The 219,004-nt window shown below is 33.5% G+C and overlaps 6 protein-coding genes across 10 annotated transcripts; 3 read left to right on the plus strand and 3 right to left on the minus strand.

The window, feature by feature from the left end:
• Window positions 1-321: 321 nt before the first annotated feature.
• LOC124361175 (E3 SUMO-protein ligase KIAA1586-like) lies at window positions 322-16,086 on the minus strand. Its single transcript, XM_046815214.1, has 3 exons — window positions 15,029-16,086; window positions 11,966-12,631; window positions 322-469 (listed from the first exon to the last, which is right to left on the minus strand). The coding sequence occupies exons 1-3, from the start codon at window positions 15,607-15,609 to the stop codon at window positions 322-324; spliced, it is 1,395 nt and encodes a 464-aa protein (XP_046671170.1). The 5' UTR covers window positions 15,610-16,086.
• Window positions 16,087-18,094: 2,008 nt separating this feature from the next.
• On the minus strand, window positions 18,095-108,465 carry LOC124360054 (GIGYF family protein Gyf-like). Of its 4 annotated transcripts, none has more exons than XM_046813313.1 (26): window positions 108,375-108,465; window positions 94,379-94,430; window positions 90,120-90,336; window positions 88,811-89,201; window positions 84,171-84,303; window positions 83,225-83,312; window positions 77,463-77,550; window positions 77,090-77,221; window positions 74,499-74,621; window positions 72,914-73,108; window positions 70,199-70,368; window positions 67,660-67,748; window positions 62,125-62,194; window positions 61,461-61,604; window positions 58,976-59,179; window positions 53,680-53,829; window positions 51,509-51,549; window positions 37,250-37,409; window positions 35,182-35,345; window positions 33,808-33,994; window positions 30,195-30,380; window positions 27,826-27,979; window positions 27,000-27,233; window positions 25,385-25,590; window positions 23,738-23,869; window positions 18,095-18,410 (listed from the first exon to the last, which is right to left on the minus strand). In XM_046813313.1, exons 2-25 carry the CDS (start codon window positions 94,408-94,410, stop codon window positions 23,744-23,746), a joined length of 3,684 nt encoding a protein of 1,227 aa, XP_046669269.1. In that variant the 5' UTR covers window positions 94,411-94,430; window positions 108,375-108,465; the 3' UTR covers window positions 18,095-18,410; window positions 23,738-23,743. The 4 variants fall into 4 exon arrangements, with proteins under 4 accessions (XP_046669269.1, XP_046669266.1, XP_046669270.1 ...); XM_046813310.1 differs by having other exon boundaries at window positions 58,976-59,182; XM_046813312.1 differs by lacking the exon at window positions 18,095-18,410 and adding an exon at window positions 20,081-20,234 and having other exon boundaries at window positions 58,976-59,182.
• Window positions 108,466-111,578: 3,113 nt separating this feature from the next.
• On the plus strand, window positions 111,579-131,163 carry LOC124360056 (transcription initiation factor TFIID subunit 10-like). Its single transcript, XM_046813316.1, has 5 exons — window positions 111,579-111,738; window positions 127,170-127,305; window positions 129,002-129,066; window positions 130,501-130,573; window positions 130,965-131,163. Exons 2-5 carry the CDS (start codon window positions 127,183-127,185, stop codon window positions 131,088-131,090), a joined length of 387 nt encoding a protein of 128 aa, XP_046669272.1. The 5' UTR covers window positions 111,579-111,738; window positions 127,170-127,182; the 3' UTR covers window positions 131,091-131,163.
• On the plus strand, window positions 111,800-117,679 carry LOC124360055 (chloride intracellular channel exl-1). The gene is made up of 3 exons (XM_046813315.1): window positions 111,800-112,605; window positions 115,712-115,932; window positions 116,699-117,679. The coding sequence occupies exons 1-3, from the start codon at window positions 112,349-112,351 to the stop codon at window positions 116,932-116,934; spliced, it is 714 nt and encodes a 237-aa protein (XP_046669271.1). The 5' UTR covers window positions 111,800-112,348; the 3' UTR covers window positions 116,935-117,679.
• Window positions 131,164-143,649: 12,486 nt separating the features above from the next.
• On the plus strand, window positions 143,650-182,316 carry LOC124360057 (dynamin-like 120 kDa protein, mitochondrial). 2 transcript variants are annotated; one of them, XM_046813317.1, is made up of 21 exons: window positions 143,651-143,963; window positions 146,896-147,151; window positions 148,342-148,474; window positions 148,613-148,723; window positions 155,717-155,764; window positions 161,069-161,140; window positions 161,906-162,042; window positions 162,325-162,488; window positions 163,384-163,522; window positions 164,828-164,956; window positions 165,536-165,766; window positions 166,970-167,115; window positions 167,751-167,909; window positions 170,183-170,370; window positions 171,108-171,322; window positions 174,393-174,512; window positions 174,919-175,056; window positions 177,808-178,002; window positions 178,841-178,934; window positions 180,255-180,365; window positions 181,985-182,316. In XM_046813317.1, the coding sequence occupies exons 1-21, from the start codon at window positions 143,932-143,934 to the stop codon at window positions 182,062-182,064; spliced, it is 2,898 nt and encodes a 965-aa protein (XP_046669273.1). In that variant the 5' UTR covers window positions 143,651-143,931; the 3' UTR covers window positions 182,065-182,316. The 2 variants fall into 2 exon arrangements, with proteins under 2 accessions (XP_046669274.1, XP_046669273.1); XM_046813318.1 differs by lacking the exon at window positions 155,717-155,764 and having other exon boundaries at window positions 143,650-143,963.
• Window positions 182,317-184,059: 1,743 nt separating this feature from the next.
• LOC124360058 (geranylgeranyl transferase type-2 subunit beta-like) lies at window positions 184,060-197,210 on the minus strand. Its single transcript, XM_046813319.1, is given in 9 exon segments — window positions 184,060-184,818; window positions 185,160-185,279; window positions 185,281-185,360; window positions 187,420-187,564; window positions 188,075-188,233; window positions 188,789-188,989; window positions 190,902-191,009; window positions 195,978-196,116; window positions 196,954-197,210. Coding segments are annotated over 8 exon segments (1,002 nt in total). The 5' UTR covers window positions 195,981-196,116; window positions 196,954-197,210; the 3' UTR covers window positions 184,060-184,632.
• Window positions 197,211-219,004: the final 21,794 nt, after the last annotated feature.

Raw genomic sequence — 219,004 nt, forward strand, 5'->3', positions numbered from 1 at the left:
CGCGGGTTTAGGCTAGTCTTCTATAACAAATAGTTTATAATATGAAGTGTATGCAGGGCTGTATTTCTAAATAGGCCTAAGTAGGCTGCAGCCTAGAGCGGCAAAATTAAGGGGCGGCAGATTTGAAAAAAAATTAAAATATTAAAATGAAATATTTGTGAAATAACAATATTATTTTCCTTATACGAGTTTAAGTTTGTGTTATATAAATAGAGCTTTTAGGAAACACATACACTTTAATTTCCTATTTCGTTGTATGTATTACTACAAAATATGTACGAACGCCTTGTTCCTTCGCGCAACGAGCGGCGATCTGCCGATTTACATTGGCAACAACCCCCTGGCAGCCGGCAGCCCTGGTGGGTGGCTGGCGCGACAGCTCTCCGCTCCCCTGCCCCTCCCCACCTCTCCAACACTGGCGCTCAGCTGATAGTCACCTGACGCTGTCACGGACCGACAGACGCACCCTCTGACTCACGAATCACACATCCACAGATTACACTACACTACAGTCTACAGTGACTACACTCCGCTGTCAGTTGGTGGTTGATGTTAGTGTTGTGCACACGGCGGCACGGTTACGCCGGTTACGGTGTTATATAAGTCGTTGACTCGTTGTATTCAGCTAGTTCAATGTTAAAGTCAACAATCAATTGTAAGTATGATTTGAATCTGAATGAGACTTAGATGTAAGAGTGGAGTGAATGGAAAATTTTAGCTAACAAGTAACCATTGCAATAACATTGGGTCGTTGTCAAATCAACTGTCCTTTCGAGGTCCCAATATATACAATTTTTAATAACTTTAATTTTAAGGGGGCGATTCACCATTTGCGGTTTTAGCAACCTTTGGCCGGTCTGCTCCCATAAGCGCAATGTTTAATTTCACGCTTGCAGGGCTTGTCGAATTCAAATGATCATATTCCAACAGTGCTCACAAAATGTGCTCATAAAAAGTAATATTTTTTTACGGAAATCTATTGACAACTAATCAATCTAGGGTTCTCGATTTTTTTAATTTCCTCTCAAAAAATCTGTTTAGCCTTCAACGGGCGGTTAAAAATCACTAATTTTTGGGACTTTTTGCCAAGTCCCCTACACTATATTATTTAATATTTTCAACATTTAAAAAACGGCAATCCTAGATCACCATTTGAGGAATACACCAATACTCTAAAATTTAGGATAACTTAATTCTGTGAGCAGTGATCATTTGAAATTTCCACGCCCTGTTTTCATGGTCAGCGGCGTGTTAGAGCAACCCCCTTAATAAAATATACTCAATTGTCGTATGTGTTTATCAATGAACCAATTAAAATTTAGGATAATTACTTTACTTGCTTATTACCGCTGCTCTCTGTACTTATTAATCCTTATAAACCTCATGAGTGTTACTCTCTACATCATGGAATGTTAGGTAGGTACCCTAAATCATGAGTGTTACTTGGTAGTTTTAAGGGAAAATTGTTTAAACTACAGATATTTTGGCATATTTAACATATGTTTTAGATAAGTAAGAAACAGAAGTACTCTAAAACTCATTATGAAGACAAAATAAAATTTTTTTGGCGAGTGAAACTCAAAGAAATTGAAAAAATCTCATAAAAAATTCATGTAAGTAATACAATGTATTTGCTTGCGTTCTCACAGAAAAAAGTCCAACATTTTTCCAGATCCCTTTTGGCTGGTATATGTGTGCCCTCCAGACCTTCTTCCTTCTTCCCATATAAAAAAGAGCTTTCAAATCTCGTTTTCTCCAGGACCCCTAGGATGGCAGTTACGCATGATTACGCTCCCAAATAACTGACTATTCGGTTCTAACGTAGAGTTTTATATTTTAGGCTACTACTAGCTTCTCTACAACTACAATGAGTGATGGACGGAAGAGGCTTAGCGGTGCGGAGTACAAGAAACGGGCGAAGAAGAAACTCGAAGAACAAGAACGTGTATTGAAACAAACCAAAAGGCTAGATTTGTTTCTTTAAGACGCCAGGAGAACAAGAGATTGCACCAGTACTTGAAGGACCTGCACTTGACGATTCCGTTGACGAGACGGCCGGCCAGCTGGACGACAATGTTTCAGCTGGGCCAAGCTGCTCAAATCCACCAGCTAATCTAGCAAGTTTAAACGAAGACATCATCATACCTCACGAGATCGCCACTGAAAGCCTTTCGTTGGAGCTGCTGTCACCCTTGCTGTTCAGCGAAGATCCAGCTTTCTGGGTTTTGAATGATGCAACTCGAGATTCAAATCGCAAAAAATGGGTTCTGGATTTCTCAAACAGCGTCAGAGAATACAAGGATCAAAAACGATATTTATCCAAATCTCTGTTTCAAACGAACATTGAAAAATGGAGAGGTTCAGGACAGAAAGTGGATGGTATTCTCAAAAAGCAAGGGTTCTGTTTATTGTGGCCCTTGTTTGGCATTCAATTTCAAAAGAGAAATCCCAGTTTGATTGATTGTAAAGACGGATTCAACGACTGGAAAAATGGTGAAAGTCGGGCCAGTCATCACGAAAACTCACCAATTCACAAGTCGGCAATCATTACTCTAAAATCACGAGAAATTGCTCTGAAACGTGTTGGCAGTATGTTAAACTGAGCAGCTAGACAAAGAAACCAATTATTGGAAAAAGGTTTTGGCCAGGGTTATAGCGGCCGTTAAGGCCTTGACATCAAGAGGCCTTGCATTAAGAGGCGATGATGAAATCTTTGGATCAAACAGAAATGGAAATTTTTCTTATGGCTTTAGAGCTTATCTCCGAATTCGACCCTTTTTTAGCTACTCACATTGAAAAATATGGTAATTGTGGAAGTGGTCATACAAAACTATCTCTCTTCCCAAACGTGTTGAAGAAGTCATTGAATTAATGGCTCAAAAATGTAAGACAAGAAATTTGTGAAGAATTGAAACAGTCAAAATATTTTTCTCTCATAGTTGATTTCTAACCCCAGACATGTCTCATGTAGACCAGTTGGTTCTTGCAGTCAGGTATGTTTTAAATGACGGTGTACCCTGTGTGAACGATTTCTTACCCTTCATCCCGTCAGTTTGGACATACCGCAGAGGGTATGTTTAAAAGTGTGATGAGAGAACTAGGAAATCTGGAAAATAAACATTGATGACTACCGAGGCCAATCGTACGATAATGCCTCAAATATGTCGGGGACTTACAATGGTCTTCAGGCAAAGATAAAAGAGCAAAAGTCCTTTAGCTCTATTCATCCCGTGTGCGGCTCATTCTTTAAATCTGGTCGGATCATCTGCTGCTGAATCTTGTGAAGAAGCGTGCAGATTCTTCATGTTTGCTTCAAGAACTTTATGTGTTTTTTACATCTTCTTACAAAACGATGGGAGTGCCTGATAGGTGTAATGGAAGATTCTTATCAGAATAATAAAGACTATAAAAAAGGGTGTGTCCTACACGATGGTCGGCTAGGGATGATGCATGTCAGAGCTTGCGAGAGTCTTGGGACGAAGTGTACAAGGCTTTGACAACAATTTCAAAAGACCCCAACAGAAAAGGCTACAACGAGATGTGTGGCTCAAGGAATCGCTCGGAATCTAGAACGTTTTGAGACTGCATTTATGGTATGCTTCTGGAGCACTGCCCTCCATAGAATTCACAAAGTCAGTAAAACTATACAAAGTGGAACCGTTGACGTTTTGTTAGTCAGGGATTTGTATGGTTCTCTAGAGGGATATTTTGTGTCAGAAAAGAAACAACTTTTCTTATTTCGAGGGAATTGGGTATGAAGATAACCAAAACTGAAACATACGATTCATATGAAAAAGACACAAGCAGACAAACCAAGCGAAAAGTCTGGCCAGACGAAACCCGGAGTGAAGAAGTCAACCTGACTGGCAGAGATGACTTGAGAATTAACACATTTCTTCCAATTCTAGACTCCTTTATTTGTGAATTTAAGAGAAGAAAAAGTGGCCCTATATTGACTTTGTAGATAAATTCTACTTCCTGACTCAATTGTGTGACAGCAAAACAGACATCAACATCACAGAAGAGGAACTAAGAAACAAGGCAACGAAACTTCATCAAATTTATCAAAAATGACTTAGATTCCGATTTTATTGAAGAGTTGCATTCACTTCCAAAAACACTGTGCGGTGGGAATGGACAATCCCTTAGATAAAACGTTGGAAGGAATTTCTACCTTTTTGAGAAAGAACTCGTTGCATGATGTTTACCCTAACTTTGGACATAGCAGTACGAATTAGTTTGTGCATACCTGCAACTAATTCGCGCGGGAGAAACGTAGCTTTTCCTGCCTTCGAAGAGTTAAAAACTACTTACGGACAAGCATTTCTGAAAACAGGCTCAATTCACTTTCCCTCCTATGTATAGAAGCAAATTTAACAAAGAAGCTCTCTTATGAAGATTTAATTAAAGAGTTCTCAATTAAAAAGGCTCGTTAAGAAAGCTCTGTAAAATGTAAATGGCCTACTGTATATACAATACATTAGTTCTGTTAATCACACAATGAACTTGTATTAGAATGTACAAAACGTTATTTTTAAATATTTCAACTCATGCTTATAATAAACCAGTTATTCAAATAATTTTGTCAACTTTAATTTCACCTTGCAAAACCATTTGATTGATTTAAATTAAACAACTTTTCAAGATTTGAAAAATATTTAACAACATTCCAAGTAAGTGTAAGTCTGCAAAAAATACACATTTTCTAAAATGTGTGTTTATTTGGGCTGCCAGTTCCATATAGTTCCCCACCGGCACAATCGAATACGAACATATCGATTGTTGATCAAGCTAAAACATCGTGCCGCGGCGTTAGGTTAGGTTATTTTCACGTTATTTTGTGTTTCTCGGTCGGTAAATAACGTGAAATAACCTAACCTAACCACCGCGTCGCGATATTTCCCCCGTTATTTGACTAAACATTAAAAAAATTTATAATACATTAAAACTGTTACGAAATGCTTTAAAAAACGCCATCCAAATTACTATTTTGTTCCTGAAAAATGCAAATTTTCCCGGGGGGGGGGCCGGACCGCCGACCCACTTTTGGGGGGGGTGTGCTCCCCTTTTTTGGGGCGGCAAATTATCTTAAGCCTATAGGCGGCAAACTGGTAAATCCGGCCCTGAGTGTATGTAACTAAAAAATAATTTCAATCATAACATTAACAAAATATTGAACAAAATAGCTAAGTTTACTTCACATATCAAGACCAAAAAGCTAAATCTGAATGTCTACTCTCGACTGAAAATGTAGCCTACAGTTATCCAAGTTTGATAGTTTACCACAACTAACTAATAGAGCTACATTAACGTTTTATATTTAACATTTAGCTTCTTTACTTCTGCGTTTCTATATATAAAACGGTTCACTAACAATAACTTCCAGTATTCATATCGATAACAACGAAAAATGCCGGACTTTGGCGATTTTCTTCAACCGAACTTCAACTTTGTAAATTCATAACTCTGATTTTTGTGATCCGAGTAAGACAAAATGTCTATACAAGATAGATACACGTGTGATGTAATTGTATTTGTACTAGGTAAATTTAAGAATAGTATGAAACAAGTTGTTATGAAACTACCATCTTAACTTGTATTCTTGACCGTGTAGTCCACAAATTTCGTCATTGGTCACTTTATAAAGCTTGCTCATTATCTTGAGTGTGTAACTTTGTAAATCACTAATTAAAACGCTTAATTTTTAACACAGATTAAATTGTGGAGGTTTTTTTTAATTCATCGTAACTGGTAAACTGTTTGTTTTAACGTGCAATCGTCAGACTGCCCAAGGCGGTGTTGTCTCGTAGTGACAACGAATAATAACACAGTACAGAACTGCTCAGAGCTCGGCAACCCACTCAATACTATGACAACTGATCACGTTTGGACTAAAGCAAAAGATACTTTTAATACCTTTTACTTGTCTGTAAAGAGAGTACAAGTTACCGCAAACCGAAAGTACCCGGTACAGGTTACTGTTACAGATAATTTTACGATACAGATACTGTACAAGTTACCGCGGTTTCTGGGACAAAGTGCTTAGACTCGTTTAGCAGTAGCAGTAACTGAAACGTACGCCTGCACCATTTTAGGAGCACTCCGAAACATGTGATTCTAAATCAGTAGCCTACGAGTACTAACATTACACGGTTACCGTTGCTCCTGATACAAAGTACTCTGGCTTTTTAGTCGTAACAGTAACCGGAACTTGTATCTGTACCATTTTAGGAGCACTCTGTAAAGTATGAGTCTAAATCAGGACGAATAAACTTTGTACTTGGTTACTGAAGTGCCAGGGTACAGGTAGCCAGAAGAGTAAGAACTAACCTCACTTTCGTGGTTGCAGCGTGACTGTGAAATTCAAATATATTTATGGTTTTAAAAAATCGAATTATTATATGTGCAGTGCCGTGTATTTCGAAAATTCAAATAGTTATAAGGTTTTAATTAATATATTTGATTGTGATTTATTTCAAAGTTCCAACATAAATGTTATTTTTAGTCGACTATTTTGCTATGGATTATTTTGAAATGAAATGCTCTTAGGCGGGGGTGGAGGGCAGGCCCTGTTCGTCCCCCCACCCACGTCGGCGCGCCCCTGAAAGAGTCTATAATTCACCATAAATAAATTTGACCAATTCACAAATTGGAAGGCCTTCATCCATCCCTGGATGAAGTCAGGAAGCAAAGGACTTGCACAATGATTCCATCATTGCCGATTAAAATAAGCCAACTCTATGCTACTCACTTGACTAAGTCAGGAAAGAGATAAGGGAGCAGCCACCCCCTCCCCCCACTCAGAGTTTGGATTTCACCTACTGCTGTTGTAAGGTTTGATCACTTCTGTGTGAAAGAAAATTCACATAAGTTACCTTTGTGGATCCCTCAGTAGCTCATGATATGGTATGAAGAAAAGGAAACTGGTGATGGTTTACAACATAATTCCTTGTTCTGTTCTCTTACAGGACAGCTGTTAAATTATATGTTACGTGTCTGATTGGATAAGATTTATACAAGATCTAAGGAGAGGTTTTAGACAGCTTCATGATGGTCTCCCCCAAAGTTCATTCCTTGTTTCCATTTTTTTTCTATTGTCGGTGTCCCTCTATACTACTATTGCGTAAAAATACAAAGATATCCACTTGATGGAAACTACTTTCACATCAATCCTTATGCTATCAATTATTTCAACCTTTCCAGATTGCTTGGTTTTAGATTGGGTTGCTAAAACTCTTCCAATATTGAGATAATCTGTTTCCATCTCAATATCAGGATGGTTAATTATGAACTTAATGGTACACAGCTCAAAACACAGGTACTTGGAGGTCACTCTAGACTTATCTGAGCTAAATAGAACAATGGGGATGGTTTTAATGGGTACTCTCATCTCCGGATATAAGTTTGAAGCAGATTTCTATAAGTTTTAAAAGATTTTTAAACCTTGATGAACAGATTGGAGGCCTGTATACCATCTCTTAAACAAAACTCTGAGCTATATTCTAAGACTTTTTTATTTGTTTCAACTGAGAATTTGGGACTCATTTGAAACACGAAACAACATTTTTACTTTACTTATTTAGCTGATTTACTTACTTATTCCCTTGTTCACTGATAACAAAGGTGGTATTTGGTATCCACAATGATCTACTGTGTCCACTTCTTCTAAATCATCTTCACTGACCCTCGTATAGTTCATATTGATAGGCACTAGGTCTTTCCATCTTTTCTTTTAGCATCCAGAGGGACTTCTACCATCAGAGGTTTCTTTCTAAACTTGCTTGATTGCAACATCCTCTTTCTTTTTTATTGTGTTACCAGCCTACTATAAATGTTGCCATTTGGCTTTGGCTACAATTGCAAACGCTTTTAAAAGATAAATAATTTGTTTGTTTGTTTGATTCTCCACATTCACTTTTCTCTTGTGGTACCAAGGACCTTCCTTCTTATTTTCAAAAATTATTATCTTTTTCTCAAAACTAAAATTTGCAATCGTATATTAACCCGCCGAGCAACAGATGCAGAGCAATACACAAACATGGAGATGACACCTGAACTGCTAGCTAAATATCATTATTAAATAAACTACAATTAATAAAATTGATGTTTTATGTACTATTTGTCATACACTGAGTAAGACATAGACATGACTTGGTGATTGGTAATTTGTATAATGCTGTTCAGCTGTCGTTCACACAGAGACACCACTGACCTCGAAGATGCAAGTACAACAATAATGAAAATTCTAACTGCAAGCAAAATACTATTTACAAAAATACCATAATATGTTTAACACCTTTACTATGTGGCTTTATTCTGCCTGAAACTGGCTACTCTCAGTCTGACTCTATCCCATAAGGTATCTGCTGCAGTCATATTAAACGTATGTACAATAACTGTCTAGTTATAAAACATGTAGATAACGTCTTTACTGTGGGTCTATACTGACTGAGTTTGACTACTATCGATCTGGTTCAGTGCTATAAGGTGTCTACCGTAGTCAACGTGTTAAACTTATGTACAATAACTATCTAGTTATAAAACATGTAGTTAACATCTTTACTGTGGGTCTATACTGACTGAGTTTGACTACTATCGATCTGGTTCAGTGCCATAAGGTGTCTACCGTAGTCAACGTGTTAAACTTATGTACAATAACTGTCTAGTTATAAAACATGTAGATAACATCTTTACTGTGGGTCTATACTGACTGAGTTTGACTACTATCGATCTGGTTCAGTGCCATAAGGTGTCTACCGTAGTCAACGTGTTAAACTTATGTACAATAACTATCTAGTTATAAAACATGTAGTTAACATCTTTACTGTGGGTCTATACTGACTGAGTTTGACTACTATCAATCTGGTTCAGTGCCATAAGGTGTCTACCGTAGTCAACGTGTTAAACTTATGTACAATAACTGTCTAGTTATAAAACATGTAGATAACGTCTTTACTGTGGGTCTATACTGACTGAGTTTGACTACTATCGATCTGGTTCAGTGCCATAAAGGTGTCTACCGTAGTCAACGTGTTAAACTTATGTACAATAACTGTCTAGTTATAAAACATGTAGATAACGTCTTTACTGTGGGTCTATACTGACTGAGTTTGACTACTATCGATCTGGTTCAGTGCTATAAGGTGTCTACCGTAGTCAACTTATGTTAAACTTATGTACAATAACTATCTAAAATGTAGTTAACATCTTTACTGTGGGTCTATACTGACTGAGTTTGACTACTATCAATCTGGTTCAGTGCCATAAGGTGTCTACCGTAGTCAACGTGTTAAACTTATGTACAATAACTGTCTAGTTATAAAACATGTAGATAACATCTTTACTGTGGGTCTATACTGACTGAGTTTGACTACTATCGATCTGGTTCAGTGCCATAAGGTGTCTACCGTAGTCAACGTGTTAAACTTATGTACAATAACTATCTAGTTATAAAACATGTAGATAACATCTTTACTGTGGGTCTATACTGACTGAGTTTGACTACTATCGATCTGGTTCAGTGCCATAAGGTGTCTACCGTAGTCAACGTGTTAAACTTATGTACAATAACTGTCTAGTTACAAAACATGTAGATAACATCTTGACTGTGGGTCTATACTGACTGAGTTTGACTACTATCGATCTGTTTCAGTGCCATAAGGTGTCTACCGTAGTCAACGTGTTAAACTTATGTACAATAACTGTCTAGTTATAAAACATGTAGATAACATCTTTACTGTGGGTCTATACTGACTGAGTTTGACTACTATCGATCTGGTTCAGTGCCATAAAGTGTCTACCGTAGTCAACGTGTTAAACTTATGTACAATAACTGTCTAGTTATAAAACATGTAGATAACGTCTTTACTGCGGGTCTATACTGACTGAGTTTGACTACTATCGATCTGGTTCAGTGCCATAAGGTGTCTACCGTAGTCAACGTGTTAAACTTATGTACAATAACTATCTAGTTATAAAACATGTAGTTAACATCTTTACTGCGGGTCTATACTGACTGAGTTTGACTACTATCGATCTGGTTCAGTGCCATAAAGTGTCTACCGTAGTCAACTTGTTAAACCTATGTACAATAACTATCTAGTTATAAAACATGTAGTTAACATCTTTACTGTGGGTCTATACTGACTGAGTTTGACTACTATTGATCTGGTTCAGTGCCATAAAGTGTCTACCGTAGTCAACGTGTTTAAACTTATGTACAATAACTGTCTAGTTATAAAACATGTACATAACGTCTTTACTGTGGGTCTATACTGACTGAGTTTGACTACTATCAATCTGGTTCAGTGCCATAAGGTGTCTACCGTAGTCAACGTGTTAAACTTATGTACAATAACTGTCTAGTTATAAAACATGTAGATAACATCTTGACTGTGGGTCTATACTGACTGAGTTTGACTACTATCAATCTGGTTCAGTGCCATAAGGTGTCTACCGTAGTCAACGTGTTAACTTATGTACAATAACTATCTAGTTATAAAACATGTAGTTAACATCTTTACTGTGGGTCTATACTGACTGAGTTTGACTACTATCGATCTGGTTCAGTGCCATAAAGTGTCTACCGTAGTCAACGTGTTAAACTTATGTACAATAACTATCTAGTTATAAAACATGTGTAGTTAACATCTTTACTGCGAGTCCATACTGAGACCGACTGACTACTATCAATCCACTGGACAGTGTTGCCAGATTTTAAAAAACCGACTATCGTACCAACTTTGAAAAATTATTGTACTTTGGAGTAAAAATATCGTACCATGCATATTATATAGAAAATTAAATTATGTTACATAATAAATTACACTTACCTTTTAGTTTGTTTTATTCCGGGTTAGGAATGCACCAATGTCAGTTTGTTTATATCTTTAAAGGGGAAACACACATCACAAAAAGTTTATTTATATGCAGGGTAAATACGATAACATTAACATTCTAAATAAATAACATAAATAAAATATAGGTGGTAAATCTAAAAAAATATTTCACTGTCATCTATATCGACTCCTTCCACTATTGGTTCACTGTCACCGCTCATTCCACTGGTTCCAGCAGCGTCTCTGTCTCGCTCTTTGTATAAATTGGAAGTGGTCATTTTTGAAAGCATTTCCTTAGATGGATTAAATGAAGGACATCCTCCTTGAAACTTGATTCCTTCACTTGCCAACAATGTTTTCTCAATTGTTTCTGTTAGAAGTTTATTCCTAAATTTAGTTTTAACGTTGTTGATCTTGCTGAACATCCTTTCACAGTCAGCGTTGGAATGTGGCAAAGACAATGCTTCTAAAGCAAACTTAGGCAGGATTTTGAATTCCAATTCTCCTAAGTTATTCTTGTAGTCTAATAGTTTAGACCAGAATGTATCGTCATTTGATTGAGGCGTGACTTCAAAATCCTTTGGCAAATTGTCTTTCAAAATGGGAATTTTCCTCCATTTGTCATCTAGATCTTGAAAATTATTTCTGTAAGATGATGATACTCGTGGTAGAGAAAGAATTAGATGCATGATACTTGGATTAGTTTTTCTGTATTCAGACGACAAAGCATTTCTTTGACTTAAAGCAGGCATGACAGACAAAACAGGATCTTTTAAAATCATATCTTTTATTGATATCTTTCGCCCCACACACAAAAAATGCTCTGCAGTTGGTCCTTTACTTTATCCGTCTGAGAAAATATTTCTTTCTTTTGCAGTTCAAACAGAATATCAACACCTAGGTACATTTCAGTGTCAGACAACCAATATTTTGGGTTTTCAATTTCAATGGAGCGATCAGAATGAATCGTTTTCATTACATAATCTCTTTTCAGAAAACACAAAAGAAGCTCAGTGTAAGTTTCTTTGAACTTGTCATGTAGCATCGTGACAACAACTCTGTCACTCTGAAAGTATGTATTCAAAAGAGTAAACTTAGGCAATGTCCATTTCAAGAAATGAAAATACATTTTCATGAAAGGATCATGGAGCCATGTACAGATCTCTTCCGCATGTCTGGAATTATCATTGGCCAAGATGTCAATAAAAAATAATTCAAGAGCATTCCATTGCTCTAAAACGCGTTCGACTGCTGCCATGACAGAAAGCCATCTTGTCTGTGATGGGTGCAATATTCTGTGCAGATCAAGGTCGAGAAACTTCTGAAATTGCTGAAAGAGTGACAGTCTTTTGGCACTGCCATGCATAAAGTTAAAAACGCCCCTAATTAAGTCTTCCAATTCTTTAGGGAGTTTCTTGCAAGCTTCACTAGCGCATAAATGCAGTGAATGGCACACACATTTAAGAATAAAAATTCCTGGAAAATTTTCCTTTAGCCGACTAGCAACAGAGTTGTTTACACCCATCATGGTATTGCATCCATCTGATGCAAATCCAATTACATTGTCTTTTGGAATATTATGACTTTTAAGTGTATCTTCCAGAATGCTGTACAGATGTTCAGCTGTTGCACCTCCTTCAGCTGCGGCAGGCGTAGAACTGTCAAATACTGATTTGAGTTCAAAAAAATTGCTGACAACTTTTCCTTGTAACTTGTCAAAAAACCTAACTACAGTAGACTCCCGTAAGTTCGGGCCTCGGTTAGTTCGGCCGCCGCTTAGTCCGGCCGGTCGGCTGAGCATGAGTCACACGCACTTGGCGCCAGCCAGAAAGCGGGCAGCACGTCTCTACTAACAGTGCCGTTGTATTCTTTGGTTAGTTTACTGCTCTGTCAAACAGCTCATCAGTTCGTCTCGAACATTCATACTGGGTGGTGCTCGTCATTTTTACAGTAGACCTACAAAAGTCAGTTATTTTCTTTTAGTTTGCGTTTTGTACTGTTGTTTATTTACTCGTGGGTTTCTGTGATTTCTTTTGTGTATGTACAGTACTGTTGTTTTCATAGTTTTTGTGTGTGTGCGTGTGTGTTTGAACAAAAACTGTTTTGCATCGTGTTTTAATCTGTTTTTTAAAATGAGTGAAATGCGTAAACGTAAGTACAAGTCAATGGAACAGAGACTACAAGCTCTGGAGAGATTAGACAAAGGAGAATCCGTGCAAAGTATTTGCAAGGATTTAAACGTGGGCAAAAGTACAGTCAACGACTGGCGACGCAACAGAAAAAGTATTGAAGGCTTTTGTACACAAATTGATACCGAAAAAGTTCTAGAAAAGCGTTGCACACTAAGGAAGGCCAAACACGAATTGGTGGAAGATGCTCTATGGTTGTGGTTCGTTCAAGAACGAAGACGAGGAACGCCATTAAGTGGACCAATATTAAAAGAAAAGGCCATGATCTTACACTCAAAGCTTCAACCAGAAGAGGCGTTCGTGGCTAGTGATGGATGGCTCTCTCGTTGGAAAAAGAGACACGGCGTACATTTTATTGGAGTTTGTGGTGAGAAGTTATCAGCAAACCCAACAGCGGCCACACCGACTTTTCTGCAAGATTTTTAAAAATTATCGATGATGAAAACTTTTGCCCAGAGCAAATATACAACATTGACGAAACTGGGTTAAATTTTAAACTTCTGCCTAGAAAAACATTTTGCCACCCCGCAAGAAACGTCTGCTCCAGGGTTTTAAAACCAGCAAAGACAGGATAACAGTCGCCTTGTGTTTCAAATGCTTCGGGGACTCACAAGTTACCCCTATTTGTCATTGGCAAAGCAGCAAAACCGAGAGCGTTTAAGAACATAAACATGGACGCTCTCCCAGTGTATTATCGGTCACAGAATCAGCGTGGATGGACACGTACTTGTTCAGAGAATGGTTTGTATGCGAATTTGTTCCCAAAGTGAAAAAACATTTGGCAAAATCGAAACTCCCCCCACCAAAGCAACTTCTACTTCTTGACAACGCGCGCCTACTCATGATGAACATCTTCAGTGTGACGATGAAAAAGAAATTAAACTGCTGTTCCTACCACCCAATGTAAACCAGTCTTCAACAGCCGATGGACCAGGGGTCATTGAGTGCTTCAAGAGGAAGTATCGTCGTAAGCTACTTTCGGAGTTCTTTCCAAAACTGGAGACTGATGACAGCTTAGACCTTACCAAAGTGTTTGAAGTCAGTTAACATGAAGGATGTTTGTGTACATGTCGGCCAAGGCATACGACGAAATACCACCATCCACGTTTGTAAAGTCTTGGAAAAAACTTTGGCCAAATATAGAAGATAGCGTAGATCAAAACAACACAACAGCAGATGAGCCAAACAACATTCTTGATGGCGAACCTGATGACAATGCAGCTCTATTGCACGACCTTCAGCAACTACCGAACTGTGGGTCCCATTGTTGAAGAAGATGTTTTGGAGTGGATCAACATGGAAAAGGAGCTAGACAAGAGGGTTCTGAATGAATGACGAAATCGTCGAGTGTGTCATTCGCGCAGGACAACGAGATGAATAACGACGCAGATGGTGCTGAGATTGAAGAGGAAGACGAAGAAAATAAAAATGAGCCACGCTGAAGGAAAAGCAGCTTTGCAACTGGCAGCTACTTACATCGAACAGCAAAAAGAAGCAACTGCAGTCGATGTAATTTTTATTAAGAATAAGTGGCGTGAGTTTGCACATAAAAAATCATTAGAAAACAAAAAATTCAGAAAAAAGTGACAGATTATTTTAAGTGTTAAAGAAGCTAAACCACCAATGTACAGTGCAGTACTGTATTATTTTTATTTTATTTCATTAGGTCTGTGGTTTTTGTAAATAAAGCGTTACTCTGTGTTGTATTCTATGTGCAAGTGTTTGATTCCTACACGCATTGATTCCCAACATATGCAGTATTACCGTGTTTTATTGGTAAGTACAAATTTAAAATTAGTTTAGTAGTTAATTCTGTGTTGGTAATGTTTGGGAAAGGTTAATTTTTACGGTTATTTCATAACTTTTATTGAAAAATTACCCTTGCAAACAATAAATGGGCATTTTTTTAAATAGGCATCGGTTAGTTCGGCCGCTTTTAAGTTCGGCCTAGGGTCCGGTCCCGAGGTGGCCGAACTTACGGGAGTCTACTGTACAATGCACATTGTCTTAATCATACTGATATCAGTCGATTCATCAATCAAAATAGAAAATTTTGTTTCTTTTAATTTTTCAATCAACTGTTCTTTGAAAGTATTGCCAATTACGTTTCTTACAACAGCATTGCATTTTGTTCTTTTTAGTGATATATTTTTTAAAGTTTCAGAATAATCAATTAACTTTTTTAATAAATGTATTAAGTGGTCAGCTACATTGAACGATATATTATGTTCAGCAAAGAATCCTGCAAGTTTAATTTCAACCGTTTGGGACTTAACATTTTGCGGCATTTTTTTAACAAACCCTAAAGCAGTTATTTTAGGTTGGGATTTATGTTTTAAATTCAACATCAATTCTTGGTGTTTTTTACTCTTATCATGATTTTTAAGAACTATTAATTCGGCATTCATGGATACGTTACATAGTCTACAATGAGCTTTAAAAGCATTAGTTTTGTCTGCCTCTAACCATTTCTTAAATCGGTCATCATTTTCCCACTGGGAGCGGTACTTTTGTTGTTTATGTTTGATTATACTGGGACGAACACTTTTAGACGAGGGAACATCATCTTCACTTGAACTCATTGTAATTATTGCCTCTACAAAATTCAACAAGACTATAATTTGTATTTTTATTTGAGTATTAGGTATATTATGCTATTTATAACAGCCTAGGCTGCATGTAAAGTTCACTAAATCCTATCAGATACCTTGCTACAGATGAAGATAACGAGGTCTAATCAAAATAACACTTGCTCATAAACACTAACAGCACTAACAACGTACACGAAGACTTCTGTAACAATCACAACCGTAATGTACGGGACAGACACAGAGACTTGAGAGACTGATGTTCAACTTGACTACCGACACCGGCTTAGTGGTAGTTCCCAGACTACGCGAACCGAACCGTAACATCAAGGTTTTGAACACGTTTATTTTGTGTTTACATAGAGTAAGAACTGGTTTAGAGTATTATGCAAATTCTTTAACAGAGATAAAGAGGAAATAATATTTTACTAAAGCTTAGTATAGATCTTGAATAATTTGTTATTAAACGATAATTTTTTTAAGATTAAAACTTTTTATAGAAATTATTGTACTTTCGCAGTACGATAATAGTTAACTATCGTATATCGTACCAGTGCATGAAATTATCAAACTTTTACGATAATTATCGTACCTCTGGCAACACTGCCACTGGATCTGTGCTGTAAAGTGTCTGCCGCAGTCAACGTGTTAAACTTATGTACAATAACTGTTAGTTATAATACGTGTATATAACACCTTAACTGCGAGTCTATACTGACTGAGACCACCGACTACTATCAACCCGGTGGCTCTGCGCCGTAAATTGTCTGCCGCAGTCAACGCGTTAAAACTTATATACAATAACTGTTAGTTATAATATATGTATATAACACCTTTACTGCGAGTCTATACTGACTGAGACCGACTGACTACTATCAATCCACTGGATTTGTGCTGTACAGTGTCTGCCGCAGTCAACGTGTTAAACTTATGTACAACAACTGTTAGTTATAATACATGTATATAACACCTTTACTGCGAGTCTATACTGACTGAGACCGACTACTATCAATCCGGTGGCTCTGCGCCGTAAGGTGTCTGCCGCAGTCAGTGTGTTAAACTTGTGTACAATAAAAACTGTCAAGTGTTATGTAGATAACACTCTTACTGCGGGTCTGTTGGTGAGACCGTCTACTCTCAATCTGACTCTGCAGCAGTAATGTATTAATATTATTATGTATCTTCGGTTCTTCATGCAGTAGGTACGACAAACACACTTTTTTGAGATTGGTATTTAGTATACTGCCAATCAGCTGCTGTTGCTAAATATATGTACTCCAATACTTGAACATAAACATAGAATAAGTGAATTTCAACCAAATATTTTTTCTTTACTTTGATTAAATAACCCAATATGTCCTTCTACCACTACAAGCATCAAACTCAATAACTCTCATACAATAATGAAATCACCTTGCCTCGGGCATTTCTGTTTCCCTTTTAGCCAATATCGACAGACAGATGAAGTATACATGATTATTTTTATTTTCATAAGGATTCAGTGTTTAGCAGTTTGGCTTAAAAACTTAGCCTTCTTGTTGCCAGACTGGATGTTGTGGCACTTCCGTTTCCGTCACGCCAAATTTCGGCAGATTCTAATCTTACAGATCGATTTTCAAATCAAAAGATTTGGTCAATTTGAGATTCAGCTTCAACACATCACTACCCATCAGCATCTACCAGATATTAGGTATTGTTTAAAACATTTGAAAAAGAAATTTAAGTGACTAAAACTATGAAACCCCAAAGCCTACTTACAAAATTTACCGCTTACATCAGAACAGTGGAGAAAACATTATATATTGATTATAAGTAGGGCTACTCAGAAATAATTAAAAAGCTAATGTAAATTCTTACTTTATATTCATATAGCAGTTCATAGAAATCAAATTTTATTTAATAAAATGGCAGTTTGTTAATTTAAAACATTTCCTTGCATCCTACTAGATTACAAAAATTTAACTCTAAATTTATGTTGATATGAATGCTATTGAAACAATGGTGTTAATTATTATTCTCAGCTAGACTAATAATATTAAGGGTTAAGTTTGTGTTCTTATTGGAAATTACACTGACTATACTATTGGTAATTTGGTCAATCAAATTCCTAGTCTATAATTTTTTTATTGTTCAAGTTTTGAGAGGAAATAAATAATAAAAGAACATTATATAATCTGTAGTTACATCTTCGTTTTTTTAGAAATAGCATTTAACACTTTCATACCTGCTCAGATACTAACTTAGCTTTTTTTTAATTTAGGTACTTTTTTGCTTTACAAATATTTAAACAGCTCTAAAAAATTTCAGAGTTAACCACCACCACTCATTATATACTTCATTGCAAACACAATAATATATAAAATATATTTACTATATAAAATTATATTTACTGAATATAATTGTGCATAATGTGAAACGGATATAAATTTCAAGGATGATTTTGGATAAGGAAGTGGAAATGGTATTAAATCCACTATCGTGTATGAACATTTTTTTAATGCTTTTTTCCAACAGGCAGGCACGCGTGTATAAGAGCCAGAATCATCAGAGATGACGGCTTTTCCACTCGTTCATTTATACTATATATAAAACAAAACAAAAATATTAACAAGTATATCTTTCTCTTTGACTTCCTATACAAAATATTGTTTCCAATAGGTGTTATGAACACTGACGAAATCGGTTTGGAAGAAGAATTGAAGTTAAAAATAAGTTTTGGTATTCTTCTGCGTCTATTCAGAGGATGAAACTTGTCGGGAAGTGAGACAGAGCTGGTCTTGACATGCAAGCTCCTTCTGCAACAGAATCATTTCAGTTTAATGGACTGAATGTACGAGTAGTAACAGAATTCATAACAGAGAATTTGGGAATATAAAGATTATTTAGGGTTACAAATGAGAATTTTATTTCTATTAAAGAGTAACAAAGGTAAAAAAAAAAGTAAAGAATGTCTTATTTTACCAGGCGAAGTTAAGGCTAAGAAGCCCTCTCCAACACTTAAACAAACATAACATCAATGGTGGGGGTTACACCAATGACTCCAAAAAGCATAAGCGTATGAATATGGGATGTTTAAGTGCATAGTTGAGTTTACCAAGACATTTTAAATTCTTTTTTTTATATAAGTAACCCTTAATAGTTATAAATTTACTACATACCGTCCAAAGACAGTTAAATACCTCTAGAAAAATTGTCTTAACAGCTACCCTAAAACATAGGAGGAGTTCCCCTCCTCCCTTCGTTTCTGTTATAGGTGTGCCAAAACGTTAAAGACGTGAAACCGTTTTAAACGAGTTCGCGACAGTCGTGAAGCGGTTTCGGCTAACAGTTTTGTTGCAATGAAACAACATATTCATTTTGTTTTGTCTGATCGCATTGCATATATCAGATTTGTTCAATTGCAACATGATTAAAAGACGACCAATTAATAAACACTGGTTAAAATTCTAACAAGTTGTACTAAAACATGAAATAAAAATTAGTTTAGTTACTATATTAAACAGGATATTTAAATAAGTATAATGTATAGTTTGGTGAAGATAAAAATACAAATACAAATAATATAGAGGTGGAAAATATTAAAGCATTGTTACGGATTAAGAACAGTTCTGAATAGAAGTAAATTACCAATCAATAACAAATAGTATTGTAGAAGAGGAGAGAATAAAAAAAAAACATAGCCTTTCTGGACTCATTGTAACATATAATCTCGTCGTTATTTAATTGTTCCAGTACTAATACCAGCCCAAAAATCCGTTGCAGAAGTCTCGTTGTCACGACAGTGCCAGTGAAAATTTGTATGTTTCATTGGAACAGCTGGTTCCATGACCATTCCAGTTGAAATGAATGACCTCTACTTCCTGTCATACAACTATGAATTTGATAGCATAACTCTAGTACAGTGCAAATTCTTTTTCATGCTTTCAATAGTAGATTAGTCACCAGGTATGTGAAGGTCTAAATAGGTCAGGAAGCTGAATATTTGATATGTTGTGACATATTAGAGCAATGTTAAATCTCGCTAGCAGCTTTGTAATTCTTTAGCTGAGCTTTTGGAAACCAAAAAACCTTGAAATTTTTGGACTTTGTTCTGTTTTAGCCTTTAACTTGTGAAGGGTGGGTTTTGTTATGAATTATTTTATTTTATTTTGTTTAAAAAGATAAAATATGAAAAAGTTTAAGCCTAAGTCTGCGAGCCCAATAGTTTCTAAGATATTGGACTTATATAAATTTGCCTTTTCCGCCCAAAATGCTCAACATTTCTACTTTAATCCTCTTTTGGCTAGAGTATTGACTCTAATGATCATCCCACGAGATGTTATTTTGAAAAAAGTTATAGAGTAGTTATTTACATTTAACCTAAGTACAGAACTATGTCCTTATGTCCAATAGGTCCTACTAGTTGTCTTGTAAAAAACTAAAAGTTGGGAAAAAACCGGATTGTTCAATAAATTGACCAAGATGATTAATTTTTAGAAAATAAATTTTTATTTACAGTTAGTATTACTTATTAACAAAATGTACATGTAAAAATGTAAGTAGTAGGTTTAGATGAAAGTTGAGGTGGTCTAGAGGGGGTTGTGGTTGTGTTTATCATTGAATGAAACGCCTGGTGACTCCTGCAACAGATTTAAACCACAACATAAATTTGTAGTAATGTAATAATGTGCTACTTATCAGTTATTAAGCTGCAAAAAACAAAAATGTAAAGCACTAGGTACCTATTCAAAACGTCTCTCACCATTTGTTTTAATGTGAATACCAGGATTTCTTCCTTCCTGGCTCAGGCTCTGCTGTTTCTTCAGTCTGTTGGAGCTCTACTTTCGAAGTAGGTTCGTCCACATCTTAGTATTCCTCATCCAAATCTTCCACAACGGTGCGTTGCGGCACATCTTGCCCTGGTAGATTCGGCAAAGAGTATTGCACTTGAGTTATGCTTGATGGCTTGAGGAGCAGGTCTCATCAAAATACCCTTTCTTACACTTACATGAAATCATGTTCCGTAGCTGCGGGCACTGGATCTTGGGCTATGGTGATAGGAGTTAGCACTTGTTGGCTCCTTGTCCAATCCCAATCAGAGGGTTTTTTTCAACCCCCAACCACTTCTAACCTGGTGTTGTGTTCTACACGAGTGCTATGCCTATGCTTCTTGGGTTATAGGTAGACGAGCACACTGGACTTTTGCAGAACTGAGGAAAAGGTCATAGAAAAGAGTTTGAAGGTTGTCGTCTTCTTCGCCGCCATATAGCGCAACCATGCACTTGCAGCCTGGAGAGGCTATATCTCCTCTTTAGTCACATCTGGCTTAAGGCACGTGGTAGCCACACCAACCAGCTAGGGATTCTTCTCAACGGTGCCCACCATTTTTGTGTTTTCCTGCCATAAAAGGGTGGGTGTGTCGCAACCAGTAAACGCATGGAGGGACAGCTCCAATCCAAGAGGGAGTGACATTTGTTCTCGATTGAAGGATGTTGATGAAAACTGTTCACAACCAGCTCCACCCCTTTTGGAGGAATACGTTTTTTGCATTGGAACACAGCCTATTACAGAGGCTGGTAAAATTGGTTTTCGTACCTTGTTTCTGCAAGATAAGCAGAGGCTTGATAAAGAGGGGTTGTTCAGGAAGCCCTTGTTTACCTCCTGCACTGGTAGATGACAAGAGTTATTTTAGGCAGCACCATTTGTGGTACTTACTCTCAGCAGCAACAATTTCACTTACACATGAAAGACTAAATAAACTGTTGTCCCCATTCACCAGCTTGTCTCATTTTTCACAATCGATTCTTCACTTCCATTGTCTTCACTTAATGGAAATTCATCTCATATATGTATGGTCAATTTGATCTCTTCTCGAAATATTCCTTATTTATATCGACATAACTATATCCAATGATGTAACGCACTGATTCCAACGCAAATGAAACATCTCCTCTACGTTGAACGGATGCTTCCACAATGTACTTCTTCATGCATGCGTCACATACAGTCACTTCATTGAAGTTGTACAAAAACCATGTGTTCTCTTCAAGCCCACGTTTCTGACTAACTTCTATTAGCGTCTCAATTATGTGTTTTAACACTATCAGTATTCCCTTTCCAAGCACTTCTTAACACATTGAACAAAAATTCGACGGTAAATCCGACATATTGTAAAAAAAATAAATAAAAATTACTTAAAAAACCGACACGAACGAGGTTTGGAAGATTTTTTAAAAAGGTTCTTTACAGATCCAAATACTGCTATTTCGAAGTACAGACGGGGTGTACTGAGGAAAGCCTCCGAGACAAGATGGTTGAGAGGGAGGACAGGAACCTGCCACTCCCCTTCCTCGTTATACTTGGTCACCACTCGGAGAGAGGGAGATGCCTTCACACATCAGAAGGCCTCGCTAAAAACGAGGGTCCTAATCCCTTAATGGCAATCCTGCTTTGACAGCTTACATCACCAACATGTTTACATAACAGCCATATACCTATGCATACAAATGGAGTGGGTTTCATTATTCTTACAGTAATTCCTATTTTCACAAATACGTTGTTAGGCACTAACACATAATTTATACTTTTAGGCGTCACAAGCAGGTTCTCATCTCCAACATGCACGTTTCTCCTATATAGCACTCACTCATCTTCTAGCATATTAACAATGGATTAATAATAACTCCTCATTTTTCTTTAATACATATAGAATAATAGGCCTGCAATTCGTCTGGCTAAATTTATTGAATAATCTGATTTTATCAACTTATGATTTATTAGAGACAACCTATGGGACCTATAGACTTTGTTCTGAACTCAGATTGAGACGAAATAACTGTTCTATAACTTAAAAAGAATAACTTTCCCTGTGGGATGATCATTAGAGCAAATATTCTAGCTAAAATATTATTAAAGTATAAATTTTGAACGTTTTGGGATAAAATGCTAATTTTTATTATTTTGGGAAACTATTGGGCCTGCAAAGCTGCAATGGGCATTTGTGCATATTTTATCTACTTTAAAACTAACAATTCCATCTTTCACGAGTTATAAACCAAAAAGTTTTAAAATTTGAAGGATTTTTGGCATTCAAAAGTTAACCTAAAGGATTTCGAAGCTGCAAACTAATTTTCAATGTCCTAACAATATACCAAACATTCAGCTTCTTGCCAAAATTTATTTGGATGTAATACAATTTTTGTTGTCTACAGTGACTGGCCTATAGATAATTTCTTAATAGAGAAATTGATTAATAGTCACACTAGTTTTGCTAGGGATCGAATAGGAGGTAAATTTTTGTTAATACTAAATGACAACATTTTTACATGTCTTTATTTTGACAATCTTAAAACCAATCGTCAGACTTGTAAATAATAGTTATATCAGAGTCAGCCAATGAGACAAAGAACCTAAATATGGGGACTATAACTATTTCACAAACAACCAGGTGTGTTCTTATACAATGCAAGTTAACTTCAAATGCATTTTATAATGTAAAAGAGTTTCTGGAGTATGACTGAGAGACCACACAATAACAAAACTGACTCTCAAATGAAATGGGAAGTATTGGTGATGGATGAATGTGGAAGGAGTGGTCAAATGTATGTCTGAATGAGAGCTCGATGTGGTATGTATGTCCAAATTTTGAAAATATTTTGATGTTTGCTATACAAATGTATTTTGTCTCCGCAATAAATAATTGACAATTGACTCCCACCTCCCGGACTAAAATATTCCACCTGTGGGAAGGAGTTGGATACTGGTAAAAAAAGAACAATGATCAGGCGGTTTCAATTTCAGGATAAACTACTGCAAGTTCGTGGTCAAAATACGCTAGGAAAAGAGGATCTGATCCGAGACATGGTGGTTTTAAGCAGACTCTGCATAGAGGCAGAAGAATTAGCAGACTATATATAGCTGTACTGTCCTGCTGTTTGCAAAACCAGGAAAAAACATTCCCAGGAGCTTATTTCTTGAGTCCAAAGGACATTGGAGAAAAGAAATCCACAAATCTAATTTTCTTTTGCAGAAGCCTCAGTTTTCAGGGCTGAATACAAGTAAGGAACAGAGGTCATTTTAAGACTAAAGGCAGAGACCTAGACCATGCCAACATCATGTTCATTGTTAAGTTACGCTGGCTTACCTGCCACTAGAGGCCTTCTCCGTAGTCTCTGTCTCCCACATTTATGCGGTCCGGTGCCGCTGTCACATTGAATCCTAGAATACGACTGTCGACTTTAGTCATCTTACTCTTCTTCACCTTCTTATTCTTGCCCTGCAACAGTGGTCAATAATTTATTTGATGAAACAAAACAAAACTTGTCGAGAGTGTGGTGTTCTGCTCCCATATAGGACATGACGAGAGAAAAAATGGTCAAAAGGGCTGATGTAAAAAAAACGTGTACACAATTTTTTAGGAACTATTTTTCTTAATTGACTGTATCTTATTTTTCCCTGCAGGAGACTAGACTGTTGAATATTGAGTCTAGAGATCCAGTGTACTGTTAGTGTAAGGCTATAATATTAGGTCATGTAGTTTATGTTGCTAATTGTTGTTGGAAAGGTTATCAGGTTTAACCTTTCCAGCGTTATTGACGCTGATCCGCGGAGGGCCACTACAAGCTCAAAACGTTATTGTCGTGGATCCGCGTTTTTGCATTCTTTATTTTCTTACTGCTATGTTAGTTGAATATTTTGCCGCTGGATGGTTCTAGTAGTCATGCAACATACAGACGGGTTGCCCTGTCTCGAATTCTATTACAATGGGAGTGGCAGTGGCTTCTAATTGGCCAAACACTGTCTATCGTGCGTGGCCCCACGCCATTCACAAAGTCATTGACGGGAGCTCCCGTCAAGGTATCTAGCCAGTTAGTTAGTGAGAAGCATCCGGTACACTCCCCTACTTAGTGAATAAATGATAAAAAATTAGTGACAACTATACTGCTATTCTACGATATTCTCAAAAGTTAAAAATTAACCTAGCAAATCCAAAAAGGGCTAAACAAATTTTATTTACCGTTAAATAACTCTATTTTGACATACAGAAACAAAAATAAATTTAACTTTACACATTGGAAATTTAAAAAAATTGTAACTTAATCAAAGATCAGGTCCAATTTTTCATGACGCTTAAAGGTTTAAAACACTGGAAGACTAGTATTTTATTATATTATAACTTACCTATTTTGTGTCATGTTTAAACAGACACAAAAGTTAAATAATGATTAAAATCTAATTTCTTAAGTAGTATTAAGAAAATTTAATTTAAATTATTCTAAATTAAAATATAGCATTATTTTTTAGCAATATGGCCACATTAGATAACACATTTTCAAAACATATAAAACCTTTTTTTGTTAATTTGGCTTGTGCTTATATTATTATTTAAATAACGTTATTACAAACCTTTGGTTATACAGTAATACACATATTTTTTATCTAAGTCATAAATATCTTTACCTTTAATATATAAAAATTATATATAAAATGGAATTTCCAATCGCAATAATTTAAACTCAGTTGTGCCTGTTGTATATTTCTGAAAATAAGTAAGCTGGGCTAGCTAGTGCTCTATGTTGTCAAGATGAAGTGAGAAATTGGACTTAAACACACGTGTTAATTCATATCTGTCTAAATAAATTGTTGAACTAATATTTAAAGGTAACTAAATTATCAAAATATGAATTGCCTTTACACGCACACAGTTGCTAAGATTTTTATCTTACAAAATGCTAGAAAACACCTGGCTAAACACATGGACTGGGGTCTAGGATAGATTTTAGGGACTCACCTTGACCTCCTGGAACTGGTTAGTGTTGGTGTGTGCTGGAGGCTCAGGCCGCTGAAGAGGCTGGTCAGATAGGAGGCGAGACCGCCGATCTATGAACTCTGTGGCAAAGTCGTTGGCCTCCTTGCCATCACCCAGGTACATGCGAATATACTCTCGGATCTCCTTGTGAGATTCAAAGGCCAGGAGGAAATCCACGAACGTTGGAACTGAAACGTTAACAAAGTTGAATTGTAGTATTTATAAAAAAAAATTATAATTTCAAAGTTATTCTCAAAAACATAACAGTGTATGATGTGTGAATATTTTACTCACAATTTTTAGTGTACAGCGTGTTCTAGAATGCACAAATTAGAAAAATTTTCTTCTGAAATAAAACTTCTCAAAGACAGGATAAATATGAGGATGTAAAAATGTTTTATACAAAAATAAGTGTGGCAACTTTGTAAATGTTTTATTATTTAAAGCACACTGGGTCTATAGCAAAACTATAGTTCAATGAGACGATAAAATAACCTCATTTTGGTGAAGTTTGGCTTGTTAACCTAATTTATAATTAGTGCAATAATATATAAATATTTCCAGATGACCTATTCTTTTTTTCACGTTTTTCAACATGTTTAAAATATACTTCTGGATAGCATTTTTGGCTTAGGAAATAAACGAAATGTTCACCATGTAGTTAAAATGTATAAATCACATCTGCATGAAAATTATGTTCAAAACATTTAATTTATATTTGTCAATATAAATGCAAATGAAACCATTGAAGTGCTTAATACACCACCTTATCAATAATATGTTTAGATACTCACTATCCACCTCGTAGGCTTGGGAAGAGAGAGTCTTGAAACACCATCATATTAATAATGTATTAAAGATACTCACTATCCACCTTGTAGGCTTGGGAAGAGAGAGTCTTGAAACACCATCATATTAATAATGTATTAAAGATACTCACTATCCACCTAGTAGGCTTGGGAAGAGAGAGTCTTGAAACACCATCATATTAAAAATGTATTAAAGATACTCACTATCCACCTCGTAGGCTTGGGAAGAGAGAGTCTTGAAACACCATCATATTAATAATGTATTAAAGATACTCACTATCCACCTCCTAGGCTTGGGAAGAGAGAGTCTTGACACACCATCATATTAATAATGTATTAAAGATACTCACTATCCACCTAGTAGGCTTGGGAAGAGAGAGTCTTGAAACACCATCATATTAATAATGTATTAAAGATACTCACTATCCACCTAGTAGGCTTGGGAAGAGAGAGTCTTGAAACACCATCATATTAATAATGTATTAAAGATACTCACTATCCACCTTGTAGGCTTGGGAAGAGAGAGTCTTGAAACACCATCATATTAATAATGTATTAAAGATACTCACTATCCACCTCGTAGGCTTGGGAAGAGAGAGTCTTGAAACACCATCATATTAATAATGTATTAAAGATACTCACTATCCACCTTGTAGGCTTGGGAAGAGAGAGTCTTGAAACACCATCATATTAATAATGTATTAAAGATACTCACTATCCACCTTGTAGGCTTGGGAAGAGAGAGTCTTGAAACACCATCATATTAATAATGTATTAAAGATACTCACTATCCACCTCGTAGGCTTGGGAAGAGAGAGTCTTGACACACCACTTATTAAAATCTTCACTCTTGGATGTCTTGGGAATCTGCTTTTCGAAAAGCTTCATCACCGAAGCTTCCTCCTTCTTTGCCTTGGTCTTGGCTTGACTCTTGGCAGTAGACTGTTGCTGCTGGGAAGGTTGTTGCTTCGCCGGCTTCGATGGCTTGGCACTAACCTCATCCCAAAACCGAGCACTGACAGCTGGTCAGAAACAACAGTTCCCTTATTATTTCATCTTTAGATGTCTAATAATATTATAAGTATTGTTAGTAGCACAAAGGGATGAACAATGAGACATACAAAGTACAAAAATAAAATGTAATCACAATAAATTTGAGTAATAAAATTATTCAAATGATTTATTCAGCCGATTTACAAATTGTAATAGGCTAAGTCTAGAGAAAACATCAACATTTAACTAAAAACTTAGCTGCATGCATTAATTAGAGTCTGTGCACCAATTGAAATGTCCATCAGGTTAAGCACTACAAATATGAATAAAACTAAGCATTCATGCAGGAATTGAAAATTAAGTGAGTGGAAAACCCATGTTGTCGTATATAAGAAATACTTATGACAAATTTAGACATGACTATACCAATCTTATTAAATAATAAGCTATTATAAGGAACTTAAAACCCATAAAAATTTATAATGAAATTTTGATTGTGAAATTAGGTGTCCTCGCAGTTACATTTAAATCATTATGTAGGCATGCTTTTTTTAAATGTAAAATGAACGAATAAAAATGTATGAACTTATAATTCTATAGCTAACTTTACTATCAACTCACAGTTGGAGACTGTGGGATCAGTGCCCCAGACACTAGCGGTGTTCTGCTGAGAGTTACTCCAGGAGAGGTTTTGTTGTGCCCAAATGGAGCCTGTTGCGACCAGAGGCACCTCCTTGGCAGCAGCCGTACGTTCCGCCTTCTCCTTCTCCGCTTGCTGCAAAAACGTTTTTGTTCACTTACGACAAGAAACTGAGAAATTGCACTTAGTCCTAAAAGGACCTTTGTGCTGCTTCCAGAGTGAAAGTGTATTCTGGACGAGTAAAGTTGGAGGTAGGGGCCGCCTCCTGTCAAGATTCATGAGGAAGAACTTTGGGCATTAATCTGTCTCCTTGGAAGAAGGGAAAGCCAGTTCTGTACCACCCTCTTCAGTCAAAGCAGTCATGAGGATGTACACCCTTATATCTTGGCTAGAAACAACCCTTAACACTTAGGGAGCCCCACCAACTCCCAAGTCATCTCCCACAGAAGACTAGACCCATCGATCTACCCTTGGACCCCAATATCTCGACATCTGCAGTTAGTGATGTGTCACTTCTTGACATCTACAGTAGAGTCCCGTTAATCCGACCTAATTGGGACCGAGCCCTATTCGGATTATGTGATTGTTCGGATTAGCCAGAATTACAGAAAAATACGGTTTTAAACTTGAGAATGGGTCTATTTTGTTATAGAATTATCAATATTTTTTATTAAAATATGTTTTCTGACTGTTGAATTGTATTTCTTGACAAATAAACGTGTTTGCGAATACTAAGCACATTTACCATATTTAGTGTGAGAGTTCTATTGTTTAAGCAATGTGAGCGTACTGGATATTGTACGGGTCCACGCGCTACGGGACGACGAGAACCTGGGTGATAAGGAGAGTTGGTGCCACACGCAGACGGTGCAGCAGGCGCTTAACCTTGCACTACGATACTTAGAGCAACAGGCTACTGCTACACCTGCTGATATCATGTTTATGACACGATGGTGAAACTACGCGTCATCCAATAGACTCTCTTCAATGCGACAGAAGACAATAACTGAATTTATGTCTTTTAACAATTAATATTGTATTCAATAATAATATCAGTACTGTACGTCCAATTTTTGTTTGATTTCACTTCTTAATACAGTAATTTAACTCATACTTAACCTATAAGTTTCAATTTGGTACTGTATTTATAACTTCATTATTTTTGTACTGTACCGTACACAATTTGTCTTAATAAAATACTGTATGTCTATTTAATTAAAGTTTTCTTTGTTTATGTACGAAATGATGCACCCATTTTCATTTTTTAAGTAATTAGTTCCTATAACTGTTCATTATCGTTATAAATAATTCCTCCTGGACCTGTTCGGATTAACCGACGTTCGGATTACACGTGTTCGGATTAGCGGGACTCCACTGTATAAGGTTGCCCAGCTTTAAGTGACACATCAGTTTTTACTGTACCCAGTGTAGGGTCAACTGGAAGGTGTAAATCAGCTATAAGTAAACCCTTCTGAGTACTGCAAATATAGCACCCTAGGTCCATTTTCTAGATGCAAAGAAACAAATGATCTGTTTTTGATATGATTTTATTAATTTTAATCAGCTATACTATAAAAATTAAGTTTCAAGAAAAAATATTTTTAAGATAGAAAAAACCCATTTATTTGCAGTGAGTTAACCTTCTCTCATCAGCAAATTGTTTCAAATCGCCTTGTCATTTACAAGGGAGTTTGGCATGAAAGTCGCTTTAAACAATCTTCAATTTGATTTCTCATCACTCTTTTTTGTGTGTTGCTATCACACAGTGGATACTTTGACACCTTATTCACAGTAAGATTTCCTTCATAACTGAACAATTTTCTGCAATGTGCTGTTACCTAAAAATGTAAAACATCATTGCAGTGACAATTATGGAGTCACATTTTATTACAATTCCTACCAACTTGTGCCGCTATCTTATTATTAGAACCAATTACACCTTGATAGAATTAACTTATACACAGAACATTACTGCTAATATTTTTATTGTTTAATCTCATCAAGCCCATTCTGAACTAAAAATAAGCCAAATAAAAGTTTATATTTGCTACATAGAGAAATTGACAGTGCATTTTATTTAACATGATGCAGATTCTGTAAGCCAATATTTTTAATGTAATACTATAATTTTATAAATAATTTAATTTTTTTTAATTATGTTAGCCATGAAAAACTTACGTTAACTATTTAGATTTGTACAATATTCAATAAGATTTATTATTACCAGATATATAATTTTCAACTTCAGTTTTAAAAATGTAGATCCAGTTCATTATTTACTGTTCCTGGATTAGCTTGGAACCGAATCTTTAAACTAACAAAAATTGTAAAACCATAGACACAGACTTACTTTGGCCATTCGTTCATGTTCTTCCGCCTGGATCTCAGCCAAACTTTTGACCCGGGCGGGCTGACTGCTCATGGTCTCCACCCACTTAAGGTGGAGATTGGACCCTGATTTTGAATTTTCCAGCTGCTTCTGGTGTTTCTCTTGATACGACTTCAGCATCTCCTGCTGCTCTCTCAGTTGTTGTTGCTGCAATCAGACATCAAAATGGTTATCAGCCTGTACAATAGTCAGACTTTTAACATGGCAGGACGACTGCTCTTGGTCTATACCTAATTAAGGTAACCATTGATCAGGTTATTCTCTTGACAAACCTAATAAATCTTCTGCCACTGGCTCTGCTGTTACTATTACAAATCAATTAAGTAAAACAGATTTTATAAGTTTTGCAAAACCGGTAATATAATACTAGAAATTTTGTGTTAGTAAATAGACAAAAATTGCAGACACTTCACGGTTGATTTTGTTTGTTTGTATTAATGGAATTGAAAAGAATTGGAAAGCCACGTCTAAAAATATCTACGTTAAACACTAATACTGAGCAATGCAAAGATAGAACAGGTAATTTTCTGATACTGTAGTTTGCTATGTTTAACACTCAACTGTTTTTACTATCTCATAAATATAAAAGGAACTAAAAAGTATACAATTAAAATTTATAAGTAATAAAATGAAAAAAGAGAAACTGTCATAAACGTCAGACGAACATATTCTAGGAATGAAGTCTGTGACGGTGCTATAAAAGTTAACTGGAGCTAAACTCAAAATTTATGACAACCTAATCTAAACCTACTTATATTGCGTAATAACAAATATTAGATGGGGAAAGAGTGGCCTCTTGTTCGCAGTCATCACTTCCTTTTGTGAGGCAGAAAACATGAACTGATCATCATAATGCCATGTAATTTTCACAGTAAATCATTTTTTTTAACTGTTCTTCCTAATAATGTAGTTTTTTAGGTCCCCAATAAGAAAAACTCTTCCAAAAATAGTGGCCTCCAGATAATACCAAAGTACCATTAATTGTTTATAGCATTACCTTCTCATGTTAATATAATGTATTCTTTACACACTATGAAAAACAACTAGCTAATGTTGAGAACTAGTCCGTAGACAACCTGAGCTGTGTTCTTGTTTGTAAACCATTTAGCTGATAACAACTTTTAATTTTGAAACAGAAAATATAAACTAACCCTAACTTCTTCACACCTTAAATATTTCAATAACAAAACAAACAGTACATTTTCATAAACAATAACAAAAATTTTCATCAACAGCTGGATAGTTCAAAGCATATGATGTCTACAAACATGAAAATAAACCGTTGCTATTTTCAAAATAACACTATATTAAAGAAATAACAATTATACAGGAACATAGAACAGTATGGATATTAATATTAAGTGACGTGGGTTTGCCATATTTATAAATTAAGGTATTACGAGATATGTTTTATACGTTAAATACAAAATGTAAAATACCTTCAACTTGTATTATATAGGGGTCACCTAAAACGTAAAGAATGATTAAGCTGACTGAATGATTAATATCTCATTCCTCCACAATGGAATGTATGTCAGTTACATCCAATCTTAACTCTGCCTCTTCTGTAATGAAAGGTTGCTTTTTCACTTTGATGTCCACTTTGAGTTTACTTTGATTTACCATTATGCGTAATTTGTTTCACTAATTCACTGCATTTTCCCACAAATATGCTTTTTATTTGCCCCTTTTCAAAAGAAATTAAAATCAACAGGCATTTTGTGGCTTTATAAAACAAATCAACAGTACATTTTGTGAGATTTTCTTACAAGCAGAGCAATTTTAAAATGTTAAAAACAAAAACATGTAACTGCACAATAAAATTACACGGCAGGATTGGTACCAAGCATTATGCGTAATCGTTTTTTACTTTCTAGATGACAGTTATACATTATGTTGCATATTTTCTGCCTGAGGTGACCTCTATGTCAAGAACAAAGAAAATGAATTTTGAAAATTGGTAAAAAAACAAGTTAGATAATAAGTTAGTAGCAAGATAATCTATAAAACACAACAAAGCAATCGTGACAATTTCAATAAATATTATGTTGAATAATGTAAGTTTTCTTAAAAATACTCCTAAAGAATGTCTGGACTGCATCAATATAATAAATATAATTATGCATAATCTAAAGTAACATACTTATGTTTTTGTACCTAGCTTTAGCAAAATTGTAATTAATTCATTTAATTCTATTAACCTATTGCATCCCATGGGTGTTCATTTTCTCTAGTAACACTCTCTAGTACCTGTAATTTTGGTAGCAACCACATTTTTTTAAGGTGTTCATATTCTTTGGTAATATTTTCTGCTACCTTTAATTTAGGGAAAACCTCCCCCTTGTTTTGAAATGGTTCACCGACTGGTGTCAGTTCCCCTTTAGACTCTTCGCTTGTAGGCTAGTAGGGAATTCTCTTCTTCCGTGATCGTTTTTGGTACCTGGAGTTCCAGCTTATCTTCCCAGAAGATTCATTATTTGGATAGTTCTATTTACTTATTTGAGTGACCTCTAATTTGTCGAATCCCAGAAACAGCCTGACATACGTTAAAAATGCATATTAATTATCAATTTTACAAGGTAAATGTTAACCAACAAAATTATTACGTGATAGCGACCCCATATTAGTTCAAAAATATATTCGATAGTTGAGAATTTTGATATATTAAAAGACTTCTATTGGCACTTGGAACTAATTCCCTCAGAAAATGCACATACGCATCCAAGCCTTAAGTCGTACTCCTAAGCCCATGGACTGAGCACAGTGTTAATTTGCAGTAATTTCTAGTTCGATTGAAGAAGACGAATAGCTCTTTATTTAGTATCGTTATGTTCAGAATATACAGTTCTTACTGTGAATTATTTTGTTTTGTGATCCTGGCAGCCACGCCCCCGTAATGCTTAAATAAACTCAGCTGTTATTTACATAACCTGCTAAACTGTTGTGCATTTGTATTGTTAATCATAATTTGTCTGTTAACACTAGTGGTCAGGTGTTTATTCTTTTTAAAGGTTAAAAGGATATTCTTACTTGCAACTGCTGATTTTAAAAATTATTGACATATAAAACCTCATTATATTGAAATTTGCGAAGTTTTGTATTTACCTTTGAGTTTCAATATATAGAAGTTCCACTGTATTTCTGTTTTCTGTCTTTAGTTCTTTTGGTAAGATTAACATAAATTCTAAGTTTCAAATTATTTGCAAGAACTGATTTTGAGTTGATTTTTTTAAAATAAAAAAACACGTACAGACAAACAGAAACTAAATGAAGCAAGATATGAGATGTGTTTAAATTAACATTTTTGCTTGTTCTTTTGCCAAACTTTCGTTACATACACTGTGTAATGTGTATGAATGTGTAAATATATTATACGAGAATTAAAACCTAAAAAAAATGTAAGAGTTATATAAATAGATTTTGTAAAATATACCCAGGTGAGGGGACCTCTTGGCCTTGCTTAAGTCGGGATGGTAGAGATTAATTTTATGTACTTTAGAAGTATTCTTGTTTCCTACAAATTGTAATAGTTACAATGTTTAAACTAGTGAAAAGGAGAGTAGGAAAGTTGTACCTGTTTGCGCTCTATCTTCTGTATATCAGCCAGGCTAGCTGCTACCGTGGGGTCTGGTACAGGAGGAGAAGTCCAGGGGGCAGCTGTCGCCTTGCTAGCCCTCTGTTGTTGCTGCTGCTGCTGTTGTTGCTGCTGTTCCTGCAGTCGCTTCAATGCCTCATTTTGTCTCCGGGTCATTTCTTCTTTTCTACAACATTAAAAAAACTATAAGTTGGATATTGTTAAAAAAAAAACACGCAAATCAATGTTTTACAATTTAAGACTCATTCGAGCTCTAAAATGTGAAGATATTTATCTGTAATTTCCAAACTTTCTCCCACATATTAGTTTGTATTTTAGAAGATCTATTTTAAAGATGGATATAGATAGTTTGCACCCAGATATTCGCTTACACATTGCCAACCACAATGAGATTTTAACTTTTACAATGAATTTAACATATACATTTTACATAAGCTATCCAAATATATATAGGTTTATCTAGAAATAATTACATTACTCAAATAAAACAAACAATTTCATACTATACCTATCCAACCACATCACAATGTACCTGTTTGATCAAATCATCCTTTACTTATCGTATTAAACAATAAAAACTCTATTTAGCCATCAACACTTGTAATTGCTCTTTACATGTGAAGTAATTTGTTTTGCCCGAAACAAAAAGTAAAATATAAAAATATTAGTTATTTTTCAACAACACATTTGCTCAGTTGTATAACAGTAATATTTAATTGACACAAGTATCAGAAGAATATTTTTTTTAATTAAATAAAAAAACAGTAATCTTTAAAATTGTAATTTTGTTTTTCTTTGAAACTTATAAAATTGTTCTGATATTATCCCAAAATTTCATTTAACATTTTTCTTAACCCTAATACAAGTTTTATTTTGTATTTATTTAAATACATACTAGTCATAAAGTGGTTACGAATTTGGATTGTTATGTGTGGGCTATACTACCTAATTTGAAACCTTTTATACAATAAGAAATTTGTAAAAAGAATTACTGATCTTCCAATCGTGGTTAATTTTATATCACAACTTGACAGACCAGCCAAGCATAGAATTTACTATTTAGTTGTTTGGTAGCAACGTTTTAACAGAGACAGAGTAGTTTTTTGTGTGTAATATTTAATTTGTCGTTACAATTATAATGCACTCAGATGAGGAAATCTTGAGTACTGTTCCTTTAAATCTCTTTCAATGTTACGGCAACAAAACCCTTGTGCTATCTTATAGTTTTTGTTGTAAGCGAATAACTAGTGAATGACTGAGAAGCACACTTACATGTTCTTGTATCAGATCTAGAGTTAATTGTCCACCTGAAGAGAAAGATACTTAAAGGGAATACAATAAAAGAAAATTTACTTTTTCCTTTCTTCCTCTAACTTCTTCCTTTCCTCTTCAGCTCTCTTTTTCTCTTCTTCTAGTTTCCGTTTCTCTTCTTCTTTTCTCCTCTTTTCTTCCTCTTTCCTCTTCTTCTCTTCCTCCTTTCTCAGCCGGTCTTGTTCAGCTTTCTTGGCCGCTGCAGCCTAACAAAAGAACCAAACAGTAAGCAAATGACATTTTGGATCAATGAATTAAAACCTACAATGTTAAACAGTTTGCTAAAAATCTGGGATGTTATTCTAATTAGGGTATACATGTTCTAATGTATGTAATTATATTGGAATAGTAACATTGCAAAAGTGTTATTTTATTCAAAACTTTAATTACGTCATATCTTCAACAATATTATATTTCTTTTATACAACAGTCAGCAGGAGGCACAGCAAGGACATTATATGCTAAACATTACTTATAATTATACTAAGTGTTGTGTACATTATAATAAAAAGTTCAAGAATTTTAGTAGCTATATTAATTTGTTTAGGGCCTAATCAATCAATCAATCATGTCTGAGACACATGGTTGTGTTATATTTGATATAATATATTTTTAAATATTGATAAAAGAAAACTTAAAACTATGACACACACAATGTGTTCTAGATGCTAGGATCTATACACATTTAATCCTCACTGGTAAAGATAATACTTTTTTTAAGAACCAATCTTCTTCTTCTATGGGGCGGCCTATTGCCATGCACTTAAGCCTCAAGGGCTTTTTGCGCACCCTGGAAGCACACCATGAGGCATAAAAGTCTACGGGTTCAGCAGTTCTACATATCGTCGAAAACAACTGATCAGGTCCTCCTGGGGAAATTCGCCACCCTTATCAAAACTACTAAAGATGGTGTACTGCTCCCTTGCTATTGTAGGGCAGTCAATGAGCAAGTGTTCAACAGTTTCCTCCTGCTCGTCACACATTCTACAGAGCGGATCCTCTCGACGGATACAGACTCTGTGAAGATGCTTCATCAGGTGACCATATCCCGTAATCAGACCCACAACTCGAGAAGAAACCAATATACTTAGTGAGAGAAGGTCAGACGCCACCCTAAGGGAAGATCATTCTGCTCATTCTCAGACCGGGATGCAGCCTCAACCTTCTATTATGTTCAGTGTGAACCCATTCTGAGACAGCCTCAAGGATTCACACCTACAAATAGCACAGGACGGTTGAGGTTCCATCATATTGGACGCTAAGCCCAAGTCAGCCAGGACATCAGCTCTTTCATTCCCAGAGATCGAACCAATCAGTAAATATTGTTTTAGTTAATAGAAAAATTATTAACATCCAGCAATATTGTATGAATCAAACTGAAACTGTTATTTAGCCATTTGGGGGTTCATTTTGGAATATCACGTCACTACTTTGTGTTAATAAGAATAAATAGGAATCAAACAAAACCCAAATAGTAAAAGAATATTTGTTTTATATTTAATTTATAACCATAAAATAACTATATTGAAAGAAATTGCTCAAGTGACTATTACCAGCACAGTAACAGATTGTGACTTCAGAATGTAGAAATTATTTTGCACCACTTTTTATTCTTTGTTTGAAGTTTGTTTTTGACGATGGAAGGATTGTGAAGGTAACAGAATTTCTCCGAACATGTGTTAGGTAAATTATTCACCTGAGAAAGATATCAGATTGCAGATCTCGAAACTTAGTATTACTGATTTGTTGTATCACTGAACAATGGAAAATGTCTGGAAAAATCCTGTTTCCTTTACTTTTTATTGAAAACTGACATTTACATTGAAGGTTAGAAACTGCTGACAATTTTAACACAGGGGTTAGGAAGAATTCACTACTGTTTCTTTCCCCGGACTATAAACATTAGCCGGAAAATTCCCAAAAGATTTAGTATTCTGTTGGCTCTCTTCTAATTTCTACATGCAGCAAACAACCTTTCTATTAATAATGTTAACCTTTCTAGTAATTATGTTTTTTTTAATCACTCAGTTCCAGAACATCAATATTATTTATTAGCAAATGCTGTATAACTATCTAGAAAAACATTACTACAAGGTTTAACATTACTTACCTCCTTTTTCTTTCTTTCCTCTTCCTCTTGTACTCTCTTTCTCTCTGCTTCTTCCTCTTTCCTCTTCCTCTCCAGCTCCTCCTCCTCCTTTATCTGCCTCTGTCTCTCTCTTTCCTTTTCTTCTTCTTCTTGTTTGAGCCTCAGCAGCTCTTCTTGTTTTCTGTAAAATAAAAAAATTACCATAAGACCCACAAAGTCAAAACTTGGCAATAAAACTACATCATTAATCACTAGTAACCTGAAGGATAGTGCTATGCCTAATAACCTGACAGATCATACAGCCATATTACTCATAGAATTGTACCATTATTAGTCCTTTGAGTGTCTCGTGACGGAATTTGTCCCTATATGATAATTGCCATAACAGTCATCACCAACTGTCCTTGCCTTGATAATGCTCATTAAAATTATCTATTTTAAAATCTTTTATTTGTATCTCCTGAGCCTTTCACGACATTCTAATAATAAAGTGTATGCCCTATACTCTTCTTTCAACATTCAGTGGTTAAACAAAATCCAATATGGAAAAAAAAAAAAAAATAATAACACAGTGCAGATATCAGCTATAAAACATTATGTACATGTGAATGTGTATAAAACTTCTTAACTGCAATTTTCCACTAAGTTTACTGGGTATCAAAAATGTTGATGGTTTATTTTGTGATTTCATTTAATATTTTTATGTTATACACTCTACAGTAAATTTATACTTCTTTTTTACTTCATAATTATTTTTGTGGACTGCTTTAAATTTAAGGCAAAATATTTCATTACTCCGGTTTTAATATGATACTTTGAAAAATAGTATATTTATATCATGGACATATTTGCTTTAAAAATTAAATGATTAAAACAGGAAAGATGAGTTAAAATCTTTCAACAAATAACAAACAATACACCTATTAGGTGCAATTTTTATTTGTGTTTAAAAATTAATTTCTTTATTAATTATAATATTTGACTCAAACCAGCAAAAAGCATAGCACCCAATAAAAAAAATAAACAATAATAAGTCAATGATGTTGTTTCTATTAGTCTCCGTCTATAAAGATCCTACAAAATACATTACCAGGTAGAAATGTTCCACAACATAATGTTGAATATTGTATCCAAAGGATAATTATCTTTAATACGTTTACGACAACGTGTACTTCATCGGGTACATGCGATCTCTCACAACTGCCACCGTATACCCGCTTGGGTACACAGGACTTTCATAAAGCACAATGTGCGCCCAATGAGGTAAATATTGCTATGCATTTCCCAATTGCGTTTTTATTGTTTACCTGTCTTGGTGGTTCGTAAAATTTGATCCTACGTTTACATAAACCCCTGTCAGAGGCACGATTGCTTAATTTTTTATATACTTCTTGGGGTACACAAAGGAACATTAAAAATATGTATCGAAATAATTTTTCAAGCCTACATACTTTTTTTGTTACACTCAGGCGTTTAGGGTAAAAAATAACTATTACGGTTTTTTGCCATTTTTATTTAAATATTTGACGGCAAATAAAAGAAAATCCAGAAATAAGTCGTCATTGTGAATGTGTCAAAAATGTAGAATCTGAAGTTATTTATAAAGTATTACACTTCATAATTAATTGCTAATAAATACTCTGTAGGACCATACAATCGATAACTACCTATTGAATTTTTAGTCACAAATCTATTTAACTAACAATCGTTATCTACCAAAATGTACAACACTGTTGTGTTTTTAAGTACATCTCTCAATAAAACTATACAATCAAAATGCACTAAAGGGACTGTACGATTTATCTATACAGTATAATGAAATATCACAAGTTACCATAAAACCTTGCAGTCTGTTAACTGCACACTCTACTAGTCGCTGCCCAAACCATGGTTGGATTATAAAATCATTATTTAAATATAAATTTCATATAATGTTAGTAATACATTTTAAGAAATTCCTACACAAACTGCAATGAAAGATGGAAGGAAACTAAACAAAAAAAAAAGAAAATACCAACATGTAACAGCTTCTTTGTTAGTTGTTTTCATTTTCTCTAGCTCCATTCACAGCTCATAACAGAAGTGGTTTTTCCGTGGGGTAGACAGTTTAAGTGATAGGTGCTTAAGACAGAACAAATAAAGCCAAGTCACATACAAGAGAGTCCACTCTAATATTTAAATAAACAATAGGCTAGACTAAGCATCCACTATGAAACAAATTCCACCAAATTGTATAACTACTCACCTACAACAAATCAAGCAATTACTCCAGATACCTCGCACAACAGTAACAGTTTACCATTTACTATTATTAAGGATAAGGCCCTATTGAAATCGTGTTGTTTGTCTCTCTGTACGATAACTCTTGACAGAAAAGTCCTAGAGATCTTGAAACATAGGTTCTTCTTGGGCAAAGGATAACCTTATTGATTTTGGGTTTAAAAAGAAATCCAACTGTCTGTCTCCATCAAAACTATTTCATTCTGTCAGGTCCTTCGGTACTACGTTATGTTGGTTTTTATTATAAGGATTTTTTCATCTAACTAAATGGCAACAATCATGAAGTGAATGTCATATTAGTGTCTCTAGTAATGTATACGAATAAACACCACTGAAACAGGCTGCAGTACAAGGTGGTCCTTATCTTCATAAAAACAGGGCTTTTCACTATCTCATACTAACTTAAACAATCCCATCTCAGAGTTGTTCTCTCAGACTGGCATTAACCTGTTGAGGAGTGGCTTAAAGTGGTTCCAGAAGTGTACAGATGGTTCAGCAGTTTTATCCCAAAACAGTAATAACGATTTTAACTGTCCATCTTGTTCAAATAATCAGTACTATGGCTGTTTACATTATTTTGACTGAAATGCTCAAAACCATTATTGTTGTAATGTTCTGACTCCTTGCGACAAAAATAATAACATGATATACTTTGAGAAGAGGACATATCTACACTGTGGATGGAGCCCAGCAGCCACTACGGTTGTCAGATTTCAATTTCCCCCACCCTCTACCAGCAAGGGAAAATGGCTGAAGAAAACTAAAACACTGCTTTGTATACTTAAATACAACAAAGAGTGAGCGTAAAAGTAAAGAAACTGCTTATGAGCGCACAGAATCTGAAGTAGCATTTTGTGTGTTCCTGTTTCAAAAATTATCAAACTTTGCTAACACTCTAAAACACACACACACACACACACACACACACACACACAAAGGAACAGTTATAACGTCTAGAAGGTGCAATAATGTATTATTTTCGTCTTTTATAATATTTTAATTCTTTTTGAATAAATACAACTAAAAAGTTTCCTTTACTTCCTGGAAACATTAATGAGTTAATGACATTCATCAGTATGTAAATTTTCTGAGAATAATTGTGATCATAATGTGGACTTAATTTATTAATCACGATCAGACAAGATGAATCAAGAAATTTTGGTGACAGTTTGATAAATGAAGATGTTGCTGAAGTTGATCATGGTAGATGAGAAATATGCTATATGTATGCTGACTGTGGAGCACCTCTAGTGTGCGGCAAATAAACCGGACAGTACCGAGTGTCTTAAAAGAGTTAACTAATTGTGCAAGGAGTCCATTCTTTCAAAGAAGGCAAAATTTGCCTTCAAACTGTATCATGATGCAAAGGAAGTTGTCTAAATTTAACAATACCATATGTCTTTTAAATATCCATTTTGTTATTTCTTATTAATGTTTTATTAATATTGGTTTTTAAGTAGAACGTTCAATTAAGAAAAGCTCTTCCTTCAGATGTTACTCGTATCTGAAACATTTCTCTTCGCTCATGTTCTTCAAATCATTTGGAACACTATTCCACTCAATATGTAGCTTAGCTGCTACTCATACTTGGTGTTATTGTTTCACGGTAGCTTTGCTTTGTGTCCCTCCCAATATAGTAAAACTATGTGTGATTGTTATACATATTATAAGTAATCTGCTTTACTATGATGTCTTTAAAAGCTGCTCGGGAAAAGATTCGTAAAGGTGAAGACTGACAGTTTTCTTACTACTAGTACTCATTGATTTGTGATTTGAATTGTTCCATTTACTATCTAATTGTATTGTAATAAGAGACCTTTGATAAGACAGAGAATATTAACACACATGTATGTGTTAAAATATAACAATATTCCGACATGTGCATGGAAACATCGCTAAGGCCGACAATAGTGTAGCTTCTAGCAGCAGTCAATTGTTCACTCGTACATTACTCAAGAGAGATATTTTGTGGTCAGACAGTATGATTTTCATACTGTAGTACATATAACATAATTCATAAAAAGTGTAGTTGAGCAACTTTCCGTTTTTAAATTGGTTTATACCAATAACAAATGAATTACGAAAATAATTTAACTCTTAAAATATAATTTGGATTATTGCATTCTGGATAATTGAATCCCTACTGTAATTACACATCTGTTCGCTAACTAACTTGTTTTCTTGTTGCAAAAGAATATATAACTTTTTTTATAATCAATTAGAAAACAATCCAATTCTCTAAAGAAACATTTTATTAAGTTTTCTGTAAAAGTTTTCAAACATCTAAGGCGCTTCAAATAATGAATAGAATAAACAATTCGTGAAATAAATCTAAGTGATCTGGAAATAGAACATGTACTAAGAGCAAAGCTGATTTCAATGTCTCAATGAAGGATAGTGACATGTTTTGGTTAGTCATCCAGGAGTTGTCGGTGATGTATTTCATGATTTTTTTTTACAAACATTGAACAAGGATACTCAGTTGTTTATTTCAAAGCTGACTCAAAATTTTAAAAAATGTAGGTCTTTATCATCTTTCTTCCTAAAACCTGTGAATAAAAAGGAGGTTCTTGACTTGATTCACTCTTTAAAGCCAACGATCTCAGCTGGAGTTAATATTACCTTAATTTCTTAGATCCTCTCCCAATTTTCTTGATAATCCCCTTCTACATTTAATAAATTATGCTTTCAATAATGAGGCCACTCCACAAAAAAGGAAGGAAGGATGTAATTAAAAACTATAGGCCAATATCAACGTATTAATTCACAAAGGTTTTAAAAAAGAGCTGATTTTAATAGATTGATTTCCTTTATGACTAAATACAATCTTATATTTTTTAATTAGTTTGGATTTTTTAAATTATTCTATAGCTGATGCTCTGTTTCCTTTACAAATCAAATTGTAAATCATCTTGACAGGAAAAACTCTGCAGAGGATGTCTTTTTTGGAAAGGCTTTAGACATGGTGACTATGATGCTTTTAAGCAAATTAGAGAAAATGGGTGTAGGTTTGAAGTGGTTTACACCCCAATCAACAGAACAAAGGCAAATGGTTAAAATTCTATTTTCAGATAGTGATCTCTTGAAATATTGTACAACCATGGATAAGCTTGTTGTTTAAGGTGTGTCCCAAGGTTCCATCTTAAGCCCTTTACTACTTATTCTGTATTTAAATGACACAGCCTTGTGTTACAAGCGACAATGAGTGTCTTTTTGCAGATGACACACCTTTTATTACATCGCACCATTGTCCTGTAGCTCTAAAGATCACTACTTTTGTCAAGTAAAATAGTATAGTGCAGTGATTTAATAATCATATATTGCGTGCAAAAGTGCTTGATTTTTCTATCGGCTGCAAGGTTAGGGAAACACTAAGTTTTTCTGTAGGTGAAACTATTGTAACTGCGAAAAATGAGGTCGTTACTTTTGCACTTGGACAAAAATTTCTTTCTCGTATAGATTTGTAACTTGTTTATCTTCAAGAATATTTGTAATATAAAGGTTATCAATGTTGGTTAACAAGAGTACTCTTCTTTTTGTACACTAAGCTTTAATTTACCCACATTTATCCTATGCAATGATAATTTGGGGATCAGAAAGCACTTATCTTTCAAAAAAAGGCGATAAAGAGTCATATTTGGTATTGGAAAGTTATTGTGCTGTCTATTTTAAACTTTTAAATCTCTACCTTCCTATTATTTTTATTTTAGAGTTAATATAGTTTTAGGCAAAAATTTGTACATTTTTCTGGAATTATATTATGATAGTAGAAAGGGCTAACCTGGCCTTTTTAGATTTAACTGATTTAGTTTTTTGTTAATAATTCTCCATGCAGTAATTGGTAAGTCATACAAAATTAAAATTGTCTTAATGTTGTAAAGTTTTCCTGTTTTAAAATCTCTGCCTACATTTCAGGCAGTACTATAAGTCTTTTAAGTGTATCAGTCAGTTAGTTTAAAGTGTTCTTAGATTATTTATTAATTCTTTGATATGAATATTATTTTACATAATGATATTATTATTCCTTTATGTATTTTCCATGATTAAATGTTTTATTCAACAACAAACACTCAAATAAAACTGAAATACTTTCTGAAAAGACACAATTTTGTCTACCTCATAACAGTTCAGAAGCTGTTTGCTGAAAGCAAGTGACTGTTTGCTCATTCTCTGTTAGGCAGTAATGTATGACATTTTGTGAGTCTTGATCAGAGAATGTCCAATAAATTCACAAATATTGGAAATGGTACTGATAAAACTACCTCTATTGCTGCCTCAAATGTAACTGTTACCATGGTAGGAGATTTCACTGGCCAAGCCCAACTGAAGAATAATGTTAATTTGTTTCCTGAATCTTTTATGGTACCGAGTGGGTTATTAAGATTAAGAAAATGTATTCTATCTATATAAAAATAATAGTAATATCAACAATAAATCATATGTAGATTTATTAAGCAATTTATTTTGTAATTTATCAGAATAGATCAACAATATTTCTTTACTACCATTATAAAATCTCAACATTTTAGTTTTATTAATACATTGTTACAAGTATCAAGTTACAATGGCGCAAAGGCAGACTTTCACTTATTTTTGTTTGTTTGGGGAAACTAGGGATGGAGCATCCATATTATCCTCATCCTCTACCTCCACTATCAGACGTTGAGTAAAACCAGTCTGCAGCAGTCTTCGGTCTCGTACTGATCTATCATCAAATTAATGTGTGGACAATTTGCTAATGGGCATGTGATGGCGGATTGTTGTTTTTTTACTGATGTGAGCAATTTGTTAACGGACTTATATTACTTTTTTATTGTTACTTGCAATTCTGTTTATCCTTTAATATGTTCAATTAGTTTCTGTGTTATACTAACAGAAGAATGAGTCGGTGGCAAATTGTTAACTGTGGCTTAATGTTGTGGTACAGCAAGAAACATTTACATTTACAATTTTGAAGAAAACATATTTCTTTGTAATTCGGAAAAATGTTTACATTTATAATTTTGAAGAAAATATATTTCTATGTAATTCAAAAAACCTATTTTAATGTAAAAACCCGCATGTGTTAAAGACAATGACCTAACAGGGAAAACTGCTGATGTTATGGAAGATTTACTTAATTGTAATCATTTGTACACATTTACACAAGATATGAGCATATTAGTGCAGGGTCTGAACTTTTGCACAAACTACAGACCCTAAAACTTGTGTAACGAAATGTTAATAAAATAATTTAATAATTAAAGATGCATATAATTATATATGTTCATTTAATTACTACTAACTGAACATTTGTCTCTAATAAGTGAAAAATGTAATTGATGCTTCATAAGCAACTTGGGCTAGAATAAGTCCATATTTTACTCCAATACTAGCAATTACCCATGACTTCACATGTAATTTCATACGCTTTGCACGTATATGAGCAGTTTGGTTTAAGTGAATTATATTTTTGACGCAAATGTTAAATTTGCCTTGATCAAGAAAGTATGTTAAAAAGTATATATTTATAGCTATTATAATTTACTCCAGTCTTAGTATTTTTTGTGCCATAGTTGATTTTGCCTTGGTTCTCTGATCAAGAAAATATTTATACATACATATTCCTCTTTGCTTGATGCAAATCGAGCATATGATGAAGAATAAGATTTTTAACTGAAAATGTTGTTGATTGTGATCTTGTCTATGAGAATTGGGCTTGAGTTCCCTCTGAATTGATTTTAACATTTCAATAAAAATAACTACTTCTTTTATACAACAGAATATCTAGTTATTCTCAATTTGAATTTTTATTTCAGGTATTCTTGGCTGAGTATACAAGCATGGTGTTGATGGAAGCAATTTGCGGTTTTATATTGTTAAGTTATCTGAGATGAAAGCCATCCAGCAGCAATGCTACCTGCCTACACAATTTGCAGATGCATATCATAAAATAATAATATTAAAAAAATTATATAGATAATCTTGAGAACTGTTGTTATCTATCAGTGTGGTAGTGTTAGAACTTTGTCATGCCCAACTCTAGACCCCTGAAGATGTTTTGGGGTTCTCCTACTGCAATGTCAATAGACCTAGCGGATAAAGATACATCAGCTCCGTACATACAGTGGACTAGCAAATTTAGAAGCTTTGTTCCAGGTTTACACACTACTGTTACCTAAATATAACACAACACTTGTTTCAATAATAGGCAAACTGTGATACATATGAATATCTCACTCTATCAGGCTTTTGTTACATTTTATACGATTTGGATTTAATAAATATGACATGAGTACTTTGATTTGTAATTGTCTTATAATCGTAGATCTGCCAGTTAGGCAATCTGTAATACAAACCCAGTTTTCTATGTTTCAAAAACATCATGAAAGAAATATATTTTACTTACATATATTTATCATGTATATGATATTGCACTGATTGCAAAAACCAAAAAACCAGTCAAACATTAATTCTTGTAGATTGACTAAAACATTGAATAGCCACATTGTCATCTCACTAAAAATATATAATAAATTACAAAACTTAATCATTAAATATCCTGAGAAAACCTTCTGTAAAAAGTTGTATAAATGGCTGATAAATAATCCCTTTTATTCCATTGACGAATTTTTTAATTTGAATATCATAGACTTTTGAATTAATATTATTCAAGTTTTGAATTGTTATGTATAGTGATAATTTTAATTAGACTTAGTTGTACTTGACATGCTTGTATGTATACATGTGAATTATGACTTTGTCAATGCTTCACTGCTTAACGGCAAATAAATTATTATTATTATTATTAAAATAAGCTGAAAGTATAAAAATTAGTGATGGGCCAATTCCAATAAAAAAATTATTGATTCTTGATTCCTACGTTATTTGTTACTAAGATATAAGAGAATAATATAGTTTGTTCAAAAAAAATTTATTGTTGATGAGCAGATATCATGAAATTAGACATTCAAACATGTATTCATCTCTATCTATTCTGCCAATGACTTGTATTAGTGTGGAATGATTTTTTTTTAAGAAGTCCATTTGTTTTTACTTTCAAATTTATACACGTTCACGGCCGTTAATTTCAGAACTTTTTTATATGCGTTAAATTTTTCAATAGTAATGGAAAAAACCACAAGAGTTTTTTTGTGTTAAAAAATCTAAGTATAACAAGTATGTAGACTTCACAATTTTTCACAAAAAAATTATTTCAATATGTTTTTTCCAAAGTTTCTTCGTGTACTCCAATGGGGTACCTAAAAGCTTAAGCAATTGTGTGCCATCATGAACATGTTAAAATTCTAATCTTGTTATTGTTATTAATAGTTTATATTTTTTATTTTTCCTTCTTTTCTATCAGAAATTTTTTTAGAATCTATTACAAATTTTATACAGACCGTTTTCAAAATGTTTAAAAAATTTTATGCTAATATATTGATCAAGTTACATCAGATTAACCCTTCCTACACTGTATATTATAATGGTAGACTTTGACCAAAACGCCAAATACAGTTATATCCAATTTTATATAGGGTATGTCTCTTAGAGTTTTTTATTTCACAAAAGGCCTTTGAAAAATACCCAGTGCACACTCTGTGCTTATCGCGGTTACCAAGGAAGTATTTATAAACAACCTTCACTCTGCAGCAGAAGGAGGGGAGCGCCCTTTGTCTAACTCTGACCACCTGCTCGTCCGTTATACGTCTCTTACAGAGCTATAACAAAACATATCCGTGGCGTGTATTACTACTTTCTTGGTTGTAACAAATACGCGTCTACTACCTTTCTCGTTATTATTCTTCATCGTGTGGTAGTGTTGTGATTAAAAAATGTACTAACAGTTAGTAGTTTATAAAACTTTTTAGTTTAATTAAATTTAAATTTATTTTAAATAAATAGTTTTGTAAATAGTTCTTTTTTATTATCAATAAATATGCTAATTTTAAGAAAAATGCCCTGTTTTATACCTTTTTTGCTTTTAGTTATAATAAAAATTGGCTTTGAACTTAAAGAAAAAAAAAAATGTTTACTTGTCTTAACATCAATGGATTTATAAGTGGCGTGCGAAGGGTTAAATTAAAATTATCCATTCCTTTACAACATATATATATATATACACACACACAATTCCCATTGTTTATAAGGCTTAAAGGCAGTAAATGTATTACAATTTTTCTAAAATCATTTGTTAATTTATCCTCTTGCCTGTATTATGTGCTCTGGGTAACAGATTCCCTCTTAAATCAACTCTTTCTTCGGGGTAGAGTAATGACAAATATTCTCAGAGCCTATCCTCCCATCCTTATAACAATTAAAAGCTCTGGCCTACTCATAATTTTACTAATTCATCAGTAATTGTATCTTTCTTTACAAAAAAAGAATGTTATTGTTGTTTATTAACAAAAACACCCTGCAGTAAAAACAGTTGTTAACAAAATAAATAACATTGTAAACTAGTTCTGTTTTGTTACATATACGTAAACTTCAAGCAAATAAAATGAAAGGTAAAAATGTCTCAAGTAAAACATTGCAGTTGATTCTCAATTTAAAAAATGTAGTACTACACATTCAAAATCAATTTTTAATTTTGTTTATACATACATAAAAGTATTATTGGAAACGGTTTAAAACACTACAAGGTTAAATTTTTCAAAGCAGTACTAACCTTGTATTGTTTTGCATTATATTCAAACAGTAACAATATCTGTAATAGAACAGGTGTCAAATTGAACGCTGCATTAAGGATCGAGGCTGATAATTGGGAATCTCAGCTGATTTTGACTACTATCACTGGTACATATTGCGTGTATAGCGGTGACTCGGAAGGTGAGTGATCAGTAGAACAACATTTCATGAAGTCATTTTGGTTATTATGCCTTTTCAATCCTTTGCAGGCAGATGTGGATATATACACTAAATACTGTGTAGAGGATGTATTTTGCATATTTTCTGTCTTTCACGAAGGGTTTAATAACGGAATTTAATATTTACAGCCACCCACTTTTGTTTGGTATCCCTTCAACTTTTTAATGTTTAACGTTTTATGTTATTAATTAGAGGATTTATTTTTTAATAAAGAATAAAACATTGGTTTATTATAATGTAATAAAAATAGACAATATTTTAGTGCGGTCTAGATCCCTAGTACCCTCCTTCACTGGTTATACGCCTGCTTGACAAGTAATTCCTTTGACAGGGCAATTGTCACTCGTAGGGTGCATTCATTAATTTCCTCCTCAGTGGGTGGACTACTAATCCAATAGTCAACTTAAGTGTATTTTTCAGAGTACTATTAACCACTTAATTTAAACATTAAAAAGTATTATAATTATTAATAGTATGCGAGGTTAGGTATGTCCTTTGTTTATCTTTAGTTGTGAGATCATAATGGGTGTAAAACACGGAATTCTGATGCTGGTTTGTTATTAGACAATGTTATTCTGATATTAGTGATTGTGATGGCAGTGTGAAAGAAGTAATTATTTTCCATGCTCAAAAACCGTTTGCCGATTCACGGTTAGTGTGAGGATGAAGAATTTTAACATCAAGGTGAAGGTTATTTGGATTATTTTCCCATTTTACAGTATGTTTAATCAATTGTAAAGTAATTTTGTGTACAGTGAATTGAAAAAATCAGAATTTCCTTGGAAAAGAGTAGTTTGAATAAATATCCAGCAAAATCATATAAAACATTACTCATAATATTTTCCTTTATTTTATTTTTTAACTTATTATTTGAGATATATGTATGAACATTTTCATTTATGTAAAAAATTGTATTAAAATTAGTTAAACTAAAAAATGTTTGTTTTAAAATGAATATAAATAAATGTACAAAACTATCTTTTACAGATTTTGTTAAAGAAACCTTTAAGCAAAATCTTGTATTTTTCCAATTTAACTGCTGCTATTAGTACTACAGAGGCCTCAACAAATACTTCTTCCATGAGTTAAGAATAGAGTTAAGAATTTGATTTGATTTATGACAATATTAACTGCTTCAAGTCTGGTAATAAATATAACGAACCAATTACTGTTCTTTCTAACATGTAGTAATGAACTCAATATTGTAAGAACTTAAAAAAGTAAAAAAAAAAACAAATCCATTGTTTAGTGTTTTATTCATTCTAGTGGTGATTTGTTGATGAAATGTTGATTTGTTTAATGAAATGAATATTTGGAAACCAAGTCCATAATTTTGGATTAGCAAAACTTTACTATATTTAGTTTTTACAATGGTACAATGCAACAAATTATTCATACATAGACAACAATTTGAGAAATACACTCTTGGTTCCAACAGATTTGTAAACTCTTCTATTTCTCCTCAATTGGAGCTTTCATCAACGGTTTTCATACATTTTTCTTGTAAACAAGTTAAGAATTCTGATAGCTTGGAAACCTGCAAAATAAAAAAATGATTCAGCCAAAACACTTTGAACTTGACCATAGAAAATCAGTAAGATGTCAGTATTGAGAATGACAGTTTAATAATTGTACCACGAACCCCGTACACGAGCAATATTTTCATCAGTTTTGTTAGAGCAATCTTGAATATTGTAGACTGAAATAACCTTAAATTTGACAAGGAGATGTATGTTCTTAATGTTATATATAGATGGCAATCGTAGGGAAATGGAAACAACTCTATTATCACTGTCCATTAAACATTGAAATTAATGAAAAAAGTAAATAACTGAAAACTTATGTGTATCACATCTGTTAAATACAACTCTCAGTTTAGCCCATTCATTCATTACTTTGTTTTCTCTATTTCCCATCTGCCCACTGGGGGACCATTTCTCCAGAACACGTTTGTACTTCAAGTATGTAACTTTGGTTTTTAATTTTATTTATCCACACTGATCTATCTTTTCTTCCAATAATTTTCTATCTGCTCAGAATTATTTAGAAGACCAAATTAGTAGCCCTGATAACATTTTCAGTCTATTTTCCCACTTATCTACTCAAATCTCAATTTCATGATTAATATTTTCTATATACCTACTGCAAAACTGTCCACTGATTTGGTCATATCACATTTAAGTTGTGGCTTAATGTAATATTTTTTTATAGTCAATATCTCCATAATCTTATTATCCTTGCATAGTATTTTTTATCTCAATGTCTCCATGATCTCATTATCTTTCCATAGTATTTTTATCTGCCCATTGGTCAGATCAAGTTGGTGGTGCAGATGATAATAGTATATTAACCAAGCGGCCTTCTCCATTCTAAAATTCAACTTTTAGGTTCAGATTTAGGTTTATCTTAGACAACAAGCAGGAATAGACTGCTGAGACAATGATGATAACCTAGTACAGTTCTGTCGATAAAGTAACTACCTGCATATTAGCTTTAGCTTTTGATTCAACCTCTTAAACCTTTACCTTATTAAATACAGATATAAAGATGTAATTTTTTTAGTCATGTCCACCTTTATCAGCAATAATATTATTTATTTACAATTGAGCATACAAAACTATCATTGTAATGGATTAGAGTTCAATTTTGGTTTTTTTTCTTAATTGTTTTTGTTTTAACTTTATAATGCATTAATTTTTAATGCTCTGATTATGGAATTTTAAGTGTAGGTGATGAAAGAGAATTAATGTATTAATGTCGGTGAATCTATTTAAAATGGTTTTAAAGTGAATATAATATAATTCTTTGAACATACACCCACATTATGTTGTTACTAATATTTCCAATTTTATTGTAAAACTGTAAAAGTACACAACACTAAAATGTTCTAAACGAGAAACCTACACACTTTTTACTAAAGATACTTTTATCATAATCTCTACAACCTACTGCTCTATTTTGTTACAGCGATTCCGTAACCCCAAAAGTAAAGTACGTGTTATGGCACTACTAAGCTATGAAAGCTACAGCTAACAAACTACAATGGAAGTGTGTGGCATGAAAGGATAGTTTATTACAAGGCCCAAAAAACAGGATGAGTGCAACTTCTACCTGGTCTCAGCTAAATGTCAGGTTAGTTTCAAAACTAACCTCTTTTCTTCTTTCTTCTCCTCGGCACGCAATTGCTCCTCCTATAACAACAATATATGCATTTAATGTTTTTACATTGAATTATATTATAGTTGTGGCAATGCTAGTAAAAATTCTGTAATTTTGATGGGGTTTCAAAAAAATTACACAAATTGTACCCCAACATTAAACAACTGCCCCCCTTACACATGAACACGCTGCCTCCTGTTATAATCACCTACATGCACATAGTTGCACAATAAACTCCACCATCTCAAATTAATTTTATATTGTTTATTACTTTCTCTTTCTCCCCTGACAAAATTAATGAAAAGAAACTATTGATTTTGTGCATAAACATTTTTTCATAACGTGTGTTACGCCCTCCTAGTACTAAAGCAATTTTTACCAACTCCTTACACAATGCAATTTTCTCAAAATAACACATCATTCAGAGAATTTTTAAACAAAAACTAGTTGAAGTTTCATAAATAAAATTAGAAGACAAACTGGGCCAACCTTGTAATGAAACCAGACCACAGTGGCTACCACTACTAAAACTAATTTATTAAAAACCTAACCAAATTGTAAAATTGAAGTAATTTTACCTGAACAAATAGACATAAGCTATGACCGTAGATCAAGAACACGAGATTGGATTATATAGTAGGCCAAAGGCATATAATATATCTATTCTGATCTCTTCCAACCAATGCCATTCTGTCCTTTGTTAGCTTTCAGGTTTGCAGAGTTGGCAAGCATGATGAGGCAAGTTTTCAGGCACATTTTTGTTATTTATCCACATTTTTGCTGTCAACACTGACTTTGGTGCTTTACTAGCATGTTTTTGATAGTTTACTTGTATGCTTAACTTTTGTTTCAGGATGTGACACCTGAAGAGGAGTAGAAATACTAACAATTTTTAAAACACTTGGTTATAACACTATGACTGCAACTTTCCATATTTTTTTATCCTTAAAATACCCAACAAACTAAAATATTACTACTAAAACAACTATGATAATCTATACGAAAGTTGAACTATATTATAATTTATACGAAAGTTGAACTATATTATAATTTGGTACAGCATAATTAATGAGAGTTCAAAATAACTTATGTAATTTTAACATTAAAATTACTTTTTGTCAACATTAGAAAAGAGGTTAAAACCAATTTACTTGAGGAATATTGTGACCCTAACCTACATAAACTTTCCAGACCACTCTGGTAATGTTAATAAGGATAAATATACTATTTCCTACATTTAGGGAAGCCTGTGTCATTAACCAACCAAACTTTCCAGGCTTCTTTGGTAGTGTTGATAAGGATAAAAAAAACTGTATATTATGTGAACGGAAGTCTTTATCACCATCCAATATACAACTTTTTTATACTATTTGGTAGTGTTGGTAAGGTTCAATAAATTGGTTATGTGAAGGGACGTCTGTCTCACCACCCAATCTGCAACTTTTTTTATACTATTTGGTAGTGTTGGTAAGGTTCAATAAATTGGTTATTTGAAGGGAAGTCTGTCTCACCACCCAATCTGCAACTTTTTTTATACTATTTGGTAGTGTTGGTAAGGTTCAATAAATTGGTTATGTGAAGGGAAGTCTGTCTCACTACCCAATCTGCAATTTTTTTTATACTATTTGGTAGTGTTGGTAAGGTTCAATAAATTGGTTATGTGAAGGGAAGTCAGTCAACTTCAACTTTTCAACTGAGTCTAGTATTTTGATAGCGTTAAATACTATGTTTATTAAGTGAAATCTGTGCTATAAACCTAAAAGTATAAAATGTGAAGTTGTACACATGAACAATGATTGCTTCATAAAAGCTGTATTTGAGTTTGCTTCAAACCAAAAACATTTTTAAAATATCTAACAAAAGACTAGTGTATTTGCACTAAAAATACGGCTACAGCCGATTAACCAGGTAAAAAGACTATTCGTAATGGAGCGCATATGTCCACTGTATTCAATCTGATTATAATAATATCAATTAGATGCATAGATTCCACCATAAAAGCTAGGTTAAAATTTAGTTCAACAAGCTGCATTTTGTATGTCAATCAATATAACAAAATGTATCATACGGCAACAGATTATCTTAGAAGTTACATATTGTATCTTTCACTACATAGTTTTAGTGTTTTGAAATCCATTATTACTTTAATCCAAAACACGTACCAGAATATCTTTTTCAGTCTTGATGCCCTTGGTGAGAGGATCAGACCAGAGCGATTGTGGTGGAGGGGCAGAAGCAGTCTGACCGCCAGTCGGGGCAGACCAGGCTGGGAATGCAGGGCTTGTGGTACCTCCACCCCACACTGACTCCATCTGTGAAACAGACAAATAGATGCTATTCAGAGGCTGAGTCAAATATTAACCAGACTTTTCTTTTTAAGACTTCACAGGTGAAGTAAGTGGCGCGACTTTCTTATCTATGTTGGGTAGGGATATCAAGAGAAAGGGAGGAGGTGGAGCATATCACCTGACCAGACAGATTCTTAGTAGCATCATGTCTGGATAAGAGGTGTACACATCTTGTTTAACAACACACTATTATGACATTTTAAGTTGCAGGAGATGTGCAGACTAAGTTATCTATCATTCACTGAACAATTCTTTTAAAGACACAAGTCTACGACTGGAAAAACAATTTGCAATGATCCGTGATAAGTGGATAACAAGAGCCATGGAGCACTGTAAAAGCTAACACATGTCATTCTGCAGGGAACGATCTTACTACGGGTTTTTTACACTGTGCAGGCATAATGATCATTTCTTTTCTGCATAAATGCTATGCAATTAATGCCTAATACTACTGTCAACTAATTGATGCCAGGCAGTTAGCCTATTGGCGAAAAAAAAATGTTTAATCAAAGTGTAGTTCTGCTCTATAACATTCGGCCACACACAGCTGCACTGACTTAAGAAAAATAATACAAAAGTCATTAAGAAACACTTGAACACGTGCCCAATAGTCCCACTCAAAGAATTGGGAGGTCACCACTTTGATGACAACAAAGAGATAGAAATGGAACCAGGTTCATTCTTTAATGATGGCATTAAAAAAGTCTTATTAAGTGGAGAAGGTGTGTCAATAACAGAGAATATTATGTAAAAAATATATTTCAGTTTTATTTACTTTATCCAGTTAATATTTAACTCATCCTCGTGTTTACAACCCACTGTTGAATTTACTTATTAACTCAATTATATAACATTTAACAGCATAAACTTTCTGAAAACTGTAGCTCTTATTTTACTATTTTACTCAATTCTTAATAACAATAAACTTGGATTTTTGAATATCAATAATATGTACCCTCAAAATTCAATATCACCTTTCAACCTAAGATTTGTATTCCTATAAAAATACTTTATTAACCCTTCGTACGCGTTAAGCGTATATATCGCCGATCGTAATTTCCCCGTAGCGCGCTAAGCGGTATAATTCGCTGTATCTCTTAACAACGTATTATATACATTTAAGTTCCACGAAATGCTGTCAGAATGTGCATGAGTGCTTCTTTTGTCTTCCATTGTGATATTGGTGGAGCGTGACACATCAAAACAGCTGCCGTTAGTCACAACATTTGGTTTTTGTTGGCCATGACCGCCTGCACGCGCACTCGGCCTGCCGTCTCTACGCTCGGAGCGGGTAAACTCGCTCGTGAAAACAACAGCTGAACGTGCATTGTTCGTTTAGTAACCTAACATACTGCAACGTCTATTGTAGTTAGTGATTATTTGCTTTGGTTTTGTGAGTGTTTACCCCAGTTTTCAACACCATAATTCGTCTTTGTTACTAAAGTGATATAGTGGTATTTTGTGAATTATTACATTATTTTTTATTCATTTTTCAGAAGTATGGTGAATCTTGATGATTCTGACTTTGATGATTTTGTGCTAGGTGCTATGGATATTACAGTTTCAAGTGTGATTAATGAAAACGTCCTAGATTCTAATTTAGAGATCAGTTTATTGCACAATGAAAGTGGAGGGGATGAAGACAGTAGCCTGCTCTCCATGGATGACTGTTTTGAAGTCTACCACACTCTAGCTCAATTCTAACTGTGCAATTTTCTAACTGTTTTGTGCCTTCTAATTTAATTTTTAACAGTGTACCAAATCCAAATTATTTTGTTTTAAACTAATATGTATCAAGTCTTAAAATTTAAATTTTTAAACAAATTTAAATTACTTGAATACTTTTATTATGTATTTATGTAAATAATAAAAATATTTTTTTAACATAACATGTGTTTTATATATTATTTAACCAATATATTCAATAAAATAAACTTTAGAAAAAAAAAATGTAATTAAGTTTAACAGCAGCTTTTCCTACTGATTATTTAGCGTACCAAGGGTTAAGCTATTACAAAAAACTTCCATGCAATATTTTATGACAGCAAGTCTTATAAAGAAAATAAATACTTCTACAATTATTGGAATAAAAGTGCACTTGACATTTTTTTACATTAATTCAACCATTCATTTAAATAATTTAACTAGCTTAGAAACTTTATTATTAGTCCTTACTACTAAAATAACCGATTAACCCTTTGAACCCCAGGCGACGAAATATCATCGCCGAGAAAATATGCGAAGATCCCCGCGGCGACGATGTATCGTCGCCAATGAAGATGCGAGAATCCCCGGGCGACGTAATATTGTCACCATGGTATATTATGCATTTAATACATATTTATTTGAAACCGTAAAGTATTTATTTTACGAGTATTAATACATATTTATGAGTATTTTAGTAAAATAATACAAATTTTTTGTTAGTAATATAGTGTATTTAAAATAACATCTATGCTCAAAAAAATATATCACTCTTTGTTGCTACAGCTGTATTTGTTTACAAAGCGGTCTAATGTTACGTATATTGTCTTTGTGCGTGTGAATTGAGTTAAATGTTGTAATTGAGCACTGTTTTTAGTCACTTTTTCTTTAGTTTTAATCTTATAGTAATAATCAGTTCTGTGAACAATGAGTGACAACATTGTAAATTCACCCGAGTGAATTGGACAGACAACTGGATGTTGACCTATCAGATGACGATTGGTCTGACGTCTCATCAATTTTCAGTGATGACACTGATGTTGATCCTACCTATAGGCCAACTATCTCGGACTCAGATGACAAAGAAATGCCATTTAGTCTATCTATTTCTCGCGGTAACGCCGCCGCTAGGCCTACTCCGGACAATGACCAACCGGCCTCAGTGAGATCACGGTTGCAAAATCTTTATCTTTAGAGATATCAATATAATTGATTTTGTACATACATAAAACTAAATTTAGAAAAATAAAATGTGGGTGCCTATACTAAAAATGTTTCTTATTTTTGAATTAAAAAATCTTCAAATCTATTTTTTTTACCTAAAAATCTATAAACATATGTTTAAAGTTATTTTAATGTTGTTAAACAATTTTTTATACTTCAGACTAAAATCTTTCTGTATACACAATTTCATTCTGGACATTTTAGTGTGTAATACAAGACAATAGCATAAAATATAGCAAAAATATTAATTTTTTACGAACAGTATGCAATACAGCTGTTTCTGCTCCGGGGATTCTCTGAAGTTCTTAGGTCAAATGGTTTTGGTACGTTTTTCCCACCATCAATATTTTGGTCTGGGGTTCAAAGGGTTAAGAGTAACAATTCATGTAACAACTTTTCCAGAGAACATCACTCATAATATCAATTCTATTTGATCAGTACCCTATTTTCCAAGCATCTTGTCTATTCCTCAACTGGTCAAATAAAAAAAAAAAAAAATAGTTACAAATAATGTAAATCACAAACTGCTTGTATATCAAGCCAACTTCTTCCCTATGTGTTACAATTCATGATTTGTCCCTCAAGAATGTATTGTTCATGTATTGTATTATCCGTCCATCTATGCTACGAGGGCTGTTTTTTAAGTAAGGGCCGTTTTTTTTTTTTAAATAAACAATTATTTTTTTCAAAATACATTTATTTTCAGAATCTACATACTTTTTTTTATTTTTCTACATAGTTGCCTTGTTTGTTAAGGCACTTATCATATCTTAAAACTAAGTTTTGAAATCCCTCTTCAAAGAAATTTGACGCCTGCTCTGACAACCAGGAGTTCACGGCCGTCTTGACTTCTTCATCGTCATTGTAGCGCTTCCCGCCAAGATGATTTTTCAAGTACCGAAAAAAGTGGAAATTGCTCGGAGCAAGGTCGGGGCTGTATGGCGGATGATTTAAAACTTCCCAGCCAAAAGAGTCGATCATTTCCTGTGTCCGAGCAGCGGTGTGAGGCCTTGCATTGTCGTGGAGGAGTAGAATTCCCTTTGTCAGCATGCCGCGTCTTTTGTTCTGAATGGCACGTCGGAGACTGGCCAGGGTTGCGCAGTAGGCTTCTGAGTTAATCGTCATTCCTCGCGGCATAAAGTCCACTAGCAAAACACAGCGCCTGTCCCAGAACACAGTTGCCATAACTTTGCGCTGCGACAGCGTTTGCTTGGCTTTGACTGGAGATGTTGTGTGCCGCCATTCCATGGACTGTTGCTTTGATTCAGGAGTGATATGGGATACCCATGTTTCATCTCCTGTGACAATTCGACTCAACATGTCGTCTCCTTCCTCGTCATAGCGGGTCAAGAAAGTCAAAGAACTGCTTAATCTCTTTTTTTGTGATCCTCAGTGAGGAGTTTGGGTACCCATCTTGAGCACAATTTTTCAAAGTTTAGGTTTTCTGACACAATTTTGTACAGTACAGACCTAAACACTTGAGGAAATTCCATAGAGAGAGTGGTTATTGTGAACCGTCGGTCCTCATGAATTTTTACGTCAACTGCAGTAACCAAATCTCCCGTGATCACAGATGGCCGGCCTGAGCGATCTTCATCGTGGACATTTTTGCGGTCATCTTTAAATTCTTGGGCCCATTTCCGTACATTACCTTCACTCATTGCCTTGGCACCATACACCTCACAAAGCTGATGGTGAATGTCAGCTGCCGACATGTTTCTTGCAGTCAAAAATCGTATCACTGACCGAATCTCACACGCGGTGGGTGATTCGATAATCTTAAACATTTTAAAGATCCACAGTAATGCATACAGGTTAGCTACAGAGCTGCAACTGACATGAAGTTGTTCGCTACGAATGCCGGGAGGCGGGGCGCACGCTCGTTACGGCAGGAACGCGAACTACTACCGTGTACGGGAGAACGGCCCTTACTTAAAAAACAGCCCTCGTATAACTCTTGATAAAAAGGTCCTAGACACTTGAAAACTGGTACATAAATTCTTCTTGGTCCAAGGAAGAACCCTATTGATAATAGGATTAAAAAGTGATAGGTCTGTCTGACCACTACAACTTTCGTTATGTTCTGCCGGGTCCTTTGATACAACATTGTATTGGTTTATTACAATTTTATGATCTAAAACTAAGTTTATATTTTATAAGAAATATTGAGACCAGTGCTTACTGTGGGTGGAGGCATAGGTGGTTGAGGGTTAGCCTGGCGCTGACGGAAGGCAGCCATAAACTGCTCAATGCTTCGCTGATCCTCGGGTGTGTTCTGGGGTGTGGTGGCAGCCCTGGTGTGACCAGGAAGACCCATCTGTTGCATAAGCTGCTGAAGAGGGTCCACAGGTTCTGTTTGTGGTACCGGCACCGATCCTCCTCTCTGCTGCTGCCAATGTGTACCATACATTAACTAATTCTACAACTAGGAATATTCTGGCATGTGGGAATTATAAACTTGAAGCTGCGTTTTAGACACTAGTTGTAATCTACAATAGTTGTAACAGTTGGCAATTCTGACTCTTAAGGATAAAAAATAATATAAATTACTTTCATGAGCTTTTTTGACAACTAAAACAAGAAAGAAATGTGTGTGTTTATACAATAACATTACCCACAAAAATAGAAAAATTCTGTCTGGACCTATTGAACAATGTCGTTTAACATAACTATGTTTCTCTGAGTTTTGTGATTTGGTATTATAAGAAATAATACTGTACTTAACAAAACAAAATGTTGAGAAATACAAGGATTATCCAGAAAATAACAGAGTTTGAGACTATCTTGGTATTGGGTGAGGCTAGATAGTCTCACAATCTTGTGGTAAAAAGATATCTACGATCAGTAGTACACATCAATTTGTTTTATGAGTGGCCTATATCTCTCTTACTTTTCTCACTGTGACTACGTAAAATGTGCAATGAAATTGAAAATCCCACAACTTCTTAAGTGCTTTTAGGTTTTGTTGGTAAAGAATTACAACAACAAAAATTCATCGCCAACATTATGAAGTTTAGGAAATGGATTGAGTGAAAACGGAATGAGACAGTGATGTGTTGAATTTTAAAATGGTTGCACCAATGTTCGCGACAAGAATCACAGGGGTCGGACTAGTCTGGTTACTGAAGATTGTTGACGAAAATCAATTAAAACATTTGTAAAAAACCCCATTTCTCAATCACTGAACTTTAGAACATTTCTTCAAAGCTTAAGAATTTAGTTATGAAAGGCTTGGCTACCACAAATTTTGTCAAGGTGGATTCCAAGTATTATAGAAGAAGAAACAAAAACAAAAGCTAGTTGAATCGTTAAATTTACTTGAAGGCTAAAATAAACGTGGGCATGAACTTATGATCTTATGGTAACTGGTAATAAAACATGGGTGAAGCATGTTAATTGTGGGATAAACAGGCAGCGTATGGTAAGGTACACATTGAACTTCAAAGCGACCTTAACCTATTATTAAGATCTCAGGCAGCAGATTTATTCAAAGTTGGAATCAGAAAACTTGTATCACGCTATGATAAATGCCTAAATTTGAATGGGGATTACGTTAAAAATAGCCAAAGAATGTAGCTTTTAAATGTTTAAAAACAAATCTTTCTTTCACTTTCTAAAGTCAATAACACAACATTATAACAAGACTGATTTAGAACCTTCCTATCCTCTAGCTTAACTTAAATATTAGTGATCAAAACAGATGTTGTCAGTTTGAATTTACTGTCACAACCATGGCTCATCCTTCTTAATTGTCCCACCAATCACATGGGATAATGAGTTTAGTATACCAAAATTGGCAAGAAAACATTCTCTACAGGATGTTTTTATTGTCACGTAACCTTAGCTCATCCTTGGTAACTGTTCCACCAATCACATGGGATAATGAGTTTAGTATACCGAGATTGGCAAGAAAACATTCTCTACAGGATGTTTTTATTGTCACGTAACCTTGGCTCATCCTTGGTAATTGTCCCACCAATCAAACTGAATAAACAGAGTTGACAATTTAGTATAACTAGATTGGCAAGAGAACATTCTCTACAGGATGTTTTTATTGTCACGTAACCTTGGCTCATCCTTGGTAATTGTCCCACCAATCACATGGGATAATGAGTTTAGTATACCAAGATTGGCAAGAAAACATTCTCTACAGGATGTTTTTATTGTCACGTAACTTTGGCTCATCGTTGGTAACTGTTCCACCAATCACATGGGATAATGAGTTTAGTATACCAAGATTGGCAAGAAAACATTCTCTACAGGATGTTTTTATTGTCACGTAACCTTGGCTCATCGTTGGTAACTGTTCCACCAATCACATGGGATAATGAGTTCAGTATACCAAGATTGGCAAGAAAACATTCTCTACAGGATGTTTTTATTGTCACGTAACCTTGGCTCATCCTTGTTAATTGTCCCACCAATCACATGGGATAATGAGTTTAGTATACCAAAATTGGCAAGAAAACATTCTCTACAGGATGTTTTTATTGTCACGTAACCTTGGCTCATCCTTGGTAATTGTCCCACCAATCAAACTGAATAAACAGAGTTGACAATTTAGTATAACTAGATTGGCAAGAGAACATTCTCTATAAGATATTATTACAACAATACGAAGTTTATGTCATTGACTCTAACCCCTGTGACACCAAACTATGAAATACCTGTAGTTGCTGATACTGAGCCAACTGATGTAGCATGGCCAGCACATTGCTGTTTGTGTGGGGGGTGGGAGTGTGAGGGTGAGGGGCCATCAGTCCAGCTTGCAGCCCCATCTCCATCTGCGCCTGAGTCTGGTGAGCCATCACCTGTGTCATACATAATCCCAACAACTCAAATTTTATAATTGCCCTGTGAGTTCACAAACAACATTTTAATTTAAATTCTATATTTATGTTCATACACTGGAACACGTCTATTTGTGGACAAGAGCTGATGAAAGTACGCAAATTACTTGTTTCCTATATAATATTCTGCTTGGTTGCTTGTATTTTCTATATTCATGTTCAAGCATCACGCTGTTCGACATTATGCAAATTACCGATTGCTAAAACATATTTTTTGCGGTTCCTTGTTACCTAACATTACTGTTACGTAATTACTACTACCTATACTCAGAAAAAATACAACAAAATTAAGTTCATGAGTTATATTCGCTATAATTGTCCAATGTTTATTAGCTTCAAATTGAATCGCTAAGTTTCTGTTTTGCTGCGGTGAACACATCAGTCTAATGTTCGGGGAGGGTTAAAACCCGGCCATAGCTTGACAGTAATATTGACCTTAATCTAAAAACATGTAAGCAAACAAGCAGGGGGGGATACAGACCTGTTGTTGATCCAGGGTGAGATTGTTGAAGTGTTCTGCTTGAGTCAGCTTGGCCAATGCCTGAGCTTGCCTAAGACACATTTTATATTAGGGCCCAAACATTAATTCCATTCAAAAGGTCATATAGTTTATAAGTTATGGGGTAATACAACATAAGAAGTAACAGGAATTGGTAAAACAACAAGTTTTACACTAATAAATCTGTGAAAGCTACTTAACCCTCCAGGTGCTGACATCGCGTAGCGCGATGTTAGCGTACCTGTTTCCAGTGCTGACCTCGCGGAGCGCGATGTCAGAAACGCGATCTCTTTAAACCACGCTAGTGGCTATATATTACGGAATATCACGAACTATTTTATATAGTATTAAACTAGAAGAAATGCGGAACTCGTTATACTCTATGGAGCACGTCTTTGCTCAAAGACCGGCGCTATACGACAGCTGTTTCTAAGCGTATGTTTATTTCCAAGTCATACGGTTCGGTCGTTCTGTTTATTGCTGTTCCGTCGTTGTTTGCATCATACCTTTGGTGTTGTAGTTGACTATTACTGTTTTATATTGTGTTTTATTGTAAAAATGAGTGAATTAAGTAGGTCTAGTGCAATAAGGAATGTGAAAGGTGTTACAATGTAGTACACAATGTTTCAAATATCACTGATTTTTTACGTGTTACAATTTATCGTTTTTTGCTCTGAGTGAATTCTGTCAATATGTAAACCCATAAGATGTATATACTTTTGGGTTCATTATTAAATTACCTACAACTTGTATATCTTGGATTTTTATTTTCATAACTTTGGTGAAATGATATCTAAGCTCAAAGTGAAAAAATAAAAACTTTTTTTTTTTTTTTTTGTCAAGATTTACATTCAGCAATATTTTACCATGTAAAGGTAAGTCATATAAGTATTATTATCATATTCTGTGATCTTTCCTGAAAATAATGATATATAATATGTAGTATTTACATTAAGGTAACAGTATATAAAAAAAAACTTTCTAAACGCTTGCAAACATACTGAAAAATGCCCAGCACTTAAGGCAGTTCTAACCAGCACTTGGAGGGTTAATGCATATCCATTTTGCATACTAAATTATTACTTCTATATCTCACTTTTATAATATTTGTAAGTTTAGTATATACGTTTATTTGATTTGCTACAAAGAATACATTTTGTTTCACAAGTCCTCTTAGTTTTCCTAATACAGACTAGCCCCATTACATCGATCAACTGGTACAGGATACCACTCTTATCAAACCTAATGTAAAATTACAGGGTGACCACTCAATACCTTTTTTCAAATTGCAGGTTTCTCCAGTCAAAAAATTCCGATTCTTTAATCCAACGTCAAAACCAAATATAAACAACTATAATACTGTGTTTACTGTGTTTCACCAATTATCTCAGCTTAGTCTGTAAATGACTGCTCCTCACATACGTTCAGATTAATTGTTAGTTTACATAGGTTAAAACAAAAAAAAGTAAAGATACACAATTTTTCTGGACATTTGCTATTGTTCAGTGATAAAAAAATCAGTAACACTAGGTTTCGAGATTTGCAATCTGATCTCTTCCTCAGGTGAATAACTAACCTAATTACATAATTGAAATCTAGGTTAAAATAAATAAATCATACCAGAGCGTTGTGACACTACCAGGAAACACAACCACCTTGATGTGTGACAACTTCATCAACTCTAAAACATGCACTTAATAAAAACAAAACACAACACTAACTGAAGGGCTCTGTCGAACGTTGGAAGCGACAATGTTTGAATTGCGTGGTTTGGTGAAACAACATTGTATACGACCTGCTGAAATGAGGGAATTGATAAAACCTCACATATCAATCTGTCTCTCAGCAAGAAAACAGTTATTTAAAAAAGTAATAGTTCTACTAAGCAATGCTTGAATCCAGATCTGAGTAGGAAAAATACGTGGGAGCTATTTATGACTAAATACCCTGGCACTGTTTGGTCACTGCATCTTCACGGTGATGTTTTCAATTCCGATTTTAATCTAAGATTTGAAGTACCGAGTTCTGATAATTGTGCATATTGTGACCATTAGTACATACAAATTATGCCCACCAAAAATGATGAAGAAATTAAAGTTTTAGAAATTGAAATTAAAATTCATCATACAAGAGCAAATCAGGCATACAAGTCTCATGCAACTGATGCTATTATTGCAAAGAGAATTCTAATAATGTTGTAATATGTGTTGATATACAGCAGATATTATTCTGCGCTACACTGACTCACAATGATGTGTTCTATCAACGCCACCTAGCATGGTATAATCTTGCTATTAACCCATTGCGGATCGTATTGTTTTGGCGTGTGGGCACGAATTAATTTACGGTCAGCGGCCAAACGAACAGCAATTGTGCCCCACATTGTATCGCTCGCTATTGTATACTCACTTCATATCTACGTTGAACTGGATTCCGGTTTATAAAAATATCTCTATCTATATTGTTAAAACAAAATAATTAAATACAATATATTGTTTATGAACTATTGTAATAAATATCTCTAATAAATATCGATCAAGTTCAGACGATCGTAAGTTTCCCATTTCAATCAGCTCATACTATGACACGCAAATTATACCATTAACACTTAGAGTGCTAATCCCGTAATTTTACGGAACGGCGAAACTTCCGAAGAATGCTAATCCCGTAGTTTTACGTGGTTGTCATTTCAATTGGCATTATATTACATTGTCCGTATTTAAACGGGTTTTGCCTACTCTACAATGTTATTTGGGTTTTTAGTAACACAATTCACCGCTAGAAAGCGTCAGATGTATTGTATGAGCTTAATGACAAAGCAACTTCGGCCGCGTTGTTTACGTGCCGCTGACGTGACGTTCGTTGCAACCGGCAGTCGATGTCGCAATCATGGCTTCTCGCAGCTTGAACGACGTTGCGATCAGTGATGTATTAGATGAAGATAGTTTTATTGGTGTAGATAGTATTTTTGACGATTCTGACAGTGATCCTGATTTAATGGAAGAAGATTAGACACATACTTCAGGTAAGAATAAGTAAGTCTATTTATCATATAAACATCAGTCTAAAAGTTTGGTTATGTTATTGTTTTCGTGAATCAAACTATAATTTGTATTATAATAAATTAACTTTATTCAACTAATATTTTATTCTTATGAATAAAATGAAAATATATTCATATTTTACATAGTATATTATTATGTTACAGATGCTGAAAACAGTGCTGACAGCGAAAGTGATGCCGCATCAATATGACGGCATAGTTTTTTGTCAAAAAACTACAAAACATAAAAACATGATTTGTATTATTCAAAGGACAGTTCATATTTGTAAATGGGTCATTGTAAATAATTGTATACATGCTTAGTTTAGTAAGTTAGATAAAAAAACTGTCTCAAAAAATAATTTTTTTTCCAAAAATATATGTTTTAAAAAAAACATTTTTTATGTGTAGTTTTTTAAAAAACCACTAACAATCTCACGTTAAAAGAAAGACGAAAGTAAGCTGAATTAAGGCATGTAAGTATTTTTTTCATACCTTAAATACTTTTTTTTAAATAAATTTTTGAAAACCACCAAAAACGCCCAGCATTCTACAGAGTTACATGTCATTTAGGGCCAGCACTCAAAGTGTTAAATGTGATACTAGTTACTATTATAATAACAGCTGAGGAAAACAACCAATCAGAAGCGCTAAAAAGCAGAGAGTAAACTCATATGAATGATTTTTCAACTTCGACATACAACTGCGATCTGTAGGATATTTATAAAACTTTTGAAAACTCTGAATGTAGAACGTTGTTAAACACTCTTAGTTGACAAGTGAAGACGATCGCCAAATCTATCAGACATTAATAGAACTATTTGGAGGAAAACTTAAAAGCAGACAGCTTTTGTGACCTGAGCTCGTCATCGTGCTGTGCAAATGTTAGGCCCAGCTGCTGCGTGAAGAGCACAGCTCATCAGTGATCCGCAATGGGTTAACAATCAAGGAACGAACAAAACTATGATGATGTTTTGGAATGAGACTGCAACTAAACGAGGTTTAGTTGACGTGTGAACTTGCATCCTTAAATATATGGAATAAAATTTTAACAAACTAAAGCCAGGAGAGAAATGGACCTTGATATTGTGGTCTGACCGGTGCATAGGGCAAAATAATAACTTGATACAGCATTTTTTTATGGAAAATTATTTTACAACAGTTCAACAAAAATTTATGACAATAAGCTACAGTTTTCTGCCTTGTGATCACGACTTCGGAATCATTGAAAGAGCTAAAAAGGTGGCAAAGGTGTATATACCAGATCAATGAATTGAGGTAATAGTATATTCAAACCAAAATAAATTATGTTGTATATGCCATGCAAACTGAAAATTTCAATGATATACATGAGAATAATTGAACATTCTTTCAACAAATGTAAATTAAAAGAACATGTGTGGTATCAAATTTCATCAGTTGATCCCACAACATTAGGTAGTAGAATGTCACTTAGTGTGTTGAAGCCATGGGAATCTCACAGTATTGCTAAGAGAGCACGTGAGAAGAATGGTAATAACTTGGCACCAGTACAGGTCTCTGCTTATCCTAACCGATATGAAGATTACCTTCCAATAAAGGATAAAAGATAAAGGTGACGAAGAAAAAGGATCTAGACGATATGTGTAAATACATTCCTACAGAGTTTCACAACTTCTATCAAAAAATAAAATATATTTAAAATGTTTTAATTTTCTACCATTTTAATTATTTGTGTTAATAAAAAGAGTATTAAAACTATGTAATCTTAATTTCCCCTGTCATATTATTAACCAAATATAAGCTCCGAGGAACAACATTGTATCTGACTGTAGCTTATAACGTTGTTACCCACTAAAAACATGCATGTTTTATAGCTTATTCAAAATAAAGCCGTCAAGATAAAGAAAAATCATGACAAAAGCTTTTCCTGGCAGTTTAAATTACGGTTAAAAATATAAGACTTTAAATTCCACAGAAAATATAATAATTATTCAAGTTTTATTATTTCGTGGAAAAATTACATTTTGGCACATGCAACGCTGCTCGTCGGAGCCCTTTAATTATTAAAACTGAACTACAGAATATCTGCATCTGAACTCTGAACTCACATCACGATAGATCTGCATTCACTGACCAACCACCTAGCGCTAACAATGAATGGACTCTGTAAACAATTCAGTGACATCATCCTTCACACTGCCAATCATCATTATTACAGTTTCATGGATCACGCTGTGTAAAATACATTGTTTGGGATTAATCAATTCGTGATTCACTGAGCTGTAAAATTATTTCTTGATTTCAAAAGTTTTTCGAGGCAGAAAAATTGTTTTTGAGATTTTCCCAGTTCAACATAAAAATTCATTCCAGGTTTTTTCTTGTTCATTAAATTCCTGTTCTCCTGGTCGGGTGGCCACCCTGAATATTAATAAAACCAAGAAAAGATGAAAATAATAAGATTAATAATACTACATCTCATTGCTGGTACTCACCTCTGCATAATAGCATGCTGCTGCAGCTGGAATTGTATCATTAGAGAGTCATCCAATACAGGCAAGCTGGAGATCATTGGTTCCGCATTCTAGAACACATACAGACATTACCACTGATTTTAATGGCAAATAGCACAAGTCATTTCAAACATTTTAAATTCAGCCATGACTGTAAATTCTTCTTCAGACTTATACATGGAGCGGCAAAATGATCTGACGGTTTTCGATGCCGCGCTGTCAAGCGAGTGAGTGGTGGGGGGCGGTGGGGATAGTTACTTGGCAGAGCCTACGTGCGGACATTTTTAGTAGCCATGGAGCGGTGGACGGCTGATCACCGTGCGTTCGTTGTGGAAGCATTTTTTAAAAGTGGCGATAGTGTTGTTGCTGTTCAGCGGCAGTTCCGCAGACGTTTTAATGTGGCTCCAAGAGGGAAAGTGCCAACTCGAAACACCATTTTGCTGTGGGTGGGTAACTTTAGAGCTACCGGTTCAGCTTTATAACGAAAATCAACAGGCCGTCCAAGGTCAGCCCAGACGCCAGAGAACGTCGAGAGAGTGAGAGGAGCTGTGGAAGCCAGTCCTCGGCGGCCTGCACGTAAACAAGCTGCAGCTCTGCAGATGTCTGACCGCTCGGTAAGAAGAATATTAAGGTACGCCCTGCACTTTCATCCATACAAAATGGCTATCGTGCAACAGTTGAACCCCGGGATTATGCAAAACGCATTGAATTTTCAGAGCAAATGATTGATTTGCTTACAGATGAAAAAATTCTCATTATGAGCGACGAACCATTCATTTTCATTTGAATGGTTATGTTAATAAACAGAATTTCCGATATTGGTCAGAAAACAATCCAGAAGAATTGCATGAACGACCTCTTCACAGTCCCAAGGTCACTGTGTGGTGTGGCGTAACAAAAAATTGTGTTATAGGCCCATACTTTTTTGAAGAGAACGGTCTAACTGTAACCGTCAATTCACAACGATACCTGACTATGTTGAAAAACTACCTGATCCCCGAAATACGCATAAATCGCTTCAACCGCCACAGAATTTGGTTCCAGCAGGATGGGGCAACTGCCCACACAGCCAATGTGGTAATAAACTTCTTAAGAAGCAAGTTTCGTGGCCGAGTCATCTCGCGTTTCGGGGACATTGCGTGGCCACCTCGCTCCCCGGATCTCAGCATCTGTGACTTCTTCTTGTGGGGACTGCTGAAATCTAGAGTATACACAAACAAACCCCGCACATTGGATGAACTGAAGGAAACCATACGCCAAGAAATAGCCAACCTCTCTCCTGAAATGTTAGGGAAAGTGTTTGACAATTTCAGTGCAAGATTGGAAGAATGCATCGCCAAAGACGGACATCATTTGAAAGACGTTGTATTCAAATCTTAAACGGATCAACTCGCCCTTTTTTGGTTATTTTTATAAATGTTCATAAACACCAATCTGAAATTTGCAATAAAACACTTTGTACCACTTTAAACGTTTGAGTTGTTTACATTATAAAACCGTCAGATCATTTTGCCGCTCCCTGTATTATGAATGCCGTTCGATATATTTCAATGTAGCAGTATACTATTTTATTTTATCTTGGACTATCATGATTTATCTTACACATTTGTGTTATATAACCAACTTAGAAAATCATCTTAAAATAACAGTAACTGTAGCAGAAAGGATTGTGCTGGAGTTGTTTAAAATTTAATATATAAGTATTGAAAGAATAAGCATATGACTGATGACTCAATCCCCAACCAAGTCTCTACGCACGTACATGAATTATATGACAGTTCAATTAGTTCAGTTTTAATCCGATCCAGTGACATATTGAAACCAAATCTCTAAAAAAAGGCAACACTGGTAGAGGATCTATTGTTCCATATTTCTTCATAAAAGGCTCTGTTCTTATGTTTCCATGACTTCATGAGAGGTCTTTTTACTGTAAAAACTTCTTTTTTTGAGCAGCGGCCAGTCCTGTATCATTGTGTGTGAGAAGATAAGATTAATACAATCTATACTGATAAGCTTCCTCAGCACCTCTTTATTATAATTTATTTTATTTAATAAGAATTTCAGAGACTGCTACTGCTGTGTATTGCTTTCTTATCAATCTAAACTGAACTTTTAGGTTATCTTAATGCGGATGATATTAACCTTCTCAATGTTATAATAATTACACACTAACACCAAATTCTTTTTATGTGATATATCACTTTTGAAATTCATTAAAAGAAGTTTAGGTATTGGGAAACCACTGATACCACAATATTACAAAGAACTAAATGATTTTAAATCAAGAAACGAGATGTCTACTACAATACACTTTAACACCTTCTTTGTGGGTGTAGTTTGAGCTTCCATCAATAACTTCTTTCATTCATGGGATTTCTGCAATTTATCATGTAAAGGGACACTCCAATATGACACTCATACTGACATGCACAAAACAATATTAATATTAACATGAAGAACATATTGTACATAGTCTTGAGTTTCTCACTTGAGTTGATGAGAACACAAGAGGAAGACTTACCTTGATAGGAGGTACGAGGTAATAATCTGAAATAAATGGAATTCCCTTCCATAACTTCACCATGTCACTGAGGGGAGAATATCTTTCGTCACAGGCTCTTCGAACCAGTAGATTGCCCTTGAAATAGCCCGAGCTGAACCATTCGAACATTTCCGACGACTGGAATGGGCCTAAAATATTAAATAAGCAATGTAGAGAATACAAGATTAATACCAAGTATTAGAAACTTTGTTTACACTTAACAAAAATACACAATTAAAAAAATATCTTCAATTGTGGAGAGTTAATCCACAAAACATGATTTGAAATAATTATTCTATTTTCATTACACACAATGGTATAAGCAGAATTTTGTAAACTTGAAATAATGAAATAGTAATGAATGTTTTCCTTGTCCCTAAGTAAAAAATATAAAAATACTTACATGCACTAAACCCTAACATAAGCTATACCTATCTCTACCCAGGGTAAGAGAATATTTCTGTAGCACCCTGAGAACTTCTCTGTAACTATGTCTCACATTTGTCTATTTGAGAGATAACTGTAGGAGATGTTTTCACCGCAACAAGCTATTGTTTCAGTGACAGCAAATCTCAAAGGCAATTCATTAGCAATAGCAAATAAAATAGACACAAGCTATGATTTAGAAATTCAATAAAATATTAAAAACTAAATAAAAACCCATTATTAGCGCCTTACTTAATTAACCTTACTTTTAACCTGTCTTTAAGAATCTGCAAAATTTTAAATCTAAAAGGAAGTTATTAAACAGTTTAGGGTCAAAATAGAAGTTTGACCTGCCCAAACTAAAACCTCAATTTTAAAAATGCAATGACAGGCTTCAATTGCATGTCCTGCATTGATACTTCCTTCATAAATGTATAGAAAATGGGACTCGTTGAAAGTCCTACCACACATTACATATACATTCACAGTCTTCATAAGTAACAGTTGAGCAACGTCTCAAAAGTGTGAGAGACTCTCACAAAGAAAGGTACTATGGCTTCTTGAAAGTCTTGTGAACCATACATGATAAGTGTAGTCACAAACAATCACCAAAAGTAACATTTCAATAGGAGGAAACTTAAGTAAATTGAAGTTAACATCGGGGATTTTACTCACCGACTTAGGTATAATAAAAACTCAAAACTCCTTCCATAAATAACACTTAAAACTTGAAAATTTGACACACATTTTAAACGTAAGAAATTTTTTTCAACTCAATAGCGGTCGAGTTGGAAACACCTGTTTAATTGTAACAGACGCCTCAGACGGTGGCTTCAATGTGCATAAATAGACTGTGTAATGTGGCACCCCGGGGCAAGATCGTGGCATAATGAAGACGGATGCCCCCCACAGGCACCCAGCCTCAGCTCCGCCCTGTCGTAGTATTTACACGGGGAGTATAAGTGTTGAGACGAAAATATTTTGCCTACTCCTAAAGCTTACACAAATTAATTTTAAATTAATATTGGGTGCACGAGTTTATAAATTGTTATTCTATGATAACTTTATTTTGACTTTTAAATAAATCCTTATTTTGCGTTTGCAGTGACGTGGAAATCGTCATTACATGTCAATTTTGTACCAAGGTAAAACACAATTAATGCAATTTCATATTAATTCGATTGTTATTATTTTTATGGGGACACGTCTGCTTAACCTTGATCGGTATATTCTCGCGTTTCCACATTAGGCTGTACAGGATTTGTTAGATAAAGATGGTTTACTTTTTTAGCCATAAAAGCACATGTGGCTAGTGAAAGCTTAAAATAATGCCTATATTTGCATTATATTATAAAACCTAAACTATACCGAACCTAAAGTATACAGTAATAGCGGTTTAAATAAATAGAACCCCAATGTGAATATTTTGTTTATTCCTTTTGCTAGATGAAGCAGATCTTGCATTAACATTAGCAAGGGAACTTATATGAACATTTAAATATACTTTAATAATTACAGAAAAAATGGAAAGAATGATTTTTGGGTTGCCTAGAGGTTACAATTAACATGATAGTATTGTATTAGGCGATTAATGGCAATCTGAACATTTGTTCATATGTTTTTCATGTAACGTGTTCCAAAGTTAGCTACTCAAAATGTGTGTCAGGAATTAAAAGAAACATAAAACATGTGAAATTTTCAACTGCTACAAGCATTAATGAAAATTAAGATGAGAGACTATGAGGTAACCCTTGTGTAAAAGATGTGCTTAGTTTAAATAATACTCGCATTTTATAATTCCTGTTTATATGAAATCTAACAACACATTCTTAGTCAGAAATTAAACTGTCTACAAAATGGGTCTATTAACATTTTGCTATATCTCCAACAGTTAAGATACAAAATTCTGTCTTCAAGGTTAAAACTTTGGAACATATAAAATACATTTCCATATAATAATGCATTATGATAAGATTTAAAAGTTCAGAGGTGTCACCAGAACACCTAGAAATGTTCCAAGTACAAGCAGGAATTTTATGATCTAGGGTGTGAGACACATTTACGCTATTACGATGGACTTGATTCTAAATGCCAAGACAGGTGGACCATGTTTCAATTACGTACATAATGTGACATAAAACTGTTTTAAGTATGCAAGCTATGTCTAAACATACTTTTATACCTATATTGCTAGTGAGAAACTAAGATCCTTTTTGAACATCCAGACTCAACCCCCAAATATGTTGTAAACAGTATAGAACCACCAACCTTGGTCATTGCCTTGCGGGTCCTTGTAGAACCAGAAGGTATCAGGTTGCGCGGTGGGGGCAGGTGGCGGTGAGGGGACAGCGGGTGGTGGAGGTTCCTTCTCCTCCTCATCCACCAGTCTAGACACGATAGACTTTGCAGCATCCTGCAACCTCTGCTCGATCTCCTCATCTTGTTGTGGCTTGGGTTGTGGTGCTGTAGACATTGTCGCTTATTCATTATCTTACTCCCAACCTTATGTTTTTTAACAATATTAATAATTTTGAGGGTCAAAGTTATGTATCTGTACTAAAACAATACTATTAATATTTTTAAAGAACAGCTTTGTCCATACTTTTAGAACACCTAAAAATATTTGTTACAGATCAGTTTCACTTAAAACAAAATTTATTATTTAGGAGTGTATATCTATATTATTATTTAGGAGTGTATATCTATATTATTATTTAGGAGTGTATATATCTATATAAATTATACCATCATTCTGTAAATAATAATTTAGATTCAAGAATTCCATTTTCGTCTCCAAGGATGCTGAACAGCCACCCTTGAGAAATAATAATTATATAGAACCTCTCTTTCAATTTTGATTAAAATTCAATCTTGTCAGGATGTAGACATAGGTTTTAAGCCCTGGGGCTCCACCACCTTGGCTCTAAAGCTGCTTACAAGATATCTTCAGTTAATGTTTTTCAATAATAAGTTCATGCGAATTTTAATTAAAATCCATTCAATGTCAAGATGTGTATTATCTGTCCAACCCCATAGTAATTGTACATATAATGGTTAACATTCATTATATGAAATGTTCATGCCAATTTTAGATTAAACACATCTAAAAGAGACTCTTATAGTAAGTATGCAGGAAACTGTTTCTGTACTGAGACTATGCCCTTTAGTCCGTTAAGCACCAACAACAAACTTGACCATGTCATTTACTTGCAGAAGATTCATCCAAACAACAAAGCATCTGTAGCAGTTTTGTAGAAAAGAGTTTTGGCCTAGATGCCTATCTCCGTGGCTCCAAAGTCGGTTATGAGCTATCCTTGGTTATTATTTGTTCTACAGACAATTAATGTCAACTTTAGCAAAACTCCATTCAATTACAAGGTCTCCAACTTACTTGTTTATAAAAGTGGTGTTAAAACTAGGGCTCAATCCTCTTATCTCAAAAGTCCACGGTCCATACAAATGCATTAGGATTTGTGGCAGTAATTATTATAATACATATATACATACAAATGTAAAATAAATTTTACAATTTTAGTTCAAAATAAACATTGTACTTGCTTTAAGTTCTTAAGCTTTCAAAATTTTATGAAAGTTGACTTGCTAATATTACTAAAAAAATGTGTAATATTAATACAAAAACTGTATTTTTCCTATACATTAACCTTATCCTAATAAGCTGGCCAATATGATGCCACATTATCTGTCTTGTGATTTCTTGGTTTACAACAGTATATACATGAAGATACACAGGGCAGCTATAATAATAACAATACAGAACTCTATTGTTGAGACCAGTTTCTCAAGAAGACAAACCTACAAGACAGAAGTCTGTTTCAGTTACAAATCTGCCTACCTTCAGGGGGTGGTGGCTGAGGATGGTGTTGAGGGGGAGACGTTGTTGATGTTGTGACAGGCCTTATTGACTCAGGCCGCCCGTCTCTAGGCGTAGGAGGTTGTGAAGTCAGGCTGTCTACACCTGTATCATTACACCCATATAAGGTCAATATTATAACAGTAACTTGACTATTTGGAGTAAGATAGTGGAATCTTAATAGAAAAAAAAACTGTAAACCTAGTAATAAAATAATGCAAAAATCATTATTTATTATTCTTATTGCCCATTCTTTTGTGATAATTTTCAACTATGTGTGTTTTAATTCAAACGTGTCTCATCAGTTGGGCGGACAGGGAGGCATGGGTGGCGCTTGTTTCCTATTATTTTGACGCTGCCATCTTGGAAACATGAAGGTATTCTTGAAAACCAATTTCAACTTCATGCTTCTCTACCTAAAAGACCCCCAGATAATTATTTTCCTTCAAATTAAGATGACAGAGGAACGAAGAATAACTCCTTTTTTCCCTTGTTTGTTGCCGCCACCTTTCAAATGAAACAATTTGTACGCCTTTCTTGACCCCATTTAGTGGCAGCCATCTTGGAATGGTGATAGCCACTTCCAATTTGTGACAAAATGATCCTTTTTTTATTCGCTCCAACATGTGTCCAATGTTGGGGGGGAGGCGAGGGTTGCCATTTCAACATTTTGAGTTGGGGGCCGGCTCACCAACTTTTTTTGTAAGCCATAAAGTATTCTCAGTAACCTACAAAGATCGCCAAATTGTCTAAAAATGATAGGGGTGGCCATTGACATTTGGATGATCCTGTATACTGAACAGATCAGTGTTAATGTGAGTCACTCACTGGTGAGTCACTGGTATATTAATGAAAAACCTTTACATTGCAGAAACTAATATGTTAATCAAATACTATTACATAAATATTCATGTTGAAAATGCATTGCTGTGGATTGTTTCATTTACCGAATACCTAATTCTGTCATTTTTTTGGAATTATAGTCAGATCTTTTAGTTGTGTTAGATTCCATATATTTGAAGCTCCTTTATATTGATATTGCTTGGGATTTGTTGTTATTTTGACCCTGATACTGTTTTTTCTCTCTACCTTTTCACACAATTTCACAGCTGATGAGACAACTCGTTTATTTCATGTAAACTATCAATATTCCACAGTTTCTAAGACTATTTTGTCATATAGTATGATTCCTTATCATGGCTTGATTCCCAAAATCAAACACAAGGGTTACTTTAACCCTTTTAGTGCTACAGCATCTACGTCGTAGACGCTGCGTTTATGTCTAAAAGTGCTAGTGTCTACATCGTAGACACAGCGTATTTTTATATATATATATATTGGTTCAGTTTATGTAAGTTACTGACTGCAAACACTGCAAACAATGACAGTTCATCCAAAAGCCATAGAGTAACGATATTTGTATATTTGATTGCCGACGACCAGCTGTTTATACGTCTTTGACGTGAAATTAAAGAAGGTCAGTTCGCGATATTTACGTTGCGAGCGAACTGACGCTGTGCTTTGTTTACTCTGTTTTATCTTATTTTATCCATTAAATTGTGTTATCATTGTGAAATACTACTTCATTAGTATTACAAATCATTGCATTACTTCATATTTCATTTGTGTTTTCCGTGTGTATTATATTTTACTAAGTTACAAACTATGTCTAATAAGAACATTGCGGGTTATAATGAGTTACTTCCCCTTGGTCTTTTTTATTACTGAATAAAACAATTATTTAGGTAAAAAAACTGTTAACTGTGCTTGAATTTCTTCTTTTATAAATAATAATAAAGTTAATAAAGTATTTATGCTAATAATAGTAAGTGTATTATTTTTTCTCTTGAGCGTTTCAAACATTACATGTAGGGCAAAATTTGGCGCGGACAACATATTTATTTTTTCATCCACACTTCTTATTTGTTGTGTAAAAATAAAATAAAATATATGGAATTTGTTTAGTTTTAGTTGCTCTTTCGGATGGTAGCATCAGAAAAATCATATAAAATTGTTTACTTACTAAAATTCTATGCCAAAGTAAAAAAATGTACATTATAAAGAAATTTTTTTTATAACAATACAAATATACTTTTTTGATTTATTTCTGTTTATTGGTTATTTATCTTCAATAAAAAAACTAACAAGATATGACCTTAAATAAGGAAATAGTAAGGAATTTACTAAAACTCTGCATTTATGCATTAAAATGCTTAGCACTCTTGGGTATGGCAATGCACCAAACCCCTTAGCACTAAAAGGGTTAAACAAATAGATATAACAGTGATATGGATTTAATAAATAACTTATAACTACATTTGATAAAATACTATTGCAAAACACAGTTCAGATATATTTAGTAGCAAAGCTCTATATATTTTTAAAACATAACTGAATGATACCAAAAACTAAACGGATAAAAACTTAAAAACTAAAAAATTAAACAATTCAGGATAGATGCTGTGCCATTAATACACAAAAACAAAGAAAAGAACACCAATTGGAATTCATTCCACCAAAATGAACTCTGAATGTTCTTTCAAAAAAGGTACAAAATCATAATAAAAATATACCTGAAAAGGATGCAGAGGAGGAGAGTGGGTGATTGCGCTCGGTGGGCAAGCATGTGGCGGACTGGGATTGTCTCAATGGACCACCACCGCCCCCACCACCTGGCAGCACCTGGGCCTCACTGCCACCTGGACCTGCAAAAACAGCAGCAGAATAAATAACCCTAATACTCAATTTAAGATATAAATAAATTTTCTTTTCTTTTTGAAACATTTACAACAGAAAATCATTGAAACTCAGTGTGAGCACAAGTACTGGACTATAACAAGTTGTTCTATTGTTTGAACCAAACGGTCCGCTACGTTTCGTTTAATAGTACTAAAAAAGGAAGATTGATGCAATTTAAACATAAACCTTACAGACTTGGATACATACTAGTTTCCATGTGAACAGGCAGGCGAGGGTGGGAGGAGCCGTTGGAGATGTTATGGTTAGGTGTAGGCCTGGATTGGCTCTCCACCTTCTGTAACACACAACACGAGTCCATTAGTCAAAACTTCTATTGCTACAAAACTCTTGTCAGCCAGAGCTGCACACAACTTAATAGATGTGGTGCAGTTTTATTTAAATTTTCCTAATGAAAGTAAGCTATTTTCACTGTTGTATGTACTATAGAACCAAAGAACATAAAAATTAGAAACATTTATTACACTTCAACTACTTAACCCATTGCGGATCGTATTGTTTTGGCGAGCGGGCACGAATTAATTTACGGTCAGCGGCCGAATGAACAGCAATGGTCCACCACATTGTATAGCTCGCTATTGTATATTAGAAAATTCAGCTGTGAAGGTATTAGTTCAGATGGAACATGGACCTGCTGAGGTATCCGTGATATAGGAACGATAACACGCGAGCAAGGTTCCAGGGTGGCAGGGATGACATGTGAATCATAGTCTAAATAAAGCGGCTCGGGCGAAGCGATTACAACATCCAGTCATTGTCTAGACTAAACCCGCTGACATGTACTTCTGCGTCGTTTAGTTCTGTGTCACTAACCTCAAAAGTATTATAATAACAACTGAGGAAAACACCCAATTAGAAGCGCTAAAAAGCAGAGAGTAAACTCATATGAATGATTTTTCAACTTCGACATACAACTGCGATATGTAGGATATTTATAAAACTTTTTGAAAACTCTAAACGTAGACCGTTGTTAAACATTCTTAGTTGACAAGTGAAGACGATCGCCCGATCTATCAGACATTAACAGAACTATTTGGAGGGAAATTTAAAAGCAAACCGCTTTTGCGACCTGAGCTTGTCATCGTGCCGTTAGGCCCGGCTGCTGCGTGACGAGCTGGGCTCGTCAGTGATCCGCAATGGGTTAAACAGATAATTATTTACAGAATTACCTAGTTCATGGTTCGGTAGTGAACAATGATCATGAATATAGTTGGTCTGTTGTTATTGAAAACTTTAAAAATGTATTTTTTATCAAATAATAAAGGTATATTAAACCTAATTTCAACATCTAGACAGATATTCATTCTATAGTATTGAATAAGTCATTGTAAATCATGTTTTGAGACAGAAACTGGTTTTTAGTTAATGACATATAAAAGAGCTTATTACTAACTGTAATGCATTTTAAACCGTTCTATAAACAATAATGTAATTGCCAACAAACAAAACAGCAGATTTCCATGTCAATTAAATTAAAAAGCTGGTTGTACAATATAATACCTTAATATCGATAGAAAGTATGCTGAAAAGTAGACTAACCCATTAGCAACTTAATATTACTATACTTTATCTTCCTTCGTGGATTCAATTAAAAATGCAAAAAATCTAGGGTTTGCTAAAAATGCAGATATATTGCAGTTTTCATATCTGAGGCAAAAATATTGATTTTGTAAATTTTAACTATATGTATTTATTGTACTATCCATCAGTAGATAATTTCATTACTTACATAGAACATTTTATTTCTTTAAGTCTAAGTATCAAGAATTTAGAATTTTATTGCCATTGACAACTTTACATTGAATAGGCAAAGTCAACTTATTTTTCTAATTTACACAAACTTAATTGATTTTAATATTGAAAAATAAAAAATCAGTAGTTATAGCACAATAGAACTATTACACATAACAATTAAGAATAGTTAGTTCAGGTAAATTACTTTGATCATTTATAAATATACAGCTTAAAATATAGTTAAAAATAAATAAAGTATATAACATATACAAATATTATTAAACATGTACAGTTTAAAAATATATCATTTAAAATATACATTAATACATACTAAATAAAACAGTATAAATTAATGGCTTTTTCTAAAACTACTTATTTACAATAGTTAATAGCTAAAATTGTATATCAAAATTACAATTAAAAAAATTCATTTGCACTATAAAATTGTTTTGAACAAGCCATACATATTATGTTTGAAGAGCTAAAACTAACACATTTTTATAAAATTGGTTTTGAACAAGCCATACATATTATGTTTGAAGAGTCTAAAACTAACACATTTTGCACTATCAGGCAGTCTATTAAAAAAATAAATACAGATTAGTTTGAAAGAGGTACCAGTTTTAGCCAGTCTGTGAGGAAGTATATTAAGTTTAACTCCACTTCTAGTATTATACTGGTGAATGTCATTTCTAGTTAAAAAGACTATGTAAATTTGTTTTGGTATACCTGAAAAACATACAAATTTGCAACTGTGGGGATTTTGAGGAATAAGTGAGCAAGAGAACCCACTCCTGCAATGTTACGGACTGCCTTTTTCTGTAATAAAGAATATTTACACAGAGAATGGCTCCAAGCTAGTATACCATACAGTATATGTGATTGAAACAGACAGAAATATGACATTCTTAAATATTTCAAGCTTACAATTTTTTTCAATTTCCATAGAATGTAATTTACTTTTGACATTTGTTTACAAACTGTTTCAATATGCAGGGACCATTGTAACTTAGAATCCACGTGAAATCCCAGAAGCCTGACAGATCCCATGTTAATTTCTTGCTTAAGGCTTAGAGTTAGGTATTGTATTTTCTGAGGATTAGAAGATCATTTATTAGAAGAAAACCAGCCTGCTCTTCTGCTTGTTTAGTAATATTTTTTGTGATTTTTGTGATGGGCCATTAAAGTGGTGTCATCGGCATAAATAATCGAATGAACATTTAAATTTTGAGGCAAATCATTTATATATACTACGAAAAAGAAGGGTCCTAGAACGGAGCTTTGAGGCACACCTGTCTCGATGGGTTTTATAGACGAATTTTTATTTTTTACTGAAACAAATTGACTCCTATTAGCTAGATAAGACTGAATTATTTTTAACGAGCTATCCTCAACAAAATTCCGTAGAATGTTAGTTTATTCAACAGAATATTAAATGGAACACTATCAAAAGCCTTACTAAGATTACATAGAACTGACTTTTCTATCAAAAGCATCCAAAGATAAATCAAATTAAGTACTGCAGAGATAGTAATTTACCCTGCCGAAAACCATGTTCACATGTGAAAAGTAAGTTTTATGACTCAAAAAAAAATAACTAAGCTGATTGTAAATTAAATATTTAAAAATTTTAGAAAATATAGGAATGATTGAAATAGGTTCGTAATCTTGGAGCAAGTTTTTATCTCCTTTTATTGAAAATTGGGATTAGTTTTGAAATTTTGAGTGATGGCGCAAAATATCCCTCATACAAGCATTTGTTGAAAACAATAGCAAGCGGTTCACTAATCAGATGAATTGTTTGTTTAATGATAGAGTTAGAAAGTCAATAGTAATCCAAAGAATTTGAGTTTGAAAATTTTGAAACTGCTTTAATTACATCCGATGAAGATATTTCAGACCATGTGAATAACAGTGTATTTCCTCCCCTTCTCCCAAAAATTCTTCTGGATTATAGGGGCTTGGATTTGTTCCTTTCCATAACGGATTAATTGAGTCTAATAAAAAATAATTTAATTCTTCTAGATCAAGATTGACCTCACTACTATATGACAGTAAAAATAACAATTATTTAATAGTTGAATTATTTGAATATTATTTTAACAATTATAAATAGCAAATATTTTGCATGTAGAGATAGAATAAAATGTTGAAAGTGCACTTTCAGAATATTGTGAGTTGTGCCACAGAGATAGGAGTTGTTTGTTTAAATCAGTGATTGATAGCAGAAAGATAACAGTCAAAGCTGCAGTAGATATCTGCAGGACATTGGCTGGTGGCACTACAGACTAGTGCAGGAAATGACTACTGCAGTCAATTACAGGCCTTTACACTATCAATATTCTTGAAATTAAAATTAGCAATCTATACACAAGTAGGCTTTTGTATAATTCAACGGACATTTTTTATAAAACAATCATAAATTCTGTGGTAATACCTGATTAATAATAATGTTTCGTAATTAATTTTAATCTTTATATTTTTATAACTTATATATATATGCTATTCATTATGCAAACAAAAATAGTACTTTAACATAAGAGCCGCTATAGGCAAATGACACCGAGATTTATTCTATAAGAACAATGTTATGCTTTCAAAGTATAGTTTTTTCTGAATAACTAATTAAAATATTACAAAAAACACTAAAAAACTATTGAAATGAGGTATAGTTTAAAAATGAAACATCTTCCATAAACTTACAACTAAAAATAAGGTCATAAAAGTAATTAGAAGTTATCATTGCTCTTAAGAAGGGTCAGAAGAACATGGCTGCCAATACAGCTGAATTTAAAGAATCAGCATCATTAACAACTTTTATATGAAAGGAACATAGATAATAGAAAAAGCAACAATGTGGTCAATTTGAGTGATAAACAGCTAGTTTAGAAAATGCAATTTTGATTTTGGATATACATAAATGAATCATATTCAATCAGTCCATGATTCTCAACTTTATTGTATCTCAGTATTTATATAACTTCATTTTATCAACTAACAACACAAAATTTTAACTTTTTCGTATTAAGTCAGTTTGTATGTGTAAGATATTTTTTTGTGCAAGTGTGCATTTTAAAATACCATAACCATGTGAACACTTCACGCAAAGGTATCTCAATGGATTGCTGCAAGCCACACAAACTCCTTAAAATATAAGACTAATAATAATTAACCCATTACGCTAAGTGTCAACCAGTGGTACTGCAATCATGCTCACTCAGCCTGAAACTATGACTATGTAGTAGTACTATCGTCTGCTAGGCAGCAGTAGTGAACAGGCTGTGAACTCTTCCTATCTTATTCGTCATATAATTCATATTTTTTATTTATATATCTGTGTAAAATATTATTTATTCTTTTAGTGCAGCCAGCTGGAGTTTGTAGTAAATTTTTATTTGTATGATTTGTTGTTATTTGTATTAATTTTATCAGAAAAGTTTGAGATTAAATGTAGGTAGACAAAACAAAGGTGGTGCTTTTTAAAACTAAACAAAATGAAAGTACATTCACTTAAAAAAAAACTCTGGTATGTATGTCATAAAAAGAATGTCACTTTTGAGCAGTAGGGATGTCATGAACCATATTTACTTTTCATACATACATTCTTTTATATCTTACGGTATTGGTGTCTAAGGAACTAGTAGCAAGAATAATCTTATTAAGAAAAAGCAATGAGAATAATAATAATGAATTTTAACTTCTCTGAATCTCCAAAATCATACTTTGATACATTAAATACAATAGCAATGTATGATCTTCACATAAATAGAACTGTTGTGCTTTTTTTTAATAACGAACTATCACTACTAATACCCAAGACGTACTTCACTAGAAAAAAAAGAGAAATAATTTATTACAGGTTACAATTGACTGAATTTATTTACAAAAAACAATGTATGATGAAATTTTTTTAAAGATTCCACTCAATATGAAACATATAAAAAGTTTAAAATATGTATAACAATGTTTTATGCACTTTTCAAGCGGACAATTTTTTAATTTCTGTCAGATAGAAGTACCGGTATGCTGTTACGGTGCTTTCTGTCTGAAATAGAATGTAGTATATGAATACATATTAATATTGTTTGTAAATCAGCCTAAACCATGAGAAAATAGGAATGTCTCAGCACTGAAATACCAATAAAAATTAGCAAGCCAATGGGTTACAATAGATATTTACTGACACGATTATAATGAAATAAAAAGTACAAACTTACTTCTTCCTCGTCCGACAAGTGAGAGCCACCATGGAAAGCCCCCGTAGCATCAAAACTGCCACCACTCTCACTTGGATTTTCCATGGCCCTACAAATTTGGATTTGATAATAAATATATTTCAATTACTTTAAAAAGTTATAAACCGTACAAAGTGGCAACATTTTAGTTCAAATTGTGAGTTTTTTTATAGAAAAGAACAAGTCTTAGTTCTTACACTTAACTGACTAGTGTCATGACTATCTTCTGTTTTTTCCAACAAAAAAATTACAAATACAACTATAATTCAGCCATCTACAGTTTATAGATGTTAAATATACAACAATCATAGTTCTTGGGCATCTAACATCTAGTTATTGAAAATTGCTCTCACAGGGAGGCTGAAATATCAAAATTATAATTGTGTTGGCAATCTTTCATGGTTAGACTTGGAAAACTTAGGAGAAAGTCAAAATTAAAATCTGAAATTTTCATCTGCGACTGATAATTTTCTTTCACTCAGAAGGACATTGTATGTAAAAAACTTTACATAAGAATAGCAATAGAATAGACATGTTACCATAGGCTAAGTTGGATACAAAAGTTATTACTGTCCATCTGATACAACATATGGATCCAGATGCATAACTTCTGGACGTTTAAATTATACAAACAAATAACAAAAATTTATCCCATTAGACATTTTGTGAATCCTTGATTAAACCCAGGTGAACAATATGTCATTCACTGAATTAATTACAAAAATACAGGTGGGATCGAATTTTCAGTGCCAACTTTCTGTTACAAGGGTATAATTTTGCTGTGAAATTACGTTGAATTATCCTTTAATGTTATTTTAACTTAAGACTTTTTAGGAGGGGGTTGGATACTATTCATGAAAGTCAACTGTACTACAACAATGTTACATAGGTCAGGTAGACAACTTTACTATTACAATGGATACTTTACCATTCTGGAAGGTTGTTCTCTTCAGAGTCCCAGGGTTTACGTGGCGGGGGGTGGGAGTTGGGGGCGGTATCATCCCACCCCCGGGAGCGGTCCCAGTTGTCCCCCTCTCTCCAACTATTACTGCTCCCTCTCCCTGTATAACACTGACACTCTTAGTCGCATAACATCTTGAAAACACTAGGGTACATGATTATAATAATGGATTCAATGAGTAATAAAAATTAAAGTGATATTGTTCTTTTGAACCATCAACCGGGTTACCATAATTTCATAAAAATAATTTATTAATTGTAACAATTTATCATACTCTAAACTCAGATATCCATTAAGTTTTTTTTATAATTTAGAAGTAGGTGCTTTTACATTTTCATGTAAAATTACTTTAACAAGTGATTTTAATATAAATAGTAAAATTAGTTTTGTTGAATTAAAACTGTTCTTAACTCATTACATTCTTTTAACATTTTCACTGTCGACAACATCTCTTGATGGCGCCGACTTTTACAGTAATAAAAATGCATTTAAACGTATTTGGACTTCAGCATTGATAGTCAATAGCTATTTCTGTTTTTATTTCTTCCTCTATGGATTTTGATCTATAAAATTTTGTTGGCAGTCATCTGGAATATCACAAAAAAGTGGTTTGTTTGCTAACTCTTGCCGCATCAGCCGTCTATTGTGCTAATTCGTCGTTTGCATTGTTATTGTTTTGCTTGCTTGTATTACTTTAGTTTACAACAATTGTTTTGTGAGTAAATACAATGAATCGTGCAGTATTGAACATTTTTGAAATGTTTTCACTCAAATAACAAATATAAGCAAAATAGTAATACAAACTTTTATTATGCTCTTTAATAACTAAAAAAAAAAACAAATCAGGCATGGCTTCAAGAGGACACTTCCTATGAGTGTAGCAAGTACAAAATTACCATGTGCAAAGAACCATGTTTAAAGCCTTTCCACACTTATAAAAATATTTAAATATAAGTGAATTTCAATTGTATGTTTGTATTTGTGTACCTATAGTGACAGTAATGACAATGCAGAATATAGCCAATAATGATGAAAAATATATTTATATTATAGACTAGTACATGGCGATGTTTTTTGGTCAACGTTTTATTTTTTACAAAAACATTGTTTTAAAATTTAACCCTTTGCACACCATAAGCGAGTTACTTCGCATGCATAAAAGTCCTTACAGCGCCCATAGCGAGTTATACCGCGAACTACATTTTACAACATTAGATAGTTTAATAGTTGTCGAATTTGCCACTAGATGGCAGAGAAAGTCACTTTTGCTGCCTAATGCCATTAGCCAACGTGCCAACTGAACGTTTGAGGAGTATCAATCGGTAACAGCTGTTTCTTTTTATTCATGTTTGTTTCCCGTACTTCTAGAAACGCCCAAAGTGATTATACTCGCCGCCATTTCATGAAGCGCCGCCATTTCGTGAAGTTCTATCTCTAGTGTTCCTGCTCACTGACAGTTTATGTTTTTACAGTTTTATTAGTTTACTAGCAGACCCGACAGACGTTGTCCTGTACACACGTCTTTAATTCGAAAATTTTAAACTTTGATTAATCTGTAACAATCTGGGCTGTTTTGATAAAAATGTCGATTAAAAAGTTATTAAAATATCTAACTTCATTACATGTACATTTAATCACACTTCGACCAACCGATAGTGTGTGAATATAACATGAGTGATGTGAAATGTACAGGATGTTTTAAATGAAAACTTAAACTTACTTAATCTGAAGGTAAAAAAAGTTGAAACAAACTATTTTATAACAGGTATATTTTTTTCAATTTACAACTTAATTTATTGTAATGCCATTGAATGTACAATATTTTTTGTTAATCCTTCAGGAGTATACACAAATAAACAAAAAATTAGATGGTTTTCCAATAGGGCTGAAGTATAATAAGCGGCCACCATCACAATCGAATTATTGATATTTCTGAATAGCCTATCTAAACTACTAAAATGACGATCCAAATTAGATTATAGTTATTTATAGGCTGAAGTATAATAAGCGGCAACCATCACTATCAAATTATTGATATTTCTAATTAGCCTATCTAAACTACCGAATTTCATTATCTTTATATTTATATTTCTTGTGTGCGTGTGTATGGAGCTGAACTCCTCCTAAACGGGTGGACCATCTTGGAATGTTTTACATTGGATCCAGCAGAATGCGCTACGATCACAGTTTCAAATGTTTTTCTATTTTAATTCCAGGTTTTACCGACAGTTTGTGCTGCTATCAAATTTGTGTGTTGTTTTGTAATATCGTGTAATTATTGTGTGAGTGCTAATTGTAATATTACATTAATAGAGATTGAAGATGTTTGAAGTACATAAAAAACTATAGTTATTTATTGAACGAAGTAAGTATATTGGTCGCATAACCTCAAATAACCTAAGTAGCATACAAATCAAAAGGTTGTGTTTCTATCTGTGAATAACTATTGTTAACAGTTTGGTCACATAAGTTCAAATTAAGTAGCATGCAAATCACATGAGTGAATAACTATTGTTAATAGACTATACAATTTTGACTGTAGATTAAAAATGTAAATTACAACAAATTATTTTAAATCCAATTAGTTTAAAATTTGATTATCTAAACTGTTAACAATAGTTATTCACACATAGAAACACAACCTTTTGATTTGTATGCTACTTAGGTTATTTGAGGTTATGCGACCAATGTACTCACTTCATTAAATTTGCAAAATGAGTTCAATAACTTCAATAAATAACTATAGTTTTTTATGCACTTCAAACATCTTCGATCTCTATTAATGTATTATTACAATTAGCAATCACACAATGATTAAACGATGTTACAAAACAAGACAAAAATTTGATAGCAGCACAAACTGTCGGGAAAACCTAGAATTAAAATAGAAAAACATTATGGCTGTGTTGTAATATTATAATGTTTACATATAACAATTGGTGAAACTTCATCTCTGCAATCTGCATTACACTACTGATCAAGCACTTTATAATAACGTAATATTTTCTACAATTTAAATGTAAGCAAATTTTTCTGCCTCTTTGTTGAACTTTAAAAGCTGAAAGTGCTAACAGCTGTTAAGTAACAGTTCACTTTGTATTATGTGTCGCAGCGCAGTCTGGCGGATCCAATGTAAAATATTCCAAGATCAACAGCAATTTATTTATAAATAAAAAATTAATTATATAACCAATTTAAATTGGACCGAATTGTGAATCTAAACCATTCTCGGATCCACCTGAAGATACACAAAAAGTTTCATTAAAATCGGTTCACCCGTTTAGGAGGAGTTCAGCCCCATACACACGCACACAAGAAATATATATATAAAGTATTATATTTAGTGCTTGTCAACTATTAAAACTATTACTATAGTTTAATTTATTATTTTGATGTAACTTGTGAATATATTGCCATAATTATGGCTAACGCAGACGATCCTGACTTTGACGATTTCGTTCTTGGGGTTATGAACGTTTTCAAGTGTAGTTGACGAAGTTGAGGATGTTGAGCAACAGGACATTATTTTGCATAATTTGAGTGAAAGTGAATCTGACTCTGAAGATGACACTCAAGCATCAACCTCAAATAGGCCTACAAGAAATCTTCCCTGGACTAAGGTAACTAACTATGATCCAGGTCCTAGCCATTCAATACCAATTTACAGTGTAAATCATGGACCTAACTTGCCTATTTCTTTTGATTCCGATTCAAAACCAATTGAATATTTTTATCTATTTTTCAACGACGAAATAATTGATTATATTGTATTTTAAACTAATGAAGAAGCATCTACACAGAGTTGGCATCCTTCAGGAGGATCCGCTCTGTGGAAGGTGTAATGAGCAGAAGGAGACTGCTGAGCACCTGCTCTTTGATTGCCCTGCAATAGCAAGAGAGCGGTATGCCATCTTTGGTAGCTTGAACAGGGGTGGTGAGTTTTCCCAGGAGGACCTGATAGGTTGTTTTCGGCGGTTTGTTGAACTGCTGAAGTTGTAGACTGGTAGGCCTCATGGTGTTTCCGGGGTGCGCAAAAGGCCCTTGAGGCTTAAGTGCATGGCAGTAGGCCGCCCCAAGGGGAAATATTTGTCATCAATTGAAATTTGATCTATTTTAAAACTGAAATAATCCATCATACAATTAATTTTTTTATGTTCGTGTGTCATAATAACAATTTCAACAGTTGTAGAAGTGTTTTTTCTGAGCAAGAAGCAAAATTTTACCTAAACGAATTGTTTATTTATAAATTGGCATGACACAAATAAGCAAGTTGAATAGCTTTTCACAAACCAATTTATTGTGATTTAATACAACATTAAACTCAGAACAAGTAACGTGACTCTAGTCAGCAAGAGACCTGCATTTTGTATTACACTTAAAAGCAATATTTCAGGATATTTAGGGAAATTTCATCTTCCCAAAAGTTGCACCTATTTCAAAAGAACAACCTCCCTCATAAGATAATTATGAAATAACATGGTTGAAGCAGATGTTAACCTGACAAGCTCATAACTCACAGGCTGATCAATTTAATGACATCTGATTTACCAGGCTTTCTGGTGACTTAACCAAATACTTCAAGATCAACTAGTTGAATTTCAACTAACCCCACTTGTCTTGGCGAGCAGTCCGCCAACCCTCATCTTCCTCCCCCGCACCACGATGTTTCCGCCAATTGTCCGCCATCCCGCCACGCATTCCACCTCCATATTCCTTGCGGGGACTGGTAGCCATGTAGTCTCCCAGGTCACCCCCGTTCCGCTCTCCCCAGCCTCCGCCACTTTGGGTGCGGTCATACGGCCTCAGATGAGGTCGATTGTTGGTGGTATCCTCCTCGTAGCTCAGTCCCCGGCTGTAATGGTAGGAGCCCCTTGCCCGCCCCCTACCACGATCCACAGAACCTCCTCGCCCACCTCTACCACTACCCACCCCCACTCCAACCCCTGGCTTGCTCAGACGCAGAGCTACATCGCTGTTGATCCCCCTGTTCCACATTCGCTGTAAAACAGATCACCATTAATATTTTTTTCTTCTCAGTAACACATTACAAAAACATGTTATATTTAAAGTTCAAGAATCACTATTACAAATGTCACAATCAGTTTTTTAAACTTATTTCATTATTAACAATAACATCATTCAAGTTTTGTCAAGTACGTAATAAAGTACATCAACTCCATGAGAGTACAACACAATTTTTTAATCCAAAAATAATTAAACTTATTCCTTTGGCCATCCAATACTCCAATCTTAGAAATGATAGTTTAAGTCCTAAACGTAAATGCAGGAACCTTCAGGCCACCCCTGTCCTAATCTAAACAATGATGGTTGACTGTTTGCTATCATTGAAGCTCGCAACTAAAAGTACTGGCAAAGACCTTCAGGCTACCCCTGTTCTAATCCAAACAATGATGGTTGACTGTTTGCTATTGTTGAAACTCAAAACCAACAGTAGTGGCAGAGACCTTCAGGCTACCTCTGTCCCAATCCAAACAATGATAGTTAACTGTTAACCCAATCCAATAATGAACTCTTATATGTTTTTGTACCAGAGTCCTGAATATAAGAGTACGAGCCTGCAGCACACCAAGGATTCAAACTAACCAATATTTCATTATATCAAGTTTTAGGTAAATATCGTCACTTGCATTTTACTATAAATATATTATTTTATGTCATGTTACTTAGTGTCATTGAAACTACACTTTATTTTACAAGTCATTCAATTTGTTAAAAATAACTGACACTGCAAAATTCTTCAACTGTGAAAGATAGAGTGTTAATATCTGACGATCATAACTAACATGTTAGTTATCATCGTTACTTATGATGTGTAGACAATACTTGTTAAAATTAGGCTTAACATGATTATTAAAAAATCTTAATATTTCTATAACAAATAATTAAGTTACTCACTGTCTCTTCATCAGTCATCTGGATCAAAGCTAGTGGAAGTTGGGTTTTGTCCACATACAGGCCTTGCATCGGCTTGAGAAGATCGGGGGGTAGGATACTGCGGTCAAACAATGCCAGCATCTCCTCCCTACCATAACGAAATTCTGCCATCTTGATGGTAGCAGTGACAGTAGGTGTTGGGGTCCCGAGTGATGTATCACTCTTCATGTTGCGTAACCTACAACATACATTAGTGTAAACCGATCAGGAAAGATACTGCAGTCAGACAATGCCAGCATCTCCTCTCTACCATAACGAAATTCTGCCATCTTGATGGTAGCAGTGACAGTAGGTGTTGGGGTCCCGAGTGAATGTATCACTCTTCATGTTGCGTAACCTACAACATACATTAGTGTAAACCGATCAGGAAAGATACTGCAGTCAGACAATGCCAGCATCTCCTCTCTACCATAACGAAATTCTGCCATCTTGATGGTAGCAGTGACAGTAGGTGTTGGGGTCCCGAGTGAATGTATCACTCTTCATGTTGCGTAACCTACAACATACATTAGTTTAAACCGATCAGGAAAGGTACTGAAGTCAGACAATGCCAGCATCTCCTCTTCCACTAAGCAGAAAGCTGCCACCCAGATAGACAGTGAGAGTGCCACCAAGATAGACAGTGAGAGTGCTGCCCAGATAGACAGTGAGAGTGCCACCAAGATAGACGGTGAGAGTGCCACCAAGATAAACAGTGAGAGTGCCGCCCAGATAGACAGTGAGAGTGCTGCCCAGATAGACAGTGAGAGTGCCACCAAGATAGACAGTGAGAGTGCCACCAAGATAGACAGTGAGAGTGCTGCCCAGATAGACAGTGAGAGTGCCACCAAGATAGACAGTGAGAGTGCCACCAAGATAGAGAGTGAGAGTGCCACCAAGATAGACAGTGAGAGTGCCACCAAGATAGACAGTGAGAGTGCCACCAAGATAGACAGTGAGAGTGCCACCAAGATAGACAGTAAGAGTGCCACCAAGATAGACAGTGAGAGTGCTGCCCAGATAGACAGTGAGAGTGCCACCAAGATAGACAGTGAGAGTGCCACCCAGATAAGACAGTGAGAGTCAGAGTCTTCATGAGGTATAACTGGTCTAATAATGCGTAACGAATAAATACAGACAGGAACAAATTTCTTTAATATTTGACAGATGTCATTTTAAAAAAGGATATAAGGAAACTAAATACTTATACAAACTAGAATAAAAAGTAATCATGAATATGCCCAAAATATTTTGAAATGATTAAACCTGTTATGGCACATTCAAAAAATATTTCAAAATGTGTGGTTCTGCAGTTCAAAACTCATTTAAGAAATCTCTATTGATGCCCAATTTATTTCAAAATAAGAGAAGAATCAACAGTTATAGCTTAATTAGGAACTTTACCCTGGGATATTAAACTCACCCAAAAGTGAATATGTATAAGGGTGAGTGTTATCACAAAGCTACAACACTTGTTTTGGATCACTCTTCTTAATTTTTTAAATTGTCACAGTAGGCCTCAGAAGAGATGATCATAAAAATTGCGTAAAATCAACAAGTAAGATGTCCTTAGATAGACTTTCCTATCTGACAAAGATTGACGGACTGTGGTTGGCTTGGAGAAGCGGTAGGTCCCCGGTCTGGCACTGATTGCCATTTTGTTTCAGGATTCACCCAGGCAACCCAAATTTCATCGCCAGTAACAATCCTGTCCAAAAGTTCTTCTTCAAAGTCTTACAGAGAAAGAAAGTGTATAGTAGAACTCATTCTTTTTCTTGTGGTCATCAATAAGCAATTTTGGTATCTAAAAAACTTGTGGTAGCCTAGCTGTTCTTGCACTATCTTGTGTAAAAGACTATCGGAAATGTCAGGTAAATCATACAGAACTTTTACTCATAAAATTTTGATCACAAATAGCACACAATTCACAATGAATCTCAGCTACTAAGTGATTAATTGCCCAATGAAATCTTAAAACACCACAAGTTTCAAACTTGATGGGATATTCAATTATGACACTTAATTTTGAGGTTATAGCTGAACAACGTGAGAACAATTTACAGTTAGAAGCGTACTAAACCACTCACTGTACACTTGACATTTCAAGTGAAACTGCTTAAACTTCACTATCTTAGGAGATGTTGAATGTTGCCAATCCATAGATTATTTTGATTCCTGTGTAATGTAAAGTTTTATCGCACGTGACAATTTGGTCTAATAATTCAGTAACAATGTCATACAGACTTCTCGAAACTTGAGGGAACTTCTTTCATAATAGAGAAATCATGAAGCATGTGATTATTTTCACACTTCTGTCCACTTTATCATCAAATCGTGAGTGATCGCAGATTATTTTCCTTGTCATGAACATTCTCCCACGTCTTCACAAGTCATACAAGTCTGATGATAAATTTCAACTGCTTTCACATCTTTAACACTAAAAAAATTAATAATAGCACTTACTTCACCGTAAGCAAGATTAACAATTGACAGAGGCTGAGGCTATTTTAATAAATAATAAACATAATTGATATTTTCTGTAATTTCGTCTGTGGTTTGCCAATACTTAAACAGTGCATATGTGCCGGACACCAACTGTATTTCTACAGGAACGGAATTTTAAAATGGTAATTACTTGAAGACTAGAAATGGTAAGGAATCTATACCACTTGATGGAAAATTTCACAAGGAAAAGTTTGATGTTGTTTGATACTAACACAACTCTAATATTACGAGAAACAACAAAATACTAGTGACTATTGAAACTAGTCGTCTAACAATACAGAAATGTCGCAAACAATGGTTTTTATACTGTTATTAATTATTCTACAACAATGTTTTTTAGAAAATACTTAATTTATAACTTTTTAATGTACATACTTAACAAGAAAAACAAAAGGAATTTGAATGCTTATAAATACAATCTTTAAAAAAAATATTTAACATAATTTATAACAAAAACAGGGTTGTAAGTAGAAATAGTATTGCTCTAAAGGACCATTTCAATAAAGCTACATCTTAATGCCCATATCTTATGGAAAATCCCTAAAAACAATATTTACAATGAGGGAAAATAAAAAATTATAACTACTAATCAAAGTCTATTTTATCTTGCTTACTGGATAAACCTGTGACCTCTTATTTATCACTATAAAAACTGTCAACTCTGCTTATAAAGGCTTATCATATCCTTTCAAAATCCAATGCTTAAACCCACTGAAACATTAAGAAACGTAACAAATTGGTACTTATTGTCAAACATCGATTTTTATTTAATTCAGGATCATCCAAATATCAGTGGTCAACTCTTGTCATGTCTAATTTTGCCAATTGAAATAAAATTAAGGGATCTTTGTATGTTAATGAGACCTGCTTTGTGGTGTATAAGAAAATGTTGGGGACGGCCCCCTGAGGGGAATCACAACCTCAACTCAAGATTTTCAAATGGCAACCTACAACATGTGACACATTTTTGAAAGAGTTAAAAAAAAACAATTTGGCACAACTTAAGTCGCTATCTATCATCGTTCCAAGATGGCGGACCATTATAAATGGCAGAAAATGGTGTTTTCATACAAACGGATTTGAAACAGTTTGTGGGGTTTTTTCGAGTCAATAAACCTCAGTTTTACAGATTACCCATTCATTTCCTAGATATAGGTATAAATTTATTTTATAGGTTTGAAATTTACTCTCTGAAGTCCAGATTATTCCTCATCCAGATCACTCGGTTCCACGTAGATATACTGTAGGTTTTCTCTGTATTTTTGTAGGAATTGATAATGTTTAGTGTAAAAAGCTTTACCTAGATAAGATATAACTTGAATGTTTTTTTTTAGAAACAATTCAAACTAAACAATATTTACAAAGCTCATTATTTATTAATATCATTATACTGCAGATAAAAATAACTTTTTACCATAGCCTCTCATGCAGACTTCTGATCTACTCTCAAGATCTTTTTAAAAAAGATAAAGACTCTTGGGTCAACTTCCTGCCTACCAATTTTCTAAAAAAAAGTTAACAATTTTGTAGTTAAATTTATCTTGCCAACTTGAAGAAAAAAACTGATGAAACCTTTTCATCTAATCCAGGAACGTAAATCAGTACCTATTGGTTAGTTCCATTCACCTGGTTTAGACTATTATGTTACCACAGAACTTAGATATATTAGGTATTAAAATCAATCTATATATTGTAAATTATTAGAGATACAGCACATATAAAAAGGTAACACTTACCACTCAGGTCCGAACTTCATTGAATCGGTCATTTTCTCAGCTAGACAAACGCCTGGAAAGAACAAAATTTCATTTTAATACTTGCATTCAAATTTTAACAGGTAAGTAACAAATTAATGGGTGAATACAAGAAAACCTATAAATAAGTACAATTTTTTTCATTTATAAAACTAATAATAGATTATCCTGAATATTACAATTAGGCTAATATCACGAAACGCTTTCAAACCTCTCCCAGGCAATCGTCAGAGTTGCCACAACGGGGAGACTGGCCCTAAAGTCCAATTTCCTCCAATCGCCATTAACCATTTCTCCAATGGTCTTTGCTTTGTGCTGATATCATATGACTACTTTTGAAACTAATAATGAAACATTCTATTGACAGTATTGTTAACCCCATTTATTGAAAGTTTTTATGCTTATGGATGCTATTTGGGAACAGACATACAAGAAACCTTTTTATCAATCATTGACAGTGATTTTGTAGTTTTTCATCACAATTCCCTCTCACTTGTGCTGTTATCTGACAGAATTATAGGAACTACCAGTAACTATCTGCAACTACTGTTTTACTGACATCATATTGTTATATTTTATTTTGCCATTAGTTAACTTGTACTATATTGTTAAGATAGGAAATCTAACTTGATTATAACGTAATGTTACTGATTTATCACTGAACAATGACAAATGTCCGGAACAAATCCTGCTTACTTCAATATAATAAAAACATGAAAATTTTTACAGTGCCAGAATAACCGAATCAGTTCAGCCAAGAAGCGTGTTGTAATAATTCAGCTGGGAGAGGTTAGATATACAACTTCTTTATGATAAATAAAATTAATAGAACATAAAGTGTAACTTTTGACATTATTGAAGTCCTTTGATATTTCAACACTTTAGTATGCTAAGCTTTTCACTTCTTGTTTAAATCAATTTCTACCTACGTGTGATATGTGTTTTAACACTGTAATAAGCCTATTTTGATTCAAATGTGCGCACATCAAAAACATTTTTACACATGCAAAAATGTTATTATAGTAAGTACATTACGTTACTTTACTCTAATCTGATCAACCACTGTGTTCTGTTAAATATTAATGTTTACTTTTAAAAAAACTGATATTCAAATTCTCACAACCACGCTTTACTATACAAATAATAATTGAAAGTGTAAATTGCAATTGTTTTCACATCCATGTACATTGATAACAATTACAATATATATTTCAATTCATAACATATCAATCTACATATACAATATAAAAGTCTTCAAAGTATGGATGAACGGTTCCAATATTGTGCTATTTCCTGGAGTTCCGACCATAAATGGCCACCAAAGTCATGACTTGATGCCTTGTGACTTTCATCTTTGGAGTTGTCTGAAGTCATTGGTTTATGCCAATAAACCTCAAAACATCAGAGACTTGAAGGAAATTCAAAAGGTTGTGGGTGAAATGTAAGTAAAAACTTATCATGCAGTCATAGTGAATTTAGGGACAGTTGTTCCATGCCAGCGCAATAGAGGAGGCCACATGCATGGCTTTATATTTAAATGTGAAATAGGAAGGCTATATAAACATTTTAATGTGTTAATTTTTAGTTTTTTACTAAAATAAATCTCTTAATTTGATATATCAAAACCGGTGCTCTTTTTGAAATACCCTTTATTTTATAGTAAAAGTTGGACACTACCATTGATATTAGCATAGATTTACATTTTACAGTTTACATACAAAAGAAAATTCAAAATGGTAGAAAAATCTAATGTAATGAATGACTATTGTTTTTTTAGTGAAAATATAATTAATACTACATAGGGAAATACTACTGAAATTTAGCAAGTAGGCCTACATGATTTGATAGCAAAATCAGTGGTGGATTCAACAATAGATCCAAGAGGCCTGGGCCTACAGCCAAAACGGACCAGAAACTTAAGAGAGGTTTATTGCTATTACAGAGTAGTTAGTTAAAAGGGTTGTTACTGATATGTTATTAGAAAATTCAAGCAGTATTTAAGATTTTTCAGTATTATGTAAACATTTAGACATGAATGTAGTGAATAGTTTTATGGGATTTGTAAAAAAGGCCCACACAATTACAAATGGACAGAATACAATTGTTTCAATCTAACCTAGTTGAGGAATGGATAACAAGAAGCAGAAAATAACTAGTGTTGTTAATATTACAAGGTAATTATTAGGTTATTTAAAGGGAGAGACAAAAAGTCTGGAGATGATAAATTAATTAGGACTGATAAATAGTATATTGTATACTTGTTCCTAAGTATTGTTCAGACTTGTTAATGTAGTAAAAAGTTTTATAGAGATTTATTATTATTTTAAGAGAATTATGAACTTAAATACAGAAACAGGTGTTGGAGTAACCTAAAATGAAACAAATTATGTATCATCTGTCCCTATCTACAATTATATGCGTATTAATTTCAATTTTTACCCCATTAATATATCACAAAATTAAAGTTTCTAATGACATTTTAGATGATTACCAGTGTCGGAAAAAACTAAATAACTGATAAAGATATATTTAAAAAAATATTAACTGAAGCAAATTAATCAATCCTTTGTCCCTAACATCATTTATTATTACGTGATATAGACAGAACATACATACTACAGATTTGATATTTTTATTTATATTTGATAGCGATTTTAATTAAGTTTTTTTAACTTCCTGACACCTGAAATCATTGAAATGTTATTAAAAACGTTCATTTTGTAACCTATTTCAGTAGTAAAAATTTAAGCTGATATGTGACACAAACAAATAGTAGTTCAATTCTTTGCTTCATTTTATTGTTATTTGGTTTATTCTACACCTTTTTTTGCCCCTTAAAACAGAGTTACGTAAAACCTTAATACACATTTCCTAGTACAACATTTCTGATTCTCTAGTCCATTTAAAACCAAATTTATACAACTGTAACATTTTTTAAGCCTTATGACGAGTGCAACTTTTAACAGTTTCTTGTTGCTAGCTGTATTTGCAGGAAATACCACGAAACTGCTGTGGCCTAATAAGTTACATCGCTAGCGTATACCAGAAATTCAGTGACGAGTCATCACTACCACCTATCTCCATTGTTCATATCTCTGTATATTTCAATGTGTCCACATAACATCATGTAAACCTAATAATTTCTCTTTCTGTGGCGTTTGAAAAATACATGTATCCATTTTAGAAAAATAAAGAGAAACAATTACAATTACAGTGCTGCCGTGGGGCAGCCTGCAATCTATTTTTTAGGATGCACTAACTTTCGGTTTAAGACCAACATTTTGCTGGTAAACAAGGTTCAAAATGAGCAGCTCAAAGGTCAAATGAGCTGATCATTTTGAACCAAAACATCCTAAATATTTACTAATCATAAAGTTACCAATTTCCCAAACGTATACCTCACACCGTACAACAGGTTTCCCAGTATAAAATCACATTATTCATTGATTTTAAACCCAACATTCTAAAGACCCCTGTATTTAGAATACAACATTAAGTGAAATGAAAAGTCAGGAACACAAAGAAAATCAGAAAATATAACTAGGAAGGCATTATTATAAAGAAATGAATATTCTTGTTCTATGTACTAGAAAATTACATTTAGGAGTGTTGACGTAGGAGATAAACTAATGTGAAATGTAAGACTTTTTTATTTTTTAGTTCTAGCGTTCGAGATCATAACCCGACCATCTAGAATTTTGAAATTCTACTGATAGCCTAGGTACTATCTCCAGGGATGATTTTCATTCATCACCCTTATTGATGGAGAATACAAAAAACGACAAACAAACAAAGTAACACTTTGAGATAGAACTTGTACCTATTATAAAAATATAAAATTCTAGATGGTCTGATTACGAATGCAACCAACGCAGCAAAAGATTTTGAAGAAGCAATGAAGATTGTTATCAACTGTTATGGTTATACCTTAGCTTTGTGAGTTTTTATTCAAGTTTCTTTGTCTATAAAAAGCATTACCTTTTCAATAAACATCACAGTATGAAAACCCTATTAATAGGTGACAAGTGAAATGTAGGCCTAGGCCTATAAGTTATACAGAAATTTCAACAAAAAATCAATAGAAAACTTCAAATCAACTCTAGCCAAACAAAAAATGGGATGCGGTGTGTGCCACTCCAACAACACTGACACAGCTTACAACATATTCCACAATATCATCCAAGCAACCCTTGACAACACCTGCCCACTGAAGACCTTCAAAAATAAACATAAACAAAACCCAGACTGGGACATTGAATGCACAAGACTCAAGGAACAGTACATCCGAAGCCCTAGAAAAAGAGCAGTGCACAGGCCGAATAGAAGACAAAACAGAGACAATAGCCAGGAAAAAAGGACTACGACTTAAAGCTCAAAAAGCTCAAAAAAGAGTCGGTAGCAGCACATATAAGTAACTCCGAAAATAAGCCCAGAGCCCTATGGCAAATAATAAACAAAGAGAAGACAGCCAGACACAAATCGAACAACCAAATATACCTTCAAATCAATGGAAAAATACTTCACAACCCTGCAGACGTAGCAGACTGCTTTTTAACAAATTTTTCTCCTCAATAGCACAAAGAACTCTCCAAGACAGCCACTTAAATGCCACAAATACTACAAGCCAAAATCCCCCGCCACTCACTAACAACACTTTTCAGTTCGAACCAACAACAAAAGAAGAAGTGGAGAAAATAATAGACTCCATGAAAACAAAAACCTCATCTGGCCTAGATAACATCTCATCAAAACTAGCAAAAATCTGTAAAGAAGAAATTTCTGATCCCTAACACACATCATAAACATATCCTTACAACAAAGGGATTTACCCTGAAAAAACTAAAAAACAGCAAAAGTATACCCGAAATATAAAAAAGGACCAACCACCGACGACTAGCTACCGACCAATATCACTCATATCCACCTTCTCCAAAATTATTGAAAAGATAGTACTAGAAAGACTTTTTACAATATCTTGAGCACAATAACCTACTAACTAAACATCAGCATGGTTTCATGAAAGGACGATCCACAACCACAGCCCTAATTCAACTTATAGAGCATGTCATAGACAAACTGGAAGAGGGCCACACTGCTACTAGTTTATTTCTTAGACTTTACAAAAGCATTTGACTGCTTAAATCATAAACGCCTTCTTCAAAAACTGAAAAGTATGGGTGTAAAAGATAAAACTGCAGGACTGGTTCTGGAACTACCTAAACAACAGGAAAACAACTGGTGGAAATCCAATACACTAAAAAACAATTTATTAGAAAAAGTTCAGTCAAAAAAACTGCCGACATGCAGATGGGAGTGCCACAAGGATCAGTGATGCTGGGCCCGGTCCTGTTCCTACTGCTTACAAACGACCTACCCGACTACCTAGAGCGCATCTGTCACACAACCATGTACGCAGATGACATGTCATAACAATATCTGACAAAAACCACGCAACACCTTGCCAGAAGTCTAAGCAGCGCCCTAATCACAACAAAACAATACTGCATCTCGAACAACTTAGTGCTAAATGGCAATAAAACTGATTCAAATAAACTTCTCCACCAGGCCAAAAAATACACATCTTCACAATCACTGACCTAGAAACAAAAAAACCAAACAAATCACCTTGGTATATTAATTGATGAACATATAACCTGGAAAGCACACATGACAGCTTTGCAAAAAATTAAGCACCAGCATATTTGTAATACGCAGAAATTAAACAGATTAGCAATAAAGACGCAGCTAATAAACCGCCTACTTTTCACTATTTGAGACACATCTCAGATACGGTTATAGCACTATGGGGAGGAACAGCTAACTGCAACATGGAGAAGATTCTTCAGGCAGCAAAAACTAGCAATAAGAGCTCTAGAAGGACTCCAATACCAAGAAAGCTGCCGGGAAGCATTTAGAAAATTGAAGATCCTCACAGTAGTTAAACTTGTACATCCTAGAAGTAATTCTGCATGCGGTACACTCAAGAAAAAACTAGAAACAGAGACCTTCAACAGTATCACACACACGCCATGTCCTTGACTTCACACTGCCTGTACACCACCTGAGCCTCACAGCCAGGAAACCATCATATAAGGGAGCGGCCTACTTCAATAAACTTCCAGAATCCCTAAAGAATGAACCACCCAAACGTTTAAAAAAAAGCATTAACTGCCTGGCTACAAGAGAGACCCTTTTACTCAGAAAGTGAATTTTTAAACTTGTAATTTAGATTAAGCTATGTAATTTTTTTATACAACCATGAAATCTGTACCAATGACGCATGTACTGTTCTCAACGAACATGTCAATAAAGTGTATTGTCTATTGTCTATACTAATTCAGGATAATATTAAATTTTTAGTACCTATTTTTGGTACTTTGATATTATCCGAGGCCAATCAGTCCCTATCTACATTTGTTATTAGGTTATATGGTAGGCCTACTTTGGTGTTCATCTGGAGGCCACTATTTTATTAACAGTTTTTCTTACCAGGGACCTAACAATCCACATTATTAGTAAGAATATACTTTATTTGACTTGCTGTGAAAATTACATGTAATGACGATTGGTGCATACTTACAAATTGTTATTAGGCTATACTTAAACGAAAATTTTAAGTCGGTATTTACGAGCATTCACGTGATCTGAAATTGAGTTTAGGTACTTTCTCGAAGATTATTTGTCTTCTTCACCAGAAGTGCGGGTCCACCAAAGCCTGCACTGATGGCCAAGGCCATTTCTGATCAATATTTTCCCAACCTCAATTCACATATCAGATCGCCCAACATGGTCTGATGTATGAAAAGTTTAACCACTTCTTCTTTTTCTTCTATGCGGCCTATTGCCATGCACTTAAGCCTCAAGGACCTTTTGCGCACCCTGGAAGCACACCATGAGGCCTCCCAGTCTATGATTCCAGCAGTTCCACAAACCGCCGAAAACAACCTATCAGGTCCTCTTACTAACCAATTTACCATTATATTCCTTCTCTAATTTTGTTTAAAATTCATAATAGATTGTATGTAATAATGTAACCATTTATTTTATTCTTATCTAAATTATTCATTGTTTATTGTTTATAATTTTTTATGGATTTATTGTGGACTTTACAAACACCCGTGGACTTATGTATATAAAAATATATATATAGTGTTTATATTCTTGACAGCATTCATGTACACCATGTGTAAACTTTGAATAAAGATGTTTCTGATTCTGGAGGATCTGGAACCTGGTCTGAGGTCAGGAAAGTACTGATCGGAAATGACCCTGGTCATCAGTGCGAGCTTCAATTGAAATAATAAAACGATCCCTCGAGATAGTACCTAAATTCAAGCTCAAATCAAGTGAGGGCATGTAAATGTTAAATTTTTCAAATGAGCACTCATAAAGGTTATCTTTAACTTTGGTGTAACAAGAAGTAGATGGGAAGACGTGACCTACTTCGCACCGACATCACCTTTTGGGAGGTAGAAAACAAGAACCGATCAATATAGTGACGTAATTTTCACAAATGAGTCGAATAAAGTCTGTTTTTAATAATAATGTAGTTTTTATAGGTCCCTGGTACTAAAAACTATTCCAAAACCCCTATTGCCCTCCGGACAATTACCAAAGTACCAGTTATATATAATACATCCGTAAATATTATAAATAGAAAAAGTTACGTTCATATTTATGTGCCCTCACCTAATCTGAGCTTGAATGTAGGTACTATTTTGAAGGATGATTTACTTATTTCACAATAAGTGCGGAGTGGCACCAAAGGTGATTCCCAGGGCATTGCCGATTGGTACATCCCAACTTCAGTTCAGGTCCTAGATTCTTCCACTTTTCCTATGTTAAATCATGTTGGACGATCTGGTATATGATTCGAGATCGGGAAAGTAATGATCAGAAATGCCCGTGGCCTTGGCAAAGAGTGCGGGCTTTCTGGTAAAAAATTTCTCAAAATAGCACCCAAACTTAAACTTAGGTTATATAAACACTCATAAATGTTAACTTTAACATTTATATTTGCAGGGTGCCAAAAAAAGAAGTCCACACTGATGGCCAGAGACATATGCAATCAGTACTTTCCTAACCTTGAATCATATCCTTGATCGACCAACTTCTCTAAAGTTAGATCACATGCTAAAAGTTTAATGTGATCTGAGGTCGGGAAAGAATCCATCAGATATGCCCCTAGCCATCCCAAGAGGACCTGATAGGTTGTTTTAGACGATTTGTGGAATTGCTGAAATCATAAGACTGGTAGGCCTGACGGTGTGCTTCCGGGGTGCACAAAAAAAGGCCCTTGAGGATTAAGTGCATGGCAGTAGGCAGAAGAAGGACAGCTTACATTGTCAGAAAGGCGAGACTAATAAGCGGCCTACACTTGTTATTCGGCCTTCATTATCGAACGATTCAGTATATTACCAAACTTGGGTAGAGTACAATAAACGGACCTAGTTTTTTATATTGATATCGACAAACGATATTACTTAATTACAACTTTCGATATAACTAACCGATACTGATTTTTTAACAATAACTAACTTGTATCAACTATAACCACTTTTTCATATAATAAACATATTTTCTTTTAGAGATAATAACAGACAGTCGAAAGCTCATGAATGACCGTGAAACAAAGTTTAAAAAGTAGCATATCAGCCGACCTGCATGCACACCATCTCCGTGAGTATTTGTGGAGAACAGAAGTACGATTTTCTAAAAAAGATGCTTCAACAACTTCTCGAAACGGTTGCAACACAGGAGGGAACATATAAATAAATAACTGCTTCCAGGATTATCCCGAGGTAACCCGTTTTTTACAAATGTTCATAAACGGACTAACCTGAGTAAACTTGTGCAACAAATAAATGTCCGTTCTAATTTGGACTGGCCCGTATTAACTTGCTCAGTAGTTATTTGATGAGTTCCCAGCCTGCAGCAGCACTTTACGTGCGCTGTAATAGTTTGTAGAGGAATCGGTAGATCGCACTAGCGTCATCCTTCCTCATTCAATGTGCTGCCATTTTAGCTGTGTTTCACATTATTTCCTGTGTTTATTTTCAAGTAAATTTGAGAGGTGTATTAGACCATGAGCAATGAAGAACTTGTTAGTGATTTTGAACAATCAGATGGGAGTTTTTATTTTTTTATATTTTTATATTCAAAACATTCAATTATTCTCTAGCAGAATTTCATTATATTCCTTTTATATAGTTCATTAGATATATCGTGAATATAACAACATAATATTTGAGATACAATTTATAATAAAATTTGAGTATGTTTGCGTGTGCAAAACATTAATTTTATTTACAATATAATATATACATATACATACGTCCCGAGTATTCACGGGTTAATCTTGTATATAGGTTTTTAAATTTTAAAAAAGACATGAAATATACATGAAATCAATTTTTAATCAATATAAATACTATATATTCGCTTGTAAAAAACTACTATTTCCTTTGGTAAAAAAAGTGGACCTAAATATGACCAACTTGGGCAAATAAAGTAGACCGGGAAGCGGTTTTAAAACATATTTTGCAAATGTTTTTTATGCTGTAATCATTTCATTATGATTTATCAGTTTTTCCTATATCAAGTTCTACTTGTTCGTTTGATTGTTATAGCTCATTTATTATTTATAAGATTATCACTATGTGCATTATATTAGTTATTTTAATTTAAAATGATTGTGATTATGGCTATAAATATGTTGATGTGATTTATAAACGCGTATTCGATAATTGAATAAAACACCGGGTCTCCTCATCGTACTCCTTCAACCTCCAACTTCAATATTAGGCTGCAGTATAATAACCGGCCACCGACACAATCAAATGATGATTATCAAATGATTGAAATCATCGATATTCATGACTATCCAAATGACTGAAAGCAAACTGTCAAAGACTAAAAACAAAATGTTGGACCAGATAACATAATAGATATTTCAAAGAACAATATGGGGGTAGGGTACGATAAGCGGACCCGGTTTTTTATATCGAAATTGGCAAACGATATTACTCAATCATAACCATTGATATAATCAATCAATACTGATTAATTATTTTGAACAATTAACTTAAATAATCTAAATCAACAGCTGTAAACACTTTCAAATAATACACGTAAGGTAATATTTCAATTTTACATAAGTAATTTTAATTATTAAAAATGGCAGTCTATTTTTTAGAAAACTACACAACATTGCTTTGAAAGATAATAAGACACGTTTTTTGTGGCTTCATCATGTTGAACTCGTTCAGAAAAACCCATTATGTGAAATTTATGGGAAAGAAATAACTGTAACTGTGAGAGGAGCAAATATGGTCGTCTTCAGTTTTCCTAATTTTGATAATAATAATTTGTTTGATCACTGTAAATATTAAATTCATTTTAATTTAAAAAATATGATTGTTATTGAGAACTACAGATATTTTGATAATACTTTTGGTACTTTGGGATTATACCGACCACACCCAGACATGAATCATTATTTAACATTTTGCTTCTACTGATTACTAGATTAGCGTAGTAGAACAATATTTCGTCAATATAAAACAGGAATTGTCTTATCGCAAACCCCTCCCCATCCTCAGACAGAGGTCAAAGTCGAGCAGTTTAGTAGATAATGTGATTGCCCGAGTCTTGCCGCCCGTTCAGCTGGTGCGTCACTTTGTTGTACTTCCGTGTTTTACCCCTAAAATTTCTCCAAACACAAAAACGAACATTACCGTACCGAACAAAAACTAAATTCTTGATCACACTCCGCCACCCAAAATGCGAGTGCCTCCGGCCATCAGCGCGGGCTTTGGCACCGCCGGTGCTGCCCCGCGCTGTCAACGAAAGAAAAACATTCCTCGAGATAGTACCTATCAGTAAAATATCAAATTCTAGAGGAGTTGATCAGAAATATAAATTGAATTGTAATGGAAAGGCAATTGTGTACTGTGCAAAAAACTTAAATAATCATGTGATGCCGCGCGGCCTGCCATAATCGGGATTCTCGAGAAAGATAAGATAACAGCGACAACAATACCGATCACAATACCTGGAAATTCTTGTTGATTGATGGAATGTTAGTTCTGTTACTCAACTACATCGTTTTATAACGTTCTAAATTCATTGAAAAAAGTCTAAGTGTTGGGGGCATATAACGGAATCTGACCCCATTAACAATTGATAATCGTTGTTCGTTTGTAATTTTGTAATTAAAGAGTTGTTCTTTCGTTCTAGCATGTTTGTTTCTATAAATTTATATTTTTGTGTTCTTCATACTGGTGGTGGTGGTGGTGGTATGGTGGTGGTATAATCCCAAAGTACCATACTTTTATATTGATTGATAGTCTAGGATTTGACATGCGAACATTAGGTATCAATGACTACATTCTTCGATATAAAAAACCGGGTCCGCTGCTTATCGTAACCTACTCATGACGTCAATAACAACAGCTGGTAATGATGTCAATAGTCTAAATAAAGAAAGCTGGCAATGATTATTTATTAATATCTATTGGTCAATGTCCTACTCGATAGAATCGATATTTAAAATCGATAATCATAATCCGATTGCGTTGGTGGCTGCTTATGACACTGTAGCCTGATATTATACTATAATTAAAAAAACAAGAATTATTATACATTAACAACAATTATAACACATTACAACAAAGCAAAAAAAAGCATTAACAAAGCATTATAAATAACAAAATAAACTTTAACCTGGATCACATGTTTGAGATACTTTACAATAGGCCACCTATTAAAGTCCACCCATCAGAAATATTATAGAGTTGGTTTCAGATTGTTATTGCCCGAAAACCTCATGTTTACCAAAATCAATTAACCCTAGAACTGTTAATCGACATAATTATGACGGTTAATGCCGCTTTTGTGGTGTTAACCGTCAAAATTTTGTCGATCAAACATTCCCTCGTATAATTACTTTTTATAATATACTCCGGTAACGTATCGATATAATTCATGCACCATTGGATTCGGGAAGAAAAATGCTAAGGAACAGATGAGTTTTATTCCTCTTTGTATTATGGTTATGACGTAGCAAGCTTGTTATTTTGAACGTAAAAGAAAACGCGACGCCGTTTGTTGTGACCGCCATATTGCCGCTGCCGTTCTGTATCACTTTCGTGCCGAGCTGTGGATATTTGTAAGTTTTAATAGTTTTACGCGTGTTTTAGTGTCGTATTTAATGTGTAGTGTGTTGTTTGATGTCGTAGTAGTGTAAACATATATATTTTAGAATAAATCAATTTCTATTTACTGAAATATGTTTGAGAAATTACCGGCTTTGTGTAGGCTATGGCAAAATGACTTGGCTAAAATTCATTTCACATAGTTTGTTATTGTTTTCACTTACTAAACGTTATTTATAGCACTCTTTTAGCTCTGAAGTAAGTATTTATTTTTGGTAAATAGATAGTTTTCACAATAAAATATATATTTCCTGTAATTTCTTTGGTTATATATAATAACTGTTTGGGTTATTCTATATTTTTTCAATATCTTTAGTTATATTTATAGTTTTCTAACTACATAATATTTCCTATTACTTATAAACCATAAATTTATAAATTTTGATATAGTACAAGCTTTAGAAACTATTTTATATTTTGCTGAATGAAAATTTTTCGCAAAATTTTTGAATAATGGCAAAATTTAACTTTTTTTACTTTTCAAAAAATAATTTATGGTAATTATTTAATTACTACTGTATATTCTATTTTATTCTAAGTAATAAAATATGCAAAATAACATGTATTCATAGATAAATGTATTAGCAAAACTTGTTTTACCAAAGTCTTACGTGTACATCCGATTTTCAGAATTTATACGCATCGCTGCTTTTTGTTCTATAGCTTTATCATGCTTTCATAAATGTGTATAATGTTTGTTTTTCTGAAACTAGATAAAATTTGACACAGAATGGCTATCTCACTTATAAATATTTCTCACTATAACTTCATTTGCTAGGTATGGTCCCCCCCAAATTTAAGAAATATTTTTCGTAAATTTTATATTTGATTAAAAAAAGTGTTTATTAGAAAATTTTTGATGGTTAATTTTACAATATAGTGCAATTCTACGTTTAATTCTGAACACAAAAATATATACTCTTATTTATATTGCTTTTATTTTATATTTTTAATAATTTTTTTAAAAAAACCTTGCGTGAAGCTCCAAAACAGCCCGACACTACAGGATGAAATAACCGCCAGTTCTAGGGTTAAAGTGATCGATGTGGCTGATGCCAGTAGCTGACGTGTTTACACTTTTCTTAACTATTAAAAACCAAGTATAAAACGAATATGAATTTTAGAAAAATACTGAGTAATTCGGATCCCTGCACTAAGAAGATTTGAGAGGCACAATGATAAAAACAGTGCTATTATCTAAAACCAGAACATCTGGTCACACTCTAGACCTAGATTCTACACTCAACAAACATGACATTATTTTAATTCTTGAGGATATAAGGAACATTTAATCACCAATCTTGTTGTGCCTTCATTTATAACAATACAACAAAACTTATTGCATTTCTACCTACAGTCGGAATTTTTGGAGTTAGGTCAGTTGACCTACTACTGCTCATTGTTTGCCCTATCCTGCATATAGTCCATTTTTGTAAACAAAACAATAGCAGGCTAATAAATGACAACGTTTGAATTTAATTAGTTACTTACTAATAGCAACATACAATATACAATTCAAGCCTTTAAATAATATAATCTATTAAGTATGGAGCTTCATACTTAAAAGTTTTAGTTTTCAGAACAAATGCAACAGCCGAGGTGGCAGAAAGTAGGGTTCTCTTTAAGGAAATATGTGGAATGTATGCAGTTTCATATCAAATGCACTTAATCATTTGATTTGAAGCTATCATATACATTATTGTCTTCTTTCAATTGTGTAGCATTTCCCTAGTTAATTGAGTAAATAAGTTATATTGACTTACTTTGGAAACAGTAGTAAACCAATATGGCTGGCAGAACTTCAGGAGATATAAGATGTGTCGCCAACGCTTGCGCACTGCGCAGATGAAATGTGTTTTTTCAACGAATCAAAGAAAAACATACTCCAAAAAAGGCGTTGTTGATTAATCTTTCAATCTAAATGTGAGATCTCATAACACCGATTCCTATAGTATCGAATCTTAAAGCGAACTATAGAAGATTTGTAACCTAATTAAGTTTCAGACACTAAAAATCTAAATCCAAATGGTATTTATAAATCCAAATAAATCAAATGTTATTTCATTCAGTACAAAACAAACTAGATCAAAATTAAAGCCAAATATTTATCTAGAAAATTAAAAAATGAATCAAGTATAAAACTTAAAATTCCTTGGACTAATGTTGGACCAACACTTTAGTTGGGATAAACATGTTGACCATGTAGGAAATAAAATGTCCTCTGGTCTTTACGCTCTACGACAAATGTGGAGGGTATGTCATTTACCTTAAATATAATTTAGTTTACATTAATCAATCACACAATGTCTTACAGCATAAGCATGTATGAACCTGAATACAGTATACTTAAATTAGGAGCATATCAAGGTTATAACTCTCGCCATATAAGTTATCCATAAATCATAAAACATCACTTAGAATTTTTAATCAAAATTTCTCCACTTCAAGATTCAAATTCTTGTTATTTCTTCCAAAAGAGTCTCTACAAATTTGCATATTTAAAGCAAGTTAAAAATAATTTTTATTGAAAAATCAGTATACTTATTTAAAGAAAATTTTGAAGTTACTTAGTTCATCTTACAATTTAGTAGTTAATATAACATATAGTAGTAGCCTACTGTAAAATCAGTGTTGTCATTAAATATTACTTTGAGGTAAACTTCTTTATTCAATGATTTATGCAGTTACTAAATAAAAATATTTTAATATAATAGTAACGCTATTTTATATTTGTACTGTGCGTGTCCATTGTGAAAATCTTGAATAAAGTGAATATAAATTGAATCGAACCCCGTACAAGTAGACCTTTATTGTTTCTATTGAAATTCGTAGAAGATGACATTTATATATATATATATAAATATATAAAGTTTTTTACAACTTCATCTGGGCATCAGAGGTTTGAGGAACGATCTTTACCTTATTATATAGTAAAAAGTGTAGAAATATTTATTTCTATTCATAACAGAATAACTTGCACCAATTAGTAACATGTTTAATATCTTGTATAAAAATGGTGGTATTAGCTTCTTTTTGGTTTCGTCGAAGGACACGTCGTCCATTGTGTGATGAAATTGTTCAAAAAATAAACTTCAAAGAATGGGGATTGAAGTTTGTCCTCTTACTCCTTTGTGACACTACTTGCCAAAGTACGTCATGAAAGCCTACCAATTCTTATAGACAAGCGTTTTGGTCAGGTAAAGTAATGTTTAACTTCGCTACGTTCTGATTCAGGAAGTAATTGTCTTCGTTTATAACCACCGGACACAACTGATCACTTGTTGGAGGTAGTTCGTTCACTGCGAGAAACAAATATCATACGCCAAATTTTAGGAATTAAAAATATTTTGACCAAAGGGCAAATAAAATTTGCATTAGTCCTATCGAGCAAGATATAAGCACAAATAACTTTAAATAAATCAATAAATTGGCAGGTATGAAATTAAAACATATTTAACATAGTTTAATTTACAACTACCATACAACTAACATCAAGCTAGAAACTAACAGACATTTTTGTAGAGAGCTTTAACAATACAGTACCTTCTTGATAATTCTTGCAAAAATAACCTAAACCTGCAGTGTTGCAAAATATAAACGAAATAAATCAGTAGTTTTATATAACAGAGTATTTTCAAGAAAACGTTTCATTCTTTTTATAACCTGAATAGGACTTATACAATTTATAGGTAAAACATTAATGATAATAACTACAAAGCCTCTCATAGTTCTGCAGTATTTGTGATGCTACGTAAAAAGATTTACCTTGTCTCATAACTATGTACATTTTCGCATGCAACACAATTAATTACATTCTTCTTAACCAAAACTTTGAGCACAAAAACACCCCTGCTCATTTATTTTTATAAGAGGGTCAGTGTGAGTTTCCCATCACAGACCAGATTCAAGGTGGATCCCCAGAAACTTAACAGGGTCAGGAAAGGAGTTCAAAGTCGACTAGAAGTGGATCTAATACCAACAGTTTTGGCACTGTTCAAACAGAGGTTTTTGGTACAACTTCAGTCCTTAATGGTATCAGATAGGCCATCAAGCCTCAAACTAGGGTCACATCATTGCTCCCAAATACGTAAACAGCTAAATTATCAGCAAATAGGTATCTCCATGATTCCACCCTCAACATTGGCTGGGAGGTCGTTTATATAAACGAGAAAAACTTGGCCATAGCACAGAGCCCTGTGGGCTTGTTCAACCACCCTATAATCACAAGACAACATTAATACAAATTCCTTGAGACTATTCGTTTAGGTATGGAGACACAAGAACCATATAAGCCATAATAATTGAGCTTTTGAAGTAATATGTTATGAGTAATGGAGTCAAAGGCTCTCGTAAGATTACAAAGTCAGCCACACACCCTAAGACAACTTTTTTAGCATTCAGTACATCTTTGAATGAAAGACAATACAGGTTCAATATGTGATCTCAAAAACCTTGTATACAACACCAATAATGCTTATATACCTATAGTTTCCATGGTCAGAACCTGGATCCTTTTTATGCACAGATACAACTTTTACATACTTGAAACAGGCAGGAAAAATATTGCAGTTAATGCAAGAATATATTTCATACGTTTACAAATATAATATGCAGCTTTCTTAAGGATATGTGAGTTGAGACCGTCAACATTAAGAAACTTACGGTACTATTACTAAGTTTATAAATCACAAGGAACATATTTTCTACAAAAACAGATGAGAACTTTAAAGAACAATTTAAGTCATGCAGAATTTAATACAGAAGGAAGAACTTGAAAATAGTGTTGAAATTATTCAAAAATATGTTGAAACGTTGTTAACAACACACTTATGTACTAACTAATGACATCATTTTAACGTTGGTGTTTTCTTGGTAGAGGAAGCTACAAAAAAGTAGCTTAACTTACCTACGGGAATAATATTCTAGCCTACCTTTACTTTAATAATTATCAGTCGTTGAACTCATCTCCGTCAGCTGTGTTAGTGTTTGTTGTTCACAGCTTCGCAAGTCGACGTCATTCATTGTGTTTGTTGATTCGTGCTGGTAGTTTAACTGTCTTGTTGTTCTAAGTTAAACATTTCTTGCTGTCATAATTTATGATAGTGGTATAAAAGTCCTACTAAAAAGGTAAGTTAAATTTGCAAGTTACTTTAGTTGCACGATAATAAACTGTTGAGCGCAGTGATTGTATGTTATAACTTGATATTCAACATCTTAACCTAACTAATTCCTGATTTGAATATAATGCTATATTTAGGTTTGGTAGGATCACCTTATACCTTAGTTTACAAATTATAAATAGAACTTGGAGATGTTATCTTCACTCCGAATTTCTACTGTACTCTTTTGATTTGGAATAATGTAAACTTTCCTTGTGATGTGTTCAAACATGTATTTACCAGACCAGATAGTTTAACTGAAGCATGCTTGGATACCGTGCATATGACTTTACAAGTAGAACTTAGAACTAGTGTTATTATTTGTGGAACATAGTACTATAATTTAAACAAATAATACCATATTTTGGTACTTGTCCAGTGTTTATGATGCTTAAGTATTCAGTACTATGCTAAACAAAAACTAATAAAGTAAACATATTAGACTTAACTAACCACATAATTATCCTAGCCTACAATGGAAGACAAAATTAATTTTTCAGCTGAGATTAAAAGTATTTTCTAAAGCGGGTTATGATAATAAATGTATTGGAGCTTGTTATCAAAGTCAACGGATTTTGATGATCGCAGAGATTAAATTTAATGCAGGAGTTTTGCCTAAATACGAAGTTATTCCAGTGAATGTTTCAAAACCACCAAAGGAATTTAAGGAATTAGGATTACACCTGAGAGTACCTGCACTTTTTCTTAGTTTGGGAAAGAAAGAAGAATTTGAACCAATCGATATAGCGGATGATATAGTGTTGGAGCTGGAAAGCAGATATCCTGGAGGACTTTTGAAAAATGAATTAGAAGCTGAAGCAGAATCTGCCACACGGTGAGTTTAAAAAATCTTTAATATAACTAATTTAAGTTTGTTGTGATGTAGTTCCATATAAGTCCACCAAATCAACTTAAAAGACCTAATATGATTTTAAACAAGTATCGATGTATTGATTTTACTAAAGTAATTGGGTAGGATATGATAACCGTATTCGGTGTTTTATATTGTAATTGGCAAACGATATTACTTAATCATAACCATCAATAAAACCAATCAATACTGATTAATTATTTGGAACAATTAACTTAATCTATATCAACAGCAGTAAACACTTTCAAATAATATAAGTAATCATATTATTATTATATATATATATATGTATACAATTACATGTATATATAACAATAATTATTATATACACGTAATAATATATAATTATAAACAATTCAATTATTAATGACATAAACCATATGAATATGTGGCTCATTATTATATATGAGTTTTCCTGTTTGGTTGATCTCGTTCTGGTTAATTTATTATTTATGTCATTTCTTATTTATTAATGAGTTTTCCCATATTCCTATATACTCATATTTTAATTTAAAACATATGATTGTTATTTAGAGCTATAAATACTTTTATTATCAATTGATAGTCTAGGATTTGAGATGTGAATATTAGGTATCAATGATTAAATTCTTCGGTATAAAAAAACCAGGTCCGCTTATCGTACCCTACCCTCGTAATCAAACAAAAAGAAAATGGTTATGTTTGTACCAAAGAAATAAGTGATGATAACAATGCCTCTTATGTTGTTTAAACCTCTCAAAAAATCTTTACTAGCACACTGAAAGAGATGGTGTTTAACGCATAATAGCACAATGCAAACTTCGTTTCCTTCTTACTCACATTACATTTTCCTAAACTTTGGAAACCAAGTCCTACTCTTCAAACAAAAACATTTCAACACCTTTAAAACAGTTTCACACATATTTATGAATGAACTGAGTTAGTCAGTCAGTCTGTTTTTTTTTCAATACTTACTTTCAAATAGTGATGCATAAATTTGGCAAGGTGGTGCAATCGAAATGTTCTGGTTGCATGAACTTTTAAAGACATTTCGATGTTAATTCCCTTAACTAATGGTTCTTGCTGAGTTTCATTGAGATGTAGTATCATTCCTGTAATTAGCAATCAAAGCTTTTATTCCAGAACTTCTTTTATAACGATGAAATATAAAAACAAGTGTTTCCTGCTGAGATGTTTCTAGCGATTGTTTGTTTAAGTCTATCATTATTCTCTTACTGTGGAGAATTGAAATCCTAAGTGACAAGTGTGTTACAAAATATTTTCAGATCAATAAAAGGATTTTTAATGAATTATTTTAGTATTCTGTGTCTTTATTCTTTTACCAACTGACTTCTGATGGTGAGTAGTTGACTCTAGAATTACCTATACACTTTTGTTACACCTGCAACATTAAGTGATTATTAACAAAATTGCCACCTACACTATAAATTTCCTCTTTTGTGTATACATCTTTTTACCATAAACACTAAACTTGTGCCAGCTTAGATAAATTTAATCATTAATACTATAAAATATAGGAAACTATTAAAACTGTAATTATTTGGGGGTAGTGATCATAAACACGACTTCTACATCACAATGTAAAGTAAACTATTGATAAGAGAGTGGCACAGACCAATATAAAGGAAGTACGAATAAACAAGTGCAGTGAAACAGGCTTGTGTTGAGTAAACGAATTGGCTTAAAAAAATATACAGCAATCAAGAGAAACCTTTCAATTGAATAAACCTCTCGCTATGCAATTGAAAAAGAACCTCTCAATAAAGAACATTTATACTGTATTAATCTCACGCATCACGACTTTCAGTATCAGATGTTTTAAATTTAGTATGATATTAATGTTATGTTTCGATGGTAGACACCAATAATTTGCTCAATATTTTATTTGATTGTTTTGGTGGCTGGATATAGTACTGTATATCCTTTTACTAGATTCTTAAAGACTAATTTGGGTATAAAAACTATTTTTTAAATGTGAAGCTCCATATGGTAAGGAACTTTTTTAGACATCTCGATGTTGATAAAATAACAAATATTGTGAAGTGGCTATTGTGTAAATGTGAAGTAAACATTTACCAATTTTAAATAACTATAATTATGATGTTTTTGTATTCAATAGTTTTGGTATTCCTAATTAATAATTTGGTTTACTGATTTGATTGTCGTGGTGCCCATAGTAGTTGTATGTAAAATAATTACAGATATGTTAGTCTAATAAAGGTTAGTACATTTATAGTAAACATACATTTGTAAGAGCTCAAACCAGGGCCTACATGATAGAATTTTCAATAATTCCCATTAAATACAGTAATAGCAAAAGTTCGGTAAATTTTACGTTCTTTCACTCACTCAGTTATCATCTTTCCAAAGGGTACCTATGCAAAAAAAAATTATTTTCTCTTTTTATTTTGTCAAAAAATTGAAATATATGGATATCTGTTACAATTCTGAGCATCTTGAGCTGTCACCTGTCCTCCTCTGTATTTCTTCATAACACCATCCCAGTATTATTTTACTTATGCACAAGTTATTAGTATTTTGTATACATACATCATAACTTTCAAAGTTTATAATTTTAGAGATTCATTTGTCCTTTGGTTGGGTTCCTTCATTGGTGTTTATTAAAAATTTTGTTTGATACTTTTTGTGTGAAAATCAAAGAAACATTTTAACATTTTATATAACAATAATAAACATTTCCTTATTATTTGTTTTTTAATGTTATCTCAAAATATAATGGTCAGTTGGGTGTTTTGAGGATATTTATCAAACTGAATGATAACGAGAATCGATACAGTCACAGTTACAGACAGGATTTGAACCTTCACTGTCTCTAATTCAGATTCAGATACTCTAATTCAGCTTTGGACAATGTTGGCGGCTATTCCGATGTCCATGAACCGAATAAAAATATTGAGATTAGTGAAAGATAACTGAGAATTCTTATACCTAAATTATCCTGCATTAGCCAATGATGGATGGTAAACACATATAGGTACGAAAAAATTGACTTATGATTAAGGCAGTTTCAGGATTATGAATTTTTTGAACTCTTTTTTGGTTGGTTTAGGAACCTGTTTTCCAAGTTCTGTCACTGGATGCGTGGAGTAGCCAAGGACAGTGGACACTTGGAGACAGAGTTGGCACACCTGGACAGTCACCTGTCGGCTGTGAGCGTTAACTATCCACAGGCAGATAAACTGTACCTGTGTGGTGACCGCCTGGCATTGGTTGATTGTGAGGTTCTGCCCAAACTTCACCAAGTACGTGTCGCAGCCCAAGAGATCAAAGGTCAGTTTACAAGTACTTAATATCTCAAACTGTTTGAGATAAAAAATATTAATAAAAAATTGAGAAATGTGGCAAGCATTCCAGAACAATTTCAATTTTTGTCTATAGGTTACATGTATTTTATGATCAAATATATAAGGCCAAATACCTGTCATATAACATTTATGTAATCCCGATCATAGGTTAGTTTGCTTATTTAAACACATATGTGACAGAAATGTTCAAATACAAAATAATTAAAGAGTCAAAAGTGAGGGCTGTGTGGTGTAGTGGTAACATGCTCGCCCGACAAGTGAGAGACCCGGGTTCGAGTCCGGCGTATCAAGTAAATTTTGCGATTTTATTGCAATATATATATTTGTGATTTTATTAAAGTTTGAATGGCTTCTATATTGTAAAAATAGAATACCAAGATAGCCAATGAACTTAGCGGAGATATAAACATAATCCAATTTTTGTACCAAGTTTCAACATGTTTGGGTATTTATTAGGACAGTTACTGAAACGTTTCTTCAAGACGCATTTTATATCTATAAACTTTTTAATGGGAGGTGGTTTTGGGTTCTGGAGCTGTGTTCGATAAAGTATGTAGATATTTCTCGTAATTGCTACAACGAGGACAGTTGCAATAGGCTGATTTTGTACACAAATGTGTCTAAAGTTGACTCACTTGAACCAAGAATATTTATGAGCTGTCTTGATCTGAGTAACTACTGTTAAGTCAAATTTATAGTTATACAGTACCTAAGTAGAGGCAATGTTTCAGGCTACGAGTTACCAAGGAATCTAACTCACGTGTGGCGCTATCTACATTCAGCATACAGCGACCCAGCCTTCGTCAAATGTTGCCCCTCGGACACAGAGATATTGTTGCACTGGCTGGACACAGGTTCGGTAAAGCTGTCAGCTCGGCAGCAACAGCTACTGGCTGCTTCTAGCGGCAAGCCCCCCACATTCTCCTTCACTGTGCCGGCCACTGCCACTAGGGTCGAGCTGGAGTAGTGTGTGTAACTTGTAGGGCACATCATTATGAACACAGAATATATTTTTATTAAAACCAAATGTAACAAAACTACGTATGTTTGCTGTATGAAATTTAAAAAGAATAGTAAATATTTATAGTATGAACCAACACATACATGAATAAATTATTCATGGGGTTTTTTAAATCACAATTTACCTTAAATTTAATAATGATCTTTCTAAGCTTTAGAACTTTAGCTCACCCAGAGAGGCTGTTTTGTCAGAAGAACCCAGCAATAAAACAAAAACACCAAGTAAATCCAGAACTGAACTATTTTTATATATCAAGAATACACTTACGATTAACTTGCACTTGTTTTAAATAGTGGCATTTTATTAAATTATGTATTACTTATTTAATATTAGGTCTCTAATTTTTATTTTCAATTTGTGCCTGTATTCTATTACATTCAAAATTGTATGAAGATGACTTGATCATCTCATAATTTGTTTTTATCAATTGTATAACCAATTTAGCCTACTAACTAGCAAAATAAAGTGTTTTATTCTTTGGTACTATTAAATTATTTGAGTAAACGTTAGTATTTTAAGATGTAGACCAGTCAAACTGTGATTTTCTTAACAATTTTACAACGTCTTTAGTAATTTAAAATATGTGGCCTCTTTGTGGCCAATTCTTTTTGCATAAAGCATTACCATCCTGCCAACTTGTAAAAAAGCACAAAAAATTACTTTTAGTGGAAATCTTTGTAATAAGAGTATTCAAAAACAAATACTTACTTACTTACTGCCAGGGCGTAAGTAAAAAAAAAAAAAAAAAAAAAAAAAAAAAAAAAAAAAAAAAAAAAAAAAAAAAAAAAAAAAAAAAAAAAAAACATAACAATAATTTTATATTAAAAGTTCTTGTCTATATCTTGTTTTCTATAATGCTCCAATTCCTGAACTGGGTCAAAGTTGGTAAACTTTTCATAAAACTACTTTTTTTATAAAAGAAATTTTTTGTAATTGTCAGTAATATATCTTTCATTTTATAAGACACTTTATCTGACCACATATGCGTAAATTGAATAAAAATAGAATAGAATATTTAGCCATATAAAGTGTAGCGCACATAGATATATAAAAGTACAACCCTATTCATCCCGATCTCCAATTTATCCAGATGAATTTTACGGAAAGGATAAAATCAACCTTTTTAAAGAATAAACCATTTTTGTTCAATTTCCAGTCTATTTCGTACTTTTATTAACAAGTGGCCAACTTTCTGAATAATGCAAACAATACAAAAACAAATTAACTTAGTTATAGCAGGCTTTTTTTCCCTCTTGGAGTGGCCTACTGCCATGCACTTAAGCCTCAAGGGCTTTTTGCGCACCCCGGAAACACACCATGAGGCCCACCAGTCTACAACTTCAGCAGTTCAACAAACCGCCGAAAACAACCTATCAAGTTCTCCTGGGAAAAATCACCACCCCTGTCCAAACTACCAAAGATGGCATACCGCTCTCTTGCTATTGCAGGGCAATCAAAGAGCAGGTGCTCAGCAGTCTCCTCCTGCTCATTACACCTTCCACAGAGCGGATCCTCCTGAAGGATGCCGACTCTGTGAAGATGCTTCCTCAGGTGACCATGCCCCGTAATGAGACCAATGACCTTGGAAGACATTGATCTGTTTAATGAGAGAAGGTGCGAAGCCACCCTGGAGGAAGGTGATATAGCAGGCTTACAAGAGGTTATTAATTTTAAATTTGGAAAATGCATTGATTGAGAATGACAGTAGCATTGGTGCGATGACCAACATAGAAATTGTATCTACACTCAACTGCTTGTCAGTCACAGACGACAGTGAAAATGGTTCTGAGAACAAAGAACCGTAAGATGTTATGACTCGTTGTGATGCCACGGTACAGCTAGACTGGCTGATTTTTACTGACAGTCCGATATTTCCTCAGGTAAATAATGGCTATGTAATTTCTTCATGATTGTACTTCCTGGAAGCTGTGTAATAAAGTTAAAAAATGAAACCGTCTGAATCTTTTCCGTTATGTCTGTAATTAACCTCTATTAAACAAAGTAATAAATTGGCTCTCTTTTATTGTTATATTTTAAAGAAATAAATTCTTTTTTATCTGTGATCTATTGTGTTTTTACTATATTCTTGATTTATTCAGATTTTTGTTCATCCGAATGATTTCCTGATCCAAATTAATCAATATATACAAGGTTGTACTGTATGTATATATTTTAAGTTGTGCTATATAATTAGCCAGTCAAACTACTTCTATTTTAACGTGTCACATTTTAACACTCAACTTTTTGCACAAATAACACAGATATGACAAATTTTATTTGTGAAATAGCAGGCTTATTTTAACAATCAATCTTATAGTCATATATATATATATATATATATATATATATATATATAGATTATTATGTATACAGGGTGGCGTTAAAAGAACGCATTTATTTTAAAATGCTATAAGTAAAGTTTATTTTAATCATATAACAATTTTATTAACACCAAAACAATAAGCAAACAACTCAATTTGAGAATTGGGAATTAAGAATTCCAAAACACTTATTCATTTACAAAAAGTAACATAAGCAAGGTGTCTTTCTCTTTTAGTATAAATTAAAAGCCTCTTTTCAAAGTCCTTTGTCAAAGTGTCCTGTGATATAGCAGCAATTCTTTCACATATTGCACCCTTCAGATCTTCAAGTGAACGAGGTTTATGACAATAAACTTTGAATTTAGAGTGACTCCATAAGAAGAAGTCGCGCGGCAATAGATCTGGTGAGCGTGTAGGCCAATGGAGATTGCTGAAATGTGAAATCACATGATCAGGGAACATTTCTTTCACGACTTTGATGGATACATTACTCGTGTGGTTTGTGGCTCCATCCTGTTGAAATCAAATTTTGCTTTGTTCAAGCCATAAATACTGTTCAACAGCAAACACAATGTTGTACGGTCCACTGTGCCATTGGTACTAAAACTGGACGCACTAACCTACTCAATACTGGATACTATGTTAATAAAATCCATCCGTTCTTTTTGCGATATCCTGTATTTTATATACCAATTATAGGCTATTGTCATGTTTAATAGTTACCAGTGGTATAGATCATACAGTTTGTTGTTTGTTTATTATTTTTAGTATTAATTTCCTAATTTAACTCAATTGTATGCTTTAATTAACAACTATTTAGTAAGTTGTGCTAAATGTTTAGAAAATAATTTATGTCATTTTGTTCATGTTACTGGAAACAAAATAGGCTAAGTATAAAACACAATTACTTAATTATTAAGAACACAAAGTAAGAGCTTCAATAATATGTTATACTCTGTGTTAGGAAATAAACTATATCCTTTGCTGTTACATTTCATGGTAAGGCTTTAGAATGTTGTTCAGTTTCTGTTGCAATTGATGACATAGCAACCCTTTATCCCTAGTGAAGCCAATGCTGTGTGTTCTTTGTTTACCAGTCAAACCAGCTGCAGCTCACTTTCATTGTCTCTTTTTGATGTAAAGCAATCCTTTATCCCTAGTGAAGCCAATGCTGTGTGTCCTTTGTTTACCAGTCAAACCAGCTGCAGCTCACTTTCATTGTCTCTTTTTGATGTAAAGCTCACTGTAACCCTCTCACTGTGATTTCCAATGCTTGATTTGAGCTGGAACAGTCATCGGGAAATTAAAGTTGCACAAAGAATGTTTCGACTTAAGAGAGCCACAATATTCAATAGCTAATTACACCAAAGAAAAATTACATAATTTTGCTTGTAATTGATATATTTATATGTTACATTTTGCACTGCAGCAAATACAGATGTGAAGTATATGTACACTGGGCTTATGTATGTGCCTGAATTAGTATTAAAAAGGATTTTTGTGTTGTCAGACTGACTTGTTTAGTAGATAGACAAACAATAATTATTATAATCACTTACTAGATATTCTTATTTTTTTTTTTTATTAGTTTACTTTGTTAATTTTTGTATTATTAAATATTAGTAAAAATATAGTACCTTATAATATTATACGTGAGATGGCAAATACTTTCTAGTAATTAATATCGTGTGATTTTGTGCAATATTTAATATTAACTACCGTGTATATCTGATTTAATTTTGTAAGGTGTATAATAAAAATTGATAACATTTTTGTGATCAGTTTATTTGTATTTTTCCTATTTATGTCATAATTGAAGATAAAAATTTCTAATGAGTAAAAATTTGAATAATGACTAATTACAATAATAGTCGATCATGCATTTTTTGTTTTCAACTGGTACTCTATCTGACAACTTTTGATCATCAGTACTGTCATGGTTGATACTCCTGTGTTTTATCTGAATACGTTTTAATCTAGATAAGTACATCAAATTTAAGATCTAAAATTTGTCCGTTTGATTTTGACATGTAACAGTGGAAACTATTACATGTTTAAAAATGTATCTGTATTTAATTTCAAGTGTTATTTTGTAGTTTTTATGGGTCAATTATGAACTCCATGAGTACTTTGTACTAAACGCCATTTTGGCATCATCCACTGTTATTTTCAGATTTGTATCTGCCGGTAACCGTAACAGCGGAAACGAATTTAGATATTTTTTCTCGATACCGACCATTACAAATTTGTACTGCTTTTATACAATCATCATTAAGTTATTTAGTGATGTTATTAAAACATCACTTCAGGAGAATTTGTTTTGTACATTACTGAAATACATTTGTAACCTTTTAGAAACTAAGAAACTCTTAAAGATCGATACAATATTTTGTAATGGATTATATTATTTTAAGTAGAAACCAATTGATATTTTTTAATTGTGTATTCAATTTGTATTTTACATATTTTAAGCTTTCAAATCATCAATAGCATATAGGCCTTGGTCTTTTTTTGTGGATGAGTACACTGGCATTGTGTTTTATGAGAAAATATAGCCTACTGTAATTGTTTGTGGAAATCAATTATTTTGTAATCTGTATATTGTTTTTTTAATTTTTATTTTCAAGCTAAATTGTACGGTATCTAAATTGAAAATGATATACAAATGTATAACTTAGAGTGCTATTTTACAAAATAATTGTTACAATATTGTGTGTATAGATAGACTGAAAACAGTAACCATGGGTGAAAATGGAGACAAGGAAGTGGATTATCCCTAGAGTTTCCTTCCTTGTGCCATCCTAAATCACTTGTAATGAATTTAATAAACAATGCTTAAGCTTAGCTACTTATTTACTGTGTCATGATTTTATTGCATTCTTAAATTAACAATGATACAAAATTATTGTAAGACTGACGTTTATGTACAAAATACTTTTATTGTCCTAAATTCAATTAAAAAAATAAAATTTGTGTTATATCCTCATTCCTATTGTTAAACCCTGTTTGATAACACCTTTACGGTTTTTTACATACAGTAATATGTTCATAGTGATTGCGTAAAAGTGTGCTACAGATCCATTATATCCATTAGGTGTTATTACACACCTTTATATTGTTACTGTTTTATTCTGTTGTCTGCCGTAATATTGTGTAAGAAGTATTTCTGACAACCACACATCACACAAGTAGTTTAGGCATTTTCTACTAGATGTCAGCACTTCCTGGGTCCTCTGTCATTAGTGTTTGTACATTGGTGATTTCACTTTAGTATCACAGTGCAGACAGGTACAGCATTTTATTGCATGTCATATTTTATTGTTTTATTTTGAGTATTTATTGTACCATGGAAATATCCTACTCACAAATAGACGATTGGCTTAGTTTGCCTGATGATGACGGGTACACATATAGTGAAAATGACAGTGAAAAATATATGAAAATTCTAAAAGTTTGAAAAAAAACACTTGAGGGGTTAAAGGCAGATTATTGGTTGAATAATGTTTTTAATTAGGATTTCCTCCTTTTGTAATGGAGGTAACAGGTAGGTAATTGCTACTCAATACTGAAGTAACATAGTTAACATTGGCAACAGATTATTTACGAGGGTCATCCACAAAGTACTGTAACCTCCGTTTTGAAATAAAAAATAAACCAGTTGAGATACAAAAAGTTTATTATATAAATGTTAAAACTACAGCTTTTCTCTACTTTTCTACATATTCACTATACAAATTACAGCACTTATCATATCTTTTAACAGTTTTTGAAATTCCGTCTTTAAAAAAATCTGCCGCCTGAGAACGTAGCCAACCTGTCACAGCGTTTTGAAGCTCTTCATCACTCGCAAACCTCTGAGATGCAAGCCACCAATTCATGTACGGGAAAAGATGGAAATTACTGGGAGCCAAGTCCGGGCTGTAGGGGGTGGTCAAAAACGTCCCATTTGAACTTTTCCAAAAGTTCTGTTGTTCTTTGAGCTGTATGAGGGCGGGGCATTGTCATGGACAAACACAACACCAGATGTCAGAAGACCACGACGCTTGTTTTGAATCGCTCGTTGTAGTCGTTTTAAGGTTTCACAGTAAGCTGCAGCTGTAATGGTTGTACCACGCTCCATAAATTCAACGAGCAAGATGCCCTTGGCATCCCAAAAAACTGTAGCCATCAATTTTCTCGCTGAAAAAGATTGGCGAGCCTTCTTTGGCTTGCTTGACGAAGCGGTATGACCCCATTGCATTGACTGTTGTTTTGTTTCGGCATTCACATAGACTACCCAAGTCTCATCTCCTGTAATGATCCTGTTCAAAAATGTTCCTCCTTCAACGTCATACAGAGTAAGAAAGTCTATGGCAGAACTCATTCTTTTCATTTTGTGATCATCGGTGAGCACTTTTGAAATCCAACGAGCACAAAACTTGTGATAGCCTAGTTTTTCTGTCACTATCTCATGCACAAGACTTCGAGAAATTTCAGGAAAATGATCTGAAAGTTCAGAGATTGTGAAGCGATGGTTCTCGCGAATTTTCTCATCCACTTTGTTCACCAAGTCATCACTGACGAGAGATGGCCTACCACTCCGGTCATCATCGTGAACGTTCGTTCTTCCATTTAAAAAAAAACGAACCCATTGACGGACTACACCTTCGCTCATAATGTTTGGGCCATACACTGCACTCAATTCACGATGAATTTCAGCTGCTGTGTAACTTTTCGACCACAGAAATCTTATTACACCACGCACTTCACACTTGGCGGGTTTTATCAGGGCGCTCATGTTTTTATGTTGTAACAAAAGAACGCGCGATCGCATGATGCTCTCCCTTGCACAGCTAGAAGCATACTGAACTGCTGTGCACACCAATGTGAGAATGGTGGTGCTACCCCCACTACTTATCGCGCCACGCTCAAACGGCGGTTACTTTATGGACGACCCTCGTATTTTTCATCAATACTAGCATTTACCTGTAGAAGTACCAATGAAATAAATCTAACTTTCCTGTAGCATTCCATGATATTAGGATAACTCAAATGATTTTAGTAACACTTCAAATATTTTTGGCCAGTGTTAAGTAATAATAAAGTCGAAGTCGTAGTCTTTTAGCAAAAGTTCTTATAATGCAATATAATGGAAACCTGTGAGATTTAAAAATGGAAATAGGTATGTATTAATCAGATAACATTATTCTAGTGTTTATGGTTAAGAGGATCAGAGATTAAGCAGATCCATACCCTATACAGCAAGACATTTTAGTTCCGTCTCAATGTGCTAATAGTATTTATTATTATTTTAAATCTCTAAAATTAAATGGATGTCTAGTTAAACACCCAGCTTACTGTCTACTTGTACCCTCTGCATTAGTTCTTGAAACATATCTGTAGAACTAATAGAGTGCACAGTATGCCCTTCCTTAATATTCTCTGTCTATATCATCCTACTTTCTCGGTTAAGTCTAAGAATTATATTCACTTTTATATTCCTAATCAGTATTGTATGTCTCCTCAAAGCAAAACGGACGCACTGCTCCTTCAATGGGTTTTTGCCATACAAAATTACACTTTGTGTTTGGTACATTGCTTTGTGATTCCATTTGCAATGATCACGGACTACTGTGCTCCTTTCTCAAATTCTAGTCATAGGGCGAGTTGTTCATCGAGTCATAATAGTGCCTGGTACTTCCATTTTGTTACCTTGAGCTACTGTAATTATGTCATCCCACAATGTCAAAGGAAACTAATTTCAAGTACTCCATTGACATACTAAATGGTTTGAATTTGTCACTACTGCCATCTATAGCAACGGTTATATAAGACTACTGTCATAACTATTTGCAGCACACTGCAACAGATGATATTTTTGTTTCATGCAAACACAAAACTCTATTAACAAGTATTTTATAATAAGTAGTATTTAACGATCAAAAATATGCCTTTGTTTTATTATCATATCTAAACAATATATATGCAAAATTTTGTTTAAATCTGTCCACTAGATTTTGTGTGATTAAATATCCAAACACCATTCTTCACGAACTTTTATATTTTTAATATTAATTGGAAACATTTTATTTAAACTAAATATGTATAGTATATTAAATATACTTAAAAAAAATTGTTTATATTTTTCATCATTTAGTGTTAATAGCAAGATTTGAAAGTGTACTTAAATTTCAGATTTTAGATAGCTCTATTTTTAAAACACAATTTTGATTACACGAAGATAGGAGTATGTCACACCCATGTGTCGCGTAACAGGTTTCACTCATCAGGTTGCATGCACACAGACAGACAGAACAGTCATGAAGGAAAATAAGTTTTTACATTTCCCCAAAAGCAAAAGAGAAATAGTGCCAGGCCTGCTTGAGTAAATAGTCTATGTTGATGCTCAGGAAATCCTCATGTCTTGGGCATGCATCATTTCCATCAGAAAACTCATTCTTGTCTAGGTAGAAAATTAAGTTTAATATAAAATTTAAAGTCTACAGATAAAATCTTTCTTGAGGTATCTTTTGGAGAGTCAGGCTACATTGTGTTACTATGTCACATGTTAAAATGTCACACAATTTTACTCAGTTGTTATCACTGAACTCAATGTTTTCTTCATAGAATTAATTTTCATTCCGTTTCAAGTATATAGGTCAGTTTGTTCTTGAGATATCAGACAGAAGTTAAGTTTAACCCTCTCAAATGATAGGCTTCTCTGAACGCTCAGTCAATAACACAGTCATGTCCGTATTAACCTTTTTATGGACTGGCTGTAATAGAAGGCATTTCAATTTGTAACTCATAAGAATCCTACTAATCTTTCAGTTATTTTACGACTGCTGTTTTTGTGACCATGAAGTTTGGAGGAGAGATTTCTCATTTTAAAGGTATGATTTATATGCACACAAGTCTCTTGCAATCCTTGCTACTTTGTTTTAAATCTGAATTTTTAAAATTAAAATTTTCATGTTTGACAAAAAAGCCTAGAATAGATTTAATATAAGTCGTAATTTTGAAAAAATATGAAATAATGGTTTTTCATGTTGAAGGTACTAAAATTATTCTTAAGTACTTTGCGTCTGTACCCAGGGTAGACCACCATATAAAAACTAATTCATTATTAAAAACTTCACCTACGTGCAAAGCTAAGTTCCTAGATCCTAGACTATATTTGCTGCTGGAACTTCACAACTGTGATGTTATTTTTACCAGGTGCCAAAACTCCTCAGAAATCAGAAAATTGTATTTACTGCAATATTGACTGAAGTTTGTTTAAAAGTTGTGTAGATCAAAGCTATGTTAGCTCATATAATAACTTTTTGGACTTGAACTCTAGATGTGGCAATGAATATTTACTGTAACATTTCCCTGAGCATTTTAAAATTACCCTCATAAAAGTATACTTGAGTTGTGAAACCAAACATGAAAACAGTAACAGTATCAGCAAATGATAAAGGTCTGAAGGATAACAGGATTTTGGACATTTCCCATAGTTTATATATTACAAAAAGTATAACACTTTTTTAACATGTAACAATGGTAAATGTCTGAAATCCTGTTATCCTTTTAAACCTTCTATCCTCAATAACAAACTTTAAACAAAAGACAAAGGTCTATTGATTTTTAGGTTGTTAGTCGAAGTTAGTTTATTTATAAATGAAAATCATCCTTCTGATACATCAATTGGAAGAATGAAACCCCAGTCTATTCCTAAGGATCAGATATGTTGCTTTAGTACTTAGGCTCTAACAACTACAGGTTAAACATTCCAGTATTATCGTAAATTCTCGTTACATCATAAAGCACTCGAAGGAAGCATTTTATTTTTTAAATTGAGACTATGACCACTGAATAATAAAAATTGCTTTGTTACAGTTCTACAAGCAAAATGAACACTGGAGGAGATGTAAAACCGAACTTGAACTCTCTGCAACAGGCTGAGGGGGACGCAGTGATGGGACCTCAGCCATTGTCGGACTTTCTGCAGCAGCTCGAGGACTACGTTCCTACTGTGAGTGTCATCTTGGTGAAAATCAAATCATTTCACCAACTGATATCTTGATCTTGTCGCCTGCCATAATTAATCTGCAGCTCACTAATTCAACCAGTATTTGACAAGGCTCAATGAGGCGTAAACTAGAGATTCCAAATCCTGGGCTAGTTTGGTCCTTCATAGTTTCTTAAAGCTTTGTTACAATATAAAATGTGTACAATTAATGGTGAAATATATCAGTACATACTACTTTTTATGTATAATGTAAGTTTAATGCAGTCTTTAAAATTGTAACACCAAACATTTAACTAAGTAAGAACCAAACAAAATTTAAAACAATTTTAGTTATCATGTGCAAGTAACATAAGATATGAACCATACAGAAATTAAGGCAAAGTTTCAAGAAAACTTTGTAGACATTAACCCTTTTAGTGCCGGATTATAATTAAAAAATGTTATCCGAAAAATACCAGAGATGTCTCTCTAGGTACTGCTGAAAAATGCTAAGCCAATTTCAGCAATTTTGTAACATTTTCTTTATTTTCTTTACAGATGAATTCTTTAATTAAAAACATAAAACACGCATAACCACTAATTTATTATATTAAACAAATCACAAAAATGGGGATTACCAAAAAGTTATTGAACACTTTTCCAGTTTCCTATGAAAAATAGCACTTTAAAAGAATATTTCCTCAAAACAACTATATACAACAAAAATTATTTTGTTATCTACAAAACTATAAAGATAACAACTCTACTTGATGTGTAAAAGTATTTTTTCACTTTTTCTCTTAGGCCTAATCGAAACACATGAGATTCGTAAACACAATTTATAAAATACACAGGCTAACACTAAGTTCTGAATAAGTGAACACTTCAATTGAAAAAAATGTATTTAGAAATAAAACTGTTAAGTAATTGACAGATTTGGAAAATAATTAACAAATCTGATATTTTAATCTAATTTAATTTTAAAAATAAAAAATATTTACTCACAGTATATATTTTTCAATTTTATATGAGAAATTGCATTTGAAAAAAATATTCCGCTATGAAAAATATCAATTGAAAGAGAAAATTAAACTAAATACAAATATAAAAAGTTTTTATTAATATTTTAAAAACTGTTTAAGCTATGATGTTGTTTAGAAAGGTACATTTTCACTTGTTTGTATTGTTACACTAAATTTTAAACTAAGCATTTAATTATTCTTACAAAATTGCTATACATATTGTTTTTTGTGTCATTTGGTTAATTCTGATTGATGATATACCAACAAATTTATGACATGTAAACAAATTATTGCTGTAGAATTTTTACCGCGAATGTCTGTTTTTTTTGGATGTTGGGGAATTTTTAGTAGTTTTTGTAACACCTGTTTATACGGACGTAGTCACTAAAAGGATTGAATATTGAGATTTTAACAAGCTGTATTTTTGTTCTAAAAGATCGGCTATCAAACCAAAGTATAAGTACATAAATAATTTGGTACCAGTTAAAAGGTACAGCACATTTCCCGGCTTCTCTTGTGAGTCAAAAGTGAGTCAAACAGGGATTTATATTGTAAAATTAAACTGTGCCTTTTATTTATATGTTTTCGCTAGTGTTTCTATTTATTACTGACAAGTTTACAGCAAAAAGGAATATATTTGATAAAATCAAATTTATTTTCACAGAATATGAGTGAATTTTTAAAATTGATTTGTACAGATACCTGACGCAGTGACTGCCTCTTATCTCAACTCTGCAGGTTTTGATGGCTCCGATCCCAGAGTGTAAGTTTTGATATTTTCACTCCTTTGGTTTCAATTATTGTTGGACGTAGAGTCAAGAGTTAACAGGGGAATAAAATAACATTTCTAAGAGCAAATATAAACAATAAAACCGCACTACTTATTCTACTTCCATTATAATAATAATGATTTATGGTTCAGTAGAATTTGGATAATTCAAATGTTTTTATTCTGACATTGTGGATAGCTTTAACTTTTTTTAGTCCCTTTACATTTTATATTCAGTAATGTTATAACATATAAGGTGGATCATTTACATTGTGTTACAGATAATTTGAAATGTTTATGTCCATTGTATATCATTTCTGAGCAAGAATTCCTAAAAGTAGAGAAGACGATATTAAAATGTATTGTCTAATAATGTACAGTAGTTAACAGACTATAGTCACATGCTTGACATTTATGGTTACAAAATAGTGCCCCCTTGCCTGCCATCACATTACTTTCCATGCATCTGTTTGATTTTCACAAATTTAGCAATGTGAGGTATCTGTACCTTGCCTCATTTTTCTCAATGTTAGTGTCCTATTTCTCTATGTCTCCAATGCAAAATGTGTCCTCACTATTTCTCTATTTAGATATCACTGACATGATGCAGCTGTCAAAGTGAATGCTTACGACCTCCATGTAATGATTTTCTTATCGCAGAAAACTATATCTGTTATTAAATTATTTCACTTTAGAAATTAAAGTGTAAGTTAGAAGTTTGATAACTTGTTACACTTCATAGTTTTAAAATATTATTTTTTTTTAGATAATTTTTATCCTAATCACCTTTGGAAGATATTTTTCATAACCTAAATATTATAGAATAATTTCTCAAAGTTCTTCAAAGTGTATTTATAAATAATTGACACTTGTAAAAAACTATATTTTATGAAAAAGTCTATCATATTTAGATTAGTTTTTTTTTATTTAAAATCCCTCTTAAAATGTAAAAATCTATTGACTGTGAAATAAGCATTTTGATTTGTTTTATTAGTAGTGCAAGCATCTAAGTGACTGAAATTAATCACAAGACCATTGAAGTTTACAGAGAAATCAATGGAATTGTATTAATTAGTAAACAAATTTGTATAGACAATAGAAAACTTATTAAATGACTGACAATTTGTTGTTGTGGCAAACCAAAAGAAATACCATCAAACAATTGTTTATTTGTTGTACCTTTTTGTTTCCCACTATTTTGACCTCCACTAATTCTAGTGCAGCTGATAATTAATTTCTTTTTAAGTATAAATTCAGTAATCAATTTTATGAAAAATAAGGTTGTGAGCTTATAAAATGCAAATTGGTTCTCGGTCCTAGACTAATAGTTATATAAATATTTTACTTGTACCCGAAATTGTTACTTGACTCTGTATTGTGAGTTAAACAGGCTTAAAAAAATGATAATGTGTGTTTTAAATGTTGCAGTATCCGTCTCATTTCTTTGGCGGCTCAGAAATTTATCTCGGACATCGCCAACGATGCTCTTCAACATTGCAAGGTACTTTATTGGAAATATTTCATATTATTTTTAAATTTCTTATTGCAGTTCAATATATAATTGTATTTACTGGCAACTATTTATTAAAGAGTCATCAAGTTTTGCAAGCTTTCTTCCTAGCTACTCACTTAAATTTTTTATGAATTCAGCCAATATTGTTTGTAATTTATGAATAAACAGGATAGATAAACATTTACATTTTGTATGTATTCCACTGATATATGGAATGCAGTATCACAATGCTGTGATCTTCTAAATCAAATAATATAATGATATATTTCACGGACACACCTGTGACTCCATCTAGTCATTTCACTAGCACTAAGAACATTTCTACTGTGTGTAACAATCCTGTTATCTTCTCAGTCAAAGAATATATTTGTTTGTACAGGTCCGCAGCTCCAGCCAGACCAAGAGCAAGGGCAAGGACCGTCGCTACACTCTCACCATGGAAGACCTCACTCCTGCTCTTGCTGAATATGGCATTCAAGTGCGCAAACCGCACTATTTTGTTTAATTTTGTCACTATGAATTTCCTTAATAAATCCTATTATGTATATTTAACCTAATAAAGCTTTTTGTTACATTTAGCAATGTTTATTAATTTCCTTAGCATTAATTCAATTTCAATGTGTTGTTATGAACAATTTGTTAAACCATACTAAACTGGCTATTAATTAATAATAATAAAATTTATATGTTGTTGTACAACAATACATTTTGTACTTTGAGATAGGAACTATTAATTTTTTTCATTCATCTTTATACATGATTTCCAGTAGAATAAGTACATTTTTGTCATTTATAGCAAATTGCATTTTTTATATTATATTCCTTTTGTCTGTAATTTTTCATATTTTTGTCCAGTGATTTCTTTGAAAGCTACATTGGTTTTTCAAGAACATTACTTTCCAGTTTATTAGAGTATAAAGGCCCAGGATAAACAGGATTTAATCATTTAACTGAAACAAAGGCGAATTTGCTCTTTTATCTGCATCTTATAACAAGAGACCACTCAGTATTGTTTGTTATTGGTGTCATCAGTGGTAATCCATCCGGACCTGTAATTACATCAGGTTCTGGGAATGAAGCAAAAGAATCCTTATTAGTCCATGGAGAGTTGCCTAAAATCTTTTATCATGGGCATGTACGAGTATAATCAATAAGTTCTACAAAGTGAACAATAACAGAATGTGGAGGTGATGGTAAAAACTACATTAGCCACCTTCCAAGAAGAGAGTAAAAGATGACATACTGGTTACTATAACAACGTAAGTGTTGACATACATAGATTCCTAATATAAATATTGAAAACTTAGACATTAAAATTTGCAGATAATTAAAAAAGAACTATGGCAGTAGGCCACCCCAAGGGGAAAAAAGCAATTCTCAGAAATATTTATTGTGGCAAAACTCCTTTCTGTAGCCTCATTTATCAAAAATGAAAGACCCAGTGACAATCAGACTATTCAGTGTAAATCTACACTATGATTGCTGTTAGTGTGGGTTTCGACATGCTTGTAGAAAATGTCCTGCATACAGCACACTTGCAGCAACTGTAACAGAAAAAAAACAATGTTTTGTTTGTGTCTAAGTGGCATAAGAAACCCAATAGCAATTAAAAGAAACATTAACTATGTGGAAAAGTCAACTTCCTTAGCTCAAAAGGATCCATATTGCACTCTACAATTGGCACTGTTGACAAATCTAGTATCATAGATTGATTTGACTGAAATGCTGCAATTACCAGGCAATAATAATATGGTAAAGGTTAAGCTTGACCCTGGAGCCCAATGAAATATAATGTTTATTATCATTTCTGCGGATTAATTTAGAAATCACACCTTCTAAAGCTCACCTAAAACTAGAAATTCAGTCACAGGATTTCGTCTACACTTTTTGCTCATTCAAATTACAGCTGAGAGATATCTCCAGGAAGCTATCAATAAATCTATTAATAAAGTGTAAAAATCAAAATTCTTATATTAATCTCGGCTTACTACCATCACAACACTACAAGAGGAAATTTGGGATCACCTGCTGTGCAGAGAACAAATACTTTTCCCAACCCAACTCATGAAAATTAATTAGTCCCAGTATTAATAAAAAAATGTGTCAAAGCAACCAAGAAACATAAAAGTGAGAGAAAAATATTTTGTGACAAGGGAAAGAAAAAAAACAACTATTTTTATGATTTCTGATTGAATTCTTTATCAAAACAAGAACTTTGGTAGCGTCAGGTAAAATCATACAGATTGGACTAGAGCCCAGATCTAGAAACTTGACAATAGCATCGTGCTTAGTCATGTGAAATGTACTTTTTTTAAACTACCGTTACCAAGACTTTTGTATCGTGGCTTATATCCTTGGTAGTCCCATTTCTTTATGACTTCTACATTCCTTTATAAAGCAATCTATCTTCTACCAAAACCAATTCCAGACATATATTGTAAACTTTGTCTATCACAAGCATAATATGCACTAATTTGAAGCTCACTATACAATTGCTACATGATGTTCTCTGAGAAAGTGGAAGTGGACTCGCCTTGGCTCTTGCATTATCTGGTGTTGCTATTACATCTCTAGATGGTAACAAGACCAAGATTGCAAACTGCCCTCTGACCCCCAGTCAGAAACATCCTTTGTAATATGCCCAAACATATCACTAAGATGGTTAAAGTGCTGTAAAACTGTAAATTTAGTACTTTGGATTAAGGCAGTTGGCAGTTTCCCCTAAAGGACTGATCTACTATATATATATATATATATATATATATATGAATGTATGTGTGATTGTCCTTTATGGAACGTAAACTATTTAACCGACCATTATACAAATTTGTATGTATATGTATTTTTCCACAGAGAAGGTTTATATACTATGCCCATTGATGTAATTCGCCACCAGGCAGTGCTGCAAAAAATACAAGTTTTCAAAGCGCCTGCACACGAAAAACTGCAATTACGAGACAGTTATGTATATTAAATAACCAAACACTATATTGAAGTTATGATGTATATTTGTCTTGAAGATAAATTTCTGATTGAACTTAAAGTTTGAGTGTTCGACCACATTATAATAAATTACATGTAAGTGTATGATGACTATAAACATACACAGATTTTCTTGATTGTGGCAACAAGACAAACTCGACATCGGCACTGGAAATATAATTCACACCAGAAGTGCACATACACGGGCAAAGCTTACGAAAAGCGTGCGAAGCCGCGGGATACAGCTAGTAGTATATAAATAAATCTTAGTTACAGAAGTTGAATTGAGAGAGAACTGTTCTTGATTTAACGTAGTGTTCAAGAGTATCCAAATGAATGCACTATCTGTATTTCTGATGGAGGCGGTATTATTACAAACAGTAACATGGTGATTAAAAATTATCTTTAGAAAAAAATTAAGTTTGTGTTTTATCTGTACACGCATGAGTCTGGTAAATATTGTTTTTGGATTTCACAAGTTAAACAAATAAAGTACACGATATTCATTAATTTATTATTAGATTGATATTGAGATTACCGAATACCATTCTGATTTCACCAATTATTTTTTAATTGGTTCTATGGACGATTTTAAGAGAAAGCTTTTTTGTAAAAACATATTTTTTCACGTTCAGTTACGGGAAGGACTACCGTCCAAATGTTTATACCTTTTTCATTCACAATTCTAAATGCCTGGATATTTTTATCTTCATAATTCGATGACAAATCGATTCTATGTTTTGAATTAATATTGATAAAAATGTATCACGTATATTGACGTTTAATTAATAAAAGTATAATTTGCAATGAAGGTTACAGCAACAATTATGGACGCTCTTATTTTGGAGTAAATCATGATCATACCCTTTGAATTTTCTACTGTTACCTGATAAGTACTAATGACCATAAGTTTTACTTAAATAAATTTAACTTAAAAAGTGAGATAAATTATTTTTTGTCTAAGCCCTAGTTTTACCATTATAGTCCAGTCGTATTACCTGATTGAAAAAATAAATGTTTTCTTACAGCAAACTAATGGAACAACTTAGCCAAATACATCATAAATAAATAAAAAAAAACCATTCCGAACCAAAATCGTCTATTAGGGGGTATAGGAGGGGTGGTTTTTAGGGGTGAAAATGGTTTTTTTGCAATTTGTGAGTAAACAATGCATCCTATTGAAAAAAGTCAAACGTAAAAAGTTGTTGGAAATGAAAAAAATCTACAAACTTATGTAGTAATCATTTTTGCCCTAACCTCAAAACTTTCCCAAAAAAATTCAAAAAACCGTTTTTTTTTGGTTTTTAATTTTTTTCTTTTACAAAAATGGTTCGATTGAGCTGAAAGTTTGATCAAACATACTTTGTGCTATTTTAAAAGTACTGTATTTTTTTTCATTAAGAAATATTGAGCCGTTTACAATAAAATTTCACTTAAAAAAAAATATTTTGATAATTTTCAATCACCATTTTGAAACATTTTTTTTTTTAATCAAAAAAGGTTCTCTGACGGCTCATTATTTTCGTTTTTTTGTCTATTTTGAAGAAATGAAATAAAAAATATGTAGTTTAATTGAAAAAACTGCAGAAAATTTGAAAATAAACAAAATATTGACATTTTTCATTATACATTGTATTATTTACGTGGAAAAATTGATATTATTTATTAAAATTATAATTTTTTTTTTATACCAGTGCTATTTGTAAGCATTAGTCAAAATAATAATGAATCATGCATATTTAACAATTACGTGGAAATTTTTAAATAAATCAAAAAAACAGAATTCGAGTCTTAGTAATTTTTTTTTAATTTGTATTTTTCATCATATAATTTTTTATTTTTTAAAATATTTTTTACAATTCTTATTGAAATTGAATCAAGAAACCATTATTTCTTTCCAAAAGTTTTTTTTTTTATATTTATGTTTTTTTTCAGTGAACTTAAAAATATAAATATATTTTTTCATATTCTACGTCATCTGATCGTGATTCATACCATATTCTACTCAATTTTTTCCTGATTTTTTTAAATGTAATGATTGTATCTCTTTTCATTGAAGGAAACACAAGATCGTTATCAAAACTATCACTCATTTTAAAAAAAAAAAAATGTATTTAATGTTGGGATATTACCATCAAAATCTTCTTTAATTTCGTTAAGGGAAAATTGGCACTCGGATGATTTTTTTTAAAGTAATACACGCAGTAACTTATGAAATCTTTAGAAATCTACACTCGATGTATGTCTACAAGGTGTTGAGCTTGTCCCATCATAAAAAGATGACATGCACCTATTATGATAATAAGCTTGAACTTCATCTGATTCTTTGAGAAAATTCAGTCTAACTAACAGACTTTTATTAAATGATTCTGAAACATCTCTTCCCTTTAAAGTTGATAAAATTTTTCATTAGTCAACCTTCTGCATGCCGCGAAATGCTCTATTTTGGTTAAAAAGGTTCTTCACAAAAAACACAATGATGCTCAAAATCACATGCTTCTTTCATAATCTTCTTCCCAATAAATTTTTTTTCTTATTTGTTCTTTGGAAGCTGTAACAATTGATCGAGGCCTATTGTATGCCGATCGACAACCATCATGAATGTGTGCTTCAGTCAATTTCTGAAATGTTTTGTACCGCTGATCATTGCTTTGTTTACTTGACGAAATAAGAGTATCTATCCTCGACTTTTTATTTTCACCAAATCTCCATCGCGGCTTTTACAAATGATACAAGAAGGTACCTTTTCCACCATTTACATGAATCTATAAAATGCAGAAAGCACGATACAATTAGTATACTGAAAATACGTAAAAATTACTAGATAAATAGCATGCGTAAAATTGTATGCACAGAGACAAAGATTTATGATCTGTATTATTTTTAATAATTTTTATTAAATAATTTGTATAAAATTTTGTTTCGCAAAAGTTTTACTTACGATTTGTATTTTATATGGACAAAAATCTTGTAAATTGCTAATCACGAGGCTTATTTCACGACTCTAGTCCAACATAACTTGACTGACGACAAAGCAGCTGCTTATTGAATGCTTAGAAAACATACTGAGACCCGTATAATAGAAGAATAGGATTGACCCCGCGCTTTTTACTTCAAGGACACTATTATATACCTGTACTATATATACCTGTAATCCAACTTTCACATTCAACAATGTTTCTAAACTTATCAAAATATTCGAAAATTCTTCAACATTAAAAAAAATTATAATTTAAATAAAATAATAACAATTTTTTCCACGTAAATAATACAATGTATAATGAAAAATATCAATATTTTGTTTATTTTCAATTTTATGCAGTTTTTTCAATTAAACTACATATTTTTTATTTCATTTCTTCAAAATAGACAAAAAAAAAACGAAAATAATGAGCCGTCAGAGAACCTTTTTTGATTAAAAAAAATGTTTTCAAAATGGTGATTGAAAATTATCAAAATATTTTTTTAAGTGAAATTTTATTGTAACGGCTCAATATTTCTTAATGAAAAAAATACAGTACTTTTAAAATAGCACAAAGTATATTTGATCAAACTTTCAGCTCAATCGAACCATTTTTGTAAAAGAAAAAAATTAAAAACAAAAAAAAACGGTTTTTTGAATTTTTTTGGGAAAGTTTTGAGGTTAGGGCAAAATGATTACTACATAAGTTGTAGATTTTTTCATTTCCAACAACTTTTACATTTGACTTTTTCAATAGGATGCATTGTTTACTCACAAATTGCAAAAAAACCATTTTCACCCCTAAAAGCCACCCCTCCTATACCCCTAATAGACGATTTTGGTTCGGAATGGTTTTTTTATTATTTATGATGTATTTGACTAAGTTGTGCCATTAGTATGCTGTAAGAAAACATTTATTTATTTGACCATTTTTTAACTGCTATTTCTCCTGGACTATTAGAACATTCTCAGTAGAAGAAGTGTACAAAGCTATTAGTAACAATTTAAGCAGTAGTTCATCTCTTGATTTTTATGGTTAAAATTCTAAGATTTTAAAACTTTGTTCTGTGTACATTTGTGAGGTTTTAACTTGTCTTTTAAATATTTGTGTTGCTCAAGGGGTATTTCCTGATATTTTAAAAATTAGTAAGATTTGTGCCTATTCACAAGAGAGGTCCAAAATATGTTTGTGATAATTATATACCTATTTCAATTATTCTTATAGTGTCAAAGGTCTTTGAATGCCTGATTCATATACAATTAATTGATTACCTTGAATTAAATGGACTCTTGTCTAAAAGTCAATTCGGTTTTCGACCAAAACACAGCACAGTTAATGCAGCTTCGTCTTTGATTAGTGATTGTTACAAAGGTTTGGAACGTGATGAAAAAGTAGTTTTTAGATCTTTTGATATGTCCAAGGCCTTTGACACTGTAGACCACTGTGTTTTAGTAAATGAACTAGATTTTTATTTGTCTGACAACTTAGCTGTTATTTTTTTTAAAATCCTACCTAGAGGGTAGACAGCAGGCTGCATGTACTGATGGAAAAATTTCTAAGACTCTCCCAGTCCCTCGTGGTGTACCACAGGGATCTGTCTTGGGGCCTACGCTGTTTATTTTATATATTAATGAAAATGACTTACCTAGCAACTTAGCTAATTCCAATGTAAATAGTATTTTATTCGTAGATGACTTAGGTTTAAATGTCAGGGAAAGTAGTACTATGGAGGCCCATAACACCCTAGAAGATAAGACAAAAATAATTGTAGACTGGTGCTGTGCTAATAAGTTAAGTCTGAATGCTGGGAAGGTGCTGGGAATACTTAGCACTTAGTTTGTCACCAAAAAAGAAAGAAATCTGTGCTTTGAAGTTCCTGGGCATATTCTTACAAACTGACTTAAAATGGGGTAAACATATTCAAATCAAATCAAAATGTCTTTATTGCGTGAACATTAAGTATAGTAATTTGTCAAAATATAATACATAATGCAAAGTTAGATAAATTACAGTTTAATAGTGTCATCATTGTGAGTATTAGGAGGTTTATGCTTCAATTTTTAAAATCACGTGGTTTCCAGTGTTAGCAGATTCCAGGAACTCTTCAATGGTGTATACAGGTCTCTTCAGCAAAAACTCTCGAAGTAGGTTCTTTAGTCTGTTTCCTGTCAGGCTGCGGAGGTAGTTGGTAGAAGGTTTTTGAAATTTCCGGCCAATGTATGAAGGTTTCTTCTCGTATAAAGCTGTTCTGTGTTGAGTGTAGGGTGAGCCTTGAGGCATGGCGTGTGGGGTAATTATGGAGGTCCCATGTGAGTCTGCAGATGTAGTTTATCTACGTGCAAGATGGCTTCATAAATGTAAAGTGCAGGTACTGTAAGTATGCCTAGGGGTCTGGTAGGCCTGTCGGCAAGTTTGTAGTGGCTCAAGGTTTGCAAGGGATCCTGACTGCCTTCTTTTGGAGTACCAGAACTCTCTTGAGGTTTCCTTGGGGAGGTTCCCCAGACTATAAGGCCATACCTAATGTGAGACTCTATTAGCGCATAGTAGGCTATTTTTTTGCCGCTTCCTTACCCATTTAATACGTTTAACAACGTAGATGCCTGTACTAATTTTATTGCATATGTGTTTACATGATCTGCCATGTGAGTCTGCTATCGAGGGTTACTCCCAAAAACTTGATCTGGTTAGCCACTGGTATATTGGGGAATGCTTGCTGGTACCTCTTTCTTCTTCCTGCTAAAGTATACCTGTGTAGTTTTGTCAGGGTTTATTGCTAAGTCATTTAATTTACTGTAGATTATGGCGCTTTCTAATGATGTGATAGAGTTACTGTACAATTGTTCAGCTGTGTCATTTCTTAGAAGAAGAGTGGTATCATCTGCGTACATTATGCAGCTCGTACTTTCATTTTGAATTAGAGCTGGGAAGTCGTTAGTCAGCAGAATAAACAAAATGGGTCCCAACACAGATCCCTGTGGGACTCCTCTAGTAATTGGTTGAGGACAAGATCTGAACATGCTAGTGACGCCAGATGTAGTATGCTGAATCTCCACAATTTGGGATCTCCCTTTGAGATAACTATCAAACCACTTGTTTTCCTAGACCTGTTATTCCCAAAGCTGCAAGTTTTTTAAAGATGAGACTGTGTTCCTAAGCAATCAAAGGCCTTTACTGTAGTCTAGGAATAAGGCAGTGACAAATTGTCCCTCCTCTATGCTGTCAATTATAGATTCGACCAGACTTATGATGGCAGATAAAGTAGATTTTCCCTTCTGGAAGCCATGCTGGCAGTCAGTAAATTAAGTCCTGTTGTTATAAGATGTGTCATTAGTCCTCTTCAATACTATTTTTTCAATAATTTTTGAAAACGTTGATATTAAGGAAATGGGTCTATAGTTTTTTTGGGTCAGTTTTTGGTCCTTTTTTGTGCTGGGGATAGACCTTGGAGACTTTAAGCTTTGTTGGAATTGGCCCAGGGAAAATGATTTATTTATAATTGATGCAAGAGGATGAATCAATTCCACTGCGCAATGCTTTACAACTTTTGATGAGTATTCGTCTGTACCACTCGATGATTTGTTTTTTAGGTTGTGTATTACTTGACTTACTTCTTCCCATGTTGTGGCGGTCAGATCAAAATGGTTGTATTAAAGGGTGGTTTAAGAGGTTTAGGTCCTCTTCTAATCTGCTGTCTCCTGGCTGTTGGTTGTTTTGCTGTAATGTCACTTCTGCTATCTGAGTAAAGAAAGTGTTTAGTTGTTCAGCTACCTGAGAGGATTGTCTACCACTGCATCGTCAATGTTTAGCTTAGGACACATTTTGCTAAGTTGTTTGGCATTGGTCTCTCTGTATGTATTATGTCCCATACAGCTTTGGATTTGTTGTCAGATGTCATTATTTTCTGTGTATTTGCATTTTGTTGCAACATCCTTAGTTTTCTGTCGTACTTCTTTTTTATGTTTACCATAGTTTCTTTATCTTGTGCCACTTTCCGGTAATTTCATAGGTGTTTGAGGCTCTTAAGTAGGCAGCTTTTTATCTCAGCTGATTCTTGGTCATAGTAGTGAAATTGGTTTACTCTTAGTTTTATTTTTGCTCTTCTTGTGAGGGCAGGAGATGTCAAGGGCAGTTTGCAGCACTCCTTCGAATATGTTATATGCTGTTTCCGCATCTTCAGAATTATAGACAGTATCCTAGTTTTTTATGGAAAGCAGTGACTTGAGCTGGTCAAGGTTTCTCCTTCCCATTTGTCGCCGAAGAGTTTGCGTGTTGTCGTCATTTTTACAAAAGTCCAGGCTACATATTTGGGCGGTATGATCCGATAGTCCAGTTTGTAAAATTGTTGCACTAAGGTCATGTTCTGGAATATTAGTGCATATACAGTCAATTGAAGTGCTTGTGTCAACTGTAATGCGAGTTGGTGGCAAAGGGAGCCTTCTTATGTTGTGTGTTGCCAACATCAGGCTGTCCGGGTTGTTGGGTTTTAATCTGTCAATGTTTATGTCTCCTGTCAGAATAAAACGACCTATTATGTGCTTGACTATTGTCCAGAATGTTTTGATAGGATGTCCAAGCTATTTTGGAATGTTTTTACCCCGGGAGGGCGGTATACGCCAAGGAGAAAGAGGATGCTTCCCTTTGATTATAATATGTGCCATTGCAGCCTCAAATAGTTTTTCTTCGCAGTGGTTACTCATGTCTATGGCCTCTATATTGTTTATTAAGTTTGTCTCTACAATAAATAGCAACCCCCCCAGTCTATGTTCTTTTCTGCAGTATTCAGATACTAGAGAGTATCCTAGAAGTTTTGTGGTTTCAATATCGCTTTGCTTGAGACCGGTGTTCTGTTAGAACCAAGAGGCTGGGGCATACTTCACTTAGTAGATGGTTTAGCCGGTTTTATTTTTGTAATTGAGACCTCTTATGTTTTGATGACATATTGTCAGGTAGGCATTTTTTATCTGCTGAGTGCTGCCTAAAAACAGTTTGTTTCTGTTGAAGATGGCTCTGAGCATTGCGGAATTTTTATATTACTATTGCAGCTTGACATGTTGGTATGGTCTAGAAAAGAATTGGAAGTGGTGTACGTCTGCTTCCACCAGGATCTGATGTCCAGGTTCCTGTGGAGATGGTGGCGGTAGAGGAAGGTGATGATTAGGTGTTGCCAGGGCTATTTCATCTGTCTCCTGTCCTAGTGTTTCCAAGAGACCTGGTGAGATCTGAAGCAGTGCCTCAGAAGAAGAAGTCATTGGCATCATGTTCCTAGTGACTGCAGAATTTTCCTGAGTTTTAGTCATAATTGAAGGTAGAATTGAATATTCATTGCAAAAAAACTCATCCAAACTTTGATTTTCAGGCTTCAGTTTTGCATACATAGGTGGCGATTTTGTAAATTGTGTTTTTTCCTTGTCTGACCTACATAAAGCTGAACTTACAGGGAAGATGTGTTCTCTTACTTTAGTCAGTTATGGATTCAGTGTTGTTAACGCAGATTTGTCTGGCTTCTGCGGTCAAGTTGTGGTGAGGCATAGTCCTGGTTGTCAATGTTGGTTCAGTGTTGTTAACGCAGATTTGTCTGGCATCTGCGGTCAAGTTGTAGTAAGGCGTTGGTCTGGTTGTCAGTGTTGGTTCAGTGTTGTTAACGCATATTTGTCTGGCTTCTGCGGTCAAGTTTGTGGTGAGGCATAGTCCTGGTTGTCAATGTTGGTTCAGTGTTGTTAACGCAGATTTGTCTGGCTTCTGCGGTCAAGTTGTAGTAAGGCGTAGTCCTGGTTGTCAATGAAGGTTCAGTGTTGTCCGAGGTCAAAGTTGTAGTAAGGCGTAATCCTGGTTGTCAATGAGGTTCAGTGTTGTTTACGCAGATTTGTCTGGCTTCTGCGGTCAAGTTGTGGTGTTGTTCAGAAGTGTGATTCACACTTTGAGTGCTAGCTTTGTACTTAGCAGCTTGGAGTGATATACTGAACAGGTTTTGTTTTTGCAAAGTGTTATCCAGCCAGCAGTTATTGACAATGTAGCCACCAAACTAGCGAAATGGCTCTTTTTGTTGAGATCTCTAAAGATCAGTGTTACTCCTGACATTCTTCTGAGCATATACTATGCTTACATTCAAAGCCATCTTAGCTACGGTATCTTCTTATGGGGTAATTCCGGATGGTGTAAAAAAGTTTTTACGTTACAGAAGAGAGCAGTCACGTTAATATGTGGCGCTCCGGATCAAACCCATTGTAAACCTTTATTCATATGCCTAGGAGTAATTTCATTGCCATCACTGTACGTCTTCTCAAACTTGTTGCATATTAAAGAAAATATTAATAAATTTAATGACTCAACCAGTATTCACAGCTTTAACACAAGATAAAAAAATAATTTAAACACGAAAAGATGTATGTATACTAGTACACAAAATAGTTTTGAATATATGGGTATACAAATGTACAATGTTTTACCAAATAATATCAAGAAATTGCCGTACAATAAATTTAAATCAGCAGTTAAAAGCTTCCTAGTCGAAAACTGTTTATATGAGGTCTGTAAGTATTTTGACGTAGTTAAATCTGACTTTAACAGGAAAATATTCTAGCCTTAGTGACCTTTGACCATTGTTATGCTGTACAGTCTACAACAATAAAAATCTTGAATCTTGAATAGGTACTATATGAATGGTTGTTTTTGTTGTCGCTAGTAGTGCAGTAGTCCTCACCACTGACGGGAAGCATACGTGATCGGTCCCTTTGTAATTTTAATTTGGTACTTTATGATTTGTATATTAATGGTCGTTTCTTTTATCTCCAGCAGGGGAGGAAGATGGAAAGCCAACCAAACATAATCGAGTGGTTAGTGCGTTTAGAATTGTAATGTAATTGATGGAAACATTGAAAAAAAACATTCCCTCTTTATTTGTGTGGTAAGTCTTTCGACAAAAAACACGCTTCCACCATAAAAAATACGCACCTTTTACAATTAACAATAGAAGTCATTGAAAAAAGAAATTTTGAAATTGGAGCGGTATTGGGTAAACCTTTAGTTTATATATTGACACATTCGTTAAAGTTGTATTTATAATAACGGATTAAATTCATAGCAAAACACGATTACTCAGCTAGAGTAAGTTTATTTGTTGTAAGGTATATGAATTGACAAAACCAAAGTAAAAAAAATTGAAACGTACTCAGAGGAACGCTAACCTCAAAAACAAATCTATAGGATATTATTACAAGGAGATGGAGTGATGTGATGTGATAACTCCGACCGGACCAACCTCCAATCGTGTAAATGACCAAGTCTGTTTCATCTTCTTTCATTATATTTCGTCTGCTAGTGTTGTCTATAAAATTAAAATATAGTAAATAACAGTGTAATTCTTATAAGGTTTAACTAGAATCATTGAAGTCAGAAGAAATCATGTACAATAACAGAAATTTTAGAAAATTCAGGTAAGCAATCTAACCTCTACAAATATATTTTGAGCATAATTCAATCTAAGTTTACTTAGATTGTATACATTATTATAGAATTTTATTAAAACTATTGTAAGTTCGTGACCACTAACTCAGTTTCTTGTGGATCCCTATAAGAGGACATTGATTAGCAGTAAATGATACCTAATGTTTCAAAATGAAATACAGAATCATATGTTCAGGATAGGTATTAATTAACCTATCTTAACTTTTGCTGAAGAAGCATTTAAATATTTCAGTGACTGTTTCTTTTCAAATGCTTGATAAATAAAGAGATTAACTACAAATAAAAAGCTTTATATTGTTAAATGTATAGTTTAGGGATACCTAAAAATGTGATTTAAGTTCAAACCACCCTTAAATTACTCCTGAATTTGTTAAATGCCATTACTAACATGAATTTCAGTGAGGAAATTATTAAAAAGTACAGAAAAATTAATAATCACCCATATTTAACCCAAAATCAATCCACTTTAACACACTAGGGGACCAGGATCTAATCGGGTTCTGGGTGGCCACGGATTGAAAAAAAAAAACAGGAAAAGGAAGAATACGTCAGGATGATCAACATGAAAGTGCTGCCAATACAAAAATAAATACTGTACACTAATGAAAGTTCATGCACATAACCTGTGTCAGATCCACCCAAAGACTAACTGGCCTATCGGAGAGTATTGTTAATAATTTAATTGTTATTATTGAAAGTAAACCAATGAAAACTCTCCTAACATAACTACCTGACTGTCGGACCTAATTGATAGCCGGCCTACTTGAGAGTCAACCCTGATAAATCATAACATTTCTTTATTTAGCAGTGTTAAACTGCCCATAGAACCCATCCATAGAAAAAACTAATCGCCAGACCTAACCTGAATCCTAACCTAAGTTTACTATTATATATATTACTATATATCCTCAATCTTAGGCCAGACCTATTTTCAGAGCTATATCGATTTTACTGGTCAAATACTGGAAGAACCTATGGATGACCGTAGCCTACCACAAAAATTTACAAGCAGATTTTCAAAAAAACTTTCTATTCACATTAAATACATGGTCTACTGTATTATATTACTACCCTCATTCTTAGAACAGACCTATTTTCAGAACCACATCGATTTTACAGACTGTGTGCTGAAAAAACCAATCTAGGGATGGCTGTATCTCAAACACGTACCAGCCGATTTTGATAGAACTTTCTATATTCAAGACTGTACTAAAATACAAGCCTCATTCTTAGGCCATGTCTATTTTTAGGGCTATATAGATTTTTAAGTCAAATACTGGATGGATGACCGTATCTCAAAAACTTACTAGCAGATTTTTATAAAACTTTATATTCACATTCAATATATACTCGACTAAATTATATTATTAGCCTCATTCTTAGACCAGACCTGTTTTTTGAACTACATCGATTTTTACATGTCAAATACTGAAAAAAAAATATGAATGGTCGTTCCCCAAAAATGTACTAGCCGATTTTGTTAAAACTTTCTTTACACATTCAATACATAGTCTACTATATTATATTACTAGTTATTTTCTTAGGCCAAACCTATCAAAATCGGCTTGTACATTTTTGGGGTACAACCTTCTATAGATTTGTTTTTTCTGTACTTTGGGATTATACCGACCACACCCAGACATGAATTGTTATTTGACATTTTGCTTCTACTGATTACTAGATTAGCGTAGAACAATATTTCGTCAATATAAAACAGGAATTGTCTTATCGCAAACCCCTCCCCATCCTCAGACAGAGGTCAAAGTCGAGCGGTCTAGTAGATAACGTGATTGCAGTCTCGCCGCCCGTTCAGCTGGTGCGTCGCTTTGTACTTCCGTGTTTTACCCGTACATTTCTCCAAATACAAAAATTCAACAAAAACAAACATTACCAAACAAAAACTAAACTCTTTATTGAAAAAAAGCACTCAAAACTTGTTATTATTCTTGATCACACTCTGCCACCCAAAATGCGAGTGCCTCCGGCCATCAGCGCGGGCTTCGGTGTCCCACGCTGATGTCAACGAAAGAAAAACATCCCTCGAGATAGTACCTATCAGTAAAATATCAAATTCTAGAGGGGCTGATCAGAAATATAAATTAAATTGTAATGGAAAGGCAATTATGTACCGTGCAAAAAACTTAAATAATCATGTGATGCCACGCGGCCTGCCGTAATCGGGATTCTCGAGAAAGATAAGATAACAGCGACAACAATACCGATCACAATACCTGGAAATGCTTGTATGTTTGTAATTAAAGAGTTGTTTTTCGTTCTATCATGTTTGTTTCTATAAATTTATATTTTTGTGTTCTTCATGCGGGTGTGGTCGGTATAATCCCAAAGTACCTTTACACATTCAATACATAGTCTACTATATTATATTACTAGTTATTTTCTTAGGCCAAACCTATAAAAATCGGCTTGTACATTTTTGGGGTACAACCTTCTATAGATTTTTTTTCAGTATTTGACATGTTAACATTGATGTAGCTCCGAAAATAAGTTTGGCCTAAGAATGAAGGTTATGTTGTATTTGAGGGTTATACCAAATTTTATCCAAATCTGAGATAAATAAGGTGAAATGAGTGTATAGTTGACTCAGTACACTACTGATCATAAACTGTGTAGGCCTATTATACCTTTTCTAACATCTGTATCTAACATTATCTTTAAAGAAAAAGGACTAATTTTCTTAGCTGAGTATATTCATAATATCAGTTTGGATTTTGACCTGCACAGAAAACAGAAAAATTGCATTGCAGCCAATTGCTTTATTTTTATTGACGAGTTGTGTATTTCTACATGATAGTGTTATCCTTATTGATGTAACTGATTTAAATATTCCTGTATACTTTTTCTTAATTTTCTTTGGCTGTATGTTTTCTAATAATTTTTCAGTTGGCATACTTGGCAGAGATTCCACCGCCAACCAGCTCCTTTTTTAGCTGTTGTGAAACTGAAGGCTGGTTACTTCAAGCATAGCTACTGGACTCAAAGACCCAACTACCATCCAAAATTATTATTAACAAAGACACAGTATGGCCAACCTTCAAGAGGCTATGCAATGTTGGTTGCACGGCTTGTCAGAGGAGTTCTTAAAATCCGTTATCTTGTTCTTGGTGGTACTATAGGAGGTGGATACACACTGCAGAAGGTTAATAAACTACAGATTAAAATTAGTTAAAGTTACCTTTAAGTTACAATTAGACTATGTATCAACAAACCGTAACTACTTAATATTGTTTAACAATTAGGCTAAACACTTGTTTCCAAAGATTATCTTAAATCTGCATGTTATGCACTTTTTCATAACACCATATTGTATGGAATCACACTATGGAGTAACAGTCATGATATTCAAAAAGTATTACTATTACAGAAAAGGGCTGTTAGAATTTTGGCTAGTGTCTCCTCCTTAACTACATGTAAACCTATTTTTGCGGAGGAAGGTATTCTTACAGTTATCAACCTTTATATTTATTCATGTCTAATTAAAGTAAAACAGAATCTTGATGACTTTTCTCTTAGAAATGACATTCATCAATATCCTACTAGAGACAGCTTATATCTAGATCAGCCCTACTGCAGATTAAGCAAATCACAATCAATATTCTTTTATCAGTATCCGTTTGTTTAATAAACTACCTCTTACCAGTCATAATGTTAGTCTTAGTAATTTAAATATGTGATGTATAGATGTTTAATAAACTACCTCTTACCAGTCATAACGTTGGTCAGTAATTCAAATCAGTGATGTATAGATGGTTGTTAACTAGACTTACTAGACCTTTTTTATAGTATAGATGAATAACTGGCACTTTCTGTGACAGATGTTTCTTTTTAATTTTAAACTTATCTGTATTGTAGCCTACATAAATGTTTAACTTTTTTAATTGTTTTGTATTGTACTATTTATTTATTTATTTATTATTGATTGTTTTACCAATTTATTAACATTTTATTAATTCATTTTCTGTAGAATCTGTTAATACAAGTATTTATTGTTGATTGTCCATGCTTAGTAAAACATAGATACTATTGTTTCATCTCGGCCAGTCAGGTTTTCATTTTAATTAACATTTAATTTAATATATTGTAAGCTAATATTCTATTAAAGCTTTGGTGATGATGTCAATGCATTTTAATGATGTTATGATGACTAAAAGATTCTTGATTCTGGACTATGTATCAAGATACTGTAACTACTTAATATTGTTTAGAATACATAGTGACTTTTATTGCCTCAACATATTTAACTAAATGAATAGTGATCATACAGTTATAATTTATAAATCCTTGTATAAATGAATTCCAATTAGGAACTTTATTTTGTACTTTCCACAGAAATATGAAGAATGGAAAGATGGGCTCCCAGATATGAAGTGGCTTGATTCAATGTTACCAAACCAAGATCAGGTTAATAACTTCAAAGGGTCGATGGCATTATTAACAGAGAAAATAAAAAATTTTGAAATAGGTAAGTTTTTATTTTTGTTTCATCATGGTAATGATTCATAAACACTTATTGAAATCTTATGTTCACAAAAACATTTCTAAGCTAAATATAAAATAAAGTACCAACATATGAAATTAAGATAAAGACTTTTATGATTAGATCCTCGATTGAAAAAGGCTGTTGGAGATTCTCAGTTTGGCTCAATGAAAGAATGGTTTGACAAGAGACTGGAGGAGGCTTATACGGCGGCTGAAGAGCGAGACAAGAGTAGTAAGTAAATAGTATGTAAAAATAATTTACTTACTTTAGAAACTATAAAACAACACAATTTTTTACTTCAGTGTTAAGACAGCTATCAATAAGGAAGGTGTGACAGTTTAAAAAATATGAAAAGGAAAATCTAAGTTTTTTGGAGCCATCAACATTGATTGTAATTGGCATTAAATTTATACGATTGCTCTCTCAGATCGCCGGGCCACAACCGTGGCCATGGCTGTTTTCTGTGTCAAGTCATTTATTTATAACCACATTCTGTCCCTCAGCTTGTCAGGCCACTACATGTGGCCCTCTATATTGTGCAGTTATAAAATTCAAACCCTATCCAGTTGTTACTAGAAAGTCTGCAATCTCTCAGTCAAATAAGTAATTGAATTAATATTTCTCTTTTTGCAGCACATACCATTGTAAACATTGTTCATAATTGTATTTTTTTTTTACTCAGTGTTATTTTAGCTGCTGTAGTGTATACTATCAATTTATTATAAAGTACTAGTGCATTTGGAGGCAGACGAAGCTCAAAATATGGAAACAAATTTATATTATGTTGATATTAGTGACAAATAAACCTATAACTTTAATTACATATTACTTGTTTCATTTTAAAGCAAATAATAAATAACCAATCACTAAATATTCAGGCTTTAAACTAATTAACTTGTAAATTATTTTAAAATTTCATTTAAATCTTAGCCAGTTTAAGAGCTGAATGTCAAATACTGCTATTTACATGTGAGTAAAAGTGATGTACATGGTTAAGCAAGCACTGGTGACGCAGAACACAGCCGGCCACTATGCAGCTGTGAGGTATCATGTGAGACTAAGTCCGAACTGAGTGAAAAGTAAGTCTCGACCACATAAGTAGCCTCCCGATCGTAAAGAGTTAACAAAATAGTATTTTTCTGTAATTTCCATCACAGTTCCATCAAAGGAAGTTTTTGGGTTGTAACTTACTAACTGAACAACAAAGACAGATATGAGCTGGTGCTATATCTTGGTCAAGGGGAGAAATAAAGGCCCACTGGAATGCCTCACTCAAGAGGGCTTAAACTTTATAACCAATTGGTGTCATGGGGAAGGTCTGCGGATTAACCCATAAAAAACGTATAATAACCTTTACTAAAAAAATAAAATTCCAGCTTGTTCAACCTGTTCTGGAAGGTATCAGGATAAAACACTCTGATGCAGTGAAATACTAGTGGTAGTTCTGGATAAAAGACTAACATGGAATCCACATATTGAGAATATATCCAAAGCAACAAATGCCTTTGGAGCTTGTAAAAGACTCTTTGAACTGAAATGGGGATTGAAACCCTAAATGATTTATTGTATCAACGAAACCATCATAAAACCAATGATCTTATATGGTACTCTAGTGTGGTGGCCTAAAGTAGAACGAAAAACAGCTGCCAAGAGGCTACAGAGTCTTCAAAGGTTAGCTTGTGTAAGCATCACAGGGGCAATGAGCTCCTGCCCAATTCTGGCACTTGTTCTGGGATGCACTCCTCTGGGACAGGAGGTGATGAAGACAGTTTCATTAAGTGCAATGAAGCTTTTGAGTGCAAAGGTGATTAAGTCTGCCTCCTTTAGAAGGACACATGAAAATAACTCAGGAGTTACCTGAGACTGAAATGGTAACCAACGTATCAGAAAGTATTGCTAAGAAATACTCCTTTGATAAACCACACTTAGTCTTGATTGAAGAAAGTGAAAAATGGAGTAAAAAGGAGGCCTACCCTACTAAAGGAGTCCAAAAGTTTTACACAAATGGTTCACATCTTTACTCTAGGACAGGATTTGGTATATACGGATCAGGAGTAAACTTAGCTGTACTCCCGAGAAAACACGCTATGGTCTTCCAGTGGAAGTCATGGCAATAGAATCATGTGCTAGAAGACTCATACAAAAGAGGCCAAAAGGAGCAGAATATTTAATACTCTCTGATAGCCAGGCTGCACTAAAGCCACCTGATGACGCCTGTTCATTTGACCCGAAAGCAGTATGGGAATGTTAGAATGTTCTAGTGGAACTGGCAGAGAAGAACAGAGTTACACTTAGTTGGGTGCCGGGCCATGAGGGCATTCATGGAAATGAAAAAGCAGATACCTTTGCCAAAATAGTTACAGAATCCCTTATGGTGGGCCTGAACCAGGCTGTGAAGTAACTTTCTCCCGCAGCAAAGCTCACGTAAAAGATTGGGAAAAAAGGAATAAATTCTTAAAACTGGAGTAGGGTCTCAGGACTAAGACAATCTAAAATGTTTATCTCTCCTTGTACTACACGGTGGGTAACTCTCCTAGAACAAAGTAAGGAGGATATAAGATTGATATTAGGAATGTTGACTGAACATAGCCCCCTTAGAAAACATCTTATGAAGGTGGGTCTAAGTCAGACTGATGAATGCAGACTCTGTGGAGAAGCAGAAGAATTAGCTGAAAACATATGGCTAAACTGTCCTGCCATATCAAAAAGTAGGACAAATATTCTTTGGGGTGTATCTTCTCTGCCCCAAGGACATCAGAGAACAGAAGCCTCAAAAATTTGATTGGCTTCTGAAAAAGTCTCAGATTCTGAGGGCGCAAACATAAGTAAGTAAATAAAAAAGTATGATGAGGTGTTACTTTTTATAACATAACTAGCTGTTTCCCGCGGCTTCGCACGCTTTTCGTAAGTTTTGCCCGCGTATGAGCATTTCTGGTTGAAGTAAATTATATTTCCAACCCCGATGTAGATTTTACCTTGATGTCACGATCAAGAAAATATGTCAAAAATGTATTGTACATGCATAATGTATTTTATTACAAAGTGGTCTACCACTCAACCTTTAAGTTCAACCAAAAATTTAGTTTAGACAATTATACATCATAACTTAGCGCCTTCAAATAGTGTTTCACTGTTTAATATACGTATCTATCTCGTAATTGCAGGTTATAATGTGCAGGCGCTTTGAAAACTTTTCTTCATTTTATTCGTTTATATTCACGACATAAGCGAATAATTCAGATAATAACTATCCTATCTTCTAAGTTAGACTAAATTACGGATACATGTGAAATTTGATTGAAATTGGTTCAGTCGTTTTGGAGTTTATTGGCAACATACATCGTGACTCAAGATTTTTATATATATAAGATTTTAATTTAGCAAATGCAATAACTGATAAATATGGTCTGATAAACTGATTATCTTTTAAAACGAGGCATACGGATATGCCTTTACCCTCTTCTTTTAGTTTATTGTGTACATTATAATTCACAGAAATGTTGAAAATTGTGTAGGAATGCATAAATGTATTGATTTCTAACTGTCGGGAAACAAATTGGATTGCGTGTCACAAGGAAAATCAATAAAAAACCTTTGCTATTCTTTTATCAACGTTTCATTGTACTATGCAAGGTGCAGCATGAATATGACTGTTCTGAGCTCTCATGTATGTGGTGCGTTTACTTGAAAAACCGGTAGAGCTTTTTTAAATGTGTTTGTTATTTACTCTTCCAATAAATAGAAATTTAAATTAATTTTGGTTGAACAACTTTTAAAAAATTTCTAAATGCAGGCTAATTGAACCTAGACAAAATTTTTTCAGTGTTTTAATGGACGTGTTTTTCAAATATTTATTATTAGCATTTGAAATAGAATTACGGAAGCAACTTTCTGCTTTTCACCTGTACTTATTTTGTAGAAGAACAGAATTATTGGCTATATGTCACTCTTGGTCTGCAGCTTTCATGTGAATCATTTTGTATAGTTGACATACTCAAAAGCCTGATTTGAATGTTGAGTCGCAACATACTGTTTTGTTTTGACTGACCGTAACACATTAAAGATCTTCCATATTTTATAATAGTTCCCCTTCATCTTCATCTTTGTTACCATCAACCTGCTCCCAAACCAGTTCCGGACTGAAATAGATCCTTTGAAGCCTGTTGACATTTGGCAATTGTGGTTTCATCTGCTTGTCTCTCTTCATTGTCTCTTAGACTCTTAAACTGGAGATAACTCATAAGTTTTGCTGAAAGGAATTTGGATAAGTGTAAACCACTCCATTGGCTACCAAGGTCTGTCTGTTCCATAAAGACAGGGCTATTACAGGGGGTGTGTTTACTAATACATAATTTTAGCCTTCACAGCTGATAATAATCACAACCCCAAACTAATTAACCAGCTTTAAGCTGACACATTAATTAATAAAATAAAAGTACTTCATTAGAAGGGTTATGCATCTGGAATGTCACTGCTGGCTTTTTGGTTTTTTTATAATCAAAAACAAAAAGGTAAGAACTAATTACTTTTATCATTAATGTCATTACTAATATATATATATATATATATATATATATATATATATATATATATATATATATATATAAATTTTGTCATGTGGTTTTGGGTTTGAGAAGCTTAGTTAAATTTTATAGTAAATGTCAGAAGCAATTCAGATTATTTCTAGTAAGTAACATACGCTATCAATGACTTGTTATAAGTTAATATGTACTGTAAATAGTAAGTTATAATAGTAATGGGAAATCCATTAAATGCGTCATTAGAACTTATTCACTGAGGCATTGATGTATGGGACTAATACCCCTTGTTGACCTCCATCTCGGAACTGTGGTTGGCATTACTTTAAGAGGGTGCCTGTTAAAATCCAGTTTAGGATTTCTTCAGTATGTATGTCAAGTCCAGTTATAACGAATGGTACCTGGATTCTGCTATTGTGATCTCATGATATTCAGCACTATAAGCAAAAACGTCTCAGATCCACTACATAGTTATATCCGACGAGATATAGTGATATCGACCTCGAGCCATCTTTTGTAATTAATTATCCTCTCTTCTGCGCTAAAATAAAGTGTGAAAATCACCATCTATCTCTCTAAAAATTTAAATACTAACATTTTAGGTTACTGAACAAATTTTAAACAGTTAGGTTTATAAACAGCCCTACTGGTGAGGAAATGGGTCAGGGAGATGTTCAGTTCATGTTGTTTCCGATCCACCCACAGTCTACAACCAGATGTGTAGAAAATCTACCTTTTCTCATCCAGTCATCCATAGTGTAAACTCCGGTGTGTCAACATGCTAAGTATTCCGTCACTTCTGTATTCTCTTAGAGGCAAGATCAATTCAATCAATCACGCAGCTACAAGCTCGGCCTGGTGCTTATACCTTTTTCAAGTAGTGTTTCTGTAGCAATGTATCCTACCATATCCCGCAAAGATACAAGTTACAGATTATAAAATAAACTTAGGAATCTCATGTTTGTTTTTAATAGAACATGTAATGGTCCATTCACATGCTCAAAAAGGCAGAGCTTCGCTTTTTATATTTCACCTAAATATTATCCAAATATCAGAACAAAGATTTAACTGACTCCAAAATCAAACCTATCCTCTTCAGCCAGCTAGAAACCTAAATTCATAAAATTCCTCAGGATAGCTCAGAAAACAGATCTCATTTCAAGATAAGCTATATTAAAAAAGTAATGGGAATTTTTTATTTTTGAAAAAAAAAACAATTATATATTATAAATACACTTGTACCAGCGCTTCTTCCAATCCTCGAAACACTTCTCAAACTCGATCCTTGGATAGCCTTTAGCTCTTTCAGCGATACACTTTTAATGTCATCTATGCATGTAAAACGACTGTCCTTTAAGGTTCTCCTTATTTTTGGAAATATAATAAAGTCACACAGAGCCATGTCTGGGGAATATAGAGGCTGGGGCTTTGTTACAGCAGGTGCATTGTCATGGTACAGAAGCCATTGATTGTTTTGCCACAAATCTGGGCATTTTTTCAGATTACTTCACGCAACCAGCATTGAAGTTGCTGGTAGTACTCCTTATTAAATGTTTGACCTTGTGGTAAGAATTCATGACATAACACTATACCATTAAAATCGAATAACAGTAGTCATAATCTTGGCAATCCAGAATGCCTCCACTGGGATGATTGAGATTTTAGTTTAGATTTCATATCCATAAACCAACATTTTTTCACTTGTTATAATATTATTTATTATGTTATGTTATAATGAAACATATTACGTTTCAGTAATTCTGCATTGCCATTGACTTCATTTAGTGACTCCTGAGCAACTTCCATTCACTGCTGATTTTGTTCACACTGCCACAAGTTTAATATCTAAAACATTTGAATAAATTTCATGGCATGAGCCAATTGATATGCCAACATCATCAACGTCTTCTCTGATCTTAATACAGCGATCGTTCGTAACCATTTCTTCCACTTTTTCACGTTTTTATCAGTTGTTGATGTACTGGGGCATCCGTTCATCATCTTCAATGTCTTCATGGCCATATTTGAGACCACTACTTGTAAATCCTTTATACAGAGCAGACTCACCATAGGCCTTAGTTAACATTTCTCACGCTTTGTTACATTTTATTTCCAATTTTTCACACTGAGTGGATTCAAATTCTTTAATCCATTTTTTAAAAAACAAAACTTGCAGTTTATAAAACACATCTAACACTACCAGTTGTCACTGAAAAAGTTAATTTATAACAGCTGTTACTAATTGTTGATCAGAAATTTGAATGAGTATTATGTTGATGTTATGAGAAGAGTTACTAAATAAACAATGTCATGTTTACAGTTTCTTCAATTTTTATATAATAAAACAATGAATACAGCTGGAAATATACTTCTAGAGCTTTAGTACCACCATAATAAAAAATATCTTGACAATTGGACTCTCCAACTCTTTTATCTGTTTACTTGTACCATTTAGCCAGTTTGTTAATTTATCTGTATCTATAATAATTGCCTTCATCACTTACTGGGATATAGTTATACTTTTAGGTTAATTATTTTTACACCAATTCACTGCATCAAAGTGCATGTATAATTTATAGAATGCCACAAAATTACTTCTATAATATGTTAATCATTAGAAAAAATTAAAATATAAGCTCCTTACTTTCAGTTTTATTTTTTTAACTCACCCCGTATTTCTAACTAGGTTCGGGCGACGAGGGTGTATGGCATCATGTTGAGAAGATTGTGGCAGGTCTGTATCATTTTGTTTGGATTTTATTATTAATTTGTTTTTGTTTTAATTAACTTCTTAAATAATGTTTTGAAGGTAATAAATTGTGACTTTGCCTAGTAAAAATCTTAAAACTGTACACGTCATGATGTCAAGTTAAGAGACTGAAAAATATGCACCTTAGAAATCAGGTGCCATTAATTGAATTTCCTTGATAAATTACGATTTGTCTGTCCCCTTGATCTTTGCATGTCTTCCCTAATCATATTTAACCTCTACAATTTGAAGCGGATAATGTAAACCTCTTACTCCTTTTCCATTCTGTCTCATGCTACTGTTTATTCTAGTTTGCCAGAAGTTTATTTAGAGCCCATTTTTCATGGAGTATGAGTTGGTATTGTTAGTGATAGTGACAGATAATATTGTGATATGTTTTTTACAGTGTTAAGTGAGCATAATGGTGAATCTCTTATCGTGCTTTATTTCTACAAAATGTGTATTTTCATGCTCAAAAATTGTGCCTCTGCCCAGCATCACGTGATTGTTTATTCTAATTGGACAAAATATGAATTAATTGGAATTCATTTTTCACAGAGTCTGCATCCATATTCTCTTGGTTAAAATTAAATTGTTTTGTTGTATTGAGTGAGCTATTGCAACATGGTGAAAAGCATTATCTTCTCATCCTTCTTTAACTTTTCAACTCAAGGATTGTGTGACATAAATTTCATGCTGAAACCCTACTCCTCCTACCCTTATTACATTTTATTTTATTTTTCCATCTTTTATGTTTTTCAGTTAACACTTTTTAAACATTGCTGACACAATTACAATCTAGGAATATTCACTAGAGAGCCATCTTCATTCATGAAATTTTGAATTGAAATTGACAGTCAGCTATTCACATCTGCTTATAAAGGCGATTGTAAAGGTTGGTCCTCAACCAATCAGCGGTCAATAACACATTTTTGGCATAAGATGCCAACTTTTTACAATCCAATGTTGTCTTCTTTATTGAAGTTTTTTTTTTTTTCTTAAATAATTTTCTAATCTTGTTTTTAGTTATAATTATATGAAAATCGTAATAGTTCTCTTACTATGTCTTCAGAGAAGATTCGGATCTGAGAATTTATAGGTGGAGTTGAACATTTGAATCTGCGGAGATCCTTCAATTTTTTTAAATTTTTAAAACCGTAAATACAAAATAATTATCGTACTTTTGTAAATAATATTTTACTTGCAGTTAGTGTTTTCTATATATAAAAAGTTCACACAGTGCTGTGAGTCTGCTGCGTTTATTGGTGGGCAACAGCTGATCAGTTTTACGCAAATTACGATCATGAAAACGTAATTTCTTTGAGCTGTGTGTATGAAAACCTTTTGATAAGTAATGTAATTATCAAATTATCATACCTTCGTAAATGATTTTTTGCTTGCAGTTAATATTTTCGCCCACTGTCATGTGTCTGTCACGTTTATTCGCGAACAACGACATTACGCAAATTCAGAATCAGAATTATCTTTATTTATAATCATTGAGATTACAAACAGCGTCAAAATAATTACTATTTAGTAGAACATTGTCATAGTCAGTACTGTTGTGAAGTATATTGAGTCAGTTCTTCGAGTAGGAGCTCCTAGGTGTTATATTGAATTATTTTGTTTATTTATTTGTTTTAGTTCTTGAATTTTATTAAGTTTTTGTACATGTAATGCGATTTAAATATTATGTTTAGATTTTTTTTGTATTTTCTGATTTATATACCTATGTTAGTTGTTTATAATAAAATTTCAATTTTATGAGAACTGAATTGTTACAATAAAAAAGTACATAAACCTAATATAGGTTTTTTCTTTTTGTGGTGAGTGTAATTTCTCCCAGTTAAGTGGAATATTAGAATTCCACTTCAATTATTTGCAGAAATTACCCATTTTCACAGCATTCTTATGAGAATTGCAAAGGATTTCCTTTCAGGTGTGTAATAAATAACATAAGTATATTATACACAAGGTCAGAAAATTATAATAGTTGAATTATAAAAAAATGCATTACACTAAAATAAATTTAGGAAATAAAATGGTGAACTATATTGTCAAGTAACTACTGAGTGTAGTTCAACACAGTCTGAAGCAATGTGATGAAATCTGTAATGTTTGGATTGGTGGGCATGTGCTTGTGTTGATACAGGGCTAAATTGAGCTGTGATAATTAGTTAGAGAATTAGTGTAATTAAGTGTGGTGAGTACTTGAATCCTTTTGGATACACATTCTGAAAACTAAACATTGATATAAAACAATCACTTTCTAATATATTTATCCAGTTTATTTTAAACTAAGTTAACATTTCTTGACTAATTTTTCTAACCTAAAATTCTTATCAATTTGTTTTCAAATTTTAAAGTTTATAACAAAAGTATTGTAACTGTGTCATTCCTTATCTTTATTTTCCATCAAGTTTAGAAGATAAACTATTTTATTGATCTTTGGAGACAGATTTGTTTCCATAATGTTTTTACAATACTTTTCATAACATCTAGGGACCGGTTAGTTTAACAAGTTCCAGTAGTTATTAATTCATCAAACTACTCTTGTTCACATTGTTGGTTTATATTTAAATTCATTATCTCAATTTTATACAAAAATCACATTAGTATAATATATCATTTTATAAAAGTAATGATTAAGGTTGTCTGAAGTAAGCAGTATCTGCCAACAAGTTCTAGTTTTGTGCAGTTGATGTACAATAGACAGATATCAACATTCATTGTTGTGAGACTAGAATAGTTCTGTGGCTAAGATCTTGGTATTCCAAGACAGAGGATTCTGGATCAAAATCATCTTGTGAGAACTATATTTGTTGCTAGCCAAAATAGTTGTTCTCATACTGTTTTTTTTTTTATAGAAAGATATTGTTATTATATATTTAGTATTTTATACAGTTTAATACTACATTCTGAAGATACTTTTCCTGTTCTGGAATAAATACAAATAAAAAAAATAAAACACCAAAATATCCTTGTGGACAGTACAATAAAAATGTTATTAAAACTAGTCACAGTGTTTAATGTAAGGGAATGTGTTTGTTGTGGTCTAAATGCACTCTTAGATGGAATTTAAAAATTTAGAGAAATCTAACAGAAAATGGATTTGCCATAAGTGCATGTTTATTGATGTTACTTTGGGTCTGGAAGATGAAATAACTGAACTGATGGTGCAACTTTAGAGCTCAACACACAACAAGCAATAATTAAAGTACTAAATGTAGACTTTTTTCTAAACGAAACAAATACAGTAATAAAACAACTAGGGAACCATAAAATTCAACTTAAATGTATATTATCAAAAAAAGAATATACAATTTTACTAGAAAGACAACTTAACTTTAATAATCAAACTAATAATCCTAAAATACACAATTATGCATTGAGACATAATCCAATCAGTTTACAACACAGTCTTCCCACCTTACATTCCACACCAGTCTGCACTGGTAAACAGATAACATGGTGTGGAGCTCTCATACAAATAAGCATGCATCTTTTACTTTGGATGGTAAAGGTAAGAAAACTTGCAGTACTCAATTTTTTCACACAACCGTTTTGAAGTTATAAATGTTGATGAAGAAAAACAACCTGAATATGTGCAAATAGTGATATGTGCAAAACCTAGTACAAGAAGAATACTTATCTGTGCAGATAGCCAAGGGAGAGATCTAGTTTGGCATTTCAATCAATCTCAAAAGACATATGATGCAGTCCGTGTTGTCAGGCCAGGTGGGCGAACAAAATAAATTCTAATCAACGGAAATATTGAAGAAGCAAATATGTGATACTCTGTGGAACGAATGATGTGGCTAGGAATGAGGCTGTAGAAGTTATTGATGGTATTTCTGCAACACTGGACAAAGTCAAAGAAACACAATATATGTGCAAGGAAAATTTCATATGAGGAGGAGGCAGCGTCATATTTGCTAGGCGTAGTATTGAGACTCAAGTTACTGATGTAGAACAATTTTATAATGATAACATTTTTGAAGTAACTACCATTTTATTACCAAATATAAATATAATTGTTTCCACCTTATACTGACTCAAATTTAAAACTATTTCTTAACATATTAGAAAATTTTTTATTACACTTAAGTAAAAAATATTTAGGATTAAGGTATGTGACAACAGGTGATTTTAATGTAAATATAATGCATAAATCTCAAGATACTGAATCATGTTTAAATTTATTACAATTTTTGATGTGTACTGGTTGAATGAGGAGCCTACTGTGAGACATGTTTATATATTTAAATACCCTTCCTACAAGATAACAAACTCATGATTATTTTATTAGGGTAGACCATATGCTTGTCTTAGCATTAGTAAGATTAGTAAAAACCAGAAGTAGTCATATGTACATGAAGATTAAATTATTCAATAAACTGCATAAGAAAGCATGGGCTACGTCCTTGAAACAGTTAAAAAAAGTAATAGATGGTTTTTTTTTTTTTTTTTTTTTTTTTTTTTTTTTTTTTTTTTTTTAGAATAGAATAGAATAGCTTTATTTCTCTCAAAACATCACTAATTACATTTTGTGAATATGTAAAATAAATGGACTTAAAATATAACACAAATATTTTCTAAGTTATGTGAAGAGAGAGAGCCCTCACATGGGCTAAGCCTGTGTGTGAGGGCTGAGTTGAAATCAATAAACAATATATATATAAAATACAAATAAACAAAAGTTACTGAAATTGAATACAAAATAAATTAAAATTAATAATTCATTACTATAGATTAGAGTGTGTCTCAACCGAATATAGTATTTAATACAATCAAGGAAAGAAATATTGAAATTGATCAATATAGACTAATTGTACATACTCTAAGCAATATTGGATGGTTGAAGGATAATATTTTTTATTCTATTGACACATTTTTGGTCTGGGATATTAGTACATTAAGTTTGTAACGTCTGAATTTAAATTAATGTGTTTGTCTCATTTTAAATAACTATTATATGTTTCTGTTATCATTGTAAATGTTATTTTAGTATTAGTTTTTTAATCTGAAATGTTGTCTTTTCTAAATGTGATATCTGTAGAACAAAGTTCTTAATATATTTTAATTAGGCCATTGTTATCTTTTAATCTTATTGTATTATTAATATTTGTAATTATATTGTCTGTTAAGCAATATATCACTGTAATTGCTAGTAAGTATGTCAAAATAATTATAAGCCTGCAACTTTGTCAATTACACTGTTTGTGTTTAAAGACAATACATATTCTGGATTCTTTGTTAATACCAACCATTAACTATTGACTGATGCAGGTGCTAAGCTGGAAGGGAATAAGCTGTATGCTCTCTCTGCCGATAAATCGTGGGAGGACGCTAAGAAACGATGTAAGTGTTGTGGACACAAGCAAAATATAATTTTTGAATAATTTATATCAACCTAGTTTTACTTATACTGTACAACGTCTTATATTGTCGAGATACCAAGTATGTTTTAACACTAATACTGTATTAGGATGAGTGTAACATATTAGTAGTGTGTATAACCTATTTACTATCTAAGATCAACTGATTCTTGTCGTTAATTAATAATTAAACAATGGAAGTTTTATTTGAACCGTGAGGATTGCAATCTTGACTATTGATAGGCTTCCGTATTACAGCAGGTTCTTGATCAGTGCTGAAGCAAGTAGTTCAGTAATATTCTTTTTATTTTTTGGTGAATTATCTATTTTCTTCCAATGTAATTTTCTTTATGTAAGGGTTTTGGAACATTTCATTCTAATAGTTATTTTCTATTTATGCAACCTATGTGTCGATTTAATTATTTCCAAATAAAATCTGGTAATTTTGTGAATTTGTAATTGAAAAAAAAGATATGATGACAGTTTTTGTTTTCAATCAGAATATTTGAGCTGATTACAGTTGAGTTATGTACAAAAGTTATTATAAATAATTTTTCAGTTATTTTAGAAAAATATGGAATTAGAGAGATGGGCTAGTAGGTGGATAAGTTGCACATTCATTAACAAAAAATGATAATGGCTTTAATTGTTTCGTATAATTAAATGTTCACATAGAAATATAAAAACAGTATATTTTGAAGTGTAGTAGAAAATAACAACTTACAAGTTGTGTTTATGACCATTGCAGCTGATGAAAAAATAGAACAGTTGGAGAAGCAGCTGTTGGACATGCAGAGGGAGGTCATCAAATTGGAGAAGGAAGCTAAAGGCCTGAGACAGCAGCTGCTACTAAAACAAGATCCGTCTCACTCTCACAAGGTTCAGGTGAGATTGTTATCACATTTTCACCATGGTCAATAATAGTGTTAATAAGTTAGCAATAGCAATAAAATATGATGTAACTAAAAATGTAGTTACTTTGTACTATTTTCAATATATAACAGTTATAATATTACAAATCTCATTGGATCATAACCTGATTGCATCAAATAAAAGATGATACCTTATGACCCTAAATTCACTCTTTTATACTGTATGTTACAAATAAAGTCATTTGTCAGTATGCGTTGAGATGCATGGCTATAGTTAGTGTGTTGTGTTTTACAGAAGTCGCTGATAGACATGTACTCGGATGTGCTGGATGAACTGTCGGGCTACGACAGCAGCTACCAGACCCAAGACCATTTGCCGAGAGTTGTAGTGGTGGGAGACCAAAGCGCTGGCAAGACCTCTGTTCTTGAGATGATTGCTCAGGCCCGGATATTTCCCCGGTATACTCTTCATTTTTCTCCATTTTGTTAATGCTTTCTCATAAAGCCGTCAATTCATGAAAATGTGCTCAGTAATAAATATCAGTATGCAGGGTCACTCCAGATCCTTTTTTTATCCAAGTATACAAGTCTTACAAGGTTTGACCATAAAATAATAAAACTGGCTGGGGTCATGTGTACTGACAACTTGTCAGCAACGCACTCTTTGATGGTGAGGGTCCAAGTTAAGCTGCGTGTTGGAGTAGCATTTTTGTTCAAGTTCTGCCCTGAGAATCACTCATTGACATTATTTGGTAATACTTTCCCAATGCCTTTCAGTTTAATCTGTACAGTAATTTTTGGGAGAAAACAGAAAAAAACAGTTTTTGGTTGTCCTTTTGAAATGGTTAGAGAAATGAAAAAACCATTCAAAGTAGAAGTTGTTCAGCATGAAAATATTTTAAATTTACGGTAATAAGTTATGGCAACACTTTGCATTTGATCATTTTCTGTTAAAACAGTTGGCCGTAAAACACCCTAATCTAAACTTTCAATTACTATCTAATAGTAAGGAACCAAAATGTTTAATACGTATAGAAAAACAGTTTGTACCATATTTTGGTATAGTTTGCTTATACAGTTAAAACTCAAGTCCATAGTAATGCCATCATAGGTGGAATGATACTTATAAAGGGCCAATAGTGTATATCCCAGTGTTCAGGAAAAAAAACTTGCAGTTTACTTTTCTCATGACAATTGTGTGTAAAAACAGCTGGCTGATGACCAAATTACTGAGATGTAAGATGAATAGCAGAGAGATTATCAGGATCCAAATGACCAGGGAATCTTAACAGTTCTATAGTTTAACATCTCTTGATGACCATATGACCGAGGTATAACACAAGACTATGTGCAGGGGGGCTGGGGAGATGATGACCAGAGCTCCAGTGAAAGTGACGCTGAGTGAGGGGCCGTACCACATTGCCCAGTTCCGTGACTCAGATAGAGAGTATGACCTCACAAAGGAGAAAGATCTGCAGGATCTTCGGAACCAGGTTAGTTTACTTTATCTACAGTAGAAATACAGTATTAATTCATTTAGATTTTGTAACCCTGAAGTTACATACATTACATGTGCAGAACATTTGTGAAAGTATATAATTTTCATTTTATCTGATTCACTTATTAAATTTATGAACCGATCTTGTTTTTAATGAGTTTTTCAACGATTTTGCTCTTTTTAAACTGTGATATAGATGTATTTATGTACTGATGTTGTATTCCACGTTAGTTGTTATGGATAAGTTTTGTGGTACTTTACTTTGCTTAAATAAAACTTTGATTATTCCTTTTTGTTTCAAAATATTGTATTATATATACAGTAGCCTTTACAATAACGTAAATAGTAGTCAAAAGTTTTTTTTTCATAACCTACAAAAAAATATACATTGTTTGTTACTGTTACGTGTTATATTGAAAATAGATTACTATCCATTTAATGGTATTGTGTGGCTTAGTAAAATGAACTCTGACGACTATACCTACTAACACATTAAAATTTGGTATATATTTGTTAGATGTGATATATTGTTATAAATTTATGTGTGTTTTGACAAGTATGAAATTTTAATATTTTGGAACTTTAAAACTGAAATAATTCACACGTTAGCTGCTGGTGCATTATTTGATCCCTATCATGAATAATCCCTAAAAATCTCTAATAAGCATTTAAAAATATATGGCTCATATGTTAACGTACCTACATACATACAGGTGTTCATAAATTACTGTATCACACTTTACCTTATGATTTTTCAGGGCAAAATAAGTAAGAAATGTCATATAAAATATAGTTTTTGCTTAGTTTACCATCTGCCTGTTCGTGTTTAAAATAATAAAGTTTGCAACAATGGTTAATAAAGAAATAGTAAAAGTTTTACTAAGTGCCATCTCTCATTTGTAAAAACACTATTGTAACATGTACGAAAATAGTCCACTAACATTTGAGGCAGTGTTGCCATGTTGCTGCTGATTACCAGCTGTTCCCGTATTGATGGATCTCTGGTTACATAGCCTACTGAAGTCAAATGTAATTATATTTATTTACAGAAACAAGTAATAATGATTTTTTATTGCAACAGATATTGAGATAGATTAGTAATTTTTGATACACGTGAAATTGGTAACCATGTTGGCTGTGGGGTGTAGAGGGTCAATTCAGACGCACCAGCAACCATTGGACTGTTTTCATGCAGACTGCTCTAATCGAGTTATTATAATTGTTGTTTAACTGCTGATTAATGATTTGATTATTCCATTTTATAGCTGAAATTACCACCTTATCATTGTTGTCTTTGCAGGTGGAAAGGAGGATGAACAACAGTGTGAGGCAGACTGGCAAGACTGTGAGCACAGAGGTCATCTCAATGACAGTGAAGGGTCCAGGTCTACATCGCATGGTACTGGTGGACCTGCCTGGCATCATAAGTGTAAGTTTAAAATAATTTTGCTAACAGTTAAGGTGAATGTAGAGTCCACCAATAAGACCATGGTAGTAACCCAGAACTGGCGCATAGTTGTAAAGTATGGCTTAGTTATTTGAGTCATTTGGAAAATAACTTAGGCTTTGGCCTATTGAGTTGAAGATCAATGACAGAATATTCTTGCTAGAGTCTGCCAATAACGGTCTGCTACTGAAGCGCTTAGTGTTTGGTTTTGGGTCACTTAGATATGTGACAAGCTAGACAGTTCCTTCAGTTGTTAGTTAGAAATTGTAATCCTAATGGTCTGTTAAAAACATTATCTATTCAGTTGTAAGACTAACATATGCACTAAACTAGACAGTTCCGTAAAATAGCTTCCCAACCACTCACACTTTACGTTATCTGGTCTGTTTGATAAGATCCTCGTAGGCTAGTGACCTTTGAGGACAGGCAAAATTAAAAGATCAGCCACTTCATAGGAAAAAGCCATTTAGAAATTGTTTATCCTCAAATGTAAAAAATATCTTATTAGTTCTCTCTAAACTAATCTAAAGTTAACCGCAAGTTTCTTTCTCATGTCCACAGACTGTGACGAAGGACATGGCGAGTGACACGGCTGAGGCCATACGCAAGATGTCACGTCAGTACATGGAGAACCCCAATGCCATCATCCTGTGTATTCAGGACGGCTCTGTGGATGCTGAGCGTAGCAATGTCACAGACCTGGTGTCTCAGATGGATCCTCAGGGCAAGCGGACTATTTTTGTCCTTACAAAGGTCGACCTAGCGGAGGAGAGTCTGGCCAATCCAGATCGGGTAAGATAGTGAACCAAGGAGACCAAATATTAGTAGAATCTGCCACTTAGGCTGTGTTGTCACTAATAATGTTTCTTCTGGGTAACGGAGAATATTTGTATGTGTAGTGATAGTACTACAGTAATTTAGTTTTAATTGCTATTAAATCATTAAGAGGTAACCAAACCTCAGTCCCAAATTATTAACTAAACATGATTGAAAAGGTTTGCAGTTTAATCAATTCTATGTACAGATTATGGAATTATTAGACTTCTTACCCATTAAAAGGTCAAACTGGTGATAAGAGATAAGACAAATCTGATATACTATTTCGTCTTAATAAACTGCTGTGGTTCTAGAAATTTTCTGATGAGACCGTGAATGGTACCTGGCTTGCATATAAATATAAATCACCTTATCCTTACTTTTGGTTATAAGTATAGTTGTAGCTGTGTTAAAAAACTCAGCTTAATTTGTAACATACCCAAACATTAATAACTATTATTAAAATTTAATTTTAATATAATGGGTTACTTAAAGTAAAAGCTATATTTTTACAAAATGAAAACAAAAAATTCTTGGACCTAATTGAAAGTTGGGTACTTTCTGAAGAAATGAAGACCACCACACTCAGTGCATGGTATGGCTGTTATGATTTGGTGTATTTATGGTACATATACATGGTAGAATATATTTTCTATTCATTTTAAGATAGTTATTAAGTTTGGGAAAGTTATGTCTGGGTGGCGGCACACTCCAAGTTGTTCAATGTCATTGGCCCACATGGCGGCAGCATTCGTACACAACCTGCTCATATGGCTCGCTCTTATCGTACGTTTTACATTGTGATATTTTTAGCTCTAACAAACATTTTTTATTGGAATTTTTATACTGAACTGTTCAGTACTATCTCGAGGGATGTTTTTTTTATTAATTTGGAGTGCTGCCACAGTCCCAAATGAATGAGCCTGTCAACTACGAGTTCATTTTACGTGGTTTGAAAAAAAATATTTTTTACACTTTCCAAAACTGAAAACAGTTACAGTGTGCTCTAAATATACTTCCATAATTAATTAAAAAGTATTAAAAGTTCTGTTAATTCATGTTCCAGGTTTTTAAGATTAAATGAATGAACTTTATTCCAGTAAGATTTGGATCAATAAATATTTTCTAACCATTATCAGGCATTTTGTTGTCTAATGATTGATCATCCTTGTCCTACAGATACAGAAGATCCTCTCAGGTAACTTGTTCCCCATGAAAGCCTTGGGCTACTTTGCTGTAGTGACAGGTCGAGGCCGCAAAGAAGATTCCATACAAAGTATCAAAGACTACGAGGAGCAGTTTTTCAGAACTTCAAAACTGTTTAAGTAAGACAAAATAAATTTAATGTTCATTTGGTATAGTGAGAGATAAATTTGGCTGAATTATGATCTATTTGTGATATTTTACTGGCTAAGAAAAAGTATATAAACAATAACAAACAATTCGGTTAATAATAAACCTGGGCATTTAAAAAATGTACCGTTTCTGTATTTTATCAAATTTATAAAGATGTTAACACTTTTATGTGAAATAAAAGTACTTTTCTGTCGAGAGAACATTGCAATTTTTACTTTCTCGTAGTTTTATATCACATTTGTTTAATTTAAGTTCATATTTATTAGTATTACTATGTTAACAATTACTTTCAGTTTATGTTGATCAGATGGTTTAAATAAGACAACGTCGCAATTAAAAACTAAAAATTATTGAACCGTTTGATTTTATATTATTGAAGAATTGTATCCATTAATGTAAAGAGAATCTTCAATGTATTTAAAACTTGTTTACATAAATATAACGGTAACAATTTAAGTGACCATATGAAATGTGAGCTGTGCAGTGGCCAACATGTTCTGGTACAGCAGAGCAGTAGGTTGACACATTCAAGACCATCAGCTTCAATTTGTACATGAAGTAGATGAATCACTTCCCAAAGTGGTCTTTATTCAACTTGTTGCAGAAATGTGAAGATAACGACTCAGGTGACAACGCGGAACCTAAGCCGTGCTGTGGCTGACTGCTTCTGGAAGATGGTAAAGGAGACAGTAGAGCAGCAGGCTGACGCGTTCAAGGCTACTCGCTTCAACTTGGAGACCGAGTGGAAGAACAATTTTCCCAGGTGAGCTGAGACAACTAGAGCTAAATGTTATCTAGTAAACATCAGCTAATGTGCAAACACACACACTCAAATCATTCATTAGGTATTTTGTTTAGGTATACCAAAACCTAATTAAATGTTTAACTTCAGGAGCTTGTGTCAATATGGTATTTGACTGAGGATTAGCAATACTTATAACTCAGAATATATAGACAAGATAGAGTTCGATGATAGTGCTTGTCTCTATATGGGATTTATTCGAGTGTTAGCAATGCTCATAACTAAGAATATATAGACAAGATAGAGTTTGATGATGGTGCTTGTCTCTATATGCGATTTACTCGAGTGTTAGCAATGCTCATAACTAAGGATATATAGGCAATATAGAGTTTGATGGTGCTTGTCTCTATATGGGATTTATTCGAGTGTTAGCAATGCTCATAACTAAGAATATATAGGCAAGATAGAGTTTGATGATGGTGCTTGTCTCTATATGGGATTTATTCGAGTGTTAGCAATTCTCATAACTAAGAATATATAGGCAAGATAGAGTTTGATGATGGTGCTTGTCTCTATATGGGATTTATTCGAGTGTTAGCAATTCTCATAACTAAGAATATATAGGCAAGATAGAGTTTGATGATGGTGCTTGTCTCTATATGGGATTTATTCGAGTGTTAGCAATTCTCATAACTAAGAATATATAGGCAAGATAGAGTTTGATGATGGTGCTTGTCTCTATATGGGATTTATTCGAGTGTTAGCAATTCTCATAACTAAGAATATATAGGCAAGATAGAGTTTGATGATGGTGCTTGTCTCTATATGGGATTTATTCGAGTGTTAGCAATTCTCATAACTAAGAATATATAGGCAAGATAGAGTTTGATGATGGTGCTTGTCTCTATATGGGATTTATTCGAGTGTTAGCAATGCTCATAACTAAGGATATATAGGCAAGATAGAGTTTGATGATGGTGCTTGTCTCTATATGGGATTTATTCGAGTGTTAGCAATGCTCATAACTAAGGATATATAGGCAAGACAGAGTTTGATGATGGTGCTTGTCTCTATATGGGATTTATTCGAGTGTTAGCAATTCTCATAACTAAGGATATATAGGCAAGATAGAGTTTGATGATGGTGCTTGTCTCTATATGGGATTTATTCGAGTGTTAGCAATTCTCATAACTAAGGATATATAGGCAAGATAGAGTTTGATGATGGTGCTTGTCTCTATATGGGATTTATTCAAGTGTTAGCAATTCTCATAACTAAGAATATATAGGCAAGATAGAGTTTGATGATGGTGCTTGTCTCTATATGGGATTTATTCGAGTGTTAGCAATGCTCATAACTAAGAATATATAGGCAAGATAGAGTTTGATGATGGTGCTTGTCTCTATATGGGATTTAACTGAGCATTAGCAATCCCTATAACTCAGAGTATATAGACAAGATAGAGTTTGATGATGGTGCTTGTCTCTATATGGGATTTAACTGAGCATTAGCAATCCCTATAACTCAGAGTATATAGACAACTACTTCATGTGGGATTTGCGAGTGTTAGCAAAGCCTGAGAGAGATCATTATACAAAGAGATGATGGTTGAACACAGGTTGTGCAGACATAATGGGTTGCTGAAATATAGGGCTGTGGCAGTTGAGAAATAAGTACAAAAATTTGGGTGGGGATAGGGTGTCGGTTGAGATAATGGTGGCTCGATGTCATTAGATGGTATAAACCAGCAATCAGAATCCTAAAGGAAGTTTGATTGGCAGAGGTCTCTCGGAGCTTCTTAGAGGATGCAACCTTAAAACAACATAGAGTACTAGAATATAACGATTAACTACATAAATGTGGCCTTTGCTAGTATAAAAATGAGATTCAAACATATATATGTGTGTATATATATTCTACGTTGTTTTTATTTTGAATAAGAATATTTGTAGTGCATTGAGTTTTGTTTTCTTGTTATACGATTATTCATGTTTTCTCAAGTTTGAATTTGTTTATATTACGCTGCTGATTAAATATTTGCTAGTTCACAGCTGTTTCTTCAAGTCATGTCTTATATATAATAAAGTCAACACTCAATGTGTCTAGAAGTCTCTACTAAACAAATCATATTAGACTAGAAGCAAATTAAATTGAAGTTTTTGGTTTTAACTGTTTTTTTGCTTTTATTGAACTGAACTGATTTATATATATAAAATAATACTGAACCGATCACGGTATCGTACCGATCCGAAATTTTGTGTACTGCAGACCTCTAATTACTGCACTGGTCTCAGAATGAGGGAGTTGGATCGCAATGAGCTGTTCGATAAGGCCCGAGGGGAGATCCTAGATGAAGTAGTTAACCTGAGCGAGGTGTCTGTCAAGACATGGGAAGAGCTGCTAGTCAACAAGATCTGGGACAAGGTGTCTCTCAACGTGTTTGAGAACATTTACCTGCCCGCTGTACAGACCGGGGACCCCAGTGAGTACAATTTATTTAGTTTTTAGTGCTATTTATAACTATGGGTCTTACACTCTGCTGGGACCACCAAAATACAGTAAAGATTCAATACAAAGATGTTGAAAAGTTTCAAAGTTATTCCTGTTCCTTAATATAACACTTTTTATAAGTGGCCCATTTATACAATTTTGCTATAAAAATAAAAGAAACTGATTATGAATTTCAAAACTTTTAATTCTGATTTCAGTTGAAAAATTGTGTATTTATTTTGTATAATTCAAATTACATGCCCTTTTCTTTATTTTGACAGCACCAGTGCTTCTTGTTGTGACAGTTGTTTCAATGTAAGGTCACATGCACAAATATGCATCATACTCTAAAATGTTGTTGCGCATCTGGTTTAGTAGACACATCTAACAAAAATAAGGGCTGTGATGAAATATGGGCAAATAATGAAGTATCTTCATTTAAATATGAATATATTTTTAAAATCTTGAATACTTTTGGAGTATACGCTTTTTGGTTAGCATTAAAATAAATATATATACTGTAAGTGGTTCAGTTTGCTAAGTACACAACTTTATAAAATAAAATAGTAAAGTTGGAGGTATTGTTTGCTCAAAAAAGGATATAATATTAATATTGCTTTTGTAATTATCTATATTCAGTATTAATGCAATTTTACTTGTATTTTATTATGGTCTTAAATATAAATTAAAAATTGATATAATATTTATATTTCATTGACATCTGTGTAGAAATGTTCAACACCACAGTGGACATCAAGTTGCGTCAGTGGGCTGACCAAATGCTGCCGCAGAAGTCTGTGGAGGCAGGCTGGGAAGCGTTGAGACACGAGTTCACACATTTCATTGATTGTCGCAAGCGCTCCAAAGATCATGATGACTTGTTTGACCAGCTCAAGCAGGCCGTCATAGATGAGGCCATGTCCCGTCACAAGTGGGAGCCTAAGGTACGGACTAGTTCACATCCTTGGTTGTCTGTGCTTGCTTTTTACGTTGTTTGATAGTGTGGTTCTAAAATAGTGAATCAAGCTCCAGAAAATAGTTAAATACATTTAGCTCAGAAAAAACTTTCTTAATTTTACTGTATTTGTTTAAACTGTAACATTTTTTTTTTAACTTTAACACTTTTAAGTAACTGTAATACTATAAAGTTAAATTTTTGAACATGATCTGTCATTGAGAAATCAATAAATTTGTATTATCATTTTACCCAAATGACAGTTTGTTTAACCCTTTGAGTGCCACAGCATCGCTAATTTTGACGGTACAAAAAGTGTCAGCGTCACTAATTTTGACATTTTGTATTTTGATTATATTTTGTATAGTACAAGATTATTTTGGCCAAATGACAGCTGTATTCAATAGGTTCCAAATTATCGATAAATACGAGTTTTACGTTGTTTCTCTAACATTTTATCTGTGAAACTTATGTTGTTTGGGTACTTATCAAGGGGCCACTATTTTTGGATGAGTTTTCTTTATCGGGGACAAAATAAATTACAGTATTAAAAAGGACAGACTATCTTTAACATATTTTGGAATTTACAAGTTATTATGTGAGAATGAAAACAAAAACTAAAAGAACAACGTTTTATTATTTGAAAATGTCGTCATTCATGTATCTGAAGACGATTTGGCGATAGGAAGTATGACTCATCGAGTATTTTTCGATTAATTATGGAATAAAGAACGTATAATGAAGTTTATATTGGTCCCTGATAAGGAAAACTCGTTCAAAAATAATGGGCTGCAATGATACCAAAGTACCTATGCGATGATTTTGTCTTCCAGCCACGCGACGTAGCAGACGAGTACCGTGTTGCGTAACGGCCTTTCTTGTTGTATATGTGCCTATAACCAAGCATTTGAGTAAATACAAACTAAAATAGTAACTTATACAGTATTTTACTGTATTTCTTTACAAAAGTAATGTAGTGATTTGAGTTGTATCCAAGTGAAAAACGTGAATTTTCAGTGTAAATATATTAGGGTTATTAATTAGTAAATGTAAACTTTTATGTAAATATGTTAGCAAATAATTGTCTTAACATTTACTAATGATATTTATTTGTGTTGTATTGATGTTTTATTAGATTTTTAGTGAAAACTACACTATTACTATGTATTTTCTAAACTCTGACAAATGAAGTACAATTTTAAGTCGAAACTTAATTTTTTATAAAAAAGTTAAAAGCTTATTTTATAAATACTAAAATTTTTATACTTTTATAAATCAAATTTTGTATGTAATATATTATGTATATGTATTATATTCTGCATTTAATGAGAAAAAAAACAATAACAAAAGTTAGGAAATCTGTTTGGTAGTTGTTTTAAAACAGCTTTTTTCCCAAAAGCTTACAAATATGCCAAAAACAGCCTGACACTTTATGCATATGCCTTGAGAAAATACCTGTGTTACTCAAAGGGTTAAAACTGTAATTTTACATTCCAAAAAACCACACCTTATATAAAGAATTTACACGAATAATATTTTTTAAATTGTACATTAAAACCAATGGTACAAGGCACATTCAGAAAACAAGTACTGTTATAATGTACTGCATTCTTAATTAATTACTGTACACAGTAATTTGAATTTAATTATTGAATTTAATTCCAATGGTTGGGTATGAAATTAATGTCACTTGAAAACACATGGATGTATTCTTGTTCAAGTTAAAAAAAAATTAAAAATATAAAGTTTGTTACAATTCTTCTTGTTTTGAATATAAAATTCATTTAAACACACACAACAAAGTGAATAAAGAGTCTGACTATCTTCCAAAATAAAAATGTCTTCTTGTAATGAAAATTCTTTAAAAAATACTTCTCAATCTTCTTTACAAATCTTGAACAAAACCTGTACATAAATACCAACCTAGTTTGTAGTATTAGGTTGGTTCTTTACCTGAAGAAGAGATCAGATTGCAGATCTCGAAACGTAGTGTTACTGATTTTTTGTTTCACTGAAATGTCCGGAAAAATCCTGTTTCCTTTACAAAACTTGTACGTAATTAGTATTTAAGTTTAAAATGATTGAACATTAAAATTAAATACTTAAAAAATTGCCACAAATATTAAAAAAAAAACTATCGTTTACATATTTCATATGAAATTGAAAATATGGAACTTGCGGTTGCTAATATCAATTCTGATCTGGACAAGATTATGACATGGTCTGTCAGCAATGGCCTCAAGTTGAACATCAGCTAGTGTTCAGTTCTGCTTATAGCTCAACAACAAGAGATATGGTTCCTCAGCCAGCACGGGGTGCAGGTGATGCTTGAAGGCCAGGCCCTGGTAGTTTGTGACAAAATCAAAACGCTAAGCATTGTACTTGATAAAGAGCTCACATTTTCTGATCACGTCACCCATGCCATCCAGTGTTCCTTAGGAGGCTGAGGAACTGTATAGGTTTAGAAACCTGTTACCGGAATCCGATAAAGTTCAGCTCAAACAGTCAGTCACTTTTCTGTATTTTATTACTATTATCCAGCATATGGCAATAGTCTAGAAGGAAGACATGGGAAGGATTCAAAAGTTGCAAAATACTGCAGTGAGGTTCATTTACTGCTTCTCACGTTTTGACCACTTATCCCCGTATTGTGAGGCTGTCTACTTGCTTCCTATGGAATCTTCTGCAATGTGCTGATGTCCGTCAGTGTGAAAGGCTGCACTTTCCCAGAGTTAGGCTAGAGACTAGCTCGAAAAGCTACTTTGGGCCTACTCTTTATAATAATATTCCCCTAAGGCATTAAATGTGTTGTAGCTTGTAAAGCCTTTAAAGCCAAATTAAAACAAATGTTACACGATTGTAATAGTTTAAAAAATGTTTAGCTGTTTAAATCGTTTATTAGCTTTAATTTAGTTATTAGTTGAAGCTAAGCTAGGAATCTAATTGGGAAAATCTAATACAGTTAAGAGACTAGTTTCATGTAACTTGTAACACATGAAGAATATTAAAAAATTCCTTGAAATGTAAAAAAGGATGGTTTTGACATGTGAATGTTGCAGGCCAATGAAGTGCTGAGGGTAATCCAGCTAAACACTCTTGAGGATCGCAACTGCAGAGACAAGCATGCATGGGATGCAGCGGTTAAGTTCTTAGAGAACAGCGTCAAGGAGAAACTCAATGTAAGTGTTTTAAACATTCAATCTTTTACTAATCTAACAGTAATAGTGGAATGATCATAAAACCTCATATTTTTTTAAATTGAAAAGATTCTTCTTGAGCTACCAAACTTGTACGAAACATCAGTATGTCTTAGATTATTTCTGTATTAGCTTATTTAACTCCATTAGTAAGCACAAAGTTTCTAATTCTGGGATAACTTTTAGGTAATAGAAAAACAACAGAGGCTCCAATATGGTGCATTGAGGAACCCAAACATTGTTTTTTAATAAATTGTTTTTTGGATCAGTAAAGTTACAGCAACACATAACTGACTTCAAATCCACTCATCAGAACTGCTTTATTTTTTTTTTTTTAAGCTGGTCTTCTTTATAGCAGCAAAATAATAATTGTCACACAATTTTTCAGGCAACAGAGAAGGTGATAGCAGATTTGATAGGTCCCAGCACTAAGGACCGGTGGCTGTACTGGAAATATTCCACTGAAGAAGAGAATAAGTGCTATGCTGTCAAACGGGAATTAGATAAGATTCTAAACTCTAATTATGTAAGTATTTTCTAATCTTACCTTGTAGAAATGTAGGTCACAACACCGCCTACTGTCGCAGGCTAGCCCCAATTTGTTTGAAACCAAATATGGGGAACTCCAGAATCGAATCAATCTATATATATAAAAGAAAGTCGTGTTAGTTACACTATTTATAACTCAAGAACGGCTGAACCGATTTGGCTGAAAATTGGTAGGGAGGTAGCTAAGGACTGGGAGAAGGACATAGGATACTTTTTATCCCGTTCCCGATTCAGGATTCCGCCCCACTGGTCTCTAAAAGTTACGGAAATACCCGTAAGAAATGCATTGCAGCAAACATATGTTATTAAGTGAAAGAGCCTGTTCAAATTTAATCAGCTGTTCTTTGTAAACATATATAATGCGACAAACAAATATGTTTATATAATTTAATTACGATTTTAAATTTATTTACATTTATAGTTTGAAAGCATAAAGTAAGCTTAAGAGAATCAGCAAATTTTGTTTCAATAAAATAAAAACCATACGCAATTTCGTTTAACATCTGGAGCTCATAATCATTAGACTGTAATAATATGTACCTAATATATGCCTATTTTCGTTTCAAAATTACATTGAGCGCCATCATTTATTACATCGTATGTGTGCAAATGAATTCGACTTTTGACTCCTGTCCACGCTGGGTTAATATAGTTAAATTGTATACATAAATCGTAGAATATTATAGAAAAATTCCAGTTATTTCACAAGTGCATATTGAGACTGTTTTAAAATTTAAATCTTAAATAGTTCATGAGCTTGGAGTATCTTTCAGTGACTATTTATCTCAGAAGGGTAATAAGGACGTTCAAAAGAAATATGCCTCCTATGTCCCAATTTTTCTGCAGGAAATCGCGTGCGAAGCCGTGGGTATCTGGTTGTAATTGGTATTTTATTGAAAATCAAGAGTTTACGTTATAAAATACAACGAATGTATTGACGAACTAGCTGTAACCCGCGGCTAATCGCGCATAATTGCTTTTACTAAGTAATATAAGGACTTTTCTAAAGATTGTGTGTGAAGCCGCGGGTAACAGCTAGTTTTTTATAAAACATGCCTGGATATCCTAGTGATGCATAGTTTTATTCTAAATTGATATTGACGTTCTGTGGAACAAGAATTGACATTGATCCAGGATAGTTAAATGGTCATTGTCATAATCAAATACATCCTCAGTACAACTTGTGAATACCCGGATTTAAACCAAATTCCAGTTAAATAGTGCAAATATAACCCAAGAAAATTGTATTATTGTATTTAGAGTATGCAAAGCCCACAGGCCAAAACCATTTCTTCAAAAAAATCTAGAGATGTATGAATAGTATAAATAGTAGTAAAACTTCAGGTTATTGTGCATGTGCAAATCTGTAAATCATATTCACTGTTTTAATGTCCATACTTATTATATACCTTCTAACATCTAAAAAATTAACAAAAACATAAACATGAAATAAAGTTAAGGATTATTGACCACAGTTTTAGCACAAGTTCACTATAGTCTTTTTTGGATAACAATTTATTCTGTGTTATGTCTTACTGTTGTAAAGACACTAGGGAGGACCAAAGATAAATATGTAATAAGAATCTTTTTCTTACAAGTTTTATTATGGAGATACACAATTTTATTACTACTTCTTGAATCACAGAATGATATCAGTACTCAAATATTGCTCTCCATGAATGTGTCTAAGATCTAAGTAATTGAATTTAAATCAGTGAATGCTAATCCTAACAAAATCTTAACATCTGTAAACTCTAATGGAATTGAAATATCAGTCCAAGAATCAGTAAAATTTCTTGGTACTGAAATTGATTATAAATTAAATTGGTAGTCACATATTTCAAACTTAACAAAAAAGCTTTCTTCCATAATTTTTTCTTTAAGAATGCTTAAATATACAACAACATTTAAAATTCAACTTGCTGTTTACCAAGATTATTTCTCCTCATGTATGAATTATGGTTTCTCTGGACATGCTGATAATGTCTTCATCCTGCAAATGAAGGCTGTGAGAATTCCAGCAGGCATACCTCTAAGTACCCATTGCAAAACCAGTTTTGTCAATCTAAAAATCTTAACACTTTTTAACCACTATATCTTGGAGATAGCATGTTCAGTAAAGTCAAAACTTATCACATTCATAGAGAATCAAACAGTCCACAGCCATAATACAAGACATACACTGTTATAAAACCGGTACAGCATAGAATAACTTTGTCTGAACGTTCGCCTCAGTATTTGGGGCCAAAAGTTTACAACAGATTACCTATTCATCTTCGGAACATTATTTGTCCAAGGAAATTTAAAAAAAAATCTGCATAAGTGGCTTGAGCAAAGGGCATTCTACTTTTCAACAAAATTTTTAGAATACCATTAAGAAAATGTCCCATACTCAATATAATTAACAGACTAATAAGTTTTAATTGCTGTTTTATTTATTATATTTATTTACTTGTTTGTACTGACATATTTTAATTTTTTGTTCTATTGTATTATTTAACTCAACAAACAAAATTATTAAATGTATAGCTCTTAATATAATTTTTAATGCATCATATTTTAATATTGTTGTTTCATTTATTATACTTGTTGTTATTTGATTTTAATCTGTATTGTAAGGATTTTAATTTAGTTTAGTCTTTTATGTTTCATGACCAATCACCTGTTATAAAATGTGATGTGATGCTTATGAATAAATAAAATAAAAAATTGTTGCTACATGTTTCAGAAGCACAGCAACTTGTTGTCACAAGATGAGCTGACGACCATACGTGAGAATTTGTTGCGCAATGGTGTGACAGTGAACAATGAGTTCATCATCGATACATGGAACCCGGTGTACAGGCGACACTTCCTTAAACAGAGCCTGGCGCGTGCGTACGACTGCCGCCGTGGCTTCTACCTTTACCATGAAGGTTTAGAGGTGAGAGCCAGGAGGAAAATAATATAGTTATTTCATAGTGATTTAGTTATTCAAGATTGCGTGGTTGTTGTATAAGTTTATGTTACAGAACAAGTGGGGACAGTGAGGATTGGCAATTAAAACCTTAAAAAAGCTGTGAAAAAGTTCAATTCTAACACACAATTGTCTAAAAAACTTGGAAAAATCATTTAAACTTCACACATATTCTGTAAGCAATTGCCTCATAACAATGATTATCTTATTAATTATTTATACTATTTGAGTTAAATAGGTTTGAATATTGGTGAACACATTTTTAACCAGGATCAGGTACTGAGCTCTTTGAACCAAAAAGATGTTTTGGTTCAAAAATGTGTTCCACCTACTGGGATACGTTCCCCAGGGCTAGGAACATTTTTCTGTCCAACAACTGTCCTGTAAGCCTTATAAATGCAAGGATTTTAATGAAAATATATTGATATTCCTTATTATAAATATTTTTTACCAATGATACTCAAATACTGTTTTTTAGCTGAAATCTGTAATACTATGTACAAATCAGCATGCTTGCCTTGAAAACATCCTTCTAGAGTCCACCGTTTTTGTTTCATGAAATGCCTGGTGCCATATGTTCCACTGATATAATTAAAAGTGTAATGTCTGTTTCAAAAGTGTATTCTATGGTATATGTAAATATCCCGTCAGAGATTGCAGGGTTAGCTTTGCACTGCCTATAAATTGGTATCAAACTGGAATCCACGTGGAATATAATCTTACATCAAACTTTACTTTACATATGAGTGTTATTGTATTGCAGCTAAAATGAAAACTTACAGTAATCGTAACATTGTGTTTGCAGACGGAGTGTAATGATGTGGTGTTGTTCTGGAGGATCGACCAGATGTTGAAGGTGACTGCAAATGCTCTCAGGCAGCAAGTCATGAACAGAGAAGGTGAATATTTATATTAAATGTGTACAGGTTAAAATTTGTTTTATTTTTGTTTACTAGTGAAAAAGGGTTTAATAAGCCGTGACTTTGATTTACGAACTGTGAACATCTCTACAACTTACCACTAAGTTATTCAACATGTATCGTCTCCATGACTATATTGTAAAACCTGGTTCATATGTGAAAGAAAACTGTGCAAGCCTAATTGCGGCGATCGGTCCTGGCAAATCACACCGTTGAATGCATACCATCCTTTGCTTCTGTCGAAGATGAGGCCTGTAATGAACTCATATTTTTTAGACGCATCTGTCCATTACTGCATGAACCGTCGACACTGTTAGTAAAATAAGGAAAAGTTTTATATAATTGTACTATTCCGCTGTGTCTAAGTCGAGTCTTCTCCATCTTTTTTTTATTTTTTATTGGTAACGTTTATAAAAACAATTCAACAGTGAAATTACTATTTTTTGACCATGAATTTGATAATCAAGTGGGAACTCTGAAGTTCATTTATTTTGATTTATTATTCTAATTGAAGTATTCACTAATTGAATATCCACATTAGTACATATTTTTAGTAATAAGTTATTTATTCAATTACCCAACACAGATAATAAAAAAATGTGTAATCAATTTTAAATTGTATTTTAGTTTTGCATTGGTTATTGTTTATTGATTACAGTATTTAAAGTAATTTTAATATTTTCCGAAAGAAAAAATAAATTACTTAATGAATTTTAATATGAATAAACTAGTATATTGACCACATCAAATGTGAAAATCGTGAATGTAGAAGATGCGTGATGAAGCACTCCTTATTCATATTGATTTTTAGAAGAGTTCACATTGTTGACAAAGAAAATCAAATTTGGAAAAGTTTATAAAAGAGGATTTAATTGCTAGATCTGATCTAATAATTTCTCCTCCAGAGCTTGAATAAATTTAAAACTATTCAACATCTAGAGAATTTCAGAGAACTAAAGGTCCAGGCCAAAAGCTCTTTTAAAACGGTTGAATTTGGTCCACATGCACGAGCATTTCTTTGCCTGTTACCTGTTTTATAAACATTTCTCATGAATTATGATAATATTTTGGAAACTCTTGTTATATTTAGTTATTATTGGTTAAACCAATTAATTTTATTGGAGGCAGTAACCAAATTTACTAAGTATCACATGTTCTCTCTAACCTAAAATAATCACATTAGTTCTGTTGACTTAAATGTATTAACAAAAATAGTTTATTCAATAATAAGTGACTGAAATTTAAACAGAACTTGTTAGGATGCTTCATCTAATTCATTAAACTTCAAACTTTTTTCAGCCCAACGTCTTGACAAGGAAATCAAGCAAGTCCTAGAAGAATATAGTCAGAACTCAGAAATAAAGGAAAAATTATTAACTGGAAGAAGAGTTACCTTAGCTGAAGAACTAAGTAAGTACCTTGTAAATATATGCAAAAGCTTGATTTGTGGTTTTGATTCTTCTTCAGTGTTTACTTGTCCTCCAAATTAAAACTGTTCACCAATAAGAAACAGTGTTGGCAGCTTCAAGTGTGATCACTAGGTTAAACTCGGTGCCCTGCCTAGATAGGAACCAAATAGTTAATCAAAAGTATATCTGTAAACCTGATCAGTACTGTATGCCCTTGCTTTCCGGTCTATGTTCTCTTATATCATCCTATTTTCTTGGATGAATCTAGGAATTATACAAATTTGCATATACCTATCAGTAAATAAAAAAGGTACAGTATACCCAGATGAAGATTGGGCACTTCACACTTTCTTCGAGCACCATCCCAGTCAGTGTAGAAGACTAAACTTTCCCTGCTAAGACGATCTGATAGATTTACTACCAGTCTATCTCTTCATATACACTCTGATACTCCATCCGTGATCCTATTCTTTAGTGCTTCTTCGTGCGACTGATGAGAGACAGACATCTGATGAGAGAAACACTCTCAATAATTCCACGAGCTTGCTCACCATCTTGGACTTTCTCATCCTTACTTAGGGAGAGGAAGTAGTGCCCATCTGCTGTGAGGGTGTGAATCCTAGCATGATGAACAATCTTCTGCTTGTGGGGATTTCTCTACTTACTGAGACATTTGGACTCACACAAGTTCATCAGTGTGGGGTTAACTTTGTTAGAACTTACCGATGCAGCTCTCAGCACCTGGAGCTCATGTTACCTGGGGAAGGAAATCTCCTTTGCCAGGTCGTTCGCAAATGGTTCTCTTGCACACTAGCAGATATTTTTCTCCGTAATCTGAGTTAAGTAGCTCCTCAAGAGTTAAAACGGATTGTTCCTGTTTAATAAAATTATGCTGCCCGCCATTTAGTATGACTGCTAAGGCATAGGGGTGCCACTCCTGTGCTTTGCTTGGGAAACAAAGTTTGAGCAAAGGAGTACATATTTCACCTAGTGAAGCTGTTTTGTCTCTTCAGAAACAGATAGCAGACTTCAGCTGTCACTGTGTTACACCGTACTCAGTTGAAGATTGGGCACTTCGAACTTTCTTCGAGTACCATCCCAGCCAGTGTAGGAGACTAAACTCTACTACTAATCAGTATTATATTTCTCTTCAATGCAAAACTACCTCCTTGATAATTTTCTCTTATAAAAATTGTTATTTGTGTTTGATGCACTGCTTTATGATTCAATTGACAATGGTGACGGTTCAATGAACTTGTTCTTTCTTAAAGTTGTCGCCGTAGAGTGAATGGTTCGTTGTCATGTTAGTGACCGGTCCCTCCATTTTTATTCCTTTAGAATAAAATATTCCTTTGTAAATATGCCGTTCCATAATGTCAGAGGAAACTTTTGAGTATTTTGAAATAAATATGTCTATGTTTTATTCTCATATCTAAGCAATGTACATGCCAAATTTCCTCTAGATTTTGTGTCAATGGTTATTAAATATCTAAACATCACTTCTAACAAACTGTCATGTATTTATAATATTTTAATACAATTTGAGGTGGACATGTATTCATTCTGATCAATTCGTCATAAAATGATGAAATACTTAATAATGACTTTTGTATTTTTCAGAACGAGTGAAACGAATACAAGAGAAATTAGAAGAATTCATTCAAGCATTAAATAAGGAAAAAATGGATGAAAGAAGATAAGTTTGGTCGAACTCCAAGAACTTTCTCATATTTCTACCACAGCCATAGTAATCAATTTATACCACAGTCATAGTATCCAATTACCTTTTAAATATAAGACCTATCAGTACTTTTGACATGTCACCAGTTTAAACTTCTAAACGCTTAATGCAGGCTGATCTTAATTTCATTATGATCAACGTATTTTGTATATAATTTATTTGTAATTGTAAAGTAGCAAGCCAAAGGATTAAAACTTTGTTTATAAATGTTGTTCTGTATTTTGTTTATACCTCACCATTCATAACTTCCTTTCACTTTATGAAGTTAATTTTATGGATCAGAAGTCTAGTAGTTTTGGGAATAAAGTTGTAATTAATTACCAAAAGGCCATTGAAATTCTGTTATAACAATTTGATAAACTATTATAAAAAAACCTTCGACTGCAATAAACTTATTTGTACTATTTAGATTTTTTAAACTGTCACAAAATTTAACCAATTTAATTAATTTGCATGATAAACCATGAAATTAATGTTCATTGTGATTATTAGTATTTTCCAATAATAGCCATATTACATTCGGGAGAATATGAAGTAAATAGTTGGATTAGTAATATTAAACTAACTAGTCTGTGGAAACGTTGATGTTGAGGATTTTGTATTGTCTGTTTAGTAAAAAAATAATTAAACAAGATTGTTTATTTTAACATATTTATAACTTTAAACAGTCCGTTTTCTGATAAAAACAATATTTAATAAGTATCTTGAAGCTGAAGCTTGTATTGGTTGTACAAGTTTTAAACTAAATTTAAAATAACAAGAAACCAATACTTAATACTATTTTATACTTAAAGGTCTTTTGATAGCAAGGGTCATTAGACAAAAGTAAACACAAAATGTACAATTATTTTAGTTTTTTAAACAGTCAGACATAGTGATTTTAATATTAAGTTGTATTCTGTGTAAGGTTGTAAGTTTTACTGTTTGTAAATCAAAAAAATTTTGAACCCTACTATACACAATAGTTTTTAAATGTTGTCTATTTTTTAACATTATTTATTTAAACAAGGCTTTTTTTTAAGTAAGTACAGTTTGATTTATAAAAAAGTAAAGGAAACTTTTTGTAATAATTTTATTTTGATATAAAAGCACACATTTTTATTTACTTTTCTACATAATTGCTGTAAATATTACAGCACTTATCATATCTAAAAACAATCTTTTTTACAGTGTTGTTTTGTAAGATTGCTGCCTGATTTAAAAGCAGCTGAATGTGATAATTTTGGCACTATTGTCGTTGGTGCGGTGCTGACCTTTAAAATGCTTCTTCTGATGAAAAAAACAAATAGGCGCTGAATTTGGGATCTTAGAGGGATTATCAAATTGGTCCTAGAAAATGCTGTGATGAGATCTTGAGTTCGCTTTGTCGCATGTGGACGGACATTGTCATACAGCAAAACATGTTTCTCGATAAAAATATCATAGGGAACACTTCTTGAAGCCTGAGGAAACTCATTTGAAATTGTGAAATGTCTGTTCATTTTCACTTTATCACTAACTTACACACCAATTCGTAGGTGAGCATTGTGAGTTCTCCACTGCACCTCTATCATGAACATTTTTTTGGCCATCTTTTAAGGTTCTTTACCCATTTGAATGTCATTACATCATTTACAATGTTTGTCCATACACTTCACAATTCTGTCAGTGAATTTCAATTGCTTTCATACCTTTAGCGAATTGACGGGGGCATTTGAAATGTGTTTTGCTCACAATCTGCTGGCACTCTGGTAGAGTGTAGGAATCAGTACAAAGCACACAAACTATTCACTCTTAACCACTAGATGGACTTACATAGAGAGTATAAGAGTAGTGAGAATAAGAGTGCACTTTTATTACTGGTCTTTGATCACTAGCTATAATACTACAAAATTTGATATTGCAAACACATATTAATTTTAAATAAATAAAAATGGAGGATGACACCTTTTTGACTAAAAAAATACTATGCAACTCAGATAAAAAGTAGTTATATTTTATAAATATACTATTAACATTAAGTTTAAATGTAAAAATAAAATATTTAACATCACATGCTCATTAAATAACATAGTAATATACAGAAAATATTTGTATACAGCAAAAAATATACATATTACTTGGTTGTACGAAAATTAAAAAATATATATCGATAACAAGATATTGAGGATTGGGAAATAATGATGTAACAATGGAAATTATAGAGATCAATACATACTGAATCAGGACTAGATCGACTCTCAATTTGTTATCGATGAAAAAAATATTTAGAAATCTAAGAAATCAATTAACCACTGATGTCAAAAGCACACTCAGTCTATTAGGTTCTGAAGCATGTAGTACTTGGTGTTGACAGCAGCCAGTTCAGTGTTGCCCAGTAGACTCAGGCCTGCCACCCCGAACAGTGTGAAATGTTATACCACTAAACGCTGAGGTCGTAAGCCCAGTCGGTCTATTAGGCTTTGAGGCATACAGTAGGTGGGGTTTACAGGAACCAGCTCAGTGTTACCCAGTAGACTCAGGCCTGCCCCCCGAACAGTGTGAAATGTTATACCACTAAACGCTGAGGTCGTAAGCCTAGTCGGTCTATTAGGCTTTGAGGCATACAGTAGGTGGGGTTGACAGGAGCCAACTCAGTGTTGCCCAGTAGACTCAGGCCTGCCACCCCGAACAGAGTGTGAAATGGATCTGACATGTGGCCTGGTCGGTCGCTAAACCCTCCAGTCTCTGGGTCCTACAACACAACAGTCACCTGATTTGTTTGAATTTATAACTATTCAAGTCCAAATACTTAATGAATACAATTAGTGTGCCACTACATGTAAACACAAAATAAAATGGGGTAAATTTGTAAAGTTGAAATTATTATAGTGTTTTATGTACGAAGATCATGCTTCAAGTGTAAAAATCTGGAACATTTGCATAAACTCAACATTTGAATTATTTTAATACAAAGTGGAACAGTTTTGGCATAATTTAAAATGTAAAACAGGAAATCTACTGCAGGCCCTACTTAAAATCTTTCATACAAATCTGTAGTTTATTGAATAAAGGGGCAGATATCTATGTGTATACCTGACAGGCAAGGATGAACTGCTGTAGGCTGGAGCCATGGACCCAGTGAAGTCGACCCAGCATGGCCAGCGAGGCTAAAACCCACCAGGAGTAGCAGACGTCTGGCAGTTTCTCCGGTCGGGCCATTAAGTCCTCCTGAGGGGAGCTGTCGTTCACTGAGCCACCAACCCAGCAGGTCTCCATCTATACTCTCCAGCTTACCTACACAGGAAGAATAAAGTATACAAGATGGATAAAATATTAATAAATGTAGCAGTTGTTAGTCATTTGGCTACCAACCTAGCAGGTCTCCATCTATACTCTCCAGCTTACCTACACAGGAAGAATAAAGTATACAAGATGGATAAAATATTAATAAATGCAGCAGTTGTTAGTCATTTGGCTACCAACCCAGCAGGTCTCCATCTATACTCTCCAGCTTACCTACACAGGAAGAATAAAGTATACAAGATGGATAAAATATTAATAAATGTAGCAGTTGTTAGTCATTCGGCTACCAACCCAGTAGGTCTTCGTCCATACTCTCTAGCTTACCTACACAGAGAGGCATTGCACGACACCTTCTTCATCTTGCCTTTAGAGGCTTTCCTGGCCATCTCTTTGTTAGTAGAATGATTTTTAATGCTAAATAATCCAACTTTGTTCACCCATTCAGCTAGCTGACTTGACAGATCAGCATTATGTCAGGGTCATCAAACATCTTCATTACGTTTTGGTCTCAGTGCCCTTGAGAGGCAAGTAGTCAATATGTGATAGTGTTTCTTTTATGATAGACTTACTGAGAATATCACAGTCTTGAATGTTATTTATTTGGATTAACCCTTTAAGTGCTGAGTTTTCAATGGTGATGTCATTTGGTACTGCCGGGTTTATTTGCCATGCACAGAGAGGCTTCACTGTCAGTATACATGTAGCTTGTTTCTTGCCCACCACAGTCAACTCTAGCAACATCTTTATTTACCAAACTGCCGCCAAAATCTACTGATTCGTTAATATAGTGAGTCTGTATACTGATTGCCATCATTCCCAGAAAAGTTACAAACTCACAACGCATCTGGATAAATCTAAAATTTATTAAACGTCATTATATAAAATCTTTATACCATAATCAAAATAGAAAAAATTACAGTAAACATCTTAAAAAACGCAATTGAAAAATCTACAAAAAAGGTTTTGATTCTGACGTTAAGGTAAAACTTCACCATGTGCTTTTGCGATAGTTCCTTAGTTGATCGCTAGAACAGCACTACTGTGGATTTGTAATAGTTCAAATAAACACACTAGAGGGTAATGTGTATCATACGGCTACGGAGCACTATGTGGCGAAGCAGCGGTTTGGCTAGTGTTAACACGGACTTGGCAGTTAAGGCGTCAAAATACTTTCACACCACTCTGCTGAATATTGCTAGGGTTTGTAACATGGTGAATTATGTAACTGCTATTTTAGCAGAGTGCTGTGTAGATTTCAAAAGTGTGATCAGAATTCGATGGTGTGTGAGATGGCCAGGCGAAAAGCCGCGGCTAGTTCATAGCACAAAGTAGAGTTACATCATGATGCAACTGCTGCAGCTTTATCTAATGCAGGTTGGACTGTGGCACAAAACAAGTTGTTCAACACTAAAGACAGACAGTGTTACCTGATATGACCTGAAACAGAGATTTGTCATTGACACTTGATACCTGGAATTCCTGTGCAAAATGGTTGGCATGCTGTATAAATCTTTATTAAGGCCAACACAGTCTCAGAACCACAATGTAAAGACTAATAACATCATCTTCTTGTAGTGCATGATCCCCAGGCAGTGATTTGGTTACCTTAGAATGAGTGGTTTATGGATATCTCAGTTGTTGAGAGAAATCACAACCAAAGTTCTTCACACTAGTCATATTAACTTTGGTGAATTGAAAAAAATTATTATCAAAGCTGCAGAAGGATCAAGTAACCAATCTACCTATTGCACATGTGGGAGTTTGATCAATTAAAGAGTGACCGTATTGTATCTGTGTTCAACCAAGAGTCTCCTTCTTCCTCTCCTGCTTATATCCTTACTTATTTTTGAATATGTTTATGTTGTTAACAATATAAAAAAAGTTAACCTCTGAACATCTGCTGTCACAAACTTATGCAGTATAAATGAACTTACTTCACTTTGAACAGTAATTCAAATATTACATTAAAGTATGGCTGCAAACGTGAAAAGAAAAATAATTTCTACAGTAAACTACAGAAACTAATTAGTCAGTATAATTGAATATTTACCTGTGATTGATAGAAAGCCGACACAACAGTAGATGAGACCCGCATGGCTCTCAGACCCTGGTCTAGAACCGAAACCTCCATCAAAATTGCGACATGACAGCACAAACTCTACCGCCTTCTCCATATTGATAGCATCCAACTTTCCCTATAAACAAGGTATGCATTAGTTGTTGATATTCTGTACTTGTTCTTTATTGCAATTGCTACTTCGTTAAAGCACATTGTTGATTTTTTGTTTAACATTTAAATTTGGGTTATAGTTAAGAATCATATTCCAAAGAAATTCTAATGCTGATTCATAATGCAGCGTATTAAGAGAACTGTTTTCAATAGGAAACCCAAATATTAAAAACGTTATTTTATGTAATATTGTGAATAAAAAATATAATCATTACACATGAATACATAAACCTAATATATTAATATACAGATTAATTATAGATAAGAAAGAAATAAACTCCAAAGTATTACAATGCATATTATGGTATTTGGCAAATTACAGGTGGGAATAAAGATTCAAAAGATCAAAATTACAATGAAGAAATCTATTAATTAGTTTTAATAAGTAGTAAGATTACATATAATTTTCATTTAAATGTAAAAAAATGTGAATAAAGAATATTGTAGCAATGATATTAACAGAATATCCACTCACTAGCAAAGAGAGACAAGCAACAGCACAGAATGAGAACCGAGAGTCAACTTCACCCCACTTGTCGCCGTAAAAGCTGCCGTCCTCCTGCTGTAGACTGGAGACATAGTTGACCACTTTCTCAACAGGCAACACGTCTACACAGTCTAGTAGACAGGCAATCTGCAACATCCTCTTCTGGTGTAAATAAACCCTGACTTGACACATTCTTATCCCATTTGTCCCCACAAACTATACGCTCTAGTAGCAGATTAGAGATATAGTAGACTTTTTTACGAAGTAATTTTGACTCTAATATTTTAAACTTATTAATTGAAATCAACAATTATATTTTTATTACTTTCAATAAATTAAAATTGTATTCACAAACGTAATAATTTGTACTCTTACGGTAGTTTATCTTGTTTGTTTATGACTCTCACAAGCTTATTTTAACTTGCAAGAAAAAATAAAAATGTTAAAAATATAGTGATTTCTTATACAGTTTTGTTCTTCTTCTTAGGTGTAATAATAGTTTTTTTAATCTGTAATAACAAGAATACTAGTATAAGTCGTCTCTGAAGAAACGCAAAAAAGACAAGGAGCTTTATTTAAAATCACCAGCATTTTGGTCCTGAAGCGAATATTTATGAACTTGCCAGTTTAATTTATTGGAAATCAGTATAATTTATTTGAAAACTTATATATTTACATGTATATTGCTGCCCCTGGTCATACCTGCACGGCACTGAGCGTGTAGAGGAGATGTGGGTCGTGTCCAACACTGGCACTAATGCCTCCACTTTCATTGTCGACACATTGCTTCAAGAATGACACAACTTGCTGGCGATCCATCCGTGACAGGCTGTGCATCAGTGACATGGCAGTCAGGCCCCAGTACATGCCTGACATGCGCAGGTACTCGGTCATACAGTATTCCTGCAACCCATGCATTCACTTTACAATCCTTTAAGGAACAAAGGATAGGTATCTCAGTACTTTTGTATTATCCAGAGGCCACTATTTTTAGAAGAGTTTTTCTTACCAGGAACCTACAAAACTACATTATCAGAAAGAGCAGACTATATTTGACTTACAGCAAAAATCACATGTCACTATGATGATCGGTTCATGTTTTCTGCCTCCCAAAAGGAAGCGATATCTGCGAGGAGGCCATTTTGTCCCCATCTACTATTAGTTATTTAGCTATATAAGTACATTTAGATTAGGTTATCATAAATAAGTTACTTCTAGTACCAAAATTAAAGATAATCTTTATAAGTGCTAACGTGATCTGAGTTTGAATTTGGGTACTATCTTAATGGATGTTTTTCTTTTTTCGGCACAAGTACGGGAAGGTGCCATTGAAGACCGGACTGATGGCCAGGGGCATTCAAGTAGTACTTTCCCAACGCCAGATTACGTCCCAGATCATCTAACTTCCAATATCAGAACACGTTCTCAACCCGCACTTCAGGCGGAAAAAGAAAAACATCCCTCAAGATAGTATCTAAATTCAAGCTCAGATCACGTGTGCACTCGTTCAATTTTTATATTTATAATATGTATGTTTGTATTTACCTACTTATATAGCCTAATAAAAAATAGTAGATAGGGATACAGTGGCCTCCTTCTTGACAAAATCATTTCCTTTTGGGAGGCAGATAACAAGAACCGATTGTCAAAACAAAATTTCTTTTTACATAAATAAAATATATCTAATGTTGAGTGAATATTTTTTCTATGGTTACAGAATTCTGGATACTTTGCTGTTATATATTAGATTTAGTATATAACAGAATCCTATAGGTGTCAAGAATTATACTTAAAATATAGTTGACAGTTATCTTGAGGACATACTCCACATGATACATTCATAATTTTTTGTATCAAAAGAATTCTCCCAACTGACAGGACTAATCTAGAGAATTAATCTGGGCTATATGATTCTAAAACAAGCCAAAATAAGCACACTCATGAGGTAGTAATAATTCAAATATTGTTTTCACTTCCAAAAGAATAGATTCTTCTACCTCATGATTCAAACTGACATTTAAATACCAGTAGCTTTCCAAAAGTATTTGAAGCACACTCATGAGGTAGTAATAATTCAAATATTGTTTTCACTTCCAAAAAAATAGATTCTTTCACCTCATGATTTCAAACATAATTAAATACCAGTAGCTTTCCAGAAGTATTTGAATCAATTATTAAATTTAAAATTAATCATGGATTTTGTACCTTGATCAAAATCGAAAATGTTTATCCTATTTAGAGCACTTTAAAACAATCTTTTAAAGTACCTACTGCCAAAAATATAGAATATATATTATGCATTATTAATGTCTTTATGTTACAAAATATAGATTACAACTAATTAAAGTAATACAGTATGTTGAAACTAGTACATTTTTATGGGGAAAAAATTATGATTTGTTATAAATAAAATTTGTTTTGAAGTTGCATAACACAATTTTTTACTTCAACCAATGAATGATAAAATCTTTCTACAATCAAATATATACAAAATTATCACAATTTTATAGTATTCAAATATATGTAACAGCACTTATATTTCTGATAATTAGCAGTAAAACTTCAGTAGAAATATTTTGGCTAAAATTTAAAACATAAAAAACTGCAAGAATGAAAAATATTATACATCTTTCAAGTAAAATTAAAACGCATATACATGACTGGGTCTTGTAAGACTTGATTCTGATAGTCGACTGTGTTCATCAGGTTTAAGGCCAATGGCGTACACTCAACCTGTCTAACCTCATGCAAATATACAAACAGAAACATAATTTTATCACAAATTACAACTACTGGAAATGGCTATAATACCCACAAATTCATCTTTAATGGATCCACAAGCAGCAATAAAATCTGTATGTTTCTTTAGCAGTAATGTTTTAGGGTGGTCGTCCGTTAATGTAACATCCTTTAGTAAATTTGCCTGAAACAATAAGACAATTATCATTACAGTACGAAGCTAATACAAATATAATGTAATGCATGTTTAAAATCCAAAACTTGTTGACCAATACATACTGCGTCTGAATCACAAAAATAAAAGCGGTTAACAAACATAGTGAATGCTTTATTCTTATTGAACTAAACATTTCTGTGGCAGTGTTATCAACCTATAGTTTGATGTTATTGAATATCAATCAATTAAAACACTTTCCAACAATTAATTAATTTTTGATGAGATTGTGATTATATTTTTTTTAAGTTAAAGAATAGGCTAAAATTCTGAAGATAGTTTTCCAAATTGTTTGGTCTTAATTTTACTATAGACCTATGTATCTGCTCATTAGATTTATTCTACAGAGTAATGGTTACTACTGTAGAAGTGCACAAACAATTTAAATTCATTATGAAGTAAAATAAAACAATGAATGTCAATGAATAAAATAGAACGTCTTTTCAGTCCATTTTGACACAATAATAAGTAGTATACTTTTAAAAGAACTCATAACACTAACTTTTACATTGACTATGAAAAAAGACATCACTCAGTAGTACCACAAAAGAAAGAAACAATGGCTATTTCTGTAAATAACTACACAAATAAATCCAACCTATCAGGAAAAACTATATCGAGATGCTCAAAAAAGTTGCATAATAACTAACAGGACCAATATAACAAAAGAAAAATTATCAATAATATTCACCATTGGGGTACAAACGATGAATAAACTTGTCCATGGAGGTAAACTGTGGCCAAAATGACGAAAAACAGAAAAAAGGACTGAAAAACTTAAATTATATTCAAATATACTTTGTAGACAAGCTTTCTGTTCAAATTCTCGTGTGAATGTTGACAATCTTTTTATCCCTTCCTCTTATATGTACCTCTCCTTAGTTTGTTAGCCTTCTCCACCCAGAAACTCTGATTGATGAATTAATTGAGATATAACCTAAAAATTATTTATAACATGATGGTATACATTGTAAGAAATTAATCAAACCGTAACTGTGAAGTTAACGGCCGGGCGTCAAAATACAAGTGTTGTGTTAATAACCTATTGCTATCGTCCTCCTGACCAAAACAATATAAGGTTTCAATGGGTGGACATGACAAACAATGAAGTTATAGAACATTTAAAGTGGAACTACTTTTCTCAGAGTAATATTTCATTGTTCTATAGGCATCACGTGGTCTTATTAAGATTGTAAGTCAACCTCCTATTGGTTGCTGGTGACATCAACCATTACGCCTTTTTATCTTTGAATGTATAAAATAACAAAAATGCTGAAACCAGGGAACCCAAGTAAAATATGTTCATGTTAATTTAGGCTTTCTAAGAATAAAAATTCATACCAGACTAACACAAGTGCCTTTAACCATCGGCATAGGACAGCACCAAGGTGCTGCCGTGGCCCATACGTAGACCTATGTACCAGCTTATTAGATTTATTATTCGTTTATCACTTCAAATACTATAATTACTGAAAACCTTATGTAAATTTTATTTTTGACACTTCACAATCGGTTTTTTACAAAAAGAAAAAGTAATGCTTCTACCTATTAACGCAGGCTACAGCAGCATTTTCGGTGCTGCCCTGCGCTGATATATGAAAAACATTTCTTGAGGTAGTTCCTATTAATAAAACTACTATCACAGGTCACAAGACTTTTTACAGAGTAAAAAGGTTTTATCCCTAAGCAATTTCTTTAAATATTCTTAATGGTACATATCATGCATCTTGTAGTAGTTTGTTGAACATCTTTACTTTCATAGTGAAATGACTATTTCTAGTTTTTTTCCAATTTTACTGGTAACATTTCTATCATATAGTTCTTTCTAGTAGGATAGCTATGTATATCTTGCCTAATCTTTCTTGTATGTTGATACATTTTCATTAATATCAACTAAACAGCAATACATGTATAAACTTGTTAGTCATAATTTGTAATTTTTCTCTAATAAAAGGCTTTACATGACTCTTTCTGAAACATTTTTTTATTGCCTTTAGAGCTCTCTTTTGCCATATAAAAACTTGTTTTAGACCACAGCTATTCCCCCACAGTATAATGCCATATCTCAGATGGGAGTGGAAAAATGCATATTAAAAGTAAAAGTAAAAGTAAAGTAAAGAGTGTCTTATTTTACCAGGCGAAGTTAGGGCTAAGAAGCCCTCTCTAACACTTAACCTGGGGACCAACGGCGTGTAGGTGACTTCCGAACCACCACCAATAGCCGGGCAGGCGGGCCGCTTGCACGGACAGGATCGCTCAGCGGTCACCTACACAAGCAGCAGCCACGCTCGACGTTGCTTGATCTGGTTATCTTGTGATAACCGCCATACCCACTATACTGTGCCATTGGCATAGTAAGTAGTAATTAGCATATTCACAAAAACCTAAGCTTACGTAAAAGATATTTTTTCTAGATAACTTTTTACATAACTCCTGAATGTGTTGATTCCAGCTTATCTACTATCTAGATGTATTCCCAACAGTTTCACAGGTTTTACATGTTTATAAATATAGTGCATGAAGGAAAAAATTATTTGTTCTGATTTATTACTATTTACAATAAGGTTGTTTGCTTCAAACCATTTTAGTGCTGTTTCTACGGCTTAAATTTCATCTTCAACCAGTGTATCCAAACTTTTATTCCAGCACATAAGTGTGGTATCATCAGCATATAAAACCGATGAAAACGGTAAATTAAGTTCTATATCATTAATTGAAATTACAAATAAAAACAATCTAAGGTCTTATTCCTGTGGAACTACATTTACATCTTAAAAAATGGATTTTTCTTGGCCCTGAACCATCTTGACCGAGGCAATTTCGTGCAAGCAATGACGCTAGGAATGGAAATATTACAGTATGGAATCTTATTATGTGATAAAGGTTAAGATTAGATTATCGTAAATATGTTATTAGTAGTAAACAAGTTAAAAATAACCTTTACAAACTCACATGATCTGAGATTAATTTTGGGGATGATTTTCTTATTTTGCTAGAAGTGTGGGTGGTCGGGTATTTTTCCGAACTCAAATCACATCCTAGATCGTACAATGTGATCTATCTGACATTGAAGAAGTTGGCCGATCTGGGACGTGATCTGAAGTGGGGAAAATACCGATCAGATATGCCCCTAGCTATCAGTACAGGATTCGGTGGCGCCTTCAATGCACCACCCTGCACTTCTGGCGAGATAAGAAAAAACATCCCTCTAGATAGTAACCAAATTCAAGCTCAGGTCAATAGATCACTTTGAGTGCTTGTAAACTTTATATATTTCTCATAAATATGTATTTATAGTCTAATAACAAATTGTAGATAAGGATTTTGTAGAACCCAATAATTGTATTGTACTGTGGAAATTTGAATAACCCATGTACAATTTTATCAGTCTATGTTACATTGTAGTGAGTTAGTTAAATTTTTCTATAGCCTACTTTGAACAAGTAACAGGTTACTGGAACGCAATACCTCAACACGTTATTTTGCAACACGTTCTTGACAGACAAAAGTAGCCTATTTCCTGTCTCTAGCAGCCATAACTCTAATACCATACACGTCATTTAACTTTTTTTGGTATCAATTTACAAAATCGTGACCATGGAAAGGTATGTTCATTTTTTTTTCCTGAAAACTACAATTTTTCCTGAAAACAATAGTGAAGAAAAAATTCGTCGGCAACGAAAATCAAAGGAGTTACGATTTTTTTGAAATCCTCTGAAAACTCTGTTTTTGACAGTACCTCTGGCAATTTTACTGAAATGATGACGTTAATCCTGTCAACGATGCCTGCCCGCTGCGCACTGCTTGCTCTTTTAGAAAAAAAATTAACTCGAGCTTGCAAAAAGTCGAATCCCAGATCACGTGATGCCCCTGATCCTTAACCCTTCAAGTGTTGTTCGACAAAATTTTGTCGGTTATTTTCCATCTTTAATGCAATAATGCCCGAAAGGCATCAATATAATACAATGATATACTTTCCCCCCAGTTTATATGCACCTGTGATAATAACACTTGGCTATAAATGCCCAACCCATGAAAAAAAAGTCCATTTTTCATGGTCACGGTATTGTAAATAAATACCCTTTTTTTAAATCAATTTGGAACAATAATGTTGAACTGAATTACAATATAGACTTTTAAAATGGTTTTATAGTGAAGCTTTATTTTTATATCAAAGAAATATATGCACTTTAAATTATAGAAAATAATATAACTTTGTTTATATTAAGTTTGGGTAGTGTCCAATTACTTAACAGGAAAAACATGTCTTGACAGCATTTAAATTGATCTCATCGTGATTCGATATTATCGATCATTCGAGTGTTGGATACTAATTATACTGCAGCCCTCTTCCGGTGGCCATTAACCACACTGATACTGATAAAAGTAGTTTTAGATCGAATTAAGTAACGTGGCTAAAGCAATCATTTTAATTTTAATGCTCAACATTCGCTACATATTATAAAACCTGATAATCCAGACTAGCAAATTATCTAAATAGGTACAAGCTAGATAAATAACATTTAGGACAAAGTTTCAAGAAAAGGCCATAACCTATTCAAAAAATATAAGATCTTGTATTTATTCCTGTAGGTTCTATATTATACTCCATACCTTCTACATCACCTATGGCTAGTTAGTTACTGGACTGATTATGACAGGTAAAAATGAAAATATTATAATCAGCCTAAAACAGTAACAAATTGATTAAAATTTGAAGATTATGTGTAAGCTTAGCAATTTTGTTAACAAATATAAAGAGCCCAACTATTGTTGTTTGTAATATTAAAATGAATATCTGGGGAAGTTCTGAAACATGAGACTGTTCCGACAAGCAACTATCAACATAAAGAGACAAAGATAACAAATAATTGATTTTGCATAACCTCAACCATAAGAAGAGGTTATGTCAAGTAAATAATTGGCTGTACAACTCACCATCCTTAGTTTAATTTATATTTAACACTGATAATTTTAAAGAATTTAGGCCAACTTATACTTAATGACTCTTTTAGGTTTACTTTAACTTAACATGTTGTGCTTTCTTTTCACTGTTTTAGAACTTATCTCAGACTGACTAGTGATGGGAGAATCGAATTCAGAATCGAATAGTATTCGAATACAGCCAGAGTATTCACATATTCGAATACATCAAAATGAATTCGAATACTTTTGAAATGAATACAATTTCTCTGGAAGAATTGAATTCAAATCTGGAGTATTCGTTTATTCTGACAAATAGTATTCAAATAAAATATCCAAGAGCTGTATTCGTATTCATATGGGGTGTAACATGAATACATATATGGAGACTTTGAAAAGAATAATTTAGGGGAGATTCATAATTTGAAAAAATAATTACAAATTTTAATACTTGAAAAAATGTATAATTAATTGTATAATTATTAAATTTAAAAATACATATTATTAATTTAAGAGTTACAGTCCTAAGCAATAAAGACGAATATGAATATTTATTTTATATTGTTGTGTAAAAACAAAATATTATTGAGGTTTTCTGGCTTCAGTCTATTTCTACGGTAATTAGTGACAAGACCTGCAGTGGAAAATAGTCTTTCAGACGGAACTGAAGTAACAGGTAAACAAAGATATTTCTTCTGAAGTTCGTATATCATGGGTATGACTTGTTTATACGAGGCACCAAAAGCCAAAGTATTCGAATACATATTCGAATACAGTGGTGAATTCGTGACAAACAAGTGAAATAACCCAGGAACAATAGATCGCGGGAAAGTAGTAAGACAGGTCTAGCTAGACCTGTCTGTTAGAAACGCTCAGCTGAGCAAAAGTATTCGAATACAAGTATTCGAATACAGGGGTGAATTCGAATTCACTGTATTCGATTCTTTAAAGTATTCGATTCTCCCATCACTAAGACTGACTAGACTCTTACGAGTCTTACAACACTTCTGCAAATTTACAATGACAAATAATCGAATGATTCGAACAATCCAACTCCAAATCCAAACCGAATACTTGCACTACAGATTCGGCATCATCATAGTTCCTAAATTCATAGCACCGATAGCAAAATGTCCGTGCTAAACTTGTGTGTATTATTACATTAGCATAACTTCGGTTTGTTTGGTTGCTGTAGTATATTTAATTTATCTATATTTTACTTTCAACTATGTACGGATAGCCACTTGTTTCAACCAGTCTAAAGACTGTTACGTAGTTATATTTTCTGTTTTAGTTTATTCTGCAACTAATTCTACAAATTATAATCAAAGGCATTACATAGAGGATAGTTTTCATGCGTCATCAGAATGGGCAGATAGAGTAAAGCGAAACAATCGAATAGTTAATGTGCCGAGAATTTTAATTTAAAAGGAATCATAATTTTTATTCTTCCGATTTTGGGGGATAATTCTACCTATGTTTACATAACAAATGATAAAAATAAGTAATTTCAGTACTAATTTTAGCTTTAAACCAACAACTAAAAGCTACAATACTAAATTTAGCAATATAAGTTGGCAGAGTAATTAAACTATTTTGTCATACTAGTTTAAACAAAAGAACTAATAAAACCAGCCGATCTGGTATTCTTTGTTGTTAGAAAAGGATTGATCAATGTTTTGTTTGAAAAATATAAAGACTGACGAGAGAAATAACAAATAACTGATTGTTTATTAGGCTACTGACTGACGACTGACGAGAAGCATAGATAAAGGGACTAAAGTCTTTCTTTAAACAACTACCAACACATATTAAGTGTTTCTAAAGTGAAAGAAATAATCAATCGACTTTTCAGAGAATATACCTTTTATTCATATGAGGGTTATTTGCAGAAATCTTGTTCGACAAAGATTATAGGTACCACATGACTCATTAATTGGATAAGGAGTGTGCCTAAAGTTAGCCTAAACGATCACGAACTCGAATACTAAGACAAAACTAAAAATCCCGGACTAATTATGAACACACATTTGAAATAAACTGATCAAGTAACCGCAACAGAGTTTTTGCCAGCATTCACAGTTGAAATTTACATTACAGTTTTTCTGTATACCTGGCACTCAAAGTTAAAGTAATGGTGGTTAATAATCCTGTGTTTCACACTTCAACTATTTGTGACATAGTGATAAACGCCTTGACTGTAGAGACAATATTTATCAGATTTAATTTCATTCTTAGATGTGCTGAATACGTTCCTCCTTATTTCCAACGGCTACCTCTCCTGAAACTTCAACAGCTACGTGATTGTCATCATATAACCCATATATATATATATATATATATATATATATATATATATATATATATATATATATATATCTTTTAAAGGAGTTCAAAAGAAATCTACAATTATTTCGTACAATATTTCGTTGTAATTAACAACTTTTTCAAGTACACTTAATATACACAGAATAAAAGAAACCTTTTTTTTTAAAGATTGTTCGTTACCAGTAGGTTTGTTAAATCCTTAACATCTTGAAGTGTGTTGCCTATTGGCTTAAATAGTCTTTTAAAGCAGTTCAAAAGAAAACTACAATTATTTCGTACAATAATAATTATATATATATATATATATATATATATATATATATATATATATATATATATATATATAATTTCAAGCATGCTGTCTGTGAAATTCGGTCTCTGACAGTATTAGAAATATTGAGAGCCGTAACCACTTCGGAGCGATGGTCAAGGACTTATTGCGGGTCGTGTAAGGGTAGTCGATGGTGCCTGGCGTGAATGGTTGAAAGAGTGGGTTTGTACATTATTATAAGTAAAATAAATTGCTGTAGTGTATGCTAATTGGATTGATCAACGAAACATATTAAAAATATAGTTTAATTTGTTTTAGGCTAATGTTGATTCACTCACAGTTCATATTAAATTCCCATTTTTAAGTATATTATTAAGTTTGTGAGTATAACAAATAATATATTTGTTTTTTATGTTTTTCTTTTATATTGGTGTTAACTCATAAATAGTATATAGCTAAGTTTAATTTTATTTATTACGTTACTAGCTGACCCGGCGAACTTCGTACCGCCTTAAAGGATCCACAGCATCCACATTGGTGCTTGAAATGTGCAGAATAAAAGACAAAGTAAAAATAAATCAAATTAGGTCCTATGTGATTTTTTTCCTTCACAACTAATCTGAAATTTAAATAGAAAAACAAAATAAAAAAACACAATTCGTAAGTTATCTAAAATAATTTAAGGGGAGCGGGTCGTTCCTATCCCGCGCATGTTAAATTTACAAACTTTAGGTATACATGTATTGTCAAAACTAAGTAAGTTACAACCTTCAAATTTTTTTTAGGCAAAGAGTACTCCTTTATAAACATCTCTTGCAACTTTAGTAAAAAAATCTTTAAAAAAATTTTTTTTTAGGAATTTTTAAATATTGTGTGTAAAAAAATTATTTTTTTATACCAAAAATTTTTTTTTTCCTCATTTGTTTTTTTTAGATAGAATGATAAAAGATGCAACACCATTTGGAATTGCACTGTTCTATATGCATACCAAATTTCAATTCTCTAGCATTTATAGTTTTTTGAGATACATGTACCTTTATATGAAAAAACCAAGTTTCCGGGAAATGTCCGGTAAAGGCAAAAATGACTGCTAAACTAACCTTTTGCTGCTAAAAACATCCCAGCTCCGTACTCAGGGTCATCTGGGTCTTTCATTTTCCTCTTCTAATGCAAGTTTTCTTTTCCTCCTAGCAACTCTAGCCTCCTTGGTCATGTCTAAAGCAGATTTTTTCTGCCTTTTTCAATCGTATTGTATCAAAATTTCGCAATGCGGCAACAGACTTCTCGCTCAGTTTGATTCCTAGCTTGTTATACACATCCAATTTGCTGGTGAATCCATTATTAAAAGTTAAAACTGCATCATATATGCCAAGTTTTTAGAGTGTTTAGCCTTACAAAAACATTTTTAGGCACCTTAGACCAGACGGCATTTGTTGAAACTTTCGTTCTGGTTTTGGGTCTTTTGGTCAAGGCATTTTTTTAGAAGATCCGGATTGGCTAAATCTCTATAAATTTGTTTGATCTGTACCATCACTTCATATGGCAAATTGTGTGACTTATGGGCTGAAAGTATGATGTAGGGCTTCGGCTTTATTATAACCGCAACCACGACTCCGGCCCCTTTGGACATAGGCCATTTTTGCGGAGTGTCATCATTCGATATTTTGTGGAAATAAGTTGCCCACACATTTTTAACCATTTGTTGAAGATCTGATCCACCTCTTTTTATAGCTAGTGCCATAATATTCTTGCAGCTTGTCTATGTCATTATTTGTTAGCCTATTCTTGCCCCCTATTACTCTATTATCTTTTAGTTTTGTTTTTTCCCAACCGTTTTCTTCTTCAATTCCCTTAGTCTGCTCCCCATTCTCTTCTTGACATGATTGACGCATTCCAGTTTTTCTTACTTCTACTTTCATCTCCATATGGCTTATCGTCAACCACCTTTTTAAAACCATTGCTGTCACCATCTCCTAAGTATCGTAACATACCGTACATTTCGATCTCTGGACTTTCGGAAAACATCTAGGGCACCCGCAACTTCCATGCCGCCACTTGACCCTTCGTAGTTTTTGGAACATATATGATCAGGTACTATTTTTTTTTTTATTTTCATGTACAGTGCAGATTTGACAGTATTTGGACATTATGGAAACATCCAACACACCTTGCCAGTATCTAATGATGTTACGCTGACAACCCCATTCAGTGACTTGTGTCCCCTCCTTTGCCAAGACCCATCTAAACAAACCGTCAAATCTCTTTTTGACGTTTTCTTCACACTCATTTACAGACACAGCTTCCTCAACTGCCTGCTTCATACTTTCACTAGCACAATTTTCAACAGCCTGATATATTATGTTACTACAAGGTCCTATTTTTTGAGGTGGTAAAGGTAAGTCTAATAATGAACACAGAATGTTACCTGCACTGATACCTTTTCCGATCGTTCTCATGCCGTAAAATAAATTTCAAGTTTACCTCATATTTTCCATTCTCATTTTTTTTAGAGTTGTAAAAAATTAGTTGATTCCAAACAAACACAACATTTCAGTTCACTATTCACAGCCAATCCAAATCTTTTTTTTATCCGTAGTACAAAGTTCTATGCAGTCTTCGCTATCGCAGAATTTACATTTTACAAATTTTTTAAATTGCTCACTAAATAAACTAAGATCCAAAATAACACTACCCATTCCAGTTCCTTCATAATTGTCATATTTATCAAAGGACAGTTTTTTTAGAAGCAGAGCTAAATGTTTGCATTAGTAGTAGGCCTAGGGCTAGGGCTAGCAGAATCTGTTTGGGTAGGCCTGGATTTAGAGTCCAACTTACGGTACTTGTTTCCCTCTAAACTCACGTTTAGATTTAGTTTTGTAACTAACCTTTGCTCTTGGCATGGTTATAAGAAGTTGTAAAACACTTCAAGAAACAATACACACTCCTAATCTACCACTAACTATGAATAAAGTGCAACACTTTTTTAGTAAAACACAATTATCCGACACAAACACATATAACATAACCTCCTAAGCATATCAAAACAAATAAAGCAATTATTCTTTCTGTCATCTGTATTCCCAGTTGTCAGTACCAGGTTGACCAACAGAGCAAAGCCATAACATACTTATAACTAACACACATGATATATATGATTGTGTCAGCCAACATCTTACGAACTGCTGCAAAAAACTAGTGAACATCTTTTTGTTTGTGAATTTTTTTTTGGTAATTTATAAATTTATTTGAGCATTAATACTTACATATTTTTAAAATACACACTTTAAACTATTAAAAATGCAATACAATTTTTTTTCTAATTTTTGTTTAATTTTCATCGACCTGCTCCCCTTAAATCGCAATAAGCAGCAAAGCCACAATACATTAATTTATTAATATCGATTCTCTTTCTTCAGTCGAGTACCTTGTGATATACAACATTTTTTGTCTTGTTATTAGGTGCAAGAATGAATAAAGCAGATGGTTTGCCGACACGTGAACATGCCACATATAGTTGTCCATGAGAAAAACATGGATTTTCAAATTTAGTCATGGCAAATGCAAGACGAATCGGAAACTGAGTTCGTTTAAATTCAAAAGGCATATCGGTAGGAATCATCGGAATCCTTGGAATAAGAACTTGGATTAAATACAAAGTCTTTGCACCAATAAGTGGTGTTTATTTTAGTGCTTAAACAATGTTAATAATTTTTAAAGCAGTTATACTAAATTATCAGTGATGAATTTTACTATATTTACTGAGTGAAGTGTACTTTTACCTGGAGCACAGTTAAATAATAACTTATTTTACTGCAGACTACATAATATTTTGATTATTTAAAACACTCATTATTTTCTCTACTATAGCACATGTTTTTCAACCACTCATAAATAGCCTTTTTTAAGTGTAAATAGCACATAACAAATCACTTTCATGATATAACAGTTATTTTATATATGTGGGATTTAAGACTTTGACAGTTTGGAATTTATAGAACAAAAGAAAAATTAATTAAAATTGTAAATAACTGGTGCATTTGACTGACTGGAGCAGTTATTTCCTGTTCAGTACTGCCAACCCCCCACCATTTACCTGCACTACTCAGCTGTACTCTGCCAGCTGCTTTGTCCACTTATCAGTTGCCTAATTGATAGCAGCAGTTTGTTCACATTATCAGCTGTCAAGTCCATCTGCTCTACAACTTGTCTGCTTACAGTGTAAACAGTTGATGGTTAAACTCCCACAACTGACATAATATCTTTTTGCATGAATTAATAATTTGTGAACAATTATACAATGACTTATTAATTGAATTTTATATTTTTTGACAATCCAATATAAATTCTAATTTTACACATACACAAAGTATTTATCTCTCATTTATTCTAGTGTAATCTTAATGTGATTTATCTTAAGAATGATTTCTCTTGAAATGGGCACTGGCTTCTGAGGAAGTTGAACACTTAGCAATTGAGCTTTATGGAGAATTTAACAAGATTACAGAGGAATGCGATCCACTCATGTTCAACAATTGTATTTAAATTATTGACAAATATGCTTCAAAGCTTTGACAAAAGCGTTATTGAAAATAAATCACTTCAAGAAACACTGTCATTATTGGATTTAGAAAAGGAAGACATTCTTTCAAGTTTAAATGAAACCAAGAAAAATTGCAGCAAAAAAGATGAAAAAAATCTGGAAATTACAGGAAGAAGTTGACATATTAAGGCTGGACTCTAAAGAGAAAATTTGGAAGAACGAAATAGAACGGATATCTAAACAAAGAGCAAATGCAGAAGAACAACTTATACAAGAAAAGAAGAAACATGAAAATATATTAGAAGAAAATAAATAAAAGAAATGAAATGCCTAAATCTTGAACACCTTTATTCAGAATTAATGCTAGATCATAGGAACCTAATTGAAGTAACCAAACTACTTGAAGAGGACTTAAAATCCCTCTCTAATACCCATAAAGAAAATCATCTGGACGAATCAGGGAAAACATTCTGTGAAGTAATCAGAAAAGGTAAACATATTAATACAAAGTCTTTGAATGAGTGGCCAACCCTCCCAAATACTTCTATCACACTTTCAAACAAATATGACATTTAAATCAGGGCTGATAACAGATGAACCTTTGCAAAACCAGACTGAAATCAACACACTAAACAGTGACTACAAGAATGAAAGTAAATTAAAAGCAGAAAAAGGCCTATTATTAAATCTAAAACATACACAAAACAAGAAACAATTAAAAACAGTTTTTATACCCAAAAAAAAATCCAAATTTTTGCTGACAGTCATGGTAAAAATCTGTATGACGCAGTGCAACCACTAGTACCAGATTCTGAGGTTTTTGTCAATGCCTGTCCTGGAGCCCCCCAATAACCCACATACTGCAGAACACTAAACGCAATGTGTACAGACCTCACAGACCAGGACGTGGGTTGTAATAATCGGAGGGGCTAATGATATGAGCCGTGTTACCTACAGAAACCGTCGAGCTGCAACAAGTAATTCCAGGTCAAAATACATCGGTTTTGTCAGCAAAATAACCATACCAACTTTTATTTTTGTACCATTGTTTCAAAGACACGACCTGGAGAAAAAACATTTCATTAACAAAGAAATTGCAATTTTAAAAACGGTAAAACTGGAGGAAATGGAGAGCTTCAATGTTATTGATGGGACTGAACTGAGAGGACAGCATTTTACTCGCCATGGAATGCATCTGAACAAGATGGGAAAAAAATTGCTTGGCAGGAAGATAGTTTTCAGGCTATTGGTAGAACTTCAGCGACATCAAAGTCTGATCCTGACCTCTGCGGAGAAAATACCTACTCAAGAGAGCAAACCACCAGCCCATCTGTGATAGAGGTCAGCCCAAGGATAAGCTTGGAGTCAACTCTGGAGGAGCAGTCCATCTCAGCAGTATTTCAACAGACATCACCAGTGAAGCTGACTACTGACCCTACCGTGACTGAGTCCCTACAGACACCACCCACCTGGACACTCCACCCAGCCCTCACCTGTCGGGAGACAATGGGACTTGTCTACAGTCTCCAACTCAAGTGAAGCATAGCTCTTTTTCTATTTTCTTCACCTTTTCAGGGTTTTGAAACGCCCAAAACAGACAAAAGAGTGGTGTCCTCAACAATTAGTGGATGAATGTAAAAGAAATATTACAGTAGAACCCCAAGGTAGAAACAGTTATTTTTTAAGAAAAAAAGTACAAAATGTAAAAAAACCTTAGTTGAAAAATAATGGAAAAACCCCTTGGTCTGTTTCAAAATTTAACAACCTTTAACAATGAATCTAGTTCACTCATTGAATCAAACTTGCACATCGGTCTTAACATTTTACAAATTAATATCCAATGTCTTCGTAATAAATTATTAGAATTAGAACACTTGTCTAAACTTAAGCATATAGATATTATAAGCATTTGTGAGCACTGTGTTACTAGAAGAGCAGATATCTTTATTTACACCTCAGGGCTACAAAGCTGCAAGTATGGTGTGTCGCAAAGCCTCAAAAAATGGGGGTGCTGGTATTTTTATAAGAGATTCGCTTGAATATAGTGAACTAGACCTAAGCAAATTTAATCTAGAGCAAAATTTAGAAATTTCAGGAATAAAATTGGCCAATTTAAGAAGTAGCAATAGTTTTCTCTGTATAGATCACCTTGTGGTAATATGGACTTATTTTTTGATAACTTTGAACAAGCTATTAAAAAGGTTTTGCAGCATACCTCTAAGTTAGTCATTGGAGGTGACTTCAATATACCAATTCCATAAAACCACTGTCACAGTGACAACCACCTTTGTAAACATCTTACGCTCTCTTAACTTGGTAGCTATAAATAAGGGCTCCTACAAGAAATGATTCGTGTCTCGATAACATCCTCGTAAATTTTTCAAGGATTGTTATGAATTAAAAGTTTTGAATGACTGCATTTCCGATCATAATCCTCTTCTATTAAATCTAAAACTTGATAGATCATGTAGACCAAATGAGACAGTCACATCCTCAAAAAAATGTATGCGTAAGCAAAATGAGACACAAATTAAATTGTTTGCAGAAAGTTTGGAGAGTGAAAGGTGGGAAATAATTGATACCTATAAAAGAAAAGAGATTGACATTGAAACTTTATTTAACAGTTTTCTAGAAAACATATAACAATATTTTGGTATTTATCATCTCCATTAGTTAAAATTGGTGTTAAAGCAAGCAGACAAAGAAACTTTTGTGGTACAATGAAGATTTAAAAAGAGGTAGAGAAATAATGCTAGGTTATTTTGATGTTTTTTAAGAATTCTTAGAAAAACTGGGTCTCAGCATATGGAAGCCGCATATAACCTTTATAAATTCTTCAAAAAAGAGTATAGAAAAAAGCTCAACCTAGCAAAAAGGCTTGTTTTGAAAATCATATAGAGGGAGCTAGTAATAAATGTAAGGCTGCCTGGGAGGTAATTTCCTCAGAAACACAAAACAACACAGGTGTGACACCAACAACACTTGATCCACACCTAACTAACCAGTATTTCATACAGTCGGTGGCAGACATTCAAACTAACATTGATAACACTGACATATTGGCAACCAACCTACTGGCTAACACTTTAACTAACTGTGTACCTCAATTTACTTGGTCATTAATCACCCCAACTGATGTGACTAGGGTAGCTGCTAAATTGTCAAACTCTAAAACTTCCGACTTTTATGGTATATCTAATTATATTGTCAAGAACACAATAAAAACACATCAGTTCACCATTAGCTTTCATCTTCAATCAATGCTTAATTACATGGATATTTTCCTGATTTTCTAAAAATTCCAAGGTATTGCCAGTCTACAAAAAAGGGGACAGATCTCTGCCCCAAAGCTATCGCCCAATTTCTATAGTCCCCATCTTATCAAAAGTTTTTGAATCTATAATGTATCATCAACTTAATCAACATTTTGAGTCCAATAATATAATCAGTAATAACCAACATGGGCTTTCGTACCAATAAATCTACAACTTCTGCCGTTACAGAAATAGTCGTTGAAGCACTTCATGCTTTTGAACAAAAGGAGTCAGTTGCTTTAACACTCATTGATTTGAGTAAGGCGTTCGATTGCGTGAATCATGGCATCCTCCTCGACAAACTTAAGATCTATGGTATATCAGAAAATTCCATTAATATATTGCAGTCATATCTATCGAATAGAGTACAATATGTTTCTGTTCAAGCTCAGCATCTACCACTCTTTCTGTGGCCACAGGTGTACCACAGGGTTCAGTTTTTAGGACCATTCTTATTCATCATTTTTATAAATGATCTGCCCTCTAATGTGTTGTCTAACATTGTTATTTATGCTGATGACACCACTCTTTTTTCATCTAATAAGCAGTTGAATACTCTGAAAGAAAAACATGGATGCATCTCACAGCTTGGCTTTAAATTGGTTCACTTCTAATAGACTGATATGTAATCAGGAGAAAACGCAAAATCTGCTTCTCAGCTTATCTGAAAATTATGAAGATCAATCTGTAAAATTGTTGGGTTTTTCATCTTGACAGCAAGCTTAATTGGAAATCACACATTGGACCATGTATGTAGAAAAATATCTAGAGTCTTGTATCTAATGTGGAAACTGAGGGATTTTGTTAGCTGTGAATATTTGAGAGTGGCATATTTTGCCTTTTTTCAATCACACATTTCCTATGGCATTGTTTTGTGGGGTCACTCCAATGCTGTGAATGATATTCTTTCTCATTCAAAAAAAGTAGTTTAGAACCATCAGTAGAATCAGCTCTCTAGAACATTGCAAACCACTTTTTATCAATCTCAAATTCATGACAGTTATTAACCTTTACATTTTTCATATACTAGTCTATACAAAATTACATATATACAGATTTCAATACCAGACAAGATTTTCATCAACACAATACCAGGGGGTAAAAACAAATTAGATCTCCCTCAGCACAGGCTAGTCAAAACCGGCAACTCTTTTAAATTCAATTGCATAACTTTTTATAATAAGCTGCCTGCATCTGCTACAATGACTCCTTTCAATATTTTTAAACTAAAGATAAGTAACTGGCTCATATGCAATCCATTCTACTCTTTAAAAGAATTTTAGATTCTGACATAAAATATCATTTTTTGATTAGTTTGATTTGTAGATTTTCTGATTTTTCTATACTGTATTAGCTATAACGTAATTAACAAACCATGTGCACACTCTTCATAGATTATATTAAACCTGTTTACTTTGTCATAAAATTAGTATAATTATAGTACAATATTGTAATAACTAATTTTGTTGTTGTAAATATCAGTGCTGTATATTTTGACGATGCCTATTTCATATTGTTTGTGACCAATGGCTAATAAACTTCTTGATTCTTGATTCCTCACCTTTAAATCTTCCTTTAAGAATCGTCGCGTGAATCACATTTATCATCAATTTTTTTACAACCAAACGCGTTCCATTGCATAATTTTGGTTGATTTAGATTGGGAAGCATTATGACTACTGCACCAACCTTCAAAAGTAAATTATGCGGTGGTAAGCCGGGCACATCCAAAGAGTTTAAAAATTCAGTTGGATAGTTAGTGGCTTCATCTTCTTTTGTTACGCAATCAATAGATTTGAATGTTTGCAGAGTACCATCAATTTGACTCTGAATTAAAAAGTTCAAGTCATCCACATCCTTGTTCTTAGCTGCCAAGATTGCTCGCTCACTCAACCAATTGTTATTTTTGTGATTAGTATTGATATTTGGGAATACTTTGCTGATTAGTTCATCTTTTGTTGAGATAAAGGTGCAAAAATTGGATGGAAATGAAATCAATCCACTTTCTTGGTCTACAGGAACACAACCATTACCAATAGTCAACAACTGATTAGAAAAATTTTGAGCAGATGGATCGTTTAATAATTCAACTCTCATGTTTGCAGTCAACTGTAGTTTTTTTACATAACGCCACAAATTTGATGGTTTTAGGCAAGCGTTTATTTCATCAGCAACAGTCAATCTAGGAATAACTGGCAGTGTTTGGCGGAAATCACCAGACAGTAAAGTTAATACGCCTCCAAAACATCTTGTGTCATTGCGCAGATCTTTCAATGTTCTATCAAGTGCTTCCAATGCACGTTTATGGGCCATTGTGCATTCGTCCCAGATAATGATTTTTGACGCTACTAAAACTTTTGCCATTGCCGAGTTCTTTGATATGTTGCACGTTGGTTGCTCAATGGTTTGAAGATTCAAAGGCAGTTTCAGCGCTGAATGAGCCGTACGACATCCTTCCAATAATGTGGCTACTATCCCAGAAGAAGCAACTGCTACTGCAATATCAGATCTTGCACGAACAGTAGCCAAAATCAATGACATAAGAATGTCTTTCCAGTTCCACCGGGGGCATCTAAGAATAATAACCCACCATTACCATCACTAATTGCCTTTATTAATGTACTATAAACTTCCTTTTGTTGGGGGTTCAACAGGGGTACATTTGTTTGAATTAATTGTTCTATTTCACGTGAATCACATTCAAGTTCACGCTCCAACTCCCAATTAAATGCGTCATTCATTCCGCGATTTGGTGCTGGCATTCCCAATTTAACTAACATACTGCCACACATGAGGTAACACATGTCCTCAATCAAGACTAAAGCTTGGTTATAAATCTCTTCGTTAGCTTCGAGATTGGGATTTCTCATACTAACACGAAGCCTATGTAAAATGTCTTCTGCCATGTTATCCTTGTATTTGTTCCACAGGTCACGTGGATTTGATGGAAAACATGTGGAAATAATGATAGCAAATAATGTCCGTATCTGACTTGAATTTGCAGATATAACCGCTTCAGCAATTGTCATGTCCCAATGATTATCATTCTCTAGTAAATTTAGCTCTTGGCATACAGCACGAAATGTTGGGCACACTATACCATTCACTGTTCGTAGTGATTCATATGATGTTGGCCCTCGGACATTTACCAACAACAATCGCAAAAAGAAGCATTCATCATTCTTCGGATTAACTGTGTAAATACGACCCAGAGCATCTGTAGAACGTACACCTGGATGACCAGTAACCACATCGCCTTGCTTCCGACGTTGAAAATTTTTGATGAAGAGTTCCAAGTATAGTATCGTGGCATCTCAGAGTATAGCAAAGTTTGCGCGAACAGATCGCTCTGACAAATCTCAAAAAAAAAACTGGTCAATGTTGTCGCTGGAGGTAAAGCAGCACGTTGGACCACATTTGATTCGGTGAAATACACTCGTTGACCATTCTCAAGATGAACCGACAAATATAAAACAATAGGATGGCGTTCATGAATAGGAAATGAGAATATACGCCAAATTGCCTCATTGCAGTTTACATATTGACCAACTTGATAACGCATGATTTCATCGTAGGTGTTGGAGGCTTGGATTCCAAAAACTGCCATATCACTTCCTTTAGTAACATATTTGCAGACATATTTGATTGATTTTACTGAATTGCAATACTCAATGTTGCAATGTGTCTTAAACGTTTTGGAAAGTAGTGGTGAATATGGAACAATCCAACTGTTGTCGACCACAAAATCATTACCTTTCACTTTTATTGTGATAGTTCGACCATTATCATCGATTGACCGACGCCGATATAGAGGATAGCCATTATTGCCTGTAATAGTCTCTGCCGTTAATTTTCGTGGATACCGTTTTGAACAGGCACTGTTGATCATACACGGTGATTGAGGGTTGATAGCGCCACATGGACCATGAATCATATTCTTGATTACAACATCATGTAGGTCTGGATCTGTTTCAGGATCAGGGATCTCAGCACATATGATATCATCAACTGGGTCTGGTTGAATTTTTTCTACCAACCAAATCAGAATGTGTGCATGGGGCAAGCCACGTTTTTGCCATTCAATTGAATACATCCAGCATCGAGTATTCCTGAAGACACGTTGCTTTACAATAAAGTTCATCAGAGTCAGGATCTTTTGTCTAAAGACACGTGCTGTGATGTCGTGCCGATCACTTGATGTTTGACCAGGAAGTAACATTTCAACTATTTCTATCCATTTTTGATTACATGTAAAGGTAATGAACAGATCTGGTCTACCGTAATGACGAACATATGTCATCGCATCTTGCGCATATTCATGCATATGACGTGGACTACCTGTGTATGTCGCTGGCAGAATAGTCAATCGACCAATATTTGATGTATCTCCATCAGTGCTAATTGCATCGCGCAAATGGATATACTCTTCTGATCTCAGTTTGGCTTGATTCAACCGAATGAAATTAAGACGCTCTGTTTCGATTTTTACATACATATCAACGCAATACTGCTGAAACAGCCGACGAAAACGCAACAAATAGTTATCTGCATTTTGACGAATCATCAAACGGTATGCATAAAAATTCATTGTAGAAAGCTTCTTGTTCGTCTCTTCACCTGAAAAAAACAGGGCAAGTTAGTGAACATATCCATATTCTATATGCAATTTACAGTATCTTTGAGAACATTTAATTAAGTTAAGGTTAAAATATATTTATTACATTATTCATTATTGAATCATCAATTATTATTTGCTCAATATTTTCCAAATAAATAGCCTCTAATCCCTTTTCTTTCTTTTTTTCCCCTTGGGGCGGCCTACTGCCATGCACTTAAGCCTCAAGGGCTTTTTGCGCACCCCGGAAACACACCATGAGGCCCACCAGTCTACAACTTCAGCAGTTCAACAAACCGCCGAAAACAACCTATCAAGTACTCCTGGGAAAATTCACCACCCCTGTCCAAACTACCAAAGATGGCATACCGCTCTCTTGCTATTGCAGGGCAATCAAAGAGCAGGTACTCATTACACCTTCCACAGAGCGGATCCTCCTGAAGGATGCCAACTCTGTGAAGATGCTTCCTCAGGTGACCATGCCCCGTAATGAGACCAATGACCTTAGAAGACATTGATCTGTTTAATGAGAGAAGGTCCGAAGCCACCTTGGAGGAAGGTGACTGTAATGCCATTCTACTCACTCTCAAACCCGGATGCAACCTCCACCTTCTCCCATGCTCCGCGCGAATCCATTTCGAGACAACCCTAGAGGATTCACACCTTGGAACACCGCAGAACGGTTGAGGGCCCGTCATAATTGTCGATGAGCCCTGGTTGGCCAGGGCATCAGCTCTTTCATTCCCAAGAATCCCCTCAAGAACTCTGGTTTCCCTTCAGAACGAATAAATCTTTCTAATCCTTAGTTGACATCCAAGAATTTTTTTTCATTTTAACTAAAACTTCACAAAGCTACATTTATACAAAACAATATTATTTACCATTTAATGGATTTATCATCTTGATATTGAAATGATATCCATCATCTCCTTGCCAAAACATCAGTGGATATTGCAGTGCATCATACGATCGGTGTGTTTCATATATTTTTTGCAGATGCCCTGTATCGCGACGTGTAAGAGCAATATCGCGTGTTTCCATGTTTTCACCTACAACCAGGATGGCAACTTCATCTATCGTTGGAGCATTGAATCTGCGTTCATGTGTTCCAGCTGGTCGTTTGTCTGCTCTTATCACAACTTTGTAATCATCACTTGGCATGCGCTCCAATGCAGTCTTAAAGAGCCTGATCAAAGCATGATGTTCATCAAGAAAACACTGAAGATCTGAAAGAATTGTTCTTTTCGTTGCTGTGTTGATCTCATGTCGGCGATCAAGTTGCTCCTCCATATTACCCATAAAGTATATTTCTAGGAATTTATACTGTCCATCCACAACTGGTAGCAATGATCCAATTCGATGGTGAATTTGACCTTGAATCTGTAAAGATAGCAAAGTTTATGTAATTGAGACAACAATTTTACTAAGGCACCTAATAATAATAAAAACATAAAATCATTTTCAAGAATACATGAAATAAAGTAAATATTTATTTTATCATTAATTACCTTGAATGTCGGATTAAATCCATGTTCTTGAATTATGTTTGCCCCAAATGATGTCATTTGAAAACAACTATTGTATTTTTGAGTATTAGCAAGAAAATGTCGTGATTCTTGCGTTTCTCCAGAAAGCAATGATTGCAATGGATCAAGAGGGGGAGTCAGTATTGGCAATTTTACTTTGCCATTAAGACAACACAATCCAAGCGACTCTCCAACAAACTTCAATGCACTACAATGTCCACAAACAACATCCATTGGACCAATAAGTACAGATACATGCGAACTGTAATCATAAGTACAATCATAACTAAATGATGCTCTATTCAAATCAACAGCTGATGTATTCCTTCTTGCGTGTCGAACTTGATCTAGTTGTTGATCAGTACGATTAGCTCGCCGATTTCGCATAGCCAAGCGAGCTGTTTCACGGGCTTCCTCTCTTTGCTCTTGAGATTGAGAAGCACGAAGTCGGGCCATACCAACACGACGCTCTTGTCGTCCGATTTCACGTTCTTCTTCAGTAGAACTGTTCACAACGTTACGAAGCCTTCTTGCATTACGGCTTTGTTGAGACAGATTTGATCTTCTGGGTCGCGGCATCTTTATAATAATCCTCTCAATGTTCATAAATACTCGCAAATCGTTTAATTTCGTGCGAAACAAAGTTATCCGAACCGAAAGCAATCGAAGTAATAAGTTGTTTGTCTTTTTTTAAAACCAACAGATTATTGCAAAGGTAAAAAAATCACTTCATGATTGACTGATTATTAAGTAAAACTGAAAGGACAATCTATATGTCAGTAGCCATGATTTCATTTTGTTTGACTGAGTAACCCAGAAAAATGACACAGGCAGCTGTCAAAGTGTCAATCAAATTTACAGTGTTGTTTGTTTACATTTTGGAATTCAGGCAATTGTTTTTTTCAAGATACAGTTTTTTTACTCTATGCTTTCAAACTATAGGTGTAAAGAAATTTAAAAATAGTAATTAAATGATATAAACATATATTTCTTTTCTCGCATTATATATGTTTACAAAGAACAGCTGATTAAATTTGAACAGGCTCTTTCACTTAATAACATATGTTTGCTGCAATGCATTTCTTACGGGTATTTCTGTAATAGTCTAAGAGCTAGTGGTCGCCTACCTGTATGTATTTGATGAGACCTGGGTTTTTTGTACAGTGAGGCCCCTATACCCACTGTACATGAGATGGGGAGTCACTAAGCTCCAGGTGGCCGACTTGGCGGGCGCTCAGGTAAGACAGGTATCAATCTTTGGCCAGTTTCATAAGTATTTGATGACGTCTGCCGTTTTATAATTTGAAAAATATATTATTATTATTATCGGAAAATAAATAACAACGGCAGACCATTATCGGGCGGATTTTCATTGCAGCAGACGATTTTGAAAGTGCTCAAAAAAAATAAAATTTTGAAAGTAATTGATGAGATCTGCCATTGATATATTTTATTTATTAGGGTCTTAAAAACTTATATTGATAAATGGCAGACGTCTATATAGCGGACATGCTTTAGTAGAAAAGAAAATCTTTAGCTACTATCCGGTCAGATGTATGCATAGACCGCTTAAAGCTATCTTCCTTTTTTCCCCTATGAATTACTATTGTACTCATTCTAGCCTATAATATTGTCTTGTATTGTTACTAGCATTAGAATAATTCAGATTTTATACCTGAGGGGGCCAAATTGTATCCCCACCCTAACGGGATGTTTTCAGTATATTTCCGAGCCTTCATACAGTTGGCTTCGTGCTTGATTGTCGCAGTTGTATAAAAAAAAATAAAACAAGTTACCTCGTTTTTCGTAAATGTATTGAAAACAATACAATACGTAGTGTTGCTTTCTTTTGCTTTGTTGATTTCTTTATTATTTATTTAATATATCTGTGAGAATGTCGAGTGAAAACCCAGAACAGAAGTGTGTTTTTTGTGACTCAGTAAAAACTGACAAATTATTGCTGTTTTCAGAAGATACTATATCAAAATGTAAAAGGATTTTGAGGTTAAGAAAATTCCACAAATTAAAATATAAAGACAATATTTTACCGGACGAAATTTATGATTCAGCATATCATAGTAGTTGTTTATAAGACATTTACTGCATTAAAAAGAAAGTATTTGACGACAGATGTTGAAAAAAACGTTCTGTCACAGTCCAAAAAGTCTTTGTCTGCAATTGAACAGCCATCTACATCAGCTGATAGTTCAATAATTGCGGATAGACGTGTACATGATTCCCATGAAAACAATGCACACATTCTCGAGAGAAAAGAAGAAGAAAAAGAAATCGACGCTGAAGCTGAACCTTCGTTGGAGGAGGGGTCATCTTCAGATTCAGCAAAATCATCGAATGTTCAATTTTCTAATACTGTAGCTTCCGATACTGCAGCTTCTGCAAACTCAAATTTGTGTTTTTTTTGTTTGTAACAATAAAAACAATTTCGATATAAAATTGACCCATTACGCACTCCAGAGAGAAGGATCAATTTAAAAAGAGTATCCTATTATACTTTAATAGAGTAGCCAGATACTACAATTTACCAAGAAACTTTAAACAAAATAGAAAGTGTTCTCTCATTTGAAGTATATTACCATGAAATTTTTCGGCAAAATTTTAGGAATCAAAAAAGATCACTCGTGAAAAGTCCTGTCCTTACTGCACGGCACATCTCCCGAGAAGTACATGAAACTGTTTATAAATGAAATATGTCATTTAGTTGAAGAAAATGTGATGAATTGAGGACGTTGTTTTTTTTGACTTATTTGCAGAAAGAGTATCTTTAAATATTTAAAGAATTGAGTGAAAGCTCAGACGCAGCATCAATATTTTTAACGCATCTTATTTGGAAGAAAAACTTCGCAAGAAATTTGGCGAAAAAATTCAAATTTTGACATCCAACAAAAAAAAGTTGTTGCCCCAATTATTATGGGCATAAAAAAATTACCTAATAATTTAACCAGTCCAACTCTTAATAAAATGTGAAGTGTTTCAACATCACCTATAATTTCCGAAGTTTTTTCATAAATTCTTGGATGTTCAAGACGTAAACGGCGGAATTGCGACAGTTTTCAAACGTCACGTACAGTCCCTGTTACAAGACGTTATATATATATATATATATATATATATTATATATATATATATATATACATATATATATATATGACTCACAATGGTAACATAAAGACCTCTAAACACATTTGCTTAGGGCATGGCGTTTAAAAAGTCTTACAGGCAGTCGTAAGATTACCGATATAATAAATCGTTACGGTCATTGTATAAGTTACACCGCTGTCGAGGAGTTAGAAACAGAGGCAACATCTTCATCAGTTTCACGTAAATATGTCCTGAGGTAATTAATAAAGAAGAAAATCTTGTGGCAGGTATGGCATTCATCAATTATGACTGATTGTTGATACGAAGACTGGGAAAGACACTCTTCATGATACTGTTGCAATAATGTACCAAAATATTAACCCCAAAGACGACAATGTAGAAGAGGAAGAAGAAGAGGAAAAAGAAGATAATGAAGGATGTAAACGTGACAGGTTTAGGCGACGAACTTTTGAGACAATCGATTTCGAGTTACCACAGTGCGCTAAAAAACTAAAAAAAATTGTAAAATTCAAACTGAAAGCGAAGAAGAGGTTCATATAATCGTGCATAAGAGTCTTTACGATTTAATTGACAGAATTTGGATGTTATGTCATGCTTTGGGATTGTTAAATACCCCTATGTGGAACTGGTTTTAACAGCAAACTAGTGATTGATAATACTCCACAAGAAATGATTACATACGAGATTTAAACACCGATTAATCACTCACCAACAAGCAATGCAGTAGTTTTGGCAACTATGCAGTAATGCATGGTAGCCTTGCAAGAGCTAAATCAAGAGTACATGCAAGTGACTTACGATTTAGCTATTGCAAAGATTAGAAAAAACGAGGTAACTTTTTTTTCTTTTTTTTATACAACTGCGACAATCGAGCATGCAGCCAACTGTATGAAGGTTCGGAAATATACTGAAAACATCCGTTAGGGTGGGGATACAAATTTGGCCCTCTCAGGTATAAAATCTGAATTATTCTAATGCCTAGTAACAATACAAGACAATATTATAGGCTAGAATGAGTACAATAGTAATCCATAGGGGAAAAAAAGGAAGATAGCATTAAGCGGTCTATGCATACATCTGACCGGATAGTAGCTAAGATTTTCTTTTTTCTACTAAAGTATGTCCGCTATATAGACGTCTGCCATGATCAATATAAGTTTTTAAGACCCTAATAAATCAAATATATCAATGGCAGATCTCATCAATTACTTTCAAATTTTATTTTTTTTAGCACTTTCAAAATCGTCTGCCGCAATGAAATCCGCCCTGATAATGGTCTGCCATTGTTATTTTCCGATAATAATAATAATATATTTTCAAATTACAAAATGGCAGACGTCATCAAATACTTATGAAATTGGCCAAAATTTTATACCTGTCTTACCTGAGCGCTCGCCAAGTCGGCCACCTGGAGCTTAGTGACTCCCCATCTCATGTACAGTGGGTATAGGGCCTCACTGTACAAAAACCCAGGTCTCATCAAATACATACAGGTAGCCGACCACTAGCTCTTAGACTATAACTTTTAGAGACCAGTGGGGTGGAATCCTGAATCAGGAACGGGATAAAAATGTATCCTATGTCCTTCTCCCAGTTCTTAGCTACCTCCCTACCAATTTTCAGCCAAATCGGTTTCAGCCGTTCTTGACTTATAAATAGTGTAACTAACACGACTTTCTTTTATATATATACTAGCTGTTACCCACGGCTTCGCACGCAAATCTTAAGAACCTAAGTCCTTATATCACTTAGTAAAAAGCAATTAATGCGCGATTGGCTGCGGGTAACAGCTAGTTCATCAATAAATTTCTAGTATTTTTATAACGAAAACTCTTGATTTTCACCCACGGCTTCGGACACGATTTCCTACAGAAAAAATTGGGGACATAGGAGGCATATTTCTTTTGAACATCGTTATTACCCTTCTGAGATAAATGATAGTCACTGAAATATACTCATGATCTATTTAAGATTTAAATTTTTAAAACAGTCTCAATATGCACCTGTGAAATAACTGGAATTTTTTCTCCAATATTCTATTTTTTTGTATACAATTGAACTATATTAGACCATCGTGGACAGGAGTCAAAAAGTCGGAATTCATTAGCGCACATACGATGTAAATAAATTATGGCGCTCAATGTAATTTTGAAACGAAAATAGGCATATTTTAGGTACATATTATTACAGTCTAATGATTATGAGCTTCAGATTATCTCTTGATGGTAAAGTCTATGTTTAACAGTGATTGCATAAACAGTTGAAACAAAATTTGCTGTTTCTCTTAAGCTTACTCTGCTTTCAAACTATAAGTGTAAAGAAATTTAAAATAGTAATTAAATGATATAAACATATATTTGTTTTGTCGCATTATATATGTTTACAAAGAACAGCTGATTAAATTTTGAAACAGGCTCTTTCACTTAATAACATATGTTTGTTGCAATGCATTTCTTACGGGTATTTCTGTAACTTTTAGAGACCAGTGGGGTGGAATCCTGAATCAGGAACGGGATAAAAAGTATCCTATGTCCTTCTCCCAGTTCTTAGCTACCTCCCTACCAATTTTCAGCCAAATCGGTTCAGCCGTTCTTGACTTATAAATAGTGTAACTAACACGACTTTCTTTTATATATATACTAGCTGTTACCCACGGCTTCGCACGCAAATCTTAAGAACCTAAGTCCTTATATCACTTAGTAAAAGCAATTAATGCGCGATTGGCTGCGGGTAACAGCTAGTTCATCAATAAATTTCTAGTATTTTATAACGAAAACTCTTGATTTTCACCCACGGCTTCGGACACGATTTCCTACAGAAAAATTGGGACATAGGAGGCATATTTCTTTTGAACATCGTTATTACCCTTCTGAGATAAATGATAGTCACTGAAATATACTCATGATCTATTTAAGATTTAAATTTTAAAACAGTCTCAATATGCACCTGTGAAATAACTGGAATTTTTCTCCAATATTCTATTTTTTTGTATACAATTGAACTATATTAGACCATCGTGGACAGGAGTCAAAAAGTCGGAATTCATTAGCGCACATACGATGTAATAAATTATGGCGCTCAATGTAATTTTGAAACGAAAATAGGCATATTTTAGGTACATATTATTACAGTCTAATGATTATGAGCTTCAGATTATCTCTTGATGGTAAAGTCTATGTTTAACAGTGATTGCATAAACAGTTGAAACAAAATTTGCTGTTTCTCTTAAGCTTACTCTGCTTTCAAACTATAAGTGTAAAGAAATTTAAAATAGTAATTAAATGATATAAACATATATTTGTTTTGTCGCATTATATATGTTTACAAAG

Source organism: Homalodisca vitripennis, chromosome 4 (assembly GCF_021130785.1).
Source record: "Homalodisca vitripennis isolate AUS2020 chromosome 4, UT_GWSS_2.1, whole genome shotgun sequence".
NCBI classification, from domain to species: domain Eukaryota; kingdom Metazoa; phylum Arthropoda; class Insecta; order Hemiptera; family Cicadellidae; genus Homalodisca; species Homalodisca vitripennis.

Coding starts and splice junctions, on each gene's coding strand:
- LOC124361175 (XM_046815214.1), bottom strand. CDS start 15,609: ATGAGTTCAAGTGAAGATGATGTTCCCTCGTCTAAAAGTGTTCGTCCC. Junction 12,632..15,028: donor ATCAGTATGATTAAGACAAT/GTGCATTGTACA, acceptor ACTCATGCTCAG/CCGACCGGCCGGACTAAGCG. Junction 470..11,965: donor CATGATCCTTTCATGAAAAT/GTATTTTCATTT, acceptor TTCGTGAGTCAG/AGGGTGCGTCTGTCGGTCCG.
- LOC124360054 (XM_046813310.1), bottom strand. CDS start 94,410: ATGACCGATTCAATGAAGTTCGGACCTGAGTG. Junction 83,313..84,170: donor GAGAACAACCTTCCAGAATG/GTAAAGTATCCA, acceptor CCAAATTTGTAG/GGCCATGGAAAATCCAAGTG. Junction 73,109..74,498: donor TCAGCCACCACCCCCTGAAG/GTAGGCAGATTT, acceptor CAATGTCTACAG/CACCACAACCCAAGCCACAA.
- LOC124360055 (XM_046813315.1), top strand. CDS start 112,349: ATGATCGCAGAGATTAAATTTAATGCAGGAGTTTTGCCTAAATACGAA. Junction 112,606..115,711: donor GAAGCAGAATCTGCCACACG/GTGAGTTTAAAA, acceptor TGGTTGGTTTAG/GAACCTGTTTTCCAAGTTCT. Junction 115,933..116,698: donor CGCAGCCCAAGAGATCAAAG/GTCAGTTTACAA, acceptor GCAATGTTTCAG/GCTACGAGTTACCAAGGAAT.
- LOC124360056 (XM_046813316.1), top strand. CDS start 127,183: ATGAACACTGGAGGAGATGTAAAACCGAACTTGAACTCTCTGCAACAG. Junction 127,306..129,001: donor TCGAGGACTACGTTCCTACT/GTGAGTGTCATC, acceptor TGATTTGTACAG/ATACCTGACGCAGTGACTGC. Junction 129,067..130,500: donor GATGGCTCCGATCCCAGAGT/GTAAGTTTTGAT, acceptor TAAATGTTGCAG/TATCCGTCTCATTTCTTTGG.
- LOC124360057 (XM_046813317.1), top strand. CDS start 143,932: ATGTACAATAACAGAAATTTTAGAAAATTCAG. Junction 170,371..171,107: donor TGTACAGACCGGGGACCCCA/GTGAGTACAATT, acceptor ACATCTGTGTAG/AAATGTTCAACACCACAGTG. Junction 171,323..174,392: donor GTCACAAGTGGGAGCCTAAG/GTACGGACTAGT, acceptor TGAATGTTGCAG/GCCAATGAAGTGCTGAGGGT.